Source organism: Balaenoptera musculus, chromosome 8 (genome assembly GCF_009873245.2).
Source record: "Balaenoptera musculus isolate JJ_BM4_2016_0621 chromosome 8, mBalMus1.pri.v3, whole genome shotgun sequence".
NCBI lineage: Eukaryota > Metazoa > Chordata > Mammalia > Artiodactyla > Balaenopteridae > Balaenoptera > Balaenoptera musculus.
This window is the reverse complement of record NC_045792.1, coordinates 3,923,330-4,166,749: the sequence shown is the minus strand read 5'-3', so window position 1 is coordinate 4,166,749 and position 243,420 is coordinate 3,923,330. Positions and strand designations below refer to the sequence as shown.

At 45.7% G+C, this 243,420-nt stretch overlaps 3 protein-coding genes, 1 long non-coding RNA gene and 1 pseudogene across 15 annotated transcripts; 2 read left to right on the top strand and 3 right to left on the bottom strand.

Annotated features, from left to right (window-relative positions):
• Positions 1-13,482: 13,482 nt before the first annotated feature.
• On the bottom strand, positions 13,483-14,235 carry LOC118898999 (annotated as a pseudogene).
• A 682-nt stretch (positions 14,236-14,917) lies between these two features.
• On the top strand, positions 14,918-56,354 carry ST14 (ST14 transmembrane serine protease matriptase). 7 transcript variants are annotated; one of them, XM_036860350.1, is made up of 21 exons: positions 15,728-15,841; positions 16,172-16,247; positions 16,348-16,426; positions 38,638-38,797; positions 39,020-39,147; positions 39,383-39,453; positions 39,994-40,151; positions 40,355-40,390; positions 40,672-40,912; positions 44,872-45,011; positions 45,189-45,286; positions 45,953-46,062; positions 46,152-46,282; positions 47,816-47,920; positions 48,170-48,280; positions 48,366-48,479; positions 48,717-48,839; positions 49,537-49,723; positions 54,843-55,117; positions 55,455-55,591; positions 55,668-56,354. In XM_036860350.1, exons 4-21 carry the CDS (start codon positions 38,641-38,643, stop codon positions 55,827-55,829), a joined length of 2,484 nt encoding a protein of 827 aa, XP_036716245.1. In that variant the 5' UTR covers positions 15,728-15,841; positions 16,172-16,247; positions 16,348-16,426; positions 38,638-38,640; the 3' UTR covers positions 55,830-56,354. The 7 variants fall into 7 exon arrangements, with proteins under 7 accessions (XP_036716243.1, XP_036716248.1, XP_036716246.1 ...); XM_036860349.1 differs by having other exon boundaries at positions 16,345-16,426; XM_036860351.1 differs by lacking the exon at positions 16,172-16,247 and having other exon boundaries at positions 15,597-15,841; positions 16,345-16,426.
• A 14,099-nt stretch (positions 56,355-70,453) lies between these two features.
• Positions 70,454-140,861, bottom strand: ZBTB44 (zinc finger and BTB domain containing 44). Of its 5 annotated transcripts, XM_036860355.1 has the most exons (7): positions 140,380-140,450; positions 137,878-138,016; positions 98,674-99,747; positions 83,865-83,949; positions 81,264-81,427; positions 79,611-79,911; positions 70,454-77,840 (listed from the first exon to the last, which is right to left on the bottom strand). In XM_036860355.1, exons 3-7 carry the CDS (start codon positions 99,689-99,691, stop codon positions 77,558-77,560), a joined length of 1,851 nt encoding a protein of 616 aa, XP_036716250.1. In that variant the 5' UTR covers positions 99,692-99,747; positions 137,878-138,016; positions 140,380-140,450; the 3' UTR covers positions 70,454-77,557. The 5 variants fall into 5 exon arrangements, with proteins under 5 accessions (XP_036716250.1, XP_036716251.1, XP_036716252.1 ...); XM_036860356.1 differs by lacking the exon at positions 137,878-138,016 and having other exon boundaries at positions 81,264-81,376; positions 140,380-140,861; XM_036860357.1 differs by lacking the exon at positions 137,878-138,016 and having other exon boundaries at positions 81,264-81,373; positions 140,380-140,860.
• On the top strand, positions 140,545-210,220 carry LOC118899145. Of its 2 annotated transcripts, XR_005020894.1 has the most exons (6): positions 140,545-140,633; positions 141,332-141,456; positions 142,342-142,502; positions 177,578-177,652; positions 208,173-208,892; positions 209,465-210,220. It is a non-coding gene; the product is annotated as an uncharacterized LOC118899145 (long non-coding RNA). The 2 variants fall into 2 exon arrangements; XR_005020893.1 differs by lacking the exon at positions 209,465-210,220 and having other exon boundaries at positions 208,173-208,995.
• Positions 210,221-210,314: 94 nt separating this feature from the next.
• On the bottom strand, positions 210,315-229,338 carry ADAMTS8 (ADAM metallopeptidase with thrombospondin type 1 motif 8). The gene is made up of 9 exons (XM_036860346.1): positions 228,580-229,338; positions 220,909-221,148; positions 219,972-220,107; positions 219,270-219,437; positions 218,203-218,504; positions 216,046-216,229; positions 213,521-213,693; positions 213,222-213,397; positions 210,315-211,499 (listed from the first exon to the last, which is right to left on the bottom strand). The coding sequence occupies exons 1-9, from the start codon at positions 229,336-229,338 to the stop codon at positions 210,929-210,931; spliced, it is 2,709 nt and encodes a 902-aa protein (XP_036716241.1). The 3' UTR covers positions 210,315-210,928.
• Between the last annotated feature and the right edge of the window lie 14,082 nt (positions 229,339-243,420).

Below are 243,420 nucleotides of genomic sequence, written 5' to 3'. Positions count from 1 at the left end.
TTGAGTTCCAGCATCTTTCAGCGAGCCGCGCGTGTACAGATTAGGGCCGCTACTGCGTTCCTTCTGAATCCAGTTCTTCCACAGAAATTAGCCTGTAGTTTGTACATGACGTTCTTCCACTGTCCGCCGTTGAGTCACCGTAGCTTTTGACCGCTCACTTCTCTCCCGAGTAATGTCCAGATGTGCTGTTTTCCTCTTTGGGCATTTCCCACCCCCTCCGAAGGCACTGGTCTCCACCGTCCCCGCCGTTCACTGAGAGAAGACAGCAGGAGGAGGCGGCCGGCATCCTGGGGGAGGATGCGGGAGGTTTGCTTTTCTCTGGACGGTGGATGCTCCAGGCTGTACACAGGATGCTCTGTAGAGCCCATGGAAAGCTTTGAAGATTTTGTTTCCTTCACGTGAGTCTTTGTGATGCTTGTATAGTTGATGTTGACACTCACAGCTCCTTCTTTTCCTTTTTTTTTTTTTTTTTTTTTTTTTTAATTCTGAAGGTTCTGGTAACCTGTGGTGTATTTTTTTTTCTATTTCCCTGTGACTGTTTTTTTTCTTCTTCCTCCCCTTTACCCCATCCATGTCTCTTTCCACTATGCACAGGTAAACTTCACCTACAAACTCCTTAATCTGATCTGTGGAGAATGTACAGAGTTTAAACACATCAATAAATACTTTAACTTCCACCAGGACTCCTTGTTTTATTGGCCTGGCATTACTCGCGGGTGACGGCTTTAACCCTCCTGCCCTGGACAGTGGTGGCTTCCTTCCCTGGAGGGTCTCTCAGTGCACGGCAGAGGCAGGAATTGGTACAGGAAGCTGGACTCTTGGGCTTGAATTCTGTTTTTCATTTAAAAAATAAGAGGGAAAGTGCTTCAGCCTCAAAACTGGTGCCTTTTATTGATCTCAGAGAACTGGTCTTTCATTATTTCTTTAATGATTTCCTCCACTGTCTTTTCTGCTTTCTAAAATTGTAATTGGCTAAACCTCAGACCTCCCTGATTGCTCCTTTTTCTTTAGTTTTACTCTATAATCGGGGTGATTGCTCTGCTTACCTTCAGCCTTTCTAGTGAATTTTGTAATTATATATATATATATATATTTTTTTTTTTTTTTTGGAATTATTCTTTTTTTGTTGTTAGGTGTGATAATGACATAGTGCCTGTAGTAATAAAAGCCTTTTTCAGTTAGAAATGCACAGTGATGTATTCTGGATAAAATGAAATGAGGTTAAGGATTTTTTTTTTTTTAAGACAATCAGATGTTTTTATTTATTTATTTATTTATTTATGGCTGTGTTGGGTCTTCGATTCTGTGTGAGGGCTTTCTCTAGTTGTGGCAAGCGGGGGCCACTCTTCATCGTGGTGCGCGGGCCTCTCACTATCGCGGCCTCTCTTGTTGCGGAGCACAGGCTCCAGACGCGCAGGCTCAGTAGTTGTGGCTCACGGGCCCAGTTGCTCTGCGGCATGTGGGATCTTCCCAGACCAGGGCTCGAACCCGTGTCCCCTGAATTGGCAGGCAGATTCTCAGCCACTGCGCCACCAGGAAAGCCCTGTAATTATATTTTTAAATTCCATAAGAGCTGCTTGCTTTATCTTTCTCTTCTTTTTTTTTTTTTTTTTGTCTCCACCGAATGGCATGTGGGATCTTAGTTCCCTGACCAGGGATCGAACCTGTTCCCCCCTGCAGTGGAAGTGTGGAGTCCTAACCACTGGACCACTGGGGAAGTCCCTGCTTGCTTTATCTTAATATTTCATATAACATTTCTTCTTTTTATGATGACAAATCCATCTGAGTTTGTACATCAGGAATTTTTAAAGTTTTCTTCCTTCTCTAAATTAACTTTCCTTTTGAGCTATCGACGTGCTATAAATTCCTATAAACATGTAGTGATCATTCATTTGATCAAATTTGAGAATGAATTACATGATTAGGTAAAAAATAAAATCAGGGCTTCCCTGGTGGCGCAGTGGTTGAGAATCTGCCTGCTAATGCAGGGGACACGAGTTCGAGCCCTGGTCTGGGAAGATCCCACATGCCGCGGAGCAGCTGGGCCCGTGAGCCACAATTACTGAGCCTGCGTGTCTGGAGCCTGTGCTCCGCAACAAGAGAGGCCGCGATAGTGAGAGGCCCGCGCACAGCGATGAAGAGTGGCTCCCACTTGCCACAACTAGAGAAAGCCCTCGCACAGAAACGAAGACCCAACATAGCCATAAATTAAAAATAAATAAATAAATAAATAAAAATTTAAAATAAATAAATAAATAAATAAATAAATAAAATCAGTCAGAAAGTTAAGAATTCGGTGCAGCAAAATACAATTAATGTTTATTAATATGAGACTTTTCTTCCTGATCCTGGAAACAGTGAGTGGAGCTTGTGGCTGAATTTTTAGAGAAAGGTTTGCAGCCTCCCTTTCTGAGTTTCTTAAATAACCTGCCACTGGTAGGCACTGTTCTTCTCATTGAAGGAGGCTTGTTTACCCCACGCCTGCTTTCAGCACTTTGTGCCTGGGGGTGGTTTTCACTGGTGATCTAACATCTGGCTACTTGTATGAGTAAACTCAGGGGCTCATCTCAAGAGTCCTCACTCTAGTTTACTGTGATGCTGATTTACAGTATATGGTGCAGTTAAGAGTCCATTGCATGTAAATGCATACCTGTGCATAAGTGTACATATATGTACATATAGGGAGTGTGCATTTTATGAGCCTCTGGCGAGGAAGCACCTTGGGACAAACCAGCTGAACAGGCTGGTCCTCTGTAGCGATCAGCATGTCCCCGTCTGCCCCTCCCTCCTGCACTGGCCTCACAACTTGCTGCCAGAAAGGTCGCGAAAAAGACGAAATTTCATTTTTTTGAAGCCAGTTTCTGCCAGTGTTCTGAAGAGTGTTTTCACTTGACCCTCTGCAATGCCAGCTGGAAAATGTGGGTCTACATTCATTATGATTCAGTTCCAAACCTAACAGACCAGCTTTTTGTATGTTAGTGCCCGCCATCTGCTAGCTGCTTTGTATACGGCGCCTCATTTAATTGTCTGAACTTCAGAGCATGGCTGTTACCTTACAGAAAGCTGAGGTCCTCCGCCTGGTGAGGGACGAAGCAGAGACCCAAGCCCAGCTGCCACTGTCCATCCCCTTGCTCCGTGTATGTCGGCCCCGGGAGACAGTGGGCCCAGGAGTCACCTCGTAAGTGGCGTCTGTCAACCAGGACTTATCCCACTGGCCAACTCTTAGGACTGGTGTCCATTACCCACGCCGCTGTCAGTGGTGGGCCTTGGAAACGCCTGGGGCTGGTGAAATAGCAGTGGGTTCCTTTACCCCATGGGGTCAGTACAAAGGGAGCTGAGGGTAGATCCGGACATCCTGGCGAGGCTCACCTGTCGCCCTCACCCTGGATTGATGGAGAGCTCTATCTCTGTATCTGTAGATCTATAGATGCTATATGCAGATGTAAGGCAGGGACTTGCAGGGCAGGCCTCACCTCGACCAGCTCCACTCTGCCCCCTGGCGGCACCTTCCCCGCACGGGGTCCCGAGAGAAGCTTGCTCATCCCCTAGTTTCTGCCGGTGACTCAGCCTTGCCCTCTGGGGAACGTGGCCCTGCCCACCTTGCTGGCAGCCTCCGGTGCTGGCAGCTCCCTGCGGACTTTGGCGTGAGGTCATCCGACCTCCTCGTCTGCTCTCAGTTACAAATCGGAACCTGGCGATCGAGGTCTGAGCCAGCCCAGGTGTCCCAGTAATCTCTGGTTTCAGTTGCCATGACGCTGATTCTCTGATTTCGGAGACACACTGGGACGTGATGAGTCTCTAGGTTAATTTGGACAGGCCCCAGGGTCCCCTCCAAAGGAGCGCACGGTCTGACATGACTTGTTAGAAGTGGACATGGGCAAGATCGATGGAAGGCACCAGAAGGCCCTGTGGCACCCGCCCCCCGCCCCCCATTTCACAGCTGAAAGGGCCACCAGCTCACATGCTCCTCAGCACAGAGCCAGAGTCTGGGACGTGCAGTACTTTTCTGGGACAAAGGGTGAAGTGGTCCTTGTAAAACAGGGAGAGTCGGTGCCTTGCCTTGTTACCTGGAATGAATAAGGGGAAATGGTGTCTCTCCTGCCTTCTGTGGGCACTGGGTCTAGCAGGCCTTCACGATCACAGGCTGCTGTGCTTTTCCTCAGGGAATTGCCCAGGTATCCAGGGAAGGGGACAGGACCTAACCAAATAAAAAACGTTTTTCTAGAATCCTTGAAATGGATGGGGCATGACTTCTTGAGGAATCTTGAGGAGTTCTCAGGCCAACTTAACCCAGGTCTGATCGAACTTAAAATGCTGGAGTCGGTGGCTCTTTCTGATTAGAGCAGCAACCTCCAAGAGTAAAACCTTTTAAATTTGCGCCCTCTATAGAGAGTCATTGAAAAGCTGTATGCATGTACTATCATAAATGGAAATTTGGGAAGCATAAGAAAGATGAAACTTTTTTTCCAAATTTTATTTACTAAAGGTACAAAGCCTTTTGGGTCCAGTGAAACATTACAAGTTTTAGTGCAAGCAAAGTGATTATTGCTTTCATTCTCTCTCTAACTAAAGTCCATAGTCCTTTCAGATTTCCTTAGTTTTTACCCAGTGTCCTTTTTCTGTCCCAGGATATCACATATTTAGGTGTGTCTCTTTAAACTCCTCTCGACTGTGGAGGTTCCTCAGACTTTCCCTGTTTTTGATGACTTTGAAGGTTTTGAGGCGTACCGCTCAGGCATAGTGTAGGATGCGCCTCTACCAGGATTGGTTGGGTGTTCTTCTCATGATAAGACCCTGGGATTGTGTGTTACTGGGGATGAAGACCACAGCCAAGTGCCGTGTTCATCACAGCATATCAAGGGGACAAGCTGTCGCCAGGATTGTCACTATCCATGTCGTCCTTGATAACCTGCCTGTGGTGTGTTTGTCAGTTTCTCCCCCGTGAAGTTTCTCTCCTCTCCCCTCTCTGGCAGGACATTGCTATGTGCTTAAGGAGTGGAGAGTTACGTTCCCACACACCTTCTTATTTTTAAATTGTGTTCTAACACTTTGAAACACAGCAATTAGAAAGTCAGGTTCTAAGGTCTGCTTGTTTCATTGTATTTCATGGCTATCAAAGCTGAAAGAGTTCTTGACTGTGGTGATGGTTTCAGGGGTGTGTAAGTCTGACGTGTGTCAAACTTATCAGATTGTACCTTTCTAATATGTGCAGTTTACTGTATATCAATTATACCTCAATAAAGTTTGGGTTTTTTTTTAAGCCGGAAGAGGGAAATTGCAAAAACAGGCTGGAATGGGATAAGTCATCCTTGACTGTGCCTGTTAACAGCACAATACTAAATTTCCAATCCTATCTACCAATTCTATTTCCCAGCTTAAGTATACAGATAGGTCTTTCAGATGAGGCATCACTTTTGACAGCAGAATTAACTACTAATGGAAACCTTTCCAGACATTGGTTTTCAAATTTCTCCATAGCATAGGTTTCTTTAGAAAAAGCAAGTTGAAAAGGTGTTTTTAGCTTAAAAAACAAACAGGGAACAGCATAACGTCATTAAGTTCAACAACTCTAATTACTTTGTCACAAGATGAATCTCTCTGTGAGGTACAAACTGTTTTCTTGGTCACTTCCAATCTTATTTAAAAATACTGTGAAGATTCATATTCTGATTCTAATCAGAATAACTACATTGGTTGGAGACATTTGGTAGCATTTTGTGCACTTATGATTTCCAGCATCAAACTTTATCTGGAAATATTTTGTTACTCCAACCAAAGCAGCCAATCCATCAGCATTACATTTTCCGAGATTTTTCATACTACATTCTTTCCCATAAAATACAAATAAAATTTAAAAGGCAGCTATCATGTTACAAGTGGGAATTCTGAAGCCAAACTACCTGATTCTTTTCCTAATTTGGCCACCTACTGGCTGGGTGACCTTGAGGAGGTTGTCTAACTGCTCTGTGCCTTAGTTTCTCCATCTGAAGAAATGGGGGTGGTGATTGATAGCACTTAGGTTGTTGGGTTAGGAGTGAGTGGCCACAGGGAAAGATGCTAAAGCTACACCAGTGCCCAGTGTAGACAAGTGCTCAATGAATGTGAGGTAGTATTATTTGTTGAAAACATCTTCTCCCAGTACATAGGGCTCAATAAAACAACAGTATTTGTGTACTTTGTGATTAAAGCAATTGGTAAATATTATACCATAAACTGAGCTGTACTTTCATCCACACCTTCCATAGCCTGATGTGGCTTTTTGCTTGTTTCTTCAAAGCTGTCACCTTCTGACAGCACTTGCTGACAGAAGCATGGATTATACTGCTTCCATGTTGCTTTTGTGTATTATTTCAGCCCTTTTTACTGTGGCAGGACAAGGTGATTCTACGATGGTTTATGGCTTTTTGTCTTTGGCATTTAATTAAGAACCTCAAGCCGTATATTTATCATTCCTAAATGAAATTTTGTAAATTACAAAATTGAGTATTGCCTGACTTTAGGTACTGAAAAAATTGTAGTGGCTTGTCTTCATGTGCTGGACATTTAGTTTTTAAGTGTCATTAATCATGTTGGCCTCATAATATTTGTCAGTGCCGCCAGACCCAACATACAGTTAGAGTGAGTAACGTCATTATTAATGTACGTTGTAAATGGACATTATTAATGTGTGATGTAAGTCCATGGTCTTGATAATTTAATAGTTTTTGGGAGTTCCCTAGTGGTCCAGTGGTTGGGACTCCTCATTTTCACTGCCGAGGGCCTGGGTTCAATCCCTGGTCGGGGAACTAGGATCCTGCAAGCCACATGGCCAGATAAAAATAAAACTTTTTTACCAACTTCTTATCAGAAGATAATATTTTTTACCCAATAATGTGGCCATTGAAGAGTTTGTACTAGGAGTAAAAACATCAATCTTGTCATTTTCTTGTTCTGTGGAGTGAAGAGTGTAGCTGCAAGAATCTTGTAAAACACACATTTATTTACATTATTTGATTAAAACTTCCTTTCACCTGGTGAATGAACACTGGACTCAGAATGTAAACAAATGTATCAGGTACTTTGGTTTTTAAAAAGCCCATGTTGCAAAGCGGAAATAGAGACACAGATGTAGAGAACAAATGTATGGATACCAAGGGGGAAAGGGGTGGGTGGGAGGAAGTGGGAGATTGGGATTGACACATACACACTACTGATACTCTGTATAAAATAAAATATGATACATACACTATTGATACTATGTATAAAACTGATGGGAACATACTGTATAGCAAGGGAACCCTACTTAATGCACTGTGGTGGCCTATACATGGGAGGGAGGTCCAAAAGGAAGGGGATATATGTATATGTATGGCTGATTCATTTTGCTGTGCAGTAGAAGCCAACACAACATTGTAAAGCAACTATACTCCAATAAAAATTAATGTAAAAAATCATTAATTAATTAATTTAAATAAATAAAACAAATAATAAATAGGCCCCATGCAGCACCATGGGTCAGGGGGTAGCTACAAATATCAGATGAAAGAAAGGATGAACTTGGATATGCTGATGATGTGGACAGGGCAGAAATTCTCAATGATGCGCAGCAGAGAAGCAGGTAAGTAGGCCCAGGTAATAAAATACATATCCAGACAGGCTCCGAGACTACCAGCTCAGAGCGTCTGCATTTGCACCGTCCATGGACACCAGGGTGTTTTGGGGGCCGCCCTGTTATGTTGGCAGGATTTCCATATTATGTGTCCTGTCTACCCAAGGCAGGAACAGAACTGGACTTTTCAGCTGGCTTGTGGGGAGGGCACAGGTGTCACTTAGAGTCACCAATGAGATGTACTCACAAGAGACTCACTCAAGAGGGAACAAAGAGACCCCACAGGCCACTCTCTGGTTATAGCGACAACAGAACGTGCAGCTTCCGGGCAGCAGGGTAGCGTGACTGGCGTCCAGGGTCAGTCTCACTGGGATAAGCTGTAGTGGTGTCTCCCTGGGACAGGGGCAGTGAGGCTTCCCAGGCAGCCCTGTGGTATGGCTGGCCTTGTTCCTGGCTCTGTTTCTTCCCTTCTTGCCTCTCTGGCCCTCCCAGAGATTCTATGAACTTCCTAAGAATCTTTTAATAATTTCCTCTTTTTTTGCTCAAATCAGCTAGAGCATTCTGTTGTTTGTGAGCCGGCAAGTTGACAAAAACTCCATTAAGGGCAGATTCACTGAACTCTCATGAGAAAATTGTACCTGTTGCCTTCACTTAATAAAGGAGATAAGACTAAAAAAAAACCCAGTGACATGAGAAGGACCCTCAGTGTGGGAAAAGGAAAATACAGATACAAGATGTTACAGTCAGTACTACCCTGGGGTCCTACATTTGAATCAGAAAAATCAATGTGAATTTGTTGGATATTTTATCTCTTTTAAAAAAATTCCTAGCTTTGTCCTTCAAAAGCCCCAGAAACGGGAGTTCCCTTGTGGCCTAGTGGTTAGGATTCCAGGCTTTCACTGCCATGGCCCTGGTCGGGGAACTGAGATCCCACAAGCTGCATGGCATAGCCAAAAAAGAAAAAAAAAAGCCCCAGAAAAAACGACCAACTCAGTGGTAATAAACACTTCTTGTGAGCAGTTGATTGTCTTGAAATGCTGTTTCTCAGTAAACGACAATGGGGCTTCTTGAAGAAATGGCTGATGCATGTGTGGGCAGGGAATGTACAAGGTGAACGTGAAACATCTGACCAGAAAGCAAAGAATGATCAAAGATGAGTAGGACTGGGTCAAAAAAGAGTCAGAACCAGGACTTCCCTGCTGGTCCAGTGGGTAAGAGACTCTGCGCTCCCAATGCAGGGGGCCCGGGTTCAATGCCCTGTCGGGGAACAAGATCCCGCATGCCACAACTAAGAAGTCCACGTGCCGCAACTAAAAAGATCCTGCATGCTGCAACTAAGACCTGGTGCAGCCAAAATAAATAAATAAATAAATATTAAAAAAAAAAAAAAGAGTCAGAACCAACTTGAAGACATCCCTGCTGGTCACAGAGGGCAGAGTTTGAACATCAATAGCATACAAATGGCAATGAACCAAAACATATCAATACATTTAAATCCAAGAATTCATAATAATACAAAAACAAGCAAACAAACACCAACTGTTCCCTTTGGAAGATGCTAGAAAGCTGACTATTTTGAAAACTACTCAACAGAGGGAGAGATTCAGGCCTTTACTCTTTCCTTCGTGTACAAACATCACTACCGGCTAACCACATAGATGAGAAATTTCTCTATATGGAAGTATTCCAGCATGTAAATAAACAAGGGATGATAAATTGAAATGTTACCGTTCACATTTCCTGAATTTAGAATCTAAGCACGGAACTAGCAAAACAAAACAAGACAGCCAGACGTAGGCCTCACGTTGAAAAACATACCACCACCTATGAAGAATCTTCCCTCCAAAAAACAATCAAACATTCATCTGATTAAACCTCTAAATACAACAATTTGTAGGAAATACAGAGCACAAGGGAACTCACTAAAGAGACAACAGTTTGAAGATACAGTCCACAAAATCCTCACTGTGGGAAGTCTGCAGGACAAATAGTCTGATTTCTTCAGTAAATAAATTGTAAAGGAAGAACAAGTGTAAAGGAAGAAAAAAGGGAACCTCTAGATTAAAAGACACCTAAAAGACATGTTGGGAACAAAACAGACAAACAAAAAGCAGGCCAAAGCTAAACAATGATGTGCAGAGATTCAGGCCTGGATGATAAAAACCATGTAAGAAAAATGAGCAAGTAATCCCCATAGAGGTCCACAGCCCTGCTACTCGGGGGAATTGGGGTTGTCTGGGGACGGGCACATGGAGGGGTCAGGGTTGGGCTGTGTTGACAAAGTTCCAGTGGTGATGATAAGGTGTTGCTTTAGAATAACCCAGTAAGCTGTGAATTTTCTTTATGCTGTTTTCTATCTTTGCGTTGCATTTAACAATAAAAAGTTTTAAGTGATAATGGAAAACCAGAAAACATTTTCACTTATTCATTTAGTTTTAAAATAATTTAACAAGCATTTCTGGCGTGTGAGCTGGGGAAGCAGCAGATACTGATCCTTGCCTTCAGGAACTTTGTGTTTTGAAAGACGGGTGATGCAGTGCCATGTATCTGTAATCACAGCAGATTGGAGTGGAGCTGAGTGGAAGAAGGCAGGGCTTCAGGAGGTGATGTGTAGTCCGGGGAGGACTACATGGTGGCTGGGAATAGTGAGATGCAGTAGGAAAAAAAGGAGTAGACAGATTCCAAATATATTTTGGGGGTAGAACTGACAGATTTGTTGTTTGTGGGTGGGTGGGATAAAGAAAGTCAGTGATGCCTTTAGAATTGTTTCACTAAATGGACGTTGAAGCTATTATTACTAAGATGGCCAGATTCGAAGTAACATAAAGAAGAGGCACTCATGGCACTAAAACCTGCTGCCCTGCTACAAAAGGAGTGTTTCATATCATCTCCCAGGTTCCTGGAGCATCCTCTTTTATCTCATGGAGCTGTGAATGCCTTGCACGTAGAAGGCACTCAGTGCTGTCATTTGAATGCAAAGCACATGCCGTGCATTTACTGCGATTGCAGACTAGGAGGAGGTGATGCAGTCCAAGACCCTCCCCCTGACATTGTGTCACGTCAGCTTACTGAGTGCACACCAAGCGTGTGACAGAGGAAGAAGTGTAACCACATGTCCTGACATTATACCCATGACATGTGAGCTTAGTGCTTTTATTCCTAAATTGTAAGTGAAGAAACCCAACAGCAGACAGCCTAAAGGATATGGCCAGGTTCTCACACTCCTAGGGGGTAAATCCAGACTCAAACTCGGATGTCAGCCTGAGGTCCATGTAGTTTGCTGTGATGACCAACTCACAGGGCCTCCATCATCATCTTTCTCTTCCCCCACAAACACTCCCACTCCCAAGCTACCATCCCCCGGGGAAGTCCTTCTCTTCTTGACCCCAGGACTCTGTCCGCTGGGGGCCCCTCAGAAGGCCACTCCGACTGCCCCAATGTCCTTGGGGCCAGAGCCACTTAGTGGACTGACCACAGGCTGAAAGACACTGGCTTCGACTGGCGATGACATGGGGGCGATTGTGGCCGCGTCAGGCAGACCCAGCCCAAGTTTAAAGTCACCAAGCTCTGCTGCTGCCCAAGTTGGTGAGAAGGGGAGCAAACCCAGGCGGAGCAGATCACTCCAGGCCTGCAGGCAAATCCCGCTCCCGCGAGGACCCGTCCGCAGACAAGCGGTGTGGGAGAGGTTTGGAATGAGCGGAGAGCAGGGTGAACCAGTGAGGGAGCCGTCATCCGTGAATGTATCTTAATCTTCTAGAACAAGATTTGTATACCTGACACCTACTCCCCAGTGGAAGGTAAACATGCACTTTCTAAATACCAGTTGTTTAGTGGTCACGAGGAAATTCTGCCTTCCCCCCTGCATGACGCCCACCCACGCCCCTGGCCTTGACAGCAATACTGCATCTGCCTGGCATCTTTCCCACATCACCCCCCACCCCCACCCCTTTTCTCCTCCTCTCGGTGAAATCCAAATTCAGCTGAAATGCCACTTCTGTGGAGCTTTCACAGGCATAGTTAATTTCTCCTTCCTCAGTTCTTCCAGAATCTGGTACTCTCCTCAATTAGAGCTTGCACTCCAGGGCGTTTTGATTTTCCTGGTCCACATAAGAGCTCTCTAAATGTGGTTGCAGGGAAGAATGAGGCCATGAAGCTGACAAGCATGTCAGCATATTACGAAGCTCACGGGACTTCCCTGGCGGTCCAGTGGCTAAGACTCCGCGCTCCCAATGCAGGGGGGCCGGGTTCGATCCCTGGTCGGGGAACTAGATCCCGCACGCATGCCACAACTAAGAGTTCGCATGCCCGCAACTAAGACCCGGCGCAGCCAAAATAAATAAATATTAAAAACAAACAAACAAACAAAAAAAGAAGCTCGGGCTTCTGCTCTTGGGTTTCTTCACTTACAATTTAGGAATAAAATCACTGACCTCACATGTCATGGGTTTAATGTCAGGACATGTGGTTATACTTCTTCCTCTGTCACACGCTTGGTGTGCACTCAGTAAGCTGACGTGACACAATGTCGGGGGAGGGTCTTGGCCTGCATCACCTCCTCCTAGTCTGCAATCGCAGTAAATGCACGGCATGTGTTTTGCATTCAAATGACAGCACTGAGTGCCTTCTACATGCAAGGCATTTACAGCTCCATGAGATAAAAGAGGATGCTCCAGGAACCTGGGAGATGATATGAGACACTCCTTTTGTAGCAGGGCAGCAGGTTTTAGTGCCATGAATGCCTCTCCTTTATGTTACTTTGGATCCAGCTTACATTCCATCATCTACACTAATTGAAGGGTATTGTGTCATTGGTGACTGTGGTACCAAGGTAGTACCTACAAAATTCCGTAGGTGATTTTGTCACAATACGCAGAAAATTATTGTCTGGTATCTCCTATTTAGCTTTGGAATGCTTCATATGATGGAAGAGGCAGACTCATTTTCTATTTAATCAAGGGATAGTGCCAGTCAGTGTGCTAGGCTCTGAGGACTCAAAGGTGCATAAGACGTTGACAGAAATGCAAAGAAAAGGTGATAAATTCCGTAGTATAGGTATAAACAGACCTAGTTCTGGTTTAGAGGGAAGGAAAACCTCATGGAGAAAGTAGTGTATCAATCTGGATGGGCTAGACTTGCTGCAATAACAAACAAACCTCGACTCTCAGTAGCTTAACATCCCAAAAGCTTACTTCTCATTGATGCTACATATCAAATGCACATCAGCAAAAGTCTCTGCTCACTGCAGCCACCTAGGGCTGCAGGGTAATAGGGGTCTTGTCTTATCTCAGCGTGTGCTTCCAGGATCGCCTAGCCAGGGAGAGAAGGCATGGGGATCGTGCATTGCCTCTTCATGCTCCTACCTGGAGGAGGTGTGTATCATTTGCCATTTGCCACTTCCCTGCCCACAGTTAGCCACAGGGCCACACCTAACTTCACATCCTAGCCTGTGCCCAGAAGGCAGAGAGCTGGAAATACTCGATGAAGAACATGAATGACTAGTGTTGTGCAAGCGACTTTGTCCCAATGTGCAGAGATGCTTGTGAAGGGGAAGGGCTTCCCAGCGGGTGAGAAGCTTTAGGAAAGGTGCAAATGTGGGGAAGTCTGGCTGCAGAAAAGGGGTCCTAGTAGGAGTGCCGGGAGGCAAGTTTGCAAAGGAAGACAGGTCATGCTGTGAGAGCCAGGCAAGGAAGTTGGATTTGATCCAGGAGACACTGCAGGTTTTACAGGAGCTGTGGTTTAGGATGAGTAACCTGATTGCCGTGTGCCGGAGAGGTCAGAGGGTGGCAAACTGGAGGCAGGAGAGCCAGTTGCTTATTATTATTATTTTTTCTAAACGCACCACTTTACTTTCCTTGTAAGGCAGCCAGGCATTACAAACCTTAAGCACGTGACAGTCACATGATTTCTTCAATAAGCCCTAGAGCTTCCACAACTCTCCTGGGGCCTACAGCCCGAGTAGTCCTGAGAAGTCTAACGTTAATGCTTTCTCCACAGGCACATGTTCCTTTGAGGTTTGTTTTTTTTTTTTAAATAAATTTATTTATTTTTATTTATTTGTTTTTGGCTGCTCTGGGTCTTCCTTGCTGTGCGCAGGCTTCTCATTGCGGTGGCTTCTCTTGTTGCGGAGCAGGGGCTCTAGGCGCGCGGGCTTCAGTAGTTGTGGCGTGTGGGCTCAGTAGCTGTGGCGCACGGACTTAGTTGCTCCGCGGCGTGTGGGATCTTCCCGGACCAGAGATCGAACCCGCGTCCCCTGCATTGGCAGGCGGATTCTTAACCACTGCGCCACCAGGGAAGCCCTGATGTGTGGGTTGTTGAACACAAGCTCACTGGATCATTTGTCTTCAACACAGTCCATTTCTGTTTCTAGACGTATACACTGTGCTTTCTTCTCGATGAACATGCTGACACCATCTTGAACGACCTCCTAGTCAGAGTTTCCCTGTCTTCGTATATTCTAGCAGGTAGCAAAGGCCATTACGACCCTTGGTTTGGACACCAACTTTCACACCTACGTGTTCAGGCTTATCTTTCAGAAGTCGTTCTATCTTGTTTACTGCTGATGGGATCAGGGTGAGGGTGGCCCGGGTGGGCTGCAGCTTCCTCTGGCTCACAGCCTGCACAGTGGCCCCGACTAACAAAGCCGACATCTTCGCTGCCCTGGCGCCCCGGGGCCTCGGGCCAGAGCTTGGCCACCTCAGCCTCTCTCCATGGACAAGGTGGGCACATTCTCCATTTGCTTCTTATACTAATCCAGGCAAAGGGTGATAAGAGCTTGAAGTGGGGTCTTCTGAATGGGGAGGAAAGAGAGGTGGTACACATCAGCTACTGAAGAGAAAGACTTGCTCAGGTCTGGAACGAATTAGGTATGAGATGCAAGGGGGATGCAGAGTCAAAGGCGATTCCACGGTTTTGAGCCTAGGAGAACAGTAATATTATAAATGGAGAAAACAGTGCAAGATGGCAAGGCTGGGAAGGAAGTTCAGGGCTTGCTGATGCACAGCAGGGGTTTTTATTTTGTTTGCTCTTGTTTCCCAGCACCCAGAACAGTACTCAGCATATAATATGTGCCCAATGATATTTGTTGACTCTGTAACACCAGTAGAACACAAATGGAGAAGTTCCCAAGCAATTGTGAACGCCGAAGTGGCACTCCTTCATGATGCCAATGCTAGGAAGGCAGATTTACTTACTTGAAGCCACAAGATGAGTTGCCAAGAAAGTGTAGAGAAAAAAAGGAGGAGGCTGAAGAGAGAGAGCTTTGGGAACCTTGACATTTAGGGGCCAGAAGGTAGGACCGGAATCCAGGGAAGGCGGGCATTTGAGGACGGGATCAATCGGTATCGGATGCTGCAAATGGGTGAGGGAGGCTGGGGACAGGTAAGAGGGCACTGGGTTGAGGAACTCAGGGGGAGCTGGACTCCTAGCGGCAGAAGAGGCAGCTGCTGGCCTGGAGCGAGAGGAGGGCGGCGGCCAGAGCCGGAGGCTGGGCCAGGGGCGGTTCTGGGTGTTGTTTGGGTTTGGAGGGGTTATAACTGAGACCTGGATGTGAAGCAAGGTGGGGAGAGATTGAAGATGCAGGGGGGAGGGAGGGAAAGAAACCAAGGTGGGCCTCTAGGAGGCGGCGGGGAGGTCGTCTTCCAGCGGGAAGGGCCACTTCTACTCGAGGAGGAGGGCGGGGGGGAGGGATTAAGTTTCGCAGTTGTTGTTCGGTCCTTCCCGCCCGCCTGTTCCGTGCGGAGGCACAGCGCGGACCGAGGGCCACCCCCAGTCAGGTGGCCACCAGCCCTTCCACCACTTTCAGGCGGTGGCCTCGCTTTCCCGCTTCCCGAGGGGAGGAGGCGGTCCCGAGCCCGGCGGGATGGGGGTGGGGGAGGGGGGAGGGGAAGGGGAGCGGGGGGGAGGGGGGAGGGGGAGAGGGAGGGGGGAGGGGGAGAGGGAGGGGGGAGGGGGGAGAGGGAGGGGGGAGGGGGGAGAGGGAGGGCCCGGGCCCGGGAGGGTGCGGCGGCGCGGCGGGCGGGGCGGCCCGGGAGCCACACCCTGAAACTACCTGTGCGCGACAGGAAGGGCCCGGCAGAGCCTCTGCGGCCGGAGCGCTGGGCCTGAGACCGGAACCAGGCCCACCCCGCGCCCCGGCCCCGCGGCGATGGCCTGAGCCGCACGGCGTCCGGGACCATGAAGAGCGAGCGGGCGCGCAGGGGCACAGGCGGCTCCGGGGGCCTCGGCGCGGGACTCAAGTACACCTCGCGGCCGGAGGTGGGCGAGCGCGGGCGGCGCGAGCGGCGCGGGCGCCTTCGGGGCGGGACGCGCGGGGGTCCGCGGCCGGGGGCCTGGGGGGGCCGGGGGCCGGCGGGCCCGGGGGCTGGGGGCCGGGGGTGCCGGGGGGCGGGCAGCACCGCGCTCCTCTCGGCCAAGGGAGCCGCTACGCTGCCGGTTTGTGGCCGCGGCGCCGACCCGACAGGTGGAATTTCCTGCTCGGCGGGCTCCCGGCCGGACCTTCGGTTCCAGCCTCGCGGCGCCCGCCCCGGTTCCGGCGGTCCCCTGTCCCGGCCCTCCTGCCCCTCGGGCCTTTCGCTGGCCTGGAAGGGGGCTCATCTCGGTCCCTGAAGAACTCCGCGCTGTCCGTGCACATCGGGAAAGGAAGCAGCGGCGCAGGCTCTGAGTGGGTGATTCGGGCCGGGGAAGGGATGTTTCCAGGGGGCTTTGGAGTCCTAGCGTCCTCCGCTTCTGCAGGAATTTGTTTTTGTCTTGCTGGTCAGAAGGCAGTAGAGGACCTGTGCAGAGGGCAACTGGGAGACCAGAGCTTCGGTTGCCATGGAGCCTGGAGCTTAGGACTCCAAGGTGGGGCTTGCTTGGGCTTCTCCGAGGGGGGGATGGAGCCCTTTGGGAAGGTAACTCTGTGGGACAAGATATGAGAACCTGCGTCTTGAGCTTTTTGGAGACACTGAAGCAGGAAGCTCTCGTTTGGCAGAAAGAACAAGGACATCTTAAAAGATCTTAAAAACGAACATTGTCTTACCGTAGAGAGGCGGGAATGGGTTGTTAGCTGCTTTATTGATGGCTGCACCTAGGTGGCAGTGCCCAGGCAAAACTAGCAGCCAGGGCTCCACCTCTCTGCCAGCGGGGACCCCGGTGTCCTGGAAGGCCCGCACGCTGAGTGGGCGCTGAGAGGCGGGGGCTGTTTCAGGAGGGAGCGACGGATGGTCCGCCTCTGCCTTCCCCCCGGGATCCTGGGGTCAGTAAGCTCCTCTGCTACCCCGCACTACAGCCGTTGCTCCCATGCCAGGCCAGATTTTGGAGGTCTCTCTAATCAGTCCCTTTCTCCAAGTGGCATCCTGACTGAGGGAGCTTGCAGAAGGCCAGATTCTGGGGCTGCCGTGGTTCCCTGAACCACAAATAGCAACTGAGGCTGGGCACTCTTGTCTTCTCCACTTTTCCACCCCCTTTGCGGAAGGAAGTGTGGACTCAGCAGCAGTCTGGAGGCTGAGGTCTGTGTTCCCACTGAGTGTCTGCCCTGCGGGAGGTGGATGCAGCTGGGTGGCTGTCTTCTGTGGCTTCTGTTTCCTTTCCGTAATTGCCATGTTTGTGAATCCCTGATAATTGCCTATTGGGGCTCTCGACTCCTGCCTCCTCAGCAGAGGGCCTGCTGTTTGGTGTTTGTTATTTCAGGACTGTTTTTCTTCCCTCCCTCCACGTCACTTGTTCTTCCTCACTCCCCTTCCTGGGACTGTCTCCTGCTGACACTGGGAGAGCTGGGTCTTCCTGGATTCGCCTCTCACCGCCCGCGCTGCACACCGTCCTCTGAGCTCCCACGGAGCTGCCACCCGTCAGCCCTCGCTTCCTTCCCCCTTGGTCCCTGCTCATTTCTCACCTGCCGTGAAGCTCATCCATTCTCCTCTGGGCTCTTCCTTCCACTCCGTTTCTGCCGTTTTCCCCCACATGGGTCACTCTGTCTTTTCTCCTGCCAAGCTCCATTGAACCCAGTCTGTACCACGTCCTGAGCTGGGCTCTCAAAGACAAATAAGATATGGTTGTTTCTTCCATGTCCTGGCTATTGTAAATAGAGCTGCAATGAACATTTTGGTACATGACTCTTTTTGAATTATGGTTTTCTCAGGGTATATGCCCAGTAGCGGGATTGCTGGGTCGTATGGTAGTTCTATTTTTAGTTTTTTAAGGAACCTCCATACTGTTCTCCATAGTGGCTGTATCAATTTACATTCCCACCAACAGTGCAAGAGTGTTCCCTTTTCTCCACACCCTCTCCAGCATTTATTGTTTGTAGATTTTTTGATGATGGGGAGGGTGGGAGGGAGGGAGATGCGGGAGGGAGGAGATATGGGAACGTGTGTATATGTGTAGCTGATTCACTTTGTTATAAAGCAGAAACTAACACACCATTGTGAAGCAATTATACTTCAATAAAGATGTTTAAAAAAAAAAAAAGATATTAAGAGAGAGAGAAAAAAAAAAAGATGTGGTTGTTTCCCTTAAGGAGCTTCCCCTCTTGAGAGCCACGCTGAGAGTTGTGTGCGAACATTAAACGTGACTCACTGTCCTGGAGGAAGTAGCCTGCTGTGCCCAGAGCTCCTGTCTGTCTCTCCAGGAAGTCTTCAAATGTGCCCCTCCACTCGGTGCTTTCCCAGAGCTCTCAGCCTCTGGGTCACCCTGCGGTGTTTGCAGTCAGGGTCTGCAGGCTCTCCCTTGACTCGTCTTCTGACTGGGAGGGGCAGCTGCTGTCCCTGGGTTTGTCCTTGGCATTAGCAGGGCCTGGCTGGGTCCTGCTGGGCCTCACGGGGGCACTGCTGCTTTTGAGTTCCTTGCTCCTGGCCTCTTCCATCCCTGCGTGGCTGGAGAAGGATTCTGTTTGATGGTGCTTGTACCTGGCTGCCCCCTTCCCAAGGCTGATGACTCTGGCCCCTGCCCCACTTCTACCTGTTCCTGTTTAGTGGGAAGTGGCCACCTCTGTGTTCCCCATCGTCTCCGGAGCCCTGATGTATGTGTTGTGTCTGGGGACTGTGTGAGCCCTGCCTGCATGAGAGCAGGGGCACAGATGCCAGTTCTTGTGGCTGTTAATGAGAAGTGGGAAGCCTGCCTCACCGGGTGTCCTGGCCCCTGCTGAACCTTTGATGGTGGCTAGGAAGCTGCTTCGAAGGAGCTCTTGGTTCCTCCTCAAGTCAGCATTGCCCTGGGTAAGACTCAGTATCTCCTCGGCAAGCAGAGACCAGGATTGAGAAGTCAGATGTGGTGGGATCAAAATCAGAGGTCGTAGGGGCCAGGCTGTGCAGCTCTGGCTATTCAGAGTCTCATCTCTTTGTTAATTGGTCAAACATTCACTCATCCACATAATAGCTATTTATTAGGTGCCCACCGATGGAGCATGTGACAGGTGCTGGGCAATAGCCCTGAGAAAGAGCCCAGTCACACAGTCCCTGCCTTCAGGGAGTTGAGTTCTGCGTGATAAGGACTGGGTTCTGGAGAAGCCCGCGGGCCACTTAGGAGGGATGTCTAACCCAGGCTCGAAGGGCCAGGGTGGGTGAATTGTGGCCAGAGCCATCTGTGATGTGGTGACAGGAGTATCCAACGTGGAGCCAAGACCTGGTGCTGCCGCTTTCCCGCCAGGTGATCTCAGAGATGTTACCTAATCTCTCTATGCCTCAGTTTCTGTGGCTATAAAATGGAGATGATATATATGTTACAGGTTTTTTGCAAAGATTAAAGGGGATACCTTACATGAAAGCCCTTCGTGAGTTGCAGCCTGGTGTACAAATCACACAGTTTGAATTTCTGAGTTGGAAAAGCCTCAAGACAAACTGTAAGGTGATGTCGAATCAGCAGGATGCATGGGAAGAGGCTGAGAACCCAGGTTGTCAGGATGCTAATTGCGCAGGTGTGCGGCCTACCTGCTGAGCACAGGGAGTGTCTTCGAGGGGTGCTGGGGAACAGCATCCCAGCCATGCAAACCCTCTTCAGTTTCCATTTCTCTCCCTTTACTTGGCCTCTGTGAGGAAGGTCCTCCTGTGAAAGGGAAATGGGTGCTAAGACCGGCTACACATCCCTTTCTCCCTCCTACCACACAAAACAGAACTTAAGCACTTCTTCCTTTCTCGGTTCTTTGAGCCTGTGCTGGCCTCTCCGGAAGGGGAAGGCCCTGTGCTGGGAGCTGTGTGCAGGGGTGAGGAGAGAGCAGGGGCGCTGGTAAGCAGTGGGAACTAAGACAGAGACCTGGGTGCTGTGAATGGACAGGAAGCCTGCGGGCCTTATAACACCCTTCCCTCCACCTTGGTCCTGGGAGGACTTGGAAATCTGTGGCCCTCGTTTAGGACACGGGAAAACTGAGGGTAAGAGAAGACAACACTAGCTTGACAGCTGCCCAAGGAGGAAGCCCACGTCACCTGCTACCCCTGGGAATCACTCGGGCGTGGGTCTGTCCAGAGCCGGCTCCTTGGTGAGGGCGCATCTCACCACAGGCTTCCCAACCCGGGTCTCTCACTGCTAGCTGCGGCCCGTGGCCGCCGTGGTTCTGGAGTCCCCTGCTGCCAGCTCGTTCTCTGGCCTGTGGTTCTGCCCAGGCTGTTGGCTCCTGTCTCTCCTAAGAGAGAAAGTCTGTTCTTGGAAGAGGAGTGAGGGTGTGACGAGCCCCCAAGGAGCCCAGGTCCCAAAGATGTGGCTTCTGACCTTGCTCACTGGCTACTACTGGAGCGTTTAGAATACTGATAATCATTGCTGGGTTTATTGAGCATGTACCGTGTATTGGTGTTGTACCTCTTAGAGTAAGACTATTATTATCCTTTTATAGGTGAGGAAAGTGTAGCACAGAGAGGCTAAGTAACTTGCCTAAGGTCAGAGCGAAACAGTGTTGAGATCAGGATTTGAACTCAGGCCGTCTGGCTTCACTATATTCTACTTGGACTGCTGCAGTGCAAGGCAGGGCTGGCAGCGCAGTGGGCTCAGGAAGGGAAGAATTACTAAGGGTAAGAGTTGGTTTGATTTCGTAAGAAAATGGATTTTCTCTACTTGGGATTTTCTGAAATGCCTGGGGCTTAGCACATTTATAATAACCATTTGGTAGTACAGAAATGGGAAATGGGAACTTCCAAGATTCTCATGGAATTCTCACCCTGGCTGGCAGAGGTGAGAAGGGTATTTGGGGTTTGCTCAGAGCTCATGGGCAGTAATTGCCCTTTTTTCTTTGCTAAGAAATTTTTTTTCTTTTTTTAAAAAAAAAATTTATTTATTTATTTGGTTGCACCGGGTCTTAGTTGTGGCACGCGGGATCTTTAGTTGCAGCATGTGGGATCTATTTCCCTGACCAGGGATTGAACCCGGGCCCCCTGCATTGGGAGCGTGGAGTCTTAACCACTGAGCCACCAGGGAAGTCCCACTAAGAACTTTTCTAGAAGCAGATTCCTATGAAAATTCTGTCTTGGAATCTCATATTTTCAGAATGTGCTTATTCTGTCCAGGCTTAGCAACAGAACCTTTAGAACCCTTGTGATAGTTGGCTAACCAGTCAGAATCTTGGATCCTTTGTCTCTCTGAGTTGGTGGTGATGATGGTGAAAAGATGGAGAAGAATATGATGACAATCATTGCTACCCATCACTAAATATGAGGACTTCAATTTATTCTCTTTCTTTATCCTCACAGCAACTATACGCGAAAAACGCCTAGTTTACGGATGACAGCACTGAGATTCAGAGGGCTTGCATAATGGCCCAAAGGCAGAGGCACAGCAAGAGTTCAAACCTAGATCTGTGCAACTTCAAAGCTTATAGCCTTAACCACAAAGCCATTGTACAGTTGTATTCCGGAGACAGGGTGATTGATGCACATCCCCAGCAAAATCCTAGGACACATCGTTCAACAGAGTACTGAGAACCAGGTGCCAACATGAATCCACTAAAGACCTCTCACACCAAACTCGTCTGGTTTCTCCTCTTGATGAGGTTACTCACCTGATAGACCAGGAGACTGGCTGGAGATGGGATTTCAACAGGCTTTGAAAAATGTAGCTTTGTTTTTACTACACACACAACTAAAAATCATAATGGGACTCATCAGGTTGTTTACGTTTTGCATGACTCTTTCCAGTCTTTGCCACATGCATGGGTTTTATCTAGTGTGTTCCTGTACATGTACTGTTTATATTCTGGAAGGCATATCAGCCTCCTATCTGATGGTCACGCTGGAGGGCCAGGGACTGGAGGAGAGTCTGGTCTGGAGGGTGGTGTCTGGCTGAGCAGCTGGGCCTACGAGGGTCCCCTCGTGCATCCAAGTCCTTTGGGGCGGTGGCCTCGGGGCTGCCCCTGATTCCCTCCTGTGTCATTTCTTTTTTTTCTTTTTTTATAAATTGATTTATTTTATTTATTTATTTTTGGCTGCGTTGGGTCTTCGTTGCTGCGTGCGGGCTTTCTCTAGTTGCGGGGAGCAGAGGATGCTCTTCGTTGCGGTGCCCGGGCTTCTTATTGCGGTGGCTTCTCTTGTTGCACAGCACGGGCTCTAGGCACGTGGGCTTCAGTAGTTGTGGCACATAGGCTCAGTAGTTGTGGCTCGTGGGCTCTAGAGCGCAATGTCAGTAGTTGCGGCACATGGGCTTAGTTGCTCCGCGGCATGTGGGATCTTCCCGGACCAGGGCTTGAACCCGTGTCCCCTGCATTGGCAGGCGGATTCTTAACCACTGTGCCACTATCGAAGCCCTGTGTCATTTCTTATCTAGTAACAACTCTGATGAAGTCTTGGAGGTTTGCTTCTCAGCTCTGTCGATGACACCCTAGTGGGAGGGAAAGGCCAATACCTCGGATGACTTAATCATGAGTCAGAAGGACCTGGGCTGCCTGCAGGAGAGACTGCTGAGAATAGCACTGTGTCCGGCTGCCTTAGGGGTAAGAGCACCACCCTGACAGCAGACGCAAAGCCTCCATCCTCCCACAGCAGGGACGTGAGGAGTCTGAGGGGCGAACAGGGCACCACAGCAGATCCAGAATTTTGAGCTGACGAAGCCAGGCATGTAATGGGGCTCCCCAAAATGTAAAGTAAAAACTTTTCCCCCTCCCTGATATTTTTATTTGTTTATACTGTTTGTTTTTGGCTGCACCCACGAGGCATGCGGGATCTTAGTTCCCGGACCGGGGATTGAACCCGGGCCCTCAGCAGTGAAAATGCGGAGTCCTAACCACTGGACCGCCAGGGGATTCCCTAGAGAGACATTTTAATAACTTGGTATTGCCTATGCATATTTTCTAAAAAAAAGTTGCTTTCTTTTTTCTGATTATTAAAGTTAGAAAGGACTTTTTATTTTATTATTATTATTTTAAAATTTTATTTATTTATTTATTTTTGGGTGTTGGGTCTTCGTTTCTGCGCGAGGGCTTTCTGTAGTTGCGGCAAGGGGGGGGGCCACTCTTCATCGCGGTGCGCGGGCCTCTCGCTATCGCGGCCTGTCTTGTTGCGGAGCACAGGCTCCAGACGCGCAGGCTCAGTAGTTGTGGCTCACGGGCCTAGTAGCTCCGTGGCATATGGGATCTTCCCAGACCAGGGCTCGAACCCGTGTCCCCTGCATTGGCAGGCAGACTCTCAACCACTGCGCCACCAGGGAAGCCAGGAAAGGACTTTTTAAAGTTGAGCAATACAGAAATACACACAGTGAAATTCCTCTGAAATTCTCTTCCCCAGGTTTTATAACCCCTACAAATAGTTTAGTTTCTATTATCCCACAGTCTTCTATGCATGAACTAATACTTATGTGGATATTAATATATATGTGTACACGTATTCTTCCCCAAATGGAATCATGATGTCATTCCTATTGTGCAGCTAAAGACATGGTTGTAATGAATTAATTCATCACACGTTCATTACAAATCTTAACCCATGCTAAGATTGTGGGGCAAGACGCAGCCCCCTCTCCGCTCCCCCATCCTTAAGGAGCAGATGATTGACTTTGAGAGACTGAGAGACTGGGATGCGGGTATGTTTGGGGTGACAGGGAAACTGGAGGATGTCACCCCACTAAAATGGTGGGGCAGGGGCTTTCCTTGGGAGCATCTCAGAGGAGACACCTAAGCTGAGTCTGGAAGGGTGGGAAGTGCCCAACAATTTGACTTTTTTTTTTTTTTTCATTTAATAGTGTATCTTAGAGAGTTTTTCCATGTTATTTCCTACTCTTTGAAACACCGCTCTTGCTGTGTAAACTTTCATCAGGTGGATCTGTCATTCTGTATTATTATTATTTTATTTGTATTATTTGTGTGTGCTAATTGACTGTGTTATTGGACAATTGATGGAAACAGAGTGATGGCGGAATAAGGGAGGAAATTGACGAACAGCCCTCATGGGGACCTTGCTGGGCAGGCCCTGTTTGGATTATGCTGTTGAATTCTGGGTTCCATGTCTGAACGGGAATGTTGCTGCTGTGCAGATGGCCAGAGGTTCAGAAAACACTTTGAACCGTTGAGTTGAGCATTTTAGCCAGAGAAATAGCAGACCCAGAAGAGTATTTCAGGAGCCTCCCTGAGCTGGAGGAATTAGGCTGGTTCTGTCTCAATGCTAATGTGCGGGGCTATTGTGATGCCGATCACCCTGGGGGGAAGGGAGAACTTTGTAACGCTTGCCCTAACTGAAAATACTCTTTGCCCCAGAAAGGGTGGCCCTGGGAGGACGGAGATGCAATGACATCTAAACTGTTTCGGCTCTAAGAATCCGATCCCAAGGACACAGTTCTCTCCTCTCTCCCGTCCTTTGACTTCTGTGCACAGGTTGTAATTGTGGATTGGGGCCTCCAGGCGCCCTCCCCTGGCGACGGGGCTTTCTTGTTTGCGTATTCAGTGCTTTCTCCCAAACAGCTAGATTTGTAGCTGAGTGAACATTCCTGGGAGCTACTGAAAAGGTGGAAGAGGCGTTTCTGAACATAGTCAATTCCTGGAGGCTGGTGTGCTTTGGGTGTTTCCACTAACTTCTTCAGATCCCTGGGTCCAGCAAGGCAGCTGTTAAAAAAGGCTAAAAGGTACCGTGGAATACTACTCAGCAATAAAAAGGAGCAAAGCATTGATGCACGATGCTCCAGGGAATTTTGCTGAGTGAAAAAAGGCAGCAATCCCCAAAAATTCTATACTGGGTGATCCATTTATATAACATTTTTTAAAAATTTTATTTATTTATTTATTTATTTATTTTTGGCTGCGTTGGGTCTTCGCGGCTGCATGCCAGCTTTCTCTGGTTGCAGTGAGCGGGGGCTACTCTTCGTTGCCGTGCGCGGGCTTCTCATTGTGGTGGCTTCTCTTGTGGCGGAGCACGGGCTCTAGAGCTCAGGCTCAGTAGTTGTGGTGTGCGGGCTTAGTTGCTCTGTGGCATGTGGGATCTTCCCGGACGAGGGATTATCTAACATTTTTGAAAGGACAGTTTTAGGCTAGTGGCTGGGGGGGCAGAAGGGAAGTGGGAGGGATCCTTGCGTTGGAACTGTTCAGAATCTTGACTCTTGGTAGTTACAGGAACATACACCAGTGATTAAATCTTATGGAACTTAATAGTTACACACAAAAGAGTACAAGTAAAATGGGAACTCTGAATCAGATCTGTGGGTTATATCAATATTGTGGTGTTATAATGTAGTCTTATGAGATGTTACCACTGAGGGAAACTGGGCAAAGTGTACAAGGGATCTTGGTATTATTTCTTACAACTGCATTTGAATTTACAGTGATCTCAACAAAAATGTCAATAGCTAGAAAAAGCACTAGCGCATGAAATCGGAATGTGGGCTTGGTGAAAAGTCAAGAAGAAGGATGAAAAGAAGTTACACGGTACTGCCTTCACCTCTGTCTTGTTTAGTTTCTTTCTTGTTTAGTTTCTCGTTTCTTAGTTTCTTAGTCTTGTTTCTTGGTTCCTTGTTTAGTCTCTTTCCGGTTTAGCTTCTGGGGGAACCTGCGTGGTTGTGCCCCTGCGGGCAGATACTTTTGCTCCCGGTCAGGTGACGGGGGCAGGAGAAAGGGGCGTGGCTGCCCCAGGAAGATGGTCTCTGGCCAGAAAAGACAGGGCAGGTGCAAAGTTTGTGGGATCAAAGAGACTGGCTGGGTTTGGGGGTGCTGCTCTGTTACACAATCTTGGATCCCATCTGAGATGGAATTCTCTGGTTGGAATTACAAAAGAGGTTGTGCCCTGGGGGAGCATTTAACTGAGGACTGGGAGAGGGTGAGACCGGGAGGGCCTAAACTTAGATGCCTCGGTATCGGGTATAGCAGATGGCCGGGCTGGGTGACACCAGAGAGCCTGGGGGGCTATCAGCAGATCCCTGGGGTGTGGACTGAGCATTCTCTCCCCTTCTAGGCGTGGACACAGGTCTGGAAAGTTGCCTGGGTCCTGGCACCTGCCTTGGGTAGGCTACCTGATTCTGGCTAGGAAGAGAGAAGTCCTTCAGCCCATCAGTCAGTCAGGTTCTAACCCTGGGCAAGGTCAAGGGAAGAGGGTACGGAGTAGGGAAGCAGTACAAAGAGGAAAGTGGGGCAGCCTGACCTCCTAGGACTGCCTGTCTGCCCTCTGTGGCTGGGGGGTATCATTGATGCCAAGGGTCTGAGGGAGGTGAGGTCCCAGGGAGAAAGACTGTGGACCAAGGTGGTCCTTGAACGCTTCCTGGAGGTGCTTGGCCCTGGGCTGTGTCCTCAGGGACAGGCTGGGCTTGGGAGGTGGTGACAGGAGCAGAGCCTTTCAGTGGCAGGATGGCGCCAGCCTCCTGCTTCCTTACAGCTTTGGGGGCCTCCTGGCTGGGGTCAAGGTTAGCACCCCCAGACCAGTGTTGAAGGGGTGGAAATCCACCAACTCCAACCCCTCATAAAAGAAAGACGAGGCTTGTATCCACAGAGTCTGGTTGCAGGTGGTGTGGTGCCAGTGCCACAGTGGTATGGGCCGGGGGTGGGGGGGGCTTGAGCAGTGCCAGGAATCAGGAGGGGACACAGACATGAAACCTGCAGGAGCTCGACGCCGGCTGGCAGAGAACCACCGGGTCCCGGGCCGACAGTGCCCGCAGTTGGCTGAGTCAGGCCCCTGGGGCTTTCCGTCCCGCTCTGACCAGGTGTGCAGAGTTTTGGGTTATTTTATTTCCTTCAGTCGGAGCTATTGGCTCTGGGTCAGCTTTCTGTTCTCCTCGGACTCACAGATCTACAGGTAATTCTGGATCCTCCTTAGGGCCCCGCTGACTCACCCATTTTCCGGCAGGTCCTTCTTCAGGTGCGGCAGCTGAGGACAGTAACGAGGTTGAAGGGCAAGGGTGAGAGGTCAAGCAACAAGAAGGCAGAGGGCTTTGGGAGTCCATCACCAGCTGACCGGCCTTGGCTGGCAGCGTGTATCTGCAGAAACCTGCTGGCAGCCTCCGGGACTTCTGGATGGTGCTTATAACCTATCGTGGGGAGGTCCTGGGCGCGGAAGCCAAGTCCAGCCCCTTGCGCAGATACCTTGCATCCCAGGTGGTTGCTTAAAATGGGCTGACTGAAACTGACACGACCCAGCTGGCTCCTGTCACTGCGGCGGGGGGTGGGTGAGCCAGGCCAGCAGCCCCCTGGGAATGGTAGGCGGCAGCGTATTCTCACAATCTAGTTCTCAAGAATGACCTGGGACACAGGTTAGACTTGCGGACCCCAGGGCTCTGCTCCTGCCGTGCTGCATTGGAATCTCCTGGGGGAGGGGCTGGGGAATCTGGATGCTGAGCAAGCGCTGTGCTTCTTTTATTTATTTATTTATTTATTTAATTTATAATTTATTTTTAATTTTTTGACTGTGTTGGGTCTTCGTTGCTGTGCGTGGGCTTTCTCTAGTTGCGGCGAGTGGGGGCTACTCTTCGTTGGGGTGCGCAGGCTTCTCATTGCGGTGGCTTCTCTTGCTGCGGAGCACGGGCTCTAGGCATGCGGGCTTCAGTAGTTGTGGCACATGGGCTCAGTAGTTGTGGCTCGCGGGCTCTAGAGCGCAGGCTCAGTAGTTGTGGCACACGGGCTTAGTTGCTCCGCGGCATGGGGGATCTTCCCGGACCAGGGATCGAACCCGTGTCCCCTGCGTTGGCAGGCGGATTCTTAACCACTGCACCACCAGGGAAGTCCCATCTCTTATTTATTTTTTATCGTTATTTTTCATGGCTAGGCAAGTCTGGAGTATGCTGGAGTGGTACCATCAATGGGAGTTTCCTGTTTCTTGAGAATCTGGCTTCTTTTGGGATCAGATGCCCCGGGCTTGTGAGTGGGTGGATTCCGACATGGGTTTCTTTTCCCTTCTCCTTTGTTGCTTCGATCGTCCTGTGATGAGCAAATCAAGTGTCCTTTCTGTGCTCATAATTTCGCTGGGCCAGGACTGCTGTGGCCACAGGATAGGTGAAGTCGCCACCCTTGGGAGCCTGCATATTGGCTGCACGCTGCCCACAGCCTCTTGAATTTTTTTGTGGGTGCTGACTTAACTGGAGAGAGTCCATCTAAGTACAGGGTCCCTTCATCACCAGCAGCTTGAAGAAGGGGCCTTTCTCCAGTTTCACCCCTGGTATCTCAGTGCTACGCGTACTGTTCTCAGCATCTCCCGGGATGACACATACAGTGTAAAGTTTTGGAATCCACTCCTTGCTCTGTCGTCTCCGGTGGCCTTGAGCCCATGCTGAGTTTCTGGGGACTCTGGCCAGGATCTGGTTCGAACTGGCATCGGGGAGTGGCCACGAGAGTCATGCTGGCTTTGTCTTTCCTCTTGAAAAGAAAAGCATCTTCGAAGTGCCGTGGAATTGGCCCTCACCTTGGAAAACCATTGCAGGTGCTGAGACTGTGCTTTCTTGCTTGAACCATCTCAGGGATATTTTATGGTCCTCATGACCACGGTGGCGGGATGACATCATGGAATTGAAATCCTCCCCAGCTGGTGGTGGGTACACCGAGTCACGGAACCGGTGAGCGGAGAGCGCCTGCCACCAGTCCACGGCAGAGTTGGACGTGGCACATGAAGCCAGCCACCCTTGTCTTCGTCTCAGGTCGGTGTCTCCAGCCAGTGACATCACCTCTGTCCCTTGACCTTGATCCTCTGCTGCAGAAGCACATCACCAGACGTCACGTGAGGGCCTTTCGTGGCCCCTCCCAGGACTCTCGGCCACCTCTTCAGTCTTCAGCTTCATCCCCTGCCTTCCCGGCAAATCACACCCAACCTTGGCCAAATGAGGAACAGTCTTTAAAAAGAGAGCCTGGCATGAAGATTTATTTCTTCTCCGTCTGCTTTGACTGAAATCTTGTGCAGACTTTTAGATCGTTAGTATTGTTTTTGCTATTTATTAACGTGAACACTTACCAGTATCTTTTCTCCCATGAGGACTGCACTCAGCTGCCAATGCCACCTTCCGGCTTTGGATCTGCTGGTCCCTGGAGCCGGTGGGAGAGCGGGCCCTGGTGAGCGAGTGGCTGGTGCCAGGCCATCAGTGTGCGCTTGGGGAACCAGGTAAAGGGTCCTCGCCAGCATGAGGATTCTGTGGTTGACTTGAACACAGTTTTGCTTGCTAAGCATTTAGCTTTCAGCCCTGGTGAGTTTCGTACTTAACAGGAGTAGGGTGACCACAAAGGTTTTTCCTATAGCATCAAATAAAATATGCCTTTTCCTTTTTACCTTCTATAAATTAGTTTTTTTGGACAACCACTGACCTTGGGGAGGATATGCGTCATTTGCACTAGTGTGCTTAAACCAGCAGAAAATACGATATTTTCCAGGGCTTATACGTCTCCCCTCCTGGATTTTTGGACGGTACTCCCTCTATCCCTCCAGGAAGTTGGGTGGGGATGGTGGTGATCTGAGTTGCCCCTGCACCCCACCCCTTGGGTTCTCCCCCTTTGTCCCTTTGGGGCTTCCCTCTGTGTGCACCCCTGATGCCTGTCTGTCCTCCAGGAAGTCATCCCTTGCTCTCTTGTCTGAGCTGGCCTTGAGCCAAGATCTAACTCGAGCTGGCCGGGGAGAAGAGGCCATGAGAGTTGCATGGCCTCTCTCTGTTTGTGGTAGGCCAGCACCTGCTTTACAACACTGTGTTTTGTATGTGCACCTGTAAATGTGTTACTTTTACGAAAGAGAGGACAGGCGGAGGCAGGCACCAGCATCCTCCCTCTTCTGTTGGCTCTGCAGCCTGTAGAGAGACGGTTATGTGTAGGGAGAAGGTTACGTTTTCAGTTAAGCCCGAACGGATGGGAGCTCCCTGCCACCTGCTCCCGGGGGCCACCCAATCCCGTGCATCCGTGAAACCCCGACGAGGGTTGGCGTGGCTTGTCCCGCTTTGCTGCTTTACTGGATCCACTCCCTTTGTGACTTTGGACAGGTCACTCCCTGTCTCTCAGCCTCAGTCTCCTTATCAGTGAAAGGACTGGGTTAGGCAAGATGATCTCTAATATGCGTGAAAATGGAGCCAAGAGTAGGGTAATAAAAGGAAGTCGTCTAGTTACTGATTAAACAGCATCTCTGGGCTGAGTGGAGCCTGGTATTCACAGTGCAGGGACGACCAGGGCCCTGCCTATGAGCCGGCGCCACGGCTGACAACTTGCTCCACGGCCAGGCTGGGGTGGCCCTTGGCCTCCGCTGTCCATGCTGTTGGCCACCTTCCCCTTCCCAAGGAGTTTGCTTTCCCATATCCCAGAATACTTGCTCCCTGGGTCCTGGAAGCTGACCACAGGGAGGTAGAAAATCAGGATCAAATCTGGAGCTGCCGCCCAGTGACTGTGTGATCTTGCAAGGTCACCATTTCTCCCTGCCTTTCCGTAGAACGGCAGTGAGGGCACCAGTCATGCATGATTCCAGGATTGTTGTGAGGCTTGGGTAAGAAAACAGTTGTGAAATTACCCTGTACATTGAAAATAAACATATTAAACTATTATGTTACATTTCTTCCAACACATATAAACATAGACACACAGGGACCTGAGAGTCTGCCTGCCAATGCAGGGGACACGGGTTCAAGCCCTGGTCCGGGAAGATCCCATATGCCGTGGAGCAGCTGAGCCCTTGCACCACAACTGCTGAGCCTGTGCTCTGGAGCCTGTGAGCCACAACTGCTGAGCCCGCATGCCACAACTACTGAAGCCCGTGTGCCTAGATTAAAAAAAAAAACAAAGAACAAAAAAAACCTTACACAGTCTGCTCAGAGAGTCTAGCTAAAGCCTTACTGTTTTTTCATTTTCAAGTATGATTAGACAACCAAGGACCATTGGACATTTAAAGCAAACCTATAGCCTAGAAGGGCAAAGACAAGATTCTGAAGATAATATAAAAACAAGCAAGTTTGTATCCTAAGAAAGAACAAGGAGGTAGTGCATTCATAAAATAGAAAAGACTGCTCAAAAAAGAACCATCTAAGGATAAAAGTCACTCTTGGAAATGAAATATATAATTTTTTAAAATTAAACAAACATTTGGGGACTTCCCTGGTGGTGCAGTGGTTAAGAATCCACCTGCCATTGCAGGGAACACGTGTTCGATCCCTGGTCTGGGAAGATCCCACATGCCGCGGAGCAACTAAGCCCGTGCGCCACAACTACTGAGCCTGCGCTCTAGGGCCGCGAGCCACAACTACTGAAGCCCGTGTGCCTAGAGCCCGTGCTCCGCAACAAGAGAAGCCACCACAGTGAGAAGCCCGCACACCACAATGAAGAGTAGCCCCCTCTCACCGCAACTAAAGAAAGCCCGTGTGCAGCAACGAAGACCCATGCAGACAAAAATAAATAAATAAATTAGTAAATAAATAAATAAATAAAAACATTTGTTGCCTTTTTAGTAAATCTCGAGATCCGGTGATGTAAGTCCTCCAGTTTTATTCTTTTTCAGGGCTTGTTGCATTTCTATGTGAATTTCAGAAGCAGCTCATAAGTTTCTACAAACAGCCTGCTGAGGTTTTGATCAAGATTGTATTGACTCTGTAGGCACATTTGAGGAGAACAGACATCTTAACTCTCTTGAGTCTTCCAATCCATGACACAGGATATTGCTTGATTTATTTCTGTCTTTTAAATTTCCTCTTACCAACGTTTTGTATTTTTCAGCGTACAGGTGTTTTGCATCTTTTGTCAGATTTTCCCAAAAGTATTTCATATTGTTGATGTTATTGTAAGGGTTTTTGGGGTTTTTTTTAGTTTTAATTTCCAATTGGTCATTGTTAATGTATAGAAGTACAATAGATTTTTAGATACTGATCTTATATCCTGCAACCTTGCTAAACTCACTTATTATTTCAATAGCTTTTTTGACTTACAAAGCTGCAGTAATGGAGACAGGGTGGTATTAGCATACAGATAGAAAAAGAGATCAATGGGATATAATAGAGTCTGGAAGTAGACCCGTGTATAAATGGACAACTGATTTTTGACAAAGGTGCAAAGGCAATTCAGTAGAAAAGGGATAGTCTGCACAACAGATGATAGTGGATATCCATATGTAAAGGGAAAAAAAAGAAAAAAGAAAAAAAAAGAACTTTGATCCATACCTTACACCATTAAAAAAAATTGTTAACTCAAAATGGATTCTACACCCAAATGAAAAACCTAAAACATTAAAACTACTGGAAGAAAACATAGGAGAAAATCCTTGTTGCCTTGGGTTATGTAAAGATTTCTTAAATACAGCCACAAAATCAGAATCCATAAAGAAAAACCTGATAAATTAGACTTCATCAAAATGAAAAACTTCTCTTCTTCAAAAGACACAGTCAAGAGAATGAAAATCCAAGCCACAGACTAGGAGAAAATCTTTCAAAGTATATATATCTCATAAAAGACTTGTAACCAGAATACAGTAATAGGAAACTAAGCAAACCAATTTTAAAAACTAGGCAAAAGATTTGAAGAGATAAGTCACCAAAGAAGATAAACAGGTGGCAACCAAGTATCTGAAAAGATGCTCAACATCATTAGTCAGTAGGGAAAAGGAACTTAAAACCACAGTGAGATACTTCTATTAGAACAGATAAAATGTAAAAGACTGACCACATCGAGTGTTGGATAGGATGTGGACAACTGGATTTCTCACACACTGCTGATGGGAATGTAAAATGGTACAGTCACTTTGGAAAACAGTTTGGCAGTTTCTTAAAGAGTTAAACATACAGCTGTCATACAAACTTGCTATTCCACTCAAGGTATTTGCCCAAGAGAAATGAAAGCATATATCAGTACAAGGACTCATACAGGAACGTTTATAGCAGCTTTATTTGTAATCACCCCTACCTGGAAACAACACAAATATCCATTAACAGGTGACTAAGTAGACATATTGTGTTATATCCATTCAGTAGGCTACTACTCAACGCTGGAAAGGAATGCACTGTTAATATAATAAACATAATAACACAGGTGCATCTCATATGTTGAGTGAAAGTAGACAGTAAAGAGTACATACTGTTTAATTCCGTTTATATGAAGTTCTAGAAGAAGCAAACTAATCTTTACTGATGGGAAGCGGATCAGTGGTAGTTTGGGGACGGGAAAGGGAATCGGGAAGGAAAGGAGGGAAGAGCCAGGAGGAAACTTTGGAAGGTGATGGATAGGTTCATTACCTTGATCATGGTGATAGTTTCATGGGTGTATACATATGCCAAAAATTGTACACTTCAAACATGTACAGTTTATTTTATGTCAGTTGTACCTCAGTGAAACTATTTTAAAAATTCCATAGAAGGTTTATGAGAGTAAGTTTTTTTAAAAATCCCAAAATAGAACTAAATGACAAAGAAATGTAAAATATGAGAGAGGGGGAAAAATAGCCAGATAGGCGTGTAGAGGATGTACTCCTTTAAAAACATTTATTTTATTGGACTAGAGTTGATTTACAATGTTGTGTTAATTTATGCTGTACAACAAAGTGACTCAGTTACATATATATATTCTTTTTCATATTCTTTTCCTGGTTTATCACAGAATATTGAATATAGTTCCCTGTGCTATACAGTAGGACCTTGTTGTTTATCCATCCTGTATATAATAACTTGCATCTGCTAATCCCGAACTCTCAGTCCAACCCTCCCCCGCCCCCCCCCATCTTGGCAACCACAAGTCTGATCTCTATGTCTGTGAGTCTGTTTCTGTTTTGTAGATAAGTTCATTAGTGTCGTATTTTAATTTTTTTTTTTATTTTGGCCGCGCCTTGTGGCTTGCGGGATCTTAGTTCCCCGACTGGGGACTGAACCTGCGTCCTCAGCAGTGAAAGCGTGGAGTCCTAACCACTGGACCACCAAGGAATTCCCATGTGTCGTATTTTAGATTCCACATATAAGTGATATCATATGGTATTTGTCTTTCTCTTTCTGACTAACTTCGCTTAGTATGATAATCTCTAGGTCCATCCATGTTGCTGCAAATGACATTAATTCATTTTTTTATGGCTGAGTAGTATTCCATTGTATAAATATACCATATCTTCTTTATCCGTTCATCTGTGAATGGACATTTAGGTTGTTTCCATGTCTTGGCTATTGTGAATAGTGCTGCTATGAACATTGGGGTGCATGTGTCTTTTCAAATTATGGTTTTCTCCAGATATATGTCCAGGAATGGGATTGCAGGATCATATGGCAACTCTATTTTTAGTTTTTTAAGGAACCTCCATACTCTTCTCCATAGTGGCTGCACCAATTTACATTCCCACCAACAGTGTAGGAGGGTTCCCTTTTCTCCACACCCTCTCCAGGATTTATTATTTGTAGACATTTTGATGATGGCCATTCTGCCTGGTGTGAGGTGTACCTCATTGTAGTTTTGATTTGCATTTCTCTAAGAATTATTGATGTTGAGCATCTTTTTGTGTGCCTATTGTCCATCTGTATGTCTTCTTTGTATATTTTGGAAATTAAGCCCTTGTCAGTCATGTCATTTGCAATAGAGGATGTACTTTTAAGCTTTGGTGTTCTGAAATTTCAACATGATATCTTTTGTTATGTGTGCTTTTTCATTTATCTTTCTCACCATTCAGTGAGCCCTTTCAATCTGAAGAGACATACCTCTCTTTGGTGCTTGGAAATATTCTTCTAACATTTCTCTGATAACATCCTCTGCCAGACTCGGGAATTGGGCTCAGGTATTTATGGAAGATAGAGGTGAGACAGGGAAGGGCATTGTTAGAAATCCCCAGAGCCCCACCTCCATCCCAAACAAAACTACTCCTACCCATGAGTCCCCCATAAGGGATGGGAAATTGATTTCTCCAGACTTGAGGACAGCAGGTGCCAGAAGGCTGAAGTGAAGGGGAAAACAGTCACAGGTCTTTTCTCTCCCATGTTCTGAATGGTAGTGGCTGGGTTTAAATCACCCCACCCAGAAGATTAGAAAACTATTCTCTGCAGTAACTAAACCATCCCATAGAAAAGGTCTACACAGCCTAGCAGTTGGGAGTGCCCAGTGAAATATCTGGCTAGCCACTGAATTGTGGCTCAAGGTGAAGCCACCTGTGGACAAGCCATGCCCACAGAGCTTCTGAACAACCTTTAGGACTTCATTCCTAAATATGAGTAAACAGCCACACATCCTCAAGCATTTGAGGAAAGTCTTCAACACGAAAGAGAAGGTCAACAACAGAGAAAAGTTACTCAATAGAAATATCAGGATGAGAAGATTTTGCCTCCAAAATTCATAAAATAAGAAAGAACTCTTGGAAATGAAAGTTTTGATAGCAGAAATGAAAAACTCAATAGAAAGATTACAAAACAAGATGGATAAGTAAAGCAGAGGATCAGTATAATAGAACTTACAGAAAGAGAAGAGAGAAAATGCAGGAGAGGACATAATCTACAAAATAATACAAGAAAGTTCCCCAGACTGAAAGATATGAGTTTCCAGATTCAAAGGGCAGGTGGAGAGCTCAGTGTAGTGAAATTTAAAGACCCAATTCAAAGCATTTACTCAAGACTTTCAGAGAAAGACAACAAATCATGAATAGAAAATAATGGGGGCTTCCCTGGTGGCACAGTGGTTGAGAATCTGCCTGCCAATGCAGGGGACACGGGTTCGAGCCCCGGTCTGGGAAGATCCCATATGCCGCGGAGCAACTAGGCCCGTGAGCCACAATTACTGAGCCTGCGCGTCTGGAGCCTGTGCTCAGCAACAAGAGAGGCTGTGATAATGAGAGGCCCGTGCACCGCGATGAAGAGTGGCCCCCACTTGCTGCAACTAGAGAAAGCCCTCGCACAGAAACGAAGACCCAACACACCCATAAATAATAAATAAATAAATTTAAAAAAAAAAGTAGAGGAATTTAAACAAAAACTCCTAAAGAAACTCAAAAAAAAAAAAAAAGAAAATAATGGATTTGTACTATTATCATATTTCTCCAAAGCACAATTAGAAGCTGGAAAACTTTGGAGCCTTCAAAATTCTAAGTGAAAATTATTTGAAACTTATAGTCCTATACCCAGCCAAACCATCAACAAACATGAGTGCAGAATTAAGGTCCTTCTAAACATGTAAAGTCACAAGAAACGTCCCTCTCTGGAAACTACTGAAGTATGTGTTCCACCCAAATGAAGTAAGCCAAGAGAGATGAAGACATGGAATCCAGGAAATAGGGGTTTTAACACAAGAGGGAGTTGGGAGTTCCCCGGTGGTCCAGTGGTTAGGACTCGGTGCTTTCACTGCCATGGCCCCGAGTTCAATCCCTGGTCAGGGAACTAAGACCCTGCAAGCTGTGCAGTGCGTCCAAAAAGACAAAAACAAAAACAAAACAAAACAACGTCAAACCATACACACAAGAGGGAGTTGAAGGAACTTCCCAGGATGATGGTGAGGGAAGTTCCAGACAGCAGCTGTGGGAAAGGACAGAGTGCCCCCAGGAGGAAAATGAAAGGAGAGGTTCTTTGACAGACTTTATATGTGGAAGATTCGAAGAACATTGCAGTGCTCTTAGATTGTATGGAATGACTTGGGTGTATGTTAAAAAGAAACCCAAGTAAATGAATATTCACAGCAGGAAAAACAACTCAGTTGTAGTGAGAAGGAAACAATAGTGAACAATATTTTCAAAGGCTAATAATGAAAACATACAGTATGGATATAATTTTTTTTAAACTTTAGCCCCATAACTATTGGGAGGATGGGTGAGAGAGACAGAGAAGGAAGGACATCGAAATCCACCCTATCATAATAGGAAGTCAGCTGATTATATTTTATATAGATGAATCAAGAGTTACTGGCATTGGGGCTTCCCTGGTGGCGCAGTGGTTGAGAATCTGCCTGCCAATGCAGGGAACACGGGTTCGAGCCCTGGTCTGGGAAGATCCCACATGCCACGGAGCAACTGGGCCCGTGAGCCACAATTACTGAGCCTGCGCGTCTGGAGCCTGTGCTCCGCAACAAGAGAGGCCGCGATGGTGAGAGGCCCACGCACCGCGATGAAGAGTGGTCCCCACTTGCCGCAACTAGAGAAAGCCCTCACACAGAAACGAAGACTCAACACAGTCATAAATAAATAAATAAAAGAATGTGAATTTCTTTAAAAAAAAAAAAAAAAAGAGTTACTGGCATTGGCATATTATTTAGAAATATGGAGACAAATTCCAGAACAAGCAGCTTGGAAACATTTTAAGTGCCTCTGGGCTGTGTTTTTTATTTTCTTTTTAAAAATTTATTTCTTTTTGAGATGTAATTGACATAATAAGATGTACACCGTGTTGATTTGATACATTTATATATTGTAATATGATTACTGTGGTAGGGTTAGCTGTGTTTGATATTAGATAAAGTCACAAATATAACCAATTAGGAAACTAAAGTTAGAGAAACGAGTATCCAGATGTGGCAGGAGTGGGGAGAATCTTTCACAACAGTGAGTAAATAGGTAATGTTTGAATGTGACAAATCATGAAATGGCAGTTCAAGCACATCATTTACAGTTATGAGGTTAATACCAAAACACCAAATCTGTAAACTTAAAAATGGCCACATCTGTGGAATTTGGGGTGGGGCTATTGCTTTTATTACACACCCTGTTGGAGTAGGTATGAGGCAGTTAACTCTAAAAGGGCCCAGCCCGGGACTTGCCTGGTGGCGCAGTGGTTAAGAATCCGCCTGCCAATGCAGGGGACGCGGGTTCGAGCCCTTGTTTGGAAAGATCCCATATGCTACAGAACAACTAAGCCTGTGCGCCACAACTACTGAGCCTGCGCTCTAGAGCCCGTGAGCCACGACTACTGAGCCCATGTGCCACAACTACTGAAGCCCGTGTGCCTAGAGCCCGTGCTCCGCAACAAGAGAAGCCACTGCAGTGAGAAGCCCGCGCACCACAAAGAAGAGTAGCCCCAAGCCCGCGCGCAGCAACAGAGACCCAACACAGCAAAAAACAAAATCAATAAAATTTTAAAAAACAATAATCATAAATGAATAAAAGGGCACAGCCCCTCCCTGGGTTTAGGGCAGCAGATAGAGTGTGTGTCGGAGGGCGGAAAAGTTGCCAACCTGTCATCGCGTGCTGCAGACACCTCACCTGCCCGCCCGTACTCATGCCCCCCTCTTCCTGGAGACCCCCTGCCATCCTGTTTGTTGGAAGTTTTGTTTGTTTTTCATGCTCTTGGGTCTGAGCCTGGGTGTGGATTCCAGTAGAGACCTGGCCTTCTCAGCTCACCTTGGGGTCCTGGACTGGGAGACTTCAGGCTCAGAGCGGAGTGACTTGTCCTGCAGTGGCACGGCAGAGCTGCCCAGTTCACTGCCTTTTTACTTTTGGCCGGTTAAACATCGGTGGAGCAAGGGTTGGGGTTAGGGCGTACAGCGCAGCTTGCCCGAGGCAATCCTGGCCCTGGGCTGGGCCCTCTGTCCCCACATCTGGGCATCCTCCTGCGTCAAAGATGATTCACGTAGCTGACAGCCTCAATGACTGGGTTCAGGTGGGCTGTTCGCTTCCCTTTTATTGAAACTCACAACCCTTAAGCAGCACGTGCCTGGGGGTGCGTGGAGGGGAGGTCACTGCTGCTTCCTTCTGGCCTGGCTTTTCCTTCCTGGGTGGAGCTGACAGCGTGGAAAGGTTCTGCCCGAGCCGGGCTGGGAGGCTGCTGAGGCCGGGGGTTCTGAGCGGCAGTGCACTGATCTCTCTGTTCAGAACATGAATGGCTTTGAGGAGGGCGTGGAGTTCCTGCCGGCCAACAACACCAGGAAGGTGGAGAAGGGCGGCCCGCGGCGGTGGGTGGTGCCGGTAGCCGTGCTGGCCGGCCTTCTGGTGCTGTCCCTCATGGCGGGGCTCCTGGCGTGGCACTTCCAGCGTGAGTGGACCCTTCTCCAGGGGCCCACCCAGGGCCGCCTGCTGTGAGCGGGAGGGAGGGAGGGTGCGGTTGGGGGGGAGGGAAAGGAGGGCTCCTCCCACGGGGAGGTGATGGGGCTCAGGGCCTGCTCCCCCGGGGCGGCTGAGGGCAGCTGTGACAGTGGGGGGACAGGAGGGCGTGTGTCCCTTCCTCTGACCACTGTCCTTCGCTGGTCTCTCACAGACCGGAACGTGCGGGTCCAGAAGGTCTTCAATGGCTACCTGAGGATCACGAACGAGAACTTTCTGGATGCCTATGAGAACTCCAGCTCCACTGAGTTTGCAAACCTGGCCAAGAAGGTGAAGGAGGCGGTGAGTCCCATCCCTGGGCAGAGCCCAGGCCCTGCTGCCGGCTCTGGCACGCACACCCTCGCCCAGCAGGAAGGAGGCTCCCCTCTGCTCCCAGATGCCCGGGCTGGTGTGTGATGTGGGCTCCCGGGCACCTGGGAAGGGGGCCCGGGTCCCAGGAGGGAGGGAGCAGCCTGGGTGGGGGGCCGGGGTCGTGGGTGCTCTCTGGACCCCCATCAGCCTCCTCTCCTTCCCTCAGCTGAAGCTCTTATACAGCGGGATCCCTGTCCTGGGCCCCTACTACAGGAAGTCAGCTGTGACCGCCTTCAGGTGGGTGCTGGAAGGCCGGCGGGAAGGCGCTGCTGTGCTGCAGTGTCTGGGGCCTGCGGAGTCATGAGGCCGCGCGGTCCTGCCTAGAGAGCCAAGGCCCCAGTCCTTGTCCTGACTTTACCTCCAAAGTACTTTTGCTTTTGCTGGTCTAATTGAATCTTTATGGGTGCTGCGTGGCAGGTGGCATTGTCAGCCCCTTTCAAGTTCAGGAAACAGGCGCAAGGAGCTGTGCCTCCATGTGCCCAAGCTAGAGGTAGAACCCAGACTCCATTCCAGGCTTTTTCCCGCTCCTGAGCCTGAGCTGCACTGCCCCCCGCAACACAGCACGTCTGGTTGGGCGTGAGGCTGTGAGAGGAAAGGGCCCAGGCCTCTGGCTCAAGGGGCCAGCAGGTGGGTGGGCGTACCAGAGCCTGGGGGCCGGCCCGGCCTGGAGAAGGTCTCTTGGTGAGGCCCCTCGGGAGGCTCTTAGTCCTGCCCCGTCTTCAGCGGGCGCCTGGGAGGGGTGGGCCCCGGCGCCTCAGGCTCGCCCTCTCTCCCCAGCGAGGGCAGCGTCATCGCCTACTACTGGTCGGAGTTCAGCGTCCCCAAGCACCTGGTGGGGGAGGCCGAGCAGGCCCTGGCGCAGGAGCACGTGGTCACGCTTCCACCCCGGGCCCGCGCTGTCAGCTCCTTCGTGCTGACCTCGGTGGTGGCCTTCCGTGAGTGCAGCGGCGCGGGGGCGGGCATTTGTCTGGCCTGGGGCAGGCCCTGGACCGTGGCAGGGGGAGCCAGCTCTCCCAGAGCCGGTGCCCAGGAGAGGAGGCTGCCTGCTGGCCGGGCACCTCCCTTTAGGGCAGTAAGGAAGCAGGAATAAGGAAATAGACATGTCAGTAAATGCTTTCTTCTCCCTCTTGTTCTTCAGCCACTGACCCCAGAACAGTACAGAGCACCCAGGACAGTAAGTATGCGCCCTCCTCCCGAAGGAGAAGCGGGGGGATGTGGCCAGATGCCCCTGCAGTCGAGGGGGTCCCCCAGAGTCACACGGTGCTGTTGGCCAGCACATCCGTCTGCCTTTCCCGGGCCATGAGAAGCCCGCTTCCCAGTCTCTCCCGGGTCCAGGGCAGCCTGGGACACCTCAGAGGGGCCAGGCCTGGGTGCCTCGCCGCCTCAGGCGGGGGTCCTGGTTGTTCCCCGCGTGGCCCTGCCCAGCTCTGCCCCACATCCTCTTGCCCCACACAGACAGCTGCAGCTTTGCCCTGCACACCCGTGGCAGCGAGCCGACCCGCTTCACCACGCCCGGCTTCCCCAACAGCCCCTACCCGTCTCACGCCCGCTGCCAGTGGACCCTGCGGGGGGACGCTGACTCCACACTGAGCCTCACCTTCCGCAGCTTCGACGTCGCGACCTGTGACAAACGTGACAGTGACCTGGTCACTGTGTATGACAGCCTGAGCCCCGTGGAACCCCGGGCCGTGGTGCAGTGAGTGTCCCGGGCGAGTGGAGGTGGGCAGTAGGAGCCTGGCGGCTGCCCATGGTAGGCTGGGCCTCCAGAATGACTGCAGTGGAGGCTGGAGGCTCAGGCCACTGCCCACTTGCAGGCAGCAGGGAGCAGGTGTGGCGTGGTCCTCGGCCCGAGCCGCAGGGGAGCACCGCAGAGGTGACTGTCAGCCTTGGCAAGGATGCCGGAGGCCCACGGGTCCCTAGATGCTGGGCACTCCTTCACCTGTCTTTTACCTGCCAGAGTGGAGGTGCCACCTGCTGTTGTATTTTTCTTCCTTCCTTCCTTCCTTCCTTCCTTCCTTTCTTTCTCTCTCTCTCTCTCTTTCTTTCCTTCTTTCCTTCCTTCTTTCCTTCCTTCCTTCCTTCCTTTCTCTTTTTCTCTCTTTCTCTCCCTCTTTCTTTCCACGAGACTTGTGGGATCTTAGTTCCCCGACCAGGGATTGAACCCAGGCCATGGCAGTGGATGTGCCGAGTCCTAACCCGTGGACCACCAGGGAATTCCTCCACCTGCTGTTGTAAATGAAGGTCTCGTTGTTACTCAGCGATAGTGAGGTCAACAGTTGAAAAGATAGTTTGCTACTCACAGTTCCCGAGAGGAGGGACCACACAGGGCCATATGGGGAAGCACCAGGGTCATCAGGAGGCAGAGGGGGCTGGAGGAAAACGTGGGCAAGAGCCTTTGTTGTAGATTCTCCAGGAAAGGCAAGGCAAGGCAGGGCAGGGGAGCACCTTCGGACCGGCTGGTTTGAATAACTCCAGCGGGCTCTGGGGCCTAGGGCTGTCTCCAGTCGTCTGGTACCTGGGTGATTAGGGCAGGTGGAGAGTGGCCCAGAGCAGGAGAACTCCACAGAGAAGGTGTTGGGGTATGGGCTCTGGATTGGTTAGTCTGCATGTGCAAGTCTCACCCTAGTCTTTACTGTCTCCAGGGATTGGCTAGCCTGGGGGGTGGGGCTGCCTTTCCAGGGTGAGCAAGCCCCAGGTATCAAAGCATCAGGGTTCTAGTAAATAAAAAGGCATAGATAGCAGGTACACACTACTATATATAAAATAGATAAACAAGGATCTCCTGTAGAGCACAGAGAACTATATTCAATATCTCGTAATGACCTATAGTGGAAAAAATCTGAAGGAATGTATCTACGTATAACTGAATCACTTTGCTGTACACCTGAAACATTGTAAATCAACTGTACTTCAATTAAGAAAAGGCATGCTGCACCTGCTGAGGGTGCCGAGGTGAATCGGAGGCTGCCGGTGGGGGTGACCTGCCTTCACTCATTTCCCCCTGCCGCTCCCAACTCAGTGGACCAGAGCCTTCCACTGCTGTCTGTGGAAGACGTTTCACAACTAATAAGGGGCTAAACTTCAGGCCCAAACCAGGAGGGAGCCATCTGCCGCCACAGCTTCACAGCCAGGACTTCGGTCTAAACACCCTTTTCATGCAGGGTTTCTTTCTGTTTCTCTAACTGATTGACTGTACAACAAATGAATAGGGCTTCCCTGGTGGCGCAGTGGTTGAGAATCTGCCTGCCAATGCAGGGGACACGGGTTCGAGCCCTGGTCTGGGAAGATCCCACGTGCCGCGGAGCAACTAGGCCCGTGAGCCACAATTACTGAGCCTGCGCGTCTGGAGCCCGTGGTCCGCAACAAGAGAGGCCGCGATGGTGAGAGGCCCGCGCACCGCGATGAAGAGTGGCCCCCACTTGCCGCAACTAGAGAAAGCCCTCGCACAGAAACGAAGACCCAACACAGCCATAAATAAATAAATAAATAAATAAATAAAAATTAAAAAACAAAAAACAAAAAACAAAAAACAAATGAATACCTGGTCCTGGTTGGCAGAGCGGAGAACAGACAAGTACGAAGAGGACAGACGCCACTCATAATCTTACTATCTGGAAATAATCGCTGTTAAATGTGTGTTGCACATTCTTACAGAATTTTTTGCTATGTGTATGTTTGTGTATTTATTTAAAAATAGGATTATATGGTACACTTGGTTTTGTTATGTGCCTTGTAAAGATGACGTATGTTATGATGATCTTCCCAGGTGAGTAGTGTGTCTCTGACTGTCACTGGTAATGGCTGCAGGCCGTGGCGTTGGTTAGCGCACATGACACGCCCTTTGGCCGTGAGGCCTCTGGAGCCTGAGTGCTGAGTCTGAATTTCAGTCCTGCCACATTTTTTCTTTTTCTTTTTTTTTTTTTTTTGCTGTACCATACAGCATGTGGGATCTTATTTCCCCAACCAGGGATTGAACCTATGCCCACTGCACTGGAAGCACGGAGTCTTAACCACTGGACCACCAGGGAAGTCCCCTGACATTTCCCTGGTGGTCCAGTGAAGTGGACCACCACTTTTTTTTTTGAGGGGGGGGGAGATTTCTTTTCTCCATTTCTTTCTTTATTGACTCATTTAAATTTTTAAAAATTTAAAAATTTGTTTTAATTTTATTTTTAAATTTTATATTGGAGTATAGTTGATTTACAATGTTGTGTTAGTTTCAGGTGTACAGCAAAGTGATTCAGTTATACTTATACTTATATCTATTCTTTTACAGATTCTTTTCCCATATAGGTTATTTCAGAGTATTGAGTAGAGTTCCCTGTGCTATACAGTAGGTCCTTGTTGATCATCTATTTTATATAGAGTAGTGTGTATATGTCAATTCCAACCTCTTAATATATCCCTCCCCCCCTTCCCCCTTTGGTAGCCGTAAGTTTGTTTTCTATGTATGTGAGTCTGTTTCTGTTTTGTAAATAAGTTCATTTGTATCATTTTTTTTTAGATTCCACATATAGGTGATATCGTATGATATTTGTCTTTCTCTGTCTTTCTTCACTTACTATGATAATCTCTGGGTCGATCCATGTTTCTGCAAATGGCATTATTTCATTCCTTTTTATGGCTGAGTAATATCCCATTGTTTATATGTACCACATCTTCTTTATCCATTTATCTGTCGATGGACATTTAGGTTGCTTCCATGTCCTGGCTATTGTAATAGTGCTACTATGAACATTGGGGTGTATATATCTTTTTGAATTATGGTTTTCTCCGGATATATGCCCAGGAGTGGGGTTGCTGGATCATATGGCAGCTCTATTTTTAGTTTTTTGAGGAACCTCCATACTGTTCTCCATAGTGGCTGCACCAGTTTACATTCCCACCAACAGTGTAGGAGGGTTCCCTTTTCTCCACACCCTCTTCACCATTCTTGTTTGTAGACTTTTTGATGATGGCCATTCTGACTGGTGTGAGGTGATAGCTCATTGTAGTTTTGATTTGCATTTCTCTAATAATTATCGATGTTGAGCATCCTTTCATATGCTTTTTGGCCATCTGTGTGTCTTCTTTGGAGAAATGTCTATTTAGATCTTCTGCCCATTTTTTGATTGGGTTGTTTGGTGTTTTTGATATTGAGCGGCATGAGCTGTTTGTATTTATATATTTTGGAGATTAGTCTCTTGTTGGTCGCATCGTTTGCAAATATTTTCTCCCATTCTATGGGTTGTCTTTTCGTTTAGTCCTGCCACTTATTAACTGTGCAATCTTGGGTAAGTTACTTCACCTATTTTGCCTCTGTTTCCTTATCTGTAAAATGGGGACAATAGTATTTAATGGTTGTTGTGACGAATACCTGAGTTAATGGATGCAGAAGCACTAAGGACAGTGCCTGGCGTGTTCCTAATAAGTGTTGGTAGTTGGTGCTGTTACTACTGCTATTGTTGCTATTATTTGGCCCATAGTGTGTTTAATGAGTCCTCTATTGTTAGGCATTCAGTGTTTCTGAGTTCTTGCTGTTATAAACAGAGACAGTCTTTTGAGGAGATCCTTACTCAGGTGGCTGGTTGCCTGTGTGGGGAGGGCTTTTGGACCCCACCCTCGGCCCTCTGCCGGCTTCTGTGCTCTCGTAACGCCCGCCCTTCTGCCCCGCAGGCTGTGTGGCAGATACCCTCCCTCCTACAACCTGACCTTCCTCTCCTCCCAGAACGTCCTGCTCGTCACGCTGGTGACCAACACCGAGCGCCGACACCCCGGCTTCGAGGCCATGGTCTTCCAGCTGCCTCGGATGAGCAGTAAGGGGCAGCCAAGGAGGGGACAAGCCTCAGGACCACGTCTGATGCTCAGGCTCTCCTGGTTGTGGAGTGTCTGGTGCCCAGGCAGGAGCTTGAGGGAGGCTGGCCAGCTCCTCAGGGCACTCGGCCTGCCTGGGTCCTTGGTCCTCACGCCCTCCCCCCTCCCCTTCCTTTCAGGCTGTGGAGGCTACTTGCATGCAGCCCAGGGGACATTTAGCAGCCCCTACTATCCAGGCCACTACCCGCCCAACATCAACTGCACCTGGAACATCGAGGTAGGAGCTGTGATGGGGGGGGGGGCGGAAGCGGCTAGAGAAGTGGGGGGACAAGGGACAGGGAGGGGGAGGGAGGGGGGGATTGCTCCAGGGCGGCAGGAGAGAGCACGATGAGTGCCTCCGGCCTCCCCTAACGTGCAAGTATGGAGGCCGCGGGCGGGGCAGGTTCGGGCAGCATCCAGCAGACCTGGGCTCACACCCGCCTCCTGGCCGGCGCCTGACGTGATGGAGGGACCTGGGCCCGGGACTTCCCTCTCGGGCCGTGGCTCGCTCTGGGCAACGTGAGAGCAGGGGCGCCGGCCTCTTAGAGGAGCTGTTGGGACAAGGCCAAAGGCTGAGTGATACTCAGAGGACGCGCTTGCTGGACGGCAGGAGACATGCGTCTTGCCAGTGGGGCCCCTCACGCCGTCCAGTCGATGGTGGGGGAGGACTTTCCAGCCTTCTTTAGTAACGTAATAGTGTGTCTCGCCGTTTGCAAGTCTGGAAGGTCTTCCAAGCATGGAGCCCGGATCCCTCCTGCCACGTCCTTACTGCCCCCGTGGGCCGGAGGGAAGAACCCGGCAGCCGTGCTCCTGCCGTGGTCCTGGCCCCGTGGCCGCCACGGGCCACGCCGGACCTAGGAAGGAGCGAAGCCGCACAGACGATCAGCAGCGTCTCTCTCCCCAGGTGCCCGACAACCAGCACGTGAAGGTGCACTTCAAAGCCTTCTTCTTGCTGGAGCCCAACGTCCCCCTGGGCTCCTGCTCCAAGGACTACGTGGAGATCAACGGGGAGAGGTGAGTGTCGGGGGAGGGGGAGGGGGAGGGGGGCGCCCCAGCCCCGGGGCGGGTCCTTTTCCTCCCGCTGAGCTCCCTGCCGCCCCCAGGTACTGTGGCGAGAGGCCCCAGTTTGTCGTGAGCAGCAGGAGTGGCAAGATGACTGTCCACTTCCACTCGGACCAGTCGTACACGGACACCGGGTTCCTGGCCGAGTACCTGTCCTACGACGCCAGTGACCGTGAGTGACGCGCTCCGGAGGCGGAGCCTGGCTGGAGGGTGGATCCGCGATGCGCTCCCTAGTCTGCATCTTTTTTTTTTTTTTAATTAATTAATTTATTTATTTATTTGTTTTTGGCTGTGTTGGGTCTTCGTTTCTGTGCGAGGGCTTTCTCTAGTCGCGGCGAGCCGGGGGCCACTCTTCATCGCGGTGTGTGGGCCTCTCACTATCGCGGCCTCTCTTGTTGCGGAGCACAGGCTCCAGACGCGCAGGCTCAGTACTTGCGGCTCACGGGCCCAGTTGCTCCGCGGCATGTGGGATCTTCCCAGACCAGGGCTCGAACTCGTGTGCCCTGCATTGGCAGGCAGATTCTCAACCACTGTGCCACCAGGGAAGCCCTCTGCATCTTATTAGTACTGTGCTCTCCTGACTCTAGGCCGCCGGAGCCGGTAGGATGCATTATCAGTTGCTCTAGTAGCTTTCTGAGGAAAGAAAAGGCTACCTTAGATACCCTTATGAAAAAAGGCTGACAGTGAATGCCGGCACACACCATGTCCTTTGGTCCCTGGGTGCGGCATCTCAGGCCGAGGACCCCGAGTTCCTTTGGTCTATTGTCCCTTTGGTTCTGCATCACTTTGAGAATCTGTGCTTGTCTCTGTGGCCTTTTAGCACCTGTAGGATTAACACCATTCTGAGACACATTAGAACATACTGGGGCATGAATCATCACACTAACTACTCCTAGCTTCGAAAATTCTGTGATCTCTACGGAGGAGGTCTGGCAGTTTCCATGACCTTTAATTTCACTGTCTGCTGTGAATACCGGTTCTTCCACGTCCATGGTGATTTTTTTGTTAAAACCCTGCCTCATAGAATAACCTTTTGGAAGTCACTTTTACTGCACACAAACGTCCAAATTTAAGTTCCAATTCAACTACACGACTCACCGCCAGAAGTGTAGTTAGATGAACAAACCGCTTTGACAAGTGACTAAGCTACCTGTGCAGAGAAAGTGACAACGGCCTCCTCTCCATTTTGTCATCTGCCTGATGACATCAGTTGTCAGACACATTCCAATTTCAGAAACACCAAAATGTGGAGAATATCTTAGAATTAAGGAAAGCCGGTGATGGCGCGTGACACTAGGGTAGGACACGTACGTCAGCCATCCGCAGAGCTGCTGCCGCTCCGAGTTGCTGACCCGGAGCCTGGCGCTCGGGGGCGTGGCTGACCGAGGACACGGGCCGAAGAACTGCAGGCGCACCGGCACCCGCCAGCCTCTCTCCACTCTGCCCGGGGCTTCCCGGGGTTTGGCCATGGGGGGCGGGAGGGACCTCGACTGGCCCTCCCCCGCTAGCTGTAGGAGCCCCCTTGTCACAGCTCAGCGGGCCTGGAGACCCCCAGCTGCAGCCTCGCTCCTCTGTGCTGGGGGCCGGGCTGGGAGGGCTTCCCTGGCGCTCAGCGCGGCCGTGAGGTTGGCTCCGCGGGCGGGGCGGGGCGGGGCGAGGCGGGGCTGCGGGTCGCGGACTGCAGGCCTGCGCCCTCTCCCCGCAGCGTGCCCGGGCAGGTTCATGTGTAACACGGGGCGGTGTATCCAGAAGGAGCTGCGCTGTGACGGCTGGGCTGACTGCACCGACCACAGCGACGAGCTGCACTGCCGTGAGTCGGGGCTGCCAGACCCGGCACCCTCTGCCCTTGCTGTGCCCGGCTTCTGCCACCGACCCCGCGGCGGGACGGCCCGAGGCGGGGGGCGGTTGTTCCCGGCCCGGGGCGGACGACAGACCGCCTCTCCTCGGGCCCCCTTTGGAGCAGGCGGTGCGTGGCCCCCAGGAGCGCGGTGCCCCAGCTCCCGGGAAGCGCGGGTGCTCAGTGAGCTTCGCGTCTAACCGCGGCGCCTCGCCCCTCCAGAGTGCAACGCCACCTACCAGTTCACGTGCGCGGACAAGCTCTGCAAGCCCCTCTTCTGGGTCTGTGACTCCGTGAAGGACTGCGAGGACGGCAGTGACGAGCAGGGCTGCAGTGAGTGGGGCGCGGGGTGGCGGCTGGGCTCCGCCCGGCCCTCTGCTGACCCGCCAGCCCCTGCTGAGCCCTCGCGCTTCTCCAGGCTGCCCGCCCGGGACCTTCAGGTGTAGCAACGGGAAGTGCCTCCCGCAGAGCCAGCGGTGTGACGGGAAGGACAACTGCGGGGACGGGTCCGACGAGGCCGCGTGCGACCACGGTGAGGCCAGGCCCCGCCGCCTTCCCTTGGGCGCTTGCCTGCCACACTCACGTGCAGCGGGTCCAGAGTTCAACACACACAGACCGCCCTGCACACTGAGTGTGAGAGAAAGGGTGTCGGCGGGGCACGGGTGTGGATGAGGCCGCGGGCCCGAGAGGGGCGCGAGGGGGATGGACCATCAGCTTGGGTGCGGGAGAGAGATTGATTCCCTCCCCCTGCGTCCTCCTCCGTGAGCAGTGAGCACTGTCACCTGCACCAGACACACCTACCGCTGCCTCGACGGGCTCTGTGTGAGCAAGGGCAACCCCGAGTGTGACGGGAAGAAGGACTGTATCGATGGCTCGGATGAGAAGGACTGTGGTGAGCAGGGCTGCCGCGTACAGTTGTGCAGGTTGTTGACTGTGCAAGGCGCACGCGGAGGTGGGCGTTATGCCAGCGCTTCACTCACCCAGCTCTGCCTTGGTGAGAGGGTGTGTCTGCCTGGAGGAAAGGATCACTTTGCTAATTGGCACCCAGGCACTGCCTCACAGGCAGTTCTGGTCCTGGAGGCAAAGCCCAGGGCAGCTAGTACGTCAGGGCCCCTGTGGCAGGGCTGGTGTCCTGGCCGCGGTGCTGGGCTGACCCCTGCTCTGTAGACCTGGCCACGGGGGCAAGTCCTGGCTTGCCTGTGCTGCCTGGAGGGGAGAGAGCACAGCTCCTGGAGCCCTCGGCAGGGTTTTGTCCCCACCCCGCCCATACTTTAATTTGCAGCCTCTTGTGTATATCAGAAGCGCTAGCCATAGGTTAGATGTGAGCAGAGCTGCAGCTGTTCGGTGACTTCACGTCACCCATTGCTCTCCCCTCTGGGAGCTGTGTCCTTCAGCATGCAACAAGAGAATCTGGGCAGATGACACCCAGATTAAATCTAAGCAAACCAGCAGATGTCTGAAGGCCCCTGTGCAGGAGCGGGGAGGTGGGGAGTGAGGGTTTTGAATTTGGGGGCAGGGAGAGGGCCCAGGTGGCTTCCCCGGCTGCGGGGCTGGTGCCCCACTGTGACTCCCGTCTCTGCCCCTCCCAGACTGTGGGCTGCGGTCGTTCACCAGGCAGTCTCGGGTTGTCGGGGGTGAGAACGCGGACGAAGGTGAGTGGCCCTGGCAGGTGAGCCTCCACGCCCTGGGCCAGGGCCACGTGTGTGGGGCTTCCCTCATCTCCCCCAGCTGGATGGTGTCCGCCGCCCACTGCTTCATCGACCACAGAGGATTCAGGTACGCCACGGGCCGGAGCGGGGAGGCCTTGCGCCGGCCCTAAGTGGGGCGCCCCTCCGTGTTTCCTGGGGTGGAAAGGCCCTGTGTCTGTGAGTCGTGCCCAGGTGAGGCAGGGCCGGGACTGGAGGGGTGGCAGACACCCCCCCCCCAGGATGGGGCTTAATAACAGCGGTAATAAAAATGAGCATTTATTGGGTGCCCCTCTTGTCCAGCGGGCCTCTCAGTGCCTCTCCTAACAGCCCAGGCAGACGGGTCTGAACACGTCCCCGTTTTACAGAAACGGAGGATCAGAGAGGTGAGGACATTTGCCTGAGGTGGTACAGCTTTTAAGTGGCAGAGCCAGACTGGGGCCCACGTGTGTGGATTCCAGAGCCGGTGCGGTCAGCCTCTGCACGGTGGAGACCCCTCGGGACCCTCTCATTCACCGCCCGGCCGTGGCTTGCCAGGCCACTGTGAGCGAGTTATTCACCTTCCTAGGCCTCAGGCTCCTGGGTGCTGATGGTGACGCTGTGATTTTTACGCTGAGAGTTGTGAGAAGGGAGCACGGGAACGCACCTGAAGCGCTGAGCCCATGCCTGGCGCACAGTAGGTGCTCAGCCCGTCGTAGCCTCAGGTCCACGGCAGACCCGAGCCCGGTGCAGGGAGGGGCACCAAGCATGCCACTGGGCCATGCCGGCCTCTCAGGGCGGGTGGGCAGGGCCAGGCTTAGCAGGAGCAGGTGTCCCAGCGCTGGGGCTCTTTGTGACTTAGGTCCAGCCCGCCCAGGCCCTCTGGCCATCGGCTGTGGGAGGGGGACTGAGGGGACAGCTTGCTCCTGGAGACTCGGGCACAGGGGTCCCCCTCACCCAGGGTCTTCCTGCCGGGTGCCTGCCCTCCTGCCGCAGGCAGCTGCGTGGGAAGGGGACCCAGGGTGCCACAGTCGCCCCTTGGCCAAGAGAGAGCGGGACCACCGTGGACTTTTGGGACAGACAGGACCCATAGCATGACATAGGCCTAAGGCCAGACACTGGGGCCAGTCAGACAGGTGCACGTGCTGGGGGTGATGTGACAGCAGAGGCCTGGGGGGAGTGGGGTCAGTGGTGGACCCCGGGCACTGCTGGGCTGGTGAGGTGCAGCCTGGTCCAGCCTGCCCCCCTCTTCTCACTCTGTCACACTCCACTCCACTCTGGGCAGAAGCGATCTGCTTTCTTCTTGGGGTGATGGGAGCTTACTTAAGAATTTTTAGAATGAACTTATCATTTTGGAATGTGGACAAGTTGCAAAGATAGGACGCAATTTCCCCGTACCCTCGCCCGATTTCCCTGTACCCTCGCCTGATTTCCCTTGATGTTATCCTGCTGCTTTTGTCAGCACCGAGAAACTCACGGTCCCTTACTAGGAACTTGCCTCCGGGCTGCCTCGGGGCTCCCACTGGGCTTCCTCCCCAGGCTCCCTGGCACCAGTTTCACACCAGCATCCTTTCTGCTGCAGGAGTTTGTCCAGGTGCCCCCTTTGTGTCTGTTGTCCTGTCTCCCCAATCTCCTCTGGTCCGGGACGATTTCTCAGTCTTTGTGTGTTTTTCGTGACCTGGACAGCCTGGAGGCCAGGGGCCCTGTAGAGCGCCCCCATCTGGATGCATCTGAGGTTGTTCTCGTGATTAGACTGGGGTCATGAGTGTTCGTTTGGAAGAAAGTCACGTTGTATCAGCAGGTAAATGATGTCAACGTGGCTTATCTCTGGTGACGCTCATCTCAGTCATCTGGTTAAGACGGTGATGCCAGCTCTCTCCCCTCGGAAGTGTTTCCCCCTTCTGTACTCTATTCTTTGAAAATGAGTCAGTGTGGAATTGCTTTGTAAGGAAGCTTTGTCCCTTCTCTCCCATGTATTTATTTAATCATCTATTTATGTTTGTAGGGACTCGTGCATATATTTATATTTCGGGTTGTGATCCAATACCGTGTTGTTTACTGTCGCTAGATTGTTCCAGAGCTGACCACTGAGGGCTCTCCAGGCTGGCGCCCGGCTCCCTAGGACATGCCCCCGTTCTTTTGTTTTTCTGAGCCACCTCCTTGCTTTCGGACGCCACCTGGTGCTCTAGGCTCATCCTGTATCTTCCTGGTCCGGCCCCAGAGCTAGGCATTCCCTGAGAAGAAACCAAGATCTGGGTGCTCTGCACCCACGCGGTCGCCACAGTCCCCGTTCCTAGCCCCGTCTCCAGGGTGAGCTGGGATGTGCGTGCGCTTCCTGAAGCACCTGCCCCTGGGCCCTGCCCTGCTTCTTCCTCTTTCCCTTGCTTCATCTTTTCATTTCTCATTTCCTTTTCCTTCATCTTCCCCTGCTCAGCAGTCTTACTTCTGCCCATTAATGCCCTCAACAGCCATTGTTACCATTGGCACCGGGAGAGGAAGCTGAATTAGACTTGGTCCCTGCACTTCCAGACGTCCCAGGGTAGGGGGACAAGTTGCGATACACACGTGCACGTAGTAAGGGCTGTGCCAGAGCTGGGGGGAGGCTGCCGAGGGCCCAGTGTGTGGGTTAGAGCGCCCCTGAGGGCTGGGGAGGGTGGCTGCTGGGAATGCCTTTATGGGCAGGGTGTCTGGTCTGCTGTTGAAACGTGAGGGTGTTTGTCACTAGACCAGGTGACTCAGACCTTCCAGGCAAAGGGAGGGTTGTGAACAGGGACAGGCAGGGGTGAAGTGTGCCAGGACCTGGAGTGCAGGTACTTTGGACACATTTCTGAGTCAGCAAGCGATCCCAGGGTGTTACCGAGAGGTGGCATCTCGTGGTCAAGAGCATGGGCTGCTGGGTTCAGACGGTGGCCCAAGACCACCCTGACTGGCTGTTTGGGGGATAAGATGACGTAACACGTCGGCCCCCAGAGAGTGCTTGGCGTGGTCGGCTGTGTCGACCTTTGCCGTTTGCCTTAGGTCTTGACGGAATGGCCGGGGTTTATCTGCAAGTGTTTCTTTGCTGCCGTCTAACCCATCGCTGCTGTGTTGCCTCTTAACGCTTGAGCCTTCACCATTCTTTCTGTGTTTGCTGTGCAGCTGATGTGCTTGTGACGACGCAGCACAGGGATGTCACCCGTCGGCTCGACACGACCAGCTTTGGGGCTTTTTTTCTCCAAGAGGTCCTTAATGACCCTGTGGAGTTTCCACACTTTGTCCTTTCTTTTCCTGTTTCTTTTTCTCTTGTTTGTCTTCTGGAAGTTCCAGGCCCTCTCTGGTGACTGACACTGAAGTCTTCTCCTCAGATTCTTTCTGCTGTTGGACACGGTACTCATTGGCGGGCTCTAGCACACGGATCACTCCTAAGCTGTGCTTCCCTAGACGTTCACGTTCCCCTTTCTGAGCCAGTTCCAAGTTAGGCGCAGCCATCATGGCACGTCTTCCCCAAGGACGGCAGGCGGCGTCTCCCAAGAACAGGGGAACCCTCCCATGTCACCGCCATACGGTTATCACATCCGGAAACGATCGCACTGATGTAGCACTGTTAGCTGGCACATGGTCCGCATTTCAGATTCCTCCAGTTCTCCCAGTATTTACAGGTTTTTGAAAAATGTAGGATCCAGTCAAGGGATATGCTTTGTTGTAGTCATTAGTTTTGACTAGTCTCTCTTTAAAATATAGAAGTCTCTCCCGGCCTTTTAATTTTTGTTCTTTTATGGCAGTACGTTTTTGAAAAGTCAAGGATGTTATTTTGCAGAATATCTCTCGATCTGGATGTTCCTGCTTGTTGCTTCATGATTAGAGTTAGGTTAAATTTTTTTCTTCTGGTCAGAAAGCACTGCATAGGTGATGTGTCCTCAGGAAGTACATAATACCCCATCAGTGGGGATGATTTGGAGAAAAGTCTGATTACTTGGTTAGGGTGGTGTCTACCAGTACTTATAAAGGTACTTCCCCCGTTGGTTATGAATCTTGGGTGATGCTTTGAATCAGTGTGTATATCTTCTTTTTTTTAAAAATATTTATTTATGTATTTATTTGGCTGCACCAGGTCTTAGTTGCGGCATGCGGGATCTTCCTTGCCGTGTGCAGGATCTTTAGTTGCGGCACGTGGGATCTTTTTTTTTTAGTTGCCGCACGCGGGATCTAGTTCCCTGACCAGGGATCGAACCCGGGCCCCCTGCATTGGGAGCGCAGAGTCTTAACCACTGGACCAGGAGGGAAGTCCCAGTGTGGATATCTTGTTACCCAGTGGTTTTTAGCATCTGTTGATGATTCTTGCGTGTATCGGTTATTGCTGTGGTAGGTGTGAAATATGACTTACTGTGTCATTTCTTCTGTATTTATTAGCTGGTGTTTTTCTGTAAAGCATAGCTTTCCTTCTCTTCTTATAAATTATTTTGAGATTATTTTTTAGATTCAGGATAGATTCTCCTCCGCTCCTTACATTCTTCATCATGTATAGTGATTTAACCCCACAGTTTATTTTGGTGTCCAGATGACCCAGATCTTGCCTAGTGAAAGCCTTGTCCTGCTGGCACCGTCCTTGTGCAAGCTCTCACTCACTTCTGGTAAAACAAAATATTCCTGGTTCACTCTATGTGCTACTTGCTCCAGACCTGAAATCAACCATCTCTCCAAGGAGCCTTGGTTCCTTTCCACGGGGAAGGATAGTTAGAAGCCAAGTTCTGGCTGCTGCTGGGGATGCCGTTGCGCTGAGGCCATCTTTCTGAACAGCCGTGAGCTTTTCCTGCTCTGATGGCACGTCAGCAGCATGGGGTTCTCCTCTCCTCCGCCTCTGCCTGTTGGTGTCTCCCTTTTCCCACGTGGGAGACTGGGCCCCAGCAACACCAGGGTCTTGTCTTTTTACTGGTTCAGTCGTCCAATACACAGTAGTCAGAACTGCTGCACCATCCCGCTACCGATGACAAACCTGGTGACGTTCCATCTACTGCTCAGCTCCCCTGGTACTTAAAGTATGTACCGCTGTGTTAGAGAAGTACTTGGATTGATGTGCTCCTTCCACGGAAGGGTAGATTAATGAGAAGGGAAATCTTTTTGGTAATGAGATAAGCGAGGGCAACTGAGCATCGTCCTGGGGTGGGCGCGGGCTCGGCTCGAGGGGCGCAGGGCACCGGGCTGAGGGCGCAGGCTCAGGCCTCCCTCTCCGCCCGTCCTCCGGCCCCCGGCAGGTACTCTGACCACAGCATGTGGACCGCCTTCCTGGGCCTGCACGACCAGAGCAAGCGCAGCGCCCCCGGGGTGCAGGAGCGCCGGCTGCAGCGCGTCATCTCCCACCCCTTCTTCAACGACTTCACCTTTGACTACGACATCGCGCTGCTGCAGCTGGAGCAGCCAGCCGAGTACAGCGCTACCGTGCGGCCCATCTGCCTGCCGGACGCCGCGCACGCCTTCCCCACCGGCAAGGCCATCTGGGTCACCGGCTGGGGCCACACGCAGGAGGGAGGTGAGCGGGGGTGGGGGTAAAGCTGGGGTGAGGGGCCGACAGCTCTGCCCGCAGCCCAGCCGCTGTGGGAGGGGGTGCCTCGTGGCCGTCCTTCCGTCCCCCGCTTTCTCACACGCCTTCCCAGGGTGGGTGTCGGATTCCTCACCCGACAGATGGTCAGCGCGGCCTGACCGCTCTGCCCGGCTGCACAGCGTCCCATCCTGGAGACGTGCCCTCAGGTTTTGGCCACGTGTGGGCCGCGGGCATCCGCGCTCTTTCGGGGGCTCCGCTGGTCGGGTCCCCCCGCTGACCGCCGGCCGCCCCTCCCGCCCTCTCCCCCCCTTCCCCTGCCTCCCAGGTATGGGGGCGCTGATCCTGCAAAAGGGCGAGATCCGCGTCATCAACCAGACCACGTGCGAGCGCCTGCTGCCACAGCAGATCACCGCGCGCATGCTGTGCGTGGGCTACCTCAGCGGCGGCGTGGACGCCTGCCAGGTGGGCCGGCGGGGCGGCCGGCGGGGCTGGGGGCGGCGGCGCGGGGGCTCGGTGCCAAGGCCTGGTCTCCCCGCAGGGCGATTCCGGGGGCCCGCTGTCCAGCCCGGAGGCCAATGGGCGGATGTTCCAGGCCGGCGTGGTGAGCTGGGGCGACGGCTGCGCACAGAGGGACAAGCCAGGCGTGTACACGAGGCTCTCCATGTTTCGGGACTGGATTAAACAGCAGACCGGGGTGTAGAGGCGAGGTGCCACCCCAGGTGCACACACGCGGGCTGAGGACGGGATTGCTGCCCGGACCCCCGGCTCGGCCCCCGGAACCCAGACTGGGACCTGATCCCCGAGCCTCTGGAGATGGAGACTCGCCCGCAGGCCTCTCACCCACCCCACACCCCCAGCTTCCCAAGCGGGTTCGGGGAGGGGAGAGGAGGGGAGGACAGGACGCTTGGCAGTGCCGGGGCCGGAGGCTTGAAGACACAGACTCTCGGCCCTGGCGCCACGCTGGGCCAGAGGCTCTTTTTCTCGGATACAGGGAAGGCCGGCTTCATCTGCCTCGGATACAGGCCCAGCTCTCGTTTGGACTTTGGGGCCCCTTGGGCGGGGCTGGTGGGGCACCACGGGCTCCCAGGGTCACACGCTTCAGGAAATCCAGGCCTGAGGGACCTGGAAGTCAGCCGGGTCCAAGGTTCGAATGTTTTACCGGCTCCCAGGGTGGGGTTCAGTGTGTATATTTGTGTGTATGAGTAAAACGCTTTATTTCTTTTTAGGTAATTTTTCTTTCTTACGGAGTTGATGGGCTCCCCTAGCCCCAGCAGCAAGAAACTGGGTTTAAATCCCCCTCAGCACAGAGCCTGGAGTCAGGCTGAGAGTGGGGACCACGGTGCCCTGTGACGGTCCCCAGGCCAGCGAGGGGCTGTGTTTCCTCCCTGACCTGAAGCTCCCCAGACAGGGCCTGGTGCCGGGACAGGAGGGGTGGGACGGGGTGCGGCTCCCCGGGATGGGGGAGGAGCGTTGTCCTGGGTGTTTCTGTCAGGTGGGGAGATGGTCACACGAATGCTGTGTGTGTGTGTGTACCTGTGCGCCTGCGCTTGCACACTCGGACACGAGAGTGTGCGTGAACTCACGGCTGTCTAGCGTGGGCTGAGTGGGTGGGTCCTGATGCTGCCGCCTCGCTTGAGGCTTCTCCCGTGTCTCGTGCTGTCCTTCCTCCTTTGATTTCTACTTAGTAAATTACAATGTTCTCTATCTTCTTGCTTGGGATGACTCAGAGGGACAGAGACGAGGATGTGGGGAGGGCTCAGGGAGTTCTTGAGAAGACGTTTGAGGGCCTTCCGTATGCCAAGGCTCTGTACGAGCTGGGGCTGGGGGATAGCAGCAGACCCAGGAAGAGAAATCAGATGGCCGTGTGAGGGAGGGTGGGTGGTCTTTGCTCATTGCTGTATCGCCAGCTCAGGCCTGGCTCCTAGAAGATGCTAACACATATTTGTTGACTGAATGGTCTTTGCTCTCTGTGTGTTTTGGAAACCACAGGGAACAATCCGGGCAGACTTCCTGGAGGAGGTGAGCTGCCTCTTTCATTTTAGCCTGAGTACCTTACCCTCTGGAAGGAGGGAGAAGTTTTGTCTTGACAGCTGTGCAAGCATCCACATTGGGTTTTCCTTCCAGGGAAGGGAAAGGGTATCATTTTTACCGAGGTGTGGGGAGTAGGAGAATGAAGGTGCTGTCAGAAGACCCTGTGCAGATGGCGCCGAGTGTAAATAGCTGGTGTGTAGGGAGAGGCTTCACTTGTGGTCTGGTTCCCAAGTGTGAGAGCCCCTCAGGCAGCCAGGCCTGGCCTGTGCCTACCCACAGCACCTCTCTCCTATCGGCACCTGACATGGTCCAGAAGTCCCCCTCCCCAGGTCAGAAACGCAGGCGGGGTCACGAGACGACTTCACTGTCCCCTAAAGGCACAGCGGCTCCCTCTCCACTGCCCTCTGTCCCAGTTCATGGTGGTTTCTCAGCCTCATTGTTGTCCTCCTGGGGCCCTTTGGGGTCACCCCGCTGTCTCAGGGGTCTCACTGGCGTGTCCGGGGTGGGACTGGGCAGGTCATCCAGGACAGCGTTCCCACAGCGTGGCCCCGGGGCCGGGGGCATCCGCACCACCTGGGGCGTCGCAGAGACTCAATTCCCACGCTTCCCCCAGCCCTCCCGCGTCGGAGACTCCGGGAGGCAGGGCGCAGCCCTCTGCTGTAACAAGGCTTCCGGGGGATCCTGACGAACCGCAGGGCGAAGAGCATCAGCATCACCGAGTGCCCACCAGGCGCCCGGCACTGCGCTTTGCAGGCGTGTCCTGCGGTCCTGGCAGGGTCCCGGAAGCCACAAATACTTGACGCCTGGAAACCGACAGAGCACCAGTGCCTTTCAAAAGACTGTGGAGCCAAATCCAGCGTTACTTCTGACCACAGATAAGAATCAGCTAAGACTCCTTAGCTAGTGGGAAGTCGGCCTCGTCTTCGAGCTGTAATGAAGACAGAGGCCCCAGCACAGTCAGGGTTGACGACGGGTGTGACAGCCGGCCCGGGTCCGCTCCTCTCTGCCGAGGGCAGCGGCACCGGCATCAGCCCTGAGCCACCGCCTCAGCCTTCCCGCACCCAGGTGAAGGCCCAGGGAGAGACTAGTGACCAAAACTGTTTTGCACACGTTTGCACGTCCAGTTCAAGAACTCCAGCTCCAAGCGTGTGACCAAGTTCAGTTCCGCCCATGCGGCCTGCTGTGGCCGCAGCCAGGCCCACGACGGTGCAGTGCCGTTCGTGTGACCGCACCCAGGCAACCAGGCAGCGCTGCCCCAGGCAGGCGCACGGGCCCGGTGCACAGGGCGCTGCCTCGGCTTCATGCTCTCTCTGTTGCCTTCGGTTGAGTCCCCACAAAAGCTCAACGAACTTCTGTGAGGCCTTTTCCTGATGGACTAGCCTGTTTTAGTTGCTAGGATCTTGAAACGAGCCATCTCTCTGGTCCCCCAAACTACCTTGCGTCTCACTTGTTTCAGCCACCAATCACAAGCATTAAAATGGAAGTTGAGTCAATGTTTAATCCTGGATCCTGCAGGAGGAACAGTCTGCAGGGACCCAGGGCGGGGGGCGGGGGGGAACCAGAAGGGCGTAGGGAAGCTGTTCAGCCACCAGGGGCACCGCAGGGCTTCCCAGGCCGCCAGCCTCCCGGTGGCCAAGGTGCTGTCACAGGAGAGGGGCCCTCGCTGCGCAGGGTGGGGAGGTGGGTTGGGACGGACCCCAGGCCCCGCTGTTCCCGGAAGGCTGTCTCCTGCTGCTTCCACTCCCTTTGTGCCCCGTGTCAGGTGGGCAGCCGGAGGCCCCGCACCCACCCACCCCTCCCTGCGGCCGGGACCTGCCGGCCCTCAGACTCTGGGACCCGGAGGACGAACATGCCCAGGGCGGGGTCAAAAGAGCTTAAGAGCTTTAGGGTTTGAGGACAGAGGTGACCTGTGGCAGGAGGTGGGTGTTATCTCTGGAGGAGCAAGCGTGGAACGGTACCTGTTATCACAGCCGGCAGATGCTGCAGCCCGCGGGCAGGTACGTTCTTACACACGCACGCACGCACGCACGCACGCAGGTGCGCGCGCGTCCTTGGGGGAGGGGCAGGGCTGCGTGTTAGCGCCTGAGCTCCCGGTCCTGGAAACATGGCCTGGCTGTTACCACAGGACACCCTCCCTCTCGGGCGCCTGGGGTGCCCGCAGACTCTAATTCAGGGGGCCTCCCTCAGCTCTCTGGGATGGAATGAGGCCTCCCACTTTCCCAGGCTTGGAATCACGAGGGTGTGTGTGTTTTGCACACCTGCAGCCACACGTAAGGGAGATTGGACCTTTAAGCCGGTGTTTGTCAGACTTGAGTTTCTTGGAACGCTGAAGCTCCAACATATCTACCATCTAATGAAAGTGCCTCCTGAGCGTTCTGAGTGCTTTACTTGTCTGATGTAAACCTCGCAACAGCCCTATGGTCGTTCCCAGTTTACAACAGAAAACCACGGCGCCAAGAGTGTAAGTAACCGCCCAAGGTCCCACGTCTGGTCTCCTAGGACCCGGGCACCTAGGCTCTGTCCCCCATAGACTCTGTTACTCACACACCATCGTTTCATGAGGGAAGGAACTTCTCGCGGGTAGAATGAAGGGGCCACGCTCTCAGAGACCCTGTGGGCCAGCCCCTAGGCTCGAGTCCCCCCTTGCTTTGGGGAACTCCAGCAGACCTGGTCACGAGGCCTCCCTGCCGTGAGAGCTATTTTCCAGGTGAGGGGTTTGCTCCAGGTGGGCAGTGCACTCGTTCTCCATCTGCTTTGCCAGCCTGGGTGGGACGCCGCTGCTTATTGGGTCCTTGGGGTCCACTTGGCCCAAAGGAGGGGGGTTTGCATCAGCCCTTGTGCCATTTCAGCTCGTCCTGTAAGGGTGATGGGCCGAGGGAGGGAAGGGGGAAGTGTCCGTTGGAAGGGGGTCCGGACAACTGCTTTCAGGTCACCAGGCTGGGGTTCCTCAGGGTGACAATCAGGAACAGAGGTTGGAAAGCCACCAAATACCACTCAGATGATGAGAGCAGGCCCCAAAGCAGGAATACGAATATTTATCACCTGCTTTTACGTCTCGGGTTGACCTAGAAGATCGTTCCAACTGTTCTTCCACAAGATGACAAACACGGCATTGACAACGGGGAGTGAAGACGTCAGAGGGGCTTTGAGCAAGTGGCGCTTCCTCTGGGCCTGGGCGTGGTCAGGCTCCTCCCTGAGGAGAGGGGCCGCCTCTGGCACGTCAGGAAAAGGGGGAGCGAGGGGGACTTGGGTGCCGGCCGAGCGCGAGGGCGGCCTGGGTCCAGATTCCCTTTATGTTCAGGCTGTCCTCGCCCCCCACCCCCCTGCTCCCCGCAAGAGACATGCTGAGGAAAGAGCAGCCCTTGACTCTCAGATCAGCGCTTGCACGACGCGCTAATTGCTCCTGGTCTGATATGCCTACCATGATGACTGTATTTTGGTGAAGAAACCCCAGCTCTTCGGATTTCAGTTCATTTCATTTATCTGTTTCCCCCTTTTCTTCTCCAGAGGGCTGCGCGCTCCCATGCCATCGCCCTGCACCTGCAGCTACGAGGCTGTGTGTTTTTCTGCCTTTTCCCCTCATCTCCAGTTGTTTCCTAAAAAGTCAGGGTCCAGAGCTGTTTCCAGGCGAGGTGGAATCAACTCCATTGTCCGGTTGTTCCACTGCCTCAGAATCTTCCAGCGGGAGGGCTGTGTATTTTCCTGGGGTGCAAACCTAGCTTGCCCTTCCCCTTGGCTCTGTGCTTTCCTCCACCACATGCTTTCTTCACCCTGAGGTTATCACGATTTTCCCTGCCCACGCCCCTGTGGTCAGGAATAACTCAGTCTCCCTGCCAGACCTCTCTTCTGGAACTTCGTACGGACTTGTTTATCTCGAAAAGAAAACTCTTCCACCCTTAGCCTGTGTTCTTTTTCCAAAGAGCTGCGAGTACACGGTGTGTGTGTGGGAGGGCTGGGGGAGGGGAGAAGGACCATGTCCGGAGAGAAGGGTAGGGGAGCTCTCTCCTTCCCTCTCCCTCTCCCTCCCCTCTCTGTCAGGCAACAGCTCCTGAAGGAAACAGGGCATCAGATACCTCTTTGAATTTCATAACCTAGGTACTGTCCAAATATCTAAAAGGACAAGAAAAATGTGTAGAAACAGACTAGAAAAAATTGAAACCTATGTTTGGAACACGTGACCCTTGCAAAAAAATGGTTAAAAAATGGCTTATTTATAGCAGCCAGAGGAAAGGATGAGGAAAGAAGTCACAGATTCGACAGGCTTTTGCCGAGGGTCGCCGTGCGCCCTTTGTGACTGGGGAACAGGGCCCTTGTAGGACGGGGTCTGCTTCAGGCTCCTCGGGCCTGGCCTTGCAGACGCTGGGAAGCAGGTCCTGGAGCCCGTCCGGGGTCCTTGGTGGGTGGGAGGGAGTTCACATTCCCAGGAGGTGTGAGGTCACAGGGCCTGGCCACTTGCCTCCCGGGCCTCTGTGACCCTCCAGTTGCTCAGTGGGATAACAGCTGCCTGAGGGCTGCCCTTCTAGAACTGGAAGGACACCTCCATTCAACCTCACAGCTGGAAAGAAGCTTTGGAGGTCAGGTAGGTAGAAACCTGCTCTGCACACCTACCCTGCCGACGTGTCTGTCCCGCCGCTGTCCTCGCTGGGGAGGGTCTGGCAGCTCAGCCGCTCCGGTGACATCTACAAAGTGTCAGTAACGGGGCAGTGCGTGCCGAGTGCCTCGTGTGCATCACATCACTACATCCTGCCCACGGCATCTCGCTCAAGGTTCCTCAGAAACAGAAGAGGAAGGATGCAAACCCAGCCGCTGGACTCCAAAGCCCGTGCAGTTAAGTCCTGGACTGCCCTCCAGAGGCAGGGCACCCCCAACCTGAAGCCTGGAGGATCCAGGGCCTCTTGCCAGGCGATCAGCTTCGTGGCTTAGGCACACGTGGAAAAGGCCAAAATGAACTAGCTGGGCTCTGAAAGGGCCCCTTCAGCGTCTCAAAGTCTTTCCCATTCCTATTTCCTTGGCTACTACCCCCAGCAGCCCCTGGGCATTTCCCTTTCTCAGGGCCCAAACCATCTGCTTTCTCTTATTCCTCCGCCTAGGGGCAGTGGGAACCGGAGGGAGAGAACGTTTCCTCGAGGTCTTGGCCGTGGGCAGCTGGACAACGTGTGATTCAGAAGGGTCACTTCTTCTGCCGTCATCTTCCTGCCTTGAGCCATTCACGTCTGCTGAATGCTGGCTGGCCTTGGGGGAAGCTGAAGCAAAAGGAACAGAGGCCAAAAGTGATGGGGGCACCCGGGCTTGGAGAAGTGACGAAAAGGAGGACTGACAGAAGGTCTGCAGGGTCCTGCTGCGTCCAGGGAAATGCCCTTTCTCAGATTTTTTCCAGTCCCAAAGAAAGAGCCACAGAATGAGCCTGGGTGGGGTGATAGAAATGTTTCTGGGTCACCAATGACAAGGACGTTCACTGAGACCCGGGGGAATGTCGCAACCGGAGCTGAAAAGACAATCCATTTTGTTCTAGTTCAAAGGCTTTTGAAAAATAAATGCGTGGTTAACAGTTTGAACTGTTTCGCTGGGTATTTATTTTAAACAAAAGCCTTTTAATTAGGTTTAATAAATATTTTGTAAGTTTGGCTTAAAGGCAAAGAAAGATTCTTTTGAGTCCCTGCCCTGGGGATCATTCTAGGTGAGGGCAGTAGGGGGCGCTCATGCCCTGCACGTCACAGGCACAGTCGCTGAAGCAGCCGGTCTGGAAGGAAGCTGTGGGTGTCCCGCCTGTCTCCACGACCTCCTCCCACCCAATTCATGGTGAGTCTTGGCAAAGCCCAGATGTGGAACCCTGTGTTCCCAAGTGTGGAAACAGCACGTCTGGGCCCACCGTGAAGGCGGCTCTCCAGCGGCTGTGCTGCCTTTCCTCTTCCCGACCCCTCACCCCAGAGTGCGAACTTCATGGGCAGTGGCCACCATGGGAAACTGACCGTCCTGGAGAGGCTGGCAGGCGCTGGACGGCCAGCTCCGTAAGTGCAGCAGGGCTCGCTTACGTGACGCTGGAGCGTGTTCATGGCTGGCATCACGCGGGAGTCCTTGGCAGACTCCTAGGCTGGAGCAGGTTTACGGGAGGCCCAGGGACTCGGGCGTCATGGTCACTGCCATGGGGACTGAGCGTCCTCTTCCCTCTCTTCTTGGGGTGGAGGGGGGGGGGGAGGGATAGAGGGCTCCCAGAAGCCTCGCGGGTCGCCTTTTCCAGAGTGTGGATTTCATCCCACTTAATGTATCTGGAAACGTTCCACGTCTCCAAGGTTAACACTGATCCCCGTCCGGCTTTCCTCACTGATGCTGTTTTCTAGCTTCTCAGTCGTGTTCACATCACGGACTAGGGAAGCTGATGAAGAGCTTCACTCCCCCGCGAGCAGCTTATAATCAGGCGTTTCTCCATCACTGAGAGTGGAAGTGAGAGGTGGGAAGTGTGTTGAGGTTGTGTTACACCCGTTTTTCATCTGTGACAGGACAGACTGCCATTATTATGGACCCATTTCCAGGATGTGTACTCGTCCCTCCTCACTGACTGACCTCTCACCGTGTGCCAGGCCCGTGCCAGGCTCGGGCATGGGGTTGGGCAGGAGGAAAGCGAGGCTGGGAAGGTAAGTGGCTCACGAGCCCACACACGCTCCTGTCCTGTGCGTCGGTCACAGGAGGGAAAGAACCTTCAAAAGGCAGGCGGCAGAGCCGAGGGTTTCATGAAAAGCTCACCAACGCGCAGCTACTAAAAGGTGAGGTTTTCGCCCTGGAAAGGTCTTAAGCATATTTGTTACCACATGTTCCTGTCACCCTAGATTAACATTACTTTGGACTGAGTCTGAATTACATTCAGCCCTGACCTCCCCACATGCTTCTCATCCTCCTTGGGATTAGGGAACCCCTTCTATTTTCTACTTATTACTCATGGGACTTCGTTATGGGTAACTTCTGGGAAGCAAGGACCAAACTTCCACGTCTACACTGAAAACAGATTATGCTTCTTATGTAACGTACTTGGAGTGACGTGTGGGGAAGCAGGGAGAGGCGCCCCCCTCCCCCCTCCCCCCGTCCGAGGTGCAGGACCCCGGGCGCTGAGGGCCGTGCTGTGGGCCGGGCCTCGAGGAGGCATCTGGTTCCCACTGGAGCCTGGGGGTTGCTGGGCAGAATGAACTGCTGGGTTTTTCCTTTGTTCTTGGCTCTGCTCACCCCTCCAACCTACACTTTATGACGGGAGATGAGCCAGAAAATCCACTGACGCACACGAGAGCTGGGGTAAACCAGTGACTGAGGGACTTCCCTGGCGGTCCAGGGCTTAAGACTCCGCGCTTCCATTATGGTGGGGCAGGTTCGAACCCTGGCCGGGGAACTAAGATCCTGCATGCCACTCGGCGGGGCCAAAAAATTAAAACCAAACAAAAAACCCCCAGTGACTGAGAGACAGTCCTGGTGGGAAGGGATTCAGCAAACTGGGGAAAAACCTTTTACACCTGGTGCCTGTCAACAGAGGCAAATTAGGGGCTCCAATTGTTTGGCTCTGGAATGGCGGCTGTTGCGGACAGTGAGGGGTGGGGCACGAAAGAGCTTCTGGTCCCATTGTTTCAGGGGTGCAGGCTCAGGGCCCCTAGAGGGTGGGCCTGGTAGCAGCCCCGGGGAGGAAGTGCTGGGCGGGCAGGACTCCCGACACGGGGAGACCAGAACTGCAGATGGACCTGGACTGAAACAGAGGCCTCCCTTCTTCCCTTGCTCCTACTTCTCGTGTGTGTGTTTGTATGTGTGCGTGTATACATTCGTGTTTTGTGGCACTTATAACATGCAAGGCAAAGCTAGACCTTCCCCAAAGGTAATCTGTACCAGTCCCTCTCTCCTGGGACCACGTGGAAGGCCCTGCCACGTTGGACAGTGGATCTGAATTCTCACAGGTGTCACACGGTCGTACCTGGGAGGCCGCGGGAGCTGTGGAACCCCCGTTCTGGGTAGAAATCATGCACGGGTGTACCTGGCACGTGTTGGGCAGGACTGGATGCATCGGTGCTTGGTTTTTCCGTGCATGTGCACGTTTCCCTGTTTAAATCTCATGCTTTCCCTAGGGCTTCCTTGCTGTACCGCTTCAAAAGGCACTTGATAAAACCTTCCAGGGCAGTTATGCGTATCTCCTCACATGTCAGGAGGTTCCTGGGGGAAGAGCAACCGTCTTCCAAAAGCCACTCATGTTTCCTACGTCAATGGAGATGACACGCTGGCAGCCTACACCTCATCTCTGGGCTCCGTGTACGCAGGAGCCTGGGAGAGTCAGTCCCCGGTAGGAAAGGATGCATCTGGGTATTTGATACGCGCGGAAGTCTCTTAGACGGCACCTTGAACTTAGAAGCCAAAAATCTGGATACATACAACGAGCTACGTTAAAAAGTTAAATCTACAGCTGCTGCCGGTGTCCGGCCTTTAAGCTCAGTTTCTCACTCAGAGCAAGCTGCTCCTTGGCCTGTGTTGGGGAAACAGACTTCCTCTGAGTTTGTCCAGGAAAAGACGTTACACGTGGAAACAAACTTCCTCCATCCTCCGTGCTCAGTCCCTTTTTAATCTCCGGGCACGTCCTGTTCTGCTCTGGCTCCTTCCCAGAGAGAAGTGGGTGGGGAGCCCGGCCTCCCTCCTGAACACGCCTGGTAGCGCCCTTGACCTTGTGGACCCTCACCTGCTTGGAGCTGGCTTACTGGCCATTCTCTCACCTTGGCCATCGTGAGAGAATGGCCACACCGCTCCCCTGCCCACCCCCACACTTTATCTGCATTGTTGGCTACAGCCCTTCCCCTCCACCCAGATGATGAGCCCCACGAGGGCAAAGGTTTCTGTTGTTCCCTTCCATGCTGTGCTTGCAGCGCCTGCAAGTGTCTCGTGTGGCAGACACTCAGTGTCTGTTGAAGGAAAGTAGAAGGAATGTAAGAAGCAGAGCAAAGCAGGACAGGAGAAATGTCTTTGGAACTTTCAACCCCACCAACCTGGTTTAGTAGAAGCCAGGCTCTGCTAGGAAAGGGCCACCCAGCTAAGTAACTTCCTTGCACGACTATTCCTAAACCTCTCCTCACCCTAACTCTGAGCTCAGCTCTGGAACCTGACTCAGAACTCTGCCTAACTCTTTCTCTATTTTTGTCTAGGACACAGAGTTCTCCCTCAAAAACAAAGGGAGTTCCCCTAAGAATTTGACAATGTCAAGTAAATGGCACTTCGAGGGCTTGAAATAGAGCTGATATTGTCCACTGTTCAGAGACTAGACATGCTTAAGATCCCAGCCCCACCTCTCACCAAACCCTTCCCCAGACCCCGGCTCCAGTGCCACTCATGGCACCTTCCTCTGGGCTCTTCCCTGAACTACTTAAGTAATTCCTCAGTGATCGTGGTTCAGTCTGTACGCCTTCCCTCTAATCTACTTCATGCTTGTTCTTATCTTTCTAGAGCAAGCTCTGATTAAGTTGTCCCTCTGCCTCAAAATGTGTGATGCTTTTCTGGTTCCTACCAAATTCAGTTCAAGTTCTTAAAGGCCTCCTCTGATCTGGTTCCAGTCTGCTTTCTAACATTTTCTCCCATTTTCTCTTTTCAGGGATGCTGTAACTCTCAGCAAATCAAACCACTTTCACTCCCTGGACATGCCACCTCTTGTGCTCAGTGTTGTTTCCTAAGTGCCGTCCCACCCCCATTTCTGCCAGTACAAATTTCTAGACCTCTTTACAAGGAAATTCCAGCTCAAATGTTCCTCCTCCACGTAGCCTCCCTGATCCCTCCAGCCAGGTCTCTCCCTCCAAATCTGCAGAGGACATGCATGCTTTGCTGTTTCCCTCATGGCACTCAGTTACTTCTATATTCGTTTTATTTCTGTAAGTCTTTACTTCAGAAACCATAAGCTCCTAAGGTCAGAGACTTCATTCAATCAACCCCAGGCCTGGGGACACCTTGGTACAAGAGACAGGTATGGCCCTGTCCTAATGGAACTTAATCGAATGGAGTTTAGTCCAACTGCTTTTAAATAATCAATTACCATTGTAATAAAAGCACAGGATGCTACGTGAACCTAACAGGAAGTCCCAGCCCAGCGTGGGAGGCTCTGGGAATGCTTCTTTAAGAAGTGAAACTTAGGTATGGACTTGATGGATGAGTAAACCGGACTAAAGGGAGGACAATGGCAGCACCAGTGTTTCAGAGAACAATTTGGAGAAATTTTGGCCAGGCTGATGGCAGTTGTTCTGAGGATTAGACCTGAAGTGGGAGTTGAGGCAAACTATCAGGTGCCATGTTTCTCAGTGTTCTGTCCTAAAGTTCCCTGGTGAGTACCTCTGAGCATTCTGGTAAAGTGAGCTTATGATCATTTCCTGGCAACATTCAATTATTCATTCAACATTTTTTTGAGCTCTACTATGTGCCTGGCACTACAGCGGATATACAAATAGAAGACACAGTCCGATGTCAAGAAATAAATCAGGTGAGGGAGACACACTAGTTACAACAGACAAGACTTATTAAGTGGCTACTCTATACTAGGTGCTTGCTGTTCTAAGCCTTTTACATATAATTCCACTCTCATAACTGCCCCAGGAGGTAGCTTTACAAGACAGTGTGATTGAGACGTGGTTTGGTGTAGCTAAACAAAATCTGCTAGGGAAATAGACATGAGGGGCCTTCACCCCAAAACTGGAGGCAGACGGGAGTGGGGACTGAGTGGCGGGTTCCGAGAGGAGGTGAAGCCTGACCTTTGTACTGAAAGTCCAACTACAAGTAGCCAAGCACAGCAGGCCGGGATGGATTTCCCAGGGAGAGGGAGGCGGACTTTAAGCAGGGCAGTGGCCCGGTTAAAACATGACCCAGCAGAAACGGGAAGGATGGACCAGAGGGGGCCGGACTGGAGAGAGGGCTGTTTTTGTTTCTAGGCCAGAAACAAGAAAGGCTTGAATTAAGTAGCAGCAGCAGGGACGGAGAAAATGACAGAAAATATTACCAACAGGGGTGGGAAAGATAATCCAGAGGTGATATTTAGGTAAAAGCACACAAAGAAAAGCACATGACCAGTTCACATATTTACAACAAGGTCACCTGTAATTGTTTTACATCAGAAGAATAAGTTAACTTGACTCTCCTTTAGAACTAGGCCCTGGCACAAAAGACAAAGACACCCATCTGCATAAACGAACTCACATTTTCTGCCAGCATTACCCTCCCTCAAGGGTCTCCCAAAATGCTAGTGCCCCAAAGAATCGCAATGCCAGTACTGGCAGGGTCAAAGCTCCAGGTTTTTCTTCTTATCACTGGGTCTGGGAGAGCTGAGAGCTGTATCAACTCAAGACTTCTCGGGTTGCAGCCCTGTTGGTGCCTAGGGATTTCAGGGTGGATCTAATGCCTTTTTATAATGGGTAGGAAGGGCCCCAACTATCTGTGTGGGTCATACATTTATTATTATGTCACTGGGTTTTTGAAAACCAAATCACTCACAGTGCTAGCATTTTATAAACTGTAAAACACACTGAAAAGGAATTTTTACTCATCTTGTAGGTAGACTCATTTGCGTTCAACAGAGAATTCTGTTTCTGGACAAAAGTTATCATGTACACAGGTCCTACCACATGTACCACTGCTGCCTGAACTGCCAAAGAGAGCACATCTGCCTCAGCCCCTAAATTAAGGTGAACTAGTGGAATTTTATTTGCTTGTGATCTTTTCTTCTTATGTTCTAAAGCAACTTTCCCAACAGAGGGTCTCTAGATGGCAAGAATCATCAGAGGTAATTCATTTGCAGCTGGCCCTTTACTGAGTGTGTGTATGTGTATGTTGCTAAGCCTGTCTAACTTTTCAGGTTCTCTGGTCAATGAGACGCACTCACTCACTTATTCAGTCTTTCAGACTCCAGCCAAAGGCCCCCAGAAATGTTAGCTGTGGAAAAAAGTAGGCAACAATAGAAAGAAGGTTGTGGAGGCGCCCCGCAAAATGACTCTAAAGACAACTCTGCCCATAGCCTCTGCAGTGACTTGTTTGCTTATCTATAAAATGGGTGGGTATAAAAATTTCAAGTATTTTTGGTACAAGAATTCAAGTAAACAAATCAAGAGTTTAACAACAGTAAAACAGCTTTCCCTTTGTCCCCACGGCTGTTCAAACCCTAGTTCTCATCATTTTGCTGATGAGGAAGTTCTTTCTGGATTGACTATGCCCCATCTTAGTTTTCCCATCTGTATAAAAGTTTACCCATGTGAAAAATGAATTACATTACATTTTGGGATTTGATGTTTATGAGCAAGTTCCCCCCATTTAAACTCTCAGTACATTTGCAGATCTCTCAGTTCAGTACTTAGAACAAACATTCTGTTCAGAAAACAACGCCCCAACTATGTATCCCAGTGCCATGCATCGAGGAGACAGACACACAATCTTCCTTTACTACCTTTAGTATCATTCTCTGAAAGGAATTTCTCTGGCCTGTTATTCATATGCAAATCAAACTGTAAGGCACGAGTACTTAAAGTTCTACGTTCTGCATTTATATGGATCACCTGTGGCTGAGGTAGCTACTGAGGACCCCAACACAGTTTGCCGGCCTTGAATGGTTTGGTAAACCGTTGTTAAAAACACTCAACACACTCACTGAATGATAGAAAATGCTTCTTAAAAATTTACCCTTTTCCTCCCTGAACTTAAGTGATGTTGGTAGCTTGGGGTCAGCGCACAATCTCCTTTGCCTGTTGCTCTCACGCTACAGACCACTTATTGTCAAAATTCACAGCAAGGTGCATCTGTACTTAGAATGCCCTTCCTTCAGGCTCTCGCAGGCTCAGCACCTAGGCAATGAGCTGCCTCCCCCCAGTAAGTACCATTCTCTACTCCTTGGCTGTAAGGTATTACTGAAATATCCCAACAGGTCTCTAATCAATAAAGTATAGCTTCAGAAAGATTCAAGGCAACTTCTCAAGATGTAACCCACCACTCAGGAAAGCAGCTCTGCACAAGGTACCTGGCTCAACAGCTCTAGGATTTGATGACTTTCTCCAACTAGCCTCCTTTATATTCTTTTCCGTTTTAGGGATGGTGTTCATGGACTCCTTGCCCTTTCAGCCCTTTTCTTACCTGCCCAGGAAGCTGATGTGTGTGCTGCCTCGCAGAACACTCTCTAGTCTGTACAAACTCAATGGATGCTTACTTAAGGCGCACCTTGGTCTCATGACTTTTTTTATCCACTTGACCTCGATCGGCACCACCAATTCTTCCTTCCAGCCAACAGTAAATAACAACAGCAGGAAGTTTTACTCCAGAAAGCATTAATAAGATATTTTAATGAAGGGTCGGGGGGGGGGGGCGGTGGGGGGGAAACCAAACAAACCTTAGTCTTATGTTTCTATTCAAAGACACTCAAAACTATTTTTTTCCCTGCCCATCCCTTCTAACTGCAATGTTATTTCTGACCACGTAATAAAGGCTGGTTTAAAGTTTTTGCTTTTGTTTTTTAAAAAGTTTAAACCTTTTAAAAAAAGATTAAACAACCAGGCTAGCAAAAAGTACTCAATACATACTTTCCTTATATCAAACAAGCTAATATTTCAGTACAATGTAACTATACAGAATATATACGATACACATATATTCACAAAGCAAACACTATAGGCTCAGAACATATTTGAAAAAACATGATATTCACAGTGATTACAATAACTCTAAAAATGATTGTAACATTGAAACGGCACTTAGTATACAAAAAAGTCACAAAAATATATATATGTATGTAGTCACCAAGAACTATGGTTCCTGTAAAGTACTAATAGCCAGATACTAGTATATAAAATGTGAAGTTCCGACACTGTATACATTTTTAGGAAATAAAACAAAATCCCAAACCATTTCTGTTACTGTTGAAAGTCAAACATGCCAAATAACTTAGCTATGGCCACTGTAACCAAGTAAAGCCAAACTTGAAGGAGATGACAACTGGATACAAAGCTGGTGAACTTGGGCCTGTCCCAGGTAAGAAAGTTGTACTGGTTCTAGGAGAGGGTAGAAGACGTGACAACACCCTTCCACATAATTTAATTCACATTTCTTCCCCAGCATCGCCTTCCCTCCCCTGAGGGTTTCACAAAATGCCAGTGCCCAAAAAGAATCATAATGCTATAACTAGCAAGATAAAAGTTTCTCCCAAACTTCCTCAATGTTGGGCTATAGGCGAATTTCAAAGCATGCATTCATTAGCTAAACAGGACCGCCAGTCACCCATCTGGAAGACTGTGGTACGTACACACCTTCCTCCTAGGCTGGTGGTACTAGAAAGTACTCCAGTTTTTGAATGGAGCCGGATTTATATGTTAGCTCTGTAAAATATTGAGCTACTGTAGCAGCAAATACAAAATTACAGAAACTAAAACAATTTTATTTAAAAATTCATTTCTGTTACATCAAAACAATTTTTTTCCCTTCACATCTGTTTCCTTTAATCAGACATCAATTTCTTCTATCACTGAATTATGGTCTATTGTCTCAAATCGACTTGTTCATTATGCTGCTGTGGAAAAAGACAAGTTCAAATCCTGGAAAGTTTACATTTACTCTTAAAAATGGGAATACAGGAAATTTAAAGTAAAAAAAAAGTCTGTTCTAAAAGTATCTCTCACAAATATATATATTTAAATATTAAAATAGGCTACCTAGGATTTTTATAAAATGGCTTTTGAAAAGATAGCAGAGGCACAAAGAAGCCATATGCTATCTTCCAATTGGACATAAGGTGCCGCAAGGGTGCCCTACAAAGAGGCAGGCAATCTCTATCTGATGCAACAGGAGGCACCAGCAACAACAGAAAAATCAAATATATTATTGGGACCTGGACTGAAATCAAATTTTACTCTACGAGAGACTGTTGTCTTTTTAAAAAATATCTTGAAATATAAGCATTAGAAGCCATCACTTTGTATAAGGAAGAAAATGAATAGTTTATGATCTTACTCCTGATCACCTGATGGCATTCATTTCAGGTACCTGAAAGAGGAACAGCAGTGTAACTTTCAGTAATTTAATGGACCGCTCTCAGTATGAGAGACTTTACATAGCATTTGTCAACTTGAAAACTGATAACTGAAATAAAAGAAAGCTCTCAGAGAAAACACAATTATAACCTAATCATAGAAAAGGTTCTTTCTAGAAAAAGCAGGTGTTTCTAGGAGCTGCATGAAAGGCTTCCCATCTTTAAATGAACACAGCCTCCACTAATACCAAGGAAACAGCATGTGTTTAGAAGAGATGACGGTTCCTCTTAATGTAGGGAAGACTGATCCTTCCTCAGCAGATGATGTACTTTGGTAACCTGAACATTCATTTACAGGATGATTTTTAAACCTGTTTAACTGAATAATGAAATCTGGATATGGCTAGACTGGTATTTGGGAAAACAGGGACAAGGGACAATTTAATAAAAGTCATGACACTGTAGGCCCTCAAACCATCAAGCAGCAATTTTATCAATAAATCATTACAACTGAGCCTAGGGCTTTAAGTTTACTCAGCAAAACCAGTCAGTTTAAAAGAGAAAGGCAATCATCAAAGAATCAGATTTTATAAACCAGGCACTTCAAACTGAAATTTAAAAATTTTAAGTCTTTAAAAAATTTTTTTAGAAAGTTTTTTGTTTTCAACCAATGGGCTGAACCCTTAAATTCTTCGAAAACTATTATGTACATAAAAACCTTGGTATTAGTTGGAACTGGCCTGGCCCCTATGCAGAGGGAGCTATATAACCGAAGTAGCATATACACTTGAAGGCAGTCTCAATTTTTGGATACTGCCAAATTGAGATGCCAGTAACATCATCGCCTGACATCTCTGCAGAGACTATTTGTAAAGATATGGAACTATTACTTTTTTTTTTATCATAAAAATATAATCACTATGATGTAGTAGAAATATCTAACTGTGTCAAGTATGAAGTTAAAAAAAAAGTACAACTATGATGTCACTAAGAGTCTTCATCCCATGATCTGACATAGGCTTAACTTCCCATTAATAAATCTCAACATATTTATAATCTAAAAATGAAACACCCATAGACTGTCTGCTCCTTAGTTGAACCTGGAAATTGGTTCAAATCCACTTCATTGTTAATGTGAACCATTATTGCTTTTGGCAAATTAGTCTTGCTGAGGACCTTCCAAATAAAAATACCCTATGGTCACCAACATGTTGTCAAACAAAAATGACACTGAAAGATAAAAATGGGTATAGGCAAAATATGGAATAACTTGAATTTTGACGATCTGAGCCTGAAGCCTGGAGGAGTATGCTTAGCTCTAAATATCCCTCATAGACATGGTTACTGTAACTGAGCACCCCCCATTCTGTACCACTGACTGAGAAAAGAAAATCTTGTTTGTATACATGCTTCTCTCAGTAACTTTCCAAATCTAAATATATTATAAATAAATCATTTTATGTCAATAACTTACACTGAAAACCACATTTACTACCTTTTAGCAACTTTGGGTCGCTTCCAGATGTGAACTTTACTAGTTTTTCCCCTCCCCATTAATATTAGTAACTAGAAAACTATTCTCCCTCACTTAGATGTATACTCCAGAGCTTCAGAGTTTCTAATTCTCTTCATCAATTCCTTAAATCTCAAAGCCCTTTCAGGTACAATATTATAATTTTAGGATTGTTCATTCATCAAGTAATAAGAATAATTCTCTCCATGTGGTATACTAGTACAAACTGCCAATACCTTATAAAGTAATGTATTTCTCAGGGGCTACAAAGCTAAAAGAAACTAAACCATGATCTGAGAATCTTCAAAATAAAAGCCACTAAGCTAGATAACTCGCCTCTATTTAGATTAAGTATGAGAATAAAAAATAATAAGAGATAAAATAAAAGACCAAAAAGACTTCATACAACTTCCAAAGGCTCCCAGGGAACCATTTACACATCCGGAGAGACTGGCTCAGTAGTCAGAAGGGAACAGAGTTACCAATGATAAGTATATTAGATGTGCGGGCTGGTTCATTCCACTTGGGAACATATTTTAACAAAATGGAAGTTCTTTTGTTTTTAAAACCAAAGGGCATGTGTCATAACATGGAACCAGAATGTAAGTTCTGTAAGCCAGAATGGTTGCTGAAATGTTAAAATGTAAGAATGAATGAAGCTATTTAAACATTTTAGTACACTTTTGCCTCACTGAAAGTGAGAACTTTAAAAACTGGCAATGTAACTAAATATATAACTAATTATTTAAAATGAAAATTAAGAAAGTTACTTTAAATTCAAAGTAAGAAATATCCATTTAAATACATTTGTGGGTGATAACCTCCATCTGCATCCCTTTCTCGAACTTAAAATTCAAAAAAATGAAAACAAGTATTAATGCTTTTGTTTCTGAATTAGTACAATCACTGACATGCTAGATGCTCCCGCTGTTAGAATATACCCTTAAAAATGGAAAGAATGACTGCAGGAGCTGTAATATCCAGTATCACAGCAAACATCTTTGCTCATTTCTAAAGTATGTATATCATACCTATTTGGTAGCTTTAAAATGAAAAATAAATGCTTTTCTTATATAAAATACTTGGTTTAAAAAGGCAATTTATCTTGCATCCTAAAATTTAAGCCCTTTAACAAAGTTACCCCCTTGGGCCTTTCAGAAAGATAGCTATGCTAAAGTATTCTAAACTGGAATTTTTTTTATGTTTAGTTATGCTGGTAATTTCTAATGGATGAGATAATATAACTGGCTTTCATCTCTTTGCAATGTTTTCCATATATTCTGGTAAAAATTATACATCCAGGCATCCTTCTCTTAGAGGAATTTTAAATAAATCTAAATAGCACTATATACAATTATCCCTCATAGCTTAGTTTCCTAAAACAGATCCATAAGCTAAGTATCCTTAAACTGTGTATCAAGAAAAATGTAGAGCCTCACTGAAATAGAAAAAAAAGGACTCTGTTTATATCACACGTTAAGTACTAGTTAGTTACCTGTATTGATACGATTTGGGGAGCAGACAACCAACAATCGGCATTTTCACTGTAGATTCAAATGTTTCATAAAACTGGGAAATCTGTATAATTTGTAATTACCAATGAAAATCTAAAGTTTCCATCTGGGAAAACATAGCCAGTGATGGTGGTAATCCTACATTCTGAGAACACAGAACACCTCAGAGCTGCCAAAACTGTGTAGGACTCTCTTAATACAAAATTCTCAGGACAAGGGGTGTGCTAAAACACTTTCAACCAACAAATCTCCAAATGGTTCTGATATATTTCTTCTCATTAACCCTACTTCTTTCCTCCTTTTCTTCCTTCCTTCTTCTTCTTCTTTTTTAAAAAAATAACTCTTAGAACTGAGGGCAACAATGACTCCTGGTCATAATTTTACCGATTCTTTGTCTTCTCCATTAAGATTTTAAAATTAACTTTTGAGATTTATCTACTGGTAGGCATAACAGTTTCCAAAGAATCTATATTACATTAAAAATACAAATTCCTGACCTTTCCAGTTGAGACACAGCAGTACCGCTATTAGTATCACAGTCTGTTGAAGAAAGTAATTCAACCTATTAGTAAAGAAGCATAAATAATGGAAGGCCATCATAATCTGTATATGTTGATTTTCCTGAAGGTACTATACCTATGTTTGGGAGCAAAGAGGAAACAACAGGTTCATGAGTGAGAAAAGGAGTTGGAAACAAGTTAAAAACAGCAGAATATTCAAACAGACAGAAAGAACATTAGCCTAAAAAAAGTCTTCAATGAGTTCACTTTCCCTTCCTTTACATTTGTAGGGGATAAAAGAAGTTATAGAATTAGCCAATTAAAAAAAAATGAAACAAATCACTATAACTTAGAAAAATTTTATTATTAACAACTAGCACCCAGACAAAACTGAGATCTTGTGTTTTGAATAAGAAACTGTCTTTTCTTTTTCTAACCTAATCAGGTGTTTTCATAATTATTAAACTTTGGGTATATACATAGAAAAAAAGAGTTACTCAAAAGATCATTGTTCATGGACTCATGAATATTTAGGATCAAGGTCAGTGATGCTTTAATGGCACCAGGTAAAAACGTATATTCCAGTCTAGAGTATCATATATATTTCAACTATAAACCATGAAGTTTCTTTCTTTTCTTTTCTTTTTTTAGCAGCAAGAGGTAATAGTCATTAATTTAAGGTTTTTAGTTTTTCTTTAGTCTTAACAATTCTTTTTTTTTTCCCCAAATAGATTTGAGTCATAGATCATCATTTTATAGACTCTCCTCTACTTCTACATTATTGCTTACATTGCGTAAAAACTATCCTAACTGCTTTTAATATGACATTTGGCAATGTCTTAAACTATTTTGGAATAAGGACAATTTATCACTGTCATATGGGTATTTTGTAAACAATCGCAGTTGGGTTAAGAATATAGCCTTAACAGAGAATTCTTTATTTTGTCCAAAACAGCAGAATAAAAACATCCTCAACAATACACAAACCTATGTATAAAATATAGAACATCTCCAGTATATCTCCTTTTCATGGGATCATGCCAAGTATAGGCAAGAGAAAACTGATTTAGGCAATGACCCAATTAGCCAGGCATTAACATTCAAAGACCAGGTAAACAATAATTTTATCCAGAAAAGCAGTATGAAAGAGTTCCTATGAAGCCGAGATTCACATACTATATTCTCTGTTCCTGGTCATTTCATGCACAAGTTGACTATCCTTAACCGTGGTTCTTCGCCTTCTTTCACAGAAGAAAGATTATTTGGAGGAGAGGTACTATAAAGGTACAGGGAATACCTATCCCAATACCAAATTTTCACCATGAAAAATTATAGTGACAAAGCTTAAAAAACAAAACAAAACAAAACATGTGGGATTTCAGAAGTATATACCCTAATAATTTTTAAGAAAGCTCACCATAAATACTTCCAAAAGCAACAGGCTTTACAAAAGACTGTACAATATCCTGTGTATAGGAGTAAACATCTATTCAGGCCATTTGCCAGATTCGTTCAGTAATATGTTTCTGGTGTACGCTTTCATTTCAGGAAGGTCAATAATCATCTGATTTCTTCTTGACCTAATGATCTGTTGTTAGCCTACTCCTGATAATGCAAGAGGAAACTGATACAAGTTTTAAGTCAACTGGTTCTCCTTATGTCTCAAGGTTTCTATTATATTTCAACACCATGTTATTGTGCACTTACAGAAGCAATCTCTCAGTCATGAAAAATAAAACATCAGTTGCAGAACTTACAAAGTAAAAAGGGAAATTCTTTCCCAAACCCTTTTTTGCTTAAAAAGTTAAATTAAATTCAAATGTACAAGACCAAGCACAGGCACTTTCCAAAAATCAAAAATGAAGCCAAACCATGAAATTACTCAATAGTTACAGAAGACAGCTCTGATTTTGGGGGGTCCTCTCTGGTTGCCTCGGCACAAGCACTGGTCTTTGGCTGCCCTGGCATTTCCTCCTCTTTTTCTGTCAGCCCACCAAGAGACCCCAAGGGAAAAGTGCTTTCACAATTCTGGGTCGAGGAGACCTGTGAAATTACAGGCATCTGAACAGAGGAGTTGTTTTCAAAACTGTGTTCTCCAAGATCATATTGAACAAGGGTCTCTTCTTGCTCCTGGTTTAAGTAGTCCGGTACTAGGAAATCACTAGGTAAGAGGCAAAGGATGAAACAGGGAGTTAATTTTCAAGCCAGTAATAAATAAGACACAATAAAAAGACCTGATTTGTAAAACAAGATTGGGATTTTTCATTTCTCTAATTTTTGAATGAAGATTAGAACTCAGGAATTTTCAACTTCTAAACTTTCCTAAATATATGAACCAAAACCATCCATTAGAACCAAAGTATATCAACTCTCCCTACTACCAAGAGAGATAAGATTATCACCTTCAGTGTCACTCTGGACACCTAAACATCCTTACTTGTTCTATGTAGAAGAGTTTTTGTATACAAAACAGATGGAAATAGCATGTTCATTTAAACAAAGATCATTTGAATAACTTATGCGTAACCTTTCTTGGATTATACACTAATTATAAGGTATATAAACCTAGCTTTTTATTACTTCCTGGATATAAATTAGTTAAGAAACTAAATCCTCAGGCATAAATGACCTTTTACATAATCTACTACATAGAGAAATGTAAAAAACTACTTAGATGCTTGATTTAAATCTTTACTGTTAAACAAAAAAAAAAATTCATTACACTTTATCTCAATAACTAATATACTTAAGATTATTTTACAATTTGTCCACTATTAATAAAAAAAATTGAAGTCTGCTCATCTGCAAAGCAATTTAAGATGTCCTATGTTATATTTTCTAAAAAGCCTTCAGGTGTTAAACAAGAGTAGAGGATAGAGGGCTCAGTACAGGGAAGACATAGAAAACAGGCATGGTTAACTGAGACACTATTTTAGTCCGGAACAAAGTTTGTTATGTCATGTATAATCTAGGTTTAGTGATATGATAACCAGACACCCAGAGTTAGAAATGATTACATTAAACAAAATGTCTGGCTTGAAGAGAAAAACAACATCTATGCAGGAATAATTTACTGAAAAATAAGATTTAAAAAATGAAGGCAGTTAAAAATTTAAGATTTGATTTTATAAGAAACTAAGGATTCCTACAGATGTACAATTCTGATAAAGTATTAAAAATAGACAACAGAGTTTTATATCTAGAGGAGACCTTAGAAATCATCTTTAAAGCTTACATTTTATCTTTCTCTACGCTTCAAGCTTCTTCATCTGTAAAGTGACGTGTTAAATCATAACACTAGTTAGTGGCAGAGCTAGAACTAGAACCTGATCCTTGGATACCCAATAAATCAGAAAGGTAGCTCTATTATAAGTTTTTTATATTAAAAGCATGGCGCTCTAAACTGAAAGAAAAAAAGGAAAACTTCATTTGATGTAAATTATCATATCCATTATAGTTGGTGTAGAAGTTTCTCTCTTACTATTTAAAGAAAAAAGAGAGAAGTGGTCAAGAATTTAATTAACATCCAAAGAGTCTGAAGTAATCCACTATCACTAAATATCATCTGACACAGTAAATTCTCCAATAAGGTCTATTTTAAAATGTACTACAGAATTACTTTAATCTTGTATTTAAAAAAACAACAACAAAAACCCACAAAAAAACCAAAACAAGCTGGTAAGTACTCTACTTCTGTAGGAAAAGATTTCTAATGCCAACTGTAAATGTATTTAAAATTGTTTATACTTAGAAGGATCAGCAAAATTTGATCAGATCAGGAGATCAGAGCATTATTGGATAGTGGGAATTTAAAAGGAATGTGACTGATTAGCTGGCAACCTGATAAAAAAACACAGCAGGCTGCCCTAAAAGCAGGAAAAGAGAGTTTAGAAAGCAGTTTTCCTGGTTCGGTTTTCGTTGTGCACCTCACCTGCTCTGGAAGTAGTTTGCTAGCTCTGACGCTTCATGGTTCAGACTCCTCAGGTGCACGATTAAATTTCCAGAGTTGGTGAACATGGCGCCACATGTTTTGCACTCGTAAATCCGAGGCTTGCGGATAATGTGCCGGGAAACCCTCATGTGGTGTTTATATTCCCCGAAGGAAGTGAAAGTGGCACTACATATCTGGCACCGGAAACAGCGTTTACCTTCATGCTTTAGGCGATGCATCTTTAGCGAGTAAGCCCTGGTGAACTTTTTCCCACATCGGTCACACTGAAATGGTTTAATTCCTATAAAATAAAGCAAAACAAAATATTATCTAAAAACAATATAAGTGGAAATGTCATAAACCTCACAGATTTCTGAACTGTAATTCTGTAGCAAGAGATAATCTGAAAAGACAAAAATCATCAGCAAAAATGAGTTCCAAACTCAGTATCTCAGAAAAGGTACAGAACATCTAAGAAGTCACTAGTGCTTGAAAAAAGAAAGCGAGAAAGAAAGGCACCATGGGGTGGGGGTAATCGAGGTAATATATACTCCAACAGATTTTTGAACGCTTCCCAATCTTGTATTTTATAGACTTCAAAACACAATTTAACCAGAGTATTTAAGCAGAGCCTAAATCTTCACATAACATTACTTCATTTCATTAAAGTAGTGAGGTTTATATTGAGAAGATGTGAAAATGATCAGTACCTACTCTTCATTTCCTATCTCAAGAGAAAAATGAGAAGAAAAAAGGTAAATTCTAACATCGCTGAACATAATTAGTGATTGTAACAGAACTACTACTTGATTGAGTTTTGGGGTATTTAATGTAACAGTGATGGAAAAAATATGTAGAAATTAATATATGAAATATAAAGTATATTAATGGTCCCTTCCAATTCATTATCCCAGTTTTAGCAAATAAAATTTCAAAAACCTTCAAAACATCATCTGTTGATTCAACAAAGTCATAGGGAATTAGTGTTCGCACAGGGATTGTTAGACCTATCTAAGTGAGATAGTTATACAGCTGAGAATAGCAGTAAAGATTTCTTACTTTATCAGAGGTCAGTGTTCTACCCGCAAGAATTTTACTGCCTTTATGTGAAAACTTAACTTAAATTTCAAATATGTTTTACACATCATTTATCCAAAACCTCTTTTACACTAAAAAAATACTACAAGGCTGACTAATCAGGGCACAGAGAAATTTAGGATTGTAGAATTAAAATTAAATTATTGTTATTAATTTTTAAAAACACTTTTTATTTGGAAATAATTACAAACTTAGAGAAGTTACAAGAAGAATAGTACAAAGAACACCAATATACACCCTGTTAACCCCATTTGCTTTACCGTATGTATTTGTGCTTTTCTCCCTCACATATACACACACATGCATCTGATACCTTTTTCATTTACATATTACACCCGACCCAAGTCTTAATGAGAATACTGATGCCTGTAAGCAAATACATTTCTGACACTGCACCAATTCAGCAATGGACCTATGTTCATCTGTTCTCACTAGACTTCCCAGAGATAAACTTTTTTCTAACTCAAAAGCATCTGTTTACTGTTTTTAACTGGAATTTCAAAATAAAATGTTTTGGAGTGCTCATTTATGCCACAATAGGGATGACGACATTACCTGAGTGGATGAGCATGTGCTGTTTCAGGTTCTGAATACGGGTGAATCGCACCCCGCATGTTGGACACTGAAAAGGTCTATCGGGACCATTTGGACTTGGCCGTTCTGTGCTGCTGGTGGAAGGAGCAATGTAGAGTTGGTAGGGATACTGAACATTTTCCAATCTAAAAAACAGACCAAAGAAGGCAACCAGGCTCTGATTTTTAAGTTCAATAAACATTTCTGCACAACTTTAAATGAACAACAACAACAACAAAACACTTTAAGACTTTTTGAAGCAGTTTAAAAGATTACAAGGTTCATTTATAACAATAGGAGAAACAATGTTATTGTCCAGAATGTCAAGTATATTAAGTTAAGCAAGGACGTATGACCAAGCACATATCATAAATGATTTTACTTTAGGTATCCTTCATCTCTCTAATACTTCCCTTCCTACTACTGCTTTAATTAAGGCCCTCATCAATATACGGCTGAATTAATAACTCCTTCTCTTTAGCCCCACACCCCTTTAATCCATCCTCACTGTTTCACAGTGATCTCTCTGATTAAATCAGTCCCCGGATAAAAATCCCGCGACAGTTCACTGTTACCTTCAGAGTGAAGGCAGACAAGACTCCGCATGGTCTGGGTCTGTGTACTCTTCCAGCCTCATTTCTTGTCATACTCCCCAAACACACCCATACCAAGCAGTTCCTCCTTAACAGTTCTCTCTCAGTGCTGTGCTTTCATATATTCAACTTCCTTTACGTGCCTACCGTTTCTGCCTAGATAACACGCCCAGACGTTTTATGAAATGTACCCAAGAAGTTACCTCCTCCTCCCGAAAGCCTTCTTTGACTCATCAGTGGTTTAGGTAGGTACCCTCCTATGCAGAGCGACAGACCCCTCTGCAGATGACTCATGATTATCTGCTTACTTGTCTGTCTTTAACCTCTTCCCTCTCCCCCAAAGTTGGCTTGATCTCTTTGAGGGTAAAGGGTTATTACGTTTCATCTCAATATGCCCACCACTCAGCACAGTATCTAGTATAGAACAGACAACCTCACTAATGTTTGAAATTAAGGAATCTAGGCATATTTCCATTTGTTTACACCTTCATTAACTTCTTCAAATGACTCTGGTTCATAACCTGCTCTATCAGGTTTAGCTATTCAAGAACAATAAACCTTGTTTGAGTTCTTTGAATCCTTCAAGTTTTCAACAAATATACTTAAGTCTGTCCCGGACTCTAAGAGGAGGAGTTAATTCAGTGAAGTCTATATTCAGTGGTCAGAGACAGACAATAAACACTCGAGAAAATGATCAGAACAGAGAATCAAAACAGAGTGATCCAATAGTGATCGGTGCTGTTTTACTTTAGACTGGTGGTCAGGAAAATCTTCCTTGAGAACTGACACTTAGACAGTGATCTGAAGATTCAGGAAAGAGTGAGCAATGTGGAAATTAGGGGAGAAAGCATTTCAGGCAGAGTAAAGGCCCTAAAATGGCAGACAGGCCCCAAAGCCAGAACAAATATGGACTAGAAATATTCTAGGAACTGAAAGAAGGTCAGCGTGGCTGGATATGGTATGCAAGGAGGAGCATGGTCTGAAGGAAGTCCTATCAGGTAGGCCTTTAAAGGCATAGTGAGGAGTTTAGATTTTAAGTGTCAATCTACCGGAGCATTTTAAGAATCTGCTACTTAGAACAGCAACATAATCTGACTTAATTTAAAAAACAAAATCATTCTGGCTGCTACATGGAGAATGACTGGAGTAGGGGAGAATGAAATCAGGGGCCAGTCGAAGGTTACTGTAGTAAAGGCAAAAGATGGTGGTGACCTAGGCTGGGGTGGTAGTAGCAGAGCTGGAGGAGAAGTGGACTGAGAAGGAGAAGAAGTATATTTTGGATGCAGAGCTGACAGGACTTGCTTAAAGATTAAATATGGTAGTGGGAGGTGAGGGAAAGAAGGATCAAGTATAATTCCCAGAGACAATGCTTGGGAAACTGGGGGGATGATGGTGCTGTTTACCGAGATAGGAGGACTGGAGGAGCGGGTCTGAGGGGAGGGAAAGGCTAGAGTTCTGTCTTGGCCATATATGAAGTCTTGGCCCTGCTACATCTATGTGAAAATTATCAAGCAGGAAGGGTCAATGTGAAGATAATGACTTGGGAACCATGAGAACATAGATAAGGGTTTGGTAAACTTTTTTGGGAGCAGGTCAGATGTAATTAGCTTTGGCTTTGCACACCACATGATCTGTTTCAACCCCTCAACTCTGCCATCCACAGACAATACGTAAACAAATGAGCATGTCTGTGTTCCAATAAAACTTGATTGACAAGTAAAGGTGGTGGCTGGGATTGGCCTGTGGTCCACAGCTTGCCAACCCCTAATACAGATACTATTTAAAGCAGCTGGGCTGGGAAGTCTTGGAAATGCCAAAAAAAAAAACCCTTGTACTATAAGTTGTCTAATTTATGTGGCTACCTGATGACTAAAAAATATACTAAAGGGAGGTCGCAATAAACTTTTATGTAATTCCCAGATAGAATGCTTGGATTTAGAGTTACAAGCACAGCCCTTACAAGAAAACTATGTACTATGTTAGTACTAACCGATCGTCATCGTCTGCGTGAGCACTGGTGCTAGAAGTGCTCTGAAGTGTAGGTAGCCCTTCAGTGACGCCTTCATCTACTGAACCTGTGAATAAAAAAGACAGCTGTCAATACTCTGGTGTAATAAATAAAGCCAAGATATAAATTGTAAGCTGTGTCTCCAAGCCTCTGAACAGATTATCTAATGTATATACCCTGAATTACTGGTCAGAAGTAGTAGTGTTCTATAACTTTTTTACTTTTGTTTAATTTTTACATTTTATTTTATTATTTGGCTGCATCGGTTCTTAGTTGCAGCACACGGGGTCTTCGTTGCGACGTGCGGGATCTTTTGTTGCGGTGCATGGGCTCAGTAGTTGTGGCACGCGGGCTTAGCTGCCCCGCGGCAAGTGGGATCTGGATTGAACCCACATCCCCTGCATTGGAAGGGGGATTCTTAACCACTGGACCACCAGGTAAGTCCCTACTTTTATTTTAATTAAATGTTTATGTGATTTAAAAAAATCACATGCAAAACAACAGCCTTATATCACTACTGAAATTCTTTCAAGAGTATTTCTTTGATATAAATTTTAGAAAGAAGTAGAGCAATTGAAATGTAAACTAGACAAAAATTCACATAAAATTAAGTAATGTTGTAACAATCATTTAAGGAAGCATTGACAAGTTTTGTTTTTTAAAACTTATTTTATTGTGACATACAACTTACTTGTTGTACACACAACTTCTACACAGAATTAGAAAGACAGCTGTAAGGTGAACATCTGTGAAACCTCCTCACAAACCCCCTAAAACACTGGCAGCATCCTGAAAGTTCCCATTACCCTTCTCTGATCACAAACCCCTCCTTCCAGGAGGCAACCATCAGCATCCTCTTTCACAATAATCATTTCTTTCCTTTTCTTCTTATCCTGCTTCCTTTTATTTATTTTTTATTTTCATTTGTTTTTGGCTGTGCTACTCCGCTTGCTGGATCTTCCCCCAACCAGGGATCGAACCCGCGCCCTCGGCAGTGAAAGCGCAGAGTCCTAACCACTGGACCGCCAGGAAATCCCCTCCCCCTTCCTTTTAAAAAGTAATTTTACCTCAAATGCATGTTTCCATAAACTAGGGGTTGTTTTATGCTACAACACAGCTGAGCACCATCGAGGGTTGCTTTCACTCCAGTGGCAGAGTGGAGCAAGTGAGCTTGGGACAGAGGTCAAGTCTAAAATATTTACTATCACGCCCTCACCACGAAGAGTACACAAGAGTACATACCATTTAATGGTGTCTGGTTTAAACCTTACATAAAATGAGTTACACTGTATGTATTCTTATGTCTTGCTTCTTTCCTTCAATATTGTGGACTTATCCATGTTGTTACATGTAAATGAAGTTAGGTATTATTCATCATCTATCCAATTCACTCTTGATGGACAGTTTCAGGCTACTATGAGCAACACTGCTGGGAATATATATATATATATTTTTCGTTCCCGACCAGGGATTGAGAACGCACGCCCCCTGCAGTGGAAGCGCAGAGCCCTAACCACTGGACCGCTAGGGAATTCCCTGCTGTGAATATATTCAAGTAACAATGCACATACACATGCTTTTTTTTTCTAGGGTATCTATATCAGGAATGGACTTGCTCGGTCACAGAATATGTATTTTTTTAACTTCATGTATTTATTGAACCCCTCTTCTGTGACAGGCCTGTTCAAGTCTTGCTATTGAGTTGTCCTTTTTATCGTAAGAGTTCTTTTCATGTTTGTAGATAAAAGTTGTTACAAATATTTTCCCCTCTTACATGGCTTGTCTTTTTACATTTTCTTTTGATGACCGAAAAATTTATATTTTAATTGAATTGATCAGTCTTCTCCTTTATGGTTATGGCTTTCAGAGCTTGTTTTGAATAATCCTTCCCTATCTCAAATTACCTTATGAAAGATCTAGGTTTTGCCCTTGGCACTTGGGTCTTTTCTTTAACACACCTGGAGTTGATTTTGTGACGGAACACAGTTACTGGAAAGCCTGTCTTTTCTTCTCTGATCTGCAGTGCTCTGAAAGCATGGGTCTGTTTCTGGGTTCTCTGCTAGTTCCCTCTGCTGGTCTGCACTTGCATGAAGGCCACACTTTAGTTACTGTAGCTCTGCAATAAATCTTGATTTGAGGTGGATCAAATCCTCTCACCTTGTTCATTTGCTCCCTGAACATCTTGGCTATTCCTGGCCCTTTGCCTTTTTTACATTTTAGAATCAACTTGTTGAATATAAACGATAATAATCATTCCATTTCCCCCTTACAATTAGTTTGGAAATTACAGTCTTTTCCTATTCACTTTACTGGTTGCTTTGGAAATTAGACACATACTTAATCAAGTCTAAAAACTTTTCCTTCCTCATGGACAACTGAAGGATCTTAGAACATTTTAACTTCATTTCCCATACACACCCATTCTTCAATTTACAAATTATTGCCTGATGTTTTACTTCTTTGTTTTGATAAAGCCCCTACTCTTTAATATAAGCAATGTTTGTCCACATCTGTTCACATGTTTACCTTTCTCTGCTCTTCATTCTCTTGTGTATATTAAACCTTCCATCTGTGTTCACTTCACTTCTACCTGTAGTCTATCCTTAAACATTTCTTTAGTGATGATATACTGCTGAATTCTGTTTTTCTTTGAGAATGTCTTATCTTCATTCTTGAAAGATATTTTCACTGTGTGTAGACATCTGGATTGGTAGTTATTTCCTTCAGCATATGGAGGATATCATTTCACTGGTTTCTAACGTCATTTAAAAGTCAGATATTCTTCTGAAGGTAATCTGTCATTAATTTTTTTCCTGGAATTTTCTCTATAATGTGTCTAGGTTCATGTTTCTTTTCATCTTTTCCCAGTTTGGGATTTGCTGGCCTCTAATCTATGGACTGTTGTCTTTCTTAGATTCCGGAAAATTCTCGGCCATTCTCTCCTCTCCTTTTAGGACTTCCATCATACCTATGTTTGTACCATCCATAACTCTTACCCTCTTTTACACCTGTAGTCTCTACCACTGTCTCTGTGATGGTTAATTTATGTGTCAATGTACTGGGCTAAGGGGTGACCAGAGGACTGGTAAAATATTATTTCTGGGTGTGTCTGTGAGGGTGTTTCCAGAGAGATTAGCATTTAAATTGGTAGACTGTGTAAGGAAGATCATCTTCACCAATTGCAGGTGGGTATCATCCAGTCTGGCGATGGCCTGAACAGAACGAAAAGGTGAAAGAAGGGCAAATTTGCGCTCTGCTTGAGCTGGGACATCCATCTTCTCCTGCTCTTCAACATCAGCACTTCTGGTTCCTGGGCCTTTGGACTTGGACTGGGATTTTGGACACTAACAGGCCGGCAGTTCCCAGGCCTTCAGATTTGGGCTGGAACTACACAACCGACTTTCCTGGCCTCCACTTGGCAGACAGCAGATTATGGAATTTCTAATCCTCCGTAATCATGTGAGTGAATCCCTCCTAATAAACCTCCTTCTGCATATCTATATATATCCTACTGGTTCTGTTTCTCTGGAGAACCCTAATAGTTTCTCTCTCTGTGCAGCACTCAGGTGATGTCTTCTAATTTATCTTCTGATTCACCAATTCTCTCTTCTGCTGAAATCCAATCTGCTGCCAGAATGTTTGATATCCATGTTTCCTGCGTGCTCTGGTTGTTCTGACAGTGGTTACTGCCCGTGAAAATTATTTACAGGGGACTGACTTGCTGAGGGGAGGATGAATATACCCTCTTCCAGAAAAGCTTTCTGTTTGCCCCTGCTAGGTTCCTAGAGGGCAGGCCCTATCTAACCCAATTCACTGTTTGAGATTCGTTGGCCTACCCATGCAAGGAGTAAGCAGGATGTAAATCTGCAAGAGGCTGGTCTGTGCCCACCACTTCTCAGGGATGTGTTTTTCCTTTTCCCTTTTCATCTCTTAGTCGGCCCACTGCCAAGGCAGCTGTTTCTAGAGTCCCCTGGAGTCTGGAGGAAGGGGAGCAGGTTGAGTCCTAGTGCTTAATGCGTGGAGCAACTTCTTTAAGACTTCACAGCTTTCATATGCTCTGGGTCGACCTCTGTTTCCCTCACTCTTCGACTTGATGAACCAAAGCCCTCTTGTGTTTTGGCAAATGTCTTACGGAAAAACTGGTTTTAGTGCTCTGGTATGTACTTACCTCTCTGCGTCAGACCGCCCCCCTAAAATTAACCTGGCAGTTCCCTAACCATCTTTTCAAATACTTTAAAACGTGACTTAAAATAAAAAGATCACGTTGTTTTCAGTGGGAGGGTAGATCTAACCAGCCTCGCCTGTTCTCATCAGGTACTAAACCTGGCCTATGTCTTTAGGGCGTGCGAATAAGCTGTGCTGCCCCAAGTAAACAAACGAGCCTTTGCGGCTGTGCAGTCCTTACGGCCAGCACCCTTCTGGTTGCAGTTATTTTAATGAAAGCTAAAAGGTACTAACTGTAACAGTTGTACAACACCATATACATGTGAACATTTAATAAATATCATCTGTTAACAGATACATAGGATGAAACTTCCTCCCAATGAAAATTTTGAATCCGATACTTCAGTTTTCCCCCTTGGAACACTTGAATTTGCTGACATTAGGAACCGAATACATTTTCCACTTAAGTAAAATTTTCCAAAAAACTAACCGAATCCCTTTTAAGGCATCCAAGCTTACTTTATTAAATAATTTGCACTAGAAAATTTGTGACAGAGTTGTATTTTGCCTTGACTTCTTAAATAAATAATACTAAATATAATTCTTTTCTTGTTTCTTGATGACTCACGGTAATCATCAAGAACACCAATTGTTATCCTGTGTTCTAATACACTGATAGAGGTTTTTGAAAGGAGACAAGACCCTATGCGTTTACATTCATCCCCAGCTGCACCTCTATTCCTCCTGTCCCCTCACCCCCATCTCGCCCTTACTGGTGTGTGTTTGGCATTTCTGTGCATGCCTTTTCTTTTTCTCATTCCCTTACTATCAAAAAACATTTATGCTTTTCCCCTATGCCTATTTATCCAACTTATTCCTGATCCTTCTCATTTGTTTTAAACCAGATGTGGGTTGGAGGACCAGATAATGTTGCATTTTGTTTAAGAAAGAGCTGTTCACTTGTCAATATCTTCCCACTGTCACTTTTTTCCTTAAAGAGGGAACTAAACACTAACATTTCAATCTGTCCTAGGATTAAAAACCGGAAAAATCCCGGTATTTGGATCTGGTCACCATGGACACACACAAAAATCTACTTTATAGTATTCTGCAGTTCTTCAGAACGCAGGCAACATTAAAGCTTATAGGTAAAGACTTGCAAAAAAGGCCTGGAGGTGCAATTAGGGCAATCCAGGAAGATTGATCTAACTGAAATTTGACCATCAAGTAAACTGTAATACTTTTTAGGAGGGAGTAGGGTCATGGTGAGGTGGAAATGAAACCCACTATGCTTTGGATTGATTCTGGTGTTACCAGGAGTCTGCTTAAAAGGCTGGTCAAAAATAACTAAAATGGAGTACAAGACATATCTAGCAGATGGTCCCTCTTAAATCTATTTCCATTCTAAAATATCTAAACCTTGGCCTCTAGACCTCTAATTTGATGGATAGTAAGCATGGAAAGTAAAACAAAGGGTACTCTCTTCTAGTCCATGGCACATTAAATGTGCCAAAAGCTAAAAATAAAAACACCAAGCTAAATTAAGAGTTAAAACAGACTTTTAGAAACCTATCCATACTGTGGACATTATAACACATAGTGTTATATCACTTATGTAACCATCAGCACAAATAAATCTTGTAAACATTTTCCTGAGATGGTGGTTTCTGCCCATGACAGCACAAGTAACCATATTAATTGGAATTTTAATTGAACTGATTTAATAGCAGGCTATACCAGCAATTTTACTTCGCTGAGGTGATAGTGATGTTTCTTAAATTATTAAAATGAAGTTTCCTTTCTAAACTATTAGGGATTCTGGGACTTCCCTGGTGGTCCAGTGGCTAAGACTCCGCACTCCCAATGCAGGGGGCCCGGGTTCGATCCCTGGTCAGGGAACTGGATCCTGCATGCCTCAACTAAAAGAGCCCGCATGCTGCAACTAAAGATCCTGCGTGCTGCAACTAAGATCCAGCCAGCCAAATAAATAAATAAATAAAAATTAAATAAATAAATAAACTATAGAGATTCTGCTCTCAGTGGTAATGAGGACTAAGAATTCTGAATAGAACCCTCTCTCTTATAAAACAGTAAAGCTGATTTATAGAGACAATCAGCTTTATATGTTAAGGGCTATTTTATCAAGAGAGAATCTACTCTCTTCCATCATTAAGAAGTGCTGTATGATAGCTTCTGTTCCATCAAACTGATTTCTGTTTTCGCTAACCATTGTTTAAGTACTTAAGACACTTACAAAAACCCTTCTGGTGGTGAAAAATAATTACAGTGGTCCAGCAACTACTGCTTTTACCATGTTCCAGCCACAGTTCTACATGTTTTAAATACCTCATTTCATACTTGAGAAAGAGGAACTGGCCTGACACTGACACTTAGGAGTGGGCCTGGTATTCACAGCTAGGCCTGGTGTTTTCTGTTGGACATAAAACAATCTTGCAGAACACCAACGTCAGACCCGATCACACTGGTCTCAAACACATAATTTTTTTTAAGCACAGACAAAAACAAGGTCACTGTGCAATCACAAAAATACCAAACCTCCCCCCCCCCCTTTCTAGCTAATGGAAGTTCCTGCTGCTTTAGGTTTACTTTGGTCTGCATTCCTAGATATTTGTTAAGATTCTCAGTCACAGAGTTGTTTATGCTTTCCGACATCACCAGTCCCCAAGCAAACCCCACTTACTTGAATTGGATTGAACAAACAATCCTTTGTTCTTGCAGCTGTCCTGAAATCACGTAACACAAGCCCAAATCCTCTAATAAGTCCTAACACCCTCTTACTGAGAAGCCCTAAAGACCCCATGGTGTGTGATCTCCCACACTTCAAATGGGTACTGAACTCAACTTGTTTAATTCTAGGTATGCTCCTGGTGGTCTCTGGCAACAGGGCATTGGCAGAAATGAAGGGCTCATCGAGATTTGGCTGAAGGTCTTACTGCCTTGCACTGGGAACCTCGACAAGAGTGCATATCTAAAAGTCCTTCTGAGGTGCAACCTGCCTTTGGCTGGGAGGTAAGTTCATGCTGAACTGAGCTCAACTATTTCACTGAAGCCTTTCAGTGTTGGGCTTATTTTGCTTTCCTAGAAAAAGGTCTTTGGGGAATATTTTGTTTATCCAGTTGGACTTGTCATTGTTCCCTGACGAAACTGTTTTCTGGCCTTCTAACACCTGCTCCTATGATCTATCTATCTAGTGTTGACTCTTGTCTACAAGAGAGATACACTGTAATGAGAGGATGGACAGAGACCCGATTAGTCCATCTGAACTGGCCCTGGAGGCTGAGTTCAGAAGATCTCCGACTGGCAAAAACATTTCAAAACTTTACAAGGTATGACATATATGAGCCTTGAAAATATAATGGAAAGTGACAGAAGTCAGTCAGAAAAGACTGCATATTGCATACTCTGATTTATATGAAATATCCAGAACAGGCAAATCTATACAGACAGTGTATTAGTAGTTGCCTAGGGATAGGGGTAGGACTAGAAGAGAGGCATTGTTAAGGGGTACACGGTTTCCTTTTGGGGGGATAATTACACAACTCTGTGAATATACTAAAAACCACTATAGTATACACTTTAAATGGGTGGATTTTACGATATGTAAGTTGTCTTTCAATAAAGATGTTTAAAAAAACCTTATTAGGACTTGACTTCAATTTTGTCTTTGTGTGAACTGCTTTGCTTAGTTTCAAATGCCCAGAACCAGGAGGTTTCGTCTGGTCCCTGGCCTCTGCAACTGGAAATAAAAAGTTACACAAGCATTATTCTTATGGACCGCTGCAGTTCTCATGAGTCATCTCAATCTGAAACTGCATCTCTTCCAGGCCAAACATCTGTTTCCTTCATGTTTTCTCTGTAATACTAACACGTTACACTTATCTCTCAATTGACTCAATTTCACCAAGGACAATTTGGAGTTGGAAGTAGCCATTTCGCAGGGAGCTTCCGACATGAACAAGACTGTCCATCTGAGATACATCAATATTGTACCAACACTGGGGTGGGGATTTCAAGAGCTACCCCCATGGATATTTCCAGTGTATGGCCTTCCTGGCAATGACACAACCTTGGTAAGACAAAGATAGGAACCAAGCATTGACGTACATCTTTAAACACCTCCAAATGAGCTATGAGTTTGTTTGATTATTGTTTATTTTTAGGGTAGATTTAGCATGGCGTCCTCATGCTAAAGAGCTATGCTGTAACAGCAAAAGAAAAACTAATAGATTCCGTATTGCTGATTGGGGAAATCCCAACTACTCTCAAGTAACAGGACCACACATCACACTGATGTTGCTCTGAAAGAACTCTGTAAGCTGATCTTTTACTCAGACTCTCCGCTGTCCCCATCATCCACAAACTTCAAGAGAGAAATAAAGAGAACACATGAGATCCTAAAACTATACTTATCAAAGCAGTTAAAAACCCTCTAACTTCCACAGTCTTAAGTACTGCCAAGAGCCTTGACAGCAATAAGACAAATCATCTCTACAACCCACAAGTCGACTCCTTATGAGTTAATAGTAGGCTGCCTTTTTCAAGTGGGAATTTTGGTTTAAATCTTAGGTTCTACACGATTACCAACTGATACTGCAATGATAACCCAGGTTTATCACAAACAGAGAAGAGCTTATGAATGATTTAAAATCTGGAGTTTTGGTTTTCTGGAAAAGATGCTGCCAGAGAAAACTCTCCATTGATTATCAATAGAAAGGAACTGATCAGATATTGTTAACAACTGATTCAGTGGTAACAGTTTGAGGTGGCATTCATTGGATTCATGTTTCCCAACTTAAAAGACACGTATCACATCCTTCCGACTCCTGTGCATCCATTCCTTCTAAGGGATTCTCCAGAAGATACTGACTTCAAAAGTGGACAGCTCCTACGCAAGATGACAAAATCAGATTAATTTTCTGATTCTTCAGTACTCTTTACTATTAATCTTGCCTATTAAAACCAATACAATCTTTCTTCTTCATCCTATTGTTTTTGAACTCCTAAGATCTCCTTCTGCCACTTAAGGAAAAACAAAACTCTTGTTACTTTCCCCCCCACCCCAGACCATAGTTACTAATCTGAATTTAACAGATTGCTGGATCTACTATCCTCCATCTGACCCTGCTGACAAAAACTTAATAACTGTTCTTTTAAGCACTACAGAAGGTAGATTCCCTTTTATAGGGGATATTATATCATATCCCAGGCTTTGGCCATAGAAAAATGGACCCTGACCTCAAATTAACATGTTTCTGCTGAAGTCATTACAATCCTAACAGCAAGACCTATTCAGTCAGAAAGACACTAATCCTGGGACCATCCTGATTATGATAGCCAGTTTGTTCTCTTCAGAGACACTTGAGTCTGGCTTGCAGGAACTATTTAACTCCACTTAAGGAATCTGTCCATTTTAAGGGACCAAAACTGGCTCACTCTTGCTGTAATGAATGATACTTACATTTCCAATACGCCCACTACTAGGATACTACTTCTATGTTGGACATAGGGTTTACACATGCCCGCTGCACACTAACTTATTCTGTATATTTAAGTAACTGTTTGGGATTTTCAGGTATTAAAACCACCACCCCAACTTGTTCAACTTGTTCAAGTGTGTTCCTGGTGGTCTTGCTGGAGAGCACTGACATACTTAATAGATAGGTAATACTACCATTACTTTATGGTTATGGAAACCTGGTGAGGTTCAGTGAGTTGTTCAAAGTCACACATCTAGTAAGTGGCAGAAACTGATAGCAGACTCCAAACCTGCCTGACTCCAAGTCCTTAACTTTTAATCATTACGCTATACTGCATATATGCTCAGTGTCGCAAATTCTTCCATCATTCTAACTGCTCACCTCAGCAAGTTTATTCACTATTTACACACAAACTGCCAAATTTCTCAACATCTTAACCGACCCTCATAACAGTCACTTCTCTTTTAATGGCAGATTTTAGAGTCTAGAAAAAAACCCTGAATTTCTTTGTTAGCATAGTAAACTGTGGATTATCTAAAACTATTTTATTTATCTTCGGTGTATACAGATAATCGAATACTTCAAGACAAATAATGAAGCCGTATCATGAAGTCCTTCTCACTTAAACAAATTTTCCTTAAACCATACCGGATATAGATGGCCAGCTTTTTGAGAAACAAGACCCAATCTAAACTTAGCAATTATTTCTCTCTTAAATTTGCTGTACTTACTGTATTTATTGGGAGTGTCAGATTTTACAACTTTTTGCTGGGCAACTGGCAATAAAAAGAACAGGTAAAATCTTATTTGAATTAATTTCATGAGTAATTAAATTATTATTTTAGAATTTCATAATGAGTATATTCAGTATTATACTCTCAGTCTCTAGAATGACAAACTACCTGCTATATATCATCTTTAATAAGTTAGTAAAATTAAGTACTCTTATGAAGTATTCTTATGGAATATGGAAAAAAAGTACCACACACATCTTCCTCTTCTCCCTCCTACATTTTTTCACTGCCTAATATACTTTAGGAATTTAACTTTTTTCTGTAAGGCTTTATTTTAGTGTACAGATTTGGAGTTAAGATAGGTTAGTTGAGAGTGATTAGTACATTTGCTATGAAGACAAGGGAAAAAAACCTAATTTGGATTATCTGATTATACGATACTCAGATCAGAGTTCTTTGCACGTCTGCTTTGTAACAGAACCTACGTTTGTAATAGTATATATTGGAAAGGAAGTATTCTTATAAAACTGAAAGGCTTATTCTACTTATGCTCCTAACTTCTCTATTTAATCATGTTAATAATATAATAAAGGCAAAATGTGAACTGGTTAGATATAATTGAGAGTGGTAAAATAAGGCTATTTCACATATCTAATAAGGCTATTTCACATATCTAGTTAGCAAGATACTCAGATTAATATTTGGTTTCTAAGTTCTCAGATAAATAATTAAAACAGTAATTACTTATTAGTTCATTATTCAGAAGGTAACAAGGTGTTTTCAAGATTAAACATGTTAGTAATTTAACAAAAACTTGGTCACATTGTCAAATAGCTAGGATCTCCTGCCATCAAATATATTACTGAGTGTGTGGTCACTTGAAAAGCACAAGTATCTTGACCCAAATTTCGGAATATTATCTTTAGTAGGTATTATGAATAGAATTGTGTCCCCCCCGCCCAAGACATACTCAAGTCCTAACCCCTAGTACCTATAAATATAGCCCTATTTAGAAATAGGGTCTCTGCAGATGTATCAAGTTAGATGAGGTCATACTGGAGTAGGGTGGGCCATAATCCAATGACTGGTGTCCTTAGGAGGGAGATTTGGTGCTGAAGCCAGAGACAGAGCGAAGGCCCCATAAAGACGGAAGCAGAAATTGGAGAGATGCAGCTACACGTTGAGGACTGTCAAGGAATGTTAGTAACTGTCAGAAGCTAGGAAGAAGCAAAGGATCCTTCCCTACAACCTTCCCTACCAACACCATAATTTCAGACCTTTAGCCTTCTGAACTGTGAGGAAATAAATTTCTGTTGTTTTAAATCACCCAGTGTGTGACGGCTGCTGTTACAGCCCTGGGAAACTCATATAGTGGATCAAAATCCAAGAAATTTACAAAGGTAAGAGGCCCTCCTGGTTCTCCAATCTTTTGGAGAAATCCTCTTTATTGATCTTTGTTGGCTTTTCTTCTCTCCCTGAATATAGATACTTCTCAAGGATCAGTTCTTTGGCTTTGGCTCTTACATACACATTTTCCTGTTGAGAGACAATCTGTCACTGCTAAAAGTCCTAAACTGGTCATCTCCAGTCTTGATCTCACCCACCCTGCCTTTCAACGGCTCTGTGGCACGTTGCCTGGTCATCACCCAAGCATGGTTCACACGGGACAAACTTTGCTGACTTACTCTTAAAACTGGGCTCCCACCTCCTCCCAATGATTTTCAAAGTAGTTATGGCATCTAATAGATTCCTATCGAGTGTACAATTACCATTTTCTTTGTACCATTAAGAAAGAAAAAGTAACTGTAAAGATTATTAATTGTAAAACATATCTGAATTTAGACATAATAAAATATGAAAAACTGTGACTTATAATCAATGAATACAATAAAATGTTATCAGTATTTTCCTAGTCATCCTGGTACCCTGACCCTCTTATTCCCTCAAACCACATATTCAGTATCATCAGGTAGTAATGATTCTTCCTTTACAAAGTCTCTTAATACCCATTTTCTTTATAGTATTATGCTAAGCATCTTCATTCATACAAAGACAACTGTACTGTAACTGGTTTTTGGACTGTCTCTCCCCAGCCAACCCCCTATGAATTTGACCAATATCAAATTCATTTTCCTAAAATATCTGTAAATGTTTTATTTTTCATTCATTTAAGGTAGACTCCTTATTACCACTAGGATAAAACACAAGCTGACTTGGCCAAGCTGTGGTAGACACTGCTAGTTGCATACAATATCCATTCTCCTGTAATTTTGTGAGGCAGTTACATACCCAACTAATATACATGTATTCCCAGATTCCCTTGCAGCTAGGAAAGATGACGTGACATAAACTGGCAGAAGTTTTTTTGGGACTTCTAGGAACATTTTCCACACAAGAGTTACCCCTTTCTAGAATATGAGGCTAAAGATGAAGCAAAAATCTTATAACCATGAAGCAATAAGTATATGGATGACAAACTAAGGATGGTGGACTATAAAAATATAAGGGGGGCTTCCCGGTGGCGCAGTGGTTGAGAATCTGCCTGCCAATGCAGGGGACACGGGTTCGAGCCCTGGTCTGGGAAGATCCCACATGCCGTGGAGCGACTAGGCCCATGAGCCACAACTACTGGGCCTGCGTGTCTGGAGCCTGTGCTCCGCAACAAGAGAGGCCCGCACATCGCGATGAAGAGTGGCCCCCGCTTGCCGCAACTGGAGAAAGCCCTTGCACAGAAACAAAGACCCAACACAGCCAAAAATAAAATAATAAATAAATAATAAATTAATTAAAAAAATATATATATAAGGGGCCTAGGTCACTGTAGAGCCACTCTACTAGTCCTGGACTTCCTATTTCTGAATATTTTATGCAATAATAATAAAATCCCGTTTGGTTTAAGCCATTTTGAAGGGATTCTGTTATATGCAGCTGAATGCACTCCTAGCTGAAACTAGTGTTCAAGGCTTTTCACAACATGCTCTCAACTGCTCATTTTTATTTCCCATTATTTTCTATACTTGTAGGTTTCCATGCTTTATTCACATCATTGTGCATTGAATTCACTGCTTTATCAAATATGCAATGTTCTTCTACACCTCTGTGCTTTTATACATTTTCAAAGAAATGTCATTCCCTCACCTGGGCAAACTCCTACTTACTACATAAGATCCAGCTCAAATACACAGTGTTAACTTGCTCTTTCCTTAGTGAACCTGTGACACATTGTTCCTACCTCTAGTCTAGTGCTGATTGTTGATTTACTCATCTGCTTCCCCAATTAGACTATTAACTCCTCAGACGCAGGCACTATATGTCTTTTTCATCATATATCCCCAAGTTTGGCACATGGTAAGTTTTCAATAAATATTTTAATAAAGAATAAAACACTAATTGGATTTTTTAAACTGGTATTTTTTGCATTGAAAGTAATTCACAAATCACAGATATATGAACTGTGCCATCATATATGTGTCCCATCAGATACTGTTCAACTATTTTCTTTGTTCCCCGTGGGTAACTTATTAAAAAAATATTGTAGTACTAATACCATCTAAAAAACCCAGTTACCATGTTTTATTCTTCTTAATATTTCCTATAGGATACAGCACAAAACTTTTATCTAATAAGCACTTAAAAATGCTTCACTTAGGGACTTCCCTGGTGGCGCAGTGTATAAGAATCCGCCTGCCAATGCAGGGGACACGGGTTCGATCCCTGGTCCGGGAAGATCCCACATGCCGCGGAGCAACTAAGCCCGGGAGCCACAACTACTGAGCCTCTGCTCTAGAGCCCGCGAGCCACAGCTACTGAGGCCCGCGTGCCTAGAGCCCATGCTCTGCAACAAGAGAAGCCACTGCAATGAGAAGCCCATGCACCGCAACGAAGAGTAGCCCCCGCTCGCCGCAACTAGAGAAAGCCCGCGCGCAGCAACAAAGACCCAACACAGGGACTTCCCTGGTGGCGCAGTGGTTAAGAATCCGCCTACTAATGCAGGGGACACGGGTTCAAGCCCTGGTCCGGGAAGATCCAACATGCCACGGAACAACTAAGCCTGTGCGCCACAACTACAGAGCCTGCGCTCTAGAGCCCGTTGAGCCACAACTACTGAGCCCATGGGCCACAACTACTGAAGCCCGAGCGCCTAGATCCCATGCTCCACAACAAGAGAAGCCACTGCAATGAGAAGTCCGTGCACCACAACGAAGAGTAGCCCCCTCTCGCCACAAGTAGAGAAAGCCAGCACGCAGCAACGAAGATCCAATGCAGCCAAAAATAAATTTATTAAAAAAAAAGACCCAACGCAGGCAAAAAAAAGAAAATTAAATTAAATCTTTTAAAAAAAGAAAAGCTAGACTTGACTTCATAGCATCATGGAAAACACAGAAGACGTTATACCTATAGAGGAAGACTGTGGACTAATCAGAAGGTCCTCTTGGACTTGTTCACTTCCTGGCACTGTCTGCTGATCACTCAGTGAACTCTGAGATGCACTGACAGGCTGGGATACTTCCTCATGGACCTCCTCATCACTTAACCTTTCTACTTTGACCCGGACATCTTCCTCGGTACCCAGAGGTAAGGTAGTTTTTGTGCTCTCACAAGTCACATAATCAGCCATTCTTCTACCTGTCTCAGATGGGCCAGGTAATTCTAAAGTCCGGGTATTTTCTGCTTGCTTAAGCTTATCAGGCTGAATCCTTCGATCAATTCCAAAAGGAAAAGTCCAGGGAAAAGCTAGAGAAGAGTCAACTGGTTGATTTCTATTTTCTGAGTAGGAAGCTGAAGAATTCAATACCTGTGGAGAACTTGTTTGTGTGCTACACTTTACAGGACTTTCAGGAGACATAACAATGTAGCTTTTGCGCTTTCTCCTCGACTCTCGGCAAACAGGAATGGTTCTTTCTACCACACTGCACTCTGAAGACACTGGAGAAATGCTTCCATCTCGAGACGTAAAATTGCAGTTAGAGTTATTTTCTTGTCCAGCATCTAGACCCTTTTCTGGTTGGCTGTTGGGTGTATTCCATAAAATGCTTGATTTCATGAACTCTGAGCAGGTGCTAGCAACACTGAACATTTGCATATAGCTGGCTGCAGCTAGAACATCAATGATATTTTCTGTGTTAATTGACAGAGTGGCTGTGTAAGCATATTCTAAAAGGGGTATAAAGCCAGTCACTGTAACATGATGCAAGTCCAACACATTCTTGTTCTCATCCTCTGCTTGGCCTACAAGTTTGGTGCGAAAGAAATCACTGCAAGCTGCTAGTACCACCTTATGTGCCCGGAAGATTTTGTCCTGGACACGAATAGTGATATCACAAAAATGTCCATCATTTCGAAGCATATTTAGCTTTCCAAGCATTTCCTGGCTGTGGGAAGAGGAGCTATGAGTAAATGTTTTCACACCCATCTTTTCCTTCCTCTTCTACCGATGCTCTTCAAGGATGCAAATGACTCAGAAATGTCCTAAAAGATACATAAAATAAGCATTAATTGATGATTTAGCAGCTGAAATAAAAGGTGATTTAGATCGTTTTCATGAGGCCACCATGCTAAATCAACAAGCTGAAAGATGGTAGTGAGAAAGTTAGTTCAAGGTAAGAAATATACTAAAATACATTCTCTATACCTGTCCCCTAAAGTGTCCTATCAGTGGAGTCTGTGAGCTAATGTCACACTTAATGAGCTGCATAGTTTTAAATAATAATAGTTTGCAAATAATGACAATTATAGAGTACTATTTTCCAGATATAGTTCTAAATGCTTCACATTCGATAATTTTGATTGTCATTATGTCTCTACCAGTAGGTACATTTTATCCCCATTTAACAGAAAAAGGTTAACTACCTTGCTGAAGTCAGAAGGTTATTAAGTGGCAGACCCAGGGTTCAAATCCAGTCAGGCTGGCTCCAGAACCTACACTCTTAACCTCAATGCTTTATCCTGCCTCTTTTAGGATATAAAGCGAGTAAATACAAGTGACCAAGAGTCTAAGTTTTATGACGTGATAGGTCTACATTCTTTCTTCAACAATTCCTCCAAGGCTGTTATAAGGACTAAATGAGACAATACACGCTGCACATGCTGAGCACAGTATTTGGCACTTCAGAGCACTCAAGTGAAAGCAGCTACTGCTGTTTAGATTACTAACACGATAAAAGCACCTTTCTGAAAGAAAATTTATAAAACAAATAATGTTTAGTAATCAACTGATTGGATTTTCCCTTTAAAAAAAGTTGGTTTGCCGGTATCACATTTTACATTTATTCACTAAAAATATAAAAAACTGACATTCTTAAATACTTTTAACTTTGCAAATCTAATAATACTTTTAAATAATAGTTTTTACAGTACTTTCCCCCTAAACTCTTTTTACATCCTCTATGTGAAGTCACGGAGGCTTGTATTAGCCCCTTGATGAAGATAAGAAAACACTAATGCTCAGAGAAGTTAAATGGCTAACAAATGACAACCAAAGCTAAGATCTGGGTCTTTTGACTGTTAGATTGCTTTTCCAATACAAGAACACATAGCTATGTACATCAATTATTTTATCTAAGACAAATAACTTTTCTTTTTTTTTTTTAAAAAAGTACTAAAATAAATGCAAAACGAATTTGGGGAAACACTTTTTGTAAATAATCTCTAGATAAAGAAGATTTCAAATGCCTCAAAAATATAGCCACCAGTTAAAAATGATGTTGAAGATGATGAATATTTAATTGACCTGGAAAAATGTGTGTGGTTCTGAGTATTAAACGAATGCACAATTACTGAATACAGTGAACACTCAATAGTGGTCATTACTATGTATTTAGAGAAAAATGTGATGAGAGTATATAGACGATAATCATCTTTGTGAAATATATACACATATGTATATATCTGTACACACATGCACACACACACACACAGAACAAGAGAACATGAGGTCTTAACTAGAGATTCATGGATTCACTAAGGGTGCCATGATCCTTCTGAAATTGCGCACAGAAAAATGCGTGTATTGATGGTAGCTTTCATCATATTCAAGGGAATCACTGGTAGACTATGGGTGTTTATTCTCTTCTTTTTGCACATTAAACAATTTTTTTCTTTTAAAAAGCACCATACTGCTGCAAAACCCTAGGGTTTCAGTTCCTCTTGGTTCGAACCCCAAAGCCATGCAGAGTAGGTCTACTTCTTCTTTCCCCTTGAAAAAGCTTTCAAAAACTGAAGATGGCAATCACATTCCATTCTTTCCTAAGGTTCTGTTCTTTAAGCTAAACATCCCTTGTCCCTTTAAGTTCTCCTTAAAATTTGATGAACATCCTTGCTATGCTCTCAACAATCTCCATTTCCCATATTCCTTTAAAACTGGTTCCCATAGTTGTACACAATATGACAGGTATGGCAGGATTATAACTTGAGCATAACTTTACTATTTTTACCTCCCTTGTCTGCGTACAAATATTAGTAAGACTAAACCCGGTATTCTGACAGTCAAATCATACTACTGACTGATTTTGTTTATACTATTGAAAACTTAATTCAATAATCGACTGATTAGATGTGAGGAACTTTATTATGTAAAGAGAGGAACACAATTAAAAATAAAACATTGTCCTTGACCTCATTAAGTTTACAGTCTTGGGCTTCCCTGGTGGCGCAGTGGTTAAGAATCTGCCTGCCAATGCAGGGGACATGGGTTCGAGCCCTGGTCTGGGAAGATCCCACGCGCCACAGAGCTACTAAGCCCGTGCGCCACAACTACTGAGCCCGCGTGCCACAACTACTGAAGCCCGCGTGCCCAAAGCCCATGCTCCGCAACAAGAGAAGCCACCGCAGTGAGAAGCCCCCGCTCACCACAACTAGAGAAAGCCCACGCGCAGCAACGAAGACCCAATGCAGCCAAAAAAAAAAACCAAAAAACTTACAGTCTTTATGCAGACGACACACGTACCTAATTAAAACTACACAGCTAGTGCTATGTGAAAGCAAATAAAGAAAAATTTAATTCTGAATGTGCAGGGCAGAAGAGGCACCATGGAGGACAGGGCGTAATGAGAGTAGAACTCTGCCGGGTGATAAAGCAGATGGGAGTGCCGGGCTCTCCTGGGACCTCACACGACCTCAGTGAGTGCTCACCATCCTGACTGCCTTGCGTACAGTGTGTGCACTGTACTGGCAAATTGTTGTTAATGGCACTATAAGTTACTCTAAATGTGGGCATGCAGAGGTCGTCAGTTCAAACATCAATCCACTACATAAACATCACTTTCGAAAGTTCTTTGTAAGTAAATGTACATGTGAAGGGGAAAAGATTTAAAAAAAGACACCCTAAAGATTTCCAGCTGAATAAATATAAAAAATTCACTGAATATTCCAACATGAGAAGACAAAATGATCAATCTGAGGTTCTTCTTCATCTGATAACACAATAAATGGCATGAAGCTCTGTGCCGAGCCAGCCAGGTAAGGCCGCTGAAGTAACTACCCTGACCAATCAGAGGCGACATCTCAAATATAAACCTGCCCGTGTGCTTTCCCAAAGACAAGCAATCACAACGAGACACCAGGCAGCTAGGACTGATCTGACCAAACTACCATTTAACGTATCTGCTGATTTCTCTCTCACAGTAACGAGATGAAGAGGGAAAAAAATGGGAAAGCTTTACTTGAAGTTTTTGTTCATTTGCTGTACCCCAGTAAACTGGCTTCTTGAAAAGCCAAGCCATCCAGAGCACTTAGTTTGATCAGGATCACGTGGTTCAGGGAGGAGCAGGCCTTCAAGCAAGTGACACTCATAATCCAGGGACCATCTGCATGAACAAAGGTGTGAAAGCAAGAAATGAAATAGTATATTTGGAGAACACGTGCAACAGGGTGTTGAAAACATTTCAATCTTGGTTTGGGTGGAGGCCCCAAACAACAGATACTGCGTCCAAAGTGAGGTGCAAGGCCACCTGTGCATGGAGGCAGGGGAAAACTTAGTTTCAACCTTGAGTTACACCCACCTTCCACGTTCAAAGAATTAAACGTTACAAAAGGATTTTTGCCAAGTGATCAGTGTGTTGTGAGTTTAAAACCCTCTCCCACTCCCTTCTACTCCCCCATAATGGAAAGGGGTTAAGGCAAGTTTGCCCTTAGTTTACGGAAAATGTGTCACACTTGAAAAAAATCTAATGGATACAAGTCTGATTTAAACTCTGGCCAAGACTAGGAAGTATGCTTACCATCTCCCAACAGCATATAAAAGCAACGCCCGGGGTGGCTGAAGAGACTCTGGTGCCCAAATACTGGGTGCACATCCTGGTACCACCATGTGTAGCAGTGGGACCTTAGGCAAGTCACCAAACTTCACCGTAATTTCTTCAGCAGTGAAACAGGGATAACAGAACCTACTTCAGAGAGCTCTGAGCATTAACTGGCCTGATACACATAAAGTGCTTTTAACCGTACTTAGCACGAAATAAATGCTACAGAAACATCAGCCACTGCTGCTACTGTTATTAAAGACCTTTTCTTCTGATTCAATCCTGGCTTCTCTCAATCCTGGAGGGGCCAGAAACCACAGTCAGCAAATGAGGAGGAATAAAAGGGCAGAGAGGAAAAACAGAAAGAAAAGGAAGCCAAACAAACCTCACTTTCCACTGCAGACCTATAGTAGGCCTGAGGTGGGCAAAGAAGAAAATCTTTAACTCTGAATTAAATTTATTAGTTCTCAAAAATAATGTTTCTATTCCCTGAAAGTAACCAGAAAAGTTATTAAGACTTGACCTTCAAGAGGTTGGAGGGAGTATTAACCCCACAGAATAAATTTATATGGATGGTGGAAGACAAAAATAAAATGGATTCTGAGTACCTTCCGTAAATTGTGTTTGTTCAATGTAATGGTTACACACATATGGTACAAAGTATAATACAGATGGAGGTATGGAATGGAAGGAAGATGAAGATTAGACTGGGAAATGCCCTGTATGCCATGTACTTATTACATTAATTTCCCAACACAGGTCTGTGAAAACTTAGTCTCATGGCATACTCTATAATAAATTACACAAATATAATTTAGAAATACTGCAGTAACATACATTGTGGCAAAACTTGGAATGAGATTATGTTATTTGAAAAAGTCATACATAATATGGATAGTACAGAAGCCAGAAAGTATGTCCTGAAATTTTTATAAATTAGATAATTCTATTTAAAAAAACCTCATATCTCTCCATATGCGTATAGATGAATATGTATGTTTGTAGTTATATATTTAATTTGGAACTCATTTAAAATTCTCAAATAAATATTTTTTAAATCCAATTACTAATGCAGAATTTATGTAGCACTCAAAATAAAAATGTATTTTGTAATAGTTTGCAATTTGAACTAGTGAGTAATTCAGAAAGTTCCCTTCCCATCCCTTTTATTCCAAATTACTTATGAAATAGTATATACGTGTTTATGAAAGCAGCCGTTGCTAAACAACATATATTTTAAGGACAGAAAAAAATCCTATGATTCTGTTTTGCAGTTGGGTTGAAAAACATTTACCAAATAAGGTATATAGCCCAGTTGCTAGAATAGTTTAAGTTAGACAAATACTAAGTTTTGAACTCTGACTCTTCCATTTACCATTCAGGCATTAATCTTAAGTCTAGTTACTTCATCTCTCTATGCTTCAGTTTTCTCATTTGTAAAACAGGAATGGAAATTACACTTTCAAGATAGTCAAGAGGACTGAATTAGCACAATTCCTGGCACAAAGTAAACATTCAATAAATGTTAGCTTCTATTATTACCCTAGAAAAAGTGTGAATAAAACGAAATGGAGATAAAATTTCAAAATATCTACTCTGTTTCTTATATGACACAGAGCACATCTTGAATATGTATATTTTGATATAAAGATTAACTGATAAAAATTATCAGAGGATTTGAGATTAAAATGGAGTAGCTCGGACTTCCCTGGTGGCACAGTGGTTAAGAATCCGCCTGCCAATGCAGGGCACATGGGTTGGAGCCCTGGTCCAGGAAGATCCCACATGCCGCAGAGCAACTAAGCCCGAGTGCCACAACTACCGAGCCTGCACTCCAGAGCCCGCGAGCCACAACTACTGAGCCTGCGCTCTAGAGCCCATGAGCCACAACTACTGAGCCTGTGCTCTAGAGCCCACGTGCCACAACTACTGAGCCTGCACTCTAGAGCCCGCGAGCCACAACTACTGAGCCTGCGCTCTAGAGCCCGCATGCCACAACTACTGAGCCTGCACGCCACAACTACTGAAGCCCGCATGCCTAGAGCCCGTGCTCCACAAGAGAAGCCACCGCAATGAGAAGTCCGTGCACCGCAACGAAGAGTAGCCCCCACTCACCGCAACTAGAGAAAGCCCGTGTGCAGCAACGAAGATCCAATGCAGCCAATAAATAAATAAATAATATTTTAAAAAAATGGAGTAGCTCTTCAGCATATAAAGTGAGGTGGTTGCCTCAGATGATTAAAGAGAAAGTAATGAGAGACTGCTAACCTTGAAACTAATTTGCGAGGATGTGAAACTTGATATTTAATAAGAATTTGCATGTTTAAATATCCAGCCACATCTCAAAACTGGACACTAACTTTCCAAATTATTCTAACAAGATTTTAATTATGCTAAAACTGAACTGAGATAACTTCGTTCCCACCCTATACTCTAATTAAAACCAATCAAGGACAGAAAAGGTTAGGGAGAGAGACATACTGAATTTAAGATGCCTCTAGTAGGAATATCCAGGTGGAATTTATATACGAAGTATCTGTACTAGTTGACTGTGTACAGTAGCAAATGCAGCACTAGGACCTTCAGATATGTTATCTCACATGAGGTAAGATGATAATACTCTGATTTTACAGAGGAATTGAGACTTGAAACACTGCTTGTTTGAGGCCACTTATTTTTATGTTTATACCAATGCTAAGGACCTAGGACCTTATGCAATAGGTAACCACTGGAGAACCGTTGGAGAGCAGTGTTATTTACAGCTACATTTTAAGATTATCCTGGTAGCGATATAGAGGGTGGCTGTTATAGCAGTACAAGTGTAAGATAAGATAAAATCAAACTAAGTCAGTGGCAGTGAGGATAGAGAACATAAATTGAGAAATATTTAGGAGGTAAAACCACCTAGGCATGATTTTGTGTTGGGGATGGGATGGGGGAGTAGTAGGAAACAAGAATGTAACCCTAGGTTTTGACATGGATGGTGGAGTGGATGGTATTTCCACCAAACAAGGCAGTGAAAGAGGAAGAGCTGGTTTTGGTAGGGGTTATATTTGAATGAAAAGAAATATATTGGTTTTAAGCATACAACCTGAAATACTTCTGAGAGGAATATCCAAGAGTATATGTATATATGAAGTTGCCCATTCTGGTCTGGAGTTCGGGGAAGAGGTTGGAGCTGGACCTAAATACTGGGTTTTAGGTAAGTCACTGGTAAATTTCATCCTGTTGAATTTGTTAGAGCCTAAGATATCCAAAGAATGTGTAGGGAGCAGAGGCAGGAAAGCAAGTTGTGAGAAGCTTGGAGCAAGCAGAGAGCAAAAGGATTTGGTGAAAACATTTTATGGTGTCTAATTTATATTTTGAACCTGTCCAGTATTTAGCATAATACAGAGGCAGTGAAATACGTGAATGGATAGATATATGTCCTGAAATTTCTATCTGGTTTGGCTATATAAAGTGCCTATATCTATTCATTATCAGTGGTTAAAAGGTGAAGATAAAGTTGCAATTTGAATTTACAGCCTTGAATTTGAATTAAAAGCATCAGTATGAACTCATAACGTAGTTAATCTTCAGCCATGAATATCCCTAGCACCCAGACTGGCTTCCAAATTCCATTTCCCACTAAAAGAAATCATGGCTCCTGAGAAACGGCAGATTGCACTTTGGGGGCAGTAAATGTCCACCTGGAACATCTTATCAGCTATGCAAGGAAGCTATCAAAGATCACTAGGGGTATGCCAAAATGCAAGTCACTTTGAGGAGGTTCCCAATGGCAAAAAATGGAACAGTAAACTGAATCAATGAAATACATTCATGAGTTCACATGACACTAGAAACAAAAACAAACCTAATCCATCACCTTTAAAGATGCTAATGAACCAAAAAATTATTTTGAAAACTGGTTTTAAAAAGAGGGAAAGAGGGACTTCCCTGGTGGTCCAGTGGCTAAGACTCCGTGCTCCCAATGCAGGGGGCCCAGGTTCGATCCCTGGTCAGGGAACTAGATGCCACATGCATGCTCCAACTAAGAGTTTGCATATCACAACTAAGGAGCCCGCATGCCGCAACTAAGGAGCCCACAAGCTGCAACTAAGACCCAGTGCAACTAAATTTAAAATAATAATAATAATAAAAGATCTAACATGCCACAACGAAGATCCTACATGCCTCAACTAAGACCTGGTGCAGCCTAAATAAACAAATTAATTAATTAATTATTAAAAGGGGGGGGAGAATAAAGCATTTATCCTGCCTTTCCAATATAAACAGTGTTTTTAAGTAATCAAATAGAATATGAAAGGTTTCTCTTTATAGAAATATTCCAGTTAATAAATGAAGAAAGAATGTCAGAATTAGAAGAACACCATTTTGCACGCCCCCCCCCCAAATAAAGAGGCATTAATCATCATGGTTTATAACTTCACAGAAAGAGCAGTAAGACACTGCAAAAAAGACTGAACAAAAATCTGACCAAGTTTCTAGATCCAACTACCAATTCACAGTAAATACAGAGGAACAGGAATATGTTAAGCTATACCACTGCAGTGCAAACAGCAAATTTAGACTGTGAGAAACTCTACAGGACAGAAGACTTGGAAGGAAAAAAACAGCAAGGAAGAAAGAGATAAAGGGGGAACTAGAATGGGGAACTTTGTGCATATCTTAAAGAATAAACTTATGAGATAATTGGAAATTTGTTTTTATTGACTACTTGAAAATGTCAAGAAATTATTGTTAATTTTTAAATGCAATAACATCGTTATACATTTTATAAAACAGCTTTACTGAGATACAATTCACATCCTATACAATTCATCCCTTTAAAGTGTAGAATGCAAAGATTTTTGAGTATATTCATGTATGTACAAAAAGTACCCATTTTAGGACTTTCTCATACCTCAAAAAGAAACCCTGTATGTTAGCTAACACCACCATCCTCTCCCCTCCACCTCACCTTCCACCTCTCTGCCAACCCTAAGCAACCACTAATCTACTTTGTTTCCATAAGTTTCTTTATTCAGCACTTCCACATGAATGGAATCATATAATTTGTGAACTGTGGCTGGCTTCATTCACTTACCATAGTGTTTTCAAGGTACATCCAAGTTGTAGCAAGTATCAGTGTTTCACTAATTTTTATGCCCAAATAATATTCCACTGTATGGATGTAGCACATTTTATCTATTCACCAGCTGATGGACATTTGGGTTGTTTCCACCTCTTAGCTATTACGAATAACTGTAACCATTTGTGTACAAGTTTCTGTCTGGACACACGTTTACTATTTTCCTGAGTACCACTTTAGGAGTAGAATTGAGTCCTAGGATAACTCTTTGCTTAATTGTTTCAGAAACTGCCAGGCTGTTTTCCAAAGTGGCTGTACCTTTATGTTCTGATTTCTCCAAATCTCACCAATACTTCTTATTATTTGACTTCCTGATTCTAGCCATCCTAATGGGTGTGAAGTGGTATCTCACTGTGGTTTTGATTTGCATTTCCCTGATAACTAGTGATGCTGAACATTTTTTCATGTGCTTATTGGCTATCTGCAAATCATCCTTGGAGAAATGTCTATTCAGCTGCTTTGTCCATTTTTTAACTGGGTTGTCTTTTTATTATTGAATTGTAAAAGTTCTTTATTCAAGACACAAGTTGCTTATCAGATATACAGTTTACAAAAATTTTCTCCCATTCTGTGGGTTGTTATTTCACTTTCTTGGTGTCCTCTGAAGCAGAAGGTTTTAATCTTGATGAAGTTTAACATCTATTTTTTTCTTTTGTTGCTTGTGTTTTTGGTGTCATATCCACGAATACCTTGCCAACTCCCATGTCATGAGGAATTACCTGTCTTATTCTAGCAGTTTTATAGTTTTAGCTCATTTTGAGTTATTTTTTATATATGATGTGAGGTAAAGGTCCAACTTCATTCTTCTGTATGTGGCTACACAGTTGTCCCAGTACTATTTGTTAAAAAGACTATTCTTCCCCATTCAATGGTCTTGACAGCCTGGTTGAAAATCAGTTAAGCATAGATGTATGGGTTTACATCTGGAGTCTCAATTCTATTCCATTGTTCTATATGTCTATCCTTATTCTTATTGATTACTGCTACTACATAGTAAGTTTGAAATCAGGAAGTCTGAGTCCTACAAATTTGTCCCTTTTTCAATATTGTTTTGGCTATTCTGGGTTCCTTGTAACTTTATTTATTTATTTATGGCTGCATTGGGTCTTCGTCGCTGCATTCAGGCTTTCTCTAGTTGCGGCGAGTGGGGGCTACTCTTCGTGGTGGTGCACGGGCTTCTCTTGCTGTGGAGCATGGGCTCTAGGCACATGGGCTTCAGTAGTTGTGGTGCACGGGCTTAGTTGCTCCACGGCATGCGGGATCTTCCTGGACCAGGGCTCGAACCTGTGTCCCCTGCATTGGCAGGCGGATTCTTAACCACTGCATCACCAGGGAAGCCCCCCTTGTAACTTTTAGAATCAGGGTGTCAACCTCTACAAAAAAAATCAGCGGAGATTTTTTTTTTAATTCATTAATTAATTAATTTTGGTTGCATTGGGTCTTAGTTGCGGCTTGTCAGCTCCTTAGTTGCAGCATGCAGGCTCCTTAGTTGTGGCATGTGAACTCTCTAAGTTGCAGCATGCATGTGGGATCTAGCTCCCTGACCAGGGATCGAAACCGGGCCCCCTGCTTCGAGAGTGCAGAGTCTTATCCACTGCGCCACCAGGGAAGTCCCTCATCTGAGATTTTGACAGTGATTGTGCTCAAGTTATAGATTAGTTTGGGGTGTACTGCCATCTTCACAACACTGAGGCTTCCAATCCATGAACATGGGGTGTTTTTCCATTTACTTAGACCATCTTTAATTTCTTTCAACAACGTTTGGTAGTATTCAAAGCATAAGTTTTGCACTTCCTTTGTTAAATTATTTCCTAAGTATTTTATCCTTTTTGATGCTACTGTGAATGGAACTGCATTAATTTCATTTCTGATGGTTCATTGTTCATCGTATTCCTTTATAATCTTTATTATTTCCTTCCTTCTGGTTGCCTTAGCTTTAGTTTTCTCTTCTCTTCCCAGTGTCTTAAGGGGAAGGATGGTTATTAATTTGAGAGCTTTCTTCTTCCTTAATATAGGTATATACAACTATAAATTTCCATCTAAGCATTGCTAAAGCTGCATACCATAAGTTTTGGTACGTTGTATCTTCATTTTAATTCACCTCAAAATGTTTTCTGATTTCCTGTTCGACTCCTTCTTTGACCCGCTGGTTCTTTAGGAATGCATCGTTTTATTTTCACATATCTATGAGATTTCCAAAATTTGTCCTGCTACTGATTTCTAATTTCATTCCAACAAGGTCTCAGAACATACTTTGCATTATTTCAACCTCTGAAGGTCTACTGAGGTTTGTTTTACAGCCTACCGTATGAGCTACACTGGAGAATGCACTTGAGAATGTATATTCTATTGTTAATGGGTGCAGTGTTCTATAGTTGTCTGCTAGGTCTAGTTGGTTTACAGCGTCTACTTCCTGTTGATCTTCTGTCAGCTATTCTATTCTCTTTATTTATTTATTTTATTTTTTGGCCATGCCATGTGGCATGTGGGGATCTTAGTTCCCCGACTAGGGATCCAACCCGTGCCCCCTGCAGTGGAAGTGTGGAGTCCTAACCACTGGACCACCAGGGAATTCCCAAGCTATTCTATACATTACTAAAAGTGGTGTATTGAAGTCTCCATCTATTAATGTTGAATTGTCTATCTCTCCATTTCTGTCCATTTTTGTTTCATGTATTTTGGTACTCTGTTGATAAGTGCATTAATTTTTATAATTGTTGTATCTTCCTGATGAAGTGACCCTATAATCATTATAAAATGTCCCTAGTAACATTTTTTGTTAAAGTCTATTTTGTCTGCTATTAGTACAACCACTCTGGTTTTCTTGTAGTTGCTGTTTGCATGGTAAATATTTTTTCTATTCTCTTTCAATCTGTGCCTATCTTTGGATCTAAAATGTGTCTCAGACTTCCCTGGTGGCACAGTGGTTAAGAAAATGCCTGCCAATGCAGGGGACATGGGTTTGAGCCCTGGTCCGGGGACACCCCACACGCTGCAGAGCAACTAAGCCCGTGTGCCACAACTACTGAGCCTGCGGTCTAGAGCCCGTGAGCCACAACTACTGAGCCCAAATGCCACAACTACTGAAGCCCGTGCACCTAGAGCCCATGCTCTGCAACAAGAGAAGCCACCGCTATGAGAAGCCCGCACACCGCAACGAAGAGTAGCCCCCACTCGCCGCAACTAGAGAAAGCCCACGCGTAGCAACGAAGACCCAACGCAGCCAAAAACAAATTAATTAATTTAAAAAAAAAAGTGTCTCCTGTAGACAGCATGTAGCTAGATCATTTTTTTTTTGGTAGCCCAATTTAAGAATCTCTGCCTTTTGACTGTTTAATCCAGTCACATTTAATGTTATTATTGATACAGCTGGATTTATGCCTTTCATTCTAATTTGTTTCTATATGTCTCATGTCTTTTTTGTTCCTCTATTCTTCCTGTAGTGAATTCTTTTGGATTAAATGAGTATTTTCTAATGTAGCACTGTAATTTCCTTAATGACTTTTCTATTTTTTTGAGTTACATTCTCAGTGACTGCTCAAGAGTTTACCATATAAATCTCAACTTACCAGAATCAGCTGTTGATTTCTACTAGCTTAATATCAGTGACACACAGAAACATTACTCCTTCCTCCCTTTTCCTAGTACTATTATTATATATATATTAATGTTACAAACACAACATTGTTATGATCATTACTTTACCATCTGTAGTCACTTGTTTAGGCTAATACAGTTTTGTTCTCCCCATTTTTGAGCTATTATTGACAAATACATTACATTCATTACACTTCTATATGTTATAGGCCCAATATTACATTATATACCTATTTTATAACTTGTGTTTTAAATCAGTTATGAGAAGAAAGAAAAATATCCATTTCTACTATTTTTAATAATTACGTATTTACCTATACCAATGCTCTTTTGTTTGTGTGTGCATTTGAATTACTATCTAGGGTCATTCGTTTTCAGCCTTAAGAACTTCTTTCAGTTTTTCTTATAAGGTGGTCTGCTAGCAAGAAAATCAGTTTTTGTTTAAAATATTTTGCTTTCACTTTAGAAAGACAGTACAGGATTCTTGGTTGACAGTTTTTTTCTTTGAGCACTTTGAATATGTTATCACACTGCTTTCTGGCCTCCCTTATTTCTGATAGGCAGTCAGCTATTAATCTTACTTGGGAGGGTTCCATTGTAAGTAACGAGTTATTTTTCTCTTGCTGCTTTCAAAATTTTCTACTTGTCTTTGATTTTCAGCATTTTTACTATGATAGGTCTGTTTGGAGATTTCTTTGCATTTTTCTTACTTGGGAATTCATAGAGCTTCTGGATATGTAGGTTACTTTTCTTCAAAAAATTTGAGACGTTTCCTGTCATAATTTCTTCAAATATTTTTTCTTCTCTTTTCTCTCTCCTCTCCTTCTGGTAATCCAATTACACATATGCTGGTGTGCTGGATGGTGTCCCACATTCTTCTGAGACTGTTCATTTTTCTTCATCTTTTTTCCTCTCTGTTCTTTGGTTTGAATAATCTCTACTGTGCTACGTTCAAGTCTGCTAAATCTTTCTTTAGCCAGGTCAAACCTACTAATGAGTCCCTTTAGTGAATTTTTTATTTCTGTCATTGTGTTTTTCAATTCCAGAATTTCTATTGTTCTTTCCAACAACTCCTATTTACTATCAATAGTCCCTGTTTTATGTGAAATTGTCATTACACCATCCTTTACTTCTTTAATCACGCTTTCCTTTAGTTCCTTTAATTTCCTTTAGTGAATATATTTACAATGGTTACTTTGAAGTCTTTTTCTGTTAAATCTGATAACTGGTCTCTCTCTCACAGGCAGTTTTTGTGTTGCCTGCTTTTTTTCTGGTATATGTAGCCAATATTTTATAACTATAAATGGAGTAAAACCTTTAAAAATTGTGAATCACTATTGTGTATACCTGAAACAATACAATACTGTACATCAACTATACCTCAATAAAAAATTTTTTAAAAAGCTTCTACAACTATTAAGTCACAGGACACGAGGTAAACATGAAGAAGTCAAGTGTATTTTTACACAATAGCAACGAACAATAGGAAATCTAAATTTAATTAAAAAAAAATTTAAACCCTCAATATCATTACAGTAATCCCAGAAAAAAAACCTTAAATATAAAACTAACAAAACATGTACAGAACCTATATGCTGAAAAGTATAAAACATGGATAAAAGAAACTAAGGAGGACCTAGGTAAATGGAGAAACATTATTTTCATGAATTGGAAAACAATATAATAAAAATGTCATTCCTTCTCAAATTGTTGTACAAATTTAACACGATTACAATTACAGCAGGATTTTTTTTTTGTAGGTACAGACATGTTGATTCTAAAATTTATATACAAAGCAAAAAGAACTAGAATGGACAAAACAATTTTGAAAGAGAAAAATGAAGTTAAAGTTATCAAACTAAGTTAAACACTTACTATAAAGCTACCATAATCCAGACAGAGTAGTATTAGCAAAAGGACAGACACAGAGACCAATGGAACAGAAGAGAATCCAAAAATATATCCACACAAACATGGCTGATTTTTGACAAAGGGGCAAAAGCAATTCAATGGAGTAAAGAAAGTCATTTCAGTAAATGTTATTGCAACAACTGAAATTCCATATATGAAAAGAAAACCTTGACTGAAACCTCATCCTTCACCCAAAAGTTAACTCAAAATGGGTCACAGATCTAAATGTAAAGCTAAAACTATACAACATCTTTAAAAAAAGATAGGAGAAAACCTTCGTGACCAGAGGTTAGGCAAAGAGTTCTTAGATATTAAACCAAAAGCACAATGAAAAGCAAAAAGACGATAAACTGGACTTCAAAATTAAAAACTTTTGTGAAAACACTATTATTAAAAGAGAATGAAAAGACAAGCTCCAGCTTGGAAGAAATTATTTGCAAATCACACATCTGTCAAAGAACTTTTATCCAAAATACGTAAAGAGCTCTTACAACTAAATGGTAAGAAAACAACCCCATGAAAAAATGGGCAAGAGAGAGTTTTGATTCTGGGCCAAGATGAATATAACACTTCTTTCTATTCCTTCCACTTAGTACAGTTAAGCACTATGCACATTATGTATAAAATAAACATAAGACAACTTTGAAAGACGGAGAAATAGTAGACCTGCAAGGAATGACACCGGTGAGTCCTCTGAGTTTTATATTTACCTATTATTTCCTGGACTGGGTGAAAGGAGCCAGAAGGCCAACAAATGCCAGAAGGTGCAGACAAAAAAAAAGTTCCAAGAAAAGCCAGCTCTTTATAGCCAAAGAACAAGGCAAGAGGAAGCCTAGTAAGAAAGAAAATGTTTAAGACAATAATTGCTCTACTCAGTCAAACGCCACAGAAAAAACTCTTACTTCAACCACATCAACACAGGCCAAGCGAGGAGCTGAGATGTCTCCCTTTCCACAAGCGTAACGAGGTGCCTCTGCCACCTGTTGGTATGTGTCAGAGAAGGCCAAGGCGGGTACGGACTTCCATCCCTGCCCAGTGATAAAGAGGACACCCCATCAGTCAGTGGAGGCCACAAGGGGAGAGTAAACAAGGTGTTCCTCCTCTTTCACCAGGGTAGTTCAACACAGGCCTAGTGGGGAACTCAAACTTCCAACTCTGACCAGCAGTAACTAGGCACTATTTTCTCCACCATGTATTTTTTCACCTCTACCAAGTAGTAATGAGGCAGAGCCCCCCTTCCCTTGCTGGAGTTGTGTCTGAGGAGGCCTGCTAAAACTGAAGATTTAAGTAAGATCCAGAGCCTCATAACATAAATCCAAAAATGTCCAGGATACAACAGAAAATCATTCATCATACAAGGAACCAAGAAAAACGTCAATTTGAATAAGAAAAGTCTATGGATGCCAACACTGAAATGACACAAATGTTCTAACTGCTTGACAAGGATTTTAAAGTAGCCATCATAAAAATGCTTTAAGGAATCATTATGAACATGCCTGTAACAAATGAAAAAATAGAAAATGTCAGTAAAAGAATAAAAGATAAAATACAATAACGGCAATGAGATACCACTTCACACCCACTAGAATGTTGTTATCTGCCAAAAAGACAATGACAAATGTTGCTGAGAACACAGAGAAACAGAAAACTTCACACACTGCTGCTAGGAGTACAAAATGGCACAGCCACTTGGGAAACAGTCTTGGAAGTTCCTTAAAAGGTTATACAGAGTCATCATATGTTCTAACAACTCTACCCACCCAAAAGAATTGAAGAGATGTCCACACAGAAACCTTTACAGCATAGCAAAATATTCACGGTACTCAAAAAGTAAAAACAACCCAAATATCCATCATTGATGAATGGACAAATAAAATGTGGTATATTTACACAATGGAGTATTATTTGGTAACAAAAAAGAAATGAAGTACTGATACATGCTACAACATGGATAAAATTTGAAAACATTATGCTAAGTGAAAAAGCCAGTTACAAAGGATCACATATTGTATGATTCCTTTTATATGAAATGTTCTGAACAGGCAAATCTAGAGAGACAGAAAGTAAATTAGTGGTTGCCTAGGGTTGGGGAGTGGGGAAATTTGGGGGTAACAGCTAAGGGGTTCAGGGATTTTTTAGGTAGTGGAAAATGGTCTAAAATTGATTGCGGTGATTGATGCACAAATCAATGAATATACTAAAAGCCACTGAACTGTATGCTTTAAATGGGTGAATATGTAGGGTATGGTATACTAATTTTAAAGCTGTTACAAAAAACTCAAGAGATAGTTCAACAAAAGAATGAAGAGGACAGGGGAAAGAATCAGTAAACTTGATGATAGAACATTAGAAATTACTCAGTTTGAACAACAGAGAGAAAAGATAATGAATTGCGCCTGAAAAAATAATGAATTGCGCCTAAGGGACCTATGGAACTATAAAAAAGATCTAATATGGATATCTTCAGAGTTCTGACAGGAGAGGAAAGACAGGCAGGGGCTGAAAAAAATAATGGCTGAAAACTTCCCAAATTTGGCAAGAACTCTATACCTAGAGATTTAAGAAGCTCAACACACCTGCACAGGATAAATTCAAAGAAGTCCATGCTCAGACACATCATAAGCAAACTGTTGGAAACAGAAAGACAAAGGAAAAAATCTTAAAAGCAACAAGAGGGGAATGACTCCCTACTTATAAGGGGAAAACAATTCAAATAATGGAGTCTTTCTCATCAGAAACCATGAGGCCAGAAGGAAGTGGCACAACACTTTTTAAGTACTCAAAGAAAAGAACTGCCAACCAAGAATGCTATAGGCAACAAAAATCATCCTTCAGGAATAAAGAGGAAATCAAGACATCCTTACATGATTGAAAACTAGAGAATCAGATGCCAGCAGATTCACCCAAAAAGAGTAAGTTCAGACAGCTCCTGAAATGAAAGCAAGAACAATGAAATATATCGAATTATAGTGCCTTTGAACTGTGCAGGTCCACTCATAATGTGGATTTTTTTTCAATAGTGAATACTACAGTACATGATCTCCGGTTAGCTGAATCAAGGTTCACTGAATCCAAGGATGCAGAACCTTGAATACGGAGGAACCCTCAGACTCGAAGGGTTGACTATAAGTTATACACAGATTATCCACTGTGCAGAGGGTCAGCTCGGAGCCCCAATCCCTGCCGTGTTCAAAGGTCAACTGTATAGGCTATATAGTCTTTCCTCCTCCTCTGACTTTTCTAAATTGTTTCACATAATTGAAGCAAAAACTATAACAATGATGTGATTCTCAAAGCATGTACAGGAAATATTTAAGGCAATTATAAACAGGGGACTGTAACTTCAAAAAGAGGTAAGCCTTCTATACTTCACTCAGACTGGTAAAATACTGACAACCGTAGGCTGTGATAAGTTATTTATGTATATGTAATACTTAGAGCAAATTTAAAATAATATATACAAAGACATGCATTCAAAACACTAAGGGTAAATCAAAATAGATTCTCAGAAAGGTACAAGTAACCCACAGGAAGGCAGGAAAATAACAGAAACAAAGAACAGAGGGAACAAATAAAAACAAAAAAATGGCAGACTTAAGCCTCAACATATCAATAATTTCCTTGAATGTACATAATCCAAATAAAACTAACTAAAAGACACAGACTGGTAGAATGCATATTTTCAAACCATGAGCCAACTACATGCTATCTGTAAGAAACTCACTTCAAATATAATGACATAGGTAGGCTGAAAGTAAAAGGATGAAGAAAATATAGAATTACACTGTTCAATGAAGGAGCTACTAGCGACATGTGGTTATTTTAATTTAAATCAATTAAAATAAATTAAATTGAAAATTCAGCTCCTCAGTCTTACTAGCCATACTTCAAGTAATGTATCAAAAAGCAGTTTTACTGTATTGGTAATGTGCCCATATCACTTTATTAAAAAAAAGTTCTCCAAAACTCTATTATAAATGAAAACACCTACATTATCTAATAAGTTATTTAATTAACAGCAGTTAATAAAGGTTTTTTTTTATTGTGGCAAAATAAATAACACAAAATTTACCATTTTAACCATTCTTCAGTGTACAGTCCAGTTTCTTTAAGGACATTCACACTGCTGTACAACCATCGTCACTGTGTCCAGATCTTTTTCATCATCCCATAACAAAACTCAGTGCTCATCAAACAATAACTCCTCATTCTTCACCCTCTACCAGACCCTGGTAACCAACCTTCTATTTCTACCTCTATGAATGTGACTACTCTAGGTACATCATATAAATGGAATCATCCAATATTTGTCCTTTTGTAATTGGCTTATTTCATTCAGCATAATGTCTCATCCATTCTGTAGCATGTATCAGAATTTCCTTCCTTTTTAAAGACTGTATGATATCCCACTGTAGGTATATTTTGTTTATATATTCATCTGTTGATGAAAATTTGGATTGTTTCCACCATTTTTTAATCCTCTACTTAACTAATGAAAGCAAGATTTATTCACAAATTCAAAGAATCTCCAGGTAGAGATCAATCTTGGAGGTCATCTAGTTCCACAGTCTTCTAATACTTAAAAATCATTTGATGGAAGTTACCACAATCATAAAGTTCTGTATCATCTTAAGTAAGAGTGGCTACCACTTTAAACTGTTCACATTTCTCTTTTCCAAGTTGGTAATTACCACCAGTATTTTAATTTTATTTATTTAGCCATATCACATATGAAAGAGGATGTTCACATATATGATACACCTCCATGGGCAAAAATTCAGGTTTAAAAAAAAATTGTGTTAAATAGTTTCTCCAAAGAAGATATACAGATTGCCAACAAACACATGAAAGGATGCTCAACATCACTAATCATTAGAGAAATGCAAATCAAAACTACAATGAGGTATCACCTCACACCGGTCAGAATGGCCATCATCAAAAAATCTACAAACAATAAATGTTGGAGAGGGTGTGGCGAAAAGGGAACTCTCTTGCACTGTTGGTGGGAATGTAAACTGATACAGCCACTACGGAGAACAGTATGGAGGTTCCTTAAAAAACTAAAAATAGAACTACCATACAACCCAGCAATCCCACTACTGGGCATATACCCTGAGAAAACCATAATTCAAAAAGAGTCATGGACCACAATGTTCATTGCAGCTCTGTTTAGAAGAGCCAGGACATGGAAGCAACCTAAGTGTCCATAGACAGATGAATGGATAAAGAAGATGTGGCACGTATATACAATGGAATATTACTCAGCCATAAAAAGAAACGAAATTGAGTTATTTGTAGTGAGGTGGATGGACCTAGAGACTGTCATACAGAGTGAAGTAAGTCAGAAAGAGAAAGACAAATACCGTATGCTAACGCATATATATGGAATCTAAAAAAAAAAAATCTGAAGAACCTAGGGGCAGGACAGGAATAAAGACGCAGACGTAGAGAATGGACTTGAGGACACGGGAAGTGGGAAGGGTAAGCTGGGACGAAGTGAGAGAATGGCATGGACATATATACACTACCAAATGTAAAATAGATAGCTAGTGGGAAGCAGCCGCATAGCACAGGGAGATGAGCTCGGTGCTTTGTGACCACCTAGAGGGGTGGGATAGGGAGGGGGGAGGGAGACACAAGAGGGAGGAGATGTGGGGATATATGTATATGTATAGCTGATTCACTTCGTTATTCAGCAGAAACTAACACACCATTTAAAGTAATTATACTCCAATAAAGATGTTAAAAAAAACTGTTAAATATATATAACATAAAATTTGCCATTCTAACCATTTTTAAGTGTACAGTTCAGTGGCATTAAGTACATTCACACTGTTGTGCAGACAGCACCATCACCTACTTCTAAAACTTTTTCATTGACAAGGCCAGATTTTGACAACCCTCAAAAGAACTGCAGAGAACAAAAGCAAATAGCGTCAAACTTTACTTTGGCATGGTATTCCCAAAAGGATTTTACAAAGTGTGTAAGAAATAAGTTCATCATTTAAATAAATCAAAAAACTTCATTTTTATATAAAGAAAATAAATTAATATGTTCAACTTCACTTTTAAAAATTGAGTTTATTTGACAATGAGAAGGAATCTTGATTTTTTTTTTCTGATTCTCTACTCCACAGATAATATTAAAAAGGCAGCACACAGGTAGGTAAAATTTATAGAATTACATTGTATGTTGTTACTGCAAATTTTTTCATTGAATCATTCTTGCTTATAGGCAATATGGAAGTGCAACTCACACTTTGCTTACTCATCCTTTTCATTAAAAATTTATTCATGGATAAAATAAAAGTAATTGTAATAATCACACTTAAATAATTCATAATTGCCACAACTATTAATGGTACTGTACATTAGTAATGGTTCTTTACAATAGCTCTAGCTTTAACTCACAACTGATAAAGAGACAGCAACCACAAAACCTCTGGTAATATCTGGTCCGTTGAGGACCCTGACTCAAATTGGTCAAGAACAGGACTTCCTACAGCAACTCTGGAAATCACCAATCTTTGAAGATACAGACAACTATGGAAAAACATAGCACTTTGATATAGTCAATACTATGTTAAGTGTCTCCAGAGGAACCATATGTCAGACTGTGAGGTATGTCTCTGGAACTGATAGTTTTCATTCTCTTTTACTGTAAGAGAATGTTTCATGGCTTGAACATTATCTTAGAGCTTAAAGAGATAAAGGATGGAGGAATAGATTGAAAAGATGCAATTTTTTCCCCCCCTCAACTGGGAAAAAACCCTCAGAAAATAGAATGAAGGAACTTGAATTTTAAAGCTGAAAGGTATATTAGTAGATTATGTGTTTAAAAGTTTAGTTCACCAAACATTATCAATTGCTAGATACTATGCTAAAAAGCCCAGAAACATTAACCAGTCATAACTTAATGGAAGATGGGAGTGGAGCTCAGATTACTTGATTCTTGGAGTCTACTGCTTTGTACAAAAATCACAGTTAAAAACAGGACCTGGAGCCAGTATTCCTAAATTACAAGTACTCTTTCCACTGATTTGATAATAGTATAAGAATAATTGTTTCCATATAGGAAACAATTGGAGACAGCTTGCGATGGGAAAAGGTTATGACACATTCAAGTAAATACCTTTCTAAATTTTCAAACAAATGATTTAGTTAGGCAAATTCTATAACAAAATGATGTTTGAAATAAAGAAAAAAATTGCTGTTGGGCCAGAATTTTAAAAGCTGAGTTTTAGTTGTAGTCTTTGCTGCAAAACAATCTAAAGAGGAAAAGGTGACTGTGAAAATACCAAACATTAGCCTATTGCCATTATCTGAATGTCCCAGAAAAATACATGCTTATAGTTACAACTCTTCAATCTATATAGAAATCTACAATAAAGTCTTAAAAAAACCTATTAATTTGAATTTTCTTAGAAACTTACTACCTCAAATCTCCCCAATGAGCAATATATATCTTACATCATAACTCCTTAATTCCTATTAGTTTTAAATTCTAGATATGCCATAGATAGATACTCTTAGTATCCACACCCCTTTGAACTATAGAAAATTGCTATAAGGATAAATACATTGAGTCTTTTGACACAGTACAATGCATTAATTAAAAGAATTAAAGTCTTTTCATATTGCCCAAATCCAACAACAGATTTCTCCACCTCATGTATAACTAAGCATTATTTATTTCACTATACTCAATTATCAATTAATATATTAATGGTGCCTAGAGACAGCTTATATAGTAGGAAGAGCAATTGCTTTTTAGTTCAGACAAACCTGGATCTTTGTTGCTGTTGTTGTTTTATAACCTGTTTATTATTCAAGCATAGTTAATTTACAATATTTTGTTAGTCTCAAGGATACAGCACAGTGATTAAGGTTTTTCTGCAGACTACATTCCATTGTAGGTTCTTACAAGATATTGGGTATAATTCCCTGTGCTACACAGTAAATCCTTGTTGCTTATCTGTTTTATGTATAGTAGTTTGTATCTGTTAATCTCATACTTCTAATTTGTCCTTCCACCTCTCCCCTTTGGTAACCAGAAGTTTGTTTTCTATGTCTGTGAGTCTGTTTCTGTTTTTTTGTTTTTTGTTTTGGCTGCGCCATGCAGCTTGCAGGATCTTAGTTCCCTGACCACCAGGGATGGAACATATGCCCCCTGCAGTGGAAGTTCCAAGTCCTAACCAGGGACAGCCAGGGAACTCCTGTTTTGTTTTTTTTTTAATTAAAAAAATTTTTTTATACAGTTGTAAAGGTCACTTTCCATTTACAGTTACCACAAAATATTGGCTATATTTCCCTTGGTGTATAATACATCCTTGAGCCTATCTTACACCCAATAGTTTGTACCTCTCACTCCCCCACCCCTATATTGCCCCCGCAACTGGTAACCACTAATTTGTTCTCTGTATCTGTGAGTCTGCTTCTTTTGTGTTATATTCATTAGTTTGTTGTATTTTTTTTTTTTTAAGATTCCACATATAAGCGATATCATACAGTATTTATCTTTCTCTACAAACCTGGATCTTAATCATGACTATATCACTGAACTGACTGGATGCCCTTAAACAAGTTAAATGTGGCAGGGGTTAAATGAGGTTAAATGAGTACATGGGAAGCACCCCGTGCCTAGCACATAGTATACACACAAGAATGTGATACAGCACTGAGTAATAGATGAAGTATCCTTATTGATAGGTCTGACTCTCTCACCTTTGGCTGAATTAATCTCAAATCTCTAACCCCAGCATCCTTCCTGAACACCAATTCTGGACTTCTTATGATGAGCTAGAGTGCTAGACAATTCCATCTGAATGTGTTTGCCATCCTTCAAATTCACTGTCTGAAACTGAACTCAAACTCTTTCTCCTCAACTGATACTCCACAACAGGACTTCTAACTATTAATGATAGATGCTTTCAATTATCCAGTTACCCAGAGCTTAAAATCTAGTACTCATTTTTGATTCACCATCTCCTGTCAAAACCTGGAAATCTTCCCTTAGCTACTCTCCCTTCATAGGCAAATTCAGAAAAATTACAGATACTCCCCAACTTATAAATGTTTATTGATAATTCAAAGTCACTCTCCAGAGCAAGAGTGTTAACTATACCCACTACCAAGAGACAATAATAATGGTTTTGCATGGTCATTTAAATCTTTGCTCTAGTCTTCATTAGTTTATCTCTCTGTGCTTAGTTTTGAGGTAGTTATGAATACTATTAAATCCATCATGGTCAATAAACACAAAAACCGTTAAACTTAATAAAGAGAAGTATGTGATTATGGTGGAAACAAAACTCAGAGTTAAACATTTTAATAAACAGTGAGAAAGGATGCTGCCTCCCCCCTCCATGAATGGAATAAATCACTGAGCAGTATGAATGATTCTGAAGTACGCACAACAAATCCTGCAATACATAAAGATGCCATATCTATGAGATAATTGATAATCATCAGCTAGGGAGACAAGGAAAACTAGTAAAATGGAAAAACTTTTGAGTATGTGTTTAGAGTAGCATCAACACTATATGGCAAGATTTCAAACTCTTTAGTCTCAGCACGCCTTCACACTCTTAAAATTTACTGAGAATTCCAAAGAACTTCTATTTATGTGAACTATATTTACTAATATTACCATATTATACATTGAAACTTAGAAATGCAAAAACTTCATTCGTTAAAAATAATAAGCCCATTACCTGTTAGCACAACATATTTTTCAAAAACCTACACTTTCTCAGAACAAAAGAGAAGCAAGAGTGGCATGGATTTTTGCAAATCTCTTCAAGTCTGGTTTATTATTTTATCAGTGGAATCCTCCTATCTGCATCTGCATTCAGTCTGCTGTGATATCCCACTTCAAGTAGCCTCTTGAAAACTCCACTGTACACCATGAGAATAAGAATGAAAATGACAAACAATATTTTAACACTATTATGAAATTGTTTTGACCTCGTGTACCCTCTAAAAGCTTCTGGGGATCTCAGGAGAGTTCCCACACCACAGTAACCACTGCCTTAACATTTAATGTTAAATCAGGAGATGGTTAGATATTTGTAGGCAAGAACTTCGAAAAGGCTCAGCAAGGTGAATAGACTGCTGTTCAAATATCTGAGCCAAGCCAGAGAAAGATGGTTTTGTATATTCAAATTTGCACATCAAAAAGTAGTAAAATCCACTTGTCAGTCAAGATAATCATAAAGGACCAACTGCAACATAGACATAATAGATCTATTTAGGTAAAAGTCAAGAAAACGTTAAAATGTTTATCTGGCTAAGAGGAATAGAGCTTGCTGGGGAGATTCAGGGGTTAGGGTTAGGTCTCCTTGCTGATTAAAAAAAAAAAAAAAGGCACACAAAACAAGCCGGTTAGGTGTTTTCATCTCTGGACTTAAGGCTTAGAACTGTAACGGGTCACCTTGGAACCATAAGGAGAGCTACCTTAAGATGGCAAAGCAAAAAGTTGAGAATTGAGGCCCTTGATGATATCACTGAATTGCTGAGTAACTAACTCTGAAGCTGTCTTACTCTAGCATTTGTTTTGTTTTTGTTTGAAATAGTGAATGTTCTTAGTGTTTAAGTCACTCGATTCAAAGTTTTCTGATACACACAAAATGAATATCCATATACAGATGTCCCATAGGTACTTCAACAGGTCCAAATGAATTCAATCATCACTTCTCACAAATGTACTCTTCCTCTTGAAGTTCTCTGGCCAATGATACCACATTCCAAAAAGTGAAAAACCTAGGAGTCATCTTTGACTTCTGTGGTAGACTAAAAAAGGTCACTCCTCAAAATATGTCCATGAACTACTCCCTGGAATTTGCAAATGGTACTTTTAGGGCAGACTTTGCAGGTGTGATTAAGTATGCCAAAATAGGAAGACTTCTCTGGATATCCAGGTGGCTCCTACATACAATCTTTAGCATTGTTCTAAGAGAGAGGTTAGAAGACTGGACACCAATATCAGAGAAGGTGATAGGAAGACAGGCAGAAATTGGAGTGATGCGGCTGCAAGGCACAGAATGCCTACATAGCCACCAGAAACCAGCAGAGGTAAGGAATGGATTCCCCACCCCACCAGAGCCTTTGGAGGAAGGGGGTACCTGCCAACATTGTGATTTCAACCCAGTGATACTGATTTTGAACTTCTGGCCTCCAGAACTGTGAGAGAATAAATTTGTTGTTTTAAGCCATCCAGTTCATGATAATTTATTACAAGAGCCACAGGAAACTAATACAACTTCTATCTTTCACTTTTCCTCCTAACACAGACTTGGTCACTAAGACGTATCTCAAATCCACCCTTTCTTTTCTCCATTAGCCGCACTACCTTGGGCTACTTAACATCCTGATTGGTCTCCTTGCCTTTAGTCTCACCAATCTTGAGTTAATCCTCCACCATTGTTCACATTGTCTAAAATCCCATCATTTTAGTACAGCAATTATTACCTCATGCCTTAGCTATCACATTGCACAACTCTGAACAGCACTAAGTTCTTTTCAGCATGTTCATATATGTATCATTGGACATCAGTTGATTTCAATACATAAAATACTCAAGATAAGGCAGACTATTATCCTCCCATTATAGTGATGAAGAAACTGAAGCTCAGAGGATAAATGACTTATCCAAAGCCATAAGGCAATTAAACAGCAATTTACATCCTGATGCTAGTCTTTCTCACTATATATCTCATATTCTCTCTGCTCTATTGTGCTTTTAGATGCTTTAGTTATCTTTTCTTCCTTGCTCTCCAACACGAACTCTTTGCTCCAGTCAAACTGATCTTTGACTCATTCTCTGAACATACTATACATATTTCCACTTCCCCACCTCTGGTCTCATTTTGGAATTCCCTTATTGCTCTCAACAGGTCAAATACTACTCTATTTTGTTCTTCCTTCTACTCTGGATATCAGCAATACCTTCCGTTTGCATGCCACTTTTCAGATTACAGTGTATTTTTAAATATATTTTCTTTGGATCTTAAAAATCTTATGAAGTAGATTAGGAAATTCTTCAAAGATCACAGAAAATAAAGATCAGAAAAAGTAAGTGGCCTAATAGGGCCTCAAAATCAAGTACTCTGACTTTAATCCTCTCCTCATTTTATTATTAAACTATGCTGCCTTTCCCTCCACTGAACTCCTGTAGCATTTTCTGTCTTGACCACTGATCTGGAATTTGATATAATACCAGTTTAGGTATTTGATATAATACCAATTTAGGTTTACCAGGTATATGCCCTGTCTCTCCAAGGATAATTCCAGTATATTTTTAGAATCAATTATACCCATGTTCTTTAAAAATCATTTTATAAATGCTTGAAGTATAACTGATGTAAAATAAACCAAACATATTTACAGCATACAATTAGGTCAGTTTTCACACAGATATCAAGATAAGGAACATTTCCATGACTCCTATAATTTTCTTTGTGCCTCTTCACAATCTCTCCCTCCAGCCCCCCTACCCCCCCAACCATGAATTTGCTTTTCATTTTAGACTAGTTGCATTTTCTAGAATTTTAACATAAATGGAATCAGGCAGTATATATTTTCTTATTCATCTGGCTTCTTTCACTGGATATAATTATTTTGAGATTCATCCATGTTGTTAGGCTCAAGAATTTTTGTTCCTTTTTATTGCTGAGTACTATTCCATTGTGTGGATGTACCACAGTCTGGTTATCATTTAACAGAGGACAAACTCTTGAGTTGTTTCCAGTTTGGGGCTATTACAAATAAAGCTGCTATGAACATTTGTGCACAAGTCTTCGTGTAGACACACCAGCAGAGTTTCTAAATCATTTCTGTCTCCACACCATTTACATGTGCTATACTCTTATCAGTAACATTCCTTATTATAGTGCAGTGGTTCTCAACTAGGCATCCCTTTATGGTCACAAAAGGATCACTGCTCTTTTAATCAGTATTTTATGTATAATAGGTGATCAATTAGCTGCCTACAGATTTTGCTTTCCTATAGATTTATATGCTATTTGAGGGAAAAGGTTGAGCCTGTGTATATTCTTTAACTGCCTAACACAGGGCATTTTTAAAAAGTTGAATAAATGTTTGTGACTTATGGTGCTTACTTTTGGAATAAGCATATTCTTTTATGTTCATTCACATTATTAATAAAAGTATAATTATAAATGATGGACAACAAAATAAAACTTGAGGCAAAATACCTGAAATAAATATTTTTTAAGGAGTTTAACATATACAACATGCAAACGTTTTATAGAAAATTTGTCAGTATAGATGGTTTAAGAATGGAAGAAAAAACTTCATGCTAAAATTACAAAGAAATCTGAGTGAAGTAGTGAAAATTACAACTCACTTACTTCCTTCTCCAGGAAGTTATTGTTAAAATAAGATGTTTTCCACTATTATTTCCTTTAGAATCAAGTTTTTTGGACAAATATGACAGCATCTCATATTTTAAATTTTGTTCTAAGAAAACCTGTCACTATGTTGTCAATCTAAGCAAAAACAAATATCTACATTTTTCCATGAAAGGAATCACACTTTTCAGAATGGATTCATATGAGTACTCATATTTGAGAACATGAACACTAATAAAAGTGCATGTGCTATTTATCTGACAACCGTTTAATCCCCAAGGGTCTTCCTTAAGACTTTACTGAGTTTTCAGGAATAATTCCAAATGAATTACTGTATCTGAGTTATTAAAAAAAAAAAGTCATTTAACTTTTATAACTAGCCACTTTTTAATCAAGTAAAGGTTTTAATCATTTTACTACACGAAGAAGTTCTTTCAAGTTCAGAGCTTTGAGAAGAAGAGAGAATGAGATTTACCTGGAGTTAAACAATAAATCAGTTAAACCAGTGACATTAAACTATTAGAATTTCTTCTCATTGCTGGTAACCACAGAGTCATGCTGATTATTAGTTTCTATATCCAGGGAAAATAAGTTAATATACATTGAGTAACTCCTACCAAGTGTCTTTATCACACTCTGGTCACACAATTCTGGGAAAAGAATGTTTAAGATCCAGTTATAAAGGAGGAAACAGAAGGTTAAATTAACTTGTCCATATTCCTATAAGTAATAAAACCAGGATTTGAAGAAAGGTCTGTCTGACTGAAAACTCAAATTCACAGTCCCCTCTCTCTCCCCATCCCATCAGTTGCCATTTACAAGAATTCAATCACAGTACTTAAGGGATATCAGCTATTAACCTCAAATCGTTTTTACCAGAAAGAAAGCTTGAAGAAAGGGTATATCTTATTCAGTCTCTTGGATCCTTACATAAGCAAACCAAATTCAAGTCCGTTTTAGTCAGTTAGCATTTAAAGAGCTCTGTGTTTCTCTAAAGAGTGTTTTCAGTGTTCCTACCATGTGCTCATGGGTCCTACTATGTATGCTTTAAAGTATGTACACAAGTATAGTGGCTTTACCTAATACGCCTTTGCACCGTTGCCAACCTTATATGCGTCTTATGGATTGAAGTGTGTCCCCCAAAAGATAGGCTGAAATCCTAATCCCCAGTACCTGAGAATGTTACCTTACTTGGAAACATGCTCTTTAAAAAGCAATCAAATTAAACTGAGGTAATCAGGATGTTCTTATATAAAGTGAAATTCAAAGACAGATGCACAAAGGGAGAATGCCATGTTAAGATTGAAATTATGCTGCCACAAGGCAAGGCACTAGTAAAAGCAAGGAGAGAGGCCAAGAAGAGAGCCTTCCCTCATAAGTTCCTTCCCTTAGAAGGAACCAACCCTGCCAACACCATGATTTCAGACTTCTACCCTCCAGAACTGAGACAAAAGTTTCTCTTCATGCCATCCAGTTTGTGGTTACAGCAGCCCTAGCAAACTAATACACGCCTGCTTTTCAAAATAATGTAAAATGTAACTACATTAAATTTTAATGGACTAATAAACATTTCAATTTAAAAGGCAGAGAAAGTAGGATTAAAAAAGCAAGCCCAACTACATGTTTGTTACAGGGAACCTACTTTAAATAAAAAGACAGAGGTATTTTAGAAGATACACCATGCAAACAGCAAGTAAAGGAAGGCTAGAGTCGGCTATCTTTAATATCATAAAGGTCACTGGTACACAGTCTTTTCAAGTGCAACAAGGTATGTTCACCTAGACAGACCATATGCTGGGCCATAAGACAAATCTTCTTAATAATTTTTAAAGGAATGAATGCACACGGAGTATGTTCTCTAATCACAATTAAAAAATTAGAACTCAATGAGTTATCAAGAAAATTTCATGTATTTTAAATATAACACACTTCTAAATAACCCATAGTGATGAAGGAATCAACAAGAGAAACTGCAAAGTATTTTTAACTGAGTAAAATACTGAAAATACATTATCAACATTTGTACAATGCAGCTAAAGTAGTGCTTAAAGTAAAATTTATAGCTTTAAATGTATATATTAGAGAAGGTCTAAAAACCAGTGGCCTACCACCTCACACTCTACCATCTCACATTCATTACGATGACTACTATAAAAAACAAAATATCAGGGCTTCCCTGGTGGCGCAGTGGTTGAGAATCCGCCTGCCAATGCAGGGGACACGGGTTCGAGCCCTGGTCTGGGAAGATCCCACATGCCGCGGAGCGGCTGGGCCCGTGAGCCACAATTGCTGAGCCTGCGCGTCTGGAGCCTGTGCTCCGCAACAGGAGAGGCCGCGATAACGAGAGGCCCGCGCACCGCGATGAAGAGTGGCCCCCGCTTGCCACAACTGGAGAAAGCCCTCGCACAGAAACGAAGACCCAACACAGCCAAAAATAAAATAAATTAAAAAAAAAAAAAAAACAAAACAAAAAAAAAACAAACAAAATATCAGAAAATAACAAGTGTTGACAAGGATGAGGAGAAATGGAGCCCTTGTGCACTGTTGGTGGGAATGTAAGCGTAGACACTATGGAAAACAGTATGGCAGTTACTCAAAAAATTAAACATAGAATTACCATATGATCCAGCAACTCTACTTCTGGGTATATACCCAAAAGAACTGAAAGCAGAGACATGAGCATATACCTGTACATGAATGTTCACAGGAGCATTATTCACAATAGCTAAATGTCTATCGATAGATAAATGAATAAACAAAATGTGGTATATATGTACAATGGAATATTATTTAGCCTTAAAAAGGAAGGAAATTCTGATATGTGCTATGATATGGATGAACCTTGAGGACATAATGCTAAGTGAAACAAGCCAGTCACAAAATGACAAACGTTGTTGGATTTCAATTATATGAGGTCCCTAGAGCAGTCAAATTCATAGATAGAAAGTAGAAGGGTGGTTGCCAGGGGCTGGGGGGAGAGGGGAATAGGGAGTTACTGTTTACTGAGTACAGAATTATATTACAGTTCTGCAGATGAAAGCAGTTCTGAAGATAGATGGTGGTGATAGTTGCATAATAATGTGAATGTACTTTATGCCACTGAACAGCACACTTAAAAATGGTTAAGTTGGTAAATTTTTGATCTGTATTTCACTAAAATTAAAAAAAAAAAACCAATGGCCTAGGTTTCTACCTTAAGAAGCTAGAAAATGAGCAAGACAAACCCTAAAAAAATAGAAGGAAATAAAGCTCAGACATAAATTAAACAGAAAATAGAAAAATCACAGAAAAAATTAAAGCCAAAACTTGGTTCTCTGAAGAGACAAGCAAAATTGATAAGTCTTTAGCTAGACTGACCAAGGGAAAAAGAGGTGGGAAAAAAAGGGTGACGGGGCAGCAGAAGGAAAACCTGGGCAAGTGATATATAGAATGACCATGTTACCGAGCCCAAGCTCACTCTGCTTGCCACATGACAGGCGAATAAGTCAGGAGACGAGGTGTTGAGGCAAGGAAGAGTGACTTTATTTGGAAAGCTGGGAGTCCAAAAAGATGGCGCATTAGCGGCCTAGAGTACCATCTTATCGGGATGGAGATGCTAGTTTCTTTTACAGAACAGAGAGGTGGAGGAGGTGAGGAAGTAAAGTAAAAAGCCCGTAAGTCTTGCAAAATATCTCCTGGTTCTGGCCAGTCCCAGGGAGGGGATGTGTTAATTTCTTCTTTTCTGCAGCCATTCACACACAGGTGGGCAGGTCATTGTTTCCCCGTGAGCTAAACAAAGGCACTTCAGTTTAACATTCAGGCAGAGGGGCAGGCCATTATGTATGCCTATAGCTACAGACAGAACAAAAACAATGGAAAGCAAAGGTCAAAGTAAAAGAAACAGATCCAACATGGTGTCAGAGTTTGTTCTTCCCTGTTACAACCAGGATGGTAGAATGCTCCAGAAATGAAGGGCATAGAGCACTTCAAGGAGGAGTGGTTGACAGTGTCAAATGATGCTGATAGGTCAAATAAGATATAAAGTCTATTCACTTTATCTGCAAGGAGTCACTGGTGACCTTAAAACAGCACATAATGGAGAGGCAGTAGAGTTAGATGCTAGATTGCAATAAAGATAAAGACTATATAGAAATGAGGAAGTGAAAATTTTGAGTAGACAATTCAATCTAAAGAAGTTTGGCTCTAAAGATAGGGCAAGGGGGTTAGCTGGAGGGAAATAAGGGCTTGAGGGAGGATACCGGTATTTTTATAGAATGGGAGAAACTACAGAATGTTTTTTCCCCCAGATAAGCTTTTCTAAATTGTGGTAAAATATACAGAGAATGTTTTGAGTATTGGTGGAAAAGAATCAGAGAAGGAAAAGATATAGAAAACAGGTGATAACAGATAGTGTAAGATCCCTGGATAAAGAGAAAGAAACTGGATTCAGTGCTTGAGTGTAAGAATTAGCCTTAAACAGAATGAGACCCAGTGTAAGAAAAAAGGAAAGGAAGGGGTGTAGTTACAGTTAGGCTTATAGGTGGGTGGTGAGAAGAAGTAGTGGGAGTTCTTTTTTGATAGCTTTGGCTTTTACTTCTCTCTGAAGTTATAGGTAGAGGTTAGACTGCTGACAAGAGAGGACATAAAGTAGAATTTTGAGGAAAATGAAATATGCAAAAAATGTGTGGAAGAGAAAAAAAGGATGGCTAGGTGGCACTGAAGGCCCCACTGAAATTGGAGACCACAAATTTCTAGTGTCAATAATCTATGGCTTTTGAGTTATGTATATCTCAAGGAACTGTTAAAGAATAATCAATGGCTTTGAACCATTTTTTTTTAAAAAGCAGTAATAATCATTAGTTAATACTTACATAGTACTCAATATGTACCAAGCATTATTCTAGGTATTTTTTACATATTAAATAATTTAATTTTCACACAACCTTTTGAGATAGGTTATCACTTGGTATCTCCACTTAACCAAGGAAAATGAAGCACAGAGAAGTTAAAGAACCAGCCCATGGCCATACAATTAGTAAACACTAGAGTCAAGATCTGAACCTAGGCGGTATGCTCAGTGATGCGTTACACTGAACTGCTTCTCAAAGTAAAGCTAAGTGAACCTAGTTGAAGGAAGTAGGAAGAAAAGAGGAAGAAACATACCAGATGGGCCAAAAACAGAGGCAGTGATTCCTGTAAATAGAAACAATTCTCACAGAAGTAGGGTATAGTTTCATATGGCACGTAAAAGGCACCACAGATAAAAGAAACTGTCCTCATGGAGTAATGGAAAGCCACAAAAAGGAAATGAACAATGTTGGGTGATCCAAAGCAAAAGGAAAGAAAAGCAAAAGCAAAGGAAAAAGTAAAACCCAGATAGTCAAAATGTAAAAAAGGAGAAAAAGGTAAAAATGGGAGAAAGCACACACACACATGCTAGTAAACACACCAGTAAAAGAGAAAAACGAAATGGAAGCAAAGTAAGTATGCCTCGAGTCCCTGAAAACTCTTACATTTTATTTTCTTTGTTTGGACCAAAGAATTTACTAATTTTATCAAAGTGAATAAAATTAACATTTAATAGAGGGTAGTTCTGAATAGGCTTGCTTGCTAACAGTAGGTGAAGATCAGATACTTAGGTTAAGATCTGAATTAAGAGAAAATCATTTTTAAAAGGAATTATCTAAAGTCATTTCAGGGGACTTCCCTGATGGTCCAGTGGTTAAGACTCGGCGCTCCAACGCAGGGGGCCTGGGTTCGATCCCTGGTGAGGGAACTAGATCCCACATGCCGCAACTAAGACCCGGCGCAGCCAAATAAATAAATATATAAATATTAAAAAATAAAATAAAATAAATAAAGTCATTTCAGAAGCCCGAGGGTAGCAGTTCCACAATATCCTGATTCCAAAGATTCAAAGTCTTGGTTATATGGTACCCGAAGATGTTTGTACAATAGTTGTGCTGAATGCATCAAAAATTATCAAAACCAAGTAAATAGCAAATTTTGTCAACATTAAAAAAAAATACATATATATACCATTGAATACCTATAGAAGAATAACAATACAGAATACTGAAATTACAAATTCTTGGAGTATCAAACATTTGTAATTTTTAAGTTTTTGTAAAGCTATACAATTATTAAAATGGAAGAACATTCAATATGGAGACAAAGAAGATGTTCTCCTAGAAAAGTGAGACATTAGTAAGTTTCATCCATCAACTTTCACTCTTATAAGACAGACTTATCAATGTGAAATACCACAATGATATAAGCCAGTGATGTACTCCATGATCAGTTATGTAAAAATGTGCTGGCTAAGGTCACCTTTGCCCCTAATAATGTTAGTGAAGAAATTAATGTAATATTCAATGTGCCCTTCAAGCAAGAGTGTAATATAAATTTAATGTATCTTTATATTTTTAAAGACACATATGCAATCACTATTTTATTTTAGATCCTGTGACTAAGAATCCAGAGATTTCCAGCTCACTGTCTAAAATTGGGTGAAGTATTTCTGATATAAAGAACAAAGGAAAACTAATGTGGCTTTCAGCTTAACAGGAGATAAATTTCAAGCAATCAGTCTGAGGTACAGGGTAAACTGTCTCAGTCATGAATGCGGTTGCATTTAAAGTAAAAACATCCCATTATACCTTATATAAAGACATGCTCAATAGTCTACAGAATACCAGGAAACCACGGAGGGGGAAAAAAAAAAATATATATATATATACACACACACATTCAATATACATAATAAAGATATTAAAAAATTACAGTTGGAAGAAGCCAAATTAATTAGGCTCCCCCAACTAACGAAGGAAACCCCTTTACAACAGTCTTTGATTCTTGACCATTTTCAATAACAAGAGAGTTTTATCCTTTACAAGGCTAGGAAGACTTAAAGTTTAAAACCTCCAACACTGGGGACTTCCCTGGTGGTGCAGTGGTTAAGAATCCGTCTGCCAATGCAGGGGACACGGGTTCGATCCCTGGTCCAGGAAGATCCCATATGCCGCGGAGCAACTAAGCCCATGCACCACAACTACTGAGCCTGCACTCTAGACCCCAGGAGCCACAACTGCTGAGCCCATGTGCCACAACTACTGAAGCCTGCGCGCCTAAAGCCCGAGCTCCGCAACAAGAGAAACCACTTCAATGAGAAGCCCGCGCACCGCAACGGAGAGTAGCCCCCGCTCGACGCAACTAGAGAAAGCCCATGTGCAGCAACGAAGACCCAACACAACCAAATAAATAAGTAAATAAATAAAAATTAAAAAAAAAAGAAAACCTCCAACATTTTATTAGGAAAATTTTAGATGCAATCTTCAGTGCTGCTATAGGACTAATGTCAGCCATGTACTTCCTTTAATTTGATTCATGCTGAGTGAAAATATATCCAATTTTATGACATATATTTAGTTGTAAGGTGCAGCAAAGTAGTTAAGTGAAACACTGAAGACAGACTTGAGTTTGAAACCTGGATATCAGTTTCCTTATTTGCAGATACCAGCAGCAATAACAAAGGGTTAATCTGAGATGTGAATGAGATGATGCATGAAATGTCTAGCACAGTGCTACCTTTTTAAAAGGGCTCAACAAATGTTGGCAATTATCATCACTGTATTAGCCCACTCAGTCTACCACAATAAGCTCTAGCTGCTACGTAAGTGTATATACCTATGCTACACTTTGTGGCATTTTTTCATCACCCTATGTGTTCTAATCTTGGATAGTATATTTTACCAAGATTAAAGACAGAATGAAAGCAAATGGGACCAAAGCATATGTATTCCTCATTTTCCCACTCCATTTCCTGAAGGAAAGAGATGTTTGCTCTATTACCAAAAGCAGTGATGGTATACAAAGAGAGAAACACACCGTGGGCACAACTTTTCCTGGGTGATAGGCAGCTTATAAACTGCGTAATTGTATTCTGCTTATTTTAGACAACCACTGATTGCTCCCTTTTATATTCTCATTTGAAGGCATAATTATAATTTCTATCAAATTTTGCCCAGTGGAAAAAAAAGTGCTATCCTCACTGATCATATATCCAAATACCTTTAATATTTGCAGATAGCATATGTATGTCAGTTTTGCTGTGTGACATATAAGTAGATGGATTCATAAAACTCTACCAACTACATGCCCCTTTAAAGACATGGTTTTCGGAATTCCCCGGTGGCCTAGTGATTAGGTTTCCGGGCTTTCAATGCCAGGGCCCAGGGTCAGGGAACTAAGATCCCACAAACCTGCAGCCGAAAGGAAAAAAAAAAAAAAAAAATTGACCGAACAATAAAGATATGATTTTCAAAGTAAAGCTTGCAAAAACAAGCTTGAAATCTACTTCTCTGCTCACCTCTAAAGATTAGTGTTTTCTCTTTGCCAGAGGAATCGGAATCGAATTGCAAAATTTAAAAGTACTCCTAGATTGCTCCACATAAGTAACATACTTTGCCTACTGCAGTCAAGATTTATGAGATTAGATATTAAAAGGGTTGAGGAAGTTAAAGAACACTTCATCTTAAAAACTAATTTGGGTGAGTCTTCTTTAAGCATACTTTTAAAATATTATTTTGACTTTTGAACCTTGTATATATTTAATATACTCAAACATAAAATTTAAAAAGGGAGCCCTTTTACACTGTTGGTGGGAACATAAACTAGTGCAGCCACTGTGGAGAACAGTATGCAGGTTCCTTAAAAAACTAAAAATAGAGCTACCATATGATCCTGCAATCCCACTCCTGGGCATATACCCCGATTAAACCATAATTCAAAAAGAGTCATGTACCACAATGTTCACTGCGGCACTGTTTACAACAGCCAGGACATGGAAGCAACCTACATGTCCACTGACAGATGAATGGATAAAGAGATGTAGTATGTGTGTATACAAACACACACACACACACCCCTCCACACACTGGAATATCACTCAGCCATAAAAAACAGTAATGCCATTTGCAGCAACATATATGGACCTAGAGATTATCATACTAAGTGAAGTAAGTCAGACAAAGACAAATATCACATGATATCGCTTATATGTGGAATCTAAAAAAGTGATACAAATGAACTTATTTACAAAATAGAAACAGACACAAAGAAAACAAACTTACCAAAGGTTAACCAAAGGTTACCAAAGGGGGAAGGGAGGGGTGAAAAATTAGGGGTTTGGGATTAACAGATACACATTACTAAATATAAAATAAACAAGGACCTATTGTATGGCACAGGGAACTATATTCAGTATCTTGTAATAACTTATAAAGGAAAAGAATTTGAAAAAGAATGTATGTATATCTGAATCACTTTGCTGTACACCTACAACTAACACAACATTGTAAATCAACTACACTTCAATAAAAAGTTGTTTCTTTCGGAAAAAAAAAAAGTTTAAAAAAGAAAACCTTAAGGTAAAAAATGAAACCAATGAATCATATCAAATTGGCAGTGTAACCAGAGAAAAGTACTTCAAGTGACTTCTGAACACAGTAAGTACTCTGATTATACAGCCTTCATGTAATATATTCTAAGGACAAAAATAAATGCAAAGAAATCTTAAACTTTATTCAGTTTATTGTTAGTAATGATATTGGTATGATAATTTTGAAATGATTTTAAGTATACATAGCGGGATAAGGCAAGTATGTTAATTTTATTAGGAACCAAGATTTTTGTTTAAGACAAAAGAGACCAATATAGAATCAAAGAAGTTAAAGAAAAATTTGCTATGTTAAATCTGAATTGGATATATCACTATGAACTTGATTCACAAGCAAAAAACCATTTTTAGCTCTCCCCTCTGAAAGGGCCTAGAAATAGTGACACTCCAGCAGCAATGAATATGCCAAACATCCAGATCTTGGTTTCTATACACCATTTCTCACTAAAAAGAACCAAGACTCCTTAGATTAACAGCCCATTCCAGATCTGGAACAAGGAAAGTAACAAGGCAAGCCTGGGATATCCTGTGCCAGAAAGCACTCCCAGCATTAAAAAGACACAGGAGACAGCTTGAAAAGGTTCCTACTGTCCAAATTTGGGACAGTTAGACCATCAAGAAGAAAAACGACTGTAATGGTTATTAAAAAAAAAAAAAGAATAAATTAAAACCCATGAGTCCATAGTGAAACTGTTAATGCAAGTTCATGCGCCTGACACACAGTGAGGCCAAACAAACTGAAACGTCGGAGTTTGGAGCAGAGAAAGGTTTACTGCAGGGCCACGCGAGGAGATGAGGTGGCTCAGGCCCTAATAAGCCCGAGCTCCCCGAAGGGTTTAGGCTGAGTACTTTTAAAAGCCAGGTGAGGGAGGGGGGTCTCGAGGTATGTGATCAGCTTGTGCACAATTCTCCGACTGTCTGATGGTGAGGCAGCAGGGTGGTGCCACAGGGGTTAACGTTATCAGTCCTTAGGCAACAGGAGGCCTGGGGCTCTGTGCTCAAGGTCGCCAAGTAGTTAACGTCTTCCATTTGTTGGAGGGGGGTTGGTTTACATCTGCAAAACAACTCAGGAAATGTGCATCAAACACTATTATCTAGATACTTCAGAGAGGAGCAAAGCAGAGGATCTGGGGGAAGGCCTGTCCTGGGAAGGCCCCATGGGGTCCTGCTCAGTTACAGTTATCCCCATAAAAAAGAAAAAAAAACACCCTTATTTGCCACCATTGGGGGTGACTATCGCCCCAGCTCTTTACTCTGAATACTGATAACTGGAGAGAGGACATTAGCATTTTTAGGAGGAAGTTTAGTTCACTCAGTTAATGAAGGAAATCTTCCTGACAGAAAATCTCCAATAAAATAACTGATTTAAGCAAGAGTCATCAATGGGTGCTAAAATCACTGAGCAAAGGGTAGGCAGAAACAGGTATTTGCTTGGTGTCAAGGTATTACTCCAAGATCACGTACAAATGACAAACAGGGAAACCACATCTTTATAACAGATCTGGTAGTCACCACTTTGATCAAGTGGTCACATTTAGTATCCTTAACAGTGTGGCAATCTGACGTTAAATACCTCCTAAATGGCGTAACATGAAGTACACAGCATCATCTATTAAATATTCTTGCCAAATAAAGTTTTCCTTAAGCTACTCAAGCTTTTCTTTAGACCTAACTTCCAGTAACAGGAAATTCAGGGGGACAGAGGAATAAATTAAATGACACCATTAGGAAACAGACAAACCCAGAAGTGGGAGCATTCTATAAAGCAAGTGGTTTGGTTAATTGTCAGAATAAAAAAAGATGGGTACCCATCTTTTAAAAAAAGGACTAGAGGCGTAATCAACAAATGCAATGCTGGGGGCAGGGGTAGATTTCCCAAAAGAGACCTTGGCATGCTAAGGAAATTTGCATATGGATTGTTAATTTAGAAAGGTGTTGATAATGATACTGGGGTTAGAATGTCCTTAGTTTTAGGAAACCATGCTGAAATACTGGAGTGTTGTGGGGTTTGCAATTTACTTTCAAATGATTACATACTGAGACACACAGAAAGGGAGGAGAGGGGGGAAATGGCAAAAATGTCAATCACTGAATCTAGGTACTGGGGTGTTCACTGCATTTTCCCCTCAATTTCAAAGAGACTGACATTTTTCATAATTAAGTTTAAAAAAAGCGTACCCGTACTGAGAGGAATGGTAGAAAACACACCTACGCTGGAATTATATCTGGATACAAATCTCACCTCTATCACTAACTAGTTGTGTGGCCTAAAGCAAGTTACTTGATATCACTTGAGTTTGTCTCATCTGTAAAACTCAAGTAATAACATCTTAAGTCATTAGGTTGTTCTGAGAATAAAATCACATCAGATATGTAAAATGCTTAGCAGTGCTGCACACAATAAGTAAATCTGATTTTCATAATTAATGCAATCATCCTAAAATACAAGACTATAGGAAAACATTCCTTTCATTATTGCCACATTCCATGATTAGGAAGCTACATTAGGTAAAATTAAATACCCATTGGCAGTGAAAGTGAAGTAATGGGGGTAAGTAACTGTATAAATGAAGATTTACATAATATTTTTTTAAATGCAGTAATTCCGACCGAAACCCTCTAGGCAAAAAAAATCTACCTATCCAAACTATTGGTATCTATCAAATTGTGAAGTCTGCTTTTGGTATTAGCCGCTTATCCGAATAAAACAGTAAGAAAATAAGTGGAAGTTAAAGAGAATGTCTTCCCAACCAACAGAAAATCTACTTATACGTCGAAAAAAATGTTAAGTTCTGGCCTTCATTTCTATAAGTCAGTCCCAATAAAGCAGACTTACTGGGCTTTACTCTAAATTCTGGTTAACCTTCATACAACTCACAAGCATGCTTCCTTTCATCAGTTCTAATGTACTCGTCATTTCACTCGCAGGTAACCCTTTTCTGGTTAGGCCAGCAGAAAATGACTAGACGCAGACTGATCCCCAGATAGCGAAGAAGAAAAGGGTTTTTTTCATTTTTTGTTTTTTAAGTAAGTGCCAACCTTTTCTTCCCAGTACCAGAGAAAAAAAGCAGCAGGGAAGAGTAGGGAACAGTGGGTCTCGCGCTGCAGGCTCGACCAGGTGAGACGCTAACACCCCGCCTCCTCGGGGTTAGGGTGCTGGGCACACGCGCGTGCGGATGCGGGGCGTCCTGGGAGATCGGGGCAATTTCTCCTGGACGGCGGGACCCAAGGCCAGTCTCCTTCCCGAAGGCTTAGATGCCATTGAGGGGACCCTGCGGGGTGTCTCCCGGCGCGGAGGGGGTGACGAGACCAGGCGTTCCCTTCCGTCCAGCGCCCAGATGGGGGACGCGCGGCGTCAGCCCTTCGGAGGGCGCGGGCGGCGAAGAGGGGCCGGCCCTGCCCTCCCCTCCCCGTTACCTGCGGGCGGCGGTGCCAGGGCCCGGAGGCCTGCTGCTGCTCCTCCTCCTCCTCCTCCCCGCCAGGCTGAGGCGGCGAAGGGGTGGTGGCGGCGGTGGCGGCGGCAGCCCGGGGGGAGGGGGCGGAGCGCGCGGCCCGCTCCCTCTCTCCTCCCCCGGGAGGCGGAGGAGACCCTATCTCGGGCCGCCGCGCCTAGGCCCGTGGACAGCCTGCGGCAGGGGCATGGCGGCCCCGAGCAGCGGCGTGCCTGCGAGGTGGGAAAGTGCGAGGCGGCGGGAGGGGAGAGCTCCGGGGGCCTGAGGGGAGGAGCGAGGGGGCCCGGCGAGCCGCGCGCGGGCGGCCGTTGGGGGCGGTTGGCCGAGGGCAGGCGGCGGTTTGGGGAGCGCGGCGACGGCTCGCGTTTTCCCGGCGGGGCGGGGTGGGGAAGGGGAAGGGGAGTGAGGGGAGGGGAGGGGGAGGTTGGGAGGGAGCCGCCGCCGCGCGCGTGCGGGCCGGCGCCGCCGCGGTTGCCGCTCCGCTCACTCCAGCCTGTTTGGGGGCACTTTGTTTGTGTCCCAGAATGCTCTGCGCGGGCGGCCGGGCTGGGGATGGGGAGGGCAAGTGGGCGGGGCGGAGCGAGCTCGGGGGCGGGGCGCGAGCTCCGGGCGGGGGTGAAAACGCGGGTACTGCGCAGGCGCAGAGGAGGCCGTTCCCGGTCCCCGTCGCTTGAGCTCGGTCTCCCGACGCACCCGGGGGTTTTGACAGGGGTCGTGCATCTTCGTGCCTTCGTGAACACGTGTAGAGTTACCTTCACAGGCCGCCTAGGCCCTGACCAATTCGCCCTTCCTCTACCCGTCCGCTCAGCCGGCTTCCCGCTAACCTTGACAAGCATTTCTGCGCACGGTCCACGCTTCTTGCATTTTTTTTTTTCCTTCTTTGAGCTAAAAGCGAAACAAACTCCTGTTTTCTCGAGTGGTTTCTGTAGCGGCGCTGAACCGGAACACCCCAGACGCTTTCTCTCGGTGAGAGGGTGAGCTGGTAGTCAGCCCATTTCTCACACGCGGAAACTGAGGCCTGCGGAGAGGCGGCCCCGGACAGGTGAGGATGCCGTGCGCCGCCGGCTCCCGCGCCCGCCTCCCCGCAGGCAGCCAAGCCCGGCCGGTGCCCGGCTCCCTGCGGCCTCTGCAGCCCGGGGCGTCCTCTCGGCGCCCGAGGATTGTTCTAGAATTTCCCTGGGCCACCCGGCGGGAGGTGCGGTTCTGAAATGACTGGAGAAATCCATCTCATTCCCCCAACACGGGGGGCACCTAGAGCCGCTCCCCAAATATGCCTGTTCCTTCCACACCTGGAGTCTCATTTGGTTCCACCGCCAGTAACCTGGCTTTCCGGCGAGGGAGTATGCGGGGGGCTTGAGAGTTCTCGGTCAACTGCAAAATCGCGTCAAGTGTTAAAACTCCCGGGACCCCAAGCCTTAGCGTCCCCGGCCCGGCGGGCGAGCGCTCGGACGGGGCCCGGCGGCCCGGAGGGGCGCCCTGGGCGGCTGGCAGGAGCGCGCCCCAGGCTAGCCGGCCGGCCGCGCGGGGGCCGAGGGGGTGCGGCCTGCAGCGCCCCGGGGGCTCCGCAGCTGCATGCTGCGTTTTCCCACGCCTTCAGCTTTTGCACCGAAAAACTTCTCCAAAGGGCTTTGTGCAAGGTGGGCCGGCACCCCGTCTGAAGTAGAGTGGCGTTTTCTTCTGAAACACTTGGCAACGTCTTGCATTGATCTCACTGAGAGACAAGCACCCCAGCACCCTAGCACCTCCTCTTTCTAGCCACCGAAATCTACGTGAGAAATAAAGGCCATTAAAAAGCAACGTCAAATTGTATAGTCTTCTGCGGTTTCCAACAGATTTTCAAATATATATAATGTTTAATCCTCACAGCAATCGTCATACGTAGGTTTTGCTGTTATTCCCACCATCATTTTTATTATTCCCATTTCAGAGATGAGGAAAGTCAGGAAGATGCGAATGAGGCCCAGAAAGTTTTGTGCTGAGATTTGAAGAAGAAGAAAAAGAAGGCGGAATGCTTACCCTGGGAGGGGAACGGCAGCGACAGAGCAAGTCTCAGGAAGGGCCTGGTGTGTGTGAGAGCAGGTGCACAAGGTAATACCTGGAGAAGGATCAGGGTGGGAATAAAGCAGTCAAACAAATCCCGCGGACCTCTCCTAGGGCATTTAATCGGAGAGTCGATAAGGGACCTCTAGGCAAGTCCTTATTGCTTCCCAGGGGACTGAGGTGGCAGCCCTGGCACAAAATACAGCTCTTCTTGTATTACTCTCTTGTCTCTTCTCCGTTTCCTCCCTTTTTGTACTTTTCTGTTTTTCATTTTATATTTAAAAGTCATCATTCTCTCACCCCACCCCCTCCCTGGGACCGGAGGGTCAATTAACCACCCAATGGCTGTGGGACCCTGAGGGCCCAGGGCTAGATGGTTGGAGAGGGTGTGAGAAAATATACAAAGATTAACTTTGTAGGAGTCCTCTCCTCTGTTTTGGCTTTGGGCAGGGTCACTTTCTGTGGCATCTGCAGCCTCCCACCTTCTCCTGGGCTAGTAGAGACTTGCCCTTGGGTTGGTGGAATATATACACCTTTATTCCACACTAGATTAAATAATACTGCTGGGAGGATTTTATGAAACCAGAATCCTGCACACAGGTGAAACAAACAAACGGAGACAGTATGAGGAACCTTTAATTATTAACCTGGTGTAGGTGATTCTGAGGAATTCAAATTTCAGGCGAAGAGGGTTTTATTTCAGCCCTGAGCTGTTTGGGGGACCAGATTCTGGCAGAAATGGCACTTGCGTGTGGTAGACCATGAGGGCTGAATGGGAACTTAGTTACTTAGTCCACAACTTATTTCAGAGCAAGAACACTGGACACTTAACTGAAAGATCTCTAGTCCAACTCGGATAATTCCAATAGAGGAGAACTCAGTGCTGCACAAAGCACCCTTGCTCCCCTGTTAGATCATTCCAACTATATTAACAAATTCGTCTTGCCCCCCGACCCTGAAACTTGCACCTCTTCTCGTATTCCCATTTCATCCTCCATACGGTTAGCACGTCAGCTTGGCTACTTCACTCCTCTGCCACATCTCACTTCCAACCCATCAGCAGGTCCTGCTGAATTCGTCCATTCCTACGACCACCATCGTAATCTTGTAACCAAGCAGGACCCCGTGGCGCCTTCCCAGGACAGGCCTTCCCCCAGGTCCTCTGCTTTAGCTCCTCTCCGAAGTACCTAGATAGTAGTGGATTTGATGCACATTTCCTGAGTTGTTTTGCAGATGTAAAAAACCCCCCTCTCCAACAAATGGAAGATGTTAACCTTGAGCACATAGCCCCAGGCCTCCTGGAGCCTAAGGACTGATAAAGTTAACCCCTGTGACACCACCCTGCTGCCTCACCATCAGACAATCAGAGAATTGATAAGCTGATAAGCTGGTCACATACCCTGAGGCTCCCCCTGCCACCCTGGCTTTTAAAAGTGCCTTGCCGACCTTCGGGGAGCTCAGGGCTTTTTAGGGCGTGAGCCTCCTCATCTCCTTGCATGGCCCCGATGTTTCAGTTTGTTTGGCCTCACTGTGCATTGGGCACACGAACTTGCGTTAACAATCTAAGACACCAACCAATACCTTGTACCCGGAGAACTGTAACACCACTTACCTGGTTTCCCGAATATACCCCCACCCCCCGCCCCGCCCTTCTCTTCACTCTCTGCATGGTAGCTGGAGTTATAATGCATAGTGATCTTATCACACAACAATGGCTTCCTATTGTTTTTAGGATAAAATCTCAAACTTTTACCATGGGTTTCACAGCTACAAATGTGGGCCTGTTCAATACATAGCTTCAGCTTCAACTCTCATTATACTCTTTCAAGGAACATGCCACATGCAGATTTTTTTTTCACATCTAAAATGCCACACTCTTTCCTCCAGTGCACACATTACTCCCTCTGTATATGTATACATTGTTCCTTAGCTAATTCCTCTCAATCGACACATCTCTTCTGCATAATATATGTATTTAAAGAGAAAAACCAGGGCTTCCCGGTGGTTCAGTGGTTAAGAATCCGCCTGCCAATGCAGGGGACACGGGTTCGAGCCCTTGTTTGGGAAGATCCCATATGCTACAGAACAACTAAGCCCGTGCGCCACAACTACTGAGCCTGCACTCTAGAGCCCACGAGCCACAACTGAGCCCGTGTGCCACAACTACTGAAGCCCATGAGCCTGGAGCCCGTGCTCTGCAACAAGAGAAGCCACTGCAGTGAAGAAACCCACGCACCGCAAGGAAGAGTAGCCCCCGCTCCCTGCAACTAGAGAAAGCCCGCGCGCAGCAAGGAAGACCCAACACAGCCAAAAATAAATAATTAACATAATAATAATAATAATAAAATAAAGAGAAAAACCCCAAGCCCAAATGGCGTCACTTTTCCTAAAGCCCATGGTACCAAACCTAGATTTAATACCTGACCTAATTGCAGTTTCGACCTTTACCGGGAATGTAATCTTAATCAGCCAGTTTGGAAGTTTCTGGTCAGCAATAATAATCTGTCACATGGACCCTCTCCATTCCCCACCCCATCCCGCCCCAGGAAGAAGATGCAGTCTGCATGATGAAACCCTTGCTGTCACTTCCCCCCACAGAAGAAGGTGTCCTGGCCTAAAAATAATCCTTTCTATTCTTTCATTAAACATCCCTTGCCCCCCCGCCCCCGCTTCTTCCTATAAAACCTTCCATTTTGTACAGCCCCTCAGAGCACACTCCTCATTGCTAGATAGGATGCTACCTGATTCAGGAATCGAATAAGCTGAATTAGATCCTCAAATTTACTGAGTTGAGTTTTGTTTTTTTAACAATATACATGAACATTATGAGATATAATTCACATACCATACAATGCACCCATTTAAAGTGTTACAGTTCAGTGTTTTCTAGTATATGCAGAGTTGTGCAGTCATCACCACAGTCAATTTTTTTAAAAAATTAATTAATTTATTTATATTTATTTTTGGCTGCGTTGGGTCTTCGTTTCTGTGCGAGGGCTTTCTCCAGTTGTGGCGAGCGGGGGCCACTCTTCATCGCGGTGCGCGGGCCTCTCACTATCGCGGCCTCTCGTTGCGGAGCACAGGCTCCAGACGCGCAGGCTCAGTAGTTGTGGCTCACGGGCCAAGTTGCTCCGCGGCATGTGGGATCTTCCCAGACCAGGGCTCGAACCCGTGTCCCCTGCATTGGCAGGCGGATTCTCAACCACTGCGCCACCAGGGAAGCCCCACAGTCAATTTTTGAACATTCTCGTAACCCCAAGAAGAAACTCTTACCATTAGCAGTCACTCTCCCTTCCTCCCCAACTCCTCAGCCCTAGGCAACCACTAATCTGTATACTTTCTGCTTCTACAGATTTGCCCATTCTGGACGTTTCATATAAATGGAATTCAGCTCTCTTTTCGACAACCACTCATTCAAGGCCTCCTCCCCTGTTTCCCCTGACTGTGTTAGATCCCATTGTATAGATTCTTAGAGCTCCCTGCATTTCTCCAACACTCTTCTAATTACCACTGTAGTTCCCTCTTATCATTCACCACTTTAATCCCAGAGCCTAGCACAGTGTCTAGCCCGTAATAGGTATTTGATAAATGTTTAAGGAATGAATCATGATTAATGAAATAAATGAATATGGGGGCCAATTTTATCAGTTAGTAGAATGGCAACTTCCCAAGACCTGTGATGTCAGGGAAGAAGCTTGTGCTTCAGTAGACTTACCCATTGTTCTCCAAGATGCCAGAATATCCACAATTAAAGTCCATCCTTTTGATTTTTTTTTTTGAATGTTTGTAGCAGCTTTATTCATAATTGTCAGATCTGGTCACAACATCCTTTTGATTTTTGAAGACTCGTTAGATCTTTAAGATGCAACTGTTGAAATACAACTCATCTTCAGATGGGGAATTGGTGGTTTAATTTTTTTCTTTTAATTCAAGGAAGAAGGCAGTGCTTTGGTCTCAGTGATTTGATCTTAATGCTTTTGTTTGCTCTCAGCCCACCTCGCCTCCCACCACAACACTATTTTTCTTCGTCTTCACAGGATTCACAGCCAGACTTCTCAAACCTAGATGTTATCCGCACTCACTGTTCTTTGTTCTTGCTTCTCCTTCTTTACTTCTCATCCCCTCTAATTTGATCTTCCCTTCACTCTACCTTCTTACTGTCACCAATTATTTCTATGTTGCCGATAAGGATGCCAGAGGATATTGCCAGAGGATATTTATTTGCACTCTCATCTTAGTGGATTTTTTTTGGGGGGGGTGTGCCACACCGCTTGTGGAATCTTAGTTCCCTGATCAGGGATTGAACCCCGGGCCCACGGCAGTGAAAGCGCCAAGTCCTAACCACTGGACCGCAAGGGAATTCCCCATCTTACTGGACTTTTGAGCAGCATTTGGATTTGTTGAGTACTCGATCAAACTTGAAACACTCTCTCCCTTGTCTTTGCTGACATTCTCAATGTGCATGCAGGGTTGAGAACTAGTGTTTATACTATCTTCCGGGACCAGTGAGTCTCAAAAATGTGGTCTCCAGCCTGCAGCATTAGCGTCACCTGTCAAATTGTTAGAAATGTGAATTCTTAAGTCATATCTAGACCTACTGATTCAGAAACTCTGGGGTAGTGGCCCAGCGATCTGTGTTTAAATGAACTCTCCAGGTAATTCAGACCCTTGCTCAAGTTTAAGAACTGGTGCCCAGGCAAACCTGTCTACTCACATAAACTCTTTGAGCCATTCTTTTTTTTTTTTAATGCACTTTTAAAAAAATTTATTTTTATTTTTGGCTGCATCGGGTGTTAGTTATGGCACATGGGCTTCTCTCTAGTTGTGGCGTGTGGGTTTTCTCTCTCTAGTTGTGGCACGCGGGCTTAGTTGCCCTGCAGTATGTGGAATCTTATATCCCCAAGCAGGGATCGAACCCACATCTCCTGCATTGGAAGGCAGATTCTTTACCACTGGACCACCCAAGCCACTGATTCTTAAATGCACGCTGCTAGTCCGTATCTCTCTACCCAGCTCCAGATGTGCCTGTCTAACTGCCTACTAGTTCCACATTGCTTGGTTGTCTCAGAAATACCTCAGACTCAACATGTCCAAGATAGACGAATGGCCTTCTATAGACAGTGTTCTTGCTCACTGTTTTCTAATCACCGAAGGGTACCATTTTAGAACCAGGCACAAAAATCAGAACCCAGGGTCATCTCTGACACCTCCCTCTCTCGATTTATTATTAAATTATGTCAATTTTGCTTTCCAAATTTCTTTTAATATAAACATCTTCTTTATTGTGGAGAATTTCAAACATATAAAATATAGAAAGAACAGTTAAAAATATATAAACATGTACCTAACACCCAAGCCCCCAAATCCAGTCAATGGCCAACATTGCCTCGTCCATACCCCCATCAATTTTTTCCCCTTCCCATATTATTTTGAAGAAAAGTCCAGATATCATATGATTTTCTATGTAAATAGTCTGTATTTCTAAAAGAGTTCAAAAAAAACTCCCAATGCCATAATCACAATTTTAAAATAACAATGATTTCTTAATGTCATAAAATATCCTGTTAGTATACACATTTCCAATAGACTCATAAATGTTACATTTTTTTTTAACCAAATGTTTCAGTGAGGAGCTATACTGTGTTTGGTTGGTACATTTTTTTTTTTTAATTAAAAAATAAATTTTTTTTGGAGTGTAGTTGATTTATAATGTTGTGTTAGTTTCAGGTATACAGCAAAGTGAATCAGTTATACATGTACATCTATCCACTCTTTTGTAGATTCTTTTTGGGTTGGTACATTTTTGAAAGTCCTCTGTATTTATTTTTTCTTTCTTTCTTTTCCCTTTTTTTGTTTTTTGTTTTTGGTTTTTTTGCCACGCCGCTAGGTGTGCGGGTTCTCAGTTCCCTGACCAGGGATTGAACCCGGGCCATGGTAGTGAAAGCCCAGAATCCTAACCACTAGGCCGCCAGGGAACGCCTAGTATTTTTTTTTTTTTTTAATTTAAGGAAGTTAGTTGTTTGTCCTTTAGTTTTTACCACAATACAGATTTTGTCAGTTGCATCCCCACGGCATACTTTAACGTGTTACCTTGTCCTCTGTTATTTTCTATAAATTGGTAGTAAGATCTAGATGTATTATCAGATTCGAGTTTAATTTTTTGGCAGGATACCTTCCTAGGTGGTGGTGTATTTTTCCATTAGGAGACACACAGTGTGTGCTTGTCTCTCTTTTTGTAGTGTTAACAGCTGTTGATGAATAATGCCTGCATCAATTCATTCATTAGGAGTTTTAAAATGATGATATAATTCAATCATTCTTCATTTAGAAGCTGCAATATTTCTACAAGGGAAATCACCCCTCTTCAATTATTTGATTACCCGTTGGTATAGTTCATGTAAGAAAGCAGGATAAATGCTTGATTCTTTCCCTTTCACTATCTCTTAACCCTGTCTACTCTCATTTTCAACTGCCACCATCCTGATCCAAAATCCTTAACCTAACCTCCAAGATCTTGAACCTTTAGTGCCCTATTCATCTTGCAAGGTCCTGAATGATCTGGATTAGAGAAGGGGCTTATTAGCTTAGGTCAGGTCAGGTACTCATCCCTAAACCAACCAACCAAAATCAACACGATGGGCATCATTAAGAACATGCAGCTTCTATGCCAGATATGTGGATGCAAAGGGGCAATTTCCGGAAGAAGGGGGAATGCCAGGCAGACAGTCTCATAGAGGGTACACACATATTTCTTCCCATACATCCAGTATCATAAATTCCCTTGTCCAACATAATGCACTTTTCCCACATAGAACAACAGATACTTTGCCTCCTCAATGAGAAACTATTCAAAGACATAACTAGCTACCACATCCATCTCTGATTCCCAGAATCTCTGTTTGACCATGTCTGGATATGATTGCACACAGTTTTGCAACCTATCGGCTAAATGACAAATTAAATACTCTCAAAACAGTAGAGTCACAATTGTTTGCAAAGATTCTAAAGTCAGCTCCTGATGCTGAATTTACCTTGGGCCAGTGATAACCTCCAAGACCCATATTAGGCAAAGTTATCCCAGAGGCCACAGAGGAGAAAAGTGCATAGACCAAACTAAGAAGCTCAAATCCCACAGTTTATCAATAAAGTTTAAAACACATAGTGAGAAGTAAGGGGAAAGGTGGGGTATGTGAACACACATTGGATAAGCTATGAGCACGGTGGAAGAACCATACTACCTGAGTCTGGATTATACAATGTTCATATTCCTGTTTTTTCCCTGTTGTGTTAGCTTTCCTCTCTGGTGGTGGGGCTTTATGGGAATCAGTTGCGTCTGAGCAAGGGGATCCCATAGACGGAAGGTACATAGGGCCATCATACACACTTGTTTATTGGAATGATGCAGGGGCAAATATACCTGGCAAATACCTGTATCAGTTACCCTGATGAGTAGCTGTGTTTTTTTTTTTTAAGTAATTTTATTTTATTTTTTTTATTTTTATTTTTTTATTAATTATTTTATTTTTGGCTGCATTGGGTCTTCGTTTCTGTGCAAGGGCTTTTTCGACTTGTGGCGTGCGGGGGCCACTCTTCATCGCGGTGCGCGGGCCTCTCAGTGTCGCGGCCTCTCTTGTTGCGGAGCACAGGCTCCAGACACGCAGGCTCAGTAGTTGTGGCTCACGGGCCTAGTTGCTCTGCGGCATGTGGGATCTTCCCAGACCAGGGCCCGAACCTGTGTCCCCCGCATTGGCAGGCAGATTCTTAACCACTGTGCCACCAGGGAAGCCCAGGTAATTTTATTTAATTAATTTATTTATTTACTTTTTGGCTGCGTTGGATTTTCGTTGCTGCGAGCGGGCTTTCTCTCTAGTTGCAGCGAGCGGGGGCTACTCTTCGTTGCGGTGCGCAGGCTTCTCATTGCGGTGGCTTCTCTTGTTGTGGAGCACAGGCTCTGGGCACAAAAGCTTCAGTAGTTGCAGCACGCAGGCTCAGTAGTTGTGGTGCACAGGCTTAGTTCCTCTGCTGCATGTGGGATCTTCCCAGACCAGGAATCGAACCTGTGTCCCCTGCATTGGCAGGCAGATTCTTAACCACTGCGCCACCAGGGAAGTCCAGTAGCTGTGGTTTCACCTACATTTCTCGGGCAGAGGACAAGTGGGGTCAGAAGGGCATCATCTATGGGTGGCTCATAAACGTTGGATGCTTGGTGTATCTCACGTATATTTAGTGAATCAGGAATATTTGGTATGTCTTGGTCCTTCCTTCCCTGTCTATCTAGTTCAGAACATGTGCGCTCTACTTATTTTTATATCTCTCCAACATTCCTCGCATGCCATTGGCTTCTATACTCGGTTTCATCTAGCCGCCTTCTTTTTTTGTCTTATTTTCTATAGTAAACATGGAAAATAACTAAATTATACAACAAACACGTTACAAATCTTACAAATCAGGTGTAGTTGAAATTACCTTGGAAGATCTCTTAAATCACCCATAGAGCACAATATGTTGTACTTATGAGCCACTGTGGAGGCTGACATGCCACCTCTCACGATGTCTGACCCAGTGGGTCTTCCCTCCAGTGTGGGGACAGATTGCTCACTCCTCTGTTGAGTACCAGAGAAGGCTGTGGGCTTCTGTTTAGCGACTCGCACTCCGACTGCTGGGTGTCCCCGAAACTGAGACCAGAAACCGAGTCCAACCAAGCAAACGACAGGTTCCCGTCTCCCACCTCCTGCTTACTCTGAGCATCCACTCGCTGGATGAAACAGTCAATGAAATACTGCCCAGTTGTGGGTAATAAAAAACCAGACTTCCCACAGTAGCCATCTACACGGGGGAAAAGAAGTTCCCAACTCCCTTAGGCGTGTTTTTAACACTGGCCGGTAATCGTGCTCTATTTTCCTAGTCAATTCACTCTTTTGCTTTCCTACAGGACTATTTCCTAACGTCTCCTCTCCTGTCAAACCTCTAATACCTCTTCGTTACTCTCACTCACAGTTGATGACCCATAACATGAATGACCACAAATGTAGTGCCTGAGATCAACACAAATATATTGTCTTATAGTTCTATAGGTCAAAACGTCGACACAGGACTCACTGGGCTAAAATCAAGGTGTAGGCAAGGCTGTGTCCCTTTCTGGAAGCTCAAGGGGAGAACCCATTTCCTTGCTTTTTCGGGCTCTAGAGGCCACCTGCATTCCTTGGCTCACGGTCTCCTGTCTGTAAAGTCAGCAACTCTCTGACCCTATATCCATTGTCACATGTTGCTCTGATGCAATCTTCTGTTTCCCTCTTCCAGTTTTGTTTGTTTGATTTTAGTAACAGCTTTATTGAAGATCTAATTCACATACTATACAATTCACCCATTTAAAGTGTACAATTCAGTCATCTTTAGTATATCCACAGAATTGTGCACCTTTCACCACTACCAATTACGGAACAGTTTTCATCATCCCCCAGAGAAACCCTGTACCCTTTAGCAGTCACCCTGTATTCTCCCCAGCCCCAAACCCTGGCAACCACTAATTTACTCTCTGTCTCTATGGATTTGCCTATTCTGGACATTTCATCTAAGTGGAATTATACAGTACATGCTCGTTTGTGCCTGTCTTCTCTCACTTAGCGTGTTTTTAAGGTTCCTCCGTGTTGTAACATGTGGCAGTATTTCATTCCCCTCTTCCACTTTTAAGGACTCATGTAATTAGATTGGGCCTACCCAGATAATCCAGCATAATCTTCCCATCTCAAGGTCCTTACCGTTAATCACATCTGCAAATTCCCTTTGACCATGTAAGTTAATATTCACAGGTTCCAGGGATTAGGATGTGACAACTTTGGGGGGCCATTACTCTGCCTACCACAATGACCATCCTTCCTATATCAGAAAGGAAAGAAAAGCAGTCAGAAGAGAATTTTGACAGACTCTTTATCACCACATCTACCCACCCATCCCCACTGTGTGGATCCAGGGACTCTGCCTTCCTTCCTGTGGGGTGGTTGAAACTCTCTTGCTCCCAGCATTTCCTTCATTTTGTTTCCTGTTTTTGTTTTTTTTTTGCCCGCACCTCGCGGCATGTGGGCTCTTAGTTCCCCAACCAGGGATCGAACCCGTACTCCCTGCAGTGGAAGTGCAGAGTCTTAACCACTGGACCGCCAGGGAAGTCCCAGCCCTTCCTTCAGAGACTGCCCCTTCCTCTGCTGCCAGCAAGGCCTCACTGCCACCTGGCACCAGGCCATGTCCTCTTGCTCACTCAGTAACACCCCTGGAGCTATCTCCCTGCTCTCTTCATTATCATTTCCCCCCTTCTCCAGCTTCATTACAACTGGCATCAAAACAACTTGTAATTTCTCCCTTCTTAAATTCTTTCTTGACCTCTTCCTTCTCCTTCTACTGCCCCATTTCTTTGCTCCCTTTTACAACAAAACTTCCTGAAAGATTTATCTGCGTTGTTTCCAATTCTTTCCCTTTAAAAAATTTTTTGTTGTTGCATGGTTAAATGTACATAATATAAAATTTGCCATTTTATCCGCTTTTAAGCATACAGATCAGTGGCACTAAGAACATTCACACTGTTGTGCAATCATGACCACGTCGAGAACTTTCCAGAACTTTTAAATCGTCCCAAACAGAAACTCTGTACATACACATTAAACGATAACTCTCAGTACCTCACCCCAGCCTCTGGTAACCACCATTTACTTTTTGTTTCTATGAATTTGAGCATTCTAAATGCCTCGTATAAGTGGAATCCTGCAATATTTGTCCTTTTTTGTCTAGTTTATTTCACTTAGTGTAAGTTTTCAAGGTTCATCCATCTTGTAGTACGTATCAGAATTTCCTTCCTATTCCATTGTATGTATGTATATACCACATTGTGTTTATCCATTCATCTACTGGTGGACATCTGGGTTGTTAACGCCTTTTGGCTAGCGTGAATAATGCTATTATGAACATTGACGTACAAGTATCTATTTGAGCTAGTTCTCTTAAATCCACTCCAGTTAGGCTTTTGCTCTCACTGCTCTGCCCAAACAGCTTTTGTCCAGGTAACGGATCACCTCTGGATTGCTGTAGCCAACGGTCAATGCTCCATCCTCACCTCGCTTAGTGCCATTTGACTGAGTTGATCATTGCCTCTTTGGGATGCTCTTCACTTGACATCTGGGACACCACCACACGCTCCCAGCTCTCCTCCCACCTCTCTAGGCACCCTGTCTTAGTCTCCTTTGCTAATCGTCCTCACTGTCTCCTCCTCAGTCCTTGGACCTACTCTGTTTGTAGAGTAGGTTTGCACTCACTCCCTTGGTGGGTGATATCACCCTGTCTTATGGCTTTTAGTATGCTGACAACTTCCAAATGTATATCTCCAGCCTGGGCTTCTCCCTCGAATGTCAAACTCCAGTAATCTACCTGACATCTCTGTTTGAATATCAAGTGGGCATCTTCGATTTAACGTGCCCTACACTAAATTCCTCCTCATCCTTATCCTCCCCACCAAAACCCAATCCCCTCAGCACTTTTTTGTTTGTTTTTGTTTTTTAAATTAATTAATTAATTAATTAATTTTTAGCTGTGTTGGGTCTTCGTTTCTGTGCGAGGGCTTTCTCTAGTCGCGGTGAGCGGGGGCCACTCTTCATCGCGGTGCGCAGGCCTCTCACTGTCGCGGCCTCTCTTGTTGCGGAGCACAGCCTCCAGATGCGCAGGCTCAGTAGTTGTGGCTCACGGGCCTAGTTGCTCTGCGGCATGTGGGATCTTCCCAGACCAGGGCTCGAACCTGTGTCCCCTGCATTGGCAGGCAGAGTCTCAACCACTGCACCACCAGGGAAGCCCCCCTCAGCACTTCTTAATTAATTTGTTGGATCTTTATCCTTCTAGTTACTTAGGCAAAAAATCTTGGAATCATCCTTGATTCCTCTCTTTTGCTCCCACTCCACATTCAGTGCATTAACAAATACAACTGGTACTTTCTTCACAATATATGCAGAATTTGACCATTTCTCACTACTTTCACTGCTACTACCTTGATCGGAGTTACCAGCATCTCTTGCCTGTATTATTTCTGTAACCTCCTAACTAGTTTCCCTGAGTCTGCTCTTACATCTCTTCAGCCAATTGTCAACATAGCAGCGGAGAGGTGCCATTAAAATATTAACATCTCGGGTTTCCCTGGTGGCGCAGTGGTTGAGAACCTGCCTGCTAATGCAGGGGACACGGGTTCGAGCCCTGGTCTGGGAAGATCCCACATGCCGTGGAGCAACTAGGCCCGTGAGCCACAACTACTGAGCCTGTGCGTCTGGAGCCTGTGCTCCGCAACAAGAGAGGCCACGACAGTCAGAGGCCCGCGCACCGCGATGAAGAGTGGCCCCTGCTCGCCGCAACTAGAGAAAGCCCTCGCATAGAAATGAAGACCCAACACAGCCAAAAATAAATAAATAAATTAATTAATTAATTTTAAAAAATATTAACATCTCAAGTCATCCCTCTACTCAGAATCCTCCAAAGGCTTTCCATCTAACTCAAAGTGAAATTCAATGTCCTGGTAATGGCTTACAAGACCCTACACAATCTCACCCCTCCTTAGTTCTGTGACCTTACTTCCCACAGTGCTCTATTCACTCACCTCTCTTTAGCCGACCTGGCGTCATTGCTTTTCTCAAACACACCAGGCATGTCTCTACCCGTACTTTCTATTTCCTCATTCCTTCACTGCCTTTATTAAGATGCCACCTTTTCAGTGAGAACTTTCCTGATAACCCTATCTAAAATTGTAATCCTGCCAGCATTTTACTTTTCTTCATTACACTGAAAACTTTCTAAGATACAATGTAATTTACTTACTTTATTTTATTATTTTCTTTTCTGCCAGTAGAATGTAAACTATATAGGGGAGGGATTTTTGTTTCTTTTGTTCATTGATGTATACACAGGACCTAAAACACTGCCTGGCACACAACATGTACTCAAAAAAGAAATGAAAAACCACATTTGATACAGGGCTCTCATGAGGGCAGTAAGTTGATGGTGAAGGCATCTGATACTCTCAATGTTTTCATCTAGATAGGAAGCAAAGTTACCTGCTGTGTCAGAGTTGTGGTGCATGGCTTGAAGATAATGTTGCAGATTTGCAAGAGCACTTGTGGGAAATAGGAAAGGCCTCACAAACAAGGTCCCCAAACCCCACAGAGGGCCTTGCTGAGGGTGAAAATCTGGAGATTTTGTCCAGAATCTAATAATAACTACATTTATTGAAAGTGTCAGGAGTTGTGCTGAGTGCTTTGCCTTTACTATTTTATTTTGTTCTTACAATAACTCTGAGATGCATATTATTATTTACATTTTACTGGAGAAAAATGAAGGCTTAGAGAAGTTAAATAACTTGCCCAGGGTTACTTGGCTAGTGAATGGCAGAGCTGGGATTCAAATTTAGCTGTTTTACTCCAAAGTCCATGCTTGCACTGTGTTCATCATAGGCTTGCTATAAGAAAAGGGATTTTCAGATAGATCCAATCTTGAGTGTTTGCCACACGGGTGAGGCAGAATAAAAGAAGTCTACAGGTGGGTTGTAGGAAGTAGAATGGTTGAATGGTGTACTGTGGATTCCAGTCTGGTTAAGGATGGCACCATAGCCATGAATGGAGTAAGGTTCCTGGACAAATGGAGAAATGAAGGAATTAGAGTTATTAATGAAGTAACAATGTAAGGGGACGCCAGTCTTAGCATCATGGCAGAATGAGCCAATGAGGATCTCTGTTACCCCTTTCCACTGCACAGGCATAGAAATGGTGTTCCTGGTGCCAAAAGTGAAAGAGGAACTAAAATCTGGATCTGTAAACTTGATTCATCAGCCAGAGAGATAACAAAGCAGTGTATATACTTTAGAGGCTAGGTACTGGGCTCACAACACCTGTATAAGGATAGGAGATAGAGCCTTAAGAGAGAACAAGGCAAGAAGCTGGAACTGAGATCCCTAAATCAAGCCAGGACTCTGATAAAATTACCCCCGCTATCTCAGTGAAAACTACAAACTTCCCAGGAAAGTAATAAAGAAATGTATTTCTGCCCCATGTTCAGATTTTGATTCTTAATTTTCCTTAATTTTCCTTTTCATTAATGGGATTCCTGAAGAGGAGATATTAGTATAAAGGCTGGTCCTGGACAGTTTGTTATCCTGGACAGTGAAATCCTTTGTGTGCCTGGAAGATGCAAATATAAAGTCACTATGTAGTATACCTCCATCAACCAGGAGACTCACGTGGGAAAACTAATCTCTATTGAAGATGAGCTTATACTCAAAATTCCAAACCACATGGGAAATGATCCGTTATGCAGAGATTTATCCAAATCTAATTCTATCAATGGAGTTAGAACTCTGAAACCTTGTTTTTATAAAACAGTCTTGAAAAGATTATAAAATAAGTAGTTTGAAACTAACTAAAGAGATGAAAGAAGATATAGAAATCATAATGAGAGAACAGGACTCTGTGAAAATAGACTGGGTAGATTTGAAGAAGGGCCAAATAGTTTCTCAAAATGAAAAACATTTTTTTTGAAATGAAAACTGAATAAGTGGGCTAAACTATAGACTAACACATTAATGAATGATTTGTGAAGTGAAACATAGCCAAAAGGTAACTATCCAAATGATTGCACAAACAGGATGGAGACTATGAAAGAAAAGTGGAGATATAGAGGATATAGTAGCTTCCAGGAAAAGAAAGTAGAAAGAATGGGGGAGAGAGCTGAACCAAGATGGCGGAGTTGAAGGACACATTCTCACTCCCTCTTGCGAGAACACCAGAATCACAACTAGCTGCTGGACAATCATCGACAGGAGGATACTGGAACTCACCAAAAAAGATACCCCACATCCAAAGACAAAGGAGAAGCCACAGTGAGACGGTAGGATGGGCGCAATCACGGTAAAATCAAATCCCATAACTGCTGGGTGGGTGACTCACAGACTGGAGAATACTTATACCAGAGAAGTCCACCCACTGGAGTGAAGGTTCTGAGCCCCATGCAGGCTTCCCAACCTGGGGGTCCGGCAACGGGAGGAGGAATTCCTAGAGAATCAGTCTTTGAAGGCTAGTGGGATTTGATTGCATGACTTCGACAGGACTGGGGGAACAGAGACTCCACTCTTGGAGGGCACACACAAAGTAGTGTGTGCATTGGTACCCAGAGGAAGGAGCAGTGACCCCAGGGGAGACTGAACCAGACCTGCCTGCTAGTGTTGAGGGTCTCCTGCAGAGGCGGGGGGGTGGCTGAGGCTCACCCTGGGGACAAGGACACTGGCAGCAGAAGTTCCGGGAAGTACTCCTTGGCCTGAGCCCTCCCAGAGTCTGCCATTAGCCCCACCAAAGAGCCCAGGTCGGGTTGCCTCCAGTGTTGGGTTGCCTCGGGCCAAACAACCAAGAGGGAGGGAACCCAGCCCCACCCATAAGCAGTCAACCGGATTAAAGTTTTACTGAACTCTGCCCACCAGAGCAACAGTCAGCTCTACCCACCACCAGCCCCTCCCATCAGGAAACTTGCACAAGCCTCTTAGCCGCATCCGCCAGAGGGCAGACAGCAGAACCAAGAAGAACTACAATCCTGTAGCCTGTGGAACAAAAACCACATTCACAGAAAGATAGACAAGATGAAAAGGCAGATGGCTATGTACCAGATGAAGGAACAAGATAAAACCCCAGAAAAACGACTAAATGAAGTGGAGATAGGCAACATTCCAGAAAAAGAATTCAGAATAATGATAGTGAAGATGATCCAGGACCTCGGAAAAAGAATGGAGGCAAAGATCGAGAAGATGCAAGAAATGTTTAACAAAGACCTAGAAGAATTAAAGAACAAACAAACAGAGATGAACAATACAATATCTGAAATGAAAGCTACATTAGAAGGAATCAATAGCAGAATAACTGAGGCAGAAGAACGGATAAGTGACCTGGAAGACAGAATGGTGGAATTCACTGCCATGGAACAGAATAAAGAAAAAAGAATGAAAAGAAATGAAGACAGCCTAAGAGACCTCTGGGACAACATTAAAAGCAACAACATTCGCATTATAGGGGTCCCAGAAGGAGAAGAGGGAGAGAAAGGACCTGAGAAAATATTTGAAGAGATTATAGTCGAAAACTTCCCTAACATGGGAAAGGAAATAGCCACCCAAGTCCAGGAAGCGCAGCGAGTCGCATACAGGATAAACCCAAGGAGAAACAGGCCGAGACACATAGTAATCAAATGGGCAAAAATTAAAGACAAAGAAAAATTATTGAAAGCAACAAGGGAAAAACGACAAATAACATACAAGGGAACTCCCATAAGGTTAACAGCTGATTTCTCAGCAGAAACTCTACAAGCCAGAAGGGAGTGGCATGATATTCTTAAAGTGATGAAAGGGAAGAACCTACAACCAAGATTACTCTACCCGGCAAGGATCTCATTCAGATTCAATGGAGAAATCAAAAGCTTTACAGACAAGCAAAAGCTAAGAGAATTCAGCACCACCAAACCAGCTCTACAACAAATGCTAAAGGAACTTCTCTAAGTGGGAAACACAAGAGAAGAAAAGGAGCTACAAAAACAAACCCAAAACAACTAAGAAAATGGTCATAGGAACATACATATCGTTAATCACCTTAAACGTGAATGGATTAAATGCTCCAACCAAAAAACACAAGCTTGCTGAATGGATACAAAAAAAAGACCCATATATATGCTGTCTACACGAGACCCACTTCAGACCTAGGGACACATACAGACTGAAAGTGAGGGGATGGAAAAAGATAGTCCATGCAAATGGAAATCAAAAGAAAGCTGGAGTAACAATACTCATATCAGATAAAATAGACTTTAAAATAAAGAATGTTACAAGAGACAAGGAAGGACACTACATAATGATCAAGGGATCAATCCAAGAAGAAGATATAACAATTATAAATATATATGCACCCAACATAGGAACACCTCAATACATAAGGCAACTGCTAACAGCTCTAAAAGAGGAAATCAACAGTAACTCAATAATAGTGGGGGACTTTAACACCTCACTTACACCAATGGACAGATCATCCAAAATGAAAATAAATAAGGAAACAGAAGCTTTAAATGACACAATAGACCAGATAGATTTCATTGATATTTATAGGACATTCCATCCAAAAACAGCAGATTGCACTTCTCAAGTGCGCACGGAACATTCTCCAGGATAGATCACATCTTGGGTCACAAATCAAGCCTCAGTAAATTTAAGAAAATTGAAATCACATCAAGCATCTTTTCTGACCACAACGCTATGAGATTAGTAATGAAGTACAGGGAAAAAACCGTAAAAAACACAAACACATGGAGGCTAAACAATACATTACTAAATAACCAAGAGATCACTGAAGAAATCAAAGAGGAAATCAAAAAATACTTAGAAAAAAAATACTTAGAGACAAATGACAATGAAAACACGACGATCCAAAACCTATAGGATGCAGCAAAAGCAGTTCTAAGAGGGAGGTTTATAGCTATACAAGCCTACCTCAAGAAACAAGAAAAATCTCAAATAAACAATCTAACCTTGCACCTAAAGGAACTAGAGAAATAAGAACAAACAAAACCCAAAGTTAGTAGAAGGAAAGAAATCATAAAGATCAGAGCAGAAGTAAATGAAATAGAAACAAAGAAAACAATAGCAAAGATCAATAAAACTAAAAGCTTGTTCTTTGAGAAGATAAACAAAATTGATAAACCATTAGCCAGACTCATCAAGAAAAAGAGGGAGAGTACTCAAATCAATAAAATTAGAAATGAAAAAGGAGAAGTTACAACAGACACCGCAGAAATACAAAGCATCCTAAGAGACTACTACAAGCAACTCTATGCCAATAAAATGGACAATCTGGAAGAAATGGACAAATTCTTAGAGAGGTATAACCTTCCGAGACTGAACCAGGAAGAAATAGAAAATATGAACAGACCAATCACAAGTAATGAAATTGAAACTGTGATTAAAAATCTTCCAACAAACAAAAGTCCAGGACCAGATGGCTTCACAGTTGAATTCTATCAAACATATAGAGAAGAGCTAACACCTATCCTTCTCAAACTCTTCCAAAAAATTGCAGAGGAAGGAACACTCCCAAACTCATTCTATGAGGCCACCATCGCCCTGATACCAAAACCAGACAAAGATACTACAAAAACAGAAAATTACAGACCAATATCACTGATGAATATAGATGCAAAAATCCTCAAGAAAATACTAGCAAGCAGAATTCAACAACACATTAAAAGGATCATACAACATGATGAAGTGGGATTTATCCCAGGGATGCAAGGATTCTTCAATATACACAAATCAATCAATGTGATTCACCATATTAACAAATTGAAGAGTAAAAACCATGTGATCATCTTAATAGATGCAGAAAAAGCTTTTGACAAAATTCAATACCCATTTATGATAAAAACTCTCCAGAAAGTGGGAACCTTTTCCCCAGAAAGTGGGAACCTTTTCCCAGTAGGTAGAGGGAACCTACCTCAACATAATAAAGGCAATATACAACAAACCCACAGCAAACATCATTCTCAATGGTGAAAAACTGAAAGCATTTCCTCTAAGATCAGGAACAAGACAGGGATGTCCACTCTCACCACTATTATTCAACATAGTTTTGGAAGTCCTAGCCACGGCAGTCAGAGAAGAAAAAGAAATAAAAGGAATACAAATTGGAAAAGAAGAAGTAAAACTGTCACTGTTTGCAGATGACATGATACTATACATAGAGAATCCTAAAGATGCCACCAGAAAACTACTAGAGCTAATCATGAATTTGGTAAAGTTGCAGGATACAAAATTAATGCACAGAAATCTCTTGCATTCCTGTACACTAATGATGCAAAATCTGAAAGAGAAATTAAGGAAATACTCCCATTTACCATTGCAACAAAAAGAATAAAATACCTAGGAATAAACTTGCCTAGGGAGACAAAAGACCTATATGCAGAAAACTATAAGACACTGATGAAAGAAGTTAAAGATGATACCAACAGATGGAGAGATATACCATGTTCTTGGATTGGAAGAATCAATATTATGAAAATGACTGTACTACCCAAAGCAATCTACAGATTCAATGCAATCCCTATCAAGTTACCAATGGCGTTTTTTACAGAACTAGAACAAAAACTCTTAAGATTTGTAGGGAGACACAAAAGACCCAGGATAGCCAGAGCAGTCTTGAGGGAAAAAAGCGGAGCTGGAGGAATCAGACTCCCTGACTTCAGACTATACTACAAAGCTACAGTAATCAAGACAATATGGTACTGGCACAAAAACAGAAACATAGATCAATGGAACAAGATAGAAAGCCCAGAGATAAACCCACGCACCTATGGTCAGCTAATCTATGACAAAGGAGGCAAGGACATACAATGGAGAAAAGACAGTCTCTTCAATAAGTGGTGCTGGGAAGACTGGACAGCTACATGTAAAAGAATGAAATTAGAACACTCCCTAACACCATACACAAAAATAAACTCAAAATGGATTAGAGACCTAAATGTAAGACCGGACACTATAAAACTCTTAGAGGAAAACATAGGAAGAACACTCTTTGACATAAATCACAGCAAGGTATTTTTTGATCCACCTCCTAGAGTAATGGAAATAAAAACAAAAATAAACAAATGGGACCTAATGAAACTTCAAAGCTTTTGCACAGCAAAGGAAACCATAAACAAGATGAAAAGACAACCCTTAGAATGGGAGAAAATATTTGCAAATGAATCAACGGACAAAGGATTAATCTCCAAAATATATAAACAGCTCATGCAGCTCAATATTCAAAAAACAAACAACCCAATCCAAAAATGGGCCAAAGACCTAAATAAACATTTCTCCAAAGAAGACATACAGATGGCCAAGAAGCATATGAAAAGCTGCTCAGCATCACTAATTATTAGGGAAATGCAAATCAAAACTACAATGAGGTACCACCTCACACCAGTTAGAATGGCATCATCAGAAGATCTACAAACAACAAATGCTGGAGAGGGTGTGGAGAAAAGGGAACCCTCTTGCACTGTTGGTGGGAATGTAAATTGATACAGCCACTATGGAGAACAGTATGGAGGTTCCTTAAAAAACTAAAAATAAAATTACCATATGATCCAGCAATCCCACTACTGGGCATATACCCAGAGAAAACCATAATTCAAAAGGACACATGCACCTCAATGTTCCTTGCAGCACTATTTACAATAGCCAGGTCATGGAAGCAACCTAAATGTACATCAACAGACGAATGGATAAAGAAGATGTGATACATATATACAATGGAATATTACTCAGCCATAAAAAGGAACGAATTTGGGTCATTTGTTGAGACGTGGATGGATCTAGAGACTGTCATACAGAGTGAAGTAAGTCAGAAAGAGAAAAACAAATATCGTATATTAACGCATATATGCGGAACCTAGAAAAATGGTACAGATGAACCAGTTTGCAAGGCAGAAATTGAGACACAAATGTAGAGAACAAACATATGGACACCAAAGGGGGAAAGCGGCAGGCGGTTGGGGGTGGGGTGTGATGAATTGGGCGATTGGGATTGACATGTATACACTGATGTGTATAAAATTGATGACTAATAAGAACCTGCTATATAAAAAAATTAAATTAAAAAATTTAGAAAAGAAAAAAAAAAGAATGGGGGAAAGGCAATATCAAAAAGACATGGGCTGAGAATTTTCCAAGAATTAGAAGACTTGATTGTTCAAATTGAAGAAAGCTGACTCATGAGCAAAATAAATCAATAGCAATCCTTATGTAAACACAGGACACTAGAGACAAAGACAAAGGTCACCTATGGAGAAAAAAAGTATTAAACTGGTATCTTGTCATTGAGACTAGAAGCTAGAAAACACTGGAATAATATCTTTAAAGTTCTGAGAGGAAATAACTGGTACACCAGAATTCTATTCCCAGCTAAACTAACACAGAATATTGAGGATAGGATAAAAACATGTTCAGCTAGTCAGAAGACTGAGAACGTGTCTCTCAGTGACTCTTTCTGAAAGCATCATTAAATGTAGTAACTCAATAAGAAGGAAATTGGAATCGTAAGAAATAAATGGAATGCAAGAAGCAGTGGTGCTCAAGTAAGCAAAGCAGGTTTACTGGGGAAAAAGAGAGTTAAAAAGCTGGAGGTTTAGCAAGTATGGTCATGGATCTGTATATTTAGGCTTAATATTTCATAGATGGAGGAGTCCTGTGTGCTGATAAGTTTCATGTAGCCTCAAGGGTGGTTGACTAGAGTGAGCAGCCTGAAGATCATTTGATCCCAGAAAGTCAAGAAGTTTTGAAACTAAGATATGGGAGGGACCATGTATTATACTGATTATTTTCCTCCACTGCATCCCAAATAGATTCTCCAGTCTTCTCTCAGTGCTGCTTTGGATATGCAAGACTGACCCCTATGAACTGTGTCATGCAGGTGTCCTTGCTAGCTGGCTTTATGTGGAGTTTGACAAATTGGAGTCACTGGCCAAAAATCAGTGTGAGTGAAAGAGAGAACAGAGTTCCTTCCCATTCTCTCCCTGCTTCAGCATTGCTTCTCTAGTAGCATATGTGTCTCTCCATGACTAGAGTTCCCACTAATGGCCCGTTTTCCATGGATCCAGCTCTCACTGGGCTCAGATAACTCTCTTTCTTCTTCTTGCATTTTGGCCCTATGAATAACAGATTTTTACCACCATTGATTTCTAGGTAATATCAGGAGATAATTCTCCACGGGTCTCTCATGTTTTTGTACATCTTGTGAGTAAGATACTAAATGCCCTTTGTTGCTGATGATCTTTTCAAGGATGTTTGTATACCGAATAGCCTTGGAAAGTGAAGATAGTGTCTCTCTCTGGAGCAAAAGGCAGTCATACTCACTGTCCAGTGTAATGAAGGTAACGTCTCCCTCTGAAGCAAAGGGCAGACATGCCTACTGCCCATTATAAAAGATTGCGTTTCCTAAACTCAGGGTTTCCTGGCCTGTAATTGAACCCATCGCATGTGCAGTTGTTATCTGGCCCCCTTCGTGTCACTCTGGGGGAGTTGGGGCTTAGATAACCAAAACAAAAATACTGATGCTCTGGCTACTGTTATTGCTATGTGTAGTCAACCATCCTTCATCTTTGACCCAGGAGTGTCATGTCTTCAATCACTGCCCATGAAGCTGTAACAGGCTATCTCATTAGCTTTCAAATAGGGTAAAATCTCAAATCCCTAACAGTTCTTGACAGGTACTTGGCATTTCTTGTTTGTTCCCTTAAACCTGACAGTACTTCTAAAGATGGTTCTTTCACAAAACCCATCTCATTGAATTCTATTTCCTGCTGGGCTCCTGCCTGATATATCTAGATAGTTTGAAATCTCTATGGTCAGTTAATTTATGACAAAGGAGGCAAGAATATACAATGGAGAAAAGACAGGCTCTTCAATAAGTGGTACTGGGAGAAGTGGACAAATACGTGTAAAAGAATGAAATTAGAACATTTTCTAACACCATACACAGAAACAAACTCAAAATGGATTAAAGACCTAAATGTAAGACTGGATACCATAAAACTCCTAGAGGGAAACATAGGCAGAACACTCTTTGACATAAATCACAGCAATATCTTTTTGGATCCATCTCCTAGAGTAGTGGAAATAAAAACAAAAATAAATCAGTGGGACCTAATTAAACTTAAAAGCTTTTGCACAGCAAAGGAAACCATAAACAAAACAAAAAGACAACCTACGGGGGGGTGGGGGGAGGAAGAGGAGCTTGTTTTTTAGTGTGATATTTACCTAGCGATAATAAACTGAAAATCTTTTGCCAAAAAAAAAAAGACAACCTACAGAATGGGAAAAAATATTTGCAAATGATGCGACCAAGAAGAGATTAATCTCCAAAATATACAAATAGTTCATACAGCTCAATATCAAAAAACCAAATAACCCAGTCAAAAAATAGACAGAAGATCTAAATAGACATCTCCAAATAAGACATACAGATGGCCAAAGGCACATGAAAAGATGCTGAACCTTGCTAGTTATTAGAGAAATGCAAATCAAAACTACGATGAGTTATCACCTCACACTGGTCAGAATGGCCATCATCAAAAAGTCTACAAATAAATGCTGGAGAGGGTGTGGAGAAAAAGGAACCCTCCTACACTGTTTGTGAGAATGTAAACTGGTACAGCCACTATGGAGAACAGTGTGGAGGTTCCTTAAAAAACTAAAAAGTAGAGCAATCCCACTCCTGGGCATATATCCAGAGAAAACCATAACCGAAAAGACATGCACCCCAATGTTCACTGCAGCACTATTTACAATAGCCAAGACATGGAAGCAGCCTAAATGTCCATTGACAGATAAATAGATAAAGAAGATGCAGTATATATATATACACTGGAATATTACTCAGCCATAAAAAGAATGAAATAATGCCATTTGCAGCAACATGGATGGGCCTCGTGATTATCATACTAAGTGAAGTAAGTCAGACATGGAAAGACAAATATCACATGATATTGCTTATATGTGGAATCTAAAATAAAAATGATACAAATAAACTTATATACAAAACAGAAATAGACCCACAGGCATAGAAAATAAACTTATGGTTACCGAAGGGGAAGGGGGGTATAAATTAGGAGTTTGCCATTACCATATACACAGTAATATATATATATATATATAAAATAGATAAACAACAAGGACCTACTGTATAGCACAGGGAACTATATTCAATATTTTGTAATAATCTATAAGGGAAAAGAATCTGAAAAAGAATATATGTCTGTTAGATTTACTTTCATGCCTTTCCAAGCAGATTATAAAGCCCTTTATAACGGAGACTATTCTGTGTATCTTTGAAAGCTGAGAACCTATCGGAGAGCTGACATCTGGTTAGCAATCAATACATTTGGTTGAATAAGGGGAAAAGATCAAATGACACTTAATGGGTGGTTCGAGAGGGCTATGAAAACACATTTTATCTTCAATATAGTTTAAAAAAATTTATTGTAAAATATATATAACATGAAATTTACCATTTTAACCATTTTTAAGTATAAAATTCAGTGATATTAAGTACATTTAAATTGTTGTGCAACCATTACCACTAACCCTTTCCAGAACTCCTTCATTATCCCAAACAGAAACTCTGTACACATTAAACAATAATGCCTCATTCTACCTTCCCCACAGCCCTTGGTCACCTCTAATCTACTTTCTGTTTCTGTGAATTTGCCTATTCTTGGTAACTCATGTAAGTGGAATTATATGGTATCTGTCCTTTTGTATCTGTATTATTTCACTTAGCATTGTGTTTTCAAGGTTCATCTATGTTGTAGCATGTACCAGAATTTCATTCATTTTCAAGGCTCAAAAATATTCCATTGTATGTATCTGCTACATTTTGTTATCCATTCATCTGTTGATGGACACTTGGATTGTCTCCACCTTTCGGCTATTGTGAATAATGTTGCTATGAACATTGGTGTACAAGTATCTGTTTGAGTCCTTGGTTTCAATTCTTTTGGATACGTACCTAGAAGTGGAATTGCTGGATCATATGGTAGTTCTGTTTACCTTTTTGAGGAACCATCATACCGTTTTCCACAGTGGCTGCACCATTTTACATTTCCACCAGCAATAAACAAGGGTTCCAATTTTTCCACATCCTCACAAACACTTGTAATTTTCTTTCTGGTTTTTTTTTTTTTTTAAATTATTTATTTATGGCTGTGTTGGGTCTTCGTTTCTGTGCGAGGGCTTTCTCCAGTTGCGGCAAGTGGGGGCCACTCTTCATTGCGTTGCGCGGGCCTCTCACTGTCGCGGCCTCTCTTGTTGAAGAGAGCCATAATCTCCAAAATATACAAATAGTTCATACAGCTCATACAGCTGCGCCTCTGGAGCACAGGCTCCAGACGCGCAGGCTCAGTAATTGTGGCTCACGGGCCTAGTTGCTCCGCGGCATGTGGGATCTTCCCAGACCAGGGCTTGAACCCGTGTCCCCTGCATTGGCAGGCAGATTCTCAACCACTGCGCCACCAGGGAAGCCCTCTTTCTGTTTTTTTTTTTTTTCTTTTCTTGTTGGGTATTATCCATTCTTTTGAATATTAAGTACAGTTGACCCTTGAAAATTCGCAGTGAAAATCTGCTTATAACTTTATGCTTGGTCCTCCAAATCTGCTGTTTAACATCTAAGCATTCAAACAACCTTGATTGTGCAGTACTGTAGCATGTATTTACTGATAAATATACACAATTCAAGACCTGTGCAATTCAAACCCATGCTGTTCAAGGATCAACTGTTGTATCTCCTTGTGGTTTTGATTTGCATTTCTCAAATGGCTAGTGATGTTAAACATCTTTCCATGTGCTTGTTGGCCAATCGTATATCTTCTTCAGATAGATGTCTTTTCAAGTATTTCACCTATTTTTAAATTCTTTTTCTGTGTGTGAGTGATTCAATTGCAGGAATTCTTTATATATTCTGGGTATATGATATATGATTGACAAATATTTTCTCCCTTTTTGTGAGCTACCATTTCACTCGCTCAGTAGTGTCCTTTGATTCACAAAAGTTTTAAATTTTAATGAAGTCCAGTGTATCTACTTTTTCTTTTGTGACCAACAAAAACAGGTGTCATAGCTAAGAAATCATTGCCAAATACAATTCACGAAGTTTTTGTATGTTTTCTTCTAACAGTTTTATAGTTTCAGCTCTTATATTTAGGTTTTTGACCCATTTTGAGTTAATTTTTACATATGATGTGAAATAAGGATCCAACTTCATTCTTTTCCATGTGGATATCCATTTTTCCCAGCACCATTTGTTGAAAAGATCGTCCTTCCCCCATTGAATAGTCTTGGCACCCTGTTCTAAATCATTTGACCATGTGAAGGTTTTTTTCTGGGGTGTCTATTCTATTCCATTGGTCTACATGTCTTTATGCTAGTACCACACTGTTTTGATTACTGTGTCTTTGTAGTAAGTTTTGAAATCAAGAAGAGTGTGAAACCTCCAACTTTGTTTTTCTTTTCAAGATTGTTTTGACTATTTGGGGTCCATTGGGATTCTATATGTATTTTAGAATGAATTTTCTATTTATGCAAAAAAAGTCATTGTAATTTTAATAGGAATATCATTGAATCTATAGATTGCTTTTGGTAGTGTTGATGTCTTAACAATATTGAGTTTTCTGATCCATGAACATTGGATGTCTTTCTATTTATTTCTGTTTTTAATTTCTTTCGGCAACATTTTATTGTTGTAAGTGCACAGTTCTTTAGACTCTTTGGTTAAGTTTATTCCTAAGTATTTTATTTTTTTGATACTATTGTATATGAAATTAAAAAAATTTTCTTTTCAGATTAAATGTTGCTATTATATAGAAATACAGTATTTTTGAGTGTTGATTTTGTATCCTGCAAGTTTTCTGAATTTTTAACCAGTTTTAACAGTTTTTTTGTTATGTGTGGACTCTGTAGGTTTTCTACATATAATATCATGTTGTCTTCAAACACAGATAACTTTACTTTTCTTTTTCCAATTTGGATACCTTTTTCTTCCCTCCCTTCTTTCCTCCCTTCCTTCCTTCCCTCCTTCCTTCCTTCCTTCCTTCCCTTGTCTTTTATTCCTTCCCTTCTTCTTTTTTTCCTTCCTCCCCTCCTTTATTTCTTTCTTTCTCTCTCTCTCTCTTTCTTCCTCTCTCTCTCTCTCTTTCTTCCTTCCTTCCTTCCTTCTTTCCCTCCCTACCTCCCTCCTTCCTTGCTCCCTCCCTCCCTCCCTCCCTTCACCTAGTTGCTCTGGCTAGAACTTCCAACACTATTTTGAATAGAAGTAGCAAAAGTGAGCATCCTTGTGTTGTTCCTGATCTTAGAGGAAAAGCTTTCAGTCTTTCAGCATTGAGTAAGATGTTAGCTGTGGATATATATATATATATATATATATATATATATATATACATATAGGCTTTATCATGTTGAGTAAATTTCTTTCTATTCCTACTTCATTGATTGTATTTGTCATGAAAGGGTGTTGAATTTTGTCAAATGCCTTTTTTTTTTTTTGCATTAGTTGTGTTTTTTCCCCTTCATTCTATTAATTCAATTGATATCGTGTTCTACATTGGTTGATTTTCATGTGATGAACTATTCTTGCATTCTGGGAATAAAACTCACTAGGTCATGGTATATAACCCTTTTAAAATGCTGCTGAATTTGGTTTGCTAATTTGTTGAGGATTTTTTTTTTTTTAAAGAAAGTCACGTTCTTTTATTTATTTATTTATTTATTTATGACTGTGTTGAGTCTTTGTTTCTGTGCGAGGGCTTTCTCTAGTTGCGGCAAGTGGGGACCACTCTTCATCGCGGTGCGCGGGCCTCTCACCATCGCGGCCTCTCTTGCTGTGGAGCACAGGCTCCAGACGCGCAGGCTCAGTAATTGTGGCTCACGGGCCCAGTTGCTCCGTGGCATGTGGGATCTTCCCAGACCAGGGCTCGAACCCGTGTCCCCTGCATTGGCTGGCAGATTTTCAACCACTGCGCCACCAGGGAAGCCCGAATTTTTTTTTTAAATTTTTTTTTTATATTTATTTTTGGCTGTGTTGGGTCTTCGTTTCTGTGCGAGGGCTTTCTCTAGTTGCGGCAAGTGGGGGCCACTCTTCATCGCGGTGCGCGGGCCTCTCACTATCGCAGCCTCTCGTTGCGGAGCACAGGCTCCAGACGCGCAGGCTCAGTAGTTGTGGCTCACGGGCCCAATTGCTCCGTGGCATGTGGGATCTTCCCAGACCAGGGCTCGAACCCATGTCCCCTGCGTTGGCAGGCAGATTCTCAACCACTGTGCCACCAGGGAAGCCCTGTTGAGGATTTTTGCATCAGTATTCTTAAGGGATGTGCGTCTGTAGTTTTCTGTAGTATCATTTTTTGGCTTTGATATCAGGGTAATGATAGCCTCATAGAATGAGTTAGGAAGTATTCCCTCCTCTTCAATTTTTGTGAAGAATTTAAGAAGGACTTGTGTTCATTTTTCTTAAGTGTTTGGTAGAATTCACCAGTGAGCCATCTGATCTTGGGCTTTTCTTTGTTGAGAGATTTTTTTTTTAAATAAATTTATTTATTTATTTATTTTTATTTTTGGCTGCATTGGGTCTTCATTGGGTCTTCGTTGCTGTGTGCGGGCTTTCTCTAGTTGCAGTGAGTGGGGACTACTCTTCGTTGTGGTGCACAGGCTTCTCATTGCAGTGGCTTCTCTTGTTGCGGAGCACGGGCTCTAGGTGCATGGGCTTCAGTAGTTGTGGCACATGGGCTCAGTAGTTGTGGCTCATGGGCCTTAGAGCACAGGCTCAGTAGTTGTGGCGCATGGAATTAGTTGCTCTGCGGCATGTGGGATCTTCCCAGATCAGGGCTCGAACCCGTGTCCCCTGAATTGGCAGGTGGATTCTTAACCACTGTGCCACCAGGGAAGCCCTCTTTGTTGAGAGATTTTGATTACTGATTCAATCTTCTTACTAATTATAGATCTATTCAGATTTTCTCTTTCTTCATGAGTCAGTTTTGGTAGGTTGTATATTTCTAGGAATTTGTCCACTTTATCTAGATTATCCAGTATGTTGGCATACAATTATTCATAGTATTCTCTTATAATCCTTTTTATCTCTGTAAAGTCAATAGTAATGTCCTTTCCCCCCAACCTTATTTAGTAATTTGAGTTTTCTCTTTTTTTTCTTATCCAATCTAGCTAAAGAGTTGTCAATTTTACTGATTTTTTTCAAAGCATCAACTTTTAGTTTTGTTGATTTTCTCTATTTTTTTTATTCTCTATTTTTCTCCACTCTAATCTTTATTATTTCCTTCTGTCTGTTAGTGTTGAGCTTCCCTGTTTGTCTTTTCTAGTTCTCTTAAGGTATAAGTTAGGTTATTTTTTTTTTTTTATAAATTTATTTATTTATTTTTGGCTGCATGGTTTGTTTGTTTTTTTTATTAATTAATTAATTTTTTTTTTTTATTTTTGGCTGTGTTGGGTCTTCGTTTCTGAGGGCTTTCTTTAGTTGCGGTGAGCGGGGGCCACTCTTCATCGCGGTGCGCGGGCCTCTCACTGTCGCGGCCTCTCTTGTTGCGGAGCACAGGCTCCAGACGCGCAGGCTCAGTAATTGTAGCTCATGGGCCCAGTTGCTCTACGGCATGTGGGATCTTCCCAGACCAGGCCTCGAACCTGTGTGCCCTGCATTGGCAGGCAGATTCTCAACCACTGCGCCACCAGGGAAGCCCTAAGTTAGGTTATTGATTTGAGATCTTTCTCCTTTTTTTAATGTAAATTTTTACGGCTGCAAATTTCCCTTTTAATACTACTTTTTCTGCATCCCACAAATTTTGATATGTTGTGTTTTCATTTTCATTTTTATCAAGGTATTTTCTAATTTCTAATTTCTCTTCTTTATCCCTTTGGATATTTAAGAGTATGTTGTTTAATTTCCACATAATTTTGAATTTTCTAATTTGCCTTCTATTTTGATTTCCAGTTTCATTCTATTTTGATAGGAAGATACTCTGCATGACTTCAATCTTTTTAAATTTATTAAGAATTGTTTTGTCATCTAACATATGGTCTATCTTGGAGAATGTTCCATGTGCACTTGAGAAAAGTGTGTATTCTGTTGTTGCTAGAGTTTTCTGCATATATATGTATATATATATTTAGTTTATGGTGTTGTTTAAGCCCTCTATTCCTTATTAATCTTATGTCTGGTTGTTCTATTCATTACTGAAGGTAGGGTTTGTAGTGTCCAACTATTTTTGAAGGACTATTTCTCCTTTCAATTCTGTCAAGGTTTTCTGCATATAGTCTTTGGCCCTGCTGTTTGGTGCATCTGTGCTTGTAATTATTATATCTTCCTGATGAATTGACCCTTTTATAGATATATAATATCTTATATAGTCCTTATTTGTCTCTTGTAACAGTCTTTGACTTAATGTCTATTTTGTCTAACAAATATAGCCACCCTAGCACTCTTTGGATTATTGTTTGCATGGGATATCTTCTTCCACCGTTTCACTTTCAGCCCACTTGTGTTTTTGGATATAAAGTGAATCTGTTTTAGACATTATATAGTTGGATCATGTTTTTAAATCAATTCTGCCAGTCTTTGCCTTTTTTTTTTTTTTTTTAAACTGAGGGTTTTTTTTGTTTTTTTTTTTAACAAAGTAACCATTTTATTTATTTATTTATTTTTGGCTGTGCTGGGTCTTCGGTTTGTGCGAGGGCTTTCTCTAGTTGCGGCAAGTGGGGGCCACTCTTCATCGCGGTGCGGGGACCGCTCTTTATCGCGGTGCGCGGGCCTTTCACTATCGCGGCCCCTCCCGTTGCGGGGCACAGGCTCCAGACGCGCAGGCTCAGTAGTTGTGGCTCACGGGCCCAGCTGCTCCGTGGCATGTGGGATCTTCCCAGACCAGGGCTCGAACCCGTGTCCCCTGCATTAGCAGGCAGACTCTCAACCACTGCGCCACCAGGGAAGCCCCAGTCTTTGCCTTTTGATTGAAGAGTTTAATCCATTTACATCTAAAGCAGTTACTGATAATGAAGGAGTTATTTCCATCATTTTGCTATTTGGTTTTTGTATGTCTGTTAGCTTTTTTGTTCCTCATTTACTCCATTATTGCTTTCTTCTGTGTTATGTTCATTTTTTTTGGTAGTCACACATTTTGATTCCCTTCTCATTTCCTTTTGTGTATATTCTCTAGCTATATTTTTGTGGCTATAATCATGATCACATTTAACATCCTAAATTTATAACAACCTAATTTGAATTGACACCAGCTTAATTTCAACTGCATACAAAAACTCTACTCCTATATAGGTCTGTCTTCCCCTGCCACTTTATGTTATTGATGTCACAAATTACATCTTTATCTATTATGTGCCTATAATAGTTTCCTGATGCTACTCTAAAAAATTATCACAAATTGGGTCACTTAAATAAGAGAAATTTATTGTCTCACAGGTATGGAGGCTAGAAGTCCGAGATCAACATGTCAGCAAGTTGCTATCTTTTGAGGCTGTGAGAGAGAATCTGTTCCATGCCTCTTACTTAGCTTCAGGTGGTCTCCTGACAATCTTTGTTGCTCCTTGGCTTGTAGAAACATCACCCTGATCTCTGCCTTCATCTTCATATAGCATTCTCCTCATATGCCTCTCTCAAATTTCCCCTTTTTATAGGGACACCAGTCATATTGGATTAGGGGTCCACCCATTCCAGTATGACCTCATCTTAACTAATTATATCTGCAATGACCTTATGTCCAAATAAGATCACATTCTGAGGTACTGAGGATTAGGACTTCAACTATTAATTGGTGGTGGTGGGGGGGGGGACATAATACCACCCATAACAGTGCCCAGTAACATAGCTCTGTAATTATTCTTTATGCATTTTTTCTTTTAAACCCTTTATCAGAGACCTTTATTTCTTGATACAGCTTCAATTTACTGAATAACATCCTTTCATTTTAACCTGAAAGACTCCCTTTAGCATTTCTGGTAGGGCAAGCCTAGTGGTCATCAGTTTCCTCAGCTTTTGTTTATCTAGGAATGTCTTAATTTTTCCTTTATTTTTGAAGGAAAGTTTTGCCAGCTATAGAATTCTTGGTTGACAGGTTTATCTTTCAGTACTTTAAAGATTTTATCCCATGTCTTTCTGGCCTCCAGGGTTTGTTGTGAAAAATTGGCTGATATTGTTATTGAGAATCCCTAGTATATGATGATGATTCACTTTTCTCTTGCTGCTTTTAAGACTCTCTCTTTATCTTTGGACAGTTTGCTTATATGTCTTGGTTGGGTCTTTTTGAGTTTGTCCTATTTGGAGTCCATCAGGCTTCTTACAGTTGTAGGTTTATTTATTTCATCGAAGTTGAGATGTTTTGCCATTATTTCTTCAAATAATCTCCACCCCCCTCTTGTCTCTTCTGGGACTCTCATAATGTGTATGTTGGTATACTTCATGATCCCTTAGTTCACTTTTCTTCATTGTTTTTGTTTCTGCACCTCAGACTCTATGATTTTGATTGTCTTATTTTCAAGCTTGCTGATTCTTTCTTCTCTTTGCTCAAATCTGCTGTTGAATCCCTCCAGTGAAATTTTCATTTCAATTACTTTAATTTACAGCTCCACAATTTCTGTTTGGTTCCTTTTTATAATTTCTGTTGATATTCTCATTTTATCTATACATCATTTTCCCTGGTTTCCTTTAGTTCCTTATCCATGTTTTCCTTTAGGTCTTTGAGCATATTTAAGTTTCATCTAGTAATTCTGATGTCTGGGCTTCCTCAGGAATGGTTTCTGTGAATTGATTTTGTTCCTTTGAATGTTTGCCCATTTCTGTCTATGCCTTGCAATCTTCTTTTGCTGAAAATTGGATATTTAACTATTATAATATGCTAACTCTGGGGACCTCCCTGGTGGTCCAGTGGTTAAGACTCCATGCTTCCACTGCAAGGGTGCGGGTTCAATCCCTGGATGGGGAACTAATATCCCATATGCCAGGGGCATGGCCAAATATATGATGACTCTGGAAATCACATTCTTCCCCTTTCCCAGGGTTTGCTGGTTTTGTTGTTGTTATTGTTGTTGAAGGCTATAATAGTCTGTTTGTTTTGAGTGATTTCCTAACTATTTTTGCAGAGGCTATTGCTGGTCAGATGTGATCACTGAAGTCTGTTCCTTTAGCTCATATTCAGCTCAAAATCAGATGTTTTGATAGAAATTTTCTTGAGTGCCAGGAACTCTTCCAGTGTTTGCAGATTGGCTCTGTACTAGGGCATTCCTTCAATACTTAGCTAGGCTAGTTCTGAGGCTAGCAATCAGTCTGAGGTAAAATCTTAAGGTCTTCTCAGCAATTTTCTGAGCATGCATCTTGCCTGGGTGTGCATATGGCTTCCTAAATCCCCCCATATTTTTGGTTGCTTTCAAATGTCCTAGACTCCCAGTCTTACCCCAGATTTTCCTCTGCACTTTAGAAGGTCTATTGTATGTTTCCACCTATAATTTCTTGCTCCAGGAGTCTGTGGGTCTATAGTCATTTGCAAGTTTTATGAGTAGTGTCCACCACTTTTACCACCTGATTTCTGAGTTAGACATAACAGAGACAGGCTCTTGTGTTAGTCCTTCAGGTATCCACCAGACAGTTTAAATGTACACAATAATTTGCAAATAATTTCTGCTCTGCTTCTTCTAGTTTGAGGAATGATACTGGAAACCAGGTTGCTACCACTTCAAGACCAAAACCACTGCCATGCTGGGGAAGGGTGGAGTAAGGGTAACTAAAAATGCCACAGAACTTTCCTACCATTTTGAAGATGGCTTTTTCTTTTCTTTTTTAAAATTTATTTTATTTTTGGCTGCGTTGGGTCTTTGTTGCTGTGTGTAGGCTTTCTCTAGTTGCGGTGAGCAGGGGCTACTATTTGTTGCGGTGCGCGGGCTTCTCACTGCGGTGGCTTCTCTTGTTGCAGAGCACGGGCTCTAGGCCCGTGGGTTTCAGTAGTTGTAGCTCGCAGGCTCTAGAGTGCAGGATCAGTAGTTGTGGCGCACGGGCTTAGTTGCTCCGCGGCATGTGGGATCTTCCCAGACCAGGGCTTGAACCCATGTCCCCCGCATTGGCAGGCGGATTCTTAACCACTGCGCCACCAGGGAAGCCCCAAGATGGCTTTTTCTTGATTGGGTATTTGTTTGGTGGCTATAAAACTTTGAGTGTTTTCCAGAGCTCTAGTAAGATTAGTTCAGACAGTTTCTGCCTTTTTAAAAAACATTTCTGTTGGGGAATGAAAACTTGGAGCTTCCTAGGCTGCCATTTTGCTGAAGTCTTTTCTTTAACCCAGTTTTGCCTTCACTTGGACTTTCACCAAAGAGCATCAGAGCACTTGGCATGTAACCTAAGTGAAGGTGTGTGTAGTTACTAAAAAATGGTGGAGCAAAGACACTCTGAGCCACTGTAAGGAGGCTTGGAATAGGAACTTGCTTGGAGAGTTGAAATTTTATAGATGAGGAATCCACTAGGTTATTGGATGACAGTTGAGAACAGATAAGCTTATGAAATGAACTTCTGTCCAGGTAGTAAATTGCTCAGGGAGTTGGCGCTTGCTGACAGTGTGGGACAGCTGCAGTTATGTGCTACAAATGGTTGGGTCTGATTTCTGGATGCATATTAATTCCAGCTCTTGAAGGGTCTTGAGCAATGCCAAAAATGACCAAGTAGAAGAAAATGTGAAGATAATGATATGGCTGGTTCTGGTGCTGAATTAGATCCTCCCCTCAGAGCTCAGAGAATCTAATTCAATTCATTCCTAATGGTAACTGTCATATCAGCTTGTCCTAACCCTGACTGTGGTTCACAGCTGTATCTCAGAAGTGACTTGGGAGGAAAAGCTTTAGTAATTGTCTTCACCTCTCCATTTCTTCACTCTTTCTCCTATCATTAGTATCCCCTGCCTCTCCTCTCCTTTTTCTTCTCTGACTACTTATCCTCCTTTGCCTCCTACTACCTCAGTGAAAATATGTTCCAATCTGCTAAATGAATTCACATTAAAGTGCACATAGCCAATAAGTCTCTAGTGTAAACCTGTCCAGGGGCTGTTTGCATTTTAACAGAAGTCTGTATTTCAAGCTAAAAGAAAACATTTCTAATTGTGAAGCTCTAGGTATTAGCTGTTCCATAGGAAAGAGAATTTTTAGAGGACCTGGTTCTAACTCAGAATGTTTTTAAGGTATATTCTACTCTAGATAGTATAAAGAAATTCCCAATTATAAAGGGACTTTAGAGGATCAAATCTCTCCTCGCAATATGAAAAGACGCTCCGAGGCTGATTTGAATGTGACATCATTGGATAATGAGCTTTTACACCTTTCCAGCCCAAGATACCAAGGATAAAGCCAAAACCTTGATCATATTGAGAAGTCAGGTCAGGGAGATTTTCACCTTGCCACAGGAAAAGAAAGGCTGATGAGGAGGAATAGAACAGATCTAATTTAGAATCTTACCTGTTTTAGAAGATAGTAAGCAGCCTCCATACATTAATATGGCCTTTCTTCCCAGTCATCACCGGAAAACCTTTGGGATACAGTATACGAAGTGAGGAGCTGCCAGTGCTGGAAGGACGGGTCCCAGAAGGTAAGAGCCAAGAGCGGGAAGCACATTAACACTGATTGAATTTAACCTCTACCAGCCTCTGTTTCTTCCTCTGTAATGTGGGAACAGTAATATCAATTGAAGAGGGTTAGAACGCTTTTGACTGCAAATTATAAGAAGCCATATTGAACACATTAACATAAGTTAAAAATAAAAAAAGGAATTTGTAGGCTTTTATTCCTGGTTGTCCAAGGGCATTGGCTTTTGGGCAAGGCTGGATCCAAAGACCCAAATGATGCCTTTAAAACTTTTTGGCTCTCCATTTCTTAGCTCTGCTTGTTTTTGTTTGGCTTTTTCTCAGATAGTTTTAATTTTTGTGTCAGTTAAGAAGATCTAAAGAACTTATCTCCCAGCTTAACAATTCCAACAGAAAATCTTTTTCAAATATCATTCCCAGGGAAGATTATATTGCCTTGCTCAGGTCAGATGTCCAAACCCTAGCCTATTACCGTGTGTTGGGATTTTTGGATTGGCCAGCCTAGATCGCATATATAACACAGTATTTGGCCAGTGTACCATAATTGACTATCTCTCCAGGATCACATTGCATGAAGGGGGAGTTCCCTAAAGGATTCAAGAGACAGAGGATGGGAAAGTATGCTGGGCATGAAAATATGGTGGCTATTATAATCTACCAAACCTACCACTGTAGGTTAAAGAATCAAATGAGCAGACACAGGGAAGCTGTTTATAAACTATAATCATAATTAAAACGTCATTCAAATAATGATAAATACCATGTTCATTAAAATCAAGAAAGCTGCATCATATAACGATGGCTTTACAAATCAGTGGGAAAAGATGGACTATTCAACAGCTGTTGTGAGATAACTGGATGGAAAAACTGCAAGTCGGAGCCTCACCTCCCACCGTACACTAGCATATACTCTAAATGGATTAAAGATTTAAACGTAAAAGTGAAACCATAAAAGTGTCAGAAGAAAACGTGGTAAAACTCTTTTATAATCTTGGAATGAGGAAGGTCTTCCTAACCGTTACTTAATATTCTGAACTCATAAATAATATGACTGATAAATAAAACTACATCAAAATGAAACCTTTGCATGATGAAAAACATCATTTGAAAAAAAAAGTCAAAAGGCAGAAAACAAATAGAATAAAAGGCAGTGGGGTGTTGGAGATGGCCTGCACTGGCTCACAGGAGCTGATTATTAAATTTTAGAAATTTTGCAAGCTGGTTGTCAACCACAGCCATTATTTTAAATTAAGTTATATAAACTTATAATTAAATAAAGAATGATACAAAGGTAATATATGCTCAAAGACTCATCACTCTAATTGTTTAACTACATTTTGCTATCATCCATGCTCTTGGAGTGATTTACATCTGTTGTGTCTGTATCATGGAGATATTACATAATGGCCTGGTGTTGCACGTTTCTCCCCAACTCCACATTTAGTGATGTCATGTTGGTAGCTTGAAATTGGCTGTGGTGGGAATATTTACATCATGGAACTTGGCAAATGCTATAAACCAGGATTTATTTTCCCCAGAGACCATTACTAAACACTGACCAACACACCACTGGAAAAAAATTTTGAAACTCACATTACAGAGAAAGGGCTAATCTCCGTATATGTAATGTGCTTCTCATAAGCCAAGTATACAAAGACGATTAACCTAACAGAAACATAAGAAAGGTATGAAGTATCCATCCATTCATAGAAATAAAGAGGTGCTCTGTGTCACAAGAGAAATGCAAATAAAAACCATACTGAGGTATTATTTTTTACTTACTAGATTAGCAAAACTCTAAGTTTGATAAAACTCTGTTGGCAAGGTGGTGGGAAGACAGACATTTTTTTTTACATTGCTGGTGAGGACTTAAATTTACATAACCTCTTTGGAAGGCAATTTGGCAATATGTATATAAAATTACCAAGACATAAACTATTTGACCTAGCAATCCTATCTCTGGGAATTTATACTATTATATAGTATAGAGTGCTTTTGTTTTTTAATAGCAGAAGATTGGAAACAACACAAGTGTCTATCCACATGGGCTGGTTTAATAAACTGTGGAACATTTAAACAGTAGAATTGACTGGAACTGTAAAAAAAAAAAAAAAAAAAATTGAAGACACCAAATTGAACTTGAAGAATCTCCAAATTATATCTTTCCCTTCCATTTTATTGAGAAACAACTGACATAACATTGTATTAGTTTAAGATGTACAACATAATGATTTGATGTACGTATGTATTGCAAAATGATCACCATAATAGGTTTAGTTAACATCCATCACCTCACATAGTTACAATTATTTTTTCTTGTGATGGGAACTTTTAAGATCTACTCTCTTAGCAACTTTCCAATGTACAATACAGTATTGTTAACTATAGTCACCATGCTGTATGTTCTATCTCTAGAACTTACTTATCTTAGAACTAGAAGTTTGTACCTTTTGACTGCCTTCACCCCAGTTTCTCCACCCCGCCCCCAGCCTCTAGCAACCACCAACCTCTTCTCTGCTTCTATGAGTATGATTTTTTTTTTTAGATTTCCCATATAAAGGAGATCATGCAGTATTTGTCTTTCCTGTCTGACTCATTTCACTTAGCATGATGCCCTCAAGGTCCATCCATGTTATCACAAATGGCAGAATTTCCTTCTTTTTTATGGTAGAATAATATTCTATTGTATAAATATACCACATTACCCATTCATCAACTTATATTATTGAATGAAAAAAAGTAAGGTTAATATCAGAGTAGATGGTATGTTATCTTTTGCATAATAAAATAAAAATATAGTTGTATTTGATTTGCATAAACAAAGTCTGGAAGGAAAGTAATAAAAATGGTTACAGGACGTGGTTGCTGGGTGGGAACCAGTCAGGCAGAGAATAGGGTAAGAACAAGGCCTTGTGTTGCCTTTTTACACGAAAATGAATGTTGAACTATGTCAACATACTACCCTTTTACAAAATTAAATGACAGGAAACAAATAAAAACTTTATTGAAGAGCACTTGACATTCAATAAGAAGTTACTGAGTGCCTATCATGTGGCAGGCACTGTTCTAGGAGCTGCACCCAGAAGGTAGCACCATTTCATGTAAGTTGTGATGTGAAGCTGAAGAGTTCGTTATTGTCCTCAGCCACATAAACCACTCTTCAGATGCCATGTCTTCCATTGTGTCTGTCCAACGGTTTTCTCTTCTCCCTTTAGTCTCATATCCATGACCTCAACAGGGTCAAACTATCCCCAGGCCGTTCAGGTCTAGCAACAATTTAATGTTTGTGTTCTTCTCCGTGTAGATTCTCTGTTTTCACATCTTGGTCATCTTTCTTTTCTTTTTTTTTTAAACTTATTTTATTGAAGTATAGTTGATTTACAATGCTGTGGTAGTTTCTGCTGTACAGCAAATTGATGCAGTTATATATATTCTTTTTCATGTTCTTTTCCATTATGGTTTGTTCCAGGATATTGAATATAGTTCCCTGTGCTATACAGTAGGACCTTGTTGTTTATTCATCCTATATATAGGACATCTTTCTTCTTGACTATGTTGTTTAAGGTACTCAGTGGAAGATGTCATTTTAAAAGTCCAGGTCTTTAATTTTGTGGACAGTGAACAAAATAGACAAAAATCCCAGTGAATGTACATTCTAGTGGTGATCAGGGAAGGGCTTTCTGAGGAGGTGATGCTGAGCACAGACACGAGAGATATGAGGGAGTGTGCCTTGTCAGTATCTGGGGTTACGCTTGTCCGCTCATAATAATTACCATTATCGCTGCCCTCAAGGAGATTGCAAAACATTACATGTGCACATGCACATGCCCACACGCACACACACACACACACATGCTCATATTTACCATTATTTATGAGCACAGTAACGCTGCCAAACCACCTAATGGCCGTGTCCTGTCAATGGCATAATATCTGGTAACGATGATGGGTTTGGATGGAGCGAACCTCTTTTTGTCTCTTGCTCTGGCCCCAGTAAGCAAGGACACAGTTCACATTTGCTAAGCCTCTGGCTTAGATTGAGGGGTAAACCTCTGATCGTGGGGGCTTAATTCTCTTTCCAAATGAAGCTAAATGTTCCACAAAATTAAAACCTTGACCTTTTAATATCATATCCTACCAACCAGAGTAAATAACACCCTCAAAAAGAAAGACATCCGAGATATGAAAGCACATCAGAGAACATACAGAGAAAAACAAAACATTAAATTATTACTAGACCTTAAGGGCCATGGGAGATATTTTTACCATGCTGAGGTCATAGGTATGAGCCTGGATTGGATGAGAGACAACTGTTGGGTGGAATTTGAAGAGTGGTTCATGCATGTTTGGAGATACAAATTCTTTAGCTTTACATAACAACTTAACATAAGCTGGTGCCTGTTTCCTGGGTGCCTGTAGTACTTGTGCTCTCCTTTACCCCAGCTCCTACTGCATTTTTTCCCTTTTTTATAATTGTTTACTAGGTGGTGAGACCCTTAGAGGGGAGTACTGTGCATATTTCCTTCACATCCCCAGCACCTAGCACAGCCAGCCCTGATATTTAGAAGTTTCTAATAGGTGTTTGTTGAAAGACTGATAAGAGACATGCCCTGTGAAGCAAGACACTGGGTAACATTGTAGATATGGCTTTGGCCTGGGGGATTTGGAGTCCAAAGGCCTGCTTTGTTTTCCAGTTAGGCGGGCTGATATACCGCTGGGTGTTGTGGTAACTGTTAAGATGCCCTGCTCCCATTTAGCTTGTGCTCCGCCTGCACAAGCAAGGCAGCTGGCTCAGCGCAGCCATCTGTGACAGTTCTCAGGTCCCTGCCAGCCGGGTAGGCTCTCCCATCAATCTGTCCCAGAGTCTCCCACACCCTGTGATCCGACAGTAATTCGATCCTCTTCCACAGATTTCTCTGATCTCCCGCCCTGCCTTCTCCTCACCTCTTTCCCTTGCTCTCTGAGCTGCAGACTTCGGCAGCCATGTGGACTAAAGCAAAAGTGAGTTCATCCACAGAGCATGTGCCTGGGCAGCCAAGTCCCCCGGGTTTGAATAAAATGACCCAATCTGTTTGGCGTTCCCTGGGCAGTCACACAGGGACATGTCCATTCTGGGATGTCCCTCAGCAGGGCAGATGCTGCCTCAGCCAGACTGGCCAAGAGTCCTTGAGTGGGGTTCCTGGTGGGAGGCACAGGAGATCAAAGCCCGTCTCCCTCCCACCCCCATTCTACTAACACTGATTTTGCCTTAATGATGAGTTCCCAATAGGAATTTCGGTTCCCAATTCCATTTGGATTCTTTCCAAATAGAAGTCCTTCACCTGGTCTATAGCCGCAAATTTAAAAGACTCCAAATTGTGGCTTTCATAAACAACAGACTATTTTATTTCTAAGGGGTAAAGAATTGGCCCTGGCTAATGAGTTATATTCCGATGTACAATGCCCTCTGATTGTGTATTATATATTAGCACTCTGGACTTGAAAGAGACAATTGTGTAATGTTTGCCCATTAATTGAGAATAATCATCTCAGCTGCACAGTATTGCATACCAACCAAGCGTGTCATTCTCGTATCCAACAGCTTTTAATTGTTGTGTTGCCCTTTAACGGCAACCTTTCTCAGAGTTTGGAGAACAAAAACAGAGACCTATCTAAATATCAGCTCCTTCTCACCCTGAGAGAAAAGAATCTATTTAGATGGAAAGGATTTGAGTTGTCTAATCCCCAGGGAGTGATCATGCCTTAGCAATTTCCATTATCCATCAAGTCTAAATGCTAAGGCCATGGGATTGCTTCTTCCTAATAAAGTTAGGAAATGTATCAGACAAGAAAGGGGCTTACATGATTATACAGTAAGTTGAAGACTAAAATAGAAGTGCCTTAAAACTCATTGTCAGAACCCTTTTGAATGCAAGTAACAGAAAATTTAACTCAAACTGTCTTAAGTAAAAAAAAGTTGTTGGCTCACATAACTGAAAATTCCCAGGATGGAATTGCTTCAGCACGTCTCGATTCCAGGGCTCAAAGTTCCTTTGAGCTCTGGTCCCATGTTCCCCATATCTCAGCCTTTCTCTCCTCTGTTGCTGCGTTCTCAGGTGGGCCCTCTCTTCCTCTGGCAAGAGGGAAGCTGGCAGCTCAGCTCCAGGCTCACAGCTCTAGTGAAAAGTCCCAAGGTGGAATTTCATTGGAGCCAACTTGGGTCATACTCCTTATTCAGAACCAGTCATGGCGGCCAGGGGGAAAGGAGTATGCTGATTGGCCAGGCCTTGATCACACTCAGCCCTGGAGGTGAAGGGCAGGGTCAGATGCATCAACCTGAACGGCACTGGAAGGTGGTGGTGACTCTCTAAGAAAAACAGTTGCTGCCTCCAGGAAAGTGGGACTGAGTGCTGAACGGGCAAGAACTGAGGCGCTGTCCCTTCATCTCAGCCTCACGAAGGAATGTTTTGCAGGTTGGAAATTTAAGCCTCACATCTTCCACCAGAAGCCTGTCCATAAAAAAGATGACCATTTACCAAGTGCTGGACATTGTACAGAGTGTTCTACATGAATCCTCTCATTTGATCCTTATGGCTACCCTACCAGGGAGGTACGACTAACCCCCTTTTCTTAATAAGGGCACGGAGGCACAGGGAGATTAAATGGCACACTGTAAGCCCACAACTATTAAAGCGTGAGTGATTATGGAGCTCTGGCCTAACTCCAAAGCCCATGCTTATTCTCCTTTTGTGTGTTTCCCAAACTTGCCCATTTACAAGACTTCTGGAGTGGTTATTAAAATGAAAATACAGGTTCCAGGCACCCACCCCCGTCCCACTCTGAGATTCTGATTTGGTAAATCTGGGCTAAAGTCTGGGAGTCTCTTTTGTTAGCAAGTGCGCTCAGGGACTCTTGTGATCAGACTCACAGGTAAAACCTGCACGTGGCTGCTGCCACCGCCAGCCCCTCTTCCTGCCTCTCCCTTTCCCCGCAGAGGCTCTGCGCGGACTGCTTTAGCTGCTGGTCATGTTCAGTCCACTCTCTAGTGCGGTGGTCTCCAAAGATGGGGTGCATAAGAGGTTCCACTGGTGTATGGGAGGCAATATTTTTCCTTTCTCTTCAATTTCTATTTAATTTTTATCTAAAAAGAAAAAAAAATCCAGCTTTACTAAAACTTGATATCCAAATTGGCACTGGCATTCTCCCTCCATCATGAGCCCTGGGCTATCCATGCTACCTGAGGGGGCCTAAGAGGAGGGTGAGGGTTCCACGATGCCGAGGGAGAATGGCGCCCCACCTTTGTTTGCTTCCCAGCGATTGAGACCTTATGGTACCTAAGTGGAATTATAGGTTATATTACCCAGTCTCCTGTACCCCAAAGTCACCCCAAAGTCAGGCCCAGATGGTTTTGGAGACAAGTTTTACAAAGTCATCAACAAACATACAGTCCTTATATTATACCTGTTTCAGATGATAGAAAAGGGGGACAGCTCCCCATATCTTCTTATGAAGTTAGTATAACTTCGATACCAAAGCTGACAAGGACAAGACAAGATAATTATCTATTAACCACACTTAAGAATGTAGATGCAAAATTCCTAAGTAAAATGTTAGCAAATTTAATTCAGCAACGTAATAAAGATAATAAGTACTTCAAGTGAGTAGGATCCATGGAATACAGTTGTGCAGTATCACTATTTGCCTCCTGCTCTTGTCCTTGTAAGCTGAATTGTGGACCAATTCTTTCTTGCCACTGAATAAACGAAAACTCATTCACTTTTTTGGCCACTCCAACTAAAAAGTCCTTTGATCGTGAGAAATGGTATCAGTTTATGAATTAAGATATATAGTGCCAGGTAACAGTCAAAACTTCCAGCATCACAAAGTTGAAGCTTATCTTCATCCCCAGCCTGAGTCTGCAACAGGTGGAAAGCTTGCAATGGGAATAGACAGCACGGTATGTGTGCCGTCTGCTTCCTCGACTAGATTTTCTCCGCCTCCCCTTGCACTCATTAGGTGGTCTCTGGCTCCTCTAGAATTGAAGCAGGGAAAGAGAGGGGAGCAAAAGGAAAGGTCCTACTGGCCCAGCCCTGTTACGAGCTGGTTATCAGACCACCCTGGACTGGGCAGAGGTTTAAAGCTGACTTCTTCTATCATGGAGGTCTTCTGTGGGCGTTCTTGGACACCTTCTGTTTCTGGGAATCTCTCATCTCCAATTTCATTCATATGGGAGAGTGCATCTTTTCCACCGGGTTACTTAGCTTACCATCAGCTCTAGTTCTTTATAGAAGCTGGCCCTCTTACATGGGTCTAAGATGATCCCACAAAGACAAGTCTTTCCTATGGCCCACACCTGGCTCAGGGGAAATACCTCCACACTTCACTCAGATAAATTCTGGGGATGTGGGATCCCCCTAATGCCTGCCTTTGCTCTGCCGTCAGAGCAGCTACCAGCCAGATTTCTCAGATGTTAGACACAGTCTACACTGTCCTTCAGGCTCCGGGAGACTCTGTGGAGGAGCAAGGGGCCAAGAACTGAGATTCCATTTCAAAAAAGAAGAGGTGGAAGTGAGAGAGTGGTGTGGACATATACACACTACCAAATGTAAAATAGATAGCTAGTGGGAAGCAGCCGCATAGCACAGGGAGATCAGCTCGGTGCTTTGTAACCACCTAGAGAGGTGGGATAGGGAGGGTGGGAGGGAGACACAAGAGGGAGGAGATATGGGGATATATGTATACGTATAGCTGATTCACTTTGTTATACAGCAGAAACTAACACACCATTGTAAAGCAATTATACTCCATAAAGATGTTAAAAAAAAAAAAAAGAAGAGGTGGGACTTGTTCTATGAGATATGAAGGCTTATTTTAAAATAAAAGTCTTAGAAATTTGGACATAGTGGGATGGTGCAAGAATTGGAGAATGAATCAATGGAACAGAATAGGAAGCCCAGAAACACACTCACACATATGTGGACACAATATGTAATAGATGTAGAATTATAAATAAATGGGAAAACAAAGACTGTTCAATAAATGGTGCTTGGAAAATTGATTATGTGTGTGGAAAAACACAAAGTTGGATCCCTCTCTTACATCACAGGTGGGTTAAAACCCTACAAGTAAAAAAAAAAAAAAATACTTTAAACTTTTATAAGAAAATACAGGTCTTTATGACCTTGTGTATAGAAAGATTTCTTAGGCTTTACACCAAAACCTTGAACTGTAAAAGAAAAACTAAGGACAAAATTTTATTACATCGTATTAACAAAAAACTTTCTGCAAAAACAAAAGATACCAAAAACAAAGTAAAAAGACGAATTGCAGACATTTGGGAAAAGATATTTAAAAGGCAAAATCTGACAAAGAAAATAGTATCCAGAATATAGAAAGAACCCCAGCAAGCCAATAACGATGATGATGATGATGATGGTGATGGCTGGACACTGTCCTAAGCACTCGAGATATATTAACTCATTTAATCCTTACTATGCCCCTATGAGACAGGTGTTTACCACCCCCACTTTACAGATGAAGAAACGAGCACAGAAAGGGCTGAATAGTGTGCCTAACATCACTGATAGTTAAGTGATGGAGCTGAGCTTGAGCCTAGGAGTCTGGCTTCAGTTCCCTTGGTCTTAACCACTATGCTCTCACACGCAATAGAGACAACCACGTGAGGAGCCAACACACCTCACTAGCAGTCACAGAAGTGAAAATTAAGATGCCAAGGAGAAATCACTTCACAAATTAAAAAGTCTGATAATACCAAGTTTGAGTGAGATTGTAGGAAGAAAGTGGGAACTTTTGTACACTGCTGGTGGAAGTATCAATTTGCACAAACATTTCGGAGAGCAATTAGCAGTATCTAGTAAATCTGAAAGTGCTCATACCCGAAGACTGAGCAGTTTCACATCTAGAAATATACCCTAGAGAAATTCTCATGCTATGCACAGTGAGGTGTGATGGAGAATATTCATTGCAGTATTGTTTGTAATAGCAAAATTTGAAAACCAAAGAATTCATCAATAGGAAAAAAAACTGTGTTATATTTATACCAGGAAATAACACGCAGCAGCTATATGAACCGGCAATATATCTACCAATATGGGTAAATATAAAAAATATAGTATTGTGTGGAAAACACTGGTTGAAATAAGATACACACAGTGTAATACCATCTTATAAGATTTAAATACCTGCAAGACAATGCCGTTCAGTATGTATGTATACAAAATATGTAGTAAAAGAATAAAAACTTGAACAAGAAGGATAAATAACACATTCATGGTAGTATTTACCTCCAGTGGAAAAAAAAAGGGCAATGAGATCCAAGAGATGTCCTCACAGAAACTCTCAATTATGTTTGCAATGCTTAATTAAAAAAAAATCCTGACATGGGTCTCTAAATACCATTTCCCATGGTGAAATGGCTGATTCCAGGTCTGGGACAAGAAATCTACATGATGAGCCGTGGACCACTTGTTTTGCAAGGAAACTCTCCCAGACTATTAGAGGTCATGTCAAAACAACACAGGAACCACTTTAAAGGGGCCCTTATTGGCCAAAATAGGGCAATTTCTGCATCAAAAAGAATAATAACTTCAATGGATTAAAACCCGTCAAATACATAAAAACCATGAGTTCATAATGAAACCAAAAAAATCACAAACAACCTAATAGGCTTGCCATTGGAAGTTGCTAGGGTAATATTTTTTTATTCTGAAAATGAATAAATAATGAGAAAGTATTTTATCTTTCCTATGCCTTATATTATGGGGTAACTAAATCTTTGATACAAGTAGGTCCTATAATAGAATTCCAACCAATAAATGCAGAAGGAATGATAGAATTTTTTAAAATGCACCATTTTCCACCTCTAAAGAGATAATTGATCTAGGCAACTTCCATTAATGAGGCTAAAACTATTAGCTGAAATGTCAGTGGGGAGCATTATGATGGAAGGGTCAGGCTGACACCACCTACACCCTGTGATCAATCTTAGCCTCCCTAAAAGTGGGACAACACAAACATTATATGTGGTGATGCAACAGGAAGTATCTCTTAGAATGTTTCTTGCCTAAAAAACTGATCCTGATTTAGTCAAGTCATTAGAACTTCTGTTAATTTATAGGAAATATGGGGGATGGAAGAACTACTTAAATGACAAGGATACAATTGGCTAAATCCAAAAGGTGGGACATTCTGTAGGAAAAATGACCCAGTTTTTCCAACTAATAATGCATTATGCTCCAACAAAAATGGCACTAGAGAAAAAGGGAGGGTGAGTTATTATCGGACAAAAACAGACTCAGAAGAGATAACCAAATGCATCGTGAGGCCCTTGTTTGGATCCTGATGGAAACAAATCCACAATAAAAAAGACTGGGAAAATCAAGGAAATATGCATAGGGATTGGTAGGAGAGGACTTTAAGGAATTATTGTTATTTTTGATAAGTGTGATGAAGGCACAAGGATTATGTTTTAAAATGTCCTCAACGTTAAGATAAGGACACTTTAGAAGAGTGTACTGGGACGCCCCCGGCCATCCAGTGGTCAAGTCCGCGCTTCCAATGCAGGGGACTCGGCCAAAAAAAAAGAGCGTAACATGGTGAGACGCCTTTCGAATGGTCTTTTACCCCAGCCCTTCAAGGAAGCTTAGTGAACTGCAGAAACCAGTCAGGTACTTCCCTCAAGGTCTGTGTGATGCGGGAGCCCAAGAAGAGAGTGGAATGAAACCGGAGAGGAGCAGTTGGGCCCTCTGGGGAGGGGAGTGCCGGAGCCGAGCACTAGAATGCCACACCAGGGTTTGTAAGGTCAGCACGGCCCACAGCCCGGACTCGAGGCTCACGTGGCTTGAGGACATTTGGCTGACGCTCGGAGCGCGCATCTGGCGTCTTCCACACAAGCACAACAGCCCCAGTCCAGGAAAGCCCATCTTACGGCTGGGGACGTAGACGCACGGAACCATTTAGCTTTTTATCTCTTAGAAGGGCCAGGTGAGAACTGCCTTCTGATTCCAGGCTGCAGCACTCACCCGCAACTGCCTGTAAATCTTTCTGATTTTCCGCACCCCTTTGTCTAACGTGCAGAAAGACTGTCAAAAGAGGCGCAGGCCTCAGCCCAAAGGGTGTTAATAACTACTATCTTCTTTCTGAGCTTTTATCGGGAACTGCTGTTCACAAGTCATACCGTGAGAACGTTTGCCAGAGATTTCTCAGGAGCAGGCTTAACTCTTCCTGCTGTAGCAGAATTAGCCTGTTCAGTGATCTTCTCACTTCTCGGAGCCTGGGGCCTCTACCAAGCCAGGTGCACCCTGTCCCCGGTAGCTGGTGCTCTGCTCTTGTGATTTGATGCCTGCTTCCCGGTGGTGCCCAGGGGCTTGGAATGCTTTGGGGGCAGTTTGCCAGCAGCAAGAAGAATAAGCTTGCCCTGAGAGTTTCCATTCGTGGGCTCTGAACCAAGTCCAGGGAACCATCTACCAAGGAGGTCCTGGTGGCGTTGTGGCCAGGAGAGACAGAATACTTGCAGACAGCTGTTTTCCTGGCCCTGCCTGCTGATGGAGGCGTCTGTGATTGGCTGATTTCTCACATTCTGCACAATTAGGCCGCTTCTTCTGATAAAATTCCCTCCTCACCATATCCACAGACTGTAATCTGGGAATTATTATTATTTTTTTTTTTTTTCTTTTTGGCTGAGCTGCTTGGCTTGCGGGATCTCCATTCCTCGACCAGGGATTGAACTCAGGTCACGGCAGTAAAAGTGCTGAGTCCTAACCATTGGACTGCCAGGGAATTCTTTGGGAATTACTTCTGATCTTGAAAGACTTTTGCTTTTTGGAGGTATTTAGACCCTGTCTGCCTTGTTTATATAGAGTAGGACATCTTCCTATTATAAGTGCTCATCTGTACCCTCTATGAAGGCATGGGACTAAAAAAAGGGGTTAATGAGAAGGGAATAAAAAGAATTAGGATATCTTTTCCGGTCTTGAAGATAATCCCATGACATACATGCCAGAGATTAAAAAATAGAGGCTAATTTGAGCAGAATGGCCTAGAATAAAGAGCCTTGCGTTGGGCAATATGATTTCCATAAGCATTTGGTCTACATTGGCCTCGGTTACTTTGTCTGTAAAATGAGGCTAATAATAATTAACCTAGGTAAAGGTAAGAGGTTCAACCTGATAAGTATCTGGAGTGACTTTCCTTTTCCCTAAGTCTGGGAAATACTGACAGTCCATCCCATTCATTCAGTTATTTATATTGCTTTATATGCTCATTCATTCATACATTCCTTCACTCAGCAAGTATTCATGGAGGACATATTATATGAAATTAACAATGCATGGTACTATGGGAGATAAGATAAAAGTTTGTGTCCCCAGGAATTTCCATTTTAATTGGAGAGCAAAGATGTACATGGAAAACTGGAATACAGAGTGTGCTGAATACAGTAAGAAAGGTGCCAAGTGCTACGGGAGTTCAGAAAAAGAGAAATTGCTTCCAGGAGGAAATTTCAGGGAAGACTCAAGGATGATGTGGTTAGACTGAATCTTGAAGAATAAATAAAATTTGAATAGGCAGATATGGGGGGAAATAGGCCAGAGGCCCCGCAAAGGCTTGAGCAAAGATCTGGGGGTGGAAATGTGTGGGACATGTTTGGGAAACTATAAATTACCTAGAAAAAAAACTGGAAACTGTCGAAGATATTTGAGTGGAAGACCGATTAGAAGACAGCTGCCGCAGTTCAAGGGACAGTTAGTGAGCATTTAGCTCAAGGGGCAGGGGAGAGAAGGGGATGTGAAGACTGGCTGGGGAAAGGATGACTGCGGGGATGGAAAGGAAGGGATGGAGGTGAGGGAGGCTGGAGGGAAGAATCCTCACATCTGCTTCTTTTCCTCAAGGTTGGTGGTCACCTCCCCAAACCTGACTGTCCCTCTACTTTTTTTTTTTTTTTATAATTTTATTTATTATTTTTGGCTGCATTGGGTCTTTGTTGCTGCATGTGGGCTTTCTCTAGTTGTGGCGAGTGGGAGCTGCTGTTCGTTGCGACGTGCGGGCTTCTCATTGCAGTGGCTTCTCTTGTTGAGGAGCACGGGCTCTCGGCACGTGGGCTCAGTAGTTGTGGCTTGTGGGCTCTAGAGCGCAGGCTCAGTGGTTGTGGTGCACGGGCTTAGTTGCTCCGCGGCATGTGGGATCTTCCCGGACCAGGGCTCAAACCTGTGTCTCCTGCACTGGCAGGCGGATTCTTAACCACTGCGCCACCAGGGAAGTCCCCTCTACTTTTTTATTAGAATAGTACTGGTTTTAATACCCAATTATCCGTTCAGAGCAAGTCAGAGTTTGGACAAACAGCGATACTATTTGGCTGTGATCTTCATCTTGGAGGTCATTTGTGCTTTGCTTAAGTGTCACTTTGCTCTAAAAGTCAGTGAAGGAGTCAGCAACAGGTACTGAGGCCTCACGTCTCCTTCTCTGCCCCCTTGACTTCAGACGCTCACTAACTGCCCCTTGAACTATGGCAGTTGTCTCCTAATTGGTTTCCCACTCACAAATCTTCAACAGTTTCCTTTTTTTTTTTTAGATGATTTATAGCTTCCCAACTATACAAAATATATTTGTATATATTTTCAGTAAGAGTTTATTGAATATCTCTGATGTTTAAGGTGATGTGGGGAGAGGGCGATTATATCTCACCCACAGGAGTTTACAAACTAGTGGGGGAAAAGCTGTGTATGTAAATAATCAGACAAAACGAGGTACGTGAAAAGTGCCATGAGATGAGCACCAGTTCAAAAAAGGCAGCATTCAGTCCTGGTAACCTGGGAAAGCATTAGGCAGGGGGTAGCCAATAAAATAAAATATGGGTCTGTCTATAAATGCTCAAGGGTGGGGAATCCGAGAGGAGTGGGAGGCTGGCGGTTGGAACTGAAAGTCCACGAAAGCAGCGGGTTTCGTCAGGGTACGCTGCCGACCTGTGGTAACTCTGGGAGCCTTCAGACTCCGTGTAGCCATTTCCCACACAGCCAACCATGCTGACTTCTGCAATCTGCTCTCCTTTGGGTTGAAATTGGCTTAGTCTCTGTTGTAGGGTATGCCTAAGGCATGGTGGAATGAAGTCAGCGCAAACTACGTGGGCTCCCAATGCAAGGATTTCGACAAGACTGGAGTTGGACGATGAAGCTGATGCAGATGGGACAGGTGGTGCCCCCAGGGCCCTTCATGTTGCTTTCAGAATCCGTGTGGTTTGTTCAAAATCCCACCTACTGCTTTTGCCAAGACCAGCTTTCCACACTCTGAGAATGGATTTCTCTTTGTGGTCTGTTAGGCCACTGTGTGGTTTCCCCTACTGGATTCTTTTTTGTGGTTGCAGGTCAAACCCTTTCTTGCCTGCTGCTTCCAGGAATGTGTGGTGTGTGTCCCAGCGTGCTATACCAGAGGGTTTTATTTCACCTCCCTTGAATGGAATGGCAGTCATCCAGCAGGCCTGGGTGCACATATAAATAGACGGACACGTAAGCCTGCATTTCATATCCAGAACATAAACCAGCCACCACTGCGCGCTACACCGTCATGTTTTGATGAAAGACTGCTGACAGCGCCACAGACCATGCCATGGGGCCCAGCAAACCACCTAATCCCAACTGCTTTATCCCAGGCATCGAAGGGGCAGATTTCACTGCCAGGAACAATTTCTTTCCAGCCACCAGCAGCTCTCAGTTTCTTTGGCTTTTCCTGCTTCAGCTGCCCATTACTGGTGACCCTCAGTCAGAGAGGCCAGGGTGAACACGGAAGACTAAAATGTACAGCTAATCCCCCCATTTTTTTTTTCCAGGCAGAAAATTTAGACCCACTTGCCTGTGAAGCCCTTTGACTCTGGAGCTCATGTCAAAAGGGCCCATTGAAAGCTTAGCATTTCCATATCTCCTGCCTAAATTTCTCCAGCGTACAACAGGGGAGTGTCCCGTCCTAGACTCTATAGGATTAAGTATGAATTCCTGCCATTCAGATTCTTTACAGTATGGTCCCAAACTACCTTTCCCATTCTATAACGACTATGTCCTTACTTTAGCCTCTGTTTGAATCTTGGTCCACTTTCCGTTTTCCGAGGCCACTTATATCACTATGCCATTGTTGTAGTGGCCCCCTCCCCTGGAATAGTCGGCCTTCTCGCTGCCTGTTGAAAGCATTTCTATCCTCTAAGGCTGAGTTTCATTCCGGGACCTCCATGACCACTCCCACTCATGTCTTTCTCTCCATAGCGTGCATTGTTTCTACTCTTTACTCAATGAGTCATTGCATTACTTATGATAGATTCTTTGTAGTCTTACAAACTGATTAGAACTGACATTTTGCACATTGGAATTCTAGATTCTAGTCTCCTCTAGAGTGGAATCCCCACGAGGTCAGGGTTCATGCATTATCTTCCTTGTAACTCCTACGGTGTTAAGTGCTGTATCTACAAGAGGAGCCAGGAAGTGCTTGTTGATTGAATGAATAATAATCACTCTTGAAAAATCAGAGCTTTGTCAGTGTCTGTGAGTGAATCCAGGGACCTTTCAAGGACATTCTCTGGCTAAGCAGTGAAAAATTGGAATATGAGGTAATAATTAAAGTTATTCTCAGGTCCAGAAGGGAGCTGAGAGACTATCCCTCCACTGAAGTGCCCTGGAGCCTCTAGAATGTCAGCTTAACTCAGCTTCCAGGCTGGGTTGCTTCCACAGTTTTGGGTTTCTTGGCATTCTAGTCTATGGATTCAGAAGACCTGATTTTTACAATTGTCATCCCTCAATAACCTTCATATATTTATTCAGTAAATACTTGATTTGAATTAAGCTGGGAACAGTGGTTCTAACCTTTTTCTAGATATTGTGGAGAATGGGTCTGGGATGTTTGAGTAAGATGTAAGTGCTTTTTTTTTTTTTAATTTTTTGATTTAAGTGCTTTTTATACATCATTTGAGTTTTGAACCATGCCTTTGGAATTCCATAAGTACCTGAAGTGTATAGTCAGTGATTGCAACACTTTTTCTTTAAACAGTGGATTTGACTTTTGTGAACCTCTAAATATAATTTTTAGATAAATCTGATTAATAAAATGGAGACTCAAATATGGTAATATTTTAGCACAAAATAAGGAGTTAAAATAATTAGAAAAAAAAACCCCATGATCTTTACATGTGGCTTATAAAAGAGCTTTGAAGGTGATTCCAAAAGAAAACTTGCAGAAATGTATTAAATTATGGAAGCATTACTGTAATAAGAATAACTTTCACTTACTGAGCATTTGTTGTGAGTCATTAAGTACTTGATATTCAAAATCTCATTTAATCCTAAAAGCAACCTGATGAAGAGGGATTTTATTAGCTCCATTTCAGAGGTATGGAAACTGAAGGTTAAAATAGTTAACCTGGATTTGAACTCCAAAGTCCATGTACCACTGTGACGACCATCTTGAAGGACAAACACTGATTGCATATGAAAGGTGGAGTATTTCCTGCCATATCAGTAAAGAAAGTATGTCACAGTCATCACCGATTGCAGCCACCACTGCGATGGATATGAGCTGGTGAGCCCTGAGGGAACTCAGGAAGGAAAGAATACCTGCCATCTAGCAGCCATCAGGCTGCAGCCACTCCCCACGGTGCACCCTGAGGAGACTGAGGATGAGAAAGCACAGGATACTGGCCCCAGATAGCTGAGGTGCACATGAAAGGAATGATTTCAGTGAGCCCAGACTCTTGCATCTTCCCATCCATAGAAAAGCGCTAAATTCCTTAACTTGGGGTATCTGGTTTTCTTTCATTAAAAATAATCTTTTGGGGACTTCCCTGGTGGCGTAGTGGTTAAGACTCTGTGCTCCCAATGCAGGGGGCCCGGGTTTGGTCCCTGGCCAAGGATTCACTCACAGACACTAGATCCCACATGCATGCCATAACTAAGAGTTCGCATGCCACAGCTAAGGAGCCCGCCTGCCGCAACTAAGACCCGGTACAACCAAATAAATAAATAAATATTTAAAAAAAAATAATAATCTTTTGATGTTCTGGCTCCCTGCCCTTTGTTGCAAAACTTCTGTTGATATATAACCTGGCTCCCACCTCACCTCTTTGGAGCAGTTTTCTCAGGGTTACTTGAGATGTTGCTTCCCGGGCTTGAAGTCCTAAAAATTCCCGCCGAATAAAACATAACTCTCAACTTTTAGGTTGTGAATGATTTTTTAGGTCCACAGATATGTTCAACTTCTCATGTTTAAGGCCACTTAGGGCTGGTCATTGCACAACTCCGGGGTCAGCACTTGCCCCCTGCTCATAGCATATTTGGGTCGTTTTTAATGACAACTTTCTAGCAGATGGCAGTAAACTGTCTTGAGCAAGGTGGGTGGGGAGTGGTTCCTAATTCACAGTTGCTCAAAAATGGTTCTCAGTGCTCTATGGTCACATGTAGAAGGCAGGGGCCGTAACCTGGAGAAATTAAAAATCTTGAGCAGCTTCTAGATGAGCCATCTTGGAACTGACAAATGAGGGTTCTTATTACTTAGGGTCTGAAGTAATATCTCACTTGCCCGTTGTCAGGGTACTGCCCTTCTTCTGTATTTGGAGTGAACTGTAATCTCCTCATCTTCTTAGTTATTAACGTAATTTAATGGAACAAGCAGTGTATTGAGAATCTCCTATGCAGAAAAAGCTATGATAGTCCCTTTACAGGGGGAATGAGGATGGGGAATGGTGGGGCATGGAGAGACCTGGTGGAGGTGGGAATTCGAGGGAAAATGCAGGAATGAATGCGTGGCTGGATCTTACTTTATAAACCGCAGAGGAGACTGAACTCTCAGGACCGTACATAAGTATTATGACGGTGGGGTTGGAGGCAGGATATAAACAAGAATCCTTCGGGAACCTAAGGGAGAGAGGAGTTTATTCTGTCTGGGAGAGCTGGAGAAGCCTTCACGGAGGATGGGACATTTGAGCTAACGCTTGAAGGATGCGCAGGCCCCTGACAAAAGGAGAAGGAAGGAACAGGAGCAGGAAAACATGAGGTGAAAGTGGTCTAACTGCCAGAGTGAGAGTGAGCTCTGCATACATGTGTTGGGTCAGGTAGGGACTGTGGCAGAAAAAGTAAAGAAACTTGAATACCCTCTTAAAGACTTTAGACTTTATTGGGCAATGGGGAGTCCCTGAGGAACTGGGGACCACCGAAGACCTTTTGATCTTTTGATTTTCCGGAGATGGCTCCTTTTGCATGCAGTTATTGGCAGTGTTGGCTACATTATGCGGGCACGAGATTTCACTTTTCTTTTTTCTTTCCAGGGGAGCCGGCTCAAGGAAAAGGACCTTATTGTTCTTTTGTTCCCTTTCATCCAGGTTTGATACTCTGTTTGCCATTTCCTCTCCCTTCTCTTTGATGCTTGTGGTAGGGGAAGTTGTAGCCTTGGTTCTTCCTGCTGACATCTGGGTCAGGTATTTGACTCATATTACCTCATGACTATTCTTTTCGGAGAGTTAGATGGGATAGGGAGTAAGTTGTCGTCACTGTCCGTGGGCTGAAAACTCAAGAAAGTTTAGGAATAAAAGAGTTGGAGGAAGAAGCGTATAGACGAAGAGGTGGGACACGCATCAAAGCACAGGACAGCGTGCGCTGGGTTGAGAGAGGTCCCAAAATAGAAAGCTCTTCTCTTGGGATTCACACTGCAGGCCTTGGCAGGCGGCCCGCCCTTATCACCATTAATTTTCAGACTTCGGAATTGGGCACCACACCCTGGTGTTAAGCTGTTAACCTCCAGAATCAAGGCCACAGCTGCCGGGAAGAATTCCTCTTTCAAGCTGTGGCCTCATCAGAGTTCTTCGTCTGGACACGCCACAAAGGGTAAATGTTCCTAAATTCAGTCCCATGATTCTGGGATTCTATATATACTCAGGCAGCTCCCACTCCTTTACTCCAGGACACACACACAGAGCAGAACTGTCCTGGAGTGGATCAGGGCACTGCAGTTGCAGAGAGAGAGACAGACAGACAGACCGCCCTTCTTTGTTCTACTTCCCGGAAGAGTAAAATCGGAAAAAATGTGGATACTTTGAGGAAGTAAAGGACCTTTCTAGAGCCTGGATTTTCACAGCAAAAGTCTGTTCTGGGTCTAGAGACAGGTTACAGTTTTCAGGTTCAGGAGATCTTGAGACTTCACCCAGTTTTCCTTGCCATGTGCTGTGAAGTTACACCCAGGCCATCAGCAGGGGGCTCCCTCAACCTTACAAGCTGCTACTGGTGCTTGGGAGGCCACGCCATGTAAATGAGAGAAGAAATGCAGATCTGACTGTGAGTTTAAAATCCAATGCCCCAAAGTACTTTTGGAGAGAAGAAACCCTAACCCATCCCGAAAACAGACCACTTCAGCAAGAAGGTATTTGCTAGCGTTTACATTAAATGACACTGTTTAAATTCCTGGATCGAGGTCAGCGTAATGTTTATGCTCAGAGTAACACGTAGCTAAGTTATCCTTCAGAAAACCTAAGAAGCAGAACAACTCTCTGACCAGTGGTTTAATTGTTTCTGGACTGGCGGCTCGATGATTCCTAAATATTGAATCACAGCACCATCAGTCACCATCGGTCCCAGGTCTGAACCAAAGCTTTGCAGATGCCAAATCCCTATGTGGCATTTGCCCAAAATTATGCCGGCTAAACACACAGTGCCTGATTGATAAAGCATAATGTCCGGGTAGCTAATGGCCGCGGTCTGTTAGGGCCGTTGGAGCTGGCCAACTGCTCTCAATTAAGATGGAAAAGGCCGCATGGTGAAGATGGAATCAGGAAAAGGAAACCGGACACTGCCAGGACCACATCTGTCTGGAGTTAATATCTCTTGGGAGTGTTGTAATTTTCCACTCTGTAGACACAGCAGGCTGGGCTCCAGTGCAAGTATTAGTAGGAATCAGGGTGCCCTCTTCCTTGGAAGTTCCTAGACAACCTCTGCTCAGGTTTTATTACTACCTAACTCTTTTTTTCTTAGCTCTAGGCAAATAATCATGTTCCTTTATTACAACTTCATCTGAGACGTGTTACAATGAATGTTGCCATTGATGGTTTGATATCAGGTATGCTTCTTTGAGGAAACTACAGGAGAATGCCCCAAATTCCCCAACTACATTTGGGAGACATCTTGGACTTTTATTTGGGGGTGATGGGGACACACCTAGTCAGTGGGTGAGGTTTTGTAACCTTTTCCAATTCCAGGGAAGAGGAGGCACCATACTGTGACCAAATTCTACCTCCCACCTGTCCCCTATAAAAATGTACCAAACAGAGGGACCAGATAGCTCCCGGGCAAACTGCACCCTGAGCGCTGAGTGGACTCGAGGGGACGTGGGCTTTGGGAGGTCAGGGTTAATCAGCAGGATCTGGAGACGTTTCCATGGGGCATGAGTCCTCTTTGTGACAGAAAGGCAGACGCATCTGAGTAGAAACCTTGGGGAAGCCACTCCAGGCTACTGCGGTGGGAAACTCAACGGTTTCTGTTTGTACTGGCTTCATTCATTCATATGTTTCTCATCAGCTGCATTCAGACTGATTCCATTTCCAAAGCTCTCCTGGCAGTCTTGGTGCATGAGGCTTGGTGGCAAAATCTCCGGCAGTTCTGATCCTGCCCAGGCCCTGCTCTTCTCGTGTAGTTTCTTGGCGCTTTAGCTTCTAAGCAGAAATTGGCTAAGCAGACGCAGCAGTTGAACAAAACCAAATGTAAAACAGAACGTTGGAACACCGAATGAAGAGAGATTTCTATGTGTGGGGAGCAGGAATGCAGTGAGGGGCAGTGAGGGAGGGGCTTCCTTAGAACCAGACTGAATCAGGCTCCCATCTTGTCAGCATCCTCGCTAATTACGCCAGATCAGAAGTTGTATCCCCTTTACTCTTCTGTCTCACTAACGGACGCGATAGAAAATATTTGGGTCCCTGGCCCTCACAGAAGTTGTGACCCACGACACGCTGACACCACTTAATTTCTCTCAGAATCCTTTAACTTAGCTTTGCACACTCCCATCAGCTTCCTTCTTCGCACCCACCTCCCCAGCCCCAACTGTTTCACATGTGTGGCTCATCTTTCCTTCCTCCACTTGACGCTGACTTTTCTTGTGCCGTTAGGGAGGATGCTTGTCATCCCACCCTTTATATCGACACGGCAGGGAAAGGCCATCCAGTTGGAGAAGCGTCCAAGCCCTTTCTTCCCACTGTTGAGACTGGGAGAAAGGCACTGCTGTCCACAGCCCTTGGCTGTTTCCCAGGGACTGACAGCATGTGTTCTGTTGCTCTTGTCCTGCGTGTTGCTGTCTGGATTTGATTTCTGCATGTGCGGGTCATGGGGTCTGAAATTAGGGTGGAGACCTAAGTATTAGGAAGGAGAGAGTCCATTGGCTTCAGGTTCAAGACGTTGATCCAGTCCAGTAAAACTGGTATGCACACGCACAAACACGTACGTGCATGCACACATGCACACACTTACACGCACACACAGGGCAGTCTCACAGTCACGCAGTTCAAAATGCAAAAGGCACAAAGGGCCATATATATCTTCCCGCACTCCTGTCCCCCAGCTTCTTAGTCCCCTTTGTAGAGCCCACCAGGGTTTACAGTGTCTCCTGTCCCTGCAGACATGTTTTAAACGTACATTAGCAAATAAATCATACATTGCCCCACAGTTGGTAGCATGCTATATATAGTGTTCAACATCCTCTTGTTTTTTTTTCACCTTTTAAAATGGCTGCATAGTGTATCATTGAAGGAATTTCCATAATTTATTTAACTAGTCCCATATGGACGGGCATTTGGGAGTTTCCAATCTCTTGCTATTGTAAAAATATAAAGTGTCTATTCTGATCCTCAGATCTTGTGTTTATTTCCCAAGTCTCCACACTCAGAGGGGGAGGAGGGTGGTCCACCCTCTACACGTCTGCCCAGCCTGGCGCTGGCTTTGAAGCCCCAGACCCCTGAGTCAGACATGGCCAGGGTGGCTCTTTTGTTCCCTCCAATTCTCGCCAACTTGCCATCACGCAGAGAACTTACGCCACCAATTCCGGTGTTCTCTAAATTTAGGTAAGTTTATGCTTTTCTTTCTCCTCCTCTGCCTACAGCCTCCTCCAACCCAGGGATTTGGTTGTAACCAAAACCCTGATCCAGCAGGTGATGCCTCCACTCTCCTAAGACTTAGGGTATTGAATCCCCTCCACTTCCATAGCACGTGATAATGTGCAGAGCACTTTCACGTAGCGTTCTTTCATCTAAATCTTACACAAATTATCTGAGGTTGGTAGGACATTTTCTCCACGAAGGAACTGTTGCTCAGAGGGACTGCGTGGCTTGCCCACGTTCACTTAGTTGATAAATGACAGACACAAAGCTCAAAGCCAGATCACCTAACTCTCAGTCTACAGCTTTTCTAATACACACGCTCACCCTTTTGCCACGTATGTGACATCCAAGTCAGCTTTCAACTTGGAATACAGTGGAGGCTGAAGATCTAGCAAATTTATTCTCAGTTTTCATTTCCATCAGTAGATAGATTGAGGCTATTCAGACAAAAGGAATTACGCACCACTTCATCCGCATGGATCCGCTGGGACAGTGTGCAACATGGCGAGGGCAACGGCAGCTGTCCGGGGAGCAGGAAAATACGGTGGGAGAGGTGCCAGGGCTGGAGGCACACGTGTGACGTGGAGGTCAGGGGACGCGCTTGGGAACGGGCAGCAGCGAGAGGGGAGAAGGACGTCTGTGCACCGAGCGTCCACTGTGTGCCACACTCACCCGTTAACCGCTCACGGGACTTGGGAAGGACACGCGCACAGATGCGGCAGGCCCCGCTGGTTCCCTCGGGATGTGGAAGCGGGGCGCGGTGGGCCGGCTCTGCTCCGCCGGCGGGCAGCCAGGGACCGAGAGACTGCGCAGCGCGCACCGAGCTGAGTGCGCGCACCGAGCTGGTCTCAGCCTCCTCCCCCCAGCTCACGTGCGCGGCTCTTTCCTCCCCCGGCATGTGTTTCGTTTCCTCTCCTCTCCGGCAGCTCCTCACCTCCTAGGAGCACAGTTTTGGGCAGTTTTACTGCATCCGCTCACCGGGCATCCTCGGCTGCACCACCCCAGCTGCAGGGATCCGGGCTGTGAAGGGGCTGCGGGCAAGGTGTGCTGCCACGGTGGAGAGAGCCACCCCGTAGGAGGCAGGGGTGTGAGGGCAGCCAGGGCACTGAACGTGCTCCTGCAGAAGAGGGAGTTATGCAGGGGCGCTGCCGAGAGAGGCACCGGACCGAGAGGAGGGCCGGGTCACCGCAGGCTCAGAAGCTGTGCTGAGGGCCTCAGGAATTGTCCTATAGGCGGTGGGAATTACAGAGGAACTTGAAGGAGGTTCTCTCCCCGTGAGCATGCACCGAGGGAAGGTCGTATGTGGACACGGAGGAAGGGGGCTGCCGGCCAGCCAGGAGGTGGGTTCTCACCAGGAACTGACTGTGGTTGCACCCTGGTCTCAGACTTGCAGCCTCTAGAACAGGGAGAATCAGATTCCTGTTGTTTAAGCCCCTAGTCTCCGGTGCTGTGGCAGCCCACCTGATGGAGACGCACACAGCCCTGTGCCTGTTGGCTCTGGAAATCCAGGGCGAACACAGAATCCTCGCCCCCATGGAGCTTGCAGTCTAGTGGGGGGGGAGAGGGAGGCATGAAATGAACGCTCCTCGCAGACATATGTAGTTACTGTTACGGAAGAGAGTAACAGGGCCTCATTTAGACTACGGAAGACAGGGGAGGACTTCTGAGGACGCGACCGCCAACCTTCAACGTGAAGGATGAGTGGAGGGAGCCTGGCGTGAGCCGAGGAAAGGGCATCACAGGCTCGGGGAGGGTGCCTGTGAGGCCCCTGGGTGAGAAAGGACTTGGAGAGAAACTGACAAGACACAGGGTCACCAGAGCAGGGAGGGACGTGAAATCAGACTGGGAGCTCCGGGGGGCAGGTCGCTCGGGGACTGGCAGGTCTTGCTGAGAGGGTTACGTTTATGTGCTCAGTGCATCGGGGGGGAGCCATTAAAGGGTTTAAGTGGAGAAGTGAAATGATCCACTGTTCAGGTTTAAAAGAGAACTCTGGGGCTTCCCTGGTGGCGCAGTGGTTGAGAATCTGCCTGCTAATGCAGGGCACACGGGTTCGAGCCCTGGTCTGGGAAGATCCCACATGCCAAGGAGCAACTGGGCCTGTGAGCCACAACTACTGAGCCTGCGCATCTGGAGCTTGTGCTCCGCAACAAGAGAGGCCGCGATAGTGAGAGGCCTGCGCACCGCGATGAAGAGTGGCCCCCGCTTGCCGCAACGAGAGAAAGCCCTTGCACAGAAACGAAGACCCAACACAGCCAAAAATAAATAAATAAATTAAAAAAAAAAAAAAAAAAAAAAAAAAGAGAACTCTGAATAACGTGAGAATCAGATGGGAGGGGTGGGACGTGCTGTCTGTTCTGTCCCGGGTTGGGGGTCCTGAGCAGCTGGTGGACTAGAGGGAAGTGGTTCGCGTGGAGGCCAGTGCATAGGACGGGTGGCGGGGCGGGGAACAGGCACGACAGCTGGGAGAGGGTGAGTTTGAGGCCGCTGAGTCTGGTGGGGAGCTGGAAGCATATGGGCCTGTGGTTCAGGAGACAGAGCCAGCCTGCGCGGAAAGGAGGGAACACAGCGGGCCCGAGGCCGCCGTCCTTAGAGACACCTGATGGCACGGCTGGCTGGCCCTTGGCTGGTATCTGGGACCTCGGCTCTCAGGGTGTCCCCGTCACCAGTGAACTGACAAGGCTGGTTTTCCGCGCCTAGACTGTCTGCACAGACCCTGTGGTTTATGCCGGACGCCGGCTTTCCTTCTGGGAGTCTGGCATGTTGGTGTGTGTGAGGCGGAGGGTGTCCACGTGAGCAGCCCCCGGATATAGCCCTGAGCTCTGAGTCTCTCCTGGGCGTCCCTGGGCTGAAACCTCACACGCATGTGGCTGCATTTTCATTGCTGGGGAAGAGCGAGCTCCATGCGGCCCCCGTGGGAGGCGGAGAGCACGGAAGCCTCACATGGATTCCTCTGGACCCGCCGGTGTCTCTGTCCCTTATGATTCGGCCGGTATCCTCACTGTGTCTCTAATAAATCTCAGCCATGAGCACAACTTGCCCTGAGTCTCGGGAGTTCTAGCGAATCTCAGAATGATGGGGTGGTCTTGGGGACCCCTGACAGTCTCAGGATTTAAATTTGGGAGTGATCAGCATGTAGGAAAAAACCGTAACCACGTGACCATACGAAATTCCCACCCCCCCCCACCGCCCCGCCCCGGGAAGAGTAAGTAGGACCCTGAGGATCTCCACAAGTTAGGAGTGAGCGGGGGACAGGAACCACGAAGGAGGTGAGGACGCAGGCAGCCGGAGAGAGGAATGTCTGCAGACTTAGCAAGGTCACTGCCGGCCTTGGCCAGCAGTCCTGTGGGCAGTTGTGGGGAAAGCTGGCTTGTTAGGGGGTGAGGAGGGTGGAAGAAACAGAGAGGGACGTGGGGAGGTGTAAACATATTGTTTGTAAGACAGAAAAAAAACTTGATCACGTGTTTTCTCATGTATTAAGTGCCTGCTGCATGACAGGCTCTAGGCCAGACGTGAGTGATGCAGTGAGCACAGGGTGTGGTCCAGACCTTGTGGAGTCTGTGGTCCAGCGGAGTGTTTGAAAAGCAAAGTGCACAAGGCCGTGCGGGTGTTGCACCTAACCCAAGGGCTTCCTTGACTAAGTGACCTTGAATCTGGGAACTGATGAATAAGTAGGAATTTGTTGAAGTCAGGGGAGTAGAAAAAGGGAAAAAGGTCATTTCAGGCAGAGGGCAGACTATATATGGGCTGAGGACCTTGAGAAGGTGGAGGGCTCTGGTTTCTAGAAGGGATTGATTCTGACCGGCGGAAATACCTCAACATGTAACAGAAAAAGGAAAAGAGGATAGGTTTTTAAAGAATAGATAGAGCTACAGGTAAGGCTTAGGACTGGCGGTAAGACACTGAGCTTTCTTGTAGGATGACTTTCATTCTCTTGTGGGGCAGAGTTTTGTTTTGTTTTGTTGTTTTCATCCCATCCCTTTTCTGAGACCTAGCACATTCGGGGGCTAGAAAAATAGAAGGGATCTTTGGTAATATAACACAAGATGGAGAAGAGGGAGGCATTCTTTCAGCATCATAACACACCAGAGATGGGCGAGCATGGGGGAAAGGCTGCTGTCATTGTTGTTCTTGGTTCTGTCCCCATGAGGGCTTTTCCACCTTCCCTTCCTCCACCCTGAGATCTGAAGGTCAAGCTCCATAGAGCAGTGAAACCAGACAGAGTGGAATAACTGATAAATCATGTCAGGGAACAAGCACAAGGAAAGGCGTTACTCTGGGTGGGTGGTGGAGAACAGAGGGGTGGACAAGGATGACAGGGTAGAGAGTCCTGGATGCCTAGAACCTGACGTGCTGTGCCCTGGAGGACCTGGGAGATTAATTTAATAAGGTCCTGAATCTCCACTCTCCGACGGACTTGATAGTTACTGGAATATGCCTCTTGATTCTAAAATAAGGCAGAATCAGGATGTTCCTCTAGACTCGTGTCTGTAGCCTGACCTGTCAACAGTGAGACCGTGTCCCCTCTCTCCTCGTATCATGGGAGATGCAGTGTTGGGTTCTGCTGAGTAGGTGGAGGTGAGGTCTTCCACTCACAGCAGGATCCTGAGCTTGTGAGGAGAGTGGAGAGAGTGGAAGATAATCTTGTAGAGAAGCAGCAACAGAGCCGACGAGGGAAGCCTGTTTGGGTGGCTGGTCAGAGCTTCCACTGGAGATGCCAGCTTCACGGTGGTCCCACATGCTCGGTGGTGTGGAGCCTGGTTGCCAGAGTCATGATGGCGAGCCTCAGGCAGAGGGTGGAACGGTCTTCGTGGGCTCTGCTGTGGAGCCCCAGACAGTCAGCGGGGCTAGGAAGGTGGGAATGTTGGAAGATCGAGCTTGAGGTGCTGGAACACGGACTTTAAGCACACAGAGAAAGAAGAAACAGAGGCAGAGGCAGAGAAATAAAGATGGGGACGTGTGTATGGGGGGCCGTCAAGGATCTGGGGTCCCTAGAATAAGTGTAGGGGGAGCAGTGAGAGGTCGGGAAGGATCGTAAATTGTGGTTGGGGGGCAGGATATTTAAATCTATGACTTCAGAGGTGGAGAAGTTGTGAGGAATAAATAAGCAAGTTCAGGACGTGGTCTTCGGAGGCCCACACTGACCTTCGTCATCACCGGGTCCCTCTCTTTGATCCGACATTCACACGGCTTTTCTCTCTCCTTTTAGCCTCGGATGCACCTCTCATCTCAGCTACGCTTTTTCCACTTTCTGGTCCAGCAAGAGAGACTCACAGCATCTTTTCTTACTTCCGGAGAAATTTATTCCACATGTGTCTGATTCATTTGCGTTTACAGAAACTCAACATCTCCAGTGTCTAAAAACCCTTTCAACTATTTTTTTCTTCCCTTTCTTAGAAACAGGAAGTTGTGTTTGGCTGAGGACAAACTCTTCCAGAGCCCCTGGGACTTACAAGTTGTTTGGAATGAGGAACGGTGAGGGCTGGGGAAGACTCTTCTCTCCTTTCCTGGGGCAGTTGTGCATCTGCCAGGGGTAGGCTGGGCAGCTCGTGGGGATGGAAGACTAGCCAGAACTTTCCTGTCTCTCGTCGCTGAGCCCCAGGCCTGAGGGAAAGTATGTCCTAAAAGAGACAGGTGCGTTTGAAGGCTCCTGTGTTCCTCTCTTCCAGCACTAGCATCTCAGCTTAGGCTCTACTTTTGCACTGGGTCTCATCTTTCTCTTCCCAATACTTGAGCAGGGTCTTGTTTTGGGGGGTGTGGGTTGGCTGACACTCAGTTTTAAGCCGGGAAGGCCCACTACCTCCCCAGTGGAGTATCAGAGAAGGGCCCCATGTGAAGAAGCAGGGACAGAGCTGTAACGGGGCGCACCTGTTCTGATCAGCCTGGCCGGGTTGTTGGGAAGAAGTGTTGACCTGAAAAGCAGACAGGTGCCTGGGAGGGGCTGACGTGGTGCCCGCGAGGCAGGGGCAGCAGGGGGTCGCAACCCAACTGCCCTGCTCACTCAGCGCTCCAACTTCCAGTTCCCTTTGCGAGTTATTTCGTTTTGTTTAGAACTGTTTTGTATGCAAGGTCGATCTGACCACAGTATGTCTAGTGATTACCTAGATTGAACCAGCTAAAGCATCAGCTTAGGTTGGTGCCTTCTTTCTCTCTCACATTCCGCGGGCAGCTTTCTCGAAGCTACAAGCTCAGCGGAGGACCACGGGGAAAGGTGCCGTACTAGGAGAGACCTTTCTCAGAAAGACACGCCGTCCTGCAGCCGAGGCCACCACAGGCAGTGAACCCCGGTTTGCGTGCCTCCCGGCCGTGGGTGCTACTGCCTCTCTCCCCTCCTAGGACTCACGGGCAGTGCCTGCTCAGGACCCTGGGCTGGCTGAGTGTCTAATCGACGGTGGAATTAGGGGAGGAGGGCGCTGCTGGGGATACACGTCTCTCCACTCCGCACGGAGCAGAGCCTGGGTGGAGGAGGCCAGGTGTCGAGACAGTGATTTAGGCTTGCCTAAAATGCTGTCTTCACAGTCTTCGTCGCGCTCAGCCCATCTCGTGTTTGACTTTGGCCATGTACTTAGTAATCTAGCTTCAACTCACCCTAGAGGCGAGAGGAAGTGATGCGGCTATGGCAGGAGAAATCTGGAAATCCAAGGATAGCACTACCCCTGATTCTCTTTGGTAAATTCCATGTTTCTGGTCACTCTTATGGACAAACCATTCCTAATTCCCCAACAGCCATGGGTGCGCCGCTGCTTCCCGGAGGGGCTTGGAGATCTGAGGCATAGCACACAGAGCCGAGATCGCTGTGGGCTCAGGAGCCTCCTTCCCCGCGACCAGGGGAGACTCGGACTCTGGGGGACTCAGGCCGCGTGCGAAGGCCTGGCGCACAGCAGAGGTACCACCTCACTTCACAGGCCTGAGAGTGAAGCTGTGACAAAGCCACCCTGTTTGTCTGGACCACACAGAGATATCACAACAAAGCAAAAGACAACATATTCTTAAGAACTTTCCTCTTCTTCCTGTCTTTTTTGTTTATTTGTTTGTTTTGGTGGTGGTAGGAAGGCTTGGTAAAAATGAAGAGGGCTCCAGGGGAAAGCAAGAAGAACTAATGTTTGGATGCTTGGAAGGAGGAAAAATCCTCAGTAAGAGGGTCCACTGGCTAAAATGCCCAAACATGAAGGATCTAAAACCTAGTGGACATCATCAGAGAGCAAGGTGTGGAGCTAGTGGGAAGACATTCCCATCACCTCTGGGAGAGAAGGGTGGTTTACTAAAGCGGGCCGGGGAACATGCTTTTGTAAATTCACAAAGCCCTCTGGTCAGCTACAGGAGAATAAAGGACAGAGAATAAACCCCAGACAAGGATTCACTTGTCTCGCGGACAGAGGTTGGAAATGGACTTCGATGCTAATGTACCACCTTTGAAATATTTCTGGCAGGAGCTCGGAGGATCCAGAGGAATGACCAAGTTATCTGCTGAGTCAGGGCCTTGTGGACTTTCGCGAGGAGGCACCACTACCATTTCTGCGAGGAACTCTAGCTGGAAAATGCAAGCTCTCAGCAGAGGAAATGCAATCTTCCCTTCTCTGGGCTAGAAGGGTGGTCGTGGTAGGCTGGGGGAAATGATGGCATGGGCTCTCTCTGCAGATCTGTTTTCTGAGTCCCTGAGCTGCAGCTGTTGAGTTTCCAGACACAAACAAGTACGTATTCTGTGAGCCTCGCTGAGCCCACACAGCAAGGAAGAGCCAAGCTGGATTCCATTCTGCTTTGCACATCAGCAGCCCTGCTGCCAGCTGAACTCCAGGGCAAACTCTGTGCCTGGTAATGATGCAGGCTCTAGATATGGCACAGCCGGACTGGTGTGGGTGGTTAATGGGGACACACCTGGCCTTGATTATTTGGGGAAGAGTGAGAAATGGAAGGAGATGAAGGGTTGCAGGAACATACAATCAATCTCAGTAGAGCTGGTTCACAGCAAGGACAGATCTGGCTTTCCTGGTCGTCATCAACATGCCGGTGTGTGTGACTGTTTATGCTTAGGTAAGCCTGGCCTCCCACTCACTAAAAGCCGGCAGTCAGGGAAAAGTGGTCAGCGGCCACCGTGTCCACGGCCACCATGCAGAGTGTGCGCCACACAAAGACGACCAGCTGAGGGCACGGTAGGGGCTGAAATCCTGTTTGCCCTGCCTCTGTCCCAACGGCCTGAGTCCTCCCAGCGGGCACCTTTTCCTCATTTACACCGGGGCTCCATGTAGCATCCTCTCTGCCCAGGCCAATTTTTTTTTTTTTCATATATATATATATATATTTTTTTGGTTTTAGTAATTAATTTTATTTATTTTTGGCTGCGTTGGGTCTTCGTTTCTGTGCGAGGGCTTTCTCCAGTTGCGGCAAGCGGGGGCCACTCTTCATCGCGGTGCGCGGGCCTCTCACTATCGCGGCCTCTCTTGTTGCAGAGCACAGGCTCCAGACGCGCAGGCTCAGTAGTTGTGGCTCACGGGCCCAGTTGCTGTGCAGCATGTGGGATCTTCCCAGACCAGGGCTTGAACCCGTGTCCCCTGCATTGGCAGGCAGATTCTCAACCACTGCACCACCAGGGAAGCCCTGCCCAGGCCAATTTTTACTTGAAGGGGTCTTGAGAGAAAGCTAAAGGGAAGGACAAGGGGGGTGGGGTCAATGGTGACAGGAAAAGGGACCATGCAAATTTAGATATTTTCCTCCTTTTCCCTAGAATGTCATTTCTTGATGTTGTCTGTTCCTTTTCGCCCACTATGACCAAGGACTGAGCTCCCTCTACACCAGACCATATGGAAGTCGAGCTGGGGGCTTTGTCTGACCAGGAAGAGATGAGGTGACGTGGAGGGAAGATGGGATTTGGGAGGCTCTCAGGCAGGTTTCAGGTGGCTAGTGGGGAAGGTCAGGCTATGTAAAAGGGCTGATTGGGACAGTTGCAATTTGCCTGGGTCAAAAGAGTTGTGAGCTGGGAATGACATTTGGTGTGGAGAGAAGGAGCTGAGGTCATTGGGATGATGTTACTTAGAAACAGGTGCGGCATTCCTCAGATGCTAGGAGAATCTTGTATCTCTGCCTGGTCAGTATGTAAATGTGAGGATGAGGACATATGCGGAGTGGAGTGGCACGGGCTTTCTCGAGAATAACGTTTTGTTACCTCAGAGCTGGAAGTTTCCACTAGAGCAGTGGTTCTCAAAGTGCGGTCCCCAAACTAGCAGCCTCCATGTCACCTGGCAACTTGTTAGAAATGTGGATTCTCAGGCCCCTGACCCGCTGAATCGGAAACTCGGGGGTGGGGCGCAGCCATCTGTGTTTCAAGCAGCCCTTTAGATGACCCCAATGCCCACTAAAGTTTGAGAACCGCTGGTCTAGATTGTGCAGATAAAGACTTGCCCGAATGACCTGGATTCAGCAGACGTGAGAACTCGGGGGAGGCCTCAGAGGTGCAGGCAAGGTGCCCGCTTCCCTGGCTGTGCTCAAGGTGAGCCGACCTAGCTTTAGCCTCTGTCCTTGGGCCCTGGGTCCCCTGCCCTTTCCAAAGAAATACCGAACCAGATCAGACCACTCCATTGGCGCAAGATCACACTTTAGTTCAGAGACACATTTGTATAAATACTTGAAATGGATCCACCCCTGCAGGTGGGAGCCCGAGAACACGGGGCTCTCCACAATCCTGCGACTCGCAGCCCTCCAGGCGATGGGTTTAATACTGAAGACACGCCTGGTCATTTCTGAAGACAGTTTGGGGTGCAGCTACAGTGCTTGCTTTGACACTCACCATCCACCCCTACTCCACATCTCTCTTTGACTAATTTTTTCCCCTCTGAGGTAGATTATTTAACGAGGGTACCAAGTAGAAAAAACTTTTTTCGTTTAACTTTGTTAGTCCTTTGCAAACAGGCTGACCAAGTCTTCCTTTTGGGTCTGTAAGAGCACTCTTTACCTTTTAACCTATGCCCTCTACTTGAACCCAAGCAAGGTCCAACCCACTAGATAGTAGACTTTAGCATCTGTGGTCTGTCTCCTCTCCTCTCCTCCCCCCATGGATTCATGCCCAGCTGCAGCAGCGGGGGGCCTGGGTAGGCAGGCCACGCCACCCCCAGACGTGGGGTCACCGTAGCGTGACCCTGGTCTGCACCCCGCACCCCGAGTCCACGAGCATAAGCCTGGCCCGCCCGCTGGGTCACGGGGCGCACGGCTGGCTTCCGCACGGCTTGCCATCCTCCGGCTTCAGAGCCTCGTCGCAGGTGGTGGAGGCCTGGCCTCTGGGGTCGCGGCACTCCACCGCCCGCCGCTGCCAGCCGGCCCCGCAGCTGCTGGAGCACTCAGACCAGTCTCCCAGGACCCACTGCGCGTTGAGCAGGGGCTGGATGACGTTGGTCGTCGCTCTCTCTTTGCTGCTCTGTATGCTGAAGTTCACGTCATTAGGGACAAAGAAGGTGTATTTGACTTTGGGGGGAAAGACCTCCCCAGGGACTGTCAGGAGTTGCACGGTCAGGGGCTCAGGCAGGGGCCAGAAGCTCTGCAGCCGCTCCAGGGAGGTGATGGAACCGCTGTACTTGAGGATGGTGCCCTTCACCAGGATGTCCTGTTCCACGGCGGAGATGGCCAGGTTTCCATTGAGCAGGTACTGCCCGTCGGCGGTCTTCAAGGCCAGGTAGTTGCCGTCGTTCTGGACCCCTGGGTGGCTCCGCTGTTTCACGTCAATGTTAGTGGCGCCAGCTGGGATGGTGACGATGTCACTGTAGCCATAACTATGACAGGAAGACACCTTTAGGACCCGTGGCTCCCCAGCCCGGTCCTCAGGAAGTCAGCATGCGGGGACTGGGGGTGGGCAGACAAAGGTTTGCTAGCAAAGAAGGAAGTAGTCGCCCCAAAGTGCCCAGTAAGTTAGCTGCTGAGGCCGACAGGAACACTTGGTACACCGGGACTTTTGCTTGGCCTGGGAGCTCTATTTCAAACGTTTGGAGTTTCGATCTCGACAATAGCACAGAGGGGAAGGCAGCCTAGAGGGGGTGAATGCTGTGCCGTTGCTGCCAAACCTGGGCTCTTGGCTGAAAAGAGATCTCAGGCACACGCAGCTCCTTGCACTGGTGTAAACTTTGCTTGGCCACTTTCATCCCAGAGCTCACACCCACGTGGAAAGATCTGATCCACACACCGATTCCAGAAGCTGACCAGGTGGACACGTCACGCCACCTCCTAGGGTCCATCAGTTCCTGGTATTTGGTTATCGTGGCTCTAGGGCAGGAAGCAGGCAACACAGCCTGCTCCGAGGGGCCTTCTTCTGGGCGTGCCCAGCACCACGAGCGGGGCTGCCCGGGGTGCTGGGATGCTGTTTGGGGAAAATGTTCCAACTTTATTGTGGGTCTGGGGCTTTATGTGGGATGGAGAAACCTTAATTCTTACTCTTGTCTTTTGGGGTAGAAGTATTTGGCTTCGCAGGCTGGGAGGGAGGCGGAGAGGACTGAGGACGGCAGCCACTCTGCTCCTGGCTGTCCTTGCCTCGCGCCCACTGGGCGGCTGGGAAAGGACCCCGGGCCCCATGTCTGATGCCTGAGAGAGCTCTGCGAAGGGACCCAACGTCTGACTGTCCCACACCCCGTGCTTCTTTTTTCTATATCCTTTGAGTTTAAATTTGAAAAGACTCCTGAGTTGTCTGCCGTAGGCAGATTCTGTTTTCTGAGGCTGATGAGAGGAGAGAGAGCGAGGGAGCCCGCTAGGGGTGCAGTGCGGCCGCAGGCGCTAGCCCTTCCTCCCCGGGAAGTGCGTGTGGGACAGGGAAAACCCGCCCGGGAATGGGTAAACCTAGGCTCACCTCTGGCCGCCATGACCTACCACTGTGACCCTAGAAGAGTCATGTAGTCTCTTTGTGCCTATGCTTCCTCATCTGTAAAAGGGGAGTAACGGTCTTGGCCCCAATAGACTTATTTGAGGAATCCGTCGAGCCCACAGAAGTGAAAGCACTTGAACAGATATAGGAGCTTTATGAACGTGTGGCTTTAAGGTGGGAGAAAGCGTCTGGAGTTCTCAGATTCATGAGGCCCTGAGGCTGCCAAGACCCCCCTGTGGGCCCCCGTTTCTGAAGATCCACCTGCAGAAAGGGCAGGGCCCGCCAGATTAGGGTGAAATGTCCTTCCCACAGCAGGCCTGGAAGAGCTGCTTTCTGGCAAAAGTCCCGGTTACTCAGTGTAGCTCTACTGCCAGTTGACTCAGAGAAGATACATCCCTATCCGTGTGGCCTCTGGCTGCCCTGAGAGCCGTCATCTCTGCGGGCCGGACCCTGGGCCAAGTGCTCTGACCATCTCGTGCCTCCTCACAGCGACTCTGAGATCGAGAGGACGCCGAGTTTTATGAAGGAACTGAAGCTCAGTGCTCCGCGGGGATGGAGTCGCAGCCACAACTCAAACTTAGGCCCCTGTGACTCCAAAGCCCGGTCCGCTCACGCAGCTAGGGACAGAACTGGGGAGACCCACCTGGAGGGGTTGAGGGAACCGGACACCTTCCTGCACGAGTTGCCTTTGCCGCCGCACACGCCGCATTTGTCCAGCTTCCTAGGCGAGTCTACCACGTGGTCACAGCCAGCCTTGACACACTGGCCACGGACACAGATGGCCAGAGTCTCGGGCCCGCACGGGGTGCCGTCGATCACCTGCAGCGGGGAACGGGGGGGGCGGTCAGAGGGCCCAGTGAGCACTGACGCCGCCCACTCTTGGGCTCAGGCCAGGGCGCCCTCCTCCCCACCTGTGCACCTGAGTTCCAGAAGGATCCTCACCTTGGCTTCGAACACTTTGAACTCACTCCGCCCCCGGGCTCGGCAGAAGAGCTTGCAGCGGTCCCGGGGGGACACCCCTGCGTACTTGGGGACCCACTGCAGCAGGTTCCCCTCCACGTCCGTGTAATTGTAGGCATTGTACTTCTCACACTGCTGCTCCCTGAAGCTCTTCCCTAAAATGAGGGCGAGAGGGCATGGAGTTAACAGGCTGAGCTGAAGCAGGCAGGACCCCACGGGAGAAATGCCGAGATTCCGGGCACCCTTCTTCCTCCCGGACTTGACCCAACCCGAGGACACAGGTCCAGTGTCACCTGGGCCCGGCTTTCCTAGACACCGACCTAAGCCCTGACTCACGGGGCAAGGAAAGGAGCACCCAGCCCCAGCTGGGCTTTCTGGGGAAAACAGTCTTGCCGTTTGGGGAGAATATTAATTCTGCTTTACAGATGAACAAATTTAGGTGGGGACGGGGGAAGCACGGAATGACACGTGGAGTTACGTTTTTGGGCCTCTGCTGATCGTGATTTATCTTGACCTCCTTGGACATGTGGCCAAAGGCTCCCAGATGTACATCTCTAGTTCTGACCTTGCCTCTACACCCCACTTGCTATAATTCTGGGTCTCTCTGGGGGAGCTCCATTTGTAGATGCTGCCATTACCTCCAGCTCAGCGAGGCCCAACTCCATATGGTTTCTCCATATGAAGAACTGGCTGGATTTTCATTTGGTGATGCTACCGCATTCCAGCCTGAGACCGGAACCCTGGTATCTTCTGAATATTTGCGCATCTACATCCACTATTCCCAACCTGTCATTAAGTCCTGTACTCTACTCAGGACGATCTGTGATTTTAAATGTCTCCTTCCCACTGTCAGCATCTTGGTCCACTGCTCACAAGCCAAGGCCTGTGGTTTCCTGCGAGACTTGGTGCCCAGCCTCCGACACACAGCCTGCTTCCTCTCCCGTCCTGCTGCACGCTGCCTCCAGAACAATCTGTCTGAAGTAAGACCTGGGCTTTTCCCTTCCACAATCCTGAAGTTAAACCCGCTCTTACTACTGGGGTTCTCCACGCCAGCTGCACATCTGCATGGTCTGTGGAGCTTCAAATCCCGGGTGGCCGTGCACTCCTCCTGAGACTCTGAGTCAGGACACCTGAGGCGTCTGGGCCTCTGTGTTTGGAAAAGCTTCCCAGGTGACCTGATGGGACAGCCAGCACAGAGAGCCTCCTGAGGCTATTTTAGCTTTTACGCACCCTTGGCTGGCCTGGAAACGCTGGCCCACTCTGCTCAGCTGTGCCCTGGGGGGATCATAGCCCCCATCGCAGCGCGTCCTCCTGCACCTCATCTCTGTCTCAGCCCTCCAGGCCCTGCTCAGCCCTGACTCCTCAAGAAGCTTCCAACCAGGCCAGACCTCTCCTCGCTCTGGATTCCTTGTCAGTCTGGGGTCTGTGCCTCACAGATTGACCTTTAATTGCTCTGTAAAAGGGGTTTGGATCTCTAACAAGATCTGCACGTTCCCTGAGTACAGAGAACATGCTTCTTATGTCATTATAACACCTATTCCAGTTCTACCCACACAAGAGGCACCAAAACACTCACTGACTGAGATGGCTGGTCCCGGTGCACCTGAAATCATGGTATCACCTACGGTCCGTGTCTACCGCATGCCTATATCCATTCCCCTCCCCCTTCTCTCTCTCTCATTCCCCCGGGAACGCTTCACGCGTGTGCCAGGCAGACTCGCACAGCTCCAGAGCTTCGTGCCGTTACTGATCCTCCTCATCTTGCAAAACTGCAAAGCCTCCAGATTCCCTCATTAGACACCATTCCAATGCCAGTGCGCCTCTGCGCTTGGATGCGTCTCTCTGCTTGTCGTTTGCAGCCTGCCAATACTTCCTGGGGCTGCACAAGGGGAGCTGGATGGGATGGTGGGGAAAAGACCTGCAATGATTTGCTCTCACGTTGCCTGCTGCCCCTGAGTTAATGTGTGGGCTTTCTAGCAGGCACTGGGGAGGACGTCCCCAGGAGAAGCAGATGAGGGGCTGCTTCCCAAGAAGGGGCCGCCAGGCAGCTACCACGCTCCAAGGGGAGATGGGCAACTCTTCTCAGGGGTAATGCGCGCTAGGGTCAGATGCAGAAATCTTCCCTCCGCCCTGAGCTGGATGTTGGCTGGAAAGATATTGGAGGTTTGGCTCTGACCCTGGCTTTGGAAAACGCCTCCATTCTGCATACAGACGAGGGTTCAGACGTTATCCTAGACGCTCGCCCCTCTGCAAAGCCCTCCCCCAGCTCTAATGAATAAGTTTGGTTGGGAGTGACGCCCTCCACCTCCACATCTTGGAAGACCAGGGCAGTGTCTCTCCTTTGCCGGGCTCTCCCCGGACAGGGAGAGCTGTCCTGGGTCGCCACGGGCTGCTCTAAACCATTTATGTCTGCACCCAGGAAAGCTCTGCGCCCGGGAGAGCCCCGCACTCCTCTGGGGATCTGCTGCAGGCAACACAGCAGCTGCTCTGGCCGGTGTGGCGATTACCATCAGGGGGGCACTCCTCCGTGTGGCACGACTGGTACTTGGCTCTCCGACCCAGGCAGTATCTCCCTCCGTTCCGAGGCTCGGGGTCCTCGCACTCGCGGTGTGAAAACTGTACTCCTCCTCCGCAGGTCCGTGAACATTCTCCCCAGGGTCCCCACGGGGACCAGCCTCCATCCACCACGGCCTGCAACACACAAGGCTGCGCTGAGTGGGGAGCAGAGGGCAGGAGGCCTCCTCACCTAGTTGCGCCCGTCCCGGTGCGTGCAGTTCGGTAAACTGCGTGATTCATTTGTGCAGGGGCTGTATGGCCCGTGCCGCCGCGGCTCCCCGATCACAGTCTGTGCTGGCCTTGCTCGCGGCTGGCCGCCTGGTGTCTACAACAGTGCCTCGCCCTTTGCAAGGTGCTCAACGGGAGTTGCTGAGTGAAACACTTTTATGGGAATAAGGTTGGGTCTAACGCAGCGGTTCTCCATCGGCCGGGACACGTGGCAGTGTTCGGAGACCCTGTGGTTGTCACAGCTGGGCAGGGCGTAGGCTGCTGGCCTCGAGCGGGTGGGGGACAGGGTGCTGCTAAACATCCAGCGACGAGCACGACAGCCTCCCACGGCCGGGGCGCACGCAGCCCAGATGCCCCCGGTGCTGAGGCGGGTAGGTTCTGGTCTGAAGGACTAATCTCTAGGAGGTGCGGCCACTCGTCTACCAGCCGCCAGGTCCAGGGGTAGGATGGTGCTGGGAAATAAACTAGAGTTGCTTCCAACTTTAAAACTGACCCTGAGGACAAGGCATTGCCTTGGGTGGGTTCATTAAGTTTTCAAAATGAAAATAATTTTAAAAAAGTTGCAGAAGTCATACGTGCTCATATAAAAAATGAAAAATACAGAAAGGTGTAAAAAAGAAAGTAACGCTTACAAAATACCACTACCCAGATGAAATGATTGACGTGATTTTCATCAATATCCTTTTGTACCTTTGCTCTGACTATAGGATCATGAAGGTGCCAGGTTTTATTTTACACAGATATGATCCTGTCATATACGTATACATATATATATATACACACACACACATATGTATATATAGTATTTTATGATCTGTCTTTTCCCCTTAAACATAGGTGATAAGCATCATCCGGTGATCATTTTCTGGCCACCTTTCCCTGTGCTGGGCTTGGCTGGGGTGCTGGGAAAGGTTGGATGGGCTCCCTCCCTGCCTCTCCCCTCAGGAACGTGTGAAGCACACGCCACAGGACAGGGTTGGGAGAAGCTCAGTGTCGGGGTGTGGGCTGGGAGGGGGCTGAGAATGAATCCGCGGATCCCGTCCTGGCTCAGGCTTAGAAGGAGCATGTGCTTTACCCGCCCACGCGGGCCCGCGGGCCTCAGTGCAACGGAAGCACCGCTGAGGACAGCCCTCCGGAGGGTGAGCGCACAGGCCACCCTGGTGATTCCGAGCTGGGCCGGGCCCAGGCTGCGAACCCGGTGGATGCTGTTTCAGAGATGGCTCAGTGACTCGCAGAGAAATGTGATCAGCCTCACAGTTCGGATGTATTAAGAGCAGGGCGAAGAAGCAAGTCGTTTAAAAACTCTCACTGGCATTGCCTTGCCTTTCCTTGCGCGTTTACTCTGCCAGGTTTTCTCCGCCTGGTCAGAGGTGATTCTGATTCCTCCTTCCCTCCTCCTTGAGCAAGGAGTTCCCACAATTACTCTCACTCTCCTGACCCCTAGCTATGCATTCAGCTCCGACACGGGTAGGATACGAATACTTTCCCCTCGTTCTTGATCGGATGTCCCTCCTCTGCTGTCACGCTACCTGTTTATAATAGAATTCATAACGGCTTCTGTTTGTTGAGGGCCCGCGACTGCTCTTGCGCTGGAGTGTTCCACACCTAGCACCAAGCCTCACAGGCCTTCAAGTCAGCTCCGCGGCAGAGTCCCCTGAGTGCCCGGAGCCCTGCCGACATCAGCCACCGGCTCTGAGCACGGTCTTGAGCGGCTCCCCTCGACTCTGGATAAATACGCTTTGCTTTGTCCAAAGGTGAGTGATTTTCCTCACAGTTGCCCCTGGCCCAAAGTCTCTTAGTTCATGGCTCTCAGGTGTGGTTTCCTCCTTGGAGACAGCCCTCCCCCTCCCTGTCCCCCACTCCCAGTGGCCGTCCCTCACCTTGGGCTTCTCTACTTCCTCCTGAGGCAGGCAGCTGCCACCCAAGCAGAGGCTCCCGGGCCCGCAGGGCGTCCCGTCCGCCCAGGGCAGGCTGCCGTTCTTCGTGTGGCAAAGGGGCTCGGCGCCATCCATGTGGCACCAGAGCTGGGCACAGATGTCCTGAGCAGAGGTGTTGGGGCAGTGGCGGAAGCCCAGCCCAAAGATCTGCTTGCACTGTTGGTCCAGCTCGTAGAGGGCCCTGCTGCCCGGGAGGCCTGTGGGCAGAGGCAGGGCCGAGGTAGGGGCGTCCAGGAGACAGTCTCCTGTGGAGGAAGCAGAGGAATAGGAAGAAGGGGTCCCCCCCCCCATCACACTCGCGGCCTCCTTGACCTCCACCTACAAACTGTCAACACTCAGTCATCCACAGAAGCTCCTCCAAGTTTTGACTATCAGTAGCAATTTTTTTTTAAGGGTTGCATTTCTTTTGGTATCCAGAACATCTTATATGCATTCAGCGTTTACCTAGGGAAGGCCAGCTAATCGTAACACTAAATCTACGTCACAGTATAATTGGGGATGTAAATGGACTCTTAAAAACCAGGCCAGGAGAAATAAAGCCAAAGTATTGATGTTGGCCAATCTATTATCTTTGTATCAAGAATCAAGAACCAGTTGTGTTTTCACTGCTTTACTCAACAAGTCAGGCTGTCTTCACCAGGCACCTCGCCCCACTCCGTGCCCTCACGGGGCACTTCCTGCCTCTCTGCCATTTGCACGCTACCCTGTGATCTATCGCTCCAGCCAGAAGCTCCCTTCTCCCCTCTGCACGACAAAAATTCTTCCATTCCTTCGAGCTCTGTTCGAACCCACCTCCTCCAGAGAGACCTTCTCAGACTACTTCCACCTGCTCTGTGGGATAACCTAAAGGGGCTGCTGTAAGCTGGGCCAAGGAAGGGCATGCTTTGTGGAGTGGTCGGAACACTGAGCCCGGCGGGGTGGCGGGGACACAGCTCCTGAGTCTCTCCCAGGCCGAGATGCCTGCGCTGCAGGTGCCGGCCGCCGGCCAGGGAGAAGCCTGGGGGACCTACCGTGCTCGCCGTCCAGGAGCTCCGTGAGGTACATGGCGCTGCAGGGGGACCAGGGCAGCGTCTTGTTCAGGTGGACGAAGAGGGGCGCCATCATGTGGTGCTTGCCCAGGGGCCCGAAGAGCCGAGCACAGGGCTTGGAGTCGTCGTGGGGCATGCTGAGGACGTGCCCTGGGGAGGACGAGACCCGCGGTCCGCCCAGCGTCTCCACTGCCCTCAGCCGTCCGCCCAGGGGGCAGAGGGCCTCTGAAGGCCTAAGCAGCGCCAGCGCCTCGAGGGACCACCCCGCCGCTCCGCTTATTCCTTAAAGACTGTTCCCGGCCCACTCTGCCTGGCTCTCCTCTCCCAGGAAGCTTTCTCAGAGCACCAGGAACACCGGGGTCCCTTTATTTTCTGCCGGGGCCTGTGCTGATTCACACTCATCTCAGTCATTCGCTAGTTGACCTTCCAGAATCCTGACTGCTTAGCCGGGAGGCGGCCCCACGGCTCTACCTGAGCACTGGCATTTCCCTGGTGACCTCTGAGGATGGCCCCGTGCTCAGGGTGGGGATGGAGACAGCACGAGGGCAGAGTCACCCTGCCGGAACGAGGAGGGGCGGCCCCGAGAGGCGGCCGGGTCCTGGGGGCGCCGCCCTGGCTGGACTCGGGAGGGCGGGTCCTCCCGCCCAGTGCAGCAGCCCAGGCCTCCGGTGTGGCGAGCCTTACCGAGCTCGTGGGCCAGAGTGTAGGCCGCCTGCAGGCCCTCGTCCTCGATCACGGAGCAGCTCTTGCTGGGGTCACAGATGGTGCCAATGTCCGCCACGCCCAGGGTGTCACACAAGCCCTCCTTCCCGCAGAAGTTCTGCTCGCGGAGAGAGCGGGACGTGAGGACGAACACAGGATGGAAACCCTCCCCACTCCTGCGCCTCCGGAGACACAGGACACGTTTTAAGCCAAATCCCTATTTCTCCCCAAAGGCCATTTCTCCTTCTGTGTCGGCGTGTCCTCGGGCTGCCGGGGACTCGGAAAGCTTGTGCCGGGAGGTGGGATAGCCTGGCGGGTGATTAAGGGTGTGGACCCCACAGCGAGGCGGCCGGGGCCTGACTGCGGGCGCTGCCACAGGGTGGCTGCTCTGTGCCTCGGTTTCCCCAGCTGTAAAGTGGGGCTAAAAACGCAGCACTCGCCTTGGGGTTGTGCGTGCGGCCTGGGGGTGAGCAGGGTCTCCGCACGTGATCACACTTGCTGGCCTTCAGGAAGCCATCTGTTTAAACCACACCAGGGAGATGGGCAGGCCTACTGCCATTGGGGAAGTCTTGAGGGGACCCTGGTTACCTCCACCGGCTTTAACCCCCATTGCAGCTGGACCTCCTGTCTTAGTTCCAGCTCCACATCGCTCTCTGGGCAGTTTGAGCCCGTTTCCTCTTGTTATGACCTCAGCAGACAGCTGGTCACAAGCTTCTGGAGAAGAGCCCTCACGAATTCCTCTCCTTCCCCCGCACATGCCTCGTACATGTCCTCGTGACCTCCTCCTCCTGCTGGTCCGCACACGAGGCTCCTGGTGTCCAGCTGGGGCCAGCAGGGAGCCGGTCCCCGTGTCTGGGCGGCCGAGGCGCCCCTCGGCGCACCCTCCCCCCCCGCCCCCGGTTCCCAGAGGCCCGCGGACCTGTCTGGTGAGCAGGATGGCCGTGTCGAAGTGCTCGGGGTGCCGGTCGCTGGGCTGGTTGAAGCGCCGTTGCCAGCTGCAGAAGTTGCGCAGCGTCAGCCCGCCGTTGTCGGACACCTCGGGGCCCCATCTCTCATCCTCCACGATCAGCACCTTCACCACCATCAGGTTGATGGAGTTCCTGATGCTGGGGTGCTTGTAGATGTGGGCCGCCACAGCCATCAGCGTCAGGACGTGGTCCTGCAGGAAGGAGGGGTGGAGGGGGAGGGGTAGGCCTGGCCGCCGCCCCACGTCACGTTGTGCACCCTGTGTGCCAGGCATTGGTGCATAGCATCTCGGGGAAGGCTCACAAAACCCCCGAGGCCCTGGCATTACTTCCCTTCATTGTACATATAAGAAAGTCACGGCTCAGTAGGTGGCCCAAGGTCCCAGAGCTAGTGTGTCAACCAGCGTGTGAACCCAGAACGCCTGGCTCCAAAGCTTAAGCGTTTAACATCCTGACCAGCCACATGTGGCCATGGACATCGAAATCCATTAAAATTCAATAAAATTAAAATCCTAGCTCCTCTGCCACACCGGCCACATTTCAAGAGCGCCAGTAGCCGTGTGTGGCTCGTGGCTACTGCAGCGGACTGAGCAGACAGAACATTCCCATCATCACAGAAAGTTCTTCTCGTCGATGGCACTGGTGATTCTACCTTAACCTCGACACCAACCGTCTCCCTGCCAGCCACCCATCCCCTCTCCACCCTCAGCCCAGAAGCAATTATCTGAGCGCTCAAGGTTAATATCCGTCGAGAATTTTCCTGATGTCTTCTGGGGTAACCCCTACTCTTCAGGATGGGAAAACTTTGCTCTGATGATCACTCCTAACAGTAGCTCCTCTGCACCAGTCACAGACGGTGCACGTGTCACCTCATTAAATGCTCACAATAACTCTGGGAAGTAAGGATTGTCATCCCCATTTCACGAACGAGGAAGTGGAAGTTCTCGCAAGTTAAATAACTAGTCTACAGCCGCGCAGCTCTTAAAGCCGGAGTGCCAGCCCAAGGGTGTCTGTCTCTGAGGTCTACACTCTTCTCAGTAAGTTTCCCAGGGCTTGGCCTCCTGGCTTCTGCCTGGACAGCCCAGAGGGTTCATTCCCCTCTGCCTGGGGTGGGAGAGAATCGGGTGGGTCGGTGAGACCCAGGCGTTCAGGCTCCCATCGCTTCCAGTCCCACCAAGGCCAGCTGAAGGCGGTGACATCGGTGCTTGGCCTCTGCCCCAACCCTGGGCTGCCAACTGCTCCCAAGGCTTTGGGCGAGGCCAGATGGGGCTCACTCTTCTGCCTCCAGGACCTCCAGAAGGGAGTCCTCTTGGATGACTTCGCAGAACAGGAGACGAATGGGGCAGAGGCATACAGGCCTTCAGGCCGTCAGCCGGGAGTGTGGCCAGCCCTGCTCCCTGCTCCCTAGGGCACCACCTCCTGTAGCCTCTCTTTCTTCCCTCCGGTGCTCTGGAAGGTGGGAGAAGAAGGAAGGAAAGGAGGGTGAAAGGCTAGAGACGGACATTCCATGGGCTGAGGCCACGGGTGGGAGTTCTAGACGAATCCCATTGTCTGTGAATGGGATCTGTCTGTTCACCTCGCAGTCAACCAGCCAGATATTTTGTAAGCCCTACAAACAGGGGTTGGCAGGTTACTTAGTGTGTCAAGCGCTCCAGCTATGTTTAGGCTGATGTAAACATCTTATCAGCAAAGCTGAAACTTGGCACCAGCCCCTGGAGTCGGATTCCTGAGGGAAACAAGCAATCACATCATTATGCAACTGGGGGCGAGGGCTGAGGAGTGGCAGCTTGCTGGGGCTACGTCCTCCAGGCCTCTGCTGCGTCCGGGGTCTCCTACCCCAGGAAGGACCAGGGGCCAACTCCGGGAACTTCTTCCGAGACAGCCTGAAACTCTCCTCACAGGAGGCCTTCCTTTCAGTCCCACCTTCACAATCTCAAAACTGGGGAGCTGATGTCTTACAAAGAAGGTGTGAAGATGAGAGACGCCAGATGCTCCGAAGCAGTCCCCGAAGGCTCAGGATAAGGAACTGAAGACCTAAGGTCTCAGAAGGGTCTGGTTCCCAAGCTGCCTGGCCAGACGAGCAGAGACCATGCGATGGGCACGTCCCCGATGACAACCAGAGGTGCACACGTACAAACTGCTGCACAAAGGCCGGCTTGGGGGGGGCGCGTCCGGACACCGAGGTCCTTGGAGTCTCCGTGCTTGAGTTCAGGCAGCTCACAGCATCTTCTCCAGACACCGAGTAACAACTGGGGAGCTGAGCTGGCCTGAGAGTCGTTTTCCTTCCAGGAGGTGGGTTAGACGGGAGGACGTTTGAAGGTCCTTCTGGCTGCCTTCTCAGAAGATAATTCCCATGGCAAGAGGGCTGCCAGGACAGTGTGGTCCAGAGTTTCTGCTCAAGTCCCCAGTCCCGGCCCGGCTCACCTCCGCCTCTGTCTTGCCTCACTGAACTTTTGGGGGCGGGATGCCCTACCACCCCTGCATCGGCTCCTCTGAGGAACGGTGGCCCGGGTGCCTGTGCGTCTGACAGCGCCCTGGGGGAAGGGCCACTGGGCCTGGGTGGGTGGGCGGCCGTGGGTCTGTGAGCCCCCGCTTCTCGGTGCATCTCCTGGTCCGAAAGGGCAGGCCTGACTTCCAGTCCCACAGAGAGTGGGCCCAGGAGCCAGTCAAGGAGAAGGTTAGCCCGCTTGCTCTACCGCGCGCTGTCCATTTATACCTCCCTGTGCACCGCTTGGGCGCAGGCTGCGGGCTGCAGACGACCTCCCCACAACCGGGTCGGGTAGGTCAGAGCCCAGGGCCAGCCGGCCGGGGTGGCCACACACCCGACTCTGGAACGGCCCGGGGACCTCCTGCCCTTGGGTCTCCCTAGGGAAAGGTGGGCACTTTTCAGGGAGCCTCCTTCTCCACTGGTGCCCCCAGGACCTGGTGGAGCGAAAAGACACTCCGCCAGCTAGGCTGGGACGTAGCCCTCTGATTCTCTGAGACACAAACAAGGAGATTCCTCCCCCGGAGCTCCCTCCCGTGCAGCCAAGGCCAGCTATGGCGGGAGTCTGGGGAAGGCTGGGCCCGGGCCAAACGCACTTCCAGCAGCTCCTTCGCTCATAACGTCATCCCTGACGCTGTGGGCCCAGCGCTCTCCTCGCAGCACGCCTGGGAGAGGCAGGGAGAGGAGGGGTGGTAACATGGAAACCCTGCGGCCTCAGCAACGGGGCCATCACTCTCCCTTCTGGCATCTCTCTGGGGCCTGAGACTGCTGGGGAGGAGGGAGAAGCAAAGGGAGAGGAAAGAAGAGACGGAGAAAAGACAGGGTCCTGCACAGATGTCCTTCACCCCTCCTCGTCCTCCAAGCAGCGAGGGGCAAGGCCACCTCGCCAAAGCACGCAGTTACCAGCACCACAAGGAGTCCAGTGGATACAGTCCAGGCAGAGCAGGCTGAAAGGCAGGTCCTGTGCTGCGTGGGACAGCACAGCTGGCACAGCGCTGGCTGGCTCTGACGGCGTGGGACCGCCCTGCCCTCCTACTCTGACAAATGCATCACCCAAGGCAACTCTAGCACCAGCCACGCTTCGCCGAGCACCTACTATGTGCCAGGCTCTGGGTCAGGTGCCTTCCGTATTTTACCATCTCCTCCAGACACTGCCAGGACATTGGTATAACTGTGCCTGTCCGGCCGGTGAGGAAATCGAGGTACAGAGAAATGGGTAACTCGCTCAAGGCCACTCATGTCTATTTCCTGTCAAAGTCTATGCTCTTCATCATGGCACTGACTGCCACCCTCTTTGCTGCCGCAAGGAAAACTGCAGCACAGCCCGAACAGAGCATGCAAGCAAGCCAGCCAGGGTGCCCCTGACATTGTCTCTGCCCAACTCCCCCTCCCCCCGGGGGGGAGGGGGAAGTGGTGAATCAAAGACGGTTGAATACTAGGGCCTTCTCTTTGGGAAATACTTCATATAATCCATCATTCTGATGGCAGCAGACCAAAGGGATGGAGAAGACTTGGTCTTTTGCCAGTGGGGGAACATACTTCACATGCATATAACGTGGCCTGTGGAGACTTGGGCACGTGTCTGTTTCTGTTATTATCCAAAACAGGACACTTTTGAGAGTGAAAGATGAGACTATTAATAATTATGCCAGAATGAACAGGCCTAGATGGAGGCTGTGCTGGGCGAGCCGGGGTACTTGGCCACTTCGGGTATTAGGGCTGGCGGGGGAGGCGTTTCCCCAGGGGGCAAGGGCAAGGGGAGACGAAATGGCTGTGACTTGGCCCTTCCCTGAAACCACCTGCTAGTAGCCTGAATCTTGGGACTCCTCTGGTCTTCTCTGGGGGCCCTCCCTGCTCAGCAGTGAGTGAGTTCAGAAGCTCAGCCTGCAGCTGCTGCCCTGGCAGGACAGCTTCCCAGACCAACCATGGGGCGCAGCACAATCCCCACTCGCCCCTCTCCTGCTCCGGTTTCATCCAGGGAACAATCAGCTGCGGCCGGATGCAGATAGAGTTAACCGTCTCTTCCGAGGTGGTCCCTCCTTTCAGAACGCCCCCTTTGTCTGAGCTCCTTAACTGTGAAGCCAGAGAGGAAGGTGGGAGACAGGGCCCCTCCTGTCGAGGGATTGACTGAACTCAAGTGTACAGAGTCTGGAAGACTCCCCTGTCGCTTAGCAGTGGGACCAGCCTTGCGCGCGGCTGATTCTTTCTCTTGGCCTCGAAGGCGGCTCCTTCTCAGGACCTGGCCTCCCACTGCGGCTGGACGTCTTTGGGCTGCTGGGTTCGGTGACGCATTCCCACAGCGTGGATGATGTCGGGGGGCCAGGGCCTCAGACCCTCCTGGTGCTCAGGAGGCGGCATGGCTCAGTGAACCAGCACCGCCCTCGGGCGCTGCGAGAGCTGGCCTTTCTTCCTCCGCCCCTTCACAGGTATTTCCACCAGGCGGTGCGTGGAAACCACTCTGCAGATTGAACATGCTCAGTGGGTGGCTTCTCCACGTGGCGCTGAACTTTCCAGAAGACTCACCACGAAGCAGCCTCATCGATGTTCAGGCTAGAATCGATTACCTAGTGCAGGCGCCTCGCTTCACAGGTGAGGGGGAAGGCCCTCTTCATCCTCCTCACACCCCCCCGTTGCCGGGACACCCCGAAGCTTTTTCCATCTGTATGAATGAAGTCTCCAGGAGGCCCCTCGGAGAGTTACTTGTAAAGAACTAGGCTCTATTTTGGGAGGTGGGTCTGGGAAGGCAAGGTCTCGGGGAACCGGCCCTTGACATCCACTCCTGTCTTGGCTGAGCCAGGAAGCCCAGGGAGTGGAGCTGAGAAGTTCAAGTCTGTTCTGTGGCACCTCCATAGCCGGTGAGCGGTCAGAGCAGAGGGGCCAGGGGCCAGTCATAGAAACAGCTGTGTCTCAGCCCCTGCCCCACCCCAGCGCGGTGACAGCAGGATGCAGGCAGTGACGTGATGAGACCAAGGGGGAGGTGGCAGGGCTGGCCCCAAGGAGAGAGGGAGCCCCCCCGCCCGCCCAGGGAGAGGACCTCAGTCTTCAAGGTGCCTGATGCCTATTGTGACACGTTCTCCTGACCCAAGGGAGCTGGCAGCTGCAGAGGTGCCAGTCTGTGAATAGTCCAGAAACCTGTGTGTGTGCAGGGGGAACAGATGGGACAGGCGTGCTCTGGGTCACCCAGCCAGGGGTCATACGAGGCTGGAAGTGCTCCTGGGTGGCTCTGCGAAGAGAAAGTCAACTCGTCTGGTGCAGCAGACCTGGGCAGAACCCAGCCCAGCCCCTGGCTTCAGTGGCTTGGGAGCCCTGGCGGCAGCAAGCACGTCTGCTTTCAGATGGCTCTGACATCCGGAGCTGCCGAGTGTGTGCTGGAGGCAAACAGACAGCATCTGAAGTGTCTGGGCGTTGAGCTGAGAGTGAGATGGTAGGAAAACGTCAGGGAGGACATTCTGGCTCTGAAGACCGAAGGGCAAGTTTCTTTTTCTGCTGCTGCTCCGGTTCTTGTTGGCTTTCCCACCTCCTGGTTCTCAGGCAGCTGTCAGAAAGGAGTCGTGCATGGGAGGGGCCGAGCCCCTCAGCTCTGGGTTTGCGGTGAATGTGCTTTCTGATGGAGCCCCTGGTAGCCGGAATAGCCATCCTCACCTGAGACGGGAGAAGCCCACCGACCTGCCGCCCTCTGGAGGACTTGCTTGCGGAAAGGAGTCAGGGAAGGCGGCTGGTGCCTCCCCCTGCTCTCATGGAAGGCAGGGAAGCAGATACTCAGTCAGTGCAGACCCACAGTCCCGGGGGCAGACCGCGCTGACGGCTCCAAGCCGCCTTCCCGTGCTCTGGGAGGACCGAATACCGGGACAGCGCCCACGGAGCCCGCGGGGCTTTAACGGCCCCGGCAGCAGCCAGCTCTTCCCATCCTTCCGTCTAGAGTGCATTTCCCAGTGACCGCAGAGTGAGAAGGATGGGGCGAGAAGCTGGAGGGCCGGCTGCGCCTCGTCTAGGCTATCCTGCATAGGGGACGCCGAAGCACTCGGTGCCCGCAACAGCTGGGCACAGGCCGAGCCGAGAATAGGGTCCCAGCCAAGAGTGCCATCACCGAAGAGGCAGCAACTGAGCTGCAGCAGCGGCCAAGGTGCCTTTTTCAGGAAACTATGACCGCTGGGCAGGTCAGTTCTTCTCCACCGCGCACGTCTCTGGTTCTGTGCTGCCCCAGGGAGGAGAAAAGCGCAGCCTCTCCTGGAACCCTTCCACTTCACGAGGTGCTGGGGTGTAGGGTGACACACACACCTCCTGCTGATGCTGCACCATCTTGGAATCTAGTTGGAAATGGCCTGGCGACAGGAGCTGTCCCCTGGAATCAGCTTTCCTGCCCCAGCTCAGTAGAGAGCTGTGTCTGGGCGGAGAGCAGCTAGGGCGGACCAAGGCTAGTTCTGGCTCCACCAGGAACATTCACCAGAGGAGTTCAGATCCCCACCCCCTTCTCCTTCCCTTTTCCACTGAAGCTTCAGTTTCCCGGGCTGAGCCCCCAGGCAGAAATTCTGTTCCCCTCCCTTGTTGTGCTGATGCTGGCACTGCCAAGTTCTGCCAGGGCTGAGCGCCAGGTTGGCAAGGTGTCCGTGCCCCTGATCAGAACCAGCTGGGCACACAGAAGTTGGGCAGCCCCTTTCCAGGTTCAACTCCCTGCAAACAATGTCTTTTACTTATGGCAGCCTCAGTTCTGTAGGCAAAGGGAATCTTTCCATCCCAGCTGCCTTTCCCTGGGAGCCTCCCAGGTCTGGAGACAGTAGAGGGCGGAGAGATGGGGGTGGGGTGGATGTTCTCCCACATGTTCACTTATCGTGTCTGTTGGGAGGGGCAGGTGTCTGGGGCGGGGGTGCTTTAAAACCCACTTTCAGTTCAGGATGCGAGGGACGGGGCTGAGCGGGGAGGCGGACGCCCAGGGCCTGCGCTCTAAGTTGGCAGGGACGCGTGGGAGGAGCAGGAGGTAGCCCAGGTGTCAGGGGTCAGGGAAGGAGTTACTGGCCTTTCTCAGACAGGAAAGAACCTTGTCTGGGGTGAGGAACGCGAAGGGTTTCCTCAGAGGGACGGAAAGGGAAGAATCTGGAGACTCTGGGAGGTGACCGGGGTCTCCGGGCAGAGCGAGTCCTACCTGCAGGTCGGCTCCGTAGAAAGCAGCCATGGACGCGTCGGCCACCAGCAGCGTTTCCACGAAGCGAGCCTCAGACACAAACCGCTTGGTCCTGCTCGTGGCCCCCAGGGTCGGCGGCGGCTCGCTGGCGCCTTCTGCCTCCTCTTCTTTGCCCTGCTCGTCCTCCTCCTCCTCCTCCTCCTCCTCCTCCGCCTCCTCCTGCCTCTGACCCTCTCCCTTCTCCGCCTCCCCCTCGGGCGCTCCGGGCAAGGGCTGGGCTTCGGCGGCGGCGGCGCGCCCGGGCCCCCAGCGCTGCAGGCGGTGCGGCCGGTGCAAGGAGCCCCCCGCGCCCTGAGGCTGGATGGTGAACTCCTCGCCGTCCAGCAGGAAGGAGCCGCTCAGCCCGCGGCACAGGCTGACGGCGGCCAGCGACTCGGGCTCCCCGTTCACCGTGCCCGAGAAGAAGCAGCCGCGCAGCTGCTGCTCGCGCCCGGCCGCCCCGCCGGAGCCCCCGAGGCGCTCGATCTTGAACTCGGGCGCCAGGAAGCTGGCGTCGGGCGCCAGGCGCAGCTCGAAGTCGCGGCCGAAGGCGGACAGGTGGAGCGCGAGCTCGCCCGCGCCGCCCGGCAACCGCGTGGGCACCACCAGCGCCGAGGCCGGCCCCCCGCCTGCAGGCCTGGCCGGGGCGCCGCGGGCGAGCGGCGGCAGCGGCGGCGGCAGCAGCGGTAGCAGCGGCAGCAGCAGCAGGAGCGGCGGCCACCGGGGGGCGGCGCGGGGCATGGGGGCTGCGGCTGCGGCGGGGGCGATGCAGAAAGCGGGCCCGGCGCGGGCAGGTGCTGGCGGCCCGGCCGCTGGCCCCGCGGGCGGGAGCTCGGGCGGCGGGCCGGCCGCGTGGCCGGTGGGCGCCTAGCGGCGGCGGTCCCCGGGCGGCCCCTCCGGCTGGCGCGGCCGCTGCTCCCGCGCCCTCCCGCCCAGCCGAGCGCGAGCAACTGGCGCCCCGGCCGCGTGCGCGTCCTCCGCCCCTGCCTTCTCCCCACCCCGGGAAGCACAGAGTGGGCTGCCGAGCCCTTCGTATTTATACTTCCTTCCCGGCTTTGACATAAGAGGTTTATTTTTGATCTCTCACTATTCCCGTTTCCCCTCCCCTGGGATCAGAGAGAGAAACTGAAAAGAGGGAGCGAGAGAGGAGAGAAAAAAAAATTGGATGAAATGTAAAACCAATCAGGAGTCAGCGGGGCTCGCTCCCCCCGCCCCCCACCGCCCCCCCTTTAAGTGTCAACTCCAACTTTTTCCCCTTCGCTTACGCGGTCCCACATTAACTCCTCCAGTGCTGGACGGGCCCCTCAACCAGCGTCCTTGGGGAGACCCCAGTCGCTCCCTCCTCTGAGGCCAAGTGCCCGGGACACATACCCCAGGAGACCCTCACACCGGTCCCAGCGACAGCGTCACTCCGGGGATCCGACTGTGCAGAAGAGAGATCTCCAGAGAAGGTTCCAGAGCTTTTCATTGTAAAGCAAAAGAGGGAGGCGAGAAAGGTCATATTAAAGTCACTCTGTCTGCTAAAAGACACGTTTTCACCCCAAGCTCTGGATCGGGGCAAGCAATACCACCTTGGTTAAGGCAACCAAGGACTTTGTGACTGCCTGGTCGGGGGCTGGGGGCAGAACCCAGCACGGGGGTAAATTACACCAGGGGAGGTGGCAGCAGGGTGGAATCACCCCGGGGCAGGTAAGCACTTGGAGAGGAGGGCACCTGAGCTCCAGGGGCTTCGTGTCTGGCCCTGAAAACTCAACTGGAACAGCGCTCAGCTGCCTGGGGACCTCAAGAAAGGTGGCACTCCCACCCCCCATCGCACTGCCCATGGCTGTGGGTACCAGTGTGTATGAGAGTTGATTCATTCTGTCCCACAACGTCACCTCCCTGGGATGAGAGGGGCCGGAACCTGGAGAGGGGAATGGTACGGTCCTCTCTCAAGACCACAAAACACAACACTGGCTGGCACCCCAGTCCTAATGGCACAGGTCTGGGCTGGGCCAAGGGTCCTGTCCTCTGAGGATGGGCTCTGAGTTGTCAGTGTGGGAGACTCCTGGGGGTCAGGACCTTTGCCGGCTCACCTACCCCAGCTGCCCAGTTCTCCGCCTGGGTTGCGGTGCCGACAGACAGTTGGGGCCGCCCCTTCTTCATTTGAGCCCATCCCGCTCCCTCACCGTCTATGCAGGATCAGCATGAGTGTGAGACTCTCAGGGCTTCTTACCCCCGAAAACAGGAGCCCCTCACAGACACAAAAGTTCCTTAGCGACTACAGAATCCCAGGGCACGTCCTGGCAAATTCCCTCCAAGTGTCCCCTCCCTCTGCTTTCTCAGAAACACAGAAGGCTTTGAGTTAGATGAAAGGAAGGATGAGCTTTTTATCGTATCATGCTCCCGAGTCTTCTTTCCTGGATAATTTACAAGACAGGAATAACTGGAGTTCCGGGGAAACACTTCTGGAGGCAGGGGGATGGAAAGAATGGCCTCTTCAATCCTTTTCCAAGAATGAGCAAAACACTTCATCCCAGGACAATGGTATCACAGCCCTGGGGGAGTCTGACCCGGGCAGGCAATGAGTAATCCCATTTGCTGCAGGCCTTTTGTAACGCTGTGATCATCGGTCTTTGCTTCCTAGAGCCTAAAGTCCCCTGTTCACCATCCCCCCCACCCCAGCCCCCCAGTAGAACTCCTGATTATCAATAGTAATTGGGTCCTTACGTTTTTTTTCTTTCTCCTTCGTTGGGGAGGCAACAGTTGGGAGATTTAACCAGACCAGGGAAAGTCTTGGACATCCTTGGGCCTCCTGGTTTCAGCTGGGAGGGCTCTGGGAGTTGTTGTTTTTAAATAGAATGAAATGCCTCCAAAGACAGCTCTTTGGAAGTTCCTTTGGAGAGAGGTCGGGTGGTGGACTTTGGGCTGAGCGTGCGTGGCTGGCCTCCCTCCGCCCTTCTGGATCCACCCTTCCCCGGAGCTGTACGTGCCTTGCTGGTAACTCCAGGGTGGTGCCTGCCACTTGCGCTGCATCCTCAAGGTGTCAGGCTTACCTTAGCTATGCTTCCACCTAGTGCCCTTGCCGCTGGGACTGAGAGGGGGTCCCTGGCTTGTGGTGAAAGCCCTCAGGAGAATGGCAGGTAGAAACAGTACAACAAAACAAAATGCAACAACGGGCCCGTGAAAATCCCAGGGGGGTATCTGCCGGTTGCGGATTTCCTGTGTTACCACGTTCTTTCCCAAAATGCATAATTACACCAGGGGCTGGCAAACCACGGCCCGTGGGCTAAATCCTGCGTGCTGCCTGCTTTTGTATAGTCCACAAACTAAGGATGCTTCCCACCCCCATTTTTGAAATGATTGAAAAAGAACAGTAAGATTTCACGATGCTTGAAAATGGTATGAAATTCACACTTCAGTGTCCATAAATAACGTTTTTTTGGAAAGCAGCTGCAGTCATTCATCTACACATTGGCTGTTCTTGTACTATAAGGGCAGGGTTAAGCGCCTCTAAAATATATGTACTATCTGGCCCTTTACAGAAACAGTTTGTTGACCTCTGAATTACAGTAGAGCGACATTAATTTGGCGTCCTCAAATTTGGAATGTGAGATTATTTAGACTCAGTGTCTGTGATTCATGTGGAATAAGAATTGTAACATAATTTCTTGCTCTGAATATGAAGGGGAAATTATATAAAAAATGAAAATCAAAATATCTCTGTCTGTCTTTAATTCTGTATCTAGCAATTATTTATTATTTAATTAGTCTTTAAATAATTAAAGGATGTTTATGTTTATGGTACCTTATACTACAGGTTTATTATGAATTTTAAGTTTTTAATTAACTCATACTATTAGTAACTGGTTATCTCTTAGCTTATCACTAGAGATTTATAGAGTATATATTATAAATTTATAACGTATCCTAAGCTCTGCTATCTCTAGAATCTCCTTCCAATTGGAAGATCCATTCATTAGTGGCCATCTGATCCATTTGCACTCCAATTTTGCAGAGAAGAAACAAATTCAGAGGTTAAGTGACTTACCCAAAGACACATAATTAGTGGTAAAATTTTTCCTAAAATGCTATGGTACCCACTGCAGGAAGATAAAAAAAATGTATTACTTTCAAATTTCATTTGCAATTCATACCTTTCTGTTAAAAGTGAGTGCTTACTCTGAGCCAGGCAATGTTCTAAAGACTCATTTAAATTTAATTTCCATTAAATCCTCGGTAATAATAGCGTCCATCTTTTGACTGCTTGCTGTGGGCTAGGCACTGTGCTGAACAGCTCACAAACATGATTTCACTTTACCATCAAGACAATCCTCTGAAAAAGGCATCTTACAGATAAAGAAATAGGTTTAGAGAGGTTAGATAACTTGCTTAGGTTCACTCAGTTAGTAAGTGGTGGAAACAGCGGTCTTAACTAAGGTCGCATTCATAAACTACTAATTAAACATAATATTTTTCTAGTGATGATGTCCTACACTGAATTAGCGTTTCTTTGTTTAGAACCAAAGATTAAATCATGGTATTACAGAGCTGGAAGGGCCTCTAGGATTTTGATTTCAAAGAAGGGAACAAACAGCTTTTCTCAAAAGCCTGTGATGGCATTTAAATACAAACAGAGTTCTTTTTTTCTAAACAAAATAATGCGTTTTTTTGCGTCAATTCATGTTCATTTTCTATAACTTTGGTTAATTGCTGTGACCCACACATTGCCTATAACAGAGGGAGGATTTCCTGGTCCTTCTCTGTCTCACTAGTGAGCTCAGACCCCCAGCAGTTCGGGTTTGGTTTTTGACATCACTTCTGTGCTGATGTGCCTTTGTATTCCCTTTGGTATGCAGGGTTTTGTGAGCGCCACTTGTACGTACACAAGCATTCCTCTGTGTTTTTATTTGCTTAATTCTTTCTTAGTCCTAAGTATTCTATCTTTTGGAACCTTTGGAACTTCACCCAGTATATGGAAAATCTGTAATTCATATTCTTGAGGCCACTTTAAGTTCAATGTCCTAACTCCTGTGCAGCGCTAGCTACTCTGATTATTTTTCCTACCTTCATCTGACTGTTCTGGTGTTTACAGACAGTCTCAATGGGCACGCTCCCAATCCTGTTATTTACATCACCGAGAACCAGATCTAGCACAAACTTTAGTCCGATATTGACGTCGACTTGCTTGCTGACCAGACGTTGATTGATTTTAATATAACGAGCAGAAGCAAACAGACTTTTTTTGTTCCTACTTTGTATATTCAACGACTAACTGCCAAGTATTGGGCTCATTGTGGGGCACCCCAAATATAAGGTCGCCCCAGATCCATGTGGGCTGCATCCGTGATGACAATCTGTGGTCACTACCGTAACCGGCCAGTCACTTGCGCATTTTGAGTCTTAACATGCGGTAACGACGGCCACAAAGATGAATGACAAGAGGTTTGGGTCATGATTGCTTTACCACCAAATGGCCAGCAGGTGGCACTGTTCAACGTGACATTTATCCGCTGCAGAGTAACTTTTTCCAAAGTTAGACATTTCTATCACATCATGCAAGTCTGAGGCGGCAGTCCTTCACAATTGTGCACATAAATCTAAGTGTTCATTCTGTTTCTCACACCCAGTCCCCGGAGAAGGTTGAAGGAGGTGTTGTGTGGTTGTCCTGCTTGTTATAACCAGTGCTTCCCCTTCCCACCATCTTTCCTTCACCTCGATTTCCGGTCTTCATCAGACCAGTGTGTCTCAACTCAAATTACCTGGCAGTCTTGGAGAGCTGACCAAGCCGCGGTGTCTCCAGGGCCCGGGACCACCTTAATTGTGAGGATGGTTTGGCTTTCGTGCGTCCTTTAATCATGAATGAAAACAATCTATTTCCTCTACATCTTCATTATTGATTCTAACCACCAGATGGGAGTCTTGTCACATTTACCTTTAATAGCCGATGCAAGAGGGTCTGAAGTCTCTCTAAACAATGGGTCTAATTAACCACTTCTGATTATACACACACAGGCACACACATACATATAAATATATTTTATTGTACTAACGTGCAACGCTGCATGCATTTCTCCTTGTAACAGAGGGAAGAAAAGAGGGATGAAGGAAAGGAGCTGGGATTTCAGGATGGAGGGTGACTTCTCAGGGCAGATGAAGTGCTTACTCAAGGTCATCAAGGGACTTGATATAAAAACGATCCACTTTTTATAAATATGTTCCCAGTGAGTTAGGATGGGAAGTGCTAAGAAGAGTGCTTGGCCCACGGTAGGCGTATGTAAATGGTCACTGTTTTCCATCACATCGTCATCACTGTCTTCATCGTTATCTACCGGCCCTGGCCTGGTGGACTAAAGGTCGTAAAGTCTCTGGAGTTTATCTTGGCCTTGTTCTCCTCACCCTCAGCTTCTCTCTTCTTCAGAGTTGTCCAGGGTGCTTCCCTGACCTGCTCTCATTGACAGAAAGGAATCCAAGTCATGTACCCTTTGGTTTGATAGCAAGTACCCCTAGGAGTGTTTGAATTTTAAGAGACCGGAGGAAGGGGAACCAAAAGAAATAAACAACTAATGGTGGAATTTCAGACACCATGGCTGTAGCCTGAGCGAGAAATCTGGGGGCCAGGGACACACACCAGGGCTCCTAAGTGATAGATGGGGGCACCCGAAAGGGTGTTAAAAGAGGATTTTTAAAAACTTTTTATTCTATATTGGAGTATAGTTGATGAACAATGTTGTGTTAGTTTCAGGTGTACAGCAAAGTGATTTAATTATACATACACATGTGTCTATTCCTTTTCAAATTAAAAGAGGATTTCTGAACTGGGCGGGGGATGATGTTATGAGAACGTGAGGGCCCCATGCATTCTATTTTCCAGGTGTTCTTGGGCAGTGGAGGAAATGAGCATTCTCTTGATTCTGGATTAAAAAATCCAGATATTTTTCTCTTAGACACCTGGGCCTAGTGCAAACTGCCCACCCATCCCACTTCCTGAGGTTCCAGGACTCATTTCTTTTTTTCAGAACATTCTTCCTTGCAGTCCTCTCTGTCTGCATCAAGCTCACTGGATTTGAGAATTTAAAGAGGACGGTAGACATTAGATGAGGCTGGCAGAGGTCATTTCTCCATCCTCCCGTTTTACAGATGGGGAGGTTGAGACCTGCAAGACCGTCCTCCTTCCCGAGTCACACAGCTGGTCGTCAGACAGGAGATTCAGGGCCTGAATGTGCGTTCTCAGCCCGGCGTTCTCTCTGTGTCCCATCTAACGCCACCTTCTCCTGCAGAGCGGGACCTGAGCTCAGAGGGTTCGTCTGACACGACCCAAGTCCCAGTGCTGCCTGGAGACGGGCCTGGCGGTGGAGCCCCAGTCCGTGGGTACAGCGAGGCGTGCTGGTGTATTTCAGCATCCTTCGTCATCCAGCATGTTACCTTCACTCAGAACTCTTCCTTGGTATGTTTGCTTTTTCTCCAGTAAAAGAACCTTCCATTAAGGAAGAATTCAAAGTATTTAGACTTTAGCCATATTTAATGACTTACAGAGGAGTGTTTCACCCTGAGTGATACTATCTAAGAATGTGGAGGTATCTTCCGAATGCCGCAAAAGGTGATGGGGAAACAGGAGAGGCCTGAGGACTTAGGAGGAGAGTGGCATTTGCGCAGCCACATGTCTGGGGAGGAAGGGGAAGAGGATACAGATGGAGGGCCTGGTGCCCTTGCATGGAAAAGCTTTTTAATTAGCATCGAAGCTTCGAAATATCGAAGGCTTTTTTCCCACGTCTTGTCGTGTGTGTGTGTGTGTGTGCACGCCCCGCGCACCCGCTCATACCTATACACCCCAGTGCACGCACGCGTGCACACACACACACACACACAATGACATTAAAGGAGCTTTTGCACTTGGGAAGGAACGGAGTTCAGTGCGTCTTGCAGGTCTGGAGCGGCGGGGGTGGCGGGCAGTGAAGCAGTTGCTGGGGCAGGTGCGAGGGGTGTATTTGTTACCTGCGCACTTGAGTTTTCTTCCAGAGGGCGATGCAAACTCATTAAAGACTTGGAAGCAAGGAAGTGACATGACTGCATCCATCTTTTAGAAGGATGACTCCAGCAATTATGTAGAACGAGCATTGCATTAAGGGAGAGATTGGAGTAACGGGGGCCTGTTATGACACGCTTTCCAGCGGCGGTGTGCGCCTGAGGGAAGGAAGGGGCGGTGGAGACGCACAGGAACGCCCTGGAGTCTTAGAGTTCGTCTGGTGATGCTGCGGGGGGCCGAGGGGAGGGAGGAGGTGGGGCTGACGCACGGCGTGATGAGGTGGACAGAGGTGCCGTTGCCCCAGTTGCGGAAAACGGCACGAGGTGTATGTGTACGTGCAGGATGCTTTGGGAATGTGCGTGGGAGTGATACCTTTGGTTTCAGACCTGTTGAGCGCCCTCTGGGACGGCTGGTGGGGATGGATACACAGCCACGAGGCTCATGCAGGGGTGGGGACGGGCGTGCGGATGTGGAGCTGGCTGCCAAGATGGGTAGTTGAAGCTGTGAGTGTGCTCTGCTCTACTAATGTGTGCGCAGTTAAGGATCCTCTTTGTTTCCTCCTAAGTTTCTACTCATCTTCCCAGCATCTCCCCATTCCTTCACTTTCCTCTCTTTTCGCGCCTCTCAGGGTGCAGGTGAGGCCAGCCTGTCTAATCCCCGTTCTGGGGTCTTTCCCGAAGAGTCAGCACCCTTGGTTCTCCTTGATGAGACGCGGTGATTTTCACCCACCTGGGCTCTGTGGTCTGCAGGTGTCTTCCAGTTGGTCTGTTGGCCGACTCGGGTGTGAGGGTGGGCTGCCCTGGTGAAGGAGGAGATTCCTAGCTGGCCGGAGAGAGAAGGGGAGCAGGGAGAAGTCTTTACTTGGAGTGACTCATGTCTGGCGTCTCACCAACCACAGCTGGGAAGTACTGGACGGGTTGCTGGGCTGATCCTGCCAGGTTGGCTAAGGAGTGACATTACTGGATCCCATCACCTCTTGACTCTCGAGAGTGACCAGGGAGACCGCACAGAGGCGCTGGGAGGAGGAGGCGAGGGCGGGCAGAGCGCGAGAGCCTTGACCAAGGAGACGACATCCTGCCTCGCTACAGAGCTTTGGGGTGCCCCGGCTGGGAGCAAGCGGGGATCTGCCGGGCACCCAGGCTCTGCTCTGGGACCCCTGCTCAGGTGGGAGGGGGCCCGGGCCAGGAGAGCCAGAGCAGCTTTCCTTTTCCCGATGGACTGGTCAGGGGCTCGTTCTATGTTCTACTTTAGTTTTTGTTAAATAAATAATTTTATTTATTTATTTATTTTTTGGCTGCGTTGGGTGTTCGTTGTGGTGCACGGGCTTCTCATTATGCAACTTCTCTAGTTGTGGGAGCATGGGCTCTAGGCGCTCGGGCTTCAGTAGTTGTGGCTCGTGGGCTCTAGGCACACAGGCTCAGTGATTGTGGCACATGGGCTTAGTTGCTCCGCGGCATGTGGGATCTTCCCGGACCAGGGATCAAACCCGTGTCCCCTGCATCGGCAGGCGGATTCTTAACCACTGTGCCACCAGGGAAGTCCCGTTCTTTAGTTAAATACCAGGGTTTTCTGCCGTTTAATTTCTTTCTCTCTTTCTTCTTTTTTTTGCCACGCCACGCAGCATGTGGGATCTTAGTTCCCCGACCAGGGATCGAACCCATGCCCCTGCATTGGAGGTGCGGAGTCCTAACCACTGGACCACCACGGAATTCCCAGTCTGCCCTTTAATTTCTGATGTCCTGTAAGCATGTCCGTGAATGTTGGGTCATGGAGGCTCAGGTGGGAATTGTCTCTGCTGCTCTGGCTCCTGCTCTGACCTTGGCCGTCCATGGCACCTGTTCCCTTTGCCCCCTCGCTTCTCTGCTTCCAGGGTGAAGCAGAGAGGCCTACGTGCATTGACCCCATTAGGGACAGACCAGGGGGAGGCAGTTCACGGAGCATTTCTAAACGAGATGCCAGAGAAAACACGCAGGGACAGTAGCTTCCTCAGTGGACACCCTCCAGTCCTGGGAGGTTCGGTGAGAACCCTTCCAGCCTGTCGGGCCCAGGGAACAGAGTGATGGGTGAGAGCAGGGTGGGCACGCGAATCAGATGTGGCACAGGTGGTTTATTTCTCGTTGTTTTTGAGACCCGCGCCCCCAGAGCTGGGCTGTGACCCTGCCTGGGAAGGTCTCTGTGCCACCCTCTCGCCCTCCTGCCCTCTTAAAGCACCTCACTTGGTGGCCACTCTCTGAGATCCTACTGTCAGAACTTTGTGTTGGAAAAGGCTTTGATCCTTTTAAGGTGTAAAGATACGTGAATGGGAAACATTTTAAAGCTGTTATCAGTTGCTTGCACCTTAGTGCAAATGAAGCCGGTGGCAGCAGCAGATTTTGAGAAAGCCAAGTGAGGATGCAGGAATTGGAGAGAGGACAGAAAGCCTGGCGGGGGTGGGGGTGGGTGGGTGGGGTGGGTGGATGGGGAAGCAGAGGGTGGAGGGGGCAGGGTGGGGTGCGGACGGGAAGAGCTGGCCCCCGGGGTTTCCACGGGCCACATGCCCCCTCCCCCTCATTTTACCCACAGGGAGAGAGCCAGAGCCTGCAGCTCGCCCCAGGTTTTCTTGGCAAACTCCTGAAGCGAGGACGGTATCGTACTTTCTAATGACAAGAGTCCCAAATGATGCTGTTCATTCTGTGGGCTCCATGGGTCCTCACTAATGACAGTAAGAATAGTCCTCCTCTTTCGTAGACAGATACGGAACTGAAAGCTGCAGGAGACGGGGCCATTTAGCTGACACCCCCAAACAACCCACCGCCAGAGCTGGGGCTGGGCGCCGGCTTGCAGATCTGCAGTTTGGGGCAGTGAGCTACCCTCAGTCACATCAGGGCTGCTTTTTTTCTGTGCAGGTCCTGCTGTGGCCTATCTGATGTTCAAGTATTTTAACAGCAGGCGTGAGAGGAGATTTCTCCTCTTCTTTGGGCGCAGGCAGGACTTGCTAAGCCTCCAGGAGCAGAGGGATGGGCTTCTGAGGGTCTACAAATCTCCCAAAGTTACCGGCAAAGTTTTGAGTGTGTGTCTGCGCCTGGGTGATTCCAGGGATCAGGTTGCTCACTGTTTACGACATCCTCTGTGGTCCCTAAGAGGCTCAGGATCGCTACATTGGAGCAAACTGTGATCTATGCTGAGTTCCATTGAGCTGGGTTCCCTTAGTGCCCTAGCTTAGAAGGAAGGAAGTGAAAATGAATACAACAGAAAAAATGCCCTTTGAATACAGATTAAATAATACTCCTCTGCTATGTTAGGGTGTTCTCTGTGACTTTTTGTAAAAACTCCAAACACAGTAGCTCAGTCACTTTAGGGCCATCAAGTTAATTGTTTTTCTTACCCATAGTGGAGATGTTACTCATTCCTGTCCCACCACCCCCCCTCCCCCAGTGTTTTGTGAGGATAAAGTCAGATAATATATATCAATATGAACTCCTTTACAGATCACATGCTATTCTGTACATGTCAAGTATTTTTATTAAGAAGGAGAATGGGTTGATGGAGAAGAACATGGCGCTTGGGAGGCATGATGAAATTATCTTGGGGCCTTTTCTGACATCCTGATGTTTAGAGGCGGTGTTTCCTACTGACCACGCAGGGGGCCTGGGGCTCTGGTCCAAGCCCAATCTTGAAGCTACTATTCTGGATGCTGATGGTGGTGGGAAAGCATATACTGGAGGAGCAGAGCAGCAAGAAGCTTGCTTGGCAGAAAGAACGAGCTGCTTTCTAAATCCCCAGGCAGGAGTTGAGGATTTAGCCTCATTTCATCTCCATTCTAGGTGTTGCTCCTGCACCAGTTCGAAGGCCAGCGATATCCCGAACAGCCGAGAGCTCCACAGTGATTTACATTGGCGTGTGTGTGTGTGTGTGTGTGTGTGTGTGTGTGTGTGTGTGTGTAAATCTATGAAATAAGTTACTAAATTGGGGATCCTGAGATATGAGTGTGGTGGCTGTTATTTAAGACGGTTGAAGGGGGCACTCAGGTTGCAAGGAGGAAGCCTGGAACTATTATCTGGTGAGCGTCCGCAGGCCAAGTCAGGACCCTGTGTTCTAACCGCCTAGCATCCAAGAGAAGAGATACAGGACTTAAGTACCAGAGGGATGTCTATTAAATACTGAGCCCCAGAGGAAAAACAGAGTGGGGAAAAATAGAGTTAAATATTTCCTGTGAGCAGAGAAGAATGGACCCAGGCCCAGGGCTATAATTCATGGGGCCTGAGGTGAATCTCCAGCTGCCCCAGCTGTCTCCACATCTGGGGGAAGACTGGCCAAGAGCTCCAGCACTGGTTGGGAGCCCGTGGATGATGCCTTTAACACTTCCTGAGCCTTCCAAAAAGCTTCCCTAATGCCTCTGTGGATGTTATCTGCTTTGCCCGTCTCCATGGCACAGTTTCCATGAAAAGCAGGTTAAACACACCTGGGACTTTCAGGGATCTTTGCCGGAGAATGGTTGAGACATACAGCACACATGCAAAAATGGTACGTTCTTAAATCTATTTTCTGATCTAATTAATGCTAACATGGTAAACCAATGATTTAATAACACCTGATCTGAGGAGTTGAGAGACATCCCTCCCCACTGAAATCTTGCCTCGACTGTAGGGCTTCTTCCTCCTTTCCCTCCCACTCTCTTTTCTCCTTAATTCTTATCTCCTGTTTGGGGAGATACGCCAGGATGCTCGATTTTACAGGGGGCATAAGTCATCCTTGGTCCTGATGTTGGTGAATAAGCAGAATCTGAAAGAAGTGAGTTCTAAGTCTCCTAACGGAATCCTGTGGCTGTATCCTCTGGCCTCAGTACATCGCCCTTCGGGGCTGATCTTCTACCTGGAAACTTCAGCACCCACCTGGCTCAGCCAAGCCACCCACAGCTGCTCTGGGGACTGTCATGGAGACTCACGTGAAAGAAAAGGAAGCCCCGGTTTTGCTGATTTCAGGTCCAGTGTGGCTGCAGCCCAGTCCCAGGAAAAGGGTTTAACATTTAATTAGCGAAAGGCAAGCAAGTTCGAATTGAATGTTCATTTGCTAGAAATGGAACACACGTATGCTGAAGGAACTAAGGAAAAAGGCATAATCAAAGCTGTGAGAGTTAAATGAAGTGGTTTCCTATAGGAGGTGAGAGTTATAGAGACAAGCAGAGGTGAGGTTGGGAGGGCATCCCATGTCAGGGAGATGGTGAGCTGAAGTACCAGCTTCGGAGCAGAAGAAGCCAAAGTAACTAATTTAGCTAAAGCCAGGTTTTCACGGAAAGGGTAAAGAGCAATGAGTTTATAAGACGAGCAAAGCAGCTCGCTGGCACGGAACTTTCTCTCTCTGGACCTCAGCGGCCTCAACTATGACACGAGGGTCCTGGGCTGGGTGACTAGAGCGCTGGGCTGAGGTTCCGTCACAGAAGTGTAGGGAATTAATAATTATGGGAGCAGTTGCGGGGCGCTCACAATTCTCCTGGGAGATAGCCTCGCCCCCATTTGGGAGCTGAAGTTCCGCATCCACTGCGAGTGGCCGAGCTGAGATTAGAATCGGGTGAATTCATTCATTCACTCAGTATTTATGGAGAGCTCCCTATTGGCCAAACGCTGGGCCAGGCCCTGGGGAGGTAACAGTGAATGAGACACAGGAGGTCCCACTCTCATTCTATAGTTGGGGGCGTTCAATAAAGAAGTAAAGATCCAAGTGAACAAAACAGGTGTAGATAGAGGTAAATGCTGTGGAGAAAAATAAAATACGGACTCATAATCACGATTTGGGGCTTGTTAGGTTGGGTGGCCTAGGAAGGCCTCTCTGACAGGGTGGCACTTGGGCTGAGGCCAGAAGGCCAGGAAGAGGTCAGCCTAGTAGGTGAAGGGCATGAAGGCCAAGCTGAGGTATTCAGATCTGACAGCAGGACCAGGCCCCGATCTTTCTTTGGGGGAAGCGCTGTTTTTTATCTCCCAAAGATCTTAACATCCTGGAGGACAGGGAGAAGTGAGAGGGTGGCACTTGCAGTGTCCTAGTATGGAAGCAGGGCCACCAAAGCGACATTGGGAGGCCCAGCAGAGCTGGGAGAAGGTGGTCCCACTAGCTTTCCTCCTTTCCCACTAGAAATACCAGAAACTTCAGAAGGTGATGATGCAATCATCTTGGAAGGTCAAGTAAAGCTTGGTGGTAATAATAATTCATAATAATAGCTAATAAGTATATTCACAGCACTACTAGATAACTTTGAGAAAGCTTTTTTATGCACCAGCACTTCCGAGCACTTTTTAAGCATTCACTTATTTAATCCTCATAATAAGTGTAGGACATGGGTAGTATTATTGCGCTAATTTTAATAATGAAGAAGCTGAGGCTTAAGGAGGTACAGTAACTCATCCAAGATGGCACAGCTAAGATGGGGTGGAGCCAGGATGCACACCGGGTCCTCCGAGCCTGGGCTCCCAATCATTACGCTCTGCCACCTTCCACAGGCCTGGAACAGTCAGGTGGTATTTGATCTGGAAGTGATCACAGACATCACCTAGACCAGAGGTTTCCAGTGCAGTCTTCCAACCGAAGACCTCTGATGGAGGAGAATCCCTCTTCCTCTGACACATGAGAAAGTGTAGGGTCAGAGAATCAGATCAGTGATAGCACTGGAGTGTCCGTGCGGAGTTCTCCTACCTTCTCCTCAAGTGTTCTCTCTGCTTTACCTCGGCGTCTCCCTAGAGCCTCAATTCCTGCTTAGGAGCCCCTGGTAAAAGTGCCTGGACAGAATTGCAGCTTCCCAAGCAGGGAGAGGCCAGCATTAAATAAGAACGCATCTAAAACTCTTGGTG

Excerpts from the sequence above, each read along its gene's own strand:
- ST14 (XM_036860347.1), top strand. The coding sequence starts at position 15,761 with ATGAAGAGCGAGCGGGCGCGCAGGGGCACAGGCGGCTCCGGGGGCCTC. Across the intron at positions 39,148-39,382 it reads CCAAGAAGGTGAAGGAGGCG|CTGAAGCTCTTATACAGCGG; the intron begins GTGAGTCCCATC and ends TCCTTCCCTCAG. Across the intron at positions 48,480-48,716 it reads CGAGGCCGCGTGCGACCACG|TGAGCACTGTCACCTGCACC; the intron begins GTGAGGCCAGGC and ends CTCCGTGAGCAG.
- ZBTB44 (XM_036860354.1), bottom strand. The coding sequence starts at position 99,691 with ATGGGTGTGAAAACATTTACTCATAGCTCCTCTTCCCACAGCCAGGAA. Across the intron at positions 83,950-98,673 it reads TCCACAGTCTTCCTCTATAG|GTTCAGTAGATGAAGGCGTC; the intron begins GTATAACGTCTT and ends TTTTATTCACAG. Across the intron at positions 77,841-79,610 it reads GCAAACTACTTCCAGAGCAG|TGATTTCCTAGTACCGGACT; the intron begins GTGAGGTGCACA and ends CCTCTTACCTAG.
- ADAMTS8 (XM_036860346.1), bottom strand. The coding sequence starts at position 229,338 with ATGCCCCGCGCCGCCCCCCGGTGGCCGCCGCTCCTGCTGCTGCTGCCG. Across the intron at positions 221,149-228,579 it reads TCTACGGAGCCGACCTGCAG|GACCACGTCCTGACGCTGAT; the intron begins GTAGGACTCGCT and ends TCCTTCCTGCAG. Across the intron at positions 213,398-213,520 it reads TCAAAGTGTTCGAAGCCAAG|GTGATCGACGGCACCCCGTG; the intron begins GTGAGGATCCTT and ends TCCCCGCTGCAG.